Consider the following 288,358-nt stretch of genomic DNA (forward strand, 5'->3'; position numbering starts at 1 on the left):
CTAGCTACTAAGTGTTGTTTTGGAAGAAACATTTATTAAAAATGTTGCTATTATTACTTAAAATAATATTGCAGAATATAAATAATTTTTTATAGAGGCTGTTTTTGTATTTTCTACAGGTGTTTACAATTGTTTTTAATTACAAATATAATAGTTTAATATATAGGTCATGTTTTATATATTTTAGAAACCATATAGCTATATAATGAGGAGAAATGTTTTTACAGTCTATGTTTTTACCCTGTGACTATACCATTATCTTACATTTAAATGAAACTGGCCTACAGTTAAACTAAAGTCTATAAAACAGCTTTAAAGTCTAGATCCCATGAATTAAAGACAACGTTTTTTTCCTCTTTAAAGGTTTTATTAATCTTTTAAGAGATCTAATGAAATTTAATTAAATTATATTTCAATATAGCCTCATGAAAGATAGATATCAGTGTCTTACTAAAATTATGTGTTAACTCTTGAAAAATATGCCTGTTTTTAAAGGGGTAGTTCAACCCAAAAATGTGATAATTTACTCACCCTAATGTCATTCCAAACCTAAATTAATTTATTTCTGTGTATCATAAAAAAAATAATTTGAGTCTCTTTTTTTGTTTATACAATATTCAAATGGTAGCCTAACCAAAATGGCTTGGTTGCCAACATTCTTCAAAATATCTACTTTTGTGTTTGTGTTAGTCATACAGGTTTGGAACGACATGAGTAAATTACAGCTTTTTAAAGCAGTAAATTTATTTTACTGCATCCTATCAAAATCATCAGTGCTTTACTTTCAAGTGCATTTCTGTGTGACAAAAAGCAATATTATGTTTATCTGCATTTGCAGCAAATTTAATATTTATCATTATTTGTCCTTGTCGTAGTTTTATTTATTTACTCCAATTTAAGGCCCCCCACCCCAGCAAAAACATTCAAGAGGAACTCAGGGCCGGATGGGCTGGGTTTGCCAGAGCCGAATTTTAGTCCCTGTCCAGCCCTGGCCAGATCCCCACCTCTATGCTCTCCAGTTTCACTGTCTCTCCATCCCCTGCCATATGCCACGTCCCCAGGTATTCATCTGTGTGCTCGCCTATCTCATTGTCCTTGGAGTGTAATCTTTTCTCCCTCAGCATAGCTGTTTGGATCTGCCCTGCTGTTAGCTTTGGATTTTTCATTCTCCGTCACCGCTTGTTGGGCTGACGTAGCACTCCCTCATACCTGGCTGGAATCATCCCTGATCAGTGATTCAGATTTTTTTGTGTGTTTTTGTTATTCAATAAAACGTCTCGGTTACGTATGTAACCCTAGTTCCTTGAGGGAACTCGAGCTGCGTCGAAACGCTGTGAGAACGCCTCTGCGTTAATGCGTCGTGAAGCGCATGTGGAACCATTCCATCGGAAGATCGATCGATCGTCGCCGTGATGACGTCATCGACCGGAAGCTATAAAGTGTCCGTGAAAACAAACAGGAACTAGCTTCTGATAAAGCCTGAAGTAAGTGATCACGGGCACGCCGGGAATATGGCCGGGCTACACAGCGTCTAGTTCCCTCAGGGAACTAGGGTTACATACGTAACCGAGACATTCCCTTTTGGGGAACTCGAGCTGCGTCGAAACGCTTTGAGAACGCTTATAGCCACATGCCTCGTGTGTGTGAAGCCGTAGCGCGAATCTGACGAAAGTTAGTGGCGACGACCAGCCTGCCGCATTACAAATGTCTTGGAGGGAAGCCCCCGACAAAAGTGCTTTAGAAGCAGCCATACCCCTGGTAGAGTGTGCCCGGACAGCCAGTGGAGACTGCTGTTCCGAAACAGACAAACAGTTGATCAGTCTTTCTCCACAGGGCAGCTCTGTGGACATATGTGTCTAACGCCCTGACCGGGCACAGCAGATTTAATCTTTCCTGGTCTGACGTCAAAAATGGAGGAGGACAGAAGGCTTGCAGAGTGATAGGGCCTCGTGGGCTCGTAGGAACCTTGGGGATGTAACCTGGTCTGGGATGCAGAAAAGCCTTTACCATACCAGGCGCAAACTCTAGGCATGAGGGCCTACTGACAGGGGCTGAATATCTCCTATTCTTTTGAGAGATGAAATGGCCAAAAGAAAGATGGTTTTTAGGGTGAGGAACTTCTCTGAAACCTCCTCTAAAGGTTCAAACGGAGGCTCAGATAAGCCCTGTAAAACAATGGCCAAGTCCCATGCCGGGACCCTCGAGTGCACAGCCGGCCTCAACCTTAAGGTACCACGGAGGAAACGTGTAATCAAAGGGTGTCTTCCCAAAAACACTCCACCCAAAGGGACGTGGAAGGCAGCCAGGGCCACCACGTACACCTTTATTGTGGAGAAGGTCAACCCTGCCGAGAACCTTGCCTGCAGGAACTCCAGTACTGTACCAACCGGGCAGTTAACTGGGTCTCACTGGCGTTCTCTGCACCATTCTGAGAAAAGTTTCCATTTCAAAGCATACAGCTTCCTCGTGGACGGAGCTCTGGAGTGAAGGATGGTCTCCACGACCTCGGCCGAGAGACCTTCCTCTATGAGCCTGGCCCCCTCAGAGGCCAGGCCCACAGTTTCCACAACTCTGGGCGTGGGTGCAGGAATCTCCCGCCCGCCTGAGAGAGCAGATCCTTCCTGGTCGGAATCTCCATCGGAGAGCCTTCCAGGAGAGCTATCAGGTCCGAAAACCATACTCTGGTCAGCCAGAATGGAGCCACTAGAAGTACCTGGGCCCCGTCCCGGCGTACCCTCTCCAGAACTCCTGGAAGCAAGACAATCGGGGGAAAGGCGTACAGGGGCAGCCTCGGCCACTCCTGTACCATGGCATCCAACCCCAGCGGGGCTGGATGTGACAGAGAGAACCACTGAGGACAGTGAGAATTCTCTGCCGAAGCAAATAGGTCTATCTCTGCTTTCCCATACTTTTGCCATAGGAGCTCCACCACCTCGTGGTGGAGTCTCCATTCCCCGGGCCTCGCCCCTGCCTCGACAGGATGTCCGCTTCCTGATTTAGGACCCCTGGGATATAGACTGCTCTGATGGACAGCAGTTTCCCTTGGGCCCACAGGAGGATCTGACGTGCCAATTTGTACAAAGGACGGGACCTCAGACCCCCCTGATGATTTATGTAGGCTGTTGTCTGTCCTGACTAAAACATGATGGCCCCTGAGGTCGGGCAGAAACTGTTTCAATGCAAGAAACACAGCGAGCATCTCTAGCCGATTTATGTGCCAGTGCCGCTTGTGTTTCTGCCATAGACCCTGGGATGAACGGCCACTCATGGTTGCACCCCAACCTGTGAGGGAGGCGTCTGTCATTAGCGTTACGCGAGGAACATGAGCCCCCAACACGGGCCCCTGGGATAGAAACCCCGGGTTTTTCCACAAGACCAGAGCACGTAGGCATCGCCGCGTGACTTTGATCGTGCGGAGCGGGTTTCCCCTCGGGGAGAACCCCTTTGTTCTGAGCCACCACTGTAGCGGCCTCATGTTCAGCAGGCCAAAAGGAATCACGTTGGACGCTGCTGCCATGAGACCTAACAGTTTCTGGAACTGCTTTACAGTGACGGCCCGGTCTAGCTTCGGTTCTTTGACTGCTGCCAGGATCGATGTTATGCGTGTTAGCGATAATTGCGCCCGCATAATTACCGAATCCCAGTTCACACCTAGAAAAGTGGTTCTCTGAGCCGGAAAAAGCACACTCTTCTTGGCTTTCAGCCTCAACCCCAATTTCGACATGTGTGCGAGAACAGCATCTCGATGCTGAACCGCCATCTGTTCTGTATGCGCTAGAATCAGCCAGTCGCCGATGTAATTCAGTATGCGGATGCCCTGCAGACGCAACGGCGCCAGAGCTGCATCCACACACTTGGTAAATGTGCGGGGTGACAGTGCTAGACCGAAGGGTGACAGTGCTAGACCGAAGGGAAGTACTCGATATTGGTATGCCTCTCCCCCGAAGGCAAACCTCAGAAACTTCCTGTGATGTGGAAGGATGGAGACATGAAAATACGCATCTTTGAGGTCTATGGTGACAAACCAATCCTCCGATTTGATCTGCGATACAATCTGTCTGAGTGTGAGCATCTTAAACTTGAGCTTGGCCACGAAGCGATTTAATAGGCGCAGATCTAATATCGGGCGTAAGCCCCCATCCTTCTTCGGCACGATGAAGTAACGGCTGTAAAACCCAGACTCCCTGCCGGGAGGAGGAACCCTCTCTATAGCCCCCTTTCGCAGGAGTGTCTCTACTTACTGTGCCATTACCAGAGCCTGCTCCGGGCCCACCTCTGTGGGTAGGACACCGCTGAATGGCGTACCCCCTTTCGACTATCTGCAGGACCCAACGAGATATATTTGACAGACGTTTCCACTCGTCTAGAAAATCTACTAAGGGAACCAGCCTCTCGAGGCTGGCCTCTGGTGTACTTTGAACAGCAAGCACAGCGCCCTGAAGCGACGGACCGGCAGGGAACAACTGACTTGACTGCTCGGGAGCCCCCCGAGGAGACCGACTGCGCCCCGGCATTGCGGCGGGGTTGGCAGCGCGGCCCCCAGAGGGCCCCGCAGGGAAACGAGTACCGTTGGCAGGGGTAAACACCGTTTCCCTACGGGGGGAACCACCCTCAGCGTCAGCGTCTCAGCCAGAAGCGTCAGGAACGCTTAGACGAGGCCTTCTTAACGACCAGGACTGTCCTCAGATCCGCCCTGCCCCTCGAAGACCTCGCCTGAGAGCGCCGCCCCTCGTCCCCACGCTGAGGGGGAGTTTGGGTGGCGACGCTCTGTTTCTGTTGAGCCCTGTGTGAGGAGCTCGTACTCGGTTTGGGCTGCTTTTCTGCCGCAGCCCCAGGGACCTGGACCCGGAGAGGGAGAAACTGCTTTAGCGCCGCAGCTTGCTTCATTGACTCCTGGAATCTCTCGGTGACAGTGTGTACACCGAAGAGGCCACCAGGAGACAGTGGCGCGTCCAGCAGAAAGCTTTTCTCCCTCTCCTTTATTTCTGTGGGGTTGAGCCACAAATGCCTCTCCGTGGCCGGAGAGCGAGATCAGCTGATATTCTATGCTCATTTATAATATCTCCCCCCACTTCATCCCGTCCATCAAGGTGTGCAGGCATGCAGCAGCCTGACCTGCTGCCGAGTACGCTTTGCCCACCAGTGCCGACGTTGTCTTTAGGGGTCTGGTGGGCAAAGTCGGGGCCTTCAGGGACGATGCCGAGGAAGGCGAGAGATGGCTCGCTTCCACCTTTGGCATCGCCCCATAACCATATTGTTTCAGCCCTGAGATGTTACGATAGACCGAAGTCTGCGGGCTGAAAACTCTATATGATGCCGGTCTCTTCCATGATCTTGCCACCTCGGTGTGCAAATCATGGAAGAGCGGCAGGCCCTGGCTTTGAGGGTCTGAAGCGCGAGAAGGCAGGAATCTTGCTTTCTAGTTCTTTTTCTTCCTGCCTCAGATCTTTCAGTGGGCCAGTCGATGTTTAGCCTGGCCACTGCTCGCATCAGAACCTCAACGAGCTCCTCACTCGCAGGGGACTGAAGTGGCGAATCTTCAGTCGCGATGCTCTCAACGTCCACCTCCTTGGAGCTGGATAGTTGGAGCACCGGCGACTCTCTCGGGGGGGAAGAAACCGCAATGCGTGCTTCCAAGCCCCGAGAAGAGCCGCTAGACGGTGCAGGTGAGGGCAGAGATAAGGCAGCGTCTGTCTCTAACCCCTCTGCAAGGTCCAATTATGAACACCACGTCTGCAGCCTCCGATCTGCCTCGGCAGCAGCGGGACCAGAGCCACGGGGAACATGAGACGAGGCACCCTCCTCGAAGAGTGCCCGGCGGGAGCGCAGCGTTCTTAACGGTAGTCTTTCACAATGCTCACAAGCAGCCCCCTCGAGGGCTGCCTGGGCATGCTGCGCTCCCAAGCAGGCAACACAAAGAGCTTGTGTATCCCCACCCGTGATGTAGCGTGGGCAGGGATGAACACACCTCTTAAACTGCTTTCACTCGCCATTTTCGATTTTTTTGTGTCTTTTTTTGTTAATATAATGATATATTTAACAAAAGGGTGGAAAAATCTTCTATATAGACAGACAAAAACACCAAATAGACAGACAGGTTCACACAGATCGCTTACTGAAGGCACAAAAGCTAGTTCCTGTTTGTTTTCACGGATGCTTTATAGCTTCCGGTCGATGACGTCATCACGCCAATGATCGATCGATCTTCCGATGGAATGGTTCTACACGCGCTTCACGACGCATTAACGCAGAGGCGTTCTCACAGCGTTTCGACGCAGTTCGAGTTCCCCGAAAGGGAACACTGTTATTCCCTTAACTGATTCCTTCCTGATTTACCATCCTGACAATAAAAAAATCTGGTAACTCCAGCATAACACTAAATGAGTCTCAGTGTATTTGTACTAGCATTTGTGTATAGACCTATTTGCATATATTTTCTATGCAAAACACTAACAGCAATGTATACAGTTTGCCTTTGTAGCGAATTAGCTCTTAAGGGAAATATTAATAATTATTCATAACTCATTATGATTAATTATGAATATTTGAATAATTTAAATAGATTAGCTTTATGTAGCTACATTAACATTGCAATCAATTAATCAGTTAGTTTGTGAACATTTAGTATTGATTATTACTTAATTCTATGAAAAGGATATTTCCCTTTCGGGGAACTCGAGCTGCGTCGAAACGCTGTGAGAACGCCTCTGCGTTAATGCGTCGTGAAGCGCCTGTAGAACCATTCCATCGGAAAAAAGATCGATCGTCGGCGTGATGACGTCATCGACCGGAAGCTATAAAACGTCTGTGAAAACAAACAGGAACTAGCTTCTGAGCCTTCAGCAAGCGATCTGTGTGAACCTGTCTGTCTATTTGGTGTTTTTGTCTGTCTATTATCAGAGTTTTTCCACCCTTTTTGTTAAATATTCCTCATATATTAACAAAGAAAAGAGAAAATAAAATAGATAGAAATGGCGAGCGATAGCAGCAGTTTCAGGAAGTGTGTTCATCCCTGCCCACGCTACATCACGGGTGGGGATACACACTCCCTCTGTGTTGCCTGCTTGGGAGCGCAGCATGCCCAGGCAGCCCTCGAGGGGGCTGCTTGCGAGCACTGTGAGCGTATGCCACTGAGAACGCTGCGCTCCTGCCGGGCACTCTTCGAGGAGGGTGCCTCGGCTCGTGTTCCCCGCGGCTCTTGTCCCGCTTCCGCCGAGGCGGGGCGAAGGCTGCAGTCGTGGGGATCACAATTGGATGTTGCAGAGGGGCTAGAGACGGGCGCTGCCTTATCTCTGCCCTCACCTGCTCCATCCAGCGGCTCTTCTCGGGGCATGGAAGCACGCATGGCGGTTTCTTCCCCCCCGAGAGAGTCGCCGGTACTTCATCTGTCCAGCTCTGAGGAGGTGGACGTTGAAAGTATCGATACTGAAGACTCGCCACTTCAGTCCCCTGCTAGTGAGGAGCTAGTTGAGGTTTTGACGCGAGCAGTGGCCAGATTAAACATCGACTGGCCCACTGAAAGATCTGAGGCAGGAAGAAAACGTCATAGTAAGCTAGACGAACGCTTCCTGCCATCTCGCGCTTCAGAACCTCAGCAACGGGGCCTGCCGTTCTTCCACGATTTGCACACCGAGGTGGCAAGATCGTGGAAGAGACCGGCATCATATCGTGTCTTCAGCCCGCAGACTTCGGTCTACAGCAACATCAGCGGGCTGAGACAGTATGGTTATGGGGCGATGCCAAAGGTTGAAGAGACGCTCGCGAGCCATCTCTCACCTTCCTCGGCATCGTCCCTTAAGGCCCCGACTTTACCCACCAGACCATTAAAAACAACGTCGCCGTTGGTGGATAAAGCGTACTCGGCAGCGGGTCAAGCGGCTGCATGCCTGCACACGATGGCTATCGTGCAGGCATACCAGGCTGACCTGCTAAGGGATCTGGACAGTAGTGATGCTGTGGGGGGAGATATTATCGCTGAACAGCCGATCTAGCTCTCCGGGCCACCAAGGAGACGGCCAGATGTTATATCTGTTCCCCGAATTAGTAAATACAAAAAACCATCAAAACCATTCAACAGTAATAATTTAATTGATGTCCAACAAATAAACAACAGATATAATACGGATGAACAATTGATAAAGCTTGGGTTGCTGAATATTCGATCCCTTTCGCCAAAAACGCTTGTTGTCAATGATATGATTATAGATCATAACTTAGATGTTTTGTGTTTGACAGAAACCTGGCTAAAACCTGATGATTACATTACTTTAAATGAGTGCACCCCCCGAGATTATTGTTACAAACATGAGCCACGTTTGAAAGGTAAAGGGGGAGGTGTGGCTGTAATTTATAATAATATTTTCAGTATTACTCAGAAGTCTAGTTTCAAATATAATTCCTTTGAAGTTTTGGTGCTTTATGTAACACTGTGTAGTGTAAATGATAAATCCCTTCTGACATTTGTGTTGGCTACTGTATACAGGCCACCAGGGCACAATACAGACTTTATCAAAGAATTTGCTGGTTTTGTATCGGAGTTAGTATTAGCTGTAGATAAAGTACTAATTGTTGGGGATTTTAATATCCACGTAGACAATGAAAAAGACGCATTGGGATTGGCATTTAGAGACATTCTAAACTCTATTGGAGTTAGACAACACGTATCAGGACCCACTCATCGCCTTAATCATACTTTAGATCTAATAATGTCACATGGAATAAATGTTGATACTGTTAAAATTCTGCAGCAGAGCGATGACATCTCAGATCATTACCTAATATCATGTATACTTAATTTACCTAAGGCTGCAAAGCCATCCCCTCGCTTCAAATATGGCAGGACGATAACCGCTGCGACTAAAGATTGCTTTGTACATAATCTTCCTCATCAGTTCCATCTCCTCAGCATTACAGATAGCCAAGATGAACTTGATGCTGCAACCGAAACTATTGACTCTCTCCTTACTAGCACTTTAGACATAGTTGCTCCCCGGCGCTTAAAGAAGATTAAAGCAAATAATCCAACGCCGTGGTACAACGAGCACACTCGGGCCCTTAAAACAGCAGCCAGAAAAATGGAGCGCAGCTGGAAGAAAACAAAACTAGAGGTTTTTCGCAATTTGTGGAAAGAGAGCATGATTGCATACAGAAAGGCCATAAAAACTGCTAGATCTGCTTATTTCTCATCTCTTTTAGAAGAAAACAAACACAACCCTAAGTATTTATTCGATACAGTGGCTAAATTATCAAAAAATAAAGCTTCAGCTTCTGATGTTTGTAAACAACACAGCAGTAATGACTTTATGAACTTCTTTACTAGTAAGATTGATAATATTAGGAATACAATTATAACCATGCAGCCGTCTATTACAGTATCACTTCAGACAGAGCACTGCAGGGTCACTGAGGAAAAATTACACTCATTCACTGCTATAGGAGGAGAAGAACTGGCTAAACTTGTAAAATCATCAAAATCAACAACATGTATGCTTGACCCTATACCGACTAGGCTATTAAAAGAGATACTTCCAGAGGTCATAGATCCTCTGCTTAATATCATTAATTCATCTTTGACATTAGGATATGTACCGAAAACTTTTAAGTTGGCTATAATTAAACCACTTATTAAAAAAACGCAACTTGATCCTAAAGAATTAGTCAATTACAGGCCAATCTCGAATCTACCGTTTCTATCAAAAATACTAGAAAAGGCAGTGTCTTCACAATTATGTTCTTTTTTAGAAAGAAATGGTATATGTGAGGATTTCCAGTCAGGATTTAGACCGTATCATAGCACTGAGACTGCTCTAATTAGAGTTACAAATGATTTACTCTTATCATCTGATCGTGGTTGTATCTCTCTATTAGTGTTACTCGATCTTAGCGCTGCATTTGATACTATCGATCACAATATTCTTCTGAATAGAATCGAAAATTATGTTGGCGTTAGTGGAACTGCTTTGGCATGGTTTAAATCGTACTTATCTGACCGTTATCAGTTTGTAGCAGTAAATGAAGAGATGTCACACCGATCACAAGTTCAGTATGGGGTACCGCAAGGCTCAGTGTTAGGACCGTTGCTTTTCACCCTGTATATGCTACCACTGGGAGATATCATTAGGAAACATGGCGTTAGTTTTCATTGTTATGCTGACGATACTCAGCTCTATATTTCCTCACGCCCGGATGAAACCTACCAATTCACAAGATTAACAGAATGCATAGCTGATATAAAAAATTGGATGAATAGTAATTTTCTGCAACTTAATTCAGATAAAACAGAATTTTTAATTATTGGACAGAAAAGCTCCACAAGTAGTAACCGAGAATACTGTCTAACACTTGATGACTGCTCTGTCAAGCCCTCGTCGTCAGTGAGGAACCTGGGTGTGCTCTTTGATACCAATCTTTCATTTGAAAGCCACGTTTCTAGCATCTGTAAAACCGCATTCTACCATCTTAAAAATATATCTAAATTACGGCACATGCTTTCAATGCAAAATGCTGAACAGTTAGTACATGCGTTCATGAGCTCAAGGCTAGATTATTGTAATGCTCTACTGGGTGGTTGCCCTGCTCGCTTAATAAACAAACTCCAGCTAGTCCAAAATGCAGCAGCTAGAGTTCTTACTAGAACCAGGAAGTATGATCATATTAGTCCAGTTCTGTCAACACTGCACTGGCTCCCTATTAAACATCGCATACATTTTAAAATCTTGCTTATTACTTACAAAGCACTAAATAGTTTAGCTCCCCGGTACTTAAGCGAGCTCTTAACGCATTATACCCCATCACGTCGATTGCGGTCTCAAAACTCTGGCCAGTTGATAATACCTAGAATATCTAAATCAACTGCAGGCGGTCGATCATTTTCCTATTTAGCTCCTAAATTGTGGAATAGTCTTCCTAGCATTGTTCGGGAAGCAGACACACTCTGTCAGTTTAAATCTAGACTAAAAACACATCTCTTTACTATGGCATACACATAGAACATTTTTAACTTTCATTATTCAATTCAATTGACTGATTGTTAGGCTGCATTAACTAGGTCAGCCGGAACCGGGAACACTTCCCATAACACCTGATGTACTCGTTACATCATAAAAAGAGTGACATCTACGCTAATGTTAGTCTCTCTGTTTATCCCGAGGTTTATCCCGGATCTGGGCCCTTTCCGGATCGGATGGTGGACCTGCCTGGACATGACCAACGCATCCTGGAGTGTCTGCTGAGCCGTGTCAAATGGTGTCTCCTCCGAATTTGCCTCACTGGCACGACATGCTCAAAACCCGTCTTCGGCGCAATAATTCCGATCTTTCATGTATTCATACTCTTGTGTAATTGACGCCCCATCCTAAATAAATCTGTCTCTTCCGTGATACCCTGAAAATTTTGAATAATCCGATCTAATATGATTTCCGACCTGTAAGGTTGCCAGAATAATAATCTTACACGGTGTGTTAATAGGCCAGAGGAGAACTGGCACCCCGACTGAGTCTGGTTTCTCCCAAGGTTTATTTTTCTCCATCATGCCCCGATGGAGTTTTGGTTCCTTGCCACTGTCGCCTTTGGCTTGGCTTGCTCAGTTGGGGACACTAAAAATATGATTAAAGTTATTCAACTTACTATACAAATAAAATATATGAATTAGGTCTTATTTAATTCTATAAACTATAATACTGATCTGCCAACATTGTCGCTATATGATAAATTAAAATAAGCTGATAACATCACTGTTTTCTCCAGAACGACTGTACAGCCAAATCTAATTTTGTCGCAATATTACCCTGTTTGACACTGTGAAGCTGCTTTGACACAATCGTGATTGTAAAAGCGCTATATAAATAAAGTTGATTGATTGATTGATTGAGATGTGTTGGCCGCTCCATGGCAGCATTGGTGGCTACGGAGAGGCATTTATGGTTAAACCCCACAGACATCAAGGAGAGGGAGAAAGCCTTTCTGCTTGATGCGCCGCTTTCTCCTGGAGGCCTCTTCGGTGACGCAGTTCACACTGTCACCGAGAGGTTCCAGGAGTCGAAAAAGCAAGCTGCGGCGCTCAAGCAGTTCCTCCCTCTCCGGGTCCAGGTCCCTGGGGCTGCTGCTGATACCACCAAGCAGCCCAGGCCGAGTACGAGCTCCTCACACAGGGCTCAACAAAAGCAGAGTGTCGCTGCCCGAGCTCCCCCTCAGCGTGGGGACGAGGGGCGGCGCTCTCAGACGAGGCCTTCGAGGGGCAGGGCTGATCTGCGGACAGTCCTGATCGCCAAGAAGGCCTCGTCGAAGCGTTCCTGACGCCAGAAGCGTCAGGACGTTGAGGGTGGTTCCCCCCGTAGGGAAACAGTGTTTACCCCTGCCAACGGTACCCGTTTCCCTACGGCACCCTCGGGGGGGGCGCGCTGCCAACCCCGCCGCAATGCCGGGGCGCAGTCGGTCTCCGCGGGCCACCCGAGGGTGGTCCGCACCCCCTTCGGGGGGTCCCCGAGCAGTCAAGTCAGTTGTTCCCTGCCGGTCCGCCGCTTCAGGGCACTGCGCTTGTTGCTCAAAATACACCAGAGGCCAGCCTCGAGAGGCTGGTTCCCTTAGTAGATTTTCTAGACGAGTGGAAACGTCTATCAAATATATCTCGTTGGGTCCTGCAGATAGTAGAAAAGGGGTACGCCATTCAATTCAGAAGTCGGCCACCTCCTTTCTGCGGTGTCCTACCTACAGAGGTGGGCCCGGAGCAGGCTCTGGTAATGGCACAGGAAGTAGAGACACTCCTGCAAAAAGGGGCTATAGAGAGGGTTCCCCCTCCCAGCAGGGAGTCGGGCTTTTACAGCCGTTACTTCATCGTGCCGAAGAAGGATGGGGGCTTACGCCCGATATTAGATCTGCGGCTATTGAATCGCTCGGTGGCCAAGCTCAAATTCAAGATGCTTACACTCAGACAGATTGTAGCGCAGGTCAAATCGGAGGATTGGTTTGTCACCATAGACCTCAAAGATGCGTATTTTCATGTCTCCATCCTTCCACATCACAGGAAGTTCCTGAGGTTTGCCTTCGGGGGAGAGGCATACCAATATCGTGTACTTCCCTTCGGTCTAGCACTGTCACCCCGCACGTTCACCAAGTGTGTGGATGCAGCTCTGGCGCCGCTGCGTCTACAGGGCATCCGCATACTGAACTATATCGACGACTGGCTGATTCTAGCGAATACAGAACAGATGGCGGTTCAGCATCGAGATGCTGTTCTCGCCCACATGTCGAAGCTGGGGTTGAGGCTGAACGCCAAGAAGAGTGTGCTTTCTCCGGCTCAGAGAACCACTTTTCTGGGTGTAAACTGGGACTCGGTAATTATGCGGGCGCAATTATCGCCAACACGCATAGCATCGATCCTGGCAGCCGCCAAAGAACAGAAGCTAGGCCGAGCCGTCACTGTGAAACAGTTCCAGAAACTGTTAGGTCTCATGGCAGCAGCGTCCAATGTGATACCTTTTGGCCTACTGTACATGAGGCCACTGCAGTGGTGGCTCAAAACAAAAGGGTTCTCCCCGAGGGGAAATCCGCTCCGCACGATCAAAGTCACGCGGCGATGCCTACGTGCTCTGGTCATGTGGAAAAACCCGGGGTTTTTATCTCAGGGTCCCGTGTTGGGGGCTCATGTTCGTCGCGTAACGCTAACGACAGATGCCTCTCTCACGGGCTGGGGGGCGACCATGAGTGGTCGCTCATCCCAGGGTCTATGGCAGGAACATCAGCGGCACTGGCACATAAATCGGCTAGAGATGCTCGCAGTGTTTCTTGCATTGAAACAGTTCCTGCCCGACCTCAGGGGCCACCACGTACTAGTCAGAACAGACAACACGTCCGTGGTTGCCTATATAAATCACCAGGGGGGTCTGAGGTCTCGTCCGTTGGACAAATTGGCACATCGGATCCTCCTGTGGGCCCAAGGGAAATTGCTGTCAATCAGGGCAGTATATATCCCGGGGGCCCTGAATCAGGAAGCAGACAGCCTGTCGAGACAGGGGCCGAGGCCCGGGGAATGGAGACTCCACCCAGAGGTGGTGGAGCTCCTTTGGAAGGTTTATGGGAAAGCAGAGATAGACCTGTTTGCTTCGGCGGAGAATTCTCACTGCCCGCAGTGGTTTTCTCTGACCCATCCGGCCCCGCTGGGGCTGGATGCCATGGTACAGGAGTGGCCGAGGCTGCCTCTGTACGCCTTCCCCCCGATTGTCTTGCTTCCAGGAGTTCTGGAGAGGGTACGCCGGGACGGGGCCCAGGTACTTCTAGTGGCTCCGAACTGGCCGACCCGAGTATGGTTTTCGGACCTGATATCTCTCCTGGAAGGCTCTCCGATGGAGATTCCGACCAGGAGGGATCTACTCTCTCAGGCGGGCGGGAGATTCCTGCACCCACGCCCGGAGATGTGGAAACTGTGGGCCTGGCCTCTGAGGGGGCTAGGCTCATAGAGGAAGGTCTCTCGGCCGAGGTCGTAGAGACCATCCTACACTCCAGAGCTCCGTCCACAAGGAAGCTGTACGCTTTGAAATGGAGACTTTTCTCAGCATGGTGCAGAGAACGCCAGTGGGACCCAGTTAACTGCCCGGTTGGTACAGTGCTGGAGTTCCTGCAGGCAAGGTTCTCGGCAGGGTTGACCCCCTCCACACTAAAGGTGTACGTGGCGGCCTTGGGTGCCTTCCACGTCCCTTTCAGTGGAGTGTCTTTGGGAAGACACCCTCTAATTACACGCTTCCTTCGTGGCACATTAAGGTTGAGGCCAGTTATGCACTCGAGGGTCCCAGCATGGGACTTGGCCATTGTTTTGAGGGGCTTGTCCGGACCACCGTTCGAACCTCTGGAGGAGGTTTCGGATAAGTTCCTCACCTTAAAAACCATTTTCCTCTTGGCCATTTCGTCTCTTAAAAGAATAGGAGATATTCAGTCCCTGTCAGTAGGGCCCTCATGTTTAGAGTTCGCGCCAGGGATGGTGAAAGCATTTCTGCATCCCAGGCCGGGTTATGTCCCCAAGGTTCCTACGAGCCCACGGGGCCCCATTACGCTACAAGCCTTCTGTCCTCCTCCGTTTATGACGTCAGACCAGGAAAGGTTAAATCTGCTGTGTCCTGTGAGGGCACTGGATACTTATGTCCACAGAGCTGCCCTGTGGAGGAAATCTGAACAACTGTTTGTCTGTTTTGGACCCCCTAAGAAGGGGGCCCCAGTATCCAAGCAGAGGATGAGCAAGTGGGTGGCCGAGGCCATCTCACTTGCTTATGAAGCTACCGGGCAGCCATCTCCACTGGCTGTCCGGGCGCACTCAACCAGGGGTATGGCTGCTTCTAAAGCACTCTTGTCGGGGGCTTCCCTCCACGATATTTGCAACGCGGCCGGATGGTCGTCTCCTTCTACCTTCGTCAGGTTCTACGAACTAGACCTGGCATCTACAGTAGGGGCACAGGTTCTCTCGTAACCGTGTGCGCTTCGGCTTCACACATACGAGACACTTGGCCCTATGGCGATGTGGGTATAAGCGTTCTCACAGCGTTTCGACGCAGCTCGAGTTCCCCGAAAGGGAACGTCTCAGGTTACGTATGTAACCCTAGTTCCCTGAGGGAACGAGACGCTGCGTCGCTCTGCCATACTCCCGGCGTGTCCGTGATCACTTACTTCAGGCTTTATCAGAAGTTAGTTCCTGTTTGTTTTCACGGACGTTTTATAGCTTCCGGTCGATGACGTCATCACGCCGACGATCGATCTTTTTTCCGATGGAATGGTTCTACAGGCGCTTCACGACGCATTAACGCAGAGGCGTTCTCACAGCGTTTCGACGCAGCGTCTCGTTCCCTCAGGGAACTAGGGTTACATACGTAACCTGAGACGTTTTTCATGGCTACAGAAAAAATATTCTTCCTTTGTATTTACATAAGCGCTTAGAGCGCATAACCAGATCGATCATTTAAGGGACAATTTGTTTGCAGGCAGGGAGTCAGAACCAAACATATATTGTGCACAAAATTTAATATCTATAAATCACGAATGAGACATAAAACACATACATACACAAAACATACATAGCAAGATTTGAAGTGAAAGTGGTTAGAAGAACCGGGTCAGTACAGATGGATGAAGTCTAAAGAGTCTAAACCTTGAGAGAAACCATCGGTGACTACAAGTCCCTTTGATCTTAACAAAGGGGTTTACAGTTTTACTCACTACACAGCAATTTGTTTTGTGTACGATACTTGCATATGGCTTGAGCCATAGAAGACCGTTCAGGTGGAAATCGCAGGAGAAAGTTCGATGGATTGGTCTGATGGGTTTTACCACGCATGATTCCTTCCGTGGTGAGTAAAGGAACGATAGTGAACTTGCAGAGTCTGTGATGGTCGAAGAAGAAGAAGGATGACATGAAGTGTTGGGGCCTGTTGGCATAATAGCCATGTGTGGGCCTCGGGTTTCTGGTCCCGCACAGCACATGGCTCTGTGTATGGAGGCCCTCCCTGCTTGGAGGGCCTGCATTGGTGGCCTGGCTCAAGGGCCAGCCACGATGACGTGTTGGTTCAGCCAGAGAGAGAAGAGAGAGGGAGGGCATCCGAGCGCCTCTCTTTTTAATGTCTGGGAGTAGTCACACCCTCTTGGGTTAGACTTAACCAATGAGATTGTTGGGATTTCCAAGCAGGAAATTCCTCTGGAGATTTTATGGCTCTTTGTTTCAAGCTTGAATCAATGGGTCTCTGCCCATTCATACTCTAATTAATGCAACAAACACACACTGCATTCTCTGAATAAGTGACATACATGGAAGTGTAAGTCGTGAAGTGAGCATTAATTTGATAAGAGACATGACATATATGAGGTTACCTGAACTAGTAAGTTGTTAAGACAAAGACAAAAAGATACAGAAGATACAAAATACCATACAAAAGAAACATTTTACAAGACAGTTATGTGTTTAGATACAATGTCCTGGGGTGCATGTTAATTTATAGATGGTTTGTCTATAATTTGAGGCAAAAGCATGTGTAACGCGGTTTGTAGATGGGAAGGAAGGAGGCGGGAACCGGCGAACGTTTCAACAACATTTATTCAAAAGAAATAAACAAAATGAAAGTAAAACCGCGGGCAGCCCCTCACGGACGACTGCCCACGAACACACAAAATAAAAGGTGGGCAGCCCCTCACGGACGACTGCCCACAAACACATAAACAAAACTAAACATAAACTCCAGGCCTGGTCCTCTCTCGTCTTCCGCAGCTCTTGCTCCTCCTTATATGCTCCCGTCACATGGCCGCGAGACGAGACCGGTGTGCCACGCAGCTGGCACTCGTGAACGTTAATCACCGGCCCGCTCTCGCGGTCCCTCGCCCCGCTGCCTGTCACACCACATACCCCCATCGCCCCTCGCAGGCCGGGGGGCACTCTCGAGACTGTGCTCTACTCCCCCCCCCCTCTCCCGGGGGGGGCCGATCACGGCGGCCACGGCACCTGGGGGTAAGGACAGAGAGGCGAGAGAAATGTAGACGGGAGCATGAGGAGCCCACGGAGCCCGCGGACGAGAGAGGGGAGAGAGGGAAAAAAGAAAGAAGGGGAAAAAAAATTTCTGGTCCGGTTCCCAGACACACTGCCGTTCGACCCTCCGCCCGCCGAGAGGCTCTTCCTCGCGGTGCTGTGCGATGGCACTGGACGCCTGGTGGGCCGCTCGATCCTCCTCCGCCCCCTGGCGGCCGGCGGTGACTCCTCCTTTCAAGGGACCCGGCAGCGAGCCCCGCGCTCCCTGCTCCTCCCCTATCAGGCGGATGGCAGCAGGCTCCGGCCCCCGGCAAGCGCGGCGACTCCTCCGCTCCCTCTCGGACGGCAGCCACCCCACCTCGACCCAGGGGCACGGCAGCGAGGTCTCTGTCCCACCTTTCCCGCTCCAGCCCCATCGCCTCGGGCAGCCCTCGCGGTCTTTCCTCATCCGCGCTGCCCGAACTCCTCAGCACCGCGATCCCCCTCAGCAGCGAGGGCTCTCCGACAGCGCGTCCCTCCTTCCTCCCGGGTTTCGGCACCAATGTAACGCGGTTTGTAGATGGGAAGGAAGGAGGCGGGAACCGGCGAACGTTTCAACAACATTTATTCAAAAGAAATAAACAAAATGAAAGTAAAACCGCGGGCAGTCGTCCGTGAGGGGCTGAACACACAAAATAAAAGGTGGGCAGCCCCTCACGGACGACTGCCCACAAACACATAAACAAAACTAAACATAAACTCTAGGCCTGGTCCTCTCTCGTCTTCCGCAGCTCTTGCTCCTCCTTATATGCTCCCGTCACATGGCCGCGAGACGAGACCGGTGTGCCACGCAGCTGGCACTCGTGAACGTTAATCACTGGCCCGCTCTCGCGGTCCCTCGCCCCGCTGCCTGTCACACCACAGCATGTGTTTTACAAGCTTTGTGTCTTTAACTCTGGACTTTTCATGTGGCCAAATTCTTTTGGGCCGTAAAATGTCTTATCAGATGGTTTCCAGGGTAACGGAGAATCTTTCTCTGTTGTGTTGGGGGAAGGTCTGTTACTAAGCACAAAGCATTCAAAACATATTTGTTAAATGTAACTGGCGATTGTGTGTTTGATTCGCCTGAGTCGCTACATAATTCCCCCCTTTCGATAGCTGTTGCCCCTCCTATGGACAACAATGAGCGATATCAAAGGTTCAGGAAGATCAGACACACCACAGCAATGTTAGGCTCCAGTTGTTTGTGTCTCCTGGAGTGATGGTCGTTCCACGGCAGATAAGGCAGACAGTAGCCAAGGTCAGGTCTCTGTGCTTGTGCAGCAGGTGTCGAGGCACCAGGTGCCCTGACGGTGCGTTACCTGTCATCCAGAAGTCCGTTTGTGTGGTGCAGGTGTCTAGTTCCAGAAAGTGGTTAGGGGTCTGTGTGACCTGAAGAGGGTTTTAGACTGACCTAGTGCTCGTAGCAGGAGGGCAGCAGGCTGTTGTTAGCCTCTCAGTAACGAGAAGTCCGAAGGATTGGAGTTCTGCTCTGCTCTGCTCTGCTCTTGTGGCAGTGCTGACAGGAGCTTGCCTGAGCTGTGTCGGGCAAGGAGTTGGAGGCTTGTTCATGGAGCTATTTTGTTGGTGTCAGCAACTCCTGTAACTCTAAGATAGTTGTATCCAGCTATCTTTGTTCAGCCTTCGCTTGACACATGTGTAAAGGGTTTGGCAGAGGATGTTGTCATCGGCCGTGGGATGGCCTGTGGTGTGCGCAGGTTAAGGGTGCAGTCTTCCATGGCTTTGCTCAGTGTCTTGTACCTGGACGGTTGCCATAGTGACAGTTCTGCACTGGTCCTGTGCTTGCTCTGTCCAGCTGCTTTCATTGTTCAGCAGCTGTCTGAGCCGTTTAAAGTCTTTTTATTTTGGTTTGGGTCTCAGTCTCTAGCTGGTCTGTGAGACTTTGAGGATGTGTCTGCTCCTTGCTGGTCTCTGTGATCTGCTGTGTAAGGTTGTTTTACCTTCTATTTCAGATTCATGAGGTGGAAGCTAAGGAGGAGGAACCCTTGGCCACCTGTGTGGCTGCAACTCTGGCTTGATTCATGTACTGTTAGTCCTCTTCTCTCATTGTCCAGTTGTGTTGGCTCTGGTGCTGTGGGCTTTCCGCAGCCCTGGGTGGAACCATGTTCCTCGCAATGGCCAGTCAGTCCTTTAGGTCTCCTGCCTAGGAAGATGGACTGTGCATCTGCAACATTTTGGCACACTTGTTGTTGAGAGTCGGGTGAGGGACTAATGCATGATCCTAAAGTTCACAGCTAAAGGTTCATTGGGTCAACTAGTGATAAAGTATAAAGCTTGATATCACTGGCATAACTTGCTATGGAAATGTGTCTGCTTTGATCACTATCTTAGCTGTAGGGGCTAAGTTTTGCCTAGCTGTAGAGCTAAGATTTGAGTGGTTCTGAGGGTGTTTCAGAAAGGTGTAAGCCGAGATTTAATAAATGACTTAAGATGGTTCTTGTGGTCAAATTATTTCTCAGAATCTCCTATTGGCTTGCACAGGCTAGGTCTCTTAAGAGGTGACAAAAGGAGAACGGCTTTCCTATTCAGATTATGTTTATTACCAGTGCTCAGAACTATATTTATGCTCTAGTGGTTTTGGAGATTACTGTGTAGCAGGGTCACAGAACTTTGTGCACTCATTGAGGGTAAACAGAATCACAAATAAAAATTGTTTGTCTCTGGTCCCTTTTGGGCTCTATGGGGAGACGAAACCACACTATATAGAGTTACAAGGTGGTACCTGTACATTTAGATATTCAAGAATATGACGGTTTTTTTTTTATTTGCGAATTTTACTCATGTAAGCTCTTTCTGCAAGTGCTCCTCTTTCTTTTTTTTTTGGACAATGGGCTTCTGGCACTTGTCTCAAGAGTAAGTAAACAGTTTGCTACAAGTTAAAACTTGTTTAAGCACACCGAATTACATCCATCTCATGACTGAATACTGATGTTTCTTTCAGTGAATGAAACATAGTATTGATCAACCGGTAGCTATGCTTGTAGATGCAGCTAAAGTTTAGATGAATGACATCAATCTGACTATAATCTTTAAGGCCTTTACACTGTCGAAAGGGGAGCATCGCCCAAATCTATATCTATATAACACTGTACTGAGATTCCTTCATCAGAAACAGGTTAAGCACTACTGCAAGTGGTAATTTTTCTTTCCAATGTAAGGGTGGATCGCCTACAGTGGTTCTGACTGCAGGGTTGCCGAACGACTAAAGAAACGTTATCAGCGTGATGGTAGAAAACTGTACATTTCTTGTCTATAACCACCCACTGCAACTTATACCAACGACGGAAATAAGCGCAGTTACAATAGCAAAATATGTGGGAGAGCGTTGCTTTAATATGACTATATTGTATTGCAATAGGGAGCACTTCAAAGTCAATACCAAACCAAAACTAGTTAGCAAATCATTTATAATTGAAAGAATTTAATGACAAAATCCGGTTATGGTTACACTTAAAATAGTTACAAAATAGATGAATGAGATGATAAAACTTATACCATTAATCGTACCCAGCATATATAGAATGTTACCTGAGAGACAGAGAGAAAGACAGAAAGAGAGAGAGAGCAAAGAGAAGAGCCAAAGAAGGCCCTAGAAGAGACAGCCAGAGAAAAAGACAGGGTCAGAGGAAAGAGACCTCCAGAGAAAAAGAGAGAACCTCAGAGGAAGAAGACCCCGAGCAACAGTTGTAATCTTCTTTTATACATCCCTTGACCATGTGACTGAAACCCTGAGACATTCAAACTGACCAGTCAGACCAGACTTCCCCCACTGTACTACAGTGTGGCACCATTTGGCCTACAGGCCCTCAACATCTCTTTGTCTTTAGGAATCCCAAACAGCCCCACTGATAAGAGAGAGGGTGGTGGAACACAGTAAAACAAATGTCTTTGTTCAAAGATAAATATCAAAATATCTTTGATTATTTTGGATTCTTTCAGTCCTCCCATGGCATCTTTGGCCACGCTCATAAAGTGTCCAGAGGTGACACAGAACACAAAGACATTCTTCCAGTTGTGTGTAGATGTCATCTTCAGACTTGTCGTCCAGAAATGTTGCAAAAGCAGTTTGCCAGTTCAGTCTTTGTTCTCATTGCAGTCCTCCGTGGGAAGGCTCCATCAAATGGTGTTGCATCATTCTTTGATATGCAAAACGTCCATTGAATACCTCACACCTCGAGAGAACAGTCACTGAAGGTTAGAGCAAACGCTTGTCCCTCTTCCTGAGGACACAGGATGTAAACTTGTCCAGCAGGGATCCTGTGATTAAAAGAACATATAGCACCACAAAGAGCAAAAGCATACATGGCATTTGTCATTGGTCAGAAGTTTGATATGGTCAGATTAAAATGATCTCTGGCAATAAGCCATTAAATCGATATACTTAATAAAGTGGTCAAGGTGGAGAATAAAAGAAGATCTCACAAGCTCTTACATTGTTTCTGGAAACATTAAAAATAATTTGCAATATAACAAAACAAAAATCATTGCTGGTTTTAAACCCTTTTTTCATGAAGAGTATCAACAAAGTATTCAGTGTCCCCAAATACAGAGATTCAGTTGAATGGATGTCCAAAAACATTGTTCTAAGTCAAATGGACAAAATTCAAATAATCAAAAAAGTTTCAGAAATGTTTCAAATCAAATTCATTGTTACAATACAATGATAAAATAAATGTTTGCACTTAGGTAAGAATGAGAAATACTAACGTACATTTTGATATTTAACTTGGTGAGACAAATAATAACTAACTGAACTAGTAAATCAAAGAAAAACGAAACAAACAATAACTGGAAGAAATTCACAGTTATAATACAGTCTAGATGTACATATTTTTTATGAGGCAGATGTAGATTTGACTTTGTGTTTGAAGATCAAATCTATGTGACCGCATTTAGCTGTGGCTATGTGTAAATCATGCCCCAAACATGGTGAGGAGGGTTTACAATTGTGATGTAAATTTGGTCCTGTTGAACAGGCAGCCAGCATGAGAATGTGAGTGAGGTGTGGTTGGCTCAACATCTCCCCCCACCAATGTTTGTGTTAGAGAGCATGATAAAGTGCAAACGTCAGAGTGACTGAATCCTGCTGTGATGAAAACATTTTCATGGTTAATGCAATTGTAAATTACACTGTAGCCAAAATGGCAATTCTATGCTCCTGTACATGGTTTTACTTCAGCTATATGGAAAATAGCAGAGTTTTCCACTTAGGAGACAAACAAATTCAACATAGAAACACATGAAACTTGAAATTGCTATACAATTCTCAAGTATTAACGTTATTCCAATTTTCACAAGATACATGGTCTAGAATGCATAGCATCTACAACCTTTATCCTAAGTGTTTCATACAACACTTACAGTAAAGCAATCATGTGTTTTAAAGTGTATTTATTAACACAAACAACTATAATATGTGTTCAATGCGCACAATGCGTTAATACAATTACAAATTTGAAAATACAAACAGGATCATTGCAATTTGGATGTTTAACTATTAAACTCATTGCTATTAGGCTGCTAGCCCACTAGCCAGTGAGGTTAATAGTTGAAGGCCTTGCATGAACAATGCAGTTAACTCACTGAGAGTTTTACCTGCAAATGAGCGATGATCTTTGCCCTTAGAAAGGAATTTCCTATCTTTCTGAAAGTAAGGTGGAGGTCGACCTCTGCCCAGTGACCAGCATTTTACTTCTGAATGGCCTATTTTCTGACAGGAACTGCAAAACCTGTTCTCTTTGCCATAGGTTTGTCTGCTATGTTCTCCTGGAGTTGGAGGATTTTTATGACTCTCTAATGCTTGAACACGAAGCGTACTGGCACATGACTCTGCGCTATTGCGGTGCTGCATCACCTTAAGAACTGAAATAGGCACATTTCCTTGAGTTGCACATGCATTTTCTGAACTAAACGTTTCAGATTCATTAGAGCAAGTCACCTCATCTAAGAAGTGAACATGCGTTTTAGTCCCATCGCTGTTAAGCGTTTTGGAGATGGACTTTTTAGCTATTAGCTTAGCCTTGAGATCTGCAATGGTCTCCTTGTGATTTTTACACTTCTCAGTCAGGGCTAACTGATCAGCTAGTAATTTATCTAGCTGTGCTTGAAGATCTTGAATCTTTGCCTCAGACTTTTCTGCTTCAGCATTTTTAGAATCAATTGCTTTACATTTAGCCTCTAGACTTGATAATAGAAATGGTGTCACAACATTATGTAGCCTTTTACAACTTATGAAGTTTAAAGCCTCAATTATTTCACCATGTTTTGATTTCTTTTGGTGTTTGCCAATTATGTCCCACCATTTAAGCATTTTATCATCTGAACTTTTAATTCCAATATCCTCTTTCTTAAGTTTGGACAAGATAGGCTCAACTTTTTCGCTCCATAAAGCAAACAATATCTCACTTTTATCAAAAATGTTCCCTTCCATCCCGAGGTGATATTCTGAATATTCTCGGATTGTACAGTAATGGGACTATTGAAGCTGTTTAAAACCTTCTTCTTGGATGAAGTTCTGTTTCAAGCAATTCATAAACAATGAAAACAGACTTACCCAATCCTTAGTCAGAAGGCCAGCTTTAATCCAAACACAAGATCAATTGTGGAAAAATGTCCTCATTCTGATGAATTTCAGAAAATTCACTGCAAGGGTTTTCCCGGGTTTCGGCACCATCTGTAAGGGTGGATCGCCTACAGTGGTTCTGACTGCAGGGTTGCCGAACGACTAAAGAAACGTTATCAGCGTGATGGTAGAAAACTGTACATTTCTTGTCTATAACCACCCACTGCAACTTATACCAATGACGGAAATAAGCGCAGTTACAATAGCAAAATATGTAGGAGAGCGTTGCTTTAATATGACTATATTGTATTGCAATAGGGAGCACTTCAAAGTCAATACCAAACCAAAACTAGTTAGCAAATCATTTATAATTGAAAGAATTTAATGACAAAATCCGGTTATGGTTACACTTAAAATAGTTACAAAATAGATGAATGAGATGATAAAACTTATACCATTAATCGTACCCAGCATATATAGAAGAGCCAAAGAAGGCCCTAGAAGAGACAGCCAGAGAAAAAGACAGCGTCAGAGGAAAGAGACCTCCAGAGAAAAAGAGAGACCGTCAGAGGAAGAAGACCTCGAGCAACAGTTGTAATCTTCTTTTATACATCCCTTGACCATGTGACTGAAACCCTGAGACATTCAAACTGACCAGTCAGACCAGACTTCCCCCACTGTACTACAGTGTGGCACCATTTGGCCTACAGGCCCTCAACATCTCTTTGTCTTTAGGAATCCCAAACAGCCCCACTGATAAGAGAGAGGGGGGTGGAACACAGTAAAACAAATGTCTTTGTTCAAAGAAAAATATCAAAATATCTTTGATTATTTTGGATTCTTTCACCAACCAAAGCAGACTAATTAATTCTGGTACAGTTTATATGCTGCTGAGCTGAGATTCTTTTGCCAAAACAGACTTATGCTTTAATACTGAAATTAGAGTCTCTTTCCTAAAATCAGTAACCTTATGCTGATACCATTTGATCTATGTTAAGATGTGTCTAAGGCTCTTTCTGTTAAAGTAGAGATGTCAATTCAAGCCATCACTTCATCTGCACCCTTCAAACCAGCACTAGTGATGTGCATGGTCATGGACTATAATGTCATGTGTCATAGTTTTCAAAGTCAGACCTTTAGGTGGACAGTGGTGTAAGCGAATGGCTCTAGGCCGTGCTAGCTTAATCAACTCAGTCTGTCGTCAGGGATGCATGCGCTATCTGGAGTTAGCATTTTTCTTTTGACAAGTTATTGTCATGAAAATTAATGCACAGCAGTGCCAAATCAAACACTGTATATCAAATATCTGTATATTTCAACACTATGTATAGGCTGTTGACATGCGAGGCTCACAGTCATTAAAGATTTCTCTTTCAATCAGTAAAATTCAAATTTCACTAATGCAGACTTTTGCGTTTTTGTGAACACACTTTCATCTACCTTGACACTTTTATGTCCTATGCTAACTAGGAACTTTTCCAGAGGGTGCCTTGCATTGTGGCCAGACTGGGTGCCTTCTGGTGATCCACTTTGGTTTCTCTGTTTCAAAGTTCAAAGTCATTGGGGTTTTGAGAATCCCTTCAGAGGCGGCCTTGTGTTCGTTAAAGGCCTTCTTTCTCAAATCACATGCATGACATAGTGTGGGGCTTGGCAGTATTGCCTACAAGGTGACTAACTGGTGTTGGAGGAGAAGGTTCTTGAAGCTGGTGTCCTCCTTCCATTCCAGGTTTGTCTGAGTCTGTAGTAGAAACACAGGCAATTTTATGTCTGCCCTGTTTAGTGTCTTAGGGCAGCGCTCAATCCACTTTCAGGGTCTAAAAAGTTCTCTATGTTGGCCTGTTTCAGCTGCTGGTAGTCCGAGTGGAGGTTTCCTGGCTGCCGAGCCAGAAAGCGTCGCATCTCTGGGCTGGATGTGATCCAGAGCAGATAGATTCTATCTTGGTGGTTCACCGTCGCCGAAAACTGCAGGTGAAGGTCAATGTCTCATAGATAGGCATGGATATTGTGGTCTCCTGCACGCTTTGGTGTGAGTGCAGGAAAGGGTCTGTCCATTTGCTTGAGATCTTCACGTGCCATTTTAGGGTTTGTCTAAATGCATCCTTTTCCTTCTGCGGCTGCAGGGGCTTTCAGGAAAATGGCTGGTGAAAGGTTAAGCAGAGGGCTTGGGCTCCTCCCCCCCTTTGCGTCTGTGTGCAGGGCTGGAGGAGCTTGCGCTGCTGATGTGAAGTTCAGCAGAGTACGTCTTTCTTTTGAGGATTCATTTGCAGTTGGTCGGGCCGTTTTAGTTCTTTTTGGACCACACCACATTGAGCTTGTCTCTAATGCTGCGGGATCTGCTGAGTCATTGCTTGGACTTCATTTTCTGGCTGCATGTAGATGGCCTCCAAAGGCCTTAGCTTTAATGTCTTTTCTATTTAAGTTCCACATTGGCTGTTTTAACAGAGTCTTTGTGTGAAACAGTTCTCTTTGGAGGTCTTGTACGGTAGCTTTATCCAGCTGCTCTTGGTGCCCAGCAGCTGTCGGAGCCTCCTGAAGACCAGTGATCTCTTCCAGTAGCTCTCCTCTGTCGGCGTCCTTGCATCTGAGCTGTGCCTTCTCATGCTGAGCGGGAGTTGGTTCTCTGTGAAACTCTGTGACTTACAGCGTCAGTCCGTTTACCTCCCCTTTGAGGCCTGTGGGGGTGTTGCCGAGGAGACGATGGTGCTGGTCAAGTCTTTGTAGCTCAGCCTGGTGTCTGCTGTCCACTTGTGTTGCAGTTTCACTGTTCCTTTCTCTGCCATTGCAGGTTGCTGTCTGCTTTAGGCTGAAGGATTCCCATCACATGCTCTGCCGGGTCTACAGGGGTTCCTGTTGGTGGCAGGGCTGGATGTCTGGGGCATACTGGCACACTTTGTGGTAGAACGAGAGAGAAATGGCAAAGGGCACTGCAAGTTTGTACAGAGCTGGTGAGCTAACTGTGTAGGAGAATGGCTATGGGGGCCACGGGAATGGTTATGTGAGCCGCCTAAGACACGATGGCTGATGGGTGCCGCTAGTAAGGCAAGGTGTTAATATTTGGTGTTGGTAAAAACAAGTTATGAATTTGAGTATATTGGTTGACGGGCTGTAAGCAGTCAGCTAATGACTGGGCTATATGTGTGGTCAAACTATTACCCAAACACAGATGGTTCTCACAGGTTTTCACTTAGAGAGTAACAAAAAATAAACAAAACTTGAAAAATAAATAAATAAGATGAGATCAGAAAGGGAAAAGAAGAAAAGAGTGTTTTTACCTATTTAGTTTCAACTAGGAGATATGGCTAAGCAGGTGTCACTTGTGGGTGATACTGCATAGATCATACTCGTAGGGTTAGACTGTTAGCTTAAGCTAGCAGGGACACACTAAACAACTTAATGTCAAAAGAAAAGAAACAATGGGAAATGTTTCTAGTTCTGTATGTGGTCTACAGTGCATTTGGCCGGTAAACGTACTTCATGGACTAGGCCTGGCACTGGGGAGTGAAGACTAATAGCCTGTGTGACTCTTTAAAGAGACAACAGTTGCTAGAACTATTGTAATCTTATACAGAGAAGGAAGATGGTGATGGTAAGGTAACTAAAGTAAGGTAAAAGTACAAAATAATTTCCTTATAGCTTCCAGAAACTTAAAGGAAAGGTATATAGACAAGTTGACATAAATTAAATTCGAAATTTAATTAGATCCAACTTAGCTGAACATGGATATTCATGCTAAATAGAAGTCAATGAAATAAAATAAAAATAGAGGAATAAAGGTAAAATTAGAATTTCCTTATAGTTTTAGAAAAACTTAAAAGGAAATGGAAGAGTTGATTTAATTCAATTTGAAACTTAATCAAATTAAATTTAGCTGAATAGGGATATTCAGGCTAAACAAAAGTAAAAATAAAATGAAATTGGAGGGATAAGGTCAGAGTAAGACAAACACACACAAAACAAGAGCTTACTGCAGTTTAAACCAGTGATGGGTGCCTTTGAGGCCTCGGGGTTCTTGTGAAGCTTCGAGACATGCAAATCATTTTTCTTGAATCAGTGATTCGAAGTGCGCATCAAACTGCTAAAGTTGTGTGATTTCAGTAAACAAGATTGTTAAGCATCATGGCATTTCAAAATTATTTCAAATTTTCAGGTTTCTCGCGAACCAATGTCTCTATATATAATTGGAATATGAGCACATATCGATTATAAATCTAGACACATTTGATGGTGCCTTATATTGCTAGTGAAGATGCATATTTAACATTCTCTTTTTCTGGTTAACCCAGCTTTCACAAAATGAGCACTACAATTTACTGAAAAATCACGCCTTATAAGAAACCTCAGGTTTAGATGGTTCATTGATTGTCTTTAATTGAATACACCTTCAACAAGACATTTGTGAATGGTTTGTTAAGGATGTTTCATTAAGTTTTAGCTGCGCTTCCTGTTGTGACCCTCAGGGGTCACCGGATTGTGGCGCTTGCGCGTGTTATGTAATGCGCGAGCGCAAATCTCTCTCTGCTTGCGCGCGGAATATAATGCGCGAGCGCAAATCTCCCTCTGCTCGTGCGCGAGAACTCTGCGTGCGCTCTCAGATACGCCGCTCTTGTTAGAATTTTTTGTCTGGGCTCACTCAGAGAACATGCCTGCACTTAAAACGTGTCCAACGCAATCGCGAATCTCTCCTCCGCTCGCGCACGCTTAAATACTCTTCTCTACAATTTCTTTCTCTTTGCGCTTGGAATAAAAGCTGTCAAAACGGCAACAACCAATCAGACATGGGCTTCAGCGACTGACCAATGACAACGCGACATCGTACAGGGAATCTTATTGGTTGATATTGAACCGCACATGGAATCAGAATCACTTCAATCAAGACGAGCAAAGATGGATCCTCCGAATCCACGATCTCAGGTAAGTTAACCAGTTTTATTTGTTTTGATGTTAAAATATTATTTCAAATGTTTCTTAGAAATGTCTGATAAGAGAGCGATTGGATTATTTTACATATAAATCAGATAAATGATCTACACAACCACATGTTCACAGGTGGAAGTGTGCCCATTGAAAGTGAGATTTTTGAGCCAAATGGATCTAAAGGCTGATTTCTAAAGGCAAAAATAATATTTTATGTCTGATAATTAACACATTGTCTCATGCAATCACACCAGTGATTAAACATTAAATCCAATCAGAGGCATTTTGATTTCTCACCACGTGACGGAGAACGGTGGATTTTTTTACTACATTAATTCAGAATATTTATAAATGATTTTAATCAGCAATAAATATCATAAACAATTCTTAGAGTTCTTATAATCAACAATTATGATTTTGTCATGATATTGCAGCATCACCCTCTAAGTTCTTGTTATTTGATTATTTAGTAATTGGTTATTACATTATCCAAATGTGTGTAAATACATGTACAATAGCAGCAAACAGTCAGTTTAAAAAAGGCATGAATGTCATGTCAGGTGGGTTACACCTTTTGTGGTGTCAAGGTATCTTTTGTTGATGTTGATTGGTAACATATTGAGATTTAAGTACCAGGTTATTTGTATTGGAGAGAAAAGAAAAAAACACCTTAATGGAAACATTTATTTCTGTAACATAACTAAAATATATAAAGATGGATCTACCAGGTAAAATGTTATGGTTTGAAATTCTAAAATGTTGTATACTGTATTGCTATTCCAGTCCGCCATCATCGATGAAGCAACTCGTCATCTCATAACACTAATAAGTGGTCAGATAAGATCAGACAGCCAGCTACAGATAGGACAGATTCAAACAACTGCTCAGCAGCAGCAGCCCTCACCTGCTCAGCAGCAGCAGACACCAGTTCAGAGAGAAATGACCAGGTTATTTATATTAAGGAAAGATTGTAATTTATCTTCTAATGTCTACTTTAGTTAGCGTATAAATATGTTTTGTTTAGTTAAATAGTCAGTTGACAACTGATATGTGAACAGTCAATTTATCACGTATAAATTCATATCTGTTAATATTTTGTGTTATTAGGCTATTAAAATAGCATAATATTATTTAATGAGTAATCTATATACAATGTTTTAAATTTTGCAGATCATTCCCAGGGTATTTTTTAAAGGGATCTCAAAAAGGACGAAAAAGGTTTCGATCTCCGTGTAAAGTTGTCAACACCAGCGGCAGGACTCTTTCCATGCAGTTCTATTTAGTAAATAAAAATGTGGAAAAGACACCAAAACCATCAGAAGATTTTACACTTTTCCTTGCTGGAATGGGAAGACGTACAGTTAAATTATCTGAAGATGCTGACCACTCTGAGGTAAATTATAAAATGACATAAATGACCTTTATCAAAATTAAGGTTTAATTTTAAAATAAATTTTACTACAGTATTGTTAGCATGCCATTGTGAATTCTATTTAGAATATAGCACATTATCAGGTTCTTGGGGGCGGTTTCCGGGACAGGGTTTAAATTAAGAAAGGATATGGCTTAATCCAGAATACCGTAGTTAATTGTGGTTTAAAAAATGTACCGATTACTAAAACCTGGATTATGAAGTCCAGGGGTATATTCCAGACAGCAAGGATACTCTGAACTCTCAGTTGATTAACCCAAACCTTGCTTACTCAAGGTATTCTGGGTCCAGAAACACATCCGTGAGTAAGTTCAGCCAACTCGGAGTATGTTCCTGGTTAACTTACAAGACATTCTCAACAGAGTGATGAATTGATGATTCACCATGGAAACAGATGCTAAGAAATAGCACACCATTCTATTTCCTCTTCTTCTTTTGTTTAATGGTGAGTTATATAACATACTTAATACACATCACTACCTATTGGGTGGTTGTGCTTATGAATATCTCTTAAGCAAACTAACCCTGGAACATAACCTGCTCCAGAGCAGTTTATGTTCAGAGAGTTAGTTGCTATGGTTACTTCATACCCTGAAAGTTACCTCCATTTTTGGAATTGAAAGGTGAGTTCATTCACTAACTTACTCTTAAACATACCCAGGTATATGTCACATAACCTGCTTTCTGGAATACCTCCCTGAATTAAAATAAACTAGATTAATTTAAAACCAACTGTGCTAATCTGAATTAGTATGAGTGATCTTGACTAGAAAACATGGAATGAACCAAGAAAAGCTTAAAATTGCAGGGAACTTACAAATGTGAGAATTACATGTTGTTATTGTGTGACAACAAGTAAGAACCTGACACCGCCACTTATTGTATGCAGATTAATTTAGTATATAAAAAGGTTTAAATTTAATGTTTTACTATACTGACTGTTAACATTCTATTCATTCATTTTTACCAAATAAATGTAATAGTATTACTGAATGTTTTGGTTACCCAGAAATCTGTTTTTGTGCAGATAACAAGGCAACTGATGGAGCACTATCCAAAACTTAGAAAACTCACTGGAGGGTGGCTCCTGTACAAGGCTCTGGGTAAAAAAGTTTAGAATAAATATATTCTAAATTTCCAAATGTGAAAAAATTACTCTTGTTGTTAATGTGTGACAAGAAGTGAGAACCTCAGTAGTATCTAGTTGGGTTTGTTGTCTTTAAAGGTGGATCAGGACAGCGCAAACTGATGGTTGTCCCACCAAAAGCTGATGGCTATAATGGCCAGTATTCAAAATCATCAAGTGGAGGTGGAAAGATAAACATGTTTATAGTTCCTCTTCAAGAGGAACTAGAGTCGGTGCCTCTTCCTTTAGATGCTGTGGAATTTCAAAAAATGCCAAAAGCAACCTGCCAAACCTGCAGCTTGTCGCTGCCACTACAGACCTTGGCTATGCATGTGAAGTCATGCAGTACCATTGAACTGTCCACAGAGGATGATACCACTAGTTCTGGAAGGGTAATTAATACTTTTTTAGGAAAACTTTAACCTCATTGTAACTGTAACGAGGCAGCAGACTCGGTCAAATCCATTTGCAGCTTTATTGTAAACAAACGTAGTCGTACAGGCAGGGGTCAACAACAGCAACAGTAGTATTCAAGGCAAAGAAGAGTCGTAAACGAGAGCAGGCAAAGGGTCAGGGCAGGCAGCAGATGAGACAGAGTAATTCAGGAAACAGACAGGTAGGTCACAGGGCAGGCAGCAAGACAAACTCAGGGTACAAAACAGTCAAGGTCAAGGTCAAACACAGGAATACCGATCACAAAAGAAACGCTCAGAAATGTCAGCCGTGGCAAAACAAGACTTCGCAATGAGTGTGCGAGATTGAAGCTTAAATAGTCTGGTTGATGAGAGGCAGGTGTGAGTGTAATCAGTCCAGGTATGGGGTTATGGAAAATGTAGTGCAGGAAAGGCTAATGCTCGGGTGAAGGAGCCCTCTGGTGGCGATCGGAGGGAGCCACAGAGGCCAAGTTTGTGACAGAGCCCCCTCCCTGCGAGCAGCTCCTGAGGCGAGGAGGCGGTCGACGCCGGGGTCTTCCACAAGGGTGAGGGGCAGGTCGTTCCGGATGGGTCCTATGAAATTCATTGATGAGAGATGGTTCTATAATGTCATCTGTGTTAACCCAGGACTGCTCCTCCGGGCCATACCCCTCCCAGTCGACAAGGTATTGTAGTGTTCTGCCCCGACGTCTGGAATCCACAAGCTCGTGTACCTGATATGCCACCTCCCCATCCACGATTAGGGGAGGAGGTCTCTGGTCACTGGCCTCGTCTAGGTTCTCCTCTCCTATCGGACCACCTGCGGGCTTGAGCAGAGAGACTTGGAAAGTGGGTGAGATACGGTATTCAGGAGGTAATGCTAAACGATAGGAAACTGGATTTATTTGTCTGATGAGTCCACGTACCTGGGACTGAGTTTTTTACAGGGTAGCCTAAGACGAAGATCCCTGGTTGATAACCAGACCCATTGACCAGGGCGGTAATCCGGATGCTGAAGGCAATAGTGGTCAGCCTGTTCCTTCTGGCGCCGAACTGCCCTCTGTAGGTGAATGTGAGCCTTGTTCCAAACAGCCTCACTCCGCTGGAGCCAGTGGTCAACTGATGGGAGATCCGAGGGCTCTCCTGACCAAGGGAACAGTGGAGGTTGATATCCGAGCATGCACTTAAAGGGTGTGAGTCCTGTCAAAGGCTTCTGAAGGGAGTTCTGTGTATACTCGGCCCAGAACAGATACTGACTCCAATCAGTTTGGTTGTTGTGACAATAGGAACGTAAATACCGGGTGAGCTCTTGATTGAGGCGTTCCACTTGACCATTCGCCTGAGGGTGATAGCCAGACGTTAAGCTGATGTTGATATTGAGTTTCTGGAAGAAGGATGTCCAGAGCCTTGAAGTGAACTGGGGTCCCCGATCGGAAACAATGTCCTCTGGAAGGCCATAGAATCGAAATACATAATTGCAAAGGTGTTCAGCAGTCTCTAAAGCGGTAGGGAGTTTAGGTAAAGGAATGAAGCGGCAGGCCTTGGAAAAGCGATCAATTACAGTGAGGATGGTGGTCTGGCCCTGAGAATTGGGGAGGTCAGTGACAAAGTCGATAGCAATATGTGACCAGGGACGTCGTGGAATAGGCAATGGGTATAAAAGACCAGCAGGCCTTTGGTGTGATGGTTTGGTAGTCTGACATATAGTACAATTGCGGATGAAGATGATGATATCAGACTGTAAAGAAGGCAACCAGAAACGGTTACTGACAAGTTGAGTGGTGGTTGCTATACCTGGATGACCGGAACTGAGTGATGTATGTACACACTGAATGACATTCTGGCAGAGAGATGTGGGAACATAAGTACGACCGGCAGGGCAGTTCAGAGGAGGTGGTTCAGTATGGTGTGAGTCTGTGACCTCTGTCATGATGTCCCATTGAATGGGTGCAAGAATGATAGTAGGAGGAAGTATAGGTTCGCTGGTTGGTGGTACTAAGGAGGACTCATATTGACGTGAGAGAGCATCATCCTTGGTGTTCTTGGATCCAGGTCTGTAGGTAACAGTAAATTGAAACCTGGTGAAGAGCAGGGCCCATCTGGCCTGTCTGGGGTTGAGACGTTTCGCTGAACGAAGATACTCCAAGTTCCTGTGATCGGTTAAGACAACAAATGGGTGCTTGCTTCCCTCCAACCAATGCCGCCATTGTTCTAAGGCTGCCTTCATGGCCAGTAGCTCATGATCTCCCACGTCGTAATTCTGTTCAGTGGGTGTGATTTGCGGGAGTAATATGCACAAGGAAACAGTTTGGAGGGATTGCCCTGACGTTGAGAGAGGATTGCCCTTATACCCGTGCTGGAGGCGTCCACCTCGACGATGAATTCCCGTTCGGGGTCTGGATGATGTAAGATGGGGGCTGTGGTAAACAATTCCTTCAACTTGTGGAAAGCATCCTTACCAGAAGAAGACCAGAGCAGCTTAGTATTTCCCTTCTTGAGCATGGAGGTGAGAGGTGAAGCAATTGTGCTGAAGCCTCTGATAAATCTTCTGTAGAAATTGGCAAATCCTAAGAAGCATTGCAGTTCTTTGATGGTGGTTGGTAAGGGCCATTTAACCACTGCCTGGACCTTGTTGTCATCCATGGCGACCCCCTCAGGACTAATAATGTAACCCAGGAAAGAGGTGGCAGTCTGGTGAAATTCACACTTCTCAGCTTTGGCATAGAGTTGATTCTCTATTAGTCTTTGCAGGACGGAACGGACATGGCGGACGTGGTCAGGGTAAGTATCTGAATAAATAAGAATGTCGTCAATGTATATTATTACCCACTTGTTTAGCATGTCCCGGAAGACGTCATTGATGAAGGCTTGGAAGATGGACGGACTATTGACCAGCCCAAATGGCATCACCTGGTTTTCATAGTGCCCTGAGGTAGTGGAGAAAGCAGTTTTCCATTCATCCCCTGCTCTGATACGGATCAGGTTATAAGCGCTCCGGAGATCAAGCTTGGTATAATATCTGACCGTGCGAAGTTGTTCTAGGGCAGTTGGAACCAACGGCAGGGGATAGCGAAATTTTACTGTGATGTCATTGAGGCCTCGGTAGTGGATACAGGGTCTTAGGCCCCCATCCTTCTTCTTTAGAAAAAAGAACCCAGCAGATGCCGGAGACGTAGATGGTTGAATGAAACCCTTGGCCAGCTCCTCCTCAATATAATTCTTCATTGCTTCAGACTCAGGTTGAGAAAGCGGGAAGATGCGACCCTTGGGGGGTGCCGTACCAGGAATTAAATCAATGGCGCAATCGCTAGCGTGATGGGGTGGTAACTGGGCTGCCTTGGACTTGCTGAAGGCCTCGGAGAGATCTTGGTATTCGGCTGGTAGTGAGTTAGGGGGTGGTGCTTGTTTGGGAGAGTCTGGTAGTAGAGGGGTTTGAAGAGAGTTTTGGAGACAATGGTTAGACCAATGAACTATTTGGTTGTCTGCCCATGATATTTGTGGGTAATGGTGGATCTACATCAGGTAAGTTGTTGTTGCTGGATGGTTAGTACATTGGCTTGGGCAGAAACCTCTGTTGACAGACGATAGATAGCCGCTGGATCCTGGTCGGGCGAAGTCTTCTGTAACGAGGCAGCAGACTCGGTCGAATCCATTTGCAGCTTTATTGTAAACATAGTCGTACAGGCAGGGGTCAACAACAGCAACAGTAGTGTTCAAGGCAAAGAAGAGTCGTAAACGAGAGCAGGCAAAGGGTCAGGGCAGGCAGCAGACGAGACAGAGTAATTCAGGAAACAGACAGGTAGGTCACAGGGCAGGCAGCATGACAAACTCAGGGTACAAAACAGTCCAAGGTCAAACACAGGAATACCGATCACAGATGAACCGCTCAGCCGTGGCAAAACAAGACTTCACAATGAGTGTGTGCGAAAGTGAAGCTTAAATAGTCTGGTTGATGAGAAGCAGGTGTGAGTGTAATCAGTCCAGGAATGGGGTTATGGGAAATGTAGTGCAGGAAAGGCTAATACTCGGGGGAAAGGAGCCCTCTGGTGGCGATCGGAGGGAGCCACAGAGGCCAAGTTTGTGACAGTAACATTTATTTAAACGTTCCTTAATGGAAATTGCATGTTTTTTTTGAAAGGTGATTATATGTTTTATATTTTCATTGTAGTCTTCTCCTCTTCCTGTATTCAATGGATCGGCATTAACAAAACCGATTTCAGAAGGTGGCAGCAGCTCTAGTAAAGCAAGTTCCGAGGTTACCACAAAATTGTACTAACACTAATTATAATTCGTTGGAATTATTAATATGTTGTCTTAATACATATGTTTTCATTGCAGTCTTTTCCTGTACCCACTACCGCTGGATTGTCCTCAGCAGAAGCCAGCACTAGCAGTAGCACTACTAATAAATCAAGCTCAGAGGTATCAAACTAACAGTAAAGATTTTAGCAATAAATAGTACTTCCTTACACTGATTATATGTTTTATTTATTTATTTTCATAATATTTAGTGTTAGATAAATTGATTTAGCTGATTACTCTTTAATATAGTTAATACATACATCCTCAGCAGAAGCCAGCACTAGCACTAATAAATCAAACAATGAGGTATCAAAAGGAAAATACTGCCAGACCACTACTACCCAGCATATAGAGTTCTTTATTAATTAAAGCTGAATTATTATTAATTTTGTACCACTGTATGAACATACAGACAAACTCAAGCTCATTCGTTGTGTGCAGATGGACAGGTCACTTAAAACAAATATAGCGATAATAATATTCATTTAGCAACAAAGAGAGAATGTGTACAGTTAGCAAAGAAATCAGCTAACGAATTTCAAATTTAAAGTTTGTACATATGACAATTTAAGTGCATGAGTATTTTAACGTTGAAAATAATATGCACTTCAGCTTTAAGTGGTATATAGTCATACCTTTCGATTTTACAGCCAAATGTTTCAAAAACATCTTCCAGATCAGAAATCTGTGCTTTGGAATTCTCCAAACTGCATCAAACACATGTGCATCAGAATAAAACAATAAATTAAAAAAATACTGATTACTAAATTAATTCAATCCATTTTGTTAGGAAATGTTTAATTCAAAGTGTGTAAATTATGTTACCTTTCACCGCAAAAGCTGGCATGAATTTCTAAATAATCCAATGGGAAATTATTTAGGCACAGTGGACAGGCAGCCTAAAAACACCTATATATATATATATATATATATATATATATATATATATATATATATATATATATATATATATATATATATATATATATATATATATATATATATATAATTTATTATTTTTTATTTATTTTTTTGTTGTTGTTAATTTTAACTTGGATGTACAATTTAACATTTATTACAGTAGTTAATAGTATTAAATATTTTGGTTGTAATTTTAGTTTTTTTCTTCTTACCTAGCCTTAAAGATGTTCTCAAAAGCATCAGTGCGGCCGTAATTACAGAAGGGGAAGGGCACAGATTTGAAATCACCGTATCGAGACAAAACATGCTGGAGAGAGGCCTTGTGCAGTGGCAGAGGCAAAAAAAAATCATCTCCCATAAACAAACGGAAAGTTACCTTTATAGGTGAAGCTGGAGTAGACACTGGGGCACCGAGCAAGGAATTTCTGACAGGTATGACTGCATAACATTTATGCAAAGGTATGTAGCGACTCAGGCGAATCAAACACACAATCGCCAGTTACATTTAACGGAAACCATCTGATAAGACGTTTTACGGCCCAAAAGAATTTGGCCACATGAAAAGTCCAGAGTTAAAGACAAAGCTTGGAAAACACACGCTTTTGCCTCAAATTATAGACAAACCATCTATAAATGAACATGCACCCCAGGACATTGTATGTAAACACATAACTGTCTTGTAAAATGTTTCTTCGGTATGGTATTTTGCATCTTTTTGTCTTTGTCTTAACAACTTACTAGTTCAGGTAACCTCATATATGTCATGTCTCCTATCAAATTAATGCTCACTTCACGACTTACACTTCCATGTATGTCACTGTGGCAAGGGGGGCGTGGTTCAGCGAGTTCTGCAGCGGGAGAGAGAGCCGCGTGACGAGCGGTAAGTGAGTGGGTTTGAAGCAGATTAATAACACCTGTCTCTTGTTCCAGTAATGGGCGTGGGGAGAGGATAAAACGCCAGTGGAACCGGAAGCCAGAGAGAGAGAGAGGGAGCGTCAGCAGTCAAGCCGACCCCTTGTCCTCTTCCTTCCCACACATGAACATTATCACAGTCACTTATTCAGAGAATGCAGTGTGTGTTTGTTGCATTAATTAGAGTATGAATGGGTAGAGACCCACTGTTTAAAGCTTGAAACAAAGAGCCATAAAATCTCCAGAGGAATTTCCCGCTTGGAAATCCCAACAATCTCATTGGTCAAGTCTACCCCAGGAGGGCGTGACTACTCCCAGACCTTAAAAAGAGGAGTGCTCGGATTCCCTCCCTCTCTCTCTTCTCTCTCTGGCTGAACCAACACGTCATCGTGGCTGGCCCTTGAGCCAGGCCACCAATGCAGGCCCTCCAAGCAGGGAGGGCCTCCATACACAGAACCATGTGCTGTGTGGGACCAGAAACCCGAGGCCCACACACGACTATTGGGCCAGCAGGCCCCAACACTTCATGTGGACCTTCTTCGACCATCAGAGACTCTGCAAGTTCATCGTCGTTCCTTCACTCACCACGGAAGGAATCATGCGTGGTAAAACCCATCAGACCAAACCATCGAACTTTCTCCTGCGATTTCCACCTGGACGGTCTTCTACGGCTCAAGCCATATGCAAGTATCGTACGCAAAACAAATTGCTGTGTAGTGAGTAAAGCTGTAAACCCCTTTGTTCAGACAAAGGGGCTTGTAGTCACCGATGGTTTCTCTCAAGGTTTTAGACTCTTTAGACTTCATCCATCTGTACTGACCCGGTTCTTCTAACCACTTTCACTTCAACTCTTGCTATGTATGTTTTGTGTATGTATGTGTTTTATGTCTCGTTCGTGATTTATAGATATTAAAATTTGTGCACAATATATGTTTGGTTCTGTAACGACAATGACTTATGAGTTTAATGTCTCGGGGAATAATTAACTCAAAAGGGATTTAATATTCAATATTCATGAATTTATGAATATAATTTGCTAGTCGTTCATTACGTATTAAAATTTTCCGATAGGGAAAATTGTTTAATTAAATACAAGTAACCCTTTACGGAATTGCTTGAAATTATCCTACTAAGTTTGTCCTACAAATTAGTTATAGACTTTTCAAATCAATTCTCAATAAGTGATTACTGCTTTACGAGCGCATAAGAAACATTAACTTTACTGATCAGGACAAGTTCAATATTTCAAATGGTCATACAGTTTACTTTACTAACATAGTAGCATAAGCAGTTAGGTAACGTTAGATCGCAAGTTTCATTGACTTTGTGTATGTGGGAGAACAACAGACCCAACTCATTAAATGTCTTTTGGAGTTTTAATAAACACAGACTAAAAATAACACAGAATTCACACAGATTCACAAAGAAAGTACACACTAAATATGCATCAAGAGAGTAGAAATATAGATATTAACGAAAGAATACATAAAAGAGAATAATGAATAGACTAAAATTAGAGAGAGATAAAAGAGAGAGAGAGATGGGACAAAGAATTAGGGGTAAGAAGCAGCTTTCCTTCAGTTCATCAAATACAACCTTCACGGAGTTAACTTGTCCCAACGGGAAAATAACACTACCTCATAACAGCAGTTTGAATTTGGAAGATAATAAGAATACTTGCTTTCGTTTTGGTTTCGTTTTGGCTTCTCGCGTGTGTGCGTGTGTTCCTGCGTGTCCGGTGGTTCTTTCCGAGGTCGGGAGGGAAGCAGCTTTTTCTCTAGCGGTGCTTCGTGTTCTCCTCCTGAAGAAGGCCCGTGGGGCTAGTAAGTTGATGAAGCGAGGAGCAAAGGATTGTTGAAGATCGGATTGTAGAAGAGAAGATTTTTGGAAGAGCCGAGGCCTGTTGGCCCCATAGTGTGGTGGGCCTCGGTTTCTGGTCCCACACAGCACATGGCTCTGTGTCTGGAGCCCCTCCCTGCTTGGGGGGACGTGTTGGTTCAGCCAGCGAGAGAAGAGAAGAAGTTGGAGAAGTAAGAGAGAGCGATTGTGGTCTCCACTGGTCTTTTAAGACAATTAATCCACGCCCCCTTCTGGGTAGTCTACCCAATCCAGAGGGTGAATTCTGAGCGGGAAAAGTTCTCTTTGTCTTGGTTTACGACCTGCTTTGCATGTTTCTGAGGTGTCGTAAAGGGGTGTTGATTTTGTATGGTTTTACTCCCAAGTTTGCTAAACATATTAATGATACATTTCATAATCCCATTTGGTGCATCGTTGAGTAAGTCAAAGAAATAGGAATATTTAGATATCAAACACCTTATGGCTGGGAGGTATTAAAGCAGAGATACATTCTTATACAGAAATACAAGCATTTAAAATAAACTTACATTGTTTCTACCCCATGATTGAGTAGGCATGAGTCAAGGAGCATGCATATATGAGGTTACCTGAACTAGTAAATTGTTAAGACAAAGACAAAAAGATGCAAAATACCATACAGAAGAAACATTTTACAAGACAGTTATGTGTTTACATATAATGTCCTGGGGTGCATGTTCATTTATAGATGGTTTGTCTATAATTTGAGGCAAAAGCGGGTGTGTTACAAGCCTCGTGTCTTAAAGTCTTTGTGTCTAAGACACTTTTCTGTGGCCAAATTCTTTTGGGCCATAAAACATCTTATCAGATGGTTTCCAGGGTAACGAAGAATCTTTCTCTGTTGTGTTGGGGGAAGATCTGTTACTCAGCACAAAGCATTCAAAACATATTTGTTAAATGTAACTGGCGATTGTGTGTTTGATTCGCCTGAGTCGCTACAGTTCTGACTCCCTTCCTGCAAACAAATTGTCCCTTAAATGATCGATCTGGTTATGCGCTCTAAGCACTTATGTAAATACAAAGGAAGAATATTTTTTCTGTAGCCATGAAAAATATCCTTTTCTTAGAATTAAGTAATAATCAATACTAAATGTTCACAAACGGACTGATTAATTGATTGCAATGTTAACGTAGCTACATAAAGCTAATCTATTTAAATTATTCAAATATTCATAATTAATCATAATGAGTTATGAATAATTATTAATATTTCTGAAGGGGGGATTCTGAAATCTTCTGTCACTTCATTATACCTGTATATATTTATATCCTAATTAACTTCATAATCAAAACCTTAATTAATATTTATCTTCCTATATTACCTATACTATTATAATGATTCCTTCCAGTTATGATTTTGCTTTGTTTCTTGTTTTCTAAAGTGTGTATTTGGTCTTTGACTGGACTGAGGGTCTGGCCTAGAGATGTGTGATGTGTCACTAAACACTGGCAACAAGGTCATGTGTTTGGATTTTGGAGGTATCACACACCCCTAACATGTCAGGAGTGCAGTAACAGCGTTTGCTCACTTAGCCCGGCTTCCAGATATGAAATATGGATTTGTCTTTCATTTAAATTATTATGTTTTATTCCTTTTATTTTTCCTTTAGAAACACTAAAACTCAATTTTATTTCCTTTAGAAACACTAAAGACTCAAGATGAATATTGCCTGTACTATTGTGTGTCCCTCTCACTCAAAGAAAGCACATGTTATCAGTATGTTTTGGTAAGAACTGGTTAGAACTGGAGCTTAATCAGCTCCAACCTTGGAGAGACTGTGTATCTGTGTATGTGCACAATATTCTATGCTACAGATCAGAATGGTGTACAATGGGCATCCTAAGCGATGGGTGGGCGCCTGCTCCAGATCTGGAAGGTCACTACGGGCCTGATTCTGGGGTGAAAGCGTCAACAAGTGACACGTCAGTGGAAATGTGCATCAGATTAACTGACTTGAGTGGAAATTTACCATGACTGTGCATTATCTCTGAGCCAATCAGAACCATCCACATTGTAATGACGTGGATAAGACCTTGAAAACGGTATAACTGTTGAGACAATTGTATGTACGATAGGGCGAGGCAACGAGACGGTGAGAGAGGGAGCGTGGCCTACGAACTCCTTGTGAGACTTGAAGCTGGCTTCTGCTTTTGAAACTGCAAACTATTCTTAAGTCAATTTTTCTTTTAATTAATTGCAATCCTGACTCTGTCTTCATTTCTTCACTACTGATCCTGTTTCATAAGTTGTTAACCCCTTACATTTCCCTTAAGAGCTAATTCGCTACAGGTTTGATTGCATAACATCCTAGAGTTTCTCGATCACTGCATGTTTTTAAAGTTTCTCTATTTTTAACACTTCTGAATTTACTTAGCTGATTAGTAGAACTATGATCTGAAGCAGAGCTGGGTTTCAAACAGGAATGGTTGGTGCTGTACATGTTGTGATAAACTTAAACTAGTCATGCAGAATTGTTACAATAACCATTTTCTCCTTTAAGAAATGATTGGAGGGATTGAAGGGCATTTTTTTGAGGGGGGAGCACCAAAGTATTCTCTAGCAGTTTCCCAAAGTGAAGTGCGCGCACTTCGAAGGGCGCATTTGAAGTGCGATTACGTCATACCTGCACTACGAAGACTGTCCCAATGTGAAGGCTGCACCCTCTGAAGGCCGCATTTGAAGTGCGATTACGTCACAGCGGCACTACGTAGGCTGTCCCAAAGGGAGAGCTGCACCTCTGAAGGCCGCATTTGAAGTGCGATTGCGTCACAGCGGTGCGACGAAGGCTGCCGCAATTCATGAGCGACTTCAAAATGCGCCCTTCGGTTCTCAGGCAAAGGAAGGGTACAGCAGATGGGACCTTCCCATAACTTTGCAGCCTTCCCTATCCCAGAATTCATAGCACACTGGTGACTACAGGATTTGACTGGTCCGCATTCCCGCGGCACTCGATCAGATTCCAGTTAAAGACGATAGCGGTCGGTAACTCAAGTGTAGCCTCAAGTGTAGTACTATTGAACACAACAGCGCAAGCGCTTGAAGTAAATAAAACGTTTAACGTTAGTGCATTCGCACAGTTCCCAGTTCTCTGCCCTGAGCAAGATGAACTTTAATTTCCCCAATTTTTAAATGCTATTTATTTCTCAACCATTATCTCAAGAAGAGGAATCAGTCCATTATCACCCTTTTCGCTGTTTCTTTTTTTCCCATACACTTTCTTTAAATAGCCTTCAAAATATAATCTGAGCGGCGCTGTATTTTCGTCCTGCTCCCGCTATTCCGCACCGCACGATCCGCTCGCGCAAAATTCACTCCGAGCTCACCCGCAATAAATTATTTTATTCCCGACCCGACTGATCCAGCTAAATTTAGATTTTGTTTCCAGAATCTATCTTTTAAATTTCCCTTACAGAAAGAGAGACACTGGATAGGAATTGTCCGTGCAATCATTTATTTTTCTTACAGCCTGCTGTAGCCTATGTCAACACCGTAACTAAAACAAATATCACAGAAAAATAGGCTAAATCAAATGTGACATCTGTCACTCAGAATTATAAGAAAAAATACAAACAAACGAAAACTGCTAACTTAGATGCTAAAATAAAGTTTATATAGCCTATATATATATATATATATATATATATATATATATATATATATATATATATATATATATATATATATGAATGAATGAATGAATGTTCACTGACGATGGTCAACGAAACATCGATCCTCCAAAGGCTGAATGCGTGGCCGACACAGAACAATTTAACTGGCTAGCTTATTATTTGTTATGCAAGTTATTTGTTAATTAAATGAACTGCTGTCTATTGTTCATTTTCGTTAACTTCAAACGTAGGCTAAATTAAAGAGAAGTGTTTTTTCTATAGCCTAGCTATTGTTTATTTTTGTAATGCACGTTATAATTTGTAGCTACAAAACACATTTATGTTTATACATATATTTTCTTGTCATGTAATTTAAAATGTGTAAATGAAAATAAATGGGTCTATTAGCCTACGTAGGCTTTTTACAACTACAGCCTAGACTGCGCTGAGCGGGAGAAGCTGGAGCTGGACCGGGATGGGGAATAATGCACAATAGAGACTCTGGTAAGGCCTGCGGGACATCATCTTCTGGGATGAGTGCATATTTCCACTGTCCGCAGCTTTGCGGGGCCGAATCGGTCGACGGCTGCATGGCATGCCATAAAAAAATGCATCTGAGATGATGAGTTGAATAAAAATAAGTAGGCCTACTTAAAAAAAAAAAAAAAAAAACTTGGACGTATATAGGCTAAATGTTTAAAATATATTGTAACAGTTACATTTAACATAAGAAATAAACTGTTAACTAATATTTGCAATTTGACAATATTTAACCGGCTACATATTTACATGCTTATGGTCTAGCCCATCGTCGCAGGCTTTGAAGCATGTCAAAACCCAATAGAAAGCTCAAAAAAAGTATATATATATGCTCCATTTCTCTTTTTAAAATCTCCTCACGAACGTCCGCTGTCAGTTGTCAGAACCTGCTAGTCCATTAACGACGCTTGGTTCATTGTTGCCAAGTCTGGAATGGGGTTGCATTTAGGCTACTGTTGCTTTGGGGTGTTTGTAGCCTATAGTCCACAGGTTAAGTTGTCTTTACTTAAGCAATATTTCTACTGCCCGCGCCCCGCATTTAGGGATATTTTGGCCCATTCTGGCTGTGATTCCGATACTTTTGAATAACAATTGGAGGGGTTTTATTATTCAGACCTGGCAACCCTGTCCATCGGTTCGCCCTTCGTGCACTTCGTGCACTTTGAAGGCGTGGCCTGGTCTGGCCTTCGAAGTGCATGGCCTTGGAAGTGCGCACCCTTCACTTCGGGACACAGCTTATGTCTGATCTGGACAAAGGTCATTTCAAGTATGTATTTTGATACTTTATTAGACAATTTAAAGGGGGGGGGGGTGTAATGCTGTTTCATACATACTGATCTTTTTACACTGTTAAAGACTTGGAATCCCATACTAAACATGGACAAAGTTTCAAAAGTTAAGGTGGACGTTTGATGGAGTATTTCTTTGTCAAAAATACTACTTCCGGTTAGTCATAAGTTTCGGCAAGTTTTTTTCGATCATGGGTCCACTTGACGTTAATAGGTCGGAATTTCCTTGTATGGGCCGTACGGACAATTCTACCGGAAGAGCGTGAGAGAGAGGGAGAGTGCGAAAGCAACAGGCTACGCACATCAAAGCGCTGGCTCGTAGGCTGCGCTGCACAGGTGATGTGACTTCAAGTAATTAACAATGTCCCCAAAAAATGTGCGTTTTTGGTTGCCAGACCAAGACAGTCCTGTACAGATTGCCAAAAAACCCAGCGTTAATGCAACAGTGGATGGAATTTGCTTTTCCGGATCAGCAACTGAGTTGCGCAAAGGTTTATGTCTGTTCACTGCATTTCGGTGCCGACTGTTTCATAAACAAGGCCCAGTTCGACGCCGGATTTTCCGATCGCCTAATGCTGAAGGATGGAGCAGTCCCAACGATAAAGGTCCCAACGTTACAACCGCAGGCGGTAAGTAAGACTGCTTCAAATGTCTGTGTTTTTGCCTATGCCCATCAAGTAGCCCAAACATGATCACGTATAGTTAATTGATCAATGGAGCATGCAATGTGTAGTGCGTGTACATTTGTTTAGCTGGCCACTATATGTGTAACTTTATGTTTGTGTATTGTAAAAGCATTCCAAACAACAATACACAAAAAGTGGGGAAATATGTTGAACTAAATAAGCGCACTTCTTCATTCAAATGCGCTACTATTCCATGTCTTTCTATGTAAACACTAGCCTGCCGTGCAAAACCAGTCTGCTTACTACAATTGTCTACACAAACCACGCGTAAACACACACACACAAACACACACACACACACACACACACACACACACACACACACACACACACACACACACACACACACACGTTGTAACACTCGCGCTTGACATGGTGTTCTGAAAACGTGAAGTTAAAGTTGAAATCATGGAATAACAGTTTGATTGTAGTCTAGCAAGAAGTGCACTTCCCACATGTACACCTTCAAAGACAAAAAATACGACGATATAATTCAAGTATTAATATGTAAATAACACAAGCCGCTAAGCATACTATATATTTAGTGTATAACTTGTACCACATAGAGACGTTCTGCTCTAGTCGTTTTTGCTGCTGCTCCTGTTCAACTTCAGCCTCTGGGTCTGATTCCGGATCATAGATGTATGGCTGTATCTGATTAAAAGCCATTTTTTTATTTTGAATAAAGTTTTTTCCGGCTGTTACGGATGACACAGCTTTACGACGCACTCAACACAATAACAGCGGCGCGCACTCGTCATTATTTAGCTCCGCCCACACGATACGCCCCCACCCGCTCAGCTTTTTTCAGAAAGACTCAGAACAGTGCATCTTTCTTATATAATTATAAAAAAAATAAAGACTTTTCGGAGATATGCAGGATGCAATGCTACTCTATAGGTACTCAAGATTGACATGACACTGACTGAAACTGAGTGTTTCACCCCCCCTTTAATCTCACGTTCTGTTATATTATAAATGTTTACTATGTGAAAAAACTAAAGAGAAAATATTTTGTTTATTCAGGACTATAGGAGAAATAATGGCGGTCAGCTTGGCCCAGGGTGGCCCAGCCCCAAACTTCCTTGCACATTGGTGCTATAGGGTGCTGTGTAGTGGCTCTCTAGAGTTTGAGCACCTAGAAAAAAATGGTCTGGGAGATGGGCACTTTCGTGATCTTACAGCACAGGTATTTTTTATTTAGATGGTTATGATAGACATGTTTTTTGATGTAGACCTTTGAGATTTCAGGTTGAATCAGCTACAGAAAGCTCAATTACAGAGCTTACAGAAGACATTTTGAGCTGTGGGTATCTCGGCATAGTCAGCTTAGAGAAGAATGATGAAATTATCCGGTATGTAGGAATTGTTTATGAATATTAATTTGAGTGAGGTTTGGCAGAATTAAAATCATTGTGTGCATATCTCACTATGCTATTTTTCCAGAGCTATTATCCTACATGCCACTCTTAAGTTGATCCCTATACTGCAAGAGATCAGGAAGGGTTTGCAGCTTTACGGCCTTGGTGGTCTTATGGAAAAACACCCAGAAATGTGTCAGCCTCTGTTTGTTCCTGGGACTGAAACGGCAGTAAGTACATTAGTAGTTGTAGTAGCAATAGTAGTAGTAGTAGTAGGGGAGCGTGGGGCACAACCTAATGCGGGGTTAGTTGTAACGCGTGGTTATAACACTTTCCACACGTGCCAGTGTAACGAAACTCCATGTATTTGCTAGTTGCCATATCAACATTATTTAGAGACAAAATTGTGCCAAAATTAAATTTTTTTTGGACGATATATCTGAACTTTTATTTAACCATAGCAAGAGTACATTTCTTATTTGAATACATTTTTCATCTCTATTTTCTGTGTTTACTTAAAATAAGACAAATCTGAGCAGAACTTTTTTCTTGCGGGTGTCCGAGAACTATTGTGTGATTGGTCAGAGATTTAAAGTGGGCGTGGTTAATGCGGAGAAAGGCCGATGATAGGCACCTGCTTTTCTCGTGAAGTATGAATGTACTGCCAGAACGAACTTTGTTCTTGCCACCTTAAGAAAACAAACTAATTTCTTTGTTCTTGCAGAGTACGTTCCAAGCTTTACACACCCAATTTAAGTATCGCAGTCCGTACTAATGAGCTGATGATTTGAACCAGGTGTGTTAGATGAGGGAGACGTACAAAATGTGCTCTGGTGAGGGGTCCCCAGGACAGGTTTGAGAACCACTACTCTAGAGTGACTCTCAACCTTTTATGGAGGACCCTCAGCACTGCACATTTTGAATGTCTCTCTTATTTAACACACCTGATTCAACTTATCAACTCATTAGTAGACACTACAAGACCTGAAGTGGGTGTAAGAGCAACACGCAAAATGAGCAGTGCTGGGGGTCCTTCAGGACAGATTTGGGAACCACTGCTCTAGATAAGATAAGACTAGGCTTTAATTTGAAAATTTGTTTTCATTGTTTTTCAACTTTTACTTGAGAGGTTGTGGATGCAGACTTTGTCATTTCCATTTGCCAGGCAGAGTACAGTGAAAAGGGATCATACAGAGAACAGGTTGAGGTTGCCATGATGAACCATCTGCAAGTTCTTCTTCAGGAACTGGAGCAAAGTAAAAACACTAAAACTACAAACTCAATATGGTCTTAAAAGTGAATGTAAAATTCACGCTAAAAAAGTTCTTATTACAAATAGTGATTTACTCACCTTCACATCATTCTAAATTGCATGGCTTTTGTATGTGCTGAATCATGCTGCTCTTTTCAATACATTGAAAGTGAATCCTGACAAGGGGCTTGCAAGTACCATAAAAACAATTCTGCCCCACATCCCTTATTAAGCTACAATCCAAGTCTTCCTCTTTTTGTGAGAATTTAAATTACTTCAGGAAAATATTGCACAAGGCATTCTTCACTGCATTTATATAGAAAACATTTTTTTTTAAAGGAAAAACCGATTTTGAAAGATGATTAAATAATGAGATTTTTATTTAACTCAGGGGTGGAGAATGTTGATCCTAGAGGGCTGCTGTCCTGCATAGTTTAGCTCCAACCTTAATTAAACACACCTGAAGTTAATCAAGATCTTCAGGATTACTAAAGTTCCCATTCAGTCGGTCACTCTCGACGCCACGTCGGAGTACCGACGAATAGGAATCTCGCTTGCGAGAGCCAATCTACTTCGAGTCTAACTAAACGAGCCAATGCACATTGGCATGCAATGATTGCACCAGGTGCTCATGCCACGCCACACGGGTATAAATGAGACACAGGTGATTGCATCAAATTATCCTTTTGCTTCGGAGCCGAGTGGTATGCCAGATATAACTCCTCAATTCGCAGTTCGACTGAGAAAAAGCCTGCCTTTTGGAAGAGATCTCTTCGGTCGGTGTTGGTGTGACAACACAGCAGCGGGTCGTGTGTTCTTCGGATCTTCTCTCTTCGTTGTCCATAAGAGCAACCACAAGGGCTGTTTTCACAGCTGGTACGGTGCGCTAGGTGGAGAGCGCTAAAAAGCCGTTCTCACGGCTGTTGAAAGCGTCCTGTGAGAGAGAGAGCGCGCGCGATAGGCTGCACTACATTCCTGTCTGTGTCGCCGCGGCCCCACCCCCTGCGTGTTTCAGCACCAAGGAGAGCATCATTCTAAAAGAGCAACACAGATAGAGCTTGCGTCTTTTTAAAGATGACATTCTATCTGTGTGTTTCTGGGTGCGGTGGGTTCATTTCACCGCGGGATGGTCATCAGCGCTGTATCTCGTGTTTGGGCGTGCAGCACGCTGAGGCAGCGCTGATGGATGACTCATGTTCTTACTGCGGGAACATGACCATCTCGGAGTTGCGGTCGCGGCTCCGTCTTGCAAAAGGCGGAGTCCCCGTGCCTCTGCCGCGATCTAACCCTCCACAGAGGGTTACTTCCGGTAGTAGCGCGGCCGATTTGAGGGTGACGGTGAGCGCGCTTCCTCCAGGGAACCAACCCGCGGGGAATCCTCACTCCTCCCGCGCTCCGCAGCCAGTAGAGCTGCCGTTGGAACGAGGTGGGCCGTCCTCTAGATGCGCACCACCCGTATCCTTCGGGGCTCCCCGCGATGACGAAATGTCCATCGCTGCATCGGAGGGAGGGTCAGAGTTGTCTGGAGATGACGTGTCGGCGCAGGGGGCTCCTTCGGGAAGACCCGCTGTGCCCGATACCGATCCGGAGATGATGGCCATGCTTTCCCGGGCCGCCGAGAGGGTCGGGCTCGTGTGGAACCCTCCACCGTGTCCCGAGCCGTCGAGGTTGGACGATTGGTTTCTCGGGGTGGCCCGTGCTGGTTCTCAGCGCCCCACCCCGGTTCCTTTCTTCCCGGATGTGCACGAGGAGCTCACTAGGTCATGGACGGCACCTTTTACTGCCCGAAACCGGCCCAGTGGGTCCTACTCCCTCACCACCCTTGATGGCGGACCTGCAAAGGGTTACACGCAGGTTCCTCCCGTGGAACGGGCCATTGCTATGCAACTGTGCCCTAACTCCACATCAAGGGGGAACCCGTGTCTCCCCTCCCGGGCCTGTAGGTACTCCTCCGATCTGATCGGGAAGGCCTACCAGGCTTGTGGAGAGGCAGGTTCCGCCCTACACGCTATGGCGTTGTTGCAGGTTCATCAGGCCCAGGCACTGAAGGACCTGCACGAGGGTGGTCACGATCCCGCGGTTCTACAAGAGCTCAGGGCGGCGACGGACCTCGCGCTTCGTGCGACGAAGGTTACGGCGCTTGCCGTGGGACGTGCGATGTCCACTATGGTGGTCCAGGAGCGCCATCTCTGGCTGTGTCTGGCGGACATGAGGGATACCGACAAGATCAGGTTCCTTAATGCCCCCGTGTTCCAGACTGGCCTCTTCGGCGACGCGGTGCAGAACTTCGCCCAGAAGTTCTCGGCCGCACAGAAGCAGACTGAGGCCATCAGTCACATCATGCCGCGGCGGTCAGCTGCTGCCTCCACCCCGCCGCCGGCAGCGCCTCAGCCAGCTCGTCGCCGAGGGCGGCCGCCTGCGTCTGCCTCCGCTCCTGCGTCGCAGCAGCAGCCTCCACCCAAGCGGTGTCGTGGAGCCGGGCGCAAGCCGGGCATCCCGCCCGTCCAGGCAGCCCCGAAGAGGGGCAAAGGCAAGGGGAAGCGGTCCTGATACGGGCGACCCGGAGATGAGGAGGACTGCTCTCCAGGAGACGGTGACCGCACCGCTCCTTCCCCCGGAGGAGGGCCGGGCGGAGAATCTTGTGTTCCGTTTTGTTTCTGTTCCGCCCAAATTTTCAATAAAAGAGCAGTTTCCTTCATCTCCGGGTCCCCAGGGGGCTCGGAGAGTTGTGGCCGGTCAAACGCCGGACCACTCTCATCCTCCTCCTGTGTCGCCAGTGGGCAGCAGCGGACGACGCACGGATACCCCACAAACTCCGTGCGGACCCTCTGCCCAGCCGTGGAATCAGGTAGGTGTCGCACGGCACACTCACACCTCTCTGCGGGCCGCCTCCACGAGACAGCCGCCCCAGACCAGTGCCTGTATTCCACCTCGCTGCCCCTCGGTGGGTACGCCGGTGGTCCCGATGATCCCGCTTGTTCGGTCTCTGCGAGCCTGGTTAGAGCTTCCCAGTCCGTCTCGCTGGCTCATTCGGACCATCAGGCTCGGCTATGCGATTCAGTTCGCCCGGCGTCCCCCCAGGTTCACGGGCGTCCGCTTCACTTCGGTGAAAGCTGCAGATGTCCGTGTCCTGCGTACGGAAATCGCAGTCCTACTGGCGAAGACGCGATAGAGCCGGTCCCTCCAGCCGATATGAGGACAGGCTTCTACAGCCCGTACTTCATTGTACCCAAGAAAACCGGTGAGTTACGGCCAATCTTGGACCTGCGAGTACTGAACCGGAGCCTTCACAAGCTACCGTTCAAGATGCTCACGCAGAAACGCATTTTCGAGTGCATCCGTCCCCAAGATTGGTTTGCAGCGATCGACCTGAAGGACGTGTACTTTCATGTCTCTATTCTCCCCCGACACAGGCCGTTCCTGCGCTTTGCGTTCGAGGGGTGAGCATATCAGTACAAAGTCCTACCCTTCGGGCTGGCCCTGTCCCCCCGTGTCTTTACGAAAGTCATGGAGGGGGCCCTTGTGCCCATGAGAGAACAGGGCGTTCGCATCCTAAACTATCTCGACGACTGGCTCATCCTTGCACAGTCCCGGGAGCAGTTGTGCGAACACAGGGACTTGGTGCTCAGACACCTCAGCCAATTGGGTCTTCAGGTCAACTGGGAAAAGAGCAAACTCGCCCCCGTGCAGAGGATCTCTTTTCTCGGTATGGAGATGGATTCGGTCAAGCGGACTGCGCGTCTCACGAAGGAGCGCGTCCAGTCGATGCTGAACTGCCTGAACACATTTCAGGGCAGGATGGCGGTTCCACTGAAACATTTTCAGAGGCTCCTGGGGCATATGGCGGCTGCGGTGGCAGTAACACCGCTCGGCCTGCTTCATATGAGACCGCTTCAGCATTGGCTTCACGGCCGAGTCCCGAGATGGGCGTGGACACGCGGCACGTATCGGGTGAGCATCACTCCGTCCTGCCGCAAAACCTTCAGCCCGTGGTCAGATCCCGGGTTCCTTCGGGCCGGAGTGCCGTTGGAACAGGTATCCAGGCATGCTGTGGTCTTCACGGATGCCTCGTCCATGGGCTGGGGTGCCACGTACAACGGGCATGCAGTGTCAGGGGTTTGGACGGGCCCGCACCTGCAGTGGCATATCAATTGCCTCGAGTTGCTAGCAGTACATCATGCACTGAGCCGACTCAAGGGCCGGTTACGGGGCAAAGATGTACTGGTCCGTACGGACAACACGGCGACCGTTGCATACATCAACCGTCAAGGTGGTCTACGCTCACGTCGCATGTCGCAACTCGCCCGCCATCTCCTCCTCTGGAGTCAGAAGTGTCTGAGGTCGCTTCGGGCCATTCATGTCCCTGGGGTGCGCAACCGGGCGGCCGACGAGCTGTCACGAGCTGCGCTTCCGGGAGAATGGCGGCTCCACCCCCAGGTGGTCCGGCTGATCTGGGTTCAGTTCGGGGTTGCACAGGTCGACCTGTTCGCCTCCCCAGAAACGTCCCACTGCCAGTGGTTTTATTCGCTGACAGAGGGCACACTCGGCACGGATGCACTTGCGCACAGCTGGCCCCAGGGCCTAAGCAAATATGCGTTTCCCCCAGTGAGCCTACTTGCACAGACACTGTGCAAGGTCAGGGAGGACAAGGAGCAGGTCCTGTTGGTGGCCCCGTATTGGCCCCACCGGACTTGGTTCCCAGAACTCATGCTCCTCGCAACAGCCCCTCCTTGGCCGATTCCTCTGAGGAAGGATCTTCTAACTCAGAGACGGGGCACCCTCTGGCACCCGCGTCCAGACCTCTAGAAACTTCATGTCTGGTCCCTGGACGGGACGCGGAGGTTCTAGGTGACTTACCTCAAGAGGTAGTTAACACCATCACTTCAGCTAGAGCACCGTCTACGAGACGGGCCTATGCCTTGAAGTGGAACCTGTTCGTCGATTGGTGTTCTCTCCGCCGGGAGGACCCCCGAAGATGTTCGATCGCATCAGTGCTTTCCTTCCTGCAGCAGGGGTTGGAGCGGAGGCTGTCGCCCTCCACCCTCAAGGTTTACATTGCTGCTATTTCTGCCCATTATGACCATGTAGAGGGTAAGTCTGTGGGGAAGCACGACCTGGTCGGCAGGTTCCTTAGGGGGGCGAGACGGTTAAATCCTCCTCGTCCTCCCTCCATACCCTCTTGGGATCTTGCTCTGGTGCTCCGAGCACTGCTGAAGATTCTGTCCATGAAAACTTTGCTGTTGGCTGCATTGGCCTCCATCAAGAGGGTAGGGGACCTGCAGGCATTTTCGGTCGACGAATCGTGCCTGGAGTTCGGGCCGGGTGACACCCACGTGGTACTGAGACCCCGGCCTGGCTACGTGCCCAAGGTTCCCACCACTCCCTTCAGGGACCAGGTGGTGAACCTGCAAGCGCTGCCCCTGGAGGAGGCAGACCCAGCCCTAGCTTTGCTCTGTCCCGTCCGCGCTCTGCGGATCTACGTGGACAGAACCCAAAGCTTCAGGACCTCAGATCAGCTCTTTGTCTGTCACGGAGGCCAGCAGAAGGGAAAGGCTGTCTCCAAGCAGAGGATGGCCCACTGGATAGTGGATGCCATCACCTTGGCTTATCAGGCACAAGGCGTGCCCTGCCCGCTCAGGCTGCGAGCACACTCTACTAGAAGTGTTGCATCCTCCTGGGCGCTGGCACGTGGCGCCTCGCTGTCAGACATCTGTGGAGCTGCGGGCTGGGCGACACCTAACACGTTCGCTAGGTTTTATAGCCTACGTGTAGAGCCTGTCTCCTCCTGTGTTCTCACCTCAAACGGGTAGAAGCACTGAGAGGCCCGGCTCTTGTCGGCTTGCTGCGCCTCGGCGCTTAATTCTCCAGAAGCAAACTCTGTGAGTCCTCCACCGCCCTCGGTGCCGGGCGTGGCGGAGCGTCCGGCATCAGGCCCCTTACCGCTGAATCCTGGAGAACCGGTAATTGGCTGGGGCCATGTGAGTGACCCTACGGGGATCCCACACTTCTTCCACGGTTGCTCCTCTCGGAAGCCCGTATCTTTCCCTTGGGAGAGCCCTCCATTTTAGGGATGGAGCCCCCCTCACGGCGGCGGGCTACGGCTCAGCTCGGTCCCCACATAACTCCCATGGTATGATGTGGTTCCGCAGCGGCCCCCCATTGGGCACGCTTTCCCAGTGTTATCCAATAGTCACTGAGCGGGTCATGCAGAACAGCAGTGATGGACTTCTCGGTGTGAGCCCTGTCTCATCAGGTAAGAGAGCTCAGGAGGCTCACACAGGGCACTGGAAGGGGGCAGAGTCCATGGCGCTTTGGTAGGGATTCCTATTCGTCGGTACTCCGACGTGGCGTCGAGAGTGACCGACTGAATGGGAACGTCTCGGTTACGTATGTAACCCTCGTTCCCTGAAGGAGGGAACGGAGACGCCACGTCCCGTCGCCATGTCCTCTGTCCCTGCCGGGGCGCCAGTCTACCTACTCGGCTCCTCAGCAAAAAAGATAATTTGATGCCATCACCTGTGTCTCATTTATACCCGCGTGGCGTGGCATGAGCACCTGGTGCAATCATTGCATGCCAATGTGCATTGGCTCGTTTAGTTAGACTCGAAGTAGATTGGCTCTCGCAAGCGAGATTCCTATTCGTCGGTACTCCGACGTGGCGTCTCCGTTCCCTCCTTCAGGGAACGAGGGTTACATACGTAACCGAGACGTTACATGCAGGTGAGTTTTTTCTTCTTTTTTTTTTCTCTCCCAGGGTTGGGCCTGAACTCTGTAGGTCAATGACCCTCCAGCATCAATGTTCACCACTCTTGCTTTAACTGAACAGTGATGCATTTGTAATAAGCTAAGCGTTGTTAGCTAATTACAATTCGCAAGTTTCGTTGGTTTCGAGAAATGCACCCGTTTCTTGTTACTTGCACTTCGATGACTATGTATAGTATAAGCTGTATGGAAGATGGATTAATTTTTATTAAAGACAAAATCTGCCAATAAGTTTAATTACTCATTTGTATTTTTTTTTTTTTTTGTAAATAGTAGCATAATAGTATTAGAACTATTAGAACTATAGTAGAAGAATATAAAAAAATACATATCGGTATATGAAATATGACAAGTGTTAAGCATGTTTGACTCTGGTTCAGTGCAAAAGCACATTTGAATTTAGCAGTGAATCTTTGCGTTTATTCTTTGCCATAATCCGAATTGAACACTGGGTGTGTTAGGCCTACAGCTTTATCATTTTAAAAATTATATTTCAATAGGCTGTCGACATTGATAAGGTATAGCCAAGAGTGGTCCAGACCAACCTTGTAAGTTAAACAAATTACTTACATATTACTTAATGTTTACAATACAGATGCAGATAGAGAGAGATGAACGTTAGATCATTTATCTTATATGTAAAATAATCCAATCGCCCTCTTACCAGACATTTCTAAGAAACATTTGACATAATAATTTAACATCAAAACAAATAAAACTGGTTAACTTACCTGAGATCGTGGATTCGGCGGATCCATCTTGGCTCGTCTTGATTGAAGTGATTCTGATTCCATGTGCGGTTCAATATCAACCAATAAGATTCCCTGTACGATGTCGCGTTTTCATTGGTCAGTCACTGAAGCCTATGTCTGATTGGTTGTTGCCCTTTTGACAGCTTTTATTCCAAGCGCAAAGAGAAAGAAATCGTAGAGAAGAGTATTTAAACGTGCGCGAGTGGAGGAGAGATTCGCGATTGCACTGGACACGTTTTAAGTGCAGGCATGTTCTCTGAGTGAGCCCAGAGGAAATTCTCACAAGAGCAGCGTATCTGAGAAGCGCACGCACAGTTCTCAGCAGGCAGAGATTTGCGCTCGCGCATTACATACCGCGCGCGAGCAGAGAGATTCGCGCTCGCGCACTATATTAATGTACTTTCGCGCTACAATAATGCGCTCTCGACATTTGACAGGGAAATAACGCCATACTAACAGCTTTAGTTGAGGTAGAGGGCTTTAACTTAGACGCGTAGGTTTGCTTACAAGCTAGCTTTGGTTTACAAGCTAACTTGGGCTACACACAAGTCTGTGACGTGAGTGCTGCTATCAGATTATCAGTAGTGTCTGCTCACACGTTCTGTGATCATGGGTCGCCAAGACCAGTGCCAGCCCACAACGGTACTCGAAAGGGAGCAGACTTTTGAGCCCCGCTGAGGGCACACACTGAGAACTCTAGCGTGGTCAGTCATGACTCACAAATCAAACAGCACATCACTCCACAGACAATGGTGATTTTCTAGTTAGCTAGGCTAGAATTTACACCACTAATTCGACGCGACTGTTTCATAAGAGCGGTTTGATGAATACGATGACGTAACGAATAATAATAAGGCCTTGATCGGTGACTGAGGAGGATCGCTCAGTCACCATTACAAACACTGTAGTGAGATTTCTTCGTCACGCAGTTTAATTCATGCTGCTAATCTGAGATTTCTTCGTCGTGAAAAGACTTAGGCATTAAAGGCTGAAAGTAGTGTTTTACTTCACGCACAATCAGGATCATTTATTCTGGTAGTTGAAAGCAGCCATTTCACTCTGTAGCCCAGAACTAGTTTCCCACTGAAGCTAAGCAGGGCCGAGCCTGGTCAGTACCTGGATGGGAGACCAACTTGGAAAACCAGGTAGCTGCTGGTAGAGGTGTTAGTGAGGCCAGCAGGGGGCGCTCACCCTGTGGTCTGTGTGGGTCCTAACACCCCAGTATAGTGATGGGGACACTGTACTGCCAAAGAGCACCGTCTTTCGGATGAGACGTTAAACCGAGGTCCCGACTCTCTGTGGTCGTTAAAAATCCCAGTATGTTCTTCGATAAAGAGTAGGGGTGTAACCCCGGCATCCTGGCCAAATTTGCCCAATTGGCCTCTGTCCATCATGGCCTCCTAATCATCCCCCTCTCCTGATTGGCTTAATCACTCTGTCTCCTCTCCACCAATCAGCTGGTGTGCGGTGAGCGTTCTGGCGCAATATGGCTGCCGTCGCATCATCCAAGTGGATGCCGCACATTGGTGGTGGCTGAGGAGATTCCCCCCTTCTATGTGAAGCGCTTTGAGTGCCTAGAAAAGCGCTATATAAATGTAATGAATTATTATTATTAAATTAAAATTAATTAAATTATTATAGTTACCGTTTATACGTGCTGCTAATCTGAGATTTCTTCCTCATGAAAAGACTTAGGCATTAAAGGCTGAAAGTAGTGTTTTCCTTCACCCACAATCAGGATCATTTATTCTGGTAGTTACCGTTTATACGTGCTGCTAATCTGAGATTTCCTCATCAGAAGTAATTTTACGCTTGTTTAACGACTGAAAATATGATTTCTTAGATCATTTCAGGTTAGTTTCTTATCGTACGATTTAAACATGCATTCTAGCACTGGTAAACGTTCTGCTGTTCGCAGGAAGGCGCACAAGCTCTAGTTTTGCTGATTTTGTCAGAAACTTGTACGTGCATTTATGATGTTGATAAAATTTTATGGAACAACACATGATTGATTACTGGATCCATCTGCAAACAATTGTTTAAAATGATGCTCGCATCAATCTCCACCAATTTGTAGCGAATTAGCTCTTAAGGGAAATTTAACTCATTATGATTAATTATGAATATTTAAATAATTTAAATAGATTAGCTTTATGTAGCTACATTAACATTGCAATCAATTAATCAGTTCGTTTGTGAACATTTAGTATTGATTATTACTTAATTCTAAGAAAAGGATATTTTTCATGGCTACAGAAAAAACATTCTTCCTTTGTATTTACATAAGCGCTTAGAGCGCATAACCAGATCGATCATTTAAGAGACAATTTGTTTGCAGGCAGGGAGTCAGAACCAAACATATATTGTGAACAAAATTTAATATCTATAAATCACGAACGAGACATAAAACACATACGTGGTTAGAAGAACCGGGTCAGTACAGATGGATGAAGTCTAAAGAGTCTAAAACCTTGAGAGAAACCATCGGTGACTACAAGCCCCTTTGTCTGAACAAAGGGGTTTACAGTTTTACTCACTACACAGCAAGTTGTTTTGTGTACGATACTTGCATATGGCTTGAGCCGTAGAAGACCGTCCAGGTGGAAATTGCAGGAGAAAGTTCGATGGTTTGGTCTGATGGGTTTTACCACACATGATTCCTTCCGTGGTGAGTGAAGGAATGATGGTGAACTTGCAGAGTCTCTGATGGTCGAAGAAGAAGAAGGTTGACATGAAGTGTTGGGGCCTGTTGGCATAATAGCCATGTGTGGGCCTCGAGTTTCTGGTCCCGCACAGCACATGGCTCTGTGTATGGAGCAAGCCTGCAGTCTCCCTCTCATTTACTGAAGCTTTCGCGCCTCGATCGCCCCCCGGTGACCGGTCCCAGTATAGCCGCTCCTCTGTGTTTTCTGATGGACGCGAGGCAAACTAAATAATAAAATTACACTTTAAAAATGTTTCCCCAAAGTTAGTTTATGTCACTGAAGGCAGTTATCATCACGATGATTTCATTTCAGGTGTTCGTTTTAAAAATAAGTTTAGTTTGAGTTAGTTATTTGATGCTATAAAAACGGGGGGTGTGACGTCATGATTGACAGCTGAGACTGACGTCTTCTCTGAGTGAAGTTGTCACTGAGGCACTAACGGACTTTTTTCGAAATTTTTGGGAGCAGATTAGAGCTTTAGCTTTAATTTCTACATTTCCATTACTGTTTATTTCACACCAACATAATTAATTGTTCTGCATCTGCGAGAGTGTGGGCGGGCTTTTGATATCGCAGCTGTACTTCCTGCTCTACTTCCTGCGCTCTACTGCGCAACTCCGGTCCCGAAATCGCTACTGCGCAGACTCAGTCCCAAGATGTCAGCGCCGTGCACCCCCGCCTGAAAGCTTCAAATATGGCAAGCGGAAACGGATGATGTCGAGTCGTCCATATTTTTTTACGGTCTATGGTATGGAGGCCCTCCCTGCTTGGAGGGCCTGCATTGGTGGCCTGGCTCAAGGGCCAGCCATTATGACGTGTTGGTTCAGCCAGAGAGAGAAGAGAGAGGGAGGGCATCTGAGCGCCCCTCTTTTTAAGGTCTGGGAGTAGTCACACCCTCCTGGGTTAGACTTAACCAATGAGATTGTGAGGATATCCAAGCGGGAAATTCTCATAAAATCCTCTGGAGATTTTATGGCTCTTTGTTTCAAGCTTGAATCAATGGGTCTCTGCCCATTCATACTCCAATTAATGCAACAAACACACACTGCATTCTCTGAATAAGTGACATACATGGAAGTGTAAGTCGTGAAGTGAGCATTAATTTGATAGGAGACATGACATATATGAGGTTACCTGAACTAGTAAGTTGTTAAGACAAAGACAAAAAGATGCAAAATACCATAGAGAAGAAATATTTTACAAGACAGTTATGTGTTTACATACAATGTCCTGGGGTGCATGTTCATTTATAGATGGTTTGTCTATAATTTGAGGCAAAAGCGTGTGTTTTACAAGCTTTGTGTCTTTAACTCTGGACTTTTCATGTGGACAAATTCTTTCAGGTTGTAAAATGTCTTAACAGATGGTTTCCAGGGTAACGGAGAATCTTTCTCTGTTGTGTTGGGGGAAGGTCTGTTTTTAAGCACATACCATTCAAAACATATTTGTTAAATGTAACTGGCGATTGTGTGTTTGATTCGCCTGGGTCTCTACACCTTGATCTACCAGTCCTACAGGAAGTAGAAACAACTGAGATTAGCTTCCTATAACAGTCATAAGGTTATTGTCATGGTAGCAATACATACCTCCTCCCATTATTGCTCTCTTGCTTTCTTCATCAGTCGCATATTCAGTTCTCTGAGTGAATAAGGACACCGAACGTAATTCAGGAATAATGAAACGTCTTCAAAATGCTAATATCTTTCTTCTCATGTTGGCTGGCCTCTCAACATCTGGGTATGTATTTACTATTTTGCCATCAGTAGTGAAACTGTGGTAACACTTTACAATAAGGTATCATTTGTTAACATTAGTTGATGTATTAACATGAGCTAATCATGAGGAAGTATACCGTCTTTGTTAATCTTTCTTACCATTAGTTAAAAAAAATACAGCTGTTCATGTTAGTTCACAGTGCATTAACCAATGTTAACAAATACACATTTTGATTTTTAAAATGTATTAGTAAATGTTTAAATTAATATTAGAATAGATTAATAAATGCTTTAAAAGTGCAGTTCATTATTAGTTCATGTTATCTAATGTAGTTAACAAATGAAACGTTTTGCAAAGTGTTACCGAAAAGGTTTAGAAAGGCATAATTGGACTGATGAAAAATCACATAATTACTATAATTATAATTATCTATGGATTATTATTATTATTAATCATTTACTATTCATTTTACAAAATACTTTAAACTAATTTAAAAAATATTACAAACTTTCATTTTGTTGTATACAAAAGGAACCATCTGGTCATAAACATATTAGATCAAATATATAGAATTGTTTTTTTAAAGGTATACTGCATGTACACAAACGACATTGAAAAGGTTGGCTGAAATATTTTTTATTATTATTATTACTTTTTTATTATTAATAATACACCCAAAACTAAGTAGTGCTACAGTGAGCATTTTTAAAAAAAAAAAACTAGATGCTGGTGACCGAGAAAAAAATACAGGACATAATACAGGAATAAACTCCAAAATGTGAAACAATTCCTTTCTTCTCCTGTTGACTGACATCTCAGTAACTGGATGTTTTTATTTTATTTTTATTTTTATTGCTATGTGTCACGATCCCAGCTCTGGGTCTTTTGTTTAGTATGGACTTTTATGTTGAAGTGCCTTCTGTTTTCATTGTTTCTATGTTCTTTTCCTGTTTGGTTTCTGTCTCTCCTTGTTGTCATATCAGTTGTTATGGTTACCTTCATTGTACACACCTGCAGTCTATCTACTCATTGTTTTGTGCATAGACATAATATACATAGACGCCTCATGACGTGCTGGAGCGTGATCCAGCGTCGCCGCCTTATTGGTTGGGTCTCTCCACTCAACGCTAGCATTCAGAGTCAATCGGAGTCAACGGAGAGCGAGCAATTATGCCCGTATTTCGTGCAGCTTACGGTTGCAATAACGCAATATTGATACCAGCAGGGCCGTACCCAGGATTTTCTAAAAACCCAGGTCCAAATATAAATTTTGGAGGGTTTGAAAAAAAAAAACATTTACCTCCTTTACATATGCATTTTAAGACATAAGAAAATCAAAGAATCAGATAACTGTAGCTTTAAAACCATGTCAGTGTGTAGTACAAATTATTTTAAGAAGACAACAGAATTTTATAAATGAGAATCTGGTTAAATGTTAAATGACTCCAAATTAGAAAATCAGAAAATCTGTTTTGTTGTTAAATTGAGCCAAAGACGACATATGTGTGACTCCGTCTTTGAAAACCTAGCTAAAGTAAATTTTTGTGATTTACATTATGTAGAGAACATTATTTGAACATATAACATTGATATATTAAAGGGGGGGTGAAATGCTGTTTCATGCATACTGAGCTTTTTACACTGTTAAAGACTTCCTAAATTCCCATCCTAAACATAGACAAAGTTTCAAAAACAAATGTTGGACGTTTGATGGAGTATTTTGGTGTTAAAAATTCTCCTTCCGGTTTCTCACAAGTTTCGGAGAGTTTTTTTCCGAGTATGGCTCGACTTGACGTGAACAGAGCGGCTCTTCTCCCGGTAGGGCGCGCGTGCGTGACTAGAGCGAGAGAGGAAATGCACGCCCATAAACACTCTCAGGTGCAGATCCAGTCATGCGTGAACACGTCTGACACGCCCTAAAGTTGCGCCATGCTCCACTTTATTCCTATGGTTGACGTTGAGCGACTTCAATGCTTCAGCACAGCATTCCGGGAAGGCAGCGCTGCATTTGTGTAAGACTTTAGCCAGCAATACTTCCTCCAGCCACTAGGGGTCACACTCCTGCCATGATCAGTGGCATGGCTCCCAGTCACAAGGGGGCGCAGGAGGTCTTTTGCCTGCAATCCTCCTCCCAGTTGCCAGGGGGAAACCATCAGCAAGAACTCTTTATTTTACTTAACAATCAATGTTGATGATACTCACCTGTGTTAGGGCCTATTTAAGTTTGTCTTCAGTCATTGTTTTTTGTTCAGTCTTGTGCCTACCTACCAGTGTATCCCAGTGCATTCCGTGAGTCTTTTTTATGAGCCATTGTGCTTGTTTTGTTTTCCTTTTTGTGACCATTGAAAGCTTTGATGCTAGTTTTTTGTTTGTTTGTACTTTGTTTTTGATCAATCTACAAAGTAAAAGCTACTTGAAGTTTATGCCACTCGTTTCCTCAATATTTTTGCCCTTTCTTCTGCACTTGGGTCTCAAAATCCCCAACCTTGAGTTAGCTCACTCAGGAAGCACATCAGCTCTGTGTCCAGGGGACCGGGTTCTAATCCTGCTTAAGACAAGAACTAGTTTCTGCCTCTGTATCATTACAATTTGAACCGTTTTGAACGCAGAAATGACGGAAAGCTTCACAACATCGATTCAGTCGCGTCGCAAAGTGGATCTCCACTGCTGGCAGGACTTTACCAAATCATACCAAAGAAGTGTGTTTTTGATGGCGCGGTCCCAGCGTTAAAGGTTCGGTCCTGCTTTGGAAGCAGCCGGTGAGTAAAACTGCTTCAAATGTTTATGCTGTTGTCGCGTGAGTAAACATCAGTAAACAACACGTTCGCGTGCTTCGTCATTCAAATGCGCTAACGGACGCCATTGTTGTACAACGTATAACCAATGAGATCATCTATGTATAACGGTACACTAGTCTGACGAGCTACAAACACTAGAGCGGCAGGTTGTAACATACCTCGCAAGTAAGAGCATCAGCATTAAAACGGAGGATATATCGGCTTGTCACGTACTTCCTAGAAAGAACCACACTGCCAAACCAGCAATAGTAGTTCGTTTTGTGAGCAGAAGAAACAAAGTTGAACTACTGCGCCAGGCCCGGAAGCTTAAAGGGACTGGGGTGTACATCAATGAACACCTTACCAAAAAGAATGCTGATATTGCGAGACAAGCACAGAGTTTACGAAAGCAAAACAAGATTCAAGCAATGTGGAGTAGAAATGGTCATGTGATGATTCGATTAAATGGAACGCCAGAAGAAGCAAGAGTGATTTCGGTAAGGGAAATCGTCGATCTGGGAAAGTTTAAATGAACATTATGGAGACATTGCTAAATACATTGTGTTACACTAAGATTACTTTAACTAATGTTAAGTTGATTATCTCTAAGATGCTTTTTGTGTTAAAAGAAACGCCTATAAACTTGGATATAAGATTTTTGTTAAGAATAGTCTGTTTAATGACTTAAAGACCAACGCTCATCTCTCATATAGTGTAAATGTATTGGATATTTATCAGCATAATGTTTATTTACTTGGTTTTGTTTTTTATTTTAATTTTTTTCTTGTAGTCATTTCATTTATCTATTTTCTTATGTTCGTTATTTTGATTGTGGGGATGGGGTACGAAGGATTAGGTCTGAATATTAGTAATGAGTTGTACAGACCCTGAAAATGATATAATTTCTAATTCAGGCATTCATGAAGTTGATAACATAGATTTATTTGACACATCCGATATATTGTTTGACTTGCATAATTGCATAAGACAAAATTGTAAATTTATTAGACCCAACAAGTATGATATTGAGAGAGAAATTGATCCAGAAACCTATCTTTATAATGAACCAAATTTTCAATATTATACAGAAGAACAATTTAATAGTAAAGTCAATATGAAACAATCTTTTTCTGTAATACACTTCAATAGTAGAAATCTATGGAAAAAATTTGCTAAAATAAAAGACTATTTAAATAGTTTCCCAAAGTTTAGTATAGTGGCTGTTTCTGAAACATGGCTAGATAAGGATAAGGTATCGGATGTAGAGCTGGATGGATATGAACTGTTTGTAATGAATAGGGAAGACAAAAAAGTAGGTGGAGTTGCTATTTATGTGGATTCTAATTTACAATGCAATCTAGTGAATTATATGTCAACAACAATTGATAATGTCTTGGAATGTGTGACTGTTGAAGTTAAAATTGTGCCCTGACTAGTGGACTAGTAAGATGATTGAGACGCGCCCGATCTCCACGCCAGAGAAGTTTCGCTTCTTTGCCGTCTTCCGTGTGTCCATGGCGTAAAATGAAGGCGTGGGGGAGGCGGAGACTTGAATATAGGAGCGTGTTATTCTAATGATGATCGTTTACAGCCGCGGCATTTATAAAGGGCAAGTATTGCGTAAACCTGGATTGCAGAGGTGCGCACAGCTTCATAAATCAGGCGATGAGAGGAGTGTAAGCATAATCTTACGCCAACATATACACCTGTTTCTACGCAAGATTGATAAATGAGGGCCATTATGTGTAGCAATTAGGAATATATTGTAGGCTAATGTATTTTAAATTCTGAGCACAGTGAGCTACCTGCTCTTTCTGTCTCATTGCCATCATCTCTCTTTCTTTTTTCCTCAGTCTCCTTCTCTTGCCCTGTATCTTTTCTCTTTTCAAAGTCTTTTCATTTTCGTCTGTATCGGTAAAAACTAAGTTGTAAATGTAAAACTAAGTATAAATGTAAATTTACTTAAGGCTTCCAAGAAAACCAGGTCAAGAAAACATTATTAGTTTGCATCCTTGATTATTAAGCGCTCTCGCGGTGTTGTGATGTCAAACATCAGTCATTGTTCGAAGCGCCGGTTGGTGGTTGTGGCATTTGTCCCGCCTCTCCTCCACTGTGATTGGACATTGATGTTTACCCAAAGTTGAACTGTGGACGCTCAACGCGTAAAAATGGACAAAACCTGCCAGCTGTTGGCGCTATTGAAAAGTGCGGCGCATCCATTGGAAACGATTGAAAACACGCCGGGCGAGGCGAGAACACCTGTTTGTACACGGCACCTTAATAGGCTATTATTTTGCAACTTCTATTATGTACACCTCGGAGAATTACAGAGGTCCGGACCTCGGGGACCTCAATGGTGGGTACGGCCCTGGATACCAGATCGCATGGGATTACATTTCACAAGTAAGATTAAACAATAATTTAAGCCGCATTTCCACCGCAGGAACTTTACCCAGGAACCAGGAACTTTGGGTGGTACTCGGTGTGTTTTGACCGCAGGAACCAGGGTCTAAACGATGTTCCGGGTAAATATTTCCCCCTCCAATCGGCCCTGTTCGTGAAGTAGTACTTTTTCAAAGTTCAGGAACTTTCGAGGGCGGGACTTGGGCGCTGAACATGCTGATTGGTTGAGCTCACGCAGCATTTTATTTCAACCAGCATTTTTAAAAGTCTTTTGCGAGGTTCGGACTACGTTCAGTAAATATCAGTCTTTGTGTCTGTCTGATGGCGCGCGTTCGTCTCAGCCATCTCATGTGCAATGTCCATAATAGCTGATAATAATATACATTGTCATTTTAAATCTAGCTTTACAAGCTTTCTGAATATGCTGCATTCTGCTGAATCTCCAGTGCTCTTTTCTGTCGTTGTTAATTTCCTCTTTAGTAAACCTATACATAACCAGCAAAAGCAGCACAGCTTGAATCTCTTCCATACTCGTTATTAATTAATTTTTTTACAGTCTATATTTTTCATCATGTAAACGACCTGACCGATTACTTTTACATTTTTTTCTGATTGCTCAAGCACAATTTTTGTAACTATCGGCTATTTTTGCAAAACTCTACACACAAATACTTCACCCAATTATCAAAACATTGTAGTTCTCTTGCAAAAGCGAACACAGCTAGATAAACTCTTCACGCCTTCATAAAAATTGTGTTTTTGTATCAAACAGTAAACACAAGCCATGATCTACTAAGCACACAATGTGCCAACTACACACTGATGGTATGAATACAAAACAAATTTGGCTTTTGCTTTCTCTGTGTGCAGATGTCAATTTGAGGTCATACTTCTGTCATAGTGTCATGTAAACATACAAGGATCCAAACTTCAAGTATTGGTGTTTATTCACACTCATCAAAACCAAGACAAAGTCAGAACACAAAATAGTAATTTCACAAAAAAACAAAAACAAACAATCAGCCTACATCATGTTGTCTTTCTGGGTCCGGCCACAAAAGTTCGTCCACATCCCATGCGATATCCTCCAGTCCAAGGCACCGGGGAAAATATCTCCTTGAATGCCGTATCCAGGCCTGACATGATGCCTGGTCATTATCTCCACATGCCTCCTCCATTGCCTGTAAAAGGGCTACCTGTTGATGAGGATGACGCTCTTACACTTTCCAGCGCCAGGCAGTGAAGAACTCCTCGATGGGATTTAAGAATGGAGAGTATGGAGGGAGGTTGAGTGCCATGAAGAATGAGTGGTCTGTAAACCAGTTGTGGACCAAAGCAGCCCTATGGAAAGTAACATTGTCCCATATGATGACATATCGGGTATGCTTTGGTCTCTGAACAGTGAGCATGTCATGTAAGGTGTCCAGGAATGCAATAATGTGTGCAGTGTTGTATGGGCCTATGGTTGCATGATGGTGAACAACACCATTTTGGCTTATAGCTGCACACATGGTTATGTTACCACCACGTTGTCCTGGGACATTGATGACAGCACGGTGTCCAATAATGTTCCTGCCACGTATCCTGGTTTTACTGAAGTTAAAACCGGCCTCATCTACAAAAAGTAGATCATGTCCCATGGCATCTGCTTCTAGTTCCATCACTCTCTGGACAATACGAAACAAATGCAACAGATCGGGCCCATGCCCAGCACTACAGTATGCACTTCCAAATTCAGAACCAATGACACTATAGCTTACCTGCACATAGTCATATTGCAGTTGCTTTACACATTCTGTGTTCCTCTCGAAAGGAACTCTGTAAATTTGCTTCATTTTTATCTGTGGCGCGCAAGTACACGACTTAGTGCAGAAATGCTTACACTGTGTATATTTTGAAAGATAGTGTCATTATCAATTATGCACTGCTGTATTTTGTGCAGTCATATGGCATTATTGGCAATCACCATGTTCACTATATGGGTCTCTTGCTCTGGAGTGAACATTCTTCCTCTGCCCCCAGCATCTGGACGTCTAGCAATTCTGTAAAGTAACAGTTTCAGTATTTTTGCATGTATGGTACTGTTGTGTTTCACATTAGAGTATGGCAGTGCTACAAAGTACTTACCGATTCTCATTTTGAAATATCCGAATGATGCTTGCCACAGTGTAGCGGCTCAACTTAGGCTGAACCCGTTGGCCAGCTTCCCTCAAGGTTATCCCATGGTTGATGACATGGTCCACTATTGTAGCTCTGATGTCATCAGTTATTCTATTTCTTACTCTTCTTACCCTTCCTCTTCCCCCTCCTCGTCCTCTTCTTGCTCCTCCTTGTCCTCTTCCTCTAAACCTCTCACTTCTTCAACTCCACGTCCTCTTCCTCCTACTTCTACACCTCCACATCCTCTTCCTCCTTCTCCTACTTCTTCACCTCTGCATCCTCTTCCTCCTCTTCCTCCTCTTTCTTCACCTCCGCGTCCTCTTTCTCCTCTTCCTCCACCTCCACGTCCTCTCCCTTTGCCTCCTCTGATTCTCACTCTTACTGCTCCTTCCATTGTACTCCACACAGACAGCTTACCTGTGGCTTATTTATAGTGCTTAGGCTGATTGCAAAGTAAACTAATTATCTAAAACAGTTTTCACATGTGAAAGTGTGCCAGACAGTTGGCAAAATAGTATTAATGATAGCCATACATGTGTATAATTTTGCTAGGAGTGTGTTGGAAATTTGGTAATTGAGTGGTTGTGTTTAAAGTTCTGCAAAAAGAGTGTTGTGCAGTGAATTGTGCCTACAGTTTTGCAAAGTGTGTGTTACAAAATTGCAAACTGAGTGCAAAGCAGTGTTTGTGCTTTTAGTTTTGCAAACTCAGTGAGTGGTTTTCCAATACGTATTAATAGTTTTAGAAATTGTGCTACAAGAATCACAGTTAGCGCTTAAGCATTCAGAAAAAACTGTAAGTGTGCGTCCTTACATGACGTGACAGCGCGCGCCGTGCTAATGTTGACAAGAGAGGAAAGCTACCCAGCAGGCACAGGACGTCAGTATGACGTCAGATTGACGTTGGACCCCAACGTTGGATAGACGTTGTATTTTGGTTGAAAATGAAAATCGGGTTGAAAATCGGGTTGAAAACCCGATTTTCATTTTCAACCAAAATACAACGTCTGTCCGAAATTGGATGTAGACGTCACTCTGATGTTGGGTTCTGACGTCAACCCAATTTTCATTTTCAACCAAAATACAACGTCCGTCCGACATTGGATGTATACGTCACTCTGGCGTTGGGTTCTGACGTCAACCCGATTTTCATTTTCAACCAAAATACAATGTCTGTCTGATGTTGGATGTAGACGTCACTCTGACGTTGGGTTCTGACGTCAATCCGATTTTCATTTTCAACCAAAATACAACGTCTGTCCGAAATTGGATGTAGACGTCACTCTGATGTTGGGTTCTGACGTCAACCCAATTTTCATTTTCAACCAAAATACAACGTCCGTCCGACATTGGATGTATACGTCACTCTGACGTTGGGTTCTGACGTCAACCCGATTTTCATTTTCAACCAAAATACAATGTCTGTCTGATGTTGGATGTAGACGTCACTCTGACATTGGGTTCTGACGTCAATCCGATTTTCATTTTCAACCAAAATACAACATCCGTCCGACGTTGGATGTAGACCTCACTCTGACGTTGGGTTCTGACGTCAACCCGATTTCATTTTCAACCAAAATACAACGTCCGTCCGACGTTGGATGTAGACGTCACTCTGATGTTGGGTTCTGACATCAACCCGATTTTCATTTTCAACCAAATTACAACGTCCGTCCAACGTTGGATGTAGACGTCACTCTGACGTTGGGTTCTGACATCAACCTGATTTTCATTTTCAACCAAAATACAATGTCTGTCTGACGTTGGGTTCTGACGTCAACCCGATTTTCATTTTCAACCAAAATACAATGTCCGTCCGACGTTGGATGTAGACATTACTCTGAAGTCCTGTGCCTGCTGGGTAGAGATCACTGTTTCCACAAATCCCTTCACTCGATTGGGATGTTCTCTTTTATTCTAGACGGAAAGTGTAGTGACTGTATTTTTAGAGCATATTTTGCAATATTAAACACATTTATACCAATTTTATCAGGCTCCAGAATAAAAGAGAACATCCCAATCGAGTGAAGGGTTTTTTGGAAACTGTGGTTCCAAATTATTGTGATCAAACATTTGCCTTACATTTCTGGATGAAAAGACAAACATGTCTTTTAATATCTTTAATTATTCCGTATACCGTGCTTTCGCGTACACATTTGTAAACAACTTTACAAGTTACTCATTCAATAAATGCAATCTCACAAAGTTCCGCAGTGATGTTGGTATACAATGAATCTCTTATTTTCACAATGTCTGCACTTACAGAGGATTTGCTGCGCGTGTTTAACTGAACTCAGCGCCTGGACAAACGTTCGAGCGGTGAGTGATTCCAAATTCAACACTTGTGATTGGCCAATTCCATTGTAGAAGTCTACAAACATGTCTGTGATTGGCTACATTACTCACCGAGGCGAAAACACATTGGAAATGTAATCATTTGACGAGTGCAAATACAGATACACACTGGATCTTTTGCTAGCTCCTTTTCGCTGATAATATGCAATTATTACGAATTCTTACAGAGGATTACAGATCACAGACAAGCAGTTATGGGCAGTTTTTCACCCTAAAAGCAGCAGGTGGCAGTGGTTTGAGTGAGAAAATGACACGCTATTATCAAGTCCGTCTCAAGCTCAGAACAGCAATGTCTATGCGGTCCGTGGACAAGCCTCCCCCTACCCCCCTTCTGGCGCAGGGCCTGGTTTTGTGTGTTTTTGCTGCATTCGCCCTGTAAACCAATGCTGCCTCTCAGTCTTTCTGCCACTCAGCGGGGCGTAATCACAGTCACTCCAGCTGACGATGACGTCACGTGCATTCCCTCTATATCGTCTCGGGCTCAGGGTGATCGACTAGTCCCAGTCCAAACTCTCTCTCTTCCTCTCCTCCCGCAGCGGCTTTTGTGCTGTCTCTCCACGCCAACTACTGCAATTAGACACAGGTGTTACTCATTTGCACTTGACCTACTTACTCCCCGCTCTGACCTGTACCTTCTCTCCCATTACAGACCTCGCGAAACCACGCCCCCTCCGCCACACAGTATAACTCTAAAAACACGTAAAACAAACAAAAATGGACTCTATAGGTATCGCGTTATTTTCCTGTCAAATGTCGAGAGCGCATTATTGCGCAAAAGTACATTGATATATGTGCGCGAGCGCGTAATATAATGTGCCGAGAGCAATTCTCCCGCGTGTGGTCTCAGAAATAAGCTGCTCTTGTAATATGGCATATGGGGTTACACAATTCTGCACATACAAGTGTTGCGGAGAATTTTTCGTCTCACAAATAAAGTATTTAGAGCGAACGAAAATACATTTTTCATTTAAAATAAGTTTATTTGGAAGTGCGCCGACGTTCTTTAGCATGCGCAACGTCTCGTTTGCCTGCGCTCCGATACCTGCTCTGACCGACGGCTCTTGCTCAACACAACTCAACATAATATGACATAATTCCAGCCAATCAGAGATGAGACTGCTGAAATCTGATTGGCTGGCTTAACAACCCATCACAAGACTCCATGCATTACTCTACAGCGGACAAGGAAATATACATGGTGGAAATATACATGGAAAATCAAATTTAACGCTGTTATAAAGTTCAAATGTCTACCATTCGACCACCACACAAAAGTATCTTATTTTCAAATGCAAAATTAAAGTTGATCCTTGAATGTGTATGTGCAAATCGTCCCTTGCATGTGAATTGCCTGATTGGTGTGTGTATCTGAGTGTGTGTGAAGGAGACTTCCTTGTTCCTTGTGAGAGTCCAAATATGGGCGCAAGTTCAGTCATTATCAGCATAGGTCAACGAGTCTGCATTTCCTGAAATCATAGTTCCAACGTTGTGTGGTTGGAACAACTGCTCTCCAGCTGTGGCTAGAAGCATAATTTCTTGTTTGCATAACATGGACTTAATAAATCCTTATCTTGAGCAAAATAAGCAAGTTGACATTAAGTAAAATCTATATATTTTATTTAGAATGCATATAAATGTAATTTACATCTTTTAGTTTGTCAAGAGATTTAAAGCACCTTTTTAAACAAATGACTCACAAGGAAAGAACTGTAGAGAGGGATAAAGGGCACCTTTATGTTAAAATATGATTGATTGACTGATTGATGGCTGTCATAAAAATTCCATGCTTGTTGATCCTATACCATCTAAGTTGTTTCAGTCATGCTTTTCTTCATTGTGTCCAGCTGTTTTAAATATTATAAATGATTCTCTGTCTTCCGGTGTTGTGCCATCAGCACTTAAAGTTGCCGCTGTTACCCCTGTTCCAAAAACAAATAGCCATGACTTTGAGAACCTAACAAATTTCCGTCCCATCTCTAATCTGCCTTTTATGGCTAAAATCTTAGAACGTATTGTTGCATCACAATTGCTCTCTTATTTGTCTGCAAATAACCTCTTTGAACCTCTTCAATCTGGCTTCCGTAAAATGCATAGCACTGAGACAGCATTAGTTAAAGTCACAAATGACTTCTTGATGGATTCCGATTCCGGACGCTTATCAATATTGATTTTGCTTGATCTCAGTGCCGCTTTTGACACTATTGATCATTGTACCTTACTTTCTCGTTTAAAGTCTGTCTTTGGTGTATCTGACTCTGCTCTGAGCTGGTTTAAGTCTTATTTTTCAGATCGCAAACAATTCGTTGTGCTGGGTGGCTGCAGATCTGAGGTTGGCGTGGAAAAATATGGTGTACCTCAGGGTTCAATTTTAGGTCCTTTACTTTTTAGCCTTTATATTTTTCCTCTTGGCCAACTTTTGAGGTCTCTTGGTCTTGATTTTAATTTTTATGCTGATGACACCCAGATATACATTCACTCAAATTCTGATGTTAATATGGCTGCTGCACATCTTTCTGACTGTATCACAGATATAAAAAATTGGATGTCTGCTAATTTTCTATGTCTAAATAGTGATAAGACAGAACTGTTGTTTATTGGTTCGCCCTACCAGTTACGCAGAGTGAAACCTGTAGCCTTGCATGTAGATAGCTCTGTTATACAGTTCCAATCTAAAATATAGCTGCAAGCAGCCATTATCGGGGCCAAGCGCAAAGAAGAAGACAAGACATGCCAGCATGGCTGGAAGTCTCAAGCCAACTGCAACAATGAGCCATTAAGGACCTATTAAGTTGATTTTAGGCAAAATAGCAGTCAAATTTTAAATACAGTCAATAATAATGGTTTAATGGTTTATCACTTTCGACCAATAGGTGTCACTGTTACGAAACTGATGTGGTTTAGTCAGATTGAGATGACAATGACACATGCAAAGTTTGGTGTCAATATGTCAAAGCATTGCAGAGATACAGCCTCAAGAGTAATTTTTGCATCATGGCTCAACTCTGTTGCAGTGGTATATGAAAACTGTTTTGTCTATCAATCCGAAATCCATAACTATTTGTCAGCATGGTCTGAAGACGATACGGATCAATTTTGGTGAAAATCGGACAAACGGTCTAGGATGAGTTTGAAAAAGTAGATTTTTAACAAATAACAAGATGGAGCACAGATATGTTTGCAAAATATGGCAAAATTGGTCTCTATCTTCTCGGCATGAGCCAATGAATGTATTATGACCAGTCTCATTACAATAGGCTAATTTAATCAAAAGTTATTAGCATTTTTGTACATTTTATTACAACTTTTGACCACAAGGTGGCGCTGCCCCGAAACTTTTTGAATATCTTCGGGACATAGAGCGGAAGACACATACCGAGTTTTGTAATGATACACTAGTGCATTCTTAAATTATAGCATTAGCATTTTAAACCGTAATACTGCATTGAAGTCAATGGGAATTTCATGTTTTGTTTTATTATAGCGCCACCAAGAGGCACAATCCCACCAATTTTTTTATGTGTCCTCGTAGTGAGCCCATACATATGTGTGTCAAGTTTGGTGAAAATATTTCATTTTGTTTTGGAGTTATAGACATTTATATGAAAAAACACGTAAAAAATGACTGACACCTGACTTTGATTGGATTTTACTACCCCTTACTATCAATATTTTGAGATTTGGGCATTAGCGTATAGCTATCGACCTATGTTTCCGAACTTCTGAGGCTGGTTTCGTCTCGATCGGACTAGCGGTTTCGAAGATATCAGCAAATGTTTTTTAAGCACTAAATTACAACTCTGCGCAAACCATATGCCGAAACCTGGCAAGTCTGGTATCGTTGGAGTCGGCAAGGATTCAGGAGACCAAAAAACACACTCCCATCAAAATATGTCAACCACACCCAAAGTTATAAGCGTTTGAAAAAAAAAATTCTTCACTAGGTGGCGCTGTTTCGAAACTTCTCAGGCTACTTCAGGGCATCGTGGTGATGACCCATACCAAGTTTCATAACAATCTGTTCATGCGTTCATAAAATACAGCATTTTTGCACATAATTCAAAATGGCCGACATCCAAAATGGCCGACATGGTAAAATTGGATATCAGTCGACTCGGCATGACGCCCTGAATCTAATGAGACCAATTTTATGATTTTTGGATAAACGGTTCAGAAGTTATAAGCCAAAATAGGCATTTTTCGTATCTCCGGACAGGTAGGTGGCGCTGCGCCGAAACGCTGCATGTTGCTTCAAGTCATGCTTGTGATGACATGTACCAAGGTTGGTTTGAATACGATAAAGCGTTGCGGAGATATAGCCTTTAGTGTGTTTTTGCAACCTCCACATAAAATTTGTTTGTGCGTTTATTGAAAACGATTGGACGAATCAACTTGAATTCCATAACTTTTTGTCAACATGCTCTGAAGATGATCTGTTTCAATTTTCGTGAAAATCGGAGCAACGGCCTAGGAGGAGTTCGAAAAAGTAGGTTTTTCAGAAAATTCAAAATGGCGGGAAAATTTGCATACCGGAAAATGACATCATAGGGTGAAATCGAATCGGCTTGAGCCAAGGAATCCGATGAAAAAAGAATTTTGTTTCTAGCCCTTAGGGGTCAAAAGTTATAAGCATAAATATGAGTGAAACTTTGGACAGGTGGTGGCGCTAGAGGGATTGAGTTAGAGGCACCAAATTTGCTATAGTGACAGCTCAGACTGGCCTCTATGAGTGTGCCAAATTTCACAACTTTTTACCATACGGTTCTATGGGCTGCCAGAGACTCCTATGGCGGAAGAAGAAGAAGAAGAAGAAGCAGAATAATAAATATAGCTGCAAGCAGCCATTATCGGGGCCAAGCGCAAAGAAGAAGACAAGACATGCCAGCATGGCTGGAAGTCTCAAGCCAACTGCAACAATGAGCCATTAAGGACCTATTAAGTTGATTTTAGGCAAAATAGCAGTCAAATTTTAAATACAGTCAATAATAATGGTTTAATGGTTTATCACTTTCGACCAATAGGTGTCACTGTTACGAAACTGATGTGGTTTAGTCAGATTGAGATGACAATGACACATGCAAAGTTTGGTGTCAATATGTCAAAGCATTGCAGAGATACAGCCTCAAGAGTAATTTTTGCATCATGGCTCAACTCTGTTGCAGTGGTATATGAAAACTGTTTTGTCTATCAATCCGAAATCCATAACTATTTGTCAGCATGGTCTGAAGACGATACGGATCAATTTTGGTGAAAATCGGACAAACGGTCTAGGATGAGTTTGAAAAAGTAGGTTTTTAACAAATAACAAGACGGAGGACAGATAGGTTTGCAAAATATGGCACAATTGGTATCCATGTTCTCGGCATGAGCCATTGACTGTATTATGACCAGTTTCATTACAATGGGTTAATTTAATCAAAAGTTATTCGCATTTCTGTACATTTTATTACAACTTTTGACCACAAGGTGGCGCTACCCCGAAACTTTTTGAGTATCTTCAGGACATGGAGCGGAAGACTCATACCGAGTTTTGTAACGATACGCTAATGCATTCGTAAATTATAGCATTAGCATTTTAAACCATAATACTGCATTGAAGTCAATGGGAATTTCATGTTTTGTTTTATTATAGCGCCACCAAGAGGCACAATCCCACCAATTTTTTTATGTGTCCTCGTAGTGAGCCCATACATATGTGTGTCAAGTTTGGTGAAAATATCTCATTTTGTTTTGGAGTTATAGACATTTATATGAAAAAACACGTAAAAAAGGACTGACACCTGACTTTGATTGGATTTTACTACCCCTTACTATCAATATTTTGAGATTTGGGCATTAGCGTATAGCTATCGACCTATGTTTCCGAACTTCTGAGGCTGGTTTCGTCTCGATCGGACTAGCGGTTTCGAAGATATCAGCAAATGTTTTTTAAGCACTAAATTACAACTCTGCGCAAACCATATGCCGAAACCTGGCAAGTCTGGTATCGTTGGAGTCGGCAAGGATTCAGGAGACCAAAAAACACACTCCCATCAAAATATGTCAACCACACCCAAAGTTATAAGCGTTTGAAAAAAAAAATTCTCCACTAGGTGGCGCTGTTTCGAAACTTCTCAGGCTACTTCAGGGCATCGTGGTGATGACCCATACCAAGTTTCATAACAATCTGTTCATGCGTTCATAAAATACAGCATTTTTGCACATAATTCAAAATGGCCGACATCCAAAATGGCCGACATGGTAAAATTGGATATCAGTCGACTCGGCATGACGCCCTGAATCTAATGAGACCAATTTTATGATTTTTGGATAAATGGTTCAGAAGTTATAAGCCAAAATAGGCATTTTTCGTATCTCCGGACAGGTAGGTGGCGCTGCGCCGAAACGCTGCATGTTGCTTCAAGTCATGCTTGTGATGACATGTACCAAGGTTGGTTTGAATACGATAAAGCGTTGCGGAGATATAGCCTTTAGTGTGTTTTTGCAACCTCCACGTAAAATTTGTTTGTGCGTTTATTGAAAACGATTGGACGAATCAACTTGAATTCCATAACTTTTTGTCAACATGCTCTGAAGATGATCTGTTTCAATTTTCGTGAAAATCGGAGCAACGGCCTAGGAGGAGTTCGAAAAAGTAGGTTTTTCAGAAAATTCAAAATGGCGGGAAAATTTGCATACCGGAAAATGACATCATAGGGTGAAATCGAATCGGCTTGAGCCAAGGAATCCGATGAAAAAAGAATTTTGTTTCTAGCCCTTAGGGGTCAAAAGTTATAAGCATAAATATGAGTGAAACTTTGGACAGGTGGTGGCGCTAGAGGGATTGAGTTAGAGGCACCAAATTTGCTATAGTGACAGCTCAGACTGGCCTCTATGAGTGTGCCAAATTTCACAACTTTTTACCATACGGTTCTATGGGCTGCCAGAGACTCCTATGGCGGAAGAAGAAGAAGAAGAAGAAGCAGAATAATAATAGGAACACTAACGATTTCAATAGGTGCCTCCGCACCTTCGGTGCTTGGCCCCTAAATATAGCTGCAAGCAGCCATTATCGGGGCCAAGCGCAAAGAAGAAGACAAGACATGCCAGCATGGCTGGAAGTCTCAAGCCAACTGCAACAATGAGCCATTAAGGACCTATTAAGTTGATTTTAGGCAAAATAGCAGTCAAATTTTAAATACAGTCAATAATAATGGTTTAATGGTTTATCACTTTCGACCAATAGGTGTCACTGTTACGAAACTGATGTGGTTTAGTCAGATTGAGATGACAATGACACATGCAAAGTTTGGTGTCAATATGTCAAAGCATTGCAGAGATACAGCCTCAAGAGTAATTTTTGCATCATGGCTCAACTCTGTTGCAGTGGTATATGAAAACTGTTTTGTCTATCAATCCGAAATCCATAACTATTTGTCAGCATGGTCTGAAGACGATACGGATCAATTTTTGTGAAAATCGGACAAACGGTCTAGGATGAGTTTGAAAAAGTAGATTTTTAACAAATAACAAGACGGAGCACAGATATGTTTGCAAAATATGGCAAAATTGGTATCTATCTTCTCGGCATGAGCCAATGAATGTATTATGACCAGTTTCATTACAATGGGTTAATTTAATCAAAAGTTATTAGCATTTTTGTACATTTTATTACAACTTTTGACCACAAGGTGGCGCTGCCCCGAAACTTTTTGAATATCTTCGGGACATAGAGCGGAAGACACATACCGAGTTTTGTAACGATACACTAGTGCATTCTTAAATTATAGCATTAGCATTTTAAACCGTAATACTGCATTGAAGTCAATGGGAATTTCATGTTTTGTTTTATTATAGCGCCACCAAGAGGCACAATCCCACCAATTTTTTTATGTGTCCTCGTAGTGAGCCCATACATATGTGTGTCAAGTTTGGTGAAAATATTTCATTTTGTTTTGGAGTTATAGACATTTATATGAAAAAACACGTAAAAAATGACTGACACCTGACTTTGATTGGATTTTACTACCCCTTACTATCAATATTTTGAGATTTGGGCATTAGCGTATAGCTATCGACCTATGTTTCCGAACTTCTGAGGCTGGTTTCGTCTCGATCGGACTAGCGGTTTCGAAGATATCAGCAAATGTTTTTTAAGCACTAAATTACAACTCTGCGCAAACCATATGCCGAAACCTGGCAAGTCTGGTATCGTTGGAGTCGGCAAGGATTCAGGAGACCAAAAAACACACTCCCATCAAAATATGTCAACCACACCCAAAGTTATAAGCGTTTGAAAAAAAAAATTCTCCACTAGGTGGCGCTGTTTCGAAACTTCTCAGGCTACTTCAGGGCATCGTGGTGATGACCCATACCAAGTTTCGTAACAATCTGTTCATGCGTTCATAAAATACAGCATTTTTGCACATAATTCAAAATGGCCGACATCCAAAATGGCCGACATGGTAAAATTGGATATCAGTCGACTCGGCATGACGCCCTGAATCTAATGAGACCAATTTTATGATTTTTGGATAAACGGTTCAGAAGTTATAAGCCAAAATAGGCATTTTTCGTATCTCCGGACAGGTAGGTGGCGCTGCGCCGAAACGCTGCATGTTGCTTCAAGTCATGCTTGTGATGACATGTACCAAGGTTGGTTTGAATACGATAAAGCGTTGCGGAGATATAGCCTTTAGTGTGTTTTTGCAACCTCCACGTAAAATTTGTTTGTGCGTTTATTGAAAACGATTGGACGAATCAACTTGAATTCCATAACTTTTTGTCAACATGCTCTGAAGATGATCTGTTTCAATTTTCGTGAAAATCGGAGCAACGGCCTAGGAGGAGTTCGAAAAAGTAGGTTTTTCAGAAAATTCAAAATGGCGGGAAAATTTGCATACCGGAAAATGACATCATAGGGTGAAATCGAATCGGCTTGAGCCAAGGAATCCGATGAAAAAAGAATTTTGTTTCTAGCCCTTAGGGGTCAAAAGTTATAAGCATAAATATGAGTGAAACTTTGGACAGGTGGTGGCGCTAGAGGGATTGAGTTAGAGGCACCAAATTTGCTATAGTGACAGCTCAGACTGGCCTCTATGAGTGTGCCAAATTTCACAACTTTTTACCATACGGTTCTATGGGCTGCCAGAGACTCCTATGGCGGAAGAAGAAGAAGAAGAAGAAGAAGAAGAAGAAGAAGAAGCAGAATAATAATAATAGGAACACTAACAATTTCAATAGGTGCCTCCGCACCTTCGGTGCTTGGCCCCTAAATATAGCTGCAAGCAGCCATTATCGGGGCCAAGCGCAAAGAAGAAGACAAGACATGCCAGCATGGCTGGAAGTCTCAAGCCAACTGCAACAATGAGCCATTAAGGACCTATTAAGTTGATTTTAGGCAAAATAGCAGTCAAATTTTAAATACAGTCAATAATAATGGTTTAATGGTTTATCACTTTCGACCAATAGGTGTCACTGTTACGAAACTGATGTGGTTTAGTCAGATTGAGATGACAATGACACATGCAAAGTTTGGTGTCAATATGTCAAAGCATTGCAGAGATACAGCCTCAAGAGTCATTTTTGCATCATGGCTCAACTCTGTTGCAGTGGTATATGAAAACTGTTTTGTCTATCAATCCGAAATCCATAACTATTTGTCAGCATGGTCTGAAGACGATACGGATCAATTTTGGTGAAAATCGGACAAACGGTCTAGGATGAGTTTGAAAAAGTAGATTTTTAACAAATAACAAGACGGAGCACAGATATGTTTGCAAAATATGGCAAAATTGGTATCTATCTTCTCGGCATGAGCCAATGAATGTATTATGACCAGTCTCATTACAATAGGCTAATTTAATCAAAAGTTATTAGCATTTTTGTACATTTTATTACAACTTTTGACCACAAGGTGGCGCTACCCCGAAACTTTTTGAGTATCTTCAGGACATGGAGCGGAAGACACATACCGAGTTTTGTAACGATACGCTAATGCATTCGTAAATTATAGCATTGGCATTTTAAACCATAATACTGCATTGAAGTCAATGGGAATTTCATGTTTTGTTTTATTATAGCGCCACCAAGAGGCACAATCCCACCAATTTTTTTATGTGTCCTCATAGTGAGCCCATACATATGTGTGTCAAGTTTGGTGAAAATATCTCATTTTGTTTTGGAGTTATAGACATTTATATGAAAAAACACGTAAAAAAGGACTGACACCTGACTTTGATTGGATTTTACTACCCCTTACTATCAATATTTTGAGATTTGGGCATTAGCGTATAGCTATCGACCTATGTTTCCGAACTTCTGAGGCTGGTTTCGTCTCGATCGGACTAGCGGTTTCGAAGATATCAGCAAATGTTTTTTAAGCACTAAATTACAACTCTGCGCAAACCATATGCCGAAACCTGGCAAGTCTGGTATCGTTGGAGTCGGCAAGGATTCAGGAGACCAAAAAACACACTCCCATCAAAATATGTCAACCACACCCAAAGTTATAAGCGTTTGAAAAAAAAAATTCTCCACTAGGTGGCGCTGTTTCGAAACTTCTCAGGCTACTTCAGGGCATCGTGGTGATGACCCATACCAAGTTTCATAACAATCTGTTCATGCGTTCATAAAATACAGCATTTTTGCACATAATTCAAAATGGCCGACATCCAAAATGGCCGACATGGTAAAATTGGATATCAGTCGACTCGGCATGACGCCCTGAATCTAATGAGACCAATTTTATGATTTTTGGATAAACGGTTCAGAAGTTATAAGCCAAAATAGGCATTTTTCGTATCTCCGGACAGGTAGGTGGCGCTGCGCCGAAACGCTGCATGTTGCTTCAAGTCATGCTTGTGATGACATGTACCAAGGTTGGTTTGAATACGATAAAGCGTTGCGGAGATATAGCCTTTAGTGTGTTTTTGCAACCTCCACGTAAAATTTGTTTGTGCGTTTATTGAAAACGATTGGACGAATCAACTTGAATTCCATAACTTTTTGTCAACATGCTCTGAAGATGATCTGTTTCAATTTTCGTGAAAATCGGAGCAACGGCCTAGGAGGAGTTCGAAAAAGTAGGTTTTTCAGAAAATTCAAAATGGCGGGAAAATTTGCATACCGGAAAATGACATCATAGGGTGAAATCGAATCGGCTTGAGCCAAGGAATCCGATGAAAAAAGAATTTTGTTTCTAGCCCTTAGGGGTCAAAAGTTATAAGCATAAATATGAGTGAAACTTTGGACAGGTGGTGGCGCTAGAGGGATTGAGTTAGAGGCACCAAATTTGCTATAGTGACAGCTCAGACTGGCCTCTATGAGTGTGCCAAATTTCACAACTTTTTACCATACGGTTCTATGGGCTGCCAGAGACTCCTATGGCGGAAGAAGAAGAAGAAGAAGAAGAAGAAGAAGAAGCAGAATAATAATAATAGGAACACTAACGATTTCAATAGGTGCCTCCGCACCTTCGGTGCTTGGCCCCTAATAATAGGAACACTAACGATTTCAATAGGTGCCTCCGCACCTTCGGTGCTTGGCCCCTAATTAAAAAACCTGGGAGTAATTTTCGATTCTAATCTAACATTTGATCTTCATGTACGTAATACTGTTAAAGTTTCTTTTTTTCATCTCAGGAATATATCCAGATTACGGTCCATGCTGTCTTTTCCTGTAGCTGAAAAATTAATAAATACTCTGGTTTTCTCCATTGATTACTGTAATGCCTTGTTAGCAGTTGCATCAAAATCTATTCTGCACAAGCTTCAATGGGTACAAAATTCTGCTGCACGTATTCTGACTAGGACACAACATAGAGATCATATAAAACCTATTTTAGAGACCTTGCACTGGCTACCGGTGAAATTTTGTGTTGATTTTAAGATCCTTATGCTGACATACAAGGCATTAAATGGACTTGCTCCTAAATATCTTTCTGAGCTTTTAACACCTTACATTCCGACACGTAATCTACGCTCTGCCGACGCTGGTCTTTTAGTTGTTCCGGTAATGCACCAAAAAAAAAAGGGTGAAAGGGCGTTCTCTTCAGTTGCCCCAAAGTTATGGAATTGTCTGCCTGCCAACATTAGAAATGCACCATCCTTGAATATGTTTAAATCCTTACTCAAAACGTATTATTTTAAGGAAGCATTTGAGTGAAAGGGGATTTCCTGTGGTTGGTTAAGAAATATATTTTATGAGTTTGCTATATGTCTTGGATATTTATTTTTAGGGGCCAAGCACCGAAGGTGCGGAGGCACCTATTGAAACCGTTGTTGCACTTTCTTCTTCCGCCATGGAGGTCTATGGCAGCCCATAGAACCCTTTGTGGGAAAGTTGTATCGATTTGACATTCTGATAGAGGGCAGTCCCATCATTAAATACACCAATTTTGGTGTCTCTAACTCAATCCCTCTAGCGCCACCACCTGTCCAAAGTTAGACTCATGTTTATGCAAATAACTTTTGAACCTTAAGGGCTCGAAACAAAATTCCTTTTTCTTCAGATTTCTGAGCTCCGGCCAATCCGAAAGCACCCTATGAGGTCATTTCCGACATTCTATATTTTCCGCCATTTTGAATTTCCCCAAAACCCTACTTTTGCAAACTTGTCCTAGATGGTTCGTCCGATTTGCACGAAAATTAAACCAGATCATCATCAGCCAGTGTCAACAAAAAGTTATGGAATTCAAGTTGATTCTTCAAATCGTTTCCGTTAAACGCGCAAACAAATTTTATGTAGTGCTTGCAAAAACAGACGTATGGCTGTATCTCCGCAACGCTTTATCGTATTCAGACCAAACTTGGTACATGTTGGCACAAGCATGTCTTGAGGCAACCTGCTTCGTTTTGGTGCAGCGCCACCTACTGGCCTGGAGATAGGAAAAATTGCTATTTTTGCTTTTTTTTTGCTGAACCGTTTGTCCAAAAATCACAAAAGTGGTCTCGTCAGATTCGAGACGTCATGCCGAGTCGACTGATATCCAATTTTACCATGTCGGCCTTTTTGGCTGTTGGCCATCTTGAATTATGTGCCAAAATGCTGTATTTTATGAACGCATGAACGGATTGCTACGAAACTCGGTATGGGTCATCACCACGATGCCCTGAAGAAGCCTGAGAGGTTTCAAAACAGCGCCACCTAGTGGAGATTTTTTTTAAAAAGTGCTTATAACTTTGGCTGTGGTTCAGTTATTTTCACGGGACTCATCTCCTTAGACTCCTGAATCGCTGCCGAGTCCAACGAAACCACACTTGCCAGGTTTCGGTGTATGATTTGTGCACCGTTGTAAACTAGTGCTTTCAGAAAATTAGCCGATATCTTCGAAACCACTGGTCCGATCGAGACGAAACCAGCGTCAGAAGTTCGAAAACATAGGTCGCTAGGCACAATCATGAGGCCAAATCTAAAAATTTTGATGGTAAGGGGTAGTAAAATCCAATCAAAGTCAGGCGTCAGGCTGAAACCCTATTGGAACTGTTCATTTCCCCATGATGCAACATTTTCCAGCTAAAACTGCTAAAACAGACCAAACCGTAAGTCGTAGAAACTTGAAACATTCAGGGCTGGTAGTACTCACAACGACTGCAGACCCCACCAAAGCCTGCCCCGATCGGCCTGACGGGGGCGCTACAGCGATCAAAAGTACGAAACTGCGTAAGGCGTAGCCTCAAGTGTCTTATATCGCTGGAATCCTTGGCTTGAGACGGACAAAATGCATTCCTTGGATTTGCTCGCACTTCAGGCGCCAATTTCGAGATATTTTAGTTTTTTTGTAAAACCTACTTTAGCAAATTACTCCCAGCTTATTTGACTGATCGGAACCAAACTACTGCAGAAATGTTCTCTGGAGAGAGAATATCAATAATTATCAAAAAAAAAACTAAAACATTTTGATTCATGGTTGCTAAGGGGAACCAAAATGTTTGATGTGACCGGGAACTTATTTAATAAAATGGCTATAACTTGTGAACAGAACGATATATTTCCACCAAATTAAGGTCACATGTGAGTGAGATCAGTCTGAGATCACATGAAAAAATTTGCAACGATTGATCACTTGTTGGCGCTATAACAGGGGAAATCTCATGAAACTGACAATACACGCACCCAAACATTAGTCAGATGAAAATGGGCATTCATTGTCTTTATCCTGGGTGCCATGATAGTCTATGAGGACAATGGCATATTGGAAGTATACTTCATTGGCGCAATGTCCTGAAGGAGCCTGAGAATTTTCAGGCCAGTGTTTTTCACAGTATTCACCTCCTTAGACTCCTGAATCCTTGCCGAGTCCAATAATACCAAACATTCCTGGTTTCACCCTATGGTTTGTAAAAAGGTGTACTTTAGCACCTAAAAACCTTTGCGAATGTAGGAAACAGTTAGTCCAATTAAAACAAAACCACAATAGGAAATTTTGAATACTTACATAGGTCAATAGCTAAACAATAATGACCAAAACAAAGCCAAAATTTTGGAAGAAAAAAAAACCAATCAATGCAGCCCATGCTCTCATAAATGTATTTTGCTATAACTTTAAAAGAAAATTAGATATTTACAACACATTTGACATATATTTATGGACCCCCTTTGAGGACACCTAAAAAAGCTATGATATTATATTTCTCATTAGTTAAATTACCCTTGAATGCTCTTTCCCAACTATGATCTAAGTTTATTTGTTTATTTGGATCCCCATTAGCCAATACCTAGGCAGTGACTACTCTTCCTGAGGTCCCAAAAAGTAAAAAATACAAAACTACATTAAAGCTGCAAGAGGAATGAAAGGGTTCTCGCAACTGTGCCACCACTACCTTGTGTTTGTAGGAACACAGAGCACGGTGGGCAATATGCATTTAAGTATATAAAAATAGGAGGACTATATCAATCATTTGTATTTACCACACTTCCTGCTACTGGGCTGTATTCTGATCAGAGGGTGGACCTGTGCCAGGACATGACCAATGCATCCCTGAAATGTCTGAAGAGAGCGTGTCAATTAAACTCTGTCCTGTAAATGCAGACTCGAAAAGACATCTAATTGTTTCAAAACATGTGCTGTAAAATAATGCATTGTGATGGTAATTTGTCATCCAAACAGCTATTTAAACTGCTGGAGTGTGTTTCTCAACCTCCACACTATTAAAAATAGGCTTCTAATTTGGGTCCATATTTTGTTTTTGTAGGTGCCTCTAATCCCACTCTTTAAACTCCCAAATAAAACAATTTCTGGGTTTTTTCCACTTCCCTGGTGATGGTCTTGATGGGCGCGTCTCAATCATCTCACTAGTTCAGTTGTCAGGACACTGATCAGGGAGGCAGCCCATTGAATTATGTCCTAATCAGTGCCCTGACTAATGAACTAGTGAGATGATTGAGCGCGTCCGGTCTCCACGTCGGAGAAGTTTCGCTTCTTTGCCGTCTTCCATGTGTCCATGGCGTAAAATGAAGGCGTGGAGGAGGTGGAGACTTGAATATATAGGGGCGTGTTATTCTAATGACGATCGTTTTCAGCCGCGGCATTTATCAAGGGCAAGTATTGCGTACACCCAGAGGTGGGCACAAATACATCAAAAACTATTTTGTTACAAACTACAAATACTGACTCATGAAATGTAACAAAATAAAATACAAAATACTGATGTGAAAAATGTATTTAAATAAAATACAAGTAATTAGTATTTTGAAAATACAAAAATACTCCCACAATAATCTTAAGTCTTTTTTTATTACTGGAACGTCAATAACACATAGTAGCAATAACACAATATGAGAAATGTGTAAATTCAAAATGGCAATCACTACAGGGCCTGAAATAGCTCCCTCTGTCGTAAATGGCATGTATTGTATAGCTAAGTTCACATCACTGGCTAAGAGAGGGGAAACAGCCATATATCTATGTTATGTGCACTAAGAGCTTTAATGAAGAACTTTATTTAAATGTCACTAACAGAAATAGTAGCAATAACACAACTATGCTACAAACGAGAAAACTAAACCATTTTCATTTAGGCTAGTTGTTTTTAAGTACAACCAACTTCTCCAATAATTCAGGAGTTAATCCCCTTCTATGAGGGCGGTAGACCATGCCTGCAAAAGAAAAGAGACGCTCAACTGGTGCTGATGATGGCAGAGTGGTGTTGAATCTCACAAAGAGCAGCTTGATTAGTGGATACGAGTCCAGTGAAGCCAGGTCCTTTCTGGGGTCCTCCAGGAAGTGAAGGGTCTCTAACTATGCTTTGCTGTGGCTTGGTAAGACCTTTGTGTCCATCTGGTTGTCGATTCCTGTTGAGAGTGAAGACAATAGAATCAGAAAAAACAAACATTGTTATTCATAAACTTTCATACACAAGGTAACAATATGACACAAATAACTTCTCATTTAATGATTTCCTTACCTTGATCAGAGAAGACAAAGAAGTCATCTTCATTTTTGTCAGTGGTGCTTGTTGATGCAGCATCACTCTCTGACAGAAGACCAAGCTCTTCAGCTGCATGCAAAATGAGTTGATGTATCCTCTTCTTCTCACATGTTAGTCTCAAAGGCAACCACCTCATCTTGAAAAATGGATGTGTTACTGTAGCAAGGATGGCTTCGTTTACATCTGTCTTCGGCTGCAGGAAGTTGCTGAATCTCCTCTCAAAGCCAGTTAAAGTAGCTTGCAAAATGTGTGAGCAGTACCGCAGGTTTGAAGCTTGCCGGTCTAGTAATTTAGCTTGGACGGCAAAGAGAGTCGGTAAAAGCTCACCATAGAAACATGCATTTTGCCCTTGAAGGCGATCTATCGAAATAGCAATAGGCTTCAACACTCTGCAATATTCATCAATGAAGTCAAGTTCCACTTCTCTGAATAATGGAAGTTGCAAGGCAGTCATGATCCCAGGAAGCTTCTCATGAAGACATACCAACTGACTCAAGCAGTCATACAGAGAATTCCACCTGCAAATGCAAGGTGTCTTGAGTTGCTGGTCAATCAGTTGGCTTAGCATCTAATTACTTTTTGGTCTGCCAGATGCAGTCCATAGGGCTGAGCACTTTGCCATGGTTGAGTGATTCAGTCTAGAGAGAGTTGGATGCTCTTTGATGGATTTCTTAGCATCAGTTGTTGAGACCAAACTCAATGTGTGTGTGGCACACCTGATGTGAGGTGGTAAAATGATAGAACACCCTGACGTTTCTTCTTCTTGGGGATCTATGGTGACGTAGGTAGGAACACGTTCTTGCTCTTCAATTTCATCTTATCCTTATAAACCTGTCTCCGGCACGACAACTCCAATCTATCAAATAATCTTACGAATATCTATTTATCTAATATGACTTCTGAACTGTAATGTTGCCAGTTTAAAAGGTAAAAAAAATAGTCATACACTGTTATACGCAAAATAATAATCATAACACAGATATTAAACTCTTCAAATGCCTTTACAAAGTTGGAGGCATTATCAGTAACTGTAGACACAATCATTTCTTTAGTCAGTCCATACTCTGTGTGAATTTTCTCCAAAAGCTCTGCTATACGGCTGTATGTATGAGGGCTGGGAAAGCGTCTGCACGCAAGAGCAGCTGATTCTCTTTCAAGTGTATCTCTATGTATCCAGTGTACAGTTACACCCATATAACTGGTCTTTTTTGTTGACCAGATATCAGCAGTTGTACAAACATGCTTTATGTTTTTAAGTGTCTCCTTCAGGTTTGTTGTCTTTGCAGTAAATTCATCATCAATTCGTCTACGGAGAGTTCTTCTAGACATGACACCAGCACCTGGGATAAGTCCCTGCACTAAGTCTGTAAATTCTTTCTGTTCAACCGTGGATAATGAGTACATTCCTTTGACAATAAAGGATATCACAAGGGAGTCAATTTTACTTTGTGGTAATGATAGGCCAACATGACCAAATAGAGTAGTCTGTGTCAACGATTTTTTGGCTCTCTTTTGTTGTCCACCGTTACATTCCTTTTTGTAATCGTCAAATTCCCTTAATTTCTCAGGATGCTTCCTTCTCAAATGTGTCTTAAAGTTTGATGTTGCTTGATGCGAGCCACATATGATTACTTTTTTGGTTGTGCACAGCTGACATTCAGCTTCTATCTTTCCACTTGATATTTGAGATACTATTTTGATAATGTCCCATCCAATAAGGCACAATTTATCCCTGTGGTACCTTCATCTGTTGCTGTGGCAGCCTGGCACAGTTCGGATGGGTTGTGATGTTTACTCATTTCAGATGTCTTGCATTTCAAACTAAATGGTAGAAAATATTATTGTTAGATTATCAGTTGCAATTTATACAGCATAACTCAAATGACTACACACCAAATAATAAGCTCTATAAATAAAACATTTAGCCAGAATGAAATCTATTCACTTTAAATCAATTACTTCTTCACACATTTGCATACAGGAAAATGCACACCATATTGCTTTACTGAATGTACATTAAATGAATGTCTTTAAGCCTACTACAGTAGGCCTATAGCCTGACCTTTATATATATATATATATATATATATATATATATATATATATATATATATATATATATTAGTTAATCAGCTCATTAGGTCAGATCAGTGGAGAACTAACATTATGCAGAACATTTTGGGGATAGGCTAGTACTCCAGGGGGAAAAAATAACACACTGAGAATTTTTTTCACAAAATCAAAATTCCATTTTAATCATAAATATATATATGTATATATAATATAAATATATATGATTAATCATTTACATTTATGCATTTGGCAGACACTTTTATCCAAAGCAACTTACATTGCATTCAAGGTACTCATTTTACATGAATGATAAAACATTGTAAAAAAAACATTTTACAAGGTACACATTAATCATAATGTCTGGGTTTGTTTTACACACGAGACTCTAAAGGGGTTCACACACCGGACGCAAAGCTCAGTGCCGCAGGTATCTCACACCAGACAAGCACCATATATATATATATATATATATATATATATATATATATATATATATATATATATATATATATAAAAACTCAATTTTGAATCGACTTCTGACAGCAGAGATGCATGATGGGTTTATCTTGTAGAACTGGGTGAAATCAGTATGTACATTGGCGAATTGAGGGAAATATAATATTAATTTAATATAAACATTTAAATGGAACTGTGGCGCGGCAGGATTTTAAACAACTTCCTGAGTCACCGTGGACAGGCGCCGAACGCGCCGGTGTGTGTGCACTCATTGAAGATGTGGCGCGGCGCGGTGCTCGAGCTTCGCGTCCGGAGTGCAACCCCCTAAACTGCCTTGACCGTGTATGCCTTTTCCATAGTAGAATCGCGCTGCGTGCGCAATTATTGAAAAACAATAGGATTGATGATTATTTTATACAAAATCCGACGGGATATCAATATTTCTCATATGTAATACATTTAAAAACGTGTAAAAACTGCAGATGGATTTTATATTGTGAACGCTTGTTTAGCAAGGAGATTTCAGTGGAGTTATGAGCTTACGACGATTTCAGTGGAGTGATTTTCGTACATCTAGCCTGTACATTGCCATTGCCAACATCAGACCGAAAATATGGTAAAATCATTTATGGTGATTTTTCTTAAGTATTTAAGTATTTTAAATACTCGAAATACACTCCCTCAAAATATTTTGTTACAAACTACATTTTATTTTTTCCACACCTGCAAAATACAAATTACAAAATACACTAAAGTAATTAAATACGTATTTAAAATACAATTAATTGAAATACTGCCCATGTCTGCGTACACCTGGATTGCAGAGGTACGCACAGCCTCATAAATCAGGCGGTGAGAGGAGTGTAAGCAAAATCTTACGCCAACATATACACCAGTTTTTACGCAAGATTGATAAATGAGGGCCATTGACACCAAACTTTGCATGTGTCATTGCCACCTCAGTCTGACTACACTACATCAGTTTTGTAATAGTGCCACCTATTGGTCGAAAGTTATAAACCATTAAATCATTATTATTGACTGTATTTAAAATTGTACTGCTATTTTGCCTAAAATCAACTTAATAGGTCCTTAATGGCTCATTGTTGCAGTTGGTTTGAGACTTCTAGCCATGCTGGCATGTCTTGTCTTCTTCTTTGCGCTTGGCCCCGATAATGGCTGCTTGCAGCTATATTTTAAATTGTTCTTGGTTTATATAATTGTTTGTAATGATTTATTTATACTGAGCTTACCCCTTTTATATCCCTGTTTTATCTATCTTAATTTTACTAATGTAAAGTGCTCTGAGAATTGACTTTTAAAAGCGCTATATAAAATAAAGTTATTATTATTATTATTATTTATTATTATGAGTCACATGACATGTTTCCTCTTTGTTCTTCAAGCATAACAGTGGGTAGAACCTCACGAAGCAGGAACTCATTTATTACCGAAAGGCTTAAATTCAAATCGTTATCGGGACAGAGTCGCTAAAAGCTTTTCGAAGGCTTGAAGTCAGCACAAACATAAGACAGACACCTCGTTGTCCCCCTCCTTTCTCGACCCATGCATTCCAAAGGCTCTTTGAACAACACACAAAGACCTCACACCAATGCAGACACGAGGAGTAAATTTAAACCATAGGTTCAATAACATGAATTTATCCACCCAACTTAAACATATACTAAGGTATTATGTATATTTTCATGTAACTTGTAAAGTTTCTCTGTACGCGAGACATGTATTACATAAGAATCTTTACTATCTCCTACTTCCTTCATGGGAATAACAAGCTGTTTGATGTCTTTGTGATGGATAAATGATTCTCGCCATTTTGATGCAAGGTAAATTTGTGTAAAATGTACTGTGATCACAATAGGAAAGTTGGGTCCTTAAAAGTGTTTAATCTGACATTACACTAATAATATGCATGAACAGGAGAAGTGGGCAGGAAACCCGCCCACAACAATATCTCATTGGCTGGAGAAGCCCCCCAAGTAGGGACCTTGGGGCCCGTTTTAAAACTCCCGGGTCAACAAGATATCTTTGCTTTTTGTTTTGCTTCGTGCTTTAATGACTGCCATGGTTTTGGGGTGACTTCTGCTTTGATTGTGCGGGCCTTTCCTGCCTGCACGCAGCGTCCTCCGAGCTACCCAGAGAAAACTTTGTCCACCACACTCCAAAACTTAGTCTGAACCTTGCCGAAGAAAACTTCCTGGAGTCTCCGCAGCCGCACCACGAAGAGATGCCCGTCGCGTAGCAACCAGCTAACGCCATCCACGATCCAGCTTTCATCCCGCAAAACCAACTATTCATCCCTCTGACCACAATAACTGACTGCCAGCCCCGTGCTAAGAGGAACCCATGCTCGTATGAGCATTCAAACGCAAGCATGACTCTTCATTCTGGCTGAACTGGTAAAAATCGTATCTATGAGAGCAAACTAAGGTTGACCAGCTAGTATACTGATTCTCAGGTTGTGGTTAAGAAATCATTGAGACTTCACTACTTTCCATTAACAAACATCCCCTTTCCCAATAACTGTATGAATGTGTGTTTTTGTTAGTTTGCGTGTGTTTAGAATAGTTCAATAAACTTTTGTTTACCTTTTTCATCTATACAAGTGTCTTTGGCTATAGGTTTATAAGTTACTGCCTCAAACTGATCGATTGTGTTACCTAAACATAAAATTTAAATTATTACCATTGTAACGGGTAATATCTGGATTCAAGATTGATAATGTACTCTATTGCAGAGGGAAATTGAGGTCATCATTTGCTGTGAAACCGTTAATGCTGTAAAGTGATGAACAGGATGTTTGAATTGTTTCATTTCAGTTGTGCAGTTAAAAAGTGTTTATTCACTTATTGACAATGTTGAATTGTGTAGTAACTTGTGAAAGACATTGACTGTACTAAATGTGAGTTTCCAGTTTTATTTCTGTGTATTTGTCAATGAATGTGAGCAGCTTATTTTGTTTTCTGTGCTTACAAATGCTATAATTATGTGTATTTGTTTTCCAGAATGTGAGGCTACTATCGTTGTCTATGTTAGGTAGTGTTGTGACTGAGAACAAAAAAAGAGATACACATTTGATTGTGAAAAACCAAACGTTATTGTTGCCAGAGATTGTATACCATCTTTATCTCGTCTACTCCAATTTCCATATTCAGCATAGTTAACGATACACTGCATTAAGGGTAGTCAGTTTTGGTATATGTTTGAAATAGAGACATTACAAGAACATGGACCAGGATGACGATGTGTCAGCTGCACAGCCTGGAACCAGCCGTGATGTGTACAATGCTGGGGCTGTGGGACATGGTGATGGAGGTAATGGACTGGCCAAGCTGCAGTCACAAATTCTGGAGCTAGGTCGAAGACATGACCAAGTAATGTTAACCCTTGCTAATATGGGCACTAGGTCCTATGTTTATATTCCAAGGGGACGTCAAATTGTGCCATTTAGTGGTGATCCTGTTAAAGATGGTCAGTCTGTCAAGGAGTTCATTGATGAGGTTGAATTTGTAATTTGAGTAAGGGGTTGAACACTGATGACCAAGTGGACTTTATACCGTCCCATTTAAGAGGTTCAGCCTTAGACAAACTCAAGCTATGTATGGGTGGTGAGACAAGACAGCATCAAGAACTCAAGTTTTCATATTTGAGGGGGGCCTTTTGGCAAGTTTATTTATATAGCATTTATATATATTTATATATCCGTTTTGGGAGAAACGGACTACACCACAGTTGTTGCATGCTTTTTATGCACCGTAGACAGTTAGATGGAGAAGACTTCTGTGACTCTGCATATTTGGCATGCTGTCCGGGGGGAGGGATTCGAGCTCGAACTTGGCCCGAACCCAGAGTACCCCCTATATATATATATATATATATATATATATATATATATATATATATATATATATATATATATATATAGTCCCTGACAAAAGTCTTGTCGCTTATCTATTTTCTAGAAATACCTGATATTAACCTGACTTTTAATTAATTAATTGGTGCTAGAAATAGCTCATATGAAATGCTAAATCCCTCCCAAATTATGTTTAATGCACTGAAATAAATAATTTTCACAGAAAAAATATTTATAATTTAATCAAGACAGAAAGGTCAAATTTTGGCAAGACAAAAGTTTTGTCGCCTATACAGAAATTGAACAAATTTACTGCAAATACAAAAATATGTCAGCAAATTAAGTTGTGGTGCTGTGAGATTCAAATTTAATATCTTGTATGACTTCCATGAGCTTGAAGGACTGCATCCATGAGGGTTGGCAAGGATTCATTCAATTTATTGATGAAGTCATCAGGAATAGCTAAGAAAGCAGTCTTGCATGCCTCCCAGAGTTCATCAATATTCTTTGGTTTCGTCTTCCATGCGTCCTCTTTCATCCTACCCCACATATGCTCAATGATGTTCATGTATGGTGACTAGGCTGGCCAATCCTGGAGCATCTTGATCTTCTTCGCCTTGAGGAACTTTGATGTGGAGATGGAAGTATGTGTTGGAGCACCGTCCTGCTGCCGGATTTTGGCCTCTTTTATGGTTGGGAATATAAGAGGTAGCTAAGATTTCTTGGTATTTTAGAATATTGATGTTGCCTTCCAACCTGCAGATCTCTTGCACAACCCCATACTGGATGTAACCCCAGGCCATGATTTTTCCGCCACCAAACTTCACTGTTTTCTGGGTGAATCTCGGATTCATTCTGGCTCCAGTAGGTCTCCTGCAATATTTGCGGCGACTGTGGTGTAATTCAACATAAGATTCATCTGAAAAATCCACCTTCTGCCACTTTTCCAGCGTCCATCCTTTTAGCAGGCTGTGGGCCTTGGCAAATGCCACACGGTTTCTGTCCGTGTCCAAAATTGTCTTTTGTTTAGTGGTGGCTTCTGGGCACTGATTCGACCATGGAGGCCATTTCGAGACAGAATCCGACAAACTGTTCTGGTTGACACAGGGACTTCAGGTGACCAGGTCTCGTGGAGCTCTGCTGCAGTGGAAAATGGGCTGGCCTTGGATTTTCGAGCCAACAAACGGTCCTCTCGAGCAGTTGTCTTGTGGGGTCTGCCTGACCTGGGCTTGTCAAAAATGTCTCCAGTCTCTTCAAATCTTTTTTTTTTAATCCTCTGTACTTGACGCTGAGACACAATGAAGGTGTCTGCCACATCAGCAGTGGATCTGGTCTTCAGCCTCTTGATAATCAAAACTTTAGTCTCAGGGTGAATCTTAGGCATGTTTGCAGAGGTCTAGTTGCAGTTGATGTGAAGGTCTAGCGTACTGGGGTTCTTTTTATACACACTTGAGAACTAATTGATCCATTATTAGTCACAGGTGAAGCTCATATGACAAGGTGACAACACTCATGTCTTTGCAATAATTGACTCAATGGGCTTTACCAAGCTGTGAATATTAGAATACTTTTTGAAAGTTTAGTTTTTCACTGAAACATTATCACAAAAGCTGGTGGGATTAAAATGCCATTTCTTGTAAAAAAATCTTGATTAGAAATATATTTCAGCGGCACTTTACGTTAATTTGTACACAAGCGACAAGACTTTTGTCAGGGACTGTATATATACCCCTTTGTTGATTAGCTGAGTGCTCTCCAGCTGTGTTAATTATCTGAAAGCCTTCCTTACGAATCTTTGTTAAAGCTACACTGTGTGATATTTTCCCCCATCTAGCGGTGAAAAGGTATATGACCATCCAGTGAATATTAGTTTCTGTTCCTCTCAATTCCGATTTCTTTTTAACTCCTACGGTGGCCGATTTAGTCCAAGATTAACATGGCTTCCATTTCGACCTCGTCCATGAGTGCCATTGAGTGTTAAAATGCAAAAGGCGAAGCTTGAATTTACGGGTATGTCCCTTGTATGAAAGTTTGTGAAGGTGCGGTTCTTAGACTAAGTGACAACCGCTACAGATTGTTCAGGCAGAACAATAAAATCACTTGGTCCATGTCCACAAAAAATCCTTTAATGTTCCCATGTTTCATACATCAGTATTAGTGTGGTTCTATAAATGAACAATAATAACAATAATGAATATATAAAGTAATGATGCAATAGCATAAAGATAAGGACATATTTATACAAGTCCAGCAAATGTAAATTTCTTCTGGTCTATATACAGGATATGCACTTTAAATCAACTAACATATCAGGCAGATATTCCCCATAATATTCAAAAAGCTGCCTTTAAAGCCTTATTCAGCATGGTTTAGGCTAAAATGAATGAGCATTACGTGCGCCTTTGACTTCACGGGAATAAACAAACTTCTAGTGTTGTCGTATAACAAAGCAGATAAATCTAACAATGGATGCAGAAATGAATATTTAACTACTTACTTTTAAGAGGTACGCACACAGTATGAACAAAAATCATGAACAGAGAAATGCGACCAGATCGGCACGGAGATCAGTACAAAAACATCTGCGGTGCAGAAGTTAGCAACTTCGGAACATGTCTGAACATAAACCGTCTTTGACTGACATGTAGTTCTGCTGAGTTAAACCAATGAAATTACAGAATAATAATCATGTGATTTATCTGTTCATATCTGTAAGTGCAACAAAGTAAATGTCCAGCAGAGGGCACCAACGTCTGGCCTTTTGTACAGCCGCCCCGAAATTTGTTTAACAAATTTGTAAATAAGAAAAAAACATTCTAGGCTTTGCTGGTGTCATCAGGTAAGGCAGGCAGTTTAATTAGACGAGCCACAGGCCTTGTGTAACTTCTGTCTTTGACATTCATTACCGCGGTACGAACTCGTCCATCTTGTCCGGGAATAACTTTGACTACAGTACCTATTTGCCATAGGGCTCTGGGTGATTGCTGGTCCATAATCATCACAACTTCACCAGTTTGAAGGTTTTCAGATTCTCTTTGCCATTTCTGTCGGTTTTCACAGGTCTGAGAGGTAATGCTGTATAAAACACTTCCAGAAGTTTTCGATTAGAATCTGGCTGTGACGCCATCTCCTGCGGCTGAGCATTTCTGATTCCGGGTAGACAACTTGTGAAGTTAGGCGTCCCATGAGAAGGGAATTAGGTGTCACAGGGTCTATATCTGCTATGTCTGAGGAAACATATTCCAATGGCCTGGAGTTTAATATTCCCTCTACTTCCACAAGTACCGTGTTCAGTACTTCTTCCGGTACAGATTGAGAACCAAGAGAGGTACGCAGTGCTGTCTTGATAGACCTAACCTCTCTCTCCCACGATCCTCCGAAATGCGGTGCATTAGGTGGATTTAGACGGAAATTAATCTGCTGAGGAGCCAGATGCTCTTTCAAGGTTGGGTGAAGTGCATTGAAGGCATTCTGAAGTTCTGTGTTCCCTCCTTTGAAATTTGTGCCATGATCAGAAATCACTTCATATGGTTTCCCTCTGTGAGCTATGAACCTTCTTAACGACATGAGAAAGGAGTCTGTGTCAATGCTCGCTAGAAGTTCAATATGAACAGCTTTAATAGTAAGGCACTTGTACAGTATTCCCCAACGTTTTTCACATCTGCGTCCAAACTTAACCTAAAAGGGGCCAAAAAAATCAATGCCTGTTGAATAGAAGGCTGGGCGATACAGTCTAAGGTTAGACTGTGGAAGATCTGCCATCATGGGAATTTCTGGCCTTCCTCGCCATTACTTACATTCAAAGCAGCTGCGCTGATGTCTTTTTACTGCCTCTCTTCCTCTTATGATCCAATATTTCCGTCTCAGTTCTGCAAACACACGCTCTTGTCCTGGATGTAACAGGAGGTTGTCGTAATGTTGAATCAGAAGCTTTACGAGGGGGTGAGCAGGATCCAAGACAATGGGGTGGAGCATATTGGAGTCCAAGTGGTTACATCTGCGGAGGCGTCCACCTACCCTGACTAATTTGTCTTTGTGATCATACTCTGGCGCTAGAGTTAGAAGACGACTAGAGTGAGATACAGGTTTACTTAACTGGAGTTGGGTTGTTACTTCTTGGAAGCTTTTGGTTTGAGCACGTCTCAGAAGTTCCAGTTCCGCTTGTGAATAGTCATCAGCAGAGAGTTTACTTTCGTCTGCCGCCCCGTGTAGGGATATAGCAGTAGCCTTAATCAGATCTTGAAGTGAATTGTATTTGGTGATATCTAAGGTATCAGTTTGACTGTAAGATAGCACTCTACATAAAGTAGGACTACAGTGTTCTTTGATGTCATCACATACGATATCAAGTGGTTGTGTAGGCCAATTACTAACCAGCTGAGTTAAGAACTGTGGACCTTGATTCCATCGGCTTTGCTCTGAGAGTTTAGAGAGAGTGAGTCCTCTGGTAATGTCATCGGCTGGGTTCAACTCTGACTTGACATAACGCCAGGCTTTTGGGTCTGTAAGGTCTTGTATCTCAGCTACACGCGTTCCGACAAACACCTTGTAGTTGCATGAGTCCGAATGAAGCCACGTCAATACAGTTGTGGAATCAGTCCAGTATAGTTCTTGATCAATCTTGATGGTCAGTTCTTTTCTCAAAGTGGCAGCCAGCTGAGCCCCAGTGAGGGCAGCACAGAGTTCAAGTTGTGGTATAGACTGTTGTCGTTTTGGGGCCACTCTGGATCTCGCAGCAACAAAAGAAACCTGGGTCTCGCCATGTTTATTACTTGTGCTGATATATGCGACGGATCCGTATGCACGTTCTGATGCATCACAGAACACATGCATGGTGCGTTTGCTAACTGACAGGTTAGTATTTTCTTTGGTGTAACATCTTGGGAATGTGACGTGTGGTAGTTGTGACAGCTCATTCTGCCAGGTCATCCAAGCTTGAAGTAGATCTTTGGGAATATCTGGGTCGTCCCATTCACGTCTCTTGTCCCATAGGCGCTGTATGATGATTTTTGCTCTTGTTGTGAATGGAATTAAGAAGCCTAATGGGTCATATTGGCTTGCAAGAGTTTTGTAAATGTTTCTCAATGTTGGTACGGAATTTTCCTGTTGTTTGTATCTGTAACCAAGATCATCTGAAGAGCACTGCCAGCGTAGGCCCAGAGTCATCTCTTGTGGGTCTACTCCACTTTGAGTGAACCAAAGGTGACTGTTTGCTGATTTCAGCTCAGTCGGAAAATGAGCGATGACTGATGGAGTGTTAGTGGCCCACTGCCTCAATTCAAAGCCACCCTCTGATAGAAGTTTCTGCATCTTAGTTACAAGAGTCTGTGCTTCATCAGCTGATGGGAAACTTTGCAGCCAGTTGTCTACATAGAAGTTGTGTTCTATTGATGCATGCACATCCTCTTCTGGTTTGCTATGTTTACATGTTTTTGCAAAACAAATGTTGCACAGAAGGGGCTGCAAACTGTCCCAAAAGGCAATACCTGCCACTCATAAACAGTGGGGGCTCTTCCCTGGTCCAAGTTTCTCCAGAGGAAACGGAGAAAGGGTTTCTCCTCCTGCAGCAGACCCATCTGGTGGAACATTCCCTTTATATCACTACTAATAGCGATTGCATTTTCTCTGAAGCGCAAAAGTACTCCCAAGAGGGTTGGCCCAAGTGTAGGACCATGTAGGAGATGTTCAATTAGGCTGGTTCCTTTGTGCTTAAATGAGCAGTTGAAGACGATTCTGTGCTTTTCATTGTGTTGAACAATGTGGTGTGGTATGTATCATGCACAATGACTTTCCTCTGTCTCCTCTGGTGTCAGCTTTGAGACGTAGCCCGCAGTTTCAAGTTTCTGCACTTCATTAATGTACACTGATGCAAGATCTGTGTTCTGCAAAAGGCGTTTTTCAGTGCTTCTTAACCTGTTAAGCTGACTCCGAAATTTTGAAAAAAACCTAAGAAATGCATACTCAGACTAAAACAAATACAGTTTGTGAATCCTTTGCACTAAAAGCATAATTATGGTCTCATTTGAAAGCAGACACCTAGCAGTTTACTGTAAAGTCAAAATGATAATATTTTTTATAATCAAAAAAAGCTATAATAAGCTTCAAAGTTTTGTAAAGTTATTAGAAATTTATTTGTATGATATATCTTTATGAAAATAAAATTGAAGTGGGCCTTGGAGAAATCTAGAAATGCACTACAGCTAAAGCCATAAGTCTGACCATGTTATATTTCAGACCTGAAGATGATCAGTCTAAAACTCTGAATTTTATTAAACGTTTTACAAGATCGTTTCATGTGATTTTATTTTGAGATATCTCTAAAATATCAACTGATGTTTATTGCCATGTCTTCTCAGCTTTCATTCTCTATTTTGCCTCTATTGTTTAGAGGTGCAAACTGCCCCATTCAGTTTGTCTCCCCGGCACACATTCACACTTCTGCGGACTGGTTATGGCTCTAATTATTATTCTTTTGTCTGCATTATAATTACCAACGATTCTCTATTCAAACTGTTCTATTCAAACCTCATTTCTAAATCAAACCTCTCACTTTACCCTCTCACTGAGACTCTATCGAATGCATTTCGTCCAAATAAGCACTTCAGTAGTTTTACATTTAGAAAATGTTCATAAAAATAAAGTATTTACTCAGTGGCAGGTGCATCTAGGGCAAGCTAGCATGTTAGCTTAGCACACCAGCAAAACAACAATTTATACGATTAAAATCATGTTTTATTCAAAACTTGCTTCATATCACTTTATAATTTATAAGTCAAGTGTTTTATATAACAATATGTGATCTCATGTAGCTTCGGGTCAAAAAATCTGACAGAAAATATACAATGCTAAAAGCCAGGGCTCTCAAGTCTCACGCATTGGGCGTGAGACACACGCATTTCAACCCGTTCACACGCTCACACGCCACACCATGTATTTCTCACGCAGAGAAATCGCCAGGGTAACACACACTAAAGTTGCGAGTTCCCTGACGGCCCTGCCACGCACCAGTTAATCTAATAAAAATAGAGACCGAACAGCCAATCATAAAATAGATTTGCTGTATCTGGGTAAGATATAGATATTCCCTCCACCCAAGAACGTTTACGTTCTGATTCCAACGTCACATTCTGTGATTCACGCCACGGCCTCGCTCATTGAATCAAGTGCTCGCTGAAGTACCGTTAGTTGGCAAATACAAGCCCCGATGACAGACGCAGAGACACAAACATAACGGTGTTAAGTTAAGTTTCTGACAGCACTTTGTGTTTTCTGTTTTTAATCCCTCAACAAAACTTAAAGGAAGCTCAATCATGATTTGCATGAATTGCATTTTGCTATCGTGCGTTATTGTGCTCTCACTCAGTGAACATCTGTGCTCTTCTGCACTTGTGAATGCGGTGAAGGACAGCTGTCCTCATCGACTGGTGTTTGGATGGGATTTTTTTTTTTAACTCACTTTCATTAATTAATTTATTAAAAGTAACTCCATTTTGTAAGATCATTTTCATCTAGTAATTCCAAACATCACGAGGCAGACGACATTCATCAAATACTGTCGAGTTATTAACCCGCTCCACAGCACCACCCAGTGGATTTACTTATAACTGCGAGATTTAGAGGGATTTATAATGGATTCACTGCATTTACGGCCAGCGAAGCAATAGCCTATAGTAAAATTTCAATTTTATTTTTATTTTTCGAATATTAATTACAAATCGAATATATTCGTGCTCACCCCTATTTTTGGAAGCTGAAGTGTAGCGATTTAACATTTGCAATGCAATATGTAAAATGGCAATGCATTTCAGTATTTAAATTTACATTTTCCATACCATGTGTGCAACATTTGGAACAAAATGATAATTCAAATTGAATAATATAATTTACATTCGCTATTTCCTACACTAGTTTTAACATATAATTTAAACATAAATTGTATATTGGAATACTTTATATAAGATGCAAAATTAAAATTAAAAGGTATTACAGAAATAATTAGATGTGTTTAACATGTTCAAGCAAAAATTGTAGCAAAATGATTATTTAAATGTTATTTTTCTAAATTGCATTTAAACTTCCATTTAAGATACTTGCGATTGCATTTTGATTATATATCCCGCAATGAATGTAGCAAAATTCAATGTGGAATTGAAAATGCAAAACTCCATCTCGCCTAGGCCAACCAAAGAGCTAGAGCCGGCCCTGCCGCTGTCATAAAGAGAGGAAAAAGTGATATAGCAAACAATAATTATAGGCAGTTTGTCTAAGATTATTTGAGAGTAAAATAATCTCTGTTGTAAACCACAGCTCACATCAGCGCGACTGTGCTCATGTTAAGGTGCCACCAACCTCTGGGCTGAAGGCCTCAAAAACCTGCTACCAACACCAATAAACAACACTAACCACTCACACACACACACACACTCACACACACACACACACACACACACACACACACACACACACACACACACACAAAAATTAAATGCATTTTTTTTTTATTTGTACGAATGTGTAATTTTTCATATCAGACCCCCGTACCCAGCCAAACCCCGTTGCTGCCGCCACGGCCGAAATCTCACTCTGAACTCAGTTCAAAACTTGAGAGCCCTGAAAAGCTATGTGGAATAGCATTGCATTATAAATATCATCTATTATGAAACCACCCAACATGGCATAAAGAACACAGACCAACCATATATTGCCGCGATTGTGTGTTTATTGTCTTAAAACTTGTCTATCTGCATAAAATAGCGATGTGGCGATCTCAGGAAGCTGTTTTGGTAATGTCAGATACTTCCTGAATGTCACATGGTGTGTCTGTTCTTCATCTATGCATATGGGAGTGAATTTTCAGTAGTGCAGCTTTCCAGCGCCCCCCGGCTGCCAGAATGAATTGAAAACACAGCATAACACAGTCTACTGCGCTCATAATCATACATCCGCGGATTTTGGATAAAGATTGAATAAATAATACTTCTCTGTATAGAAATTTGACTCAAACATGTGAGAATCTATCAATATTTCTCCACATCTGCACACATTTGAAGTAAAAACCCTGAGGGAAGTTGTTTTGTCGAGTGTCTTCATGACGACAAAGGAGGAGTTTTTTATGAATGGGAGCAAATGACGCGCATATTACAATCAAAAGGTAGCGACGCCCAAGATCATATTCATAACTCCTGGCACATATTAACACATTACGGTCACTATACGACTTTGAGAATAAAACAGAGGTAAAAAAATTAAACTTTAGTCTTAGATATTTTTAATGATGTATAGTTTGTCAAGGTAATTACTTACACCTGATAGTAATTTTGAGCTAATTTAAGAAAAGAGAGCTTCAGCACGTCCTCGTGACGGTTAACAGGTTAAAGGTACCGTTCTTCGCGATCCCATCTTTCAAACTTTAGTTAGTGTGAAATGTTGCAGTTAGAGCAATAATACCTGTAAAATTATAAAGCTCAAAGTTCAATGCCAAGCGAGATATTTTGAAAGTTCCCTTTCAAAGTCTACAGCGATTGGTGGGTTTGGACTACACCCCTGCACTTCCTTCAGGAATGACATCACTAGAACTGTTTGCTGACTAACCCTCTGCCCATAAGAACACACAAAATAGGGGGCGTGGTCTTGTTGCTCTCCCACGTGGAGAAGAGCGCGCATTCAGCGCTTGCATCTCCTTGTTATGGTAAGAGGCCGGACCTTTCTGGGAAAAGTGCCCTAAGCTGCTGTCCAATCACAACCTGGGAAGCGCTGGCCCAATCAGAACCCGTTACGTATTTCTGAAGGAGGGACTTCATAGAACAAGGAAATCATCAGGCCGTTTTTAGGACAGAGAAAACGGCTGTGTACAGATAAGTAAATTGTGTGAAAAATACTGTTTTTTATACACACGAAACATGAACTCATGTTATATTGCACACTGTAAACACAATCAAGGCTTCAAAAACACACGAAAAATGGGACCTTTAAGATAAGCTGATAACATCACTGTTTTCTCCAGAACGACTGTACAGCCAAATCAAATTTTGTTGCAATATTGTCCTGTTTAACTCTGTGAAGATGCTTTGAAACAATCGTCATTGTAAAAGCGCTATATAAATAAAGTTGATTGATTGATTGATTGAAAGGGACAGACACAAGATGGCTTTCACAATGCGGTTTGGCCTCTATGAATACCGACGGATGCCCTTCGGGCTATGTAATGCACCCGCTACTTTCCGATGGCTCATGCAGGCAATCATGAGCGACTTTGTGTTCCAGATTGTGCTCATCTACTTAGATGACTTGTTAGTGTACTCATCCACCTTTCACGAGCACCTGGTGCGACTTGAGACTGTGTTTAGGAGATGGAGGGACACTGGATTGAAGATCAAGATGGAGATGTGTCATTTCCTGCAGCAAGGATTTAGATTTCTGGGCCATCAAGTGTCATCCGACGGCATGAGTTGGATAAAGTAAATGCAGTCTGGGAGTGGCCAGTCCCCAGTACGCTCGAGGAACTCCGATCGTTCTTGGGGTTTAGTAGTTATCATAGGAGTTTCATTGTAGGGTTCTTCCAGATAGCTGGACTGTTGCATGATGTAGTGAATGTTTGCATAAGAGAGACCAGTCAAGTCAAGGCAGCTCAGCTGTATACGAGTTCTTGGACTTCCCAGGGTCAAACAGCGTTTGAGAGCCTCAAAGACAAGCTGACCAGTGCACCAACGTTAGGGTATGCTGATTTCATGCTTCCCTTTGTGGTTGAGACGGATGCGACTAACCTCGGGTTAAGAGCAGTCTTGTATCAGCATCAGAAAGTTAGGAAGACCGTGATCGTGTATGCCAGTAGGGCGTTGAGGGGGGCTGAGGAAAACAATAAAAATTACAGCAGTATGAAGCTGGAGCGGTTGCCCTTAAATGGACGGTCACTGAAAAGTTCAGAAGTTACCTGCTGGGGTCCAGATGCACCATCATAACGGACAATAATCCCCTTTGCCACCTCACGACTGCTAAATTAGGAGCAATTGAACAACGTTGGGCTGCTCAACTCACTGTGTTTGATTTTGAAGTCAAGTATCGCCCTGGACGATGTAACACTGCTGCAGATGCTCTTTCGAGGAGATCAGGATCTTATGAAACAGATTTAGAAAATGAAGACACCGAGTATGCTCTGGGACCAGCTCTTTTATCAGCAGGAGTTGAGTGCCGCAAAGTCAGACAATTACAGGCATCTTTGGCAGGAGAAGATGATGTTGTGTGTGAGAATACTTCCACTTTGCCAGGATATTCAAGGGCAGAACTTTGTCAGTTTCAGGAATCTAAACCAACACTTAAGGTGTTCAAAAAGTTATGGAGCTGGAAAAGGAAACCTACTAAATGAGAGGTTGGAGGGGGTCTGTTGTACAATGTGATTTATGATGTCCACAAATCGGAACATGTCACCAGTTGTTGTTACCTACCTGTTTGACAGAGAAGGTCTTGAAGAATGTCCATTATCAGATGGGTCATCAAGGGATAGACAGGACAATGGCCTTTTGAGACAGAGATGTTTCTGGGGTGGAATGTACAAGGATGTGGAGAAGTGGGTGAAGAGATGTCAGCGTTGTGTGTTAGCAAAGATGCCGCAACTGAAGATTAAAGCACTGTGGGCTTCACTCTTGGCGTCCCAACAATTGGAGGTTGTAGCAGTTGACTTTATGACCCTTGAGCCAGCCACGTATGGACGAGAAAATGTTCTGGTAGTAACTTTGTTTTGATGTGTTTATGAAGTTCAGTCAAGACAGAAGTATCTGATGGGAATGGTGATTTCTTAGGATCAGAGAGTCAGGAGATATCTGAGGAAACGCTGGAAAGGATGCCAGTACCTGTTGAGCCAGAAACTGAAAGTGTTCACTTACCTGTTGAGGATCCTGTTGTGAAACCCATGTCTGCTCCTAGAAAGAAGAGGAGTGTCCTTTTTTAATGACAACTAATGACATTTGTGTGCTTTTTACATTCAAAAACATCATAGCTAATAAGTAATAGGCTTTTTTCTACACTGGTTTTGAGGCTGTCTTCTGAACACTGGGTTTTGATGGGCGTGCCACAATGGAGACTTGGAAATAAACGCCCACGGCTAGGATTGGATAAGATTTGCATATTTAATGAGCTTCAGCTCCTGTCATATGCCCCTGTCAGTTCACATGAGGGAGAGATTGTTTTGAAAGCGGCAACTGCAAAGTTTCTCTCGACCACAGGGCTCTTAAACATTTTATCAAGCAAACACAATTTATTTCTCATCCACCCGCAATTGATTAGAATATTTTTTCTGTATTACATGGCCCGCAGGATCGGACTTTGTAAACGCGCACAGATCAAGAAAGAATTTCTGCCGACGGGTGTACGTTTTGGTAGTCCATCTGGAAAACCCACAGCCTCCGGACTACTACTATTAACTATTACTATATCTAAAAATCTGTTTTACTCACATAGGGTTGTTGCACCATTCCTGTCGAATCCAATATAGAAGGCACAATATTGTGTCTGCAAATCCAGCACTTGAATCTTGTTTACAAATGATTTCGCAGTGAAATGAAGTGAACACACATATATGGTCTTCCCCACGTGAGCTAGAACTTCATTAAAAATAAATGTAAAAAAAAAAAAAGTAGCACACATTCCTAATACTACGATCCGAAGGAAGCTTATGCAGCGACTGTGTTCCTCCACAATATCTTGCTATCTTCCACATTGTAATTGCTGCTGGCTAGTGATCCGAACAGCTTGATGAGTCGGTGGGCGGGGTTACTGAATTACAGGTTCTGTAGAGTGTGTTTCGCCATGCGATGACGTAAGCATGAAGCACACCATCGTTTTCTGGGCCTGGTTTCTATAAAAGCCTTTCTTTGACTAAAAAGAAAGTTTTTAGCTCTGAAAATTACAGGATAATCTTATATTACTATTACCTTTTATATACCAAAGTCTGTGTGCAATGTAGTATATTTAAGTGCTGATGTGCTTTCCCAAGTGCTTGCTGGAATGGTTCTTAATACCACCGGGAAACTTCAAGGAGGACAAGATGATTAGTGTTAGTAGTCACTGAGGATGTTGACTAACAGCAGGGGGGAGTGTAACCAAGTGAAACTTCACTGTCAACATAGAGACTGGTTATGTAATCGTGTTAAATAAATTACACATTTTAGTGCTTTTCTCATGCACTGATGAAAAGTTACGCTGACCCTTTTAGAAAAGTGATTCTCTGAAGTGTCGCAAGAGTTAAGCCGAGTACACACTGCCCGATTTTAGCCCTGATTTTAACTTGCTGACAGGTTTTGCGAAATTGCTGACAAATGCTCGAAATCATAGGCAAATCGGTGATCGTACACATGAGTGACAATCACGCAGTGTGAAGACGCGATAAGAGAGAATCACCTACGAGTCATGCTATTGCCATGCTAAATATCTAGACCTGACTGCGATTCAAACTCCTGCTGTGTGAAATGAGTTCTGACTGAAAATGACATCGGCGATGACCGACAGACAATGACAGAGTGAGATACAGGGCAGAGGGAGGTTCAGGGGGGAGTTATACACAATATATCAGTATTTTAATAGATATATTTACAATTCTGTCAAACAGAAACAAGTCCCAAACATTTGCACATCCAGCCCCTGCAGCAGCAGCACGTTGCAAAATTATTTATTTACCTCAAACTCTCTTTGCAGAACACAATCCTTGCTCCCTCCAACAAGTCCCTCCATAATATTTTTTTTCTCCACAAATCAGTGCACAGACAATTGAGAGCAAACTTTCTGCAATTTATAATTTTTTATAACAATTCCAAGTCTCGTGCGAGAACTTCGGTCTGATGAATTGCTTTGTATACTTGACACATCGCACGTGTGTTTAGTTGGGAAACGTAGTTTGCGCACCGGAGGGAGAAAGTTGTCGGCAAATGATCCTCCTGTGTAGTCATGCAGTGTGAACCCCTCTGTCGCCGATCCATCGGTCAGTGAGAACACAGCAATGACTGAATACTACCCCAGATAGTCATGCATTGAGCACTGCAGCGGCAAATTGCAGAGTACTGCAGTGGCAGCATCAAATAGGAGGAGCACTGCAGTGGCAGCATTAAATAGGAGGTGCACTGCATCGGCAGCATCAAATTGGTGGAGCACTGCAGCAGCAGCAGCGTCAAATTGCTGAGCACTGCAGTGGCAGCGTCAAAATGGCAGAGCACTGCAGCGGCATCATTAAACTAGAGGAGTACTTGTAGCGGCAGTATTAAATAGGAAGAGCACTGCAGTGGCAGCATTAAACTCCTCCCGAAATTACGTTTATTAACTTTACTTTTATAAAATATTAAATTACTCGATTTTGGTCATCCCAACCTTTTCAGAAGTGAAGGTTAGTGAATGATAACGAGTGATAATGTGATCTCTATAAGGATATTCACACTGGCATGTAGTTATTATAGCAATAAGAGGAGGGAATGGTCAAAAAGTTATGTTGTTATATTATTCAATTACTTGTACTGTTTTTTTTGACTGCAGTATCAATTTATCAAGGTATTTTAGTCTGGTATCATATCGAAGTCATAATTTTGGTATCGTGGTACTCTGACACTATGTCAGAGTGATTAGATTTGCATATATGCATTTGAATGACACTGTTATGCTGATAGGATCAGGACTGGTGACACTGAAATGTCTGGGGTGTGTCCATTTACCTATTCAACATTTGCATTCATTTGTTTAGATTATCTCCTCTTCTACTGTGTAAATCCCTTCCCCTGAAATGTGGATAAATTACAGTGTTTTATATTGTTTGTGAGGCTTGATGACTGCGACTACTGACAACACTTGTTCTCAATAAAGAGTAACGTCTGCTTGAAATATAAATACAAGTTCTTCTGGTCTTCACTTCTGATTTTACAACAATCTGCAACACCTCATCAAACTACTGTGACAGGATTGTATTCATTGATGTATTACATTTGATAAGTAATTCCACTAAGAAAATATATGATCTTCATTTATTCATGATCTGTTATTGTTTCCTCACAGACTCATTTATTTGAGCTTCACCTCCACCTCCATCTCCACCTCACTCAGGTGAGTGCTTGTCAATTGTGTTTGATCAAACACCCATCAAAATCTTGAAGAAATATATCTAAACCATAACAGTTAACAAATAGGCTGCTTATTAGTTTTTCTCAGGGGTGTAGTTGTGGCCACATAAGACCCATTGGGGTGAAATGAATGGATGGATGGATTTAGTATCATTTTAGTATTTAATACCAAAAGTATTTGAGAACGGTGGAATTAATTTTTAAAAGACCATTTAGCAAGCTACAAAATTCACTGTGTAGTTTTGCTGTTTTACCATTTTATTACAACTCAGAATTAGCCTAGAAATCTAGACGCACCCTAGCAGCAGCAAATTTAATTTGCCCGCAAGTGTCGTCTAGGAACTCTCAATACCATTCTGAGCTGTGTTCCTCAAAATCTGGACGGCCCAATCACATCATGTATAGAGTCGGCGAGCTGGGCCATAATGACGATGGCCGAGTTGCGTTTGCATGCTTCTAGTAAACACAGAAACTGGCGAACGGCGGCGGTCTTTCAAATCAGCTCTGACCGCGACTCTGGAAGACTTGGAGTTAAGCTTTTCTCTGAGAAAAGAAAAAAGAGCGGCACTGAAGTCATTCTTAAAAAGGGAAGATGTGTTCGTAGTTTAGCCGACCGGATACGGCGAATGTTTAATCAGTCAGCGAGCTCTGCTTCACCTTCGTTGCTCTGGTTGGTGTAGTGCTATCCTATCGCGTGCAGAGGGAGTTTGAAAGAAAACCGTTTATCCCGCCCCTCGGATTGAGCCCTGTCTAAGGTGAGTTTCCAGTCCAAACATCTTGATGCGGGTCTGGCTTGTCAGGTTAGCTCAGAATACTATTAAACATTCATTACAATACCTCAAAATACTGTCATAAATAGGGAAAATACAGCTTAATTTGTCTTGACATACATATTTGAAAAGTTTCACTTTAACAACTTCTGCATCGTAATTAGGTAAGCACAAAGAATTATTAGTTCCAATTAGTTTAAAAAAAAAAGTTCTATTATCGGAAGAAACATGCTCAAAGAATCCCAAATAGGATTTTTTTTTTTGACAGATTAATTTCACCATTAGTGCCCTACTACTGCTCGCTGCTGTGGCGAGTTGTAATACACATTACTTTGCCATCTACTGGAAAAAAGTCAGCTGGTAATGCAGTTAAAATGCCACTGATGACCAATATTTAATTGGGGTAGCACTTGCAACCCCTAATGAATTATCTTTATAGACTGAATTTACCATGCAATGTTTCAGCATTATAACAATTTATCTGTTATTTTCAGATATAAAGAGCAAAGAATCTGCCTCAAGTAAGTAATGTCACACTGCATGCACTCTGCACACTAAAACGCATGCTTTAAACATATCTTTACACATACAAAAACACATTCACAGAAGCATACCTACATTTATATGCATATTTCTTTATCTCATATTATTTATATTTATCTCTAATTCTCATGTAATGCATTACAGTAATCTGATCTTGGAGTCACGAGAGCATATGTCGTAATTTAGAGACTTTTAGGATTGAAAAAATAGGTTTTACAAATTATGACGAAGACCTAAAAAAAAAATCCATCGAGAGTGATACAGTATTCTAGGTTCAGTGGTTTTTAGTCCAATAAATAAACCAAATGACTATAAAAAAGTACAGTCCAGGGTGTTTATTTTGGTGCAAAAATCGTGGTTCCTAAGCAAAATGCAAAATGCATACAGTGACAAAAACGAAGGCAAAGCAATAGTCAAAATAGTAAAATTTTGCTTAGACATTCACTTGTGTATTCTGGCTGTCTATATACATGCCAAACATCCGGCTCTCGTCCACCCTGCTTGTCACACTGAATTAACGTCTCAGGTTACGTATGTAACCTCTGTTCCCTGAGAACAGGGAACAAGACACTGCGTCCTAGAACGCTTTGGGGAACGCCTCCAGAGTGACAGGTGTCTGAAGCTACTATCGAATTACGTCAATCCTATTGACCGGCGACAGCCCATGACATCATCAATGTTCGACCAGGACGTATATAAGAGTGCCTTGCAAACATGACACCATCTTACGTCTGAAGGGACTGTTTGGCAGGCAGGCCCCGAGGCATGTAACCTGAGACGTTCCCTTTTGAAAGGGAACTCGCACTACATCCTAGAACGCTTCGGGGAATGATATACCCACGCGACCATGGCAACTTTCAGGACAAACAAATTAAACTGAAAAGCCTGAACCACTTCCCCTCTGGTCACACTGGGCTGTCAGTGACAGCATTCCCTACGGTCATAACCCAAGCTATAAGCCTCAAGAGAAACCTTAATGCACACGCATGAGGTCCTACCCAGACTGCTCAAAGGCCTGGGACCAACTTCTTCAACAGAAGGGGTCCCTTTAAGGGAATGTGGCCAGGGGGCCCGAGGACACCCCAGCCAGTCAATATTCGGAAAAACCTTTCCCGCATGTCACGAGGGAGGCCCGGTGACCTGGTGTCGCTTCTGTGGGACACTTCGACCTGTCTGTTTGAAAACAGAGCCTCTGGACAGTCGCCTTCTGGTGAGGCATTAAGACTGAGGGACTGCAAACTGGCAGTATCCTCCTCAGACCGGATCTCAGAGACGGGTATCCTAGAGAGCAGTACTCAGCGTGCTCTACCAAGCACTTATCTACAGAAATGCTCAGGAGGCCAGACAGGCCTACGTAATGATCTAACAGGGAGGTCACATGAGGGGCCTACAACCGTCAGATCAAACTCAGGCGGCTGTGTGCTCGTAGACCCTCAGAGAGGGGAGCAACCTGAGCCTGCCTGGTGGGTAACCACCAGCTGTAGGCCAAACTACCAAAGGGTCTATTATACAAAGAACTGGTAATAGAAGACCTAATCTTGGGAACTTCGCCTTCAAGGAGGACCAGAGAGGTCTACGACTTGATAGCAAGTTTCAAGGAGGCCTAAGGGAGGCATACCACTCGATAGCAATTATTGCTGACTGCCAGAGCATTCAGACTCACCTTTATAGACTACCACCTAAAAGCTAGCCCTCAGGGAGGCCTGGTGAGGCCTACTACCTGCCAGTAATGCATGCTAACTTCCAGAGCAGCTGAGTTTACCTTCAGAGTCTCCGGACACTGGCTCGGTGAGGCATCCAGACTGAGGGACTGAAACCTGGCAGTCCTTCTCAGACCGAATTTCAGAGACGAGTATCCCAGAGAGCAATACTCAGCATAGTGCTTTACAACTCTTGCTAGCAAGGGGAGTCTAGCTGCTCAATCCAAGGATCTACAAAGCACTTATGTTTAAAAGCACAAAGGAGGCCGGACAGGCCTACGGATTGATCTAACAGGCCTACGGATTGGCCTACCACCTGATAGAAATACATGATAGCCAGTCAGGCTAGCTTTCCAGTTGCCCTGCATAGGAACTGGCCTTCAGGGAGGCCCGGTCAGGCCTACTACCTGATAGCAAGCCTTCATCAAAATATATTACTTAACTGCCAAGGTGACTGAGTTCAACCTTAGGGAGGAAAGCCAGTAAGGTTAGGTGTCCAAATGTCATATGTCTGACTTCGCCTTCAGGGAGGCCTGGCGAGGCCAAACACCTTATAGTCAGTCTCCAAGGAGGCCTAGTGAGGCCTACTACCTGATAGCAAGTCATGCTAGCTGCTTGTCCAGACTCGAGAACTCGCCTTCAGGGAGGCCTTGTGAGGCCTACCACCTGATAGCAAGCCTTCAGGGAGGCCTGGTGGGGCCTACCAACTGATAGCAAGCCTTCAGGGAGGCCTGGTGGGGCCTACTACCTGCTAGCAATACCTGCTAACTGTCAAAGAGACTGAGACACAGGAACTCATATCCAGAGAGGCCTGGTAAGGCCTACTAACTGGTGTTGCATCTACAGAGAATCCCCACTCTGTATCTTGCCTTCAGGGAGGCCTTGTGAGGCCTACTATAATAGCAAGTTACCACTGGCTGCTAATTAAAGACACTGCTGCTCATCATCAGGGAGGCCCGGGAGGGCAGTTCTAAACCAGGTTGGATTTATCTGGATTTGTCAACTCTAAACCTACACTGAAACTCAAAGTTTGATGTTGGTTTTTTGGGGACAAAAACCAACATCATTAGGAGCATGTCACATAACTAGGGCCCACAGGAGGCCTCTCGAGGCTATCTCCTGTTGAAGCTGTCAATATTGCTCAAGGGTCGGAACTCTATCCCAGGGAGGCCTGCTAAGGCCTACTACCTCTCAGGAGTCTACTAAAAACACATACCCCTAAACACTATACAGAGAATGAAGGTCTGTAGAGAAATACATTTTAGTGTTATCCACACAAAAAAACAATTACAGACCATCTCACCTGCGGCATGTAGAGTGAAGACTCATCGTACAGTTCTCATTTGACCATGGTGTCTACCACACTTGCATGCCTGAAAAAGGCTCTCTCACTGATCAAGCCAAGGCGGGCCGATATCTTTCCACCCAGTCCCAGGCCTGATGTAAGAAGCACCTGGGGAAACTTCTTACAGGAGTCTCGCCTCCCACTCTGATGTTCTGATGTTCACTACTGATGTTCACTACAGCCCTGTCGGTTTCCTATTCATGTTTTGAATTTGCACCTGGCATAGTGAGGGTGTTCCTTCCCCCTAGACTGGGTTATGTTCGGTTATGTACTAGTGTGGTAAGGTCTATCATGTTGCAGGCCTTCTTTCCCCCTTCCCTTCAGTATGTCAGACCAGGAGAAATGTAATCTGCTTTTCCCATTCTGAACTCTAGATGCTTATGTCCACAGAGCTGTCCTGTGGCGTAAAAATGATAGACTAACAACAACAAACAACTTACAAAACACACACCTAACTAATTTAACTCTAGTAACCTAAGGAGTCACAACTTTTAATTGAATTACTTCTAAAATAGAACAGTATTAAACACATTAAATAGAATAAGATCAAATAAATAGGAAACAAAAACCTCACAGATATGCTATAGAGGAAGAAAATGTGACCAGTGGTTGAAGTGCCGGTAATTCATTTTAATAAAAGTTGTCAATGGTCATTATTGCTTGCTAAGATAAAAAGACACAACAGCAGTTATGATATTACAGAACACAAGTATTCACTGATTGTGTCTCCTATTTCTTAGCATAACAAAAGTGCACGAGGACAATTCTCAGTTGCAATCACCTCAAGGGTAAGTACAACACTTCCTTCAACAGTTCCTTTGTTTGTTTAGTTCTGTCAGGTCTATTAAGTCAAAAAAAAAGAAAAATGATTTAGGAATTTTTGAATAAATTGCAATTCAAGTGGATAATTCTGAATTGAATGTTTTGGCGGTATGGCTCTGTTCAGGGAGTCCTCTGACCTTTCATGAGCACCATAAAATAGCAGAGAGTCAGAGGACAGCAGCAGCATTAGGGAACGCTTGCACAGTTTAGGGCTGTGAGAGCTGAACTATTCCCCCTATGAACAGAGCAGCAACGATGACTAAGTAAAATGCCACATTATACACGACATGGAGGAGCTGGGCAGCTGATGGGAAGTTTTTCAATTTCAATTTGTTGAAACCAAACTGACACTCAACTCAAGACATTTATGTATTTGATGTAATGGCAGTCGCTGAACTTTATTTATGTCACGGTAAAGACATCCTTATGTTGTGGCCATGCAATGTAAAGTTGTGGCCTCACAATCCTATGTTGAGGGAACAACATGTTTTTTTCATGTCCACACCTTCTTTAGAGGGAATGACATCTTTTTCCATGGCCATGAGTTTAATGCACAAACAAACCTGCGTGACCATAGCAACCTGGGATCATCATAAATTGATATCATTAATACATTTATATTTAATTTTGATTTAATTACAAAAAGTGCAGAATTAAGAAATTAGTTCAAACTTTAAAATAACTGCACACTATGAAGCATTAGTTAAGCATTTAAATAAATAGTTAATTAATTTATTATGCATTATTAGACTTTAATTGACAGTTTATAAATACAGCTCTAAATGCTTTATTCTTGATTTTTAAAAGCACATCTATAATGTTTAATAATTGTATTTTCATATTTTATTAATGATCCATTTTTCATTTGTAAATTATTACATTATTTACAAAGAAGTTAATTAAAAGTTGCCAGTGGTTCATGGATCATTTAGAAAGTTTAAAGGGGACATATAATGGCATTTTTGTACAAGTTAATATGATTCTTTAGTGTCTAAATTAAAACTTTGTAATATACTTTAATTAAAAATTCTATTTAGTATTCTAAGAAATCACTAATTTAACCTGTCACAATGTAGGCTAACGTTACGCAGTGACTGTGATGTAGCCAAATCTGAAATACAAATAGGCAAAAACATCATAGGAAACACCATACTTCAGTTCTCAAAAATATAAATATATAACTTATATTTTTACAAAATGAATAGCCTTGTCAAATGACTATCGTTTTAACTTGGATGGTGGAAAAGGTGACGTTTGCTAGAAGGATCGAGTGAACGATCTAAGCAAAGTATCTACGGTTCTATTTTGTAATACAAAATAATATTACCCTTTGCCATTAGACACACTATTTAGTTTTGTATGGTACTTGGAGTTTCCTATTGTTACTGTACTAAAATCTTGCGTTATCTAGACAATGCTGTCTCTCTAAGAAACTTTCAATTTAATCAGAAATTGTTTAAACAGTCAATAAGTGGATAAAATCGCTACTGCTTGCAGGAATATAGTTGCTACTTTCTGCAGTTTAAGACGCTAACCGAAGCTTGCTTGAAATGAGCTGAACAAACGAACAATCTTAAATTAAATTGTTGTGGTATCGAATTATAAACATCAACCATGACTGTTGACATATTTTGTCTGTGGGAAGGTTAGAAAAGTCCTCAGGTCTCCTGAACAGCCTGGAACCTGAAGTGTGTCCATGCGAGCAGCTTGTTGATGATTCGCTCCATTTCCGCCTGGCAATGAACATGTTTGGACAAATGCAAATGTTGGGGGTGTGCATGTAAATGATCCCCATCGCTTGCAACACGGTTGGGTTTATGTTGAGAAGCACTTTTTTTTCCCGTGGAGTTTTGGATTCACGAGATTTACGTAAGAAGTAGAAGGCAATGATGTTTGAGAGTGATGTCCATGTACTGAACTCTTATTATGTCAAGTTCAGTGGGTGTTTTTCTTTTTCATTTTCTTTAATTAAAATGATCGACTGAAGGATGTAGGATATGCTGTTGTCCTCACTTTAAGATGAAATTGACAATATTGAATCTAAAATCAGACATACATTTTATTTGCAACTGTAAGAGCCTGTGGACTGTAGTGTTAAAACATTTGGGGATTTTTTTTCTATTCTAATGCATTTAAGAAACTTTGAGAAGAAGGACATGATTGAGAGCAGGAAGTGAATTATGTGCAATTCATGTTTTTCCAGAAATAGGTCTAATAACTACTTCATATCTGTTTTGTAGATTTTGAGCACATGGTTTGATAATGTTTGAAATTATTTAGACACAGTGGGCAGGCAGCATAAAAACACAATAATGAAATCAGCCAATAAAACAACCCTAAAAAAAACCACCTATAAATATCACTTAGGGCCCTATTTTAACGATCTGAAACGCAAGTGTTAAAGCGCGAAGTGCAAGTAACTTTGTGGGAGGGGTCTCGGCGCTGTTGCTATTTTCCCGGCGGGATAAATGGCTCTTGCGCCCGGCGCAAATCTAAAATGGGTTGGTCTGAAGTAGCTTCATTATTCATAGGTGTGGTTTGGGCGTAACGTGAATAAACCAATCAGAGCAGCATCCAACATTCCCTTTAAAAGCAGGTGCGCAAGTTCCATTATGGATTGCTATTATTAGGGCATATTTACCAGGTGCATGCCAGGAGCGGTTCACAGCCAAGGAGACTGATGTTCTTGTAAGAGCAGTGAAAGTCAGAGAAGTTGTGCTGTATGGGGATGGGAGAAATCCACCCAAAATAGCGTGGGTTAAACAGGCGTCGGTTAAACAGTTTTTTCAGTCGATTTTTTTTTTCTGGTTCTTGACGGACAAACCAATTTGTCAGATGTCCTAATATACATATATAATAATACTACTACTAATAATAATAATAATTCATTACATTTATATAGCGCTTTTCTAGGCACTCAAAGCGCTTTACATAGAAGGGGGAATCTCCTCAAACCACCACCAATGTGCAGCATCCACTTGGATGATGCGACGGCAGCCATATTGCTCCAGAACGCTCACCACACACCAGCTGATTGGTGGAGAGGAGACAAAGTGATGAAGCCAATCAGGATAGGGGGAAGATGAGGGGGCCATGATGGACAGAGGCCAGTGGGCAAATTTGGCCAGGATGCCGGGGTTACACCCCTACTCTTTATCGAAGAACATCCTGGGATTTTTAATGACCACAGAGAGTCAGGACCTTGGTTTAACGTCTCATCCGAAAAACGGAGAGCTTGTTTGTATATGCATTCACCTTCACTATTTCTCTCTGAAATGATGATCATGTTGGTAAGTAACTGTGAATCCTTAATTTTTTTTTTTTACAACACTGGCAAAGATCGTTTATTCCAGCACTCGTGCAGATAGGGTTGTAAAGTTTTTACAAAAAAAAACCCTGCCATCTACTATGCGTTATTGTAGCAAGGTTGCCTGCTAAAATTGGCATTCCTGGGTATATCACATAATTGAGGTTGCTTCAATCTGCGGACATGGAAAACAACCCACGGAAAAAAAACACAGACTTGGCAAAACAGTGCAGTTGAGTTCTGTTGACATTTGACTACATTATGCTTCGCTTTGTTGTTCTGATTGGTTGTAGATCTATCCAATTGATGTCTTTCCTGGTTCGGTTGAAACACGCCCCATAATTACAGCCCAATGGAGCAGTTTCAGACTCATACTCTGACTAGAATTGAGAATCAGGCTATGAACTAAGGGAGTCTCAAACTCGAGGCCCGCAGGATGATATTTTGTGGCTCCCTTATATGTCTTGCCACTATTGGGCAAACATGATCCTTAATTACTACAATTAGCTTGAATAATTTGTAAGCTAGATTTATGCCTATTTTTTCACATCTTCGTGGCACACCACAACGATTTCCATCATCTCATGTGTTAATATTTTTTTAGTGTAACAATTTATGATTTGCAAAAATAACTGTTGCATCTGTGTAGATTACATGAGCAAAGTGTATGCGCGTTGTGCACGCTATACATTATGGTCAAGCATACGCCCTTAAAATAGCACAATGAACGACGCGCGACGCGCCACTGACTTTAGACTAGGTTTTTTCTGGTCAGTGGCGCAACTGTTTAATGTAACAGCAAAATAGCACCAGGGATTGTTTGCGCCGGAACACGCCTCCTTTTTTGCACTGAACCGCCCAGGGAGCGCAAGTTCATTCACTAGTTTAGCGACGTGCTTCTGTGGAGGGAAAAGCACGCTTTGCGCGGGTGCAAAATAGGAATGACACATGCGTCGGTGTACAAAGTCAATTGATTTCTGAAATTGAGCTGATTTCTTTGCTTACTATACACATTGTCTCTTTATTGCTAAATATATACGATTATTTCTATATTTGTTTTAAGTGACCTGTCCATCTGCACACAACAAATGAGTTTGAGTTTGTCTGTATTTTCATACAGTGGTGCAAAAAACATCACACACTTTAGCTTGGATGAATAAAGAACTCTATATGCTGGGTAGTAGTGGTCTGGCAGTATTGTTCATTTGATACCTCACTGTTTGATCCAGCAGTAGTGGGTAGGCTACAGGAAAAGATTGCAATGTATTAAGACGAGTCAATAGCAAGTCAATCAACCCACCACTAAATATCACGAAAATAAATAAATTAAACATATAACCAGTGTTAGGGAGTACTATTTATTACTAAAAGCGGTTCAATATCAACCAATAAGATTTCATGTACGATGTCGCACGAGCAGAGAGAGATTTGCGCTAGCGCATTTGGCTATATTAATGTACTTTCGCGCTACAATAATGCGCTCTCGACATTTGACAGGAAAATAATGCCATAAATTAACATACAGAAATAACTACAAAGACATGACAAAAACTGCAAAAGAACATGAATGGCAAATCACAAAAAGACATGACAAAGAACAGAATCCTGACAGAACCCCTCTCCTTAAATTAACACTCCACCATTTTTAGAAATAAAGCTTATTCAACTTCTTTCCTACATTTATATGTGGCCTAATGTATTTTTGTCTCAGTGCATACTTAGCTTATAATGAATGGAATCATAAATTGCCAGCTAGCATTTCCGAGTAAAAGTGATTTAAAAAAAAAAAAAAACAACCCACCTAATTATTCTTGTGGCCTGCATATTCACAACGAGTACAAATAGCGATGCAGATTAAGACTGGGTGATTTACTAGGCAGATATTGATTTGGGACTATACTATGGGGAAGCACAGGCGAAGCACTGCTACTTGGGTGCAGAGATATATTTAATGAGCTTCAGCTCCCCTGTGTTAGGCTGGAAAAACCTAGTAGATGCCGAAATGTCTAATCACTCTGAGAAAACAAAGAAAATTAGCATCTGAACTCATTCATACAGTTAGTGTCTCCGTCCGAGACGACATCACACTGAGTGAACCATCTATAAATTACACTAATTTACATGCCTTTCCTTTCACATGAAACTTCCCCCAAACTCCTGCTCCCCCAAACTTGAGATCACCTGAAATGCACCAGAAATCTCTTTCTCAGTATCATTACAGTAGTATGTGTTTGATGTCACTTGAAATGTCTCAGTGCGACTGGTACAAATATCTCAACTCCACAGAAGATAAACTAGAACATCCTAAATGTTTTAAGAGTTTAAATATATCTTTCCTTGGTGTATGGTGGGTGTGGCTTTCAGCCATTTGGCCTTTCTTCCATACAAATCTATAGGACTTGATCAATGCAAATTCCTGTTCTGAACTGGTGTTTCCATTTGAAAGAGGTTCTGGGTATGCATCTGGTTCTGGGTATTTAAGGAAATGTTGCAAAGTGCTCAGGGCTCGATACTGTATTCAGGTCAGCCTGTAATGCTGGAAGTTTTAACCTATGCAGCATTATGTAACCTTGATAATTCAGGTATACATTTCATTCTTTACTTCGGAGTATTTGATGGATTACCTTTGAATTGATTATTTAATTGGCATTATACATTTACCTGACTGTTAATACATTGTTACACTTTGATTGATTCTGACTTGCTCTGGAATTATTCAGGTTATGAACGGACATAATTTCAACAAAGGGTTAAACGGAATCAGGGGCGTGGGACTGGGGGGGATAAAGGGTACTGAGTAACCAGGGCCCGAGGCAGGGAAGTCCGTTTTCTATACATACACATACATGGTACGGGGGCCCAGCAAGATGGTTTGTACCCAGGGCCCAAAATTTGGTGCTACGCCACTGACGGAATAATTGAATGTGTACGTAAATGATTAAATATAAACGACCAAATAACCAATTGGCATTCTAACCTACATTCTAAATTTTGATTAAATGGAGTCAGATTCAGAAGAATTTGAATAAAATCCCTTTTCCCCGCTGAAAAGACCGAACGCGCAGCGACCTTCAACCGCCGATCGTTAGCCTCCATTGAGACGATTTGGGCGGCCTTACACCTGTCTTATCTATGCCTCTGACAGTTCACACAAGGGATTGTTTTGAAAGCGGCAACCAGAATGATTTTCATAACCACAGAGTTTGTAAATGTCTTTATCAAACAAACAAAATGATTTATTTCTCCACGATTGATTGGACTATTATTTTTGTATTACATGGCCCGTCCGATCGGTCGATATAAGCGCGAACTGCACATACTCACACATATACACACACACACACACACACACACACACACACACACACACACACACACACACACACACACACACACACACACCTACACACCTACACACACACACACACACACACACACACACACACACAAGTGCACGCCCTTCAAATGTCACGTCAAGAGAGTGAATAGCGCAGATCAAGAAAGGAATATTATTTCACTATTTCAGATTAATCGGCCTGCTGACTGGCTTATGTTTAGGTACCCCGTCTGAAAAACACATAGCCCGGGATGTTGGGCTTTGCGAGCCCTGGCCCATACATGTCTGAGTCCAGCGTGTTAAAGGTATGTTTCTGTTAGACCAGTGGCGTAGGCAGAATTTTATTTTTGGTCGGGCCTAACCAAAAATAAGGTTAGCAACATATTGGCGACGTATTGGCGACGAGGATGTCCTGGAACTCTCTCCCCCTCCTGCATTTTTGCGAACTCCGGGTGAGCCGACGATACTTATTTTTATACACTCACTGTCAGGGGCGTAGCTAGCAATTTTGGTCCCAATAAAAGAATATGAGCTTGGGCCCCCTATCGTACCCAAACTTACAGGCCAACCTATAGCGATCCAAAATTGTTGTCAGCCATTTAATTATATACACTACTCAAACAAAACTTTGAGATTGGTATGATTTTTAAAAATGTTTTTAAAGAAGTCACTTCTGCTTACCAATGCTGCATTTGTGTTATTAAAATACAAAAAAAAGTTGTAATATTGTGCAATATTATTCAAATGTAAAATAACTTATCTATGTAAATATATAGTAAAGTGTAATTTATTCCTGTGATCAAAGCTGAATTTATCATCATTACTCCAGTCTTCATGATCCTTCACTAATCATTCTCATATGAGGATTCACTGCTGAAGAAGCATTAATGATTATTATTAATGTTGAAAGCAGTTGTGTAAAACATTTTTTTTAGGATTATTTAATGAATAGAAAGTTTTTTTTTTTTGAGAAATAACTTAAATATAATACATAATTTGATCAGCAAGGATGCATTAAATTGTTCAAGTGACAGTATAGACATTTATAATGTTGCAAAAGCTTTATATTTCAGATTAATGCTGTTCTTTTGAACTTTCTATTCATTAAATAATCATACATGTTTGCTGAAGAATTATGTGACTCTTGAGACTGGAGTAATGAGGATAAATTCATCTTTGATTACAGGAATAAAATATATATTTTTTAAATGTATTCAAAAAATATTACTGTTTTTGCTGTCTTTTGCAAGGTTATTTTCGTAAAAGAAAACTGAAACTAAGACTAAAACTATAGGTCAAAAAAACATTTTCGTAAACAGAAATAAAATTAAAAAATCTGAATAAATAAAAAACTAAAACTAAACGAAACTAACTACTCTTACTAAAAAACTAACTGAAATAAAATAATAATTAGCAAAAATAAATATTAGTTTTCGTTATTAATAAGCTCTCTTTAAAGGGATCCCCTGGTGTTAAGACTTGTATGGCTTAATATAACATAAATGATGTCTCTTACTGAATTATGTAGTAGAAAACCCATGACAGATCTACGTTATTTTAAAAATCGATTTTATATTTGGACCAAGGGCGGCGCCATTTTGTTTGCGTTCTAGGTTGATGACGTAGAATGGTTGCACTACTCAATCAGCTGGCGTTACCCGTAGCTATTTTTACCAAAACGCAACACGAAAATTGTTTCAGAGTTAAACAAAACCAATGAATTGCTTTGTAATTGTACTTAAAACACACTCAAACATACATGTGCACACAAACTCACCTACACAAGTCACAAACAGATCGGCGGGCGCGCACACACACCTGACAGACTGCTCTGCCTCAATCGTGATGTTGGGCTGCTCATTCTCCACGACAGGGGCTGAATCTGAAATCGACCCCCTATACCCTTAAATAGGCCATTATTTGAAGGGACGGCCATTTGTAGTGTTGTCCGACACCAGTGGACATGTTCGAGTGCAGTCATTCAGACTCACGTTGCACCGCAATAACGAGTGTACAGCCGATTTACAAACAACATTTATTCTGCAAATGAAAATGTGAATAAAATAGAAATAGAGCAGTGCTGCGGTAATGACATCTTGTGTCGGTAAGGACACAATGTTAAAGTGCCACGAAATCAAAAACAGGCTAAAGAACAACAGTAAAAGAAACAGGTATTGCATGCAAGATACTGCAAAACTGCTACTAAATAACTCTTTTAATTAACTCTTTTAACTGCTTTAAAAACATTGACTCCTAAAGTCGATGCTGCACAAACCTTAGTAATAAAATAAACAAACACAAACCCATAGCACTAACAACATCTCACCACAACATTTTTTCTCATTAATGTACACACAGCACCCCATATTGTCAGAAAAACACAGAATTGTTGAAAAACTGAAATATCACATGGTCCTTAATTATTCAGACCCTTTCCTCAGTATTTAGTAGAAGCACCCTTTTGATCTAATACAGCCATGAGTCTTTTGGGGAAAGTTGTTCACACCAGGATTTGGGGATCCTCTGCCATTCCTCCTGCAGATCCTCTCCAGTTCCGTCAGGTTGGATGGTAAATGTTGGTGGACAGCCATTTCAGGTCTCTCCAGAGATGCTCAATTGGGTTTAAGTCAGGGCTCTGGCTGGGCCATTCAAGAACATTTTAAGGGTCATTGTCTTGTTGGAAGGTGAACCTTCGGCTCAGTCTGAGGTCTTGAGCACCCTGGAGAAGGTTTTCGTCCAGGATATCCCTGTACTTGGGAGCAATCATCTTTCCCTCGATTGCGACCAGTCGTCCTGTCCCTGCAGCTGAAAAACACCCCCACAGCATGATGCTGCCACCAACATGAACTGGTGAAATTTTTCTCCACACATACCACCTAGAATTAAGGCCAAAACGTTCTATCTTGGTCTCATCAGTCCAGAGAATCCTTATTTCTCACCATCTTGGAGTCCTTTAGGTGTTTTTTTTTTTTTAGCAAACTCCATGCAAACTTTCGTGTGTCTTGCACTGAGGAGAGGCTTCCGTCGGGCCACTCTACCACCACAGTGGCCACAGTGCTTTTAGGAACCTTAAGTGGAGCAGAAATGTTTTTGTAACCTTGGCCAGATCTGTGTCTTGCCACAATTCTATCTCTGAGCTCTTCCTTTGACCTCATGATTTTCATTTGCTCTGACATGCACTGTGAGCTGTAAGGTCTTATATAGACAGGTGTGTGGCTTTCCTAATAAAGTCCAATCAGTATAATCAAACACAGCTGGACTCAAATGAAGGTGTAAAACAATCTCAAGGATGATCAGAAGAAATGGACAGCATCTGAGTTAAATATATGTGTCACAGCAAAGGGTCTGAATACTTAGGACCATGTGATAGTTCAGTTTTGATTTTTATAAAAATCAGCAAAAATGTCAACAATTCTGTGTTTTTCTGTCAATATGTGGTGCTGTGTGTACATTAATGAGAAAAAAATTAACTTAAATGATTTTAGCAAATGGCTGCAAAATAACAAATACTTTCTGTACTTACTATATATAACTATATATATATATATATATATATATATATATATATATATATATATATATATATATATATATATATATATATATATATATATATTTCAGTACTAATACTGTCATTTAATTTAAAAAGAATGTAAAGTAAACCTTGAATTTGTCTGTACTGCAACACAAGGTCTTTACTGCAACACCTAAATTTGCTGCGGTAAAGACATGTTGCGGTAATGACATTTTTGCTAATATTTTAGCTAATTGCAGCTAGAAAGGCCTACTACATTAGTTTTGACTCTTAGCATCTTAATATACAATAATTCAACAGTAATATACATTTATTTTTTTCTCTTCTCCACCACCCTTTCCATCTCCTTCCTGACCTGCATATTCCCCTTCTCAAAGCTGAGCTTTGGTTGATACAGTCTTTGCAAACTGACAGTTTCTGTCACTCGTTTAACTTCTATCGTAACACAGCTGATTAGTTTAGCTAACTTACACATCTCATCTTGCACTTTGTGACTGCTAACTGAAGTGTTGCACTGGAATTCGCGCTCAGCAGCTGTGAACATTTGGCCCGCGGAACGTTGTGTTTTTGTTTTGTTGTTTAGATTATTTGATGTTAAATGCATTACATGAGTCAAATTTACAAAAACCAAAATGACATTCTTTTTTATTTTCAGTGGTGAAAAACGTAAAGTATTGAATAGACTATCGCTGTAGCCTTGGTTTTGATGACCAGACTTATAGTTCGTTGTCGAGCGCGAAGATATCTCTAATTTGACAGTTTACCATCTGATCTCACTCATTGATGTGGCTACGCGGAACAGGACATTTTGCTTTATTTGTTACTCTGGTAGATTATACATTTACAATTTATATTTCATTACTACTAGTACTGTTACTACTAATAGGCTAAATCCGATCTCTGTGGGCCCCAAAAGTTCATGGGCCCTTAGAATCGTACTAACTTTTCCCCCCTTAGGTACGCCCCTGCTTACTGTGGCTGATGACAGTTATGAGACTGCGCTGAATGCCTTACAAGCATTTTTGGTTCAGAAAGTGAACGTGATTGCTGAGAGGAATACATTTCACCAGCACGCTCAGAGACTCGGTGAACCTATCATGCAATATGTGGCTGCTTTGCATGAACTGCTTTTGAACTGTGACTTAGCCGTGTTCGAGGATGACATGATTAGAGATCAGATTGCAGAGAAGACATGCACTCCATGTTTTCGGGAACATCTTCTTCTGGAAACGGACCTCACTCTTCAAAAGGCAATTGCTATCGCAGGACAAATTGAGTCTGCAGTATCGGAAGCTAAAGCTATGGAGCGCACTTAAGCTTCAGTTAAAGTGGTGCATACTGGCTCACGTGACTTTTCAAAACGGCAGTGACAGAGACAGTGATCTACTCTACGACAGAGATCTACTCTATGCAAGTCCACAAGTTCTCATCAAATGCCACCAAATGAATCACAGAAAAAGACAATGGATGCAAAAACATGCTTCCGTTGTTGAGCCACTTCACATCTTGCAAACTACCCCAAATGCCCAGCCAAACAGTCTAAATGCAGACAGTGTGGTAAAGTCGGACATTTTGCCAGAGTTTGCCGTAGTTCTGCATTCACGTGCAATGTACAAGAAGTTTCTGGACCTGAATTAACTATGTTAAGCATTGAAACGCCACTGCCAATTAAACAAAATCTTACATGTAATGTTTCTTTGCACACTGAGTGTGGGAAATTAGTCAACGTTGAATTACTGGTCAATACTGGCTCAGCTGTTTCCATCCTCCCAGAGCATCTGTACCGCCAACAGTTTGCAGATCTTTCCCTTGCTGTGCCTAATGTTCGTCTGGTGACGTATATGAAAAATACTATTCCAGTTTTAGGGTGCCTTGCCATTACAGTTAGATATGAGTGTCACCATACTCAGGCTTCTTTCTACATTGTACCAGGCAGAACACCATTACTTGGCATGGATCTCTTTACTGCTTTGCATCTGGAGATAAGAAATGGATCTATTGCATCTTTCACTGAGGACAGCCAAACTATGGTTAACTTCACTGAGCCCTTGGGTGTGGCTGCTGGCTTTGTATATAAAATAAATGTGTGTTCAGATGTGCTGCCAGTACAACACTAACTGTAAAGATTGCCATTTGCAGTGAGAGATGCAGTCTCGCAAGAGTTAAAGAGGCTAGAATTGGAAGGGATCATAGAAAAGGTGCCATCATCGCCTTGGGTGTCGCCGCTGGTGGTCATTCAAAAGAAATCTGGAGGAATTCGACTTTGTGTTGATTTAAGAGAGCCAAACATCTTGTTCTTGGGGCTTCTATGTTCTCTACAATAGATCTCCAGAATGCATACCACCAAGTGACTTTGCATCAAGATAGTAGGGATCTGACAGCTTTCGTTACCTATGATGGACTCTATCGTTTAACACGGGTCCCTTATGGTCTGGCCTCAGCACCTAGTGCTTTTCAAAGAATGATGTCTCATGTTTTGGCTGGTCAGGATGGTGTACAATGTTATCAAGATGACATCATTGTCTATGGTGAGAATCCAGAAGTACATGAGAAACGACTTCAAGCTGTACTTCAGCGTTTGCAAAGCAGTGGTTTGAAGCTTAATGGGGATTAAGTTACAGGAAAACTGAGCTACCCTTTCTTGGCCATGTTATTTCAGCTTCAGGCTTGCATCAAAATCCAGATCATATTTTGGCTATACAACAAGTACCAGCTCCTCATGATGCACAGTCATTGTGTTCTTTTTTGGGTCTTGCAGGCTGGTATTCCAAATTTATTCCCAATTTTGCGACATTGGTGGAACCTCTCCGTGCATTCCTACGAAAGTCTAATGGCTTTTGCTGGACAGAAGAGGCTCAGGAACATTGTAGCCATGTGAAAAATCTTATCACTGCTATCACTTATGCACACTAAGTATCCCAGCCCTTGCATTATTTGATCCTGCTTTACCGACTAGTCACAACGGATGCTTCAGATTATGGCATTGGTGCTGTTCTTACTTAGTGTCATGGCAGTACTGAAAGAACAGTTGCTTTCGCATCTAGAACCTTTTCAGACTGTGAAAAGAAGTATTCAACAACAGAAAAAGAGGCCTAAAGAAAAATGGTGCACCTACCTATGGGGCTGCCATTTCACACTTTGTACTGACCACAGCCCCTTATCTACACTGCTTTCCACAAAAGGCCTTGGACGTGCAGGTATGAGAATTGCCTGATGGTCTGCACACCTTCTGTGTTTTAATTACAGCATGGAATACAAACCTGGTCAAGACAATGTCACAGCTGATTGTTTGTCCAGACTTCTGCTACCATCAACTGACTACAGTCAATACCAAGAGCCTGAGATGGTGGCTCTATACTGTCTCCTGGATTTGCAGCCGTTTCTGTAGAGGAACTGATGTCTACTTGCGAAGGTTAAACAGAAATGCGAGCAGTACCCGATGATAGAGAGAAAGCAGCCAGGTGGAACAGATAGGTAAAGGGCAACAAAAAAAAGCAATCCAAGAAGAAGCAGCGAAATGTTGCAAATAGACATGTGCCGATTTTTGATAATGCAATTTATCACGATAATGAATATGCACGATATTGTTATCGTGGGCACTTTAAAATATTGTAAATAATAATTTATTAACAATTTATAATTTTTTTATAATGCACTCAAGAATAGGCCTACTTCAACCGTATAAATGCTCAACACTGCTGTATTCTGCATCAAAGGGACAATGACAGCAGAGGGCGCTGATGAACTGCAGAATGCCACGGTTACCCCGGAAATCAGCAAACAAACAAAAAACGCGTGTAGTTTTTAAAACAGCCATTCGTTTTTGTAATCTCAATGTTGTTCATCACAGCACCAAATACTTAATACTTAAAGACTTAATAGGCTATTTATTTTCAAACTTAAACATTTACATGTTTTAATCTGGACTAGGCCTACAACATGCCCTAATAATTAGAACTGTTCTGATTATTTGTTATTGTTCCGTAAAACTTTGAGACATATGACTTCATTAGTTAACATGTTAATTCATTATTACCAAACTGACAATGAAAAATACTTATAAAGAATTAATCATTCTATGTTAATTTCTTAGTTACTGTTTAATGACATTAAAATCAAAATCAAAATCACTTTTTTAATGGACCTAAGATAAAACTAACAATGATCAGTATTTCTTAACTTACATTACCAAAAACATTATACTTTCTGTACCAAATGTAGCTATTGCTCAATCTTAGTTAATGCATTAAATAATGAGGCCTTATTGTAATTTGTAAGCCTACCTGTTGTTCTTTATAGCCTAATTCTTTTGCAATTTAATCTTGAAAATTGTACTTTTACAGCTCTGAAAAATATCAAGAGACCACTTAACATTGATTTCTCAATGAGGGGTCTCTTAATTTTTTTTCCAGAGCTGTATATATTTTTGGTGCATTATTGTATTTAAACATTCAGTTATTTTTGTTCTTACAAAAATAGTTCTTAAGGCTGTTATGCTATGGCAACACTTTTTTTTGCAACTTATTTCAATACCGTGATAATTTATATATATATATATATATATATATATATATATATATATATATATATATATATATATATATATATATATATATATATATATATATATATATATATATATATATATATCGTGATAAATATACGTATATCGTGATAAAACTTCATCAATTAACCGCAACATGAAAGCAAAATTAAAGACCTGTTCAGGCCAGGGGTTCAAATCCAGGCCATTTTCACCTGTAAATACTGTTGCCTACATTTTTCTTTGTTAAATTAGTATTGAACTGCTACCCTATTGCTATTGTCAATCAAAATACTTTATGCTAAAGGAAATGAATAATATTTATTGTAAAGTTACATTAGTAATTTAGAAACAAATATTCACATATGGTAAGTACTGGGAGCAGGGAGACAGGAGCAAACAATAATGCAATGTATTCATTTGAATAGGATTTTCTAAATATATACTGTCATACTGTTTATTATTGAATACATTTTGGCATTTAGACAATTTAGAAAATTATGTCTGTCTATTTGTAAGGTTATGTGTGTAAGGTGTAAGCCTGTTAATGTGGTTTATGAGGACACAAATTTGTATAACTACATGGGTATTACACTGGTATTACAGGATAAATGTGGTTTATTTCCTGTGATGGGTAGGTTAGGGGCATGGGCAGTGTAAGGGGATAAAAAATATGGTTTGTACGGTATAAAAACCATTACGCCTATGGAGAGTCCCTGTAAACCACATGGACCAACAGGTGTGTGTGTGTGTGTGTGTGTGTGTGTGTGTGTGTGTGTGTGTGTGTGTGTGTGTGTGTGTGTGTGTGTGTGTGTGTGTGTGTGTGTGTGTGTGTGTGTGTGTGTGTGTGTGTGTGTGTGTGTGTGTGTGTGAGAGAGAGAGAGAGAGCTTATGTGTGCATGTGTCTCTGTGAGTGAGTAAGTGAGTGAGTGAGTGTGTGTGTGTGTGTGTGTGTGTGTGTGTAAGTGTCTTTCGGTGTGCAAATTTGTATTCCTCTGTGATGAAGGGAACCCTATTTTTAGCTAATAAAAAGTCGATTGGGGTCATATTGACCCCAAGGACAGAGTTTTCATTCGATTTTACAATTGAATGCAGAAGTCCACAGTTAAGTGGAACTGGTTTTGGTGTTTTAATAATAAAGTAAATAATTGTTTTATTATTGTATGTATTATTAATAATTAGATAAAGTCATAAAGAGCTTTAGGAGTTAACATGGATCTTAAAGGGTTAGTTCACCCAAAAATGAAATTGATGTCATTAATGACTCACCCTAATGTCGTTCCACACCCGTAAGACCTTTTGGGTGAAAGGTTTCATTTTTGGGTGAACTAACCCTTTAAGATCCATGTTCAGCCCACAGTTAGACATATCATCTACAACCGATTTTTGAAAAGACATGGAAGTCGAAAAACAGTCTTAAAGAATGGGGAATAACAAGTTGTGAGTGTAGGAGATGATTAAAATACATCTGTTCACAACTGATTATTTTACAGCAATTGTAATTGTTTAAAATCTGATTTATAGGCTTTCATACAATCAGCCCAGAGTACTGGGGTAAGAACATAAATATTTTTTTTTTCTTTCATTTTTTATTTATACTGCAATGCATTTGTATTTGTATTACATTCACATGTGGATTTCATTATTTGCAACAGCCCAGATGGAAAAGGTATTCCGTTGACACCATGGTTGGCCCCAGTTGTATGGGAAGGATCATTTGATCCCGTATTGATTGATGCGATCTTCAAACAACAAAACATCACCATTGCAACTACAGTCTTCGCTCTTGGAAAGTGAGTTACTATCTCTCCTCTAATCTTTGAGTTTAAACAACATCAAATAAACAAGAATGCCTTGTCTTTGCACATATCCCAGCAACATTTCAGCCATAAATTAATAATTGTTAGCTATTGTTATATATATATATATATATATATATATATATATATATATATATATATATATATATATATATATATATATATATATATATATATATATATATATACATATTATGGCATGCCGTTCAGGAAATTATAGTATTTATAATATGATTGGTTGTATATATTGAATGAATGTCTGAATATATGGAATGAAAGTCTGAATATATGGAATGAATGTCTGAATATATGGAATGATTCTTGAATATATGGAATGAAACTTGAATATATGGAATGAAAGTCTGAATATATGGAATGAAACATGAATATATTGAATGAAAGTCTGAATATATGGAATGAAAGTCTGAATATATGGAATGAAAGTCTGAATATATGGAATGAAAGTCTGAATATATGGAATGAAACTTGAATATATGGAATGAAAGTCTGAATATATGGAATGAAACTTGAATATATGGAATGAAAGTCTGAATATATGGAATGAAACTTGAATATATGGAATGAAATTGAATATATGGAATGAAAGTCTGAATATATGGAATGAAACTTGAATATATGGAATGAAAGTCTGAATATATGGAATGAAACTTGAATATTTGGAATGAAAGTCTGAATATATGGAATGAAACTTGAATATATTGAATGAAAGTCTGAATATATGGAATGAAACTTGAATATATTGAATGAAAGTCTGAATATATGGAATGAAACTTGAATATATTGAATGAAAGTCTGAATATATGGAATGAAACTTGAATATATTGAATGAAAGTCTGAATATATGGAATGAAACTTGAATATATTGAATGAAAGTCTGAATATATGGAATAAAACATGAATATATTGAATGAAAGTCTGAATATATGGAATGAAACATGAATATATTGAATGAAAGTCTGAATATATGGAATGAAACTTGAATATATGGAATCGAAAGTGTGGACTGGCATGAAACGCCCCTTTCCTCTGATTGGGGAACCAAAGATCAGCCCGTGCCGCTTTCAGTGTTTCCACAGATCCGGTCAGAATAAAGGCTTTTTCACACCGCAAGCGTGAGCGGCTCGTGAGCAGCGCGTATTTTTCCGGCGCCCATGTTAATCAATGAGTGCATTCCCACCGGGAGCAGGAGCGTCGCGTGAGCAGCAGTGAAGCGGGGGTTTCGGCGGCGAGCCTATTTTTGTTCTGCTGACGCGCAATTAAAGTGAAAGCACACTTTTAATGGACAAAATAAATATGCTTTCACACAAAAAGTGCTTAAAATGCACACAAGAAACACGTGTAGTGTATTTTAACAATAACAAGTGTGTCAAAAACGAAAACGAAGAATAAAAAAATATCTGTAGAAGATTTACCCATTTAAACTTGTTTTAATTATTACGTTTGGGTGAAAGTATGGTTATGATTATAAAAAATAAAGCAAAAGAGCCAGAAAATATGATAAACTTTCTTTTAGTTTAGTATGTAACAAGAATATATATGTAGCTATGTATAGCCTATCTGCAGCTGCAGTCGGTGTAAAGTGAAAGCACACTTTTGATGGACAAATAAATAGAATATCACACAAAAAGCGCTCTGAATGCACACAAGAAGCACGTGTGGTGTGTTTTAACAATAACTGGAGTAGGCCCTATGTCATTAAAGAAAACGAAGAATACAAAATATCCAGAGAAGATCCATTTAAACTTATTTTACAGTGTTTTGTTTTTTTATTCGCTTTGGTACTATTTTCACAAGCAAGGTGTACATTTTCAAAACTCACTAATTCCACAACAGATCATCAAAGTTCAATTTTTTTTCATACATTTCAGCATATTTTCAATTGTATAGTACAATACACAAAACTCTACATTATGGGGGCAATTATAAAGATGGGAATATCCTAAATCCTTGTCCTTGCGGGGACATTTTTTGCTTTCTATGAGGAAACAAGCTTATAAATCCTACAGAATTATTAGTTTAGTTTTTTATTTGAAAATGTAAAAATGCAGAAAGTTTTGTGTGATGGGTAGATATAGTGTAAGGGGAGAGAATATACAATACGCCTATGTAGGCTATACCTAGGCAGATAATGAACCAGATGTGTGTATGAGTCTGTGTGTGCGAGGGAACATAGAGCAGAATAGAGTATAAGGGATGGATAAGACGGATGGAATCAAATACAGCATTATACATTACAGTATGTATGCCATGTGATACTGTAAACAGATTACTAGACCCTAGAACATCATGGCTGTGTCATAACTTTATCACACTTTTTGATAACACACTAAATAGATACTATAACAAATATTATGGATTAATTTACATAAGTTAGGTTATGCAAACATATATTCTCATGTGGCATCTGTAGCCTGTGTTAGGCTACTGCAATTTGAAACATGTATCTTGAACTGTTTGCTGTTGGATGAACTGATTGTTAAAAGTACTAAATTGAAAGAAGATCATACAATTGTGTTTCGGCGATTAAACCAAATGTTCTAATTACATATTACAATAAGCTTGTGTTTGAAAAAAATGATTATGTGGAGTGAAAATATGTGTAACTGAATGAAAGCATTACATCAGGGTTTGAAAGAATGGCTAGCTGTGTTACAAGTGTGATCATGGATTTTTGTACTAAGAGTTTTGAAAATGTACACCTTACTTGTGAAAATAGTACCAAAGTGAATAAAAAAAAAACTGTAATTATTCAGTTGGGTGAAAGTATGGTTATGATTATAAAAAATAAAGCAAAAGAGCCAGAAAATATGATAAACTTTCTTTTAGTTTAGTATGTAACAAGAATATATATGTAGCTATGTATAGCCTATCTGCAGCTGCAGTCGGTGTAAAGTGAAAGCACACTTTTGATGGACAAATAAATAGAATATCACACAAAAAGCGCTCTGAATGCACACAAGAAGCACGTGTGGTGTGTTTTAACAATAACTGGAGTAGGCCCTATGTCATTAAAGAAAACGAAGAATACAAAATATCCAGAGAAGATCCATTTAAACTTATTTTACAGTGTTTTGTTTTTTTATTCGCTTTGGTACTATTTTCACAAGCAAGGTGTACATTTTCAAAACTCACTAATTCCACAACAGATCATCAAAGTTCAATTTTTTTTCATACATTTCAGCATATTTTCAATTGTATAGTACAATACACAAAACTCTACATTATGGGGGCAATTATAAAGATGGGAATATCCTAAATCCTTGTCCTTGCGGGGACATTTTTTGCTTTCTATGAGGAAACAAGCTTATAAATCCTACAGAATTATTAGTTTAGTTTTTTATTTGAAAATGTAAAAATGCAGAAAGTTTTGTGTGATGGGTAGATATAGTGTAAGGGGAGAGAATATACAATACGCCTATGTAGGCTATACCTAGGCAGATAATGAACCAGATGTGTGTATGAGTCTGTGTGTGCGAGGGAACATAGAGCAGAATAGAGTATAAGGGATGGATAAGACGGATGGAATCAAATACAGCATTATACATTACAGTATGTATGCCATGTGATACTGTAAACAGATTACTAGACCCTAGAACATCATGGCTGTGTCATAACTTTATCACACTTTTTGATAACACACTAAATAGATACTATAACAAATATTATGGATTAATTTACATAAGTTAGGTTATGCAAACATATATTCTCATGTGGCATCTGTAGCCTGTGTTAGGCTACTGCAATTTGAAACATGTATCTTGAACTGTTTGCTGTTGGATGAACTGATTGTTAAAAGTACTAAATTGAAAGAAGATCATACAATTGTGTTTCGGCGATTAAACCAAATGTTCTAATTACATATTACAATAAGCTTGTGTTTGAAAAAAATGATTATGTGGAGTGAAAATATGTGTAACTGAATGAAAGCATTACATCAGGGTTTGAAAGAATGGCTAGCTGTGTTACAAGTGTGATCATGGATTTTTGTACTAAGAGTTTTGAAAATGTACACCTTACTTGTGAAAATAGTACCAAAGTGAATAAAAAAAAAACTGTAATTATTCAGTTGGGTGAAAGTATGGTTATGATTATAAAAAATAAAGTAAACTAGCCAGAAAATATGATGAATATGAACATTTTCTTTTAGTTTAGTATGTAGGCCTAGCTACTCTAGCGTGGGAGCCGCTGCTGTGATGCTGTACAAACGCTTCCAGTGTCAATACTCTCGCGCGTCTGCAGCTGCAGTGACGGGGTAGTTACGCTGACGTCCAGCTCATGCACTGCTCACGTTAGCGGTGTAAAACGACCCTAACAATCCTCCTGCTGGACGGATTCTTAAAGTGTTTAATAAACTCTCTCTCATCAAACAACCGGACTATGCTTAGATCGCACTGGACAGGGACTAGAAAGGGATCTCTTGTCTATAGGCATCGATTCGACAACCAACGTGCTAGAGAAATATTAGCTGCATTTATTATTTCAGAAATATTAATGTAGATTACCTCTCATCTGCACCCACATTACCCATCAGCTTACTTCTCTGGCACACCACTGGTGTTATTGAGTCCAACTATCAAAATCTGAGCTGCGTGACCCACGCAGATGCAGTTACAGGTAGCTAAGCGCATCAGTATTTAAATGTAACTATGCAGTAGGCACAACTTTTATGTCAGACAGTAACTGAGGTTTAAACAAGGGATGAAGCTAAAATCAAATTAATTAATGCTATTGCAAAATAAAGCCACAGAACTGTTGTGCGGCTGACTCGTTGAGCTGTGCTGTTCATGAATAAATCTGATTCTTTAAACAAATTGGTTGAGTGAATGATTCAATGTCCCATTGATATCCACTTGCTTCATTGCTGATTCAGCGTTGTAAACGAATCTGTTGAATGAATGACTCACTGACTCACTAGGCCTATTATTAAGACAGTGATGTGCTGCCACCTACTGGGGTCTTAATAACTCTCATAATTTAAGTATAGTTTCATAAATAAATAAAAAGTATTTCAAAAGATTAGGCCTATTCAAAATATTATATTTAAATATTTAATCTCATAACACTATATGTAATTGTAATTATGTATTAATCTTCCGAGCAGCATTAAAACAGTTTGCAAATAGGTTTAAATGCCACTTCAGAATTCATAAAAAGAGGACAAATATATTTAAAAAAAGATTAGAATTCTTGCCTTTATTTATATAAAATAATTGCCCTAAAAAATTGTAAAGCTATATTATCTAAAAACAAACAAACAACAACAAAAAAACATAAAACTAATAGAATAACAACCAAAACAGCAGATGCGCTGTGATAGTAAGCTTAAGCTTCATCCCTTGTCCAAAACTCAGTGTGCTGTCTAAAATAATAGATATGACCGCACTGCAGCATATTTAGCCTACAATTAAATTGATACTGGTCATCGCTTCGCTAGAATGTATCTATCTTTCGCTGTTCAGTGGGTCACGCAGCAGATGCAATGTAGCCTACATTAATATTTCTGAAATAATAAATCTGCTAATATTTCTCTAGCACGTTGGTTGTCGAGTCCATGCCTATAGAAAAGAGAACCCTTTCTAGTCCCTGTCCAGCGCGATCTGTGTCAAAGAATTAGTCCGGTTGTTTGATGAGAGAGAGAGTTTATTAAACAGTTTTAAGATAAGCCGTCCACCAGCACGAAAATGCGTATAAATAGTACAAGTATGCAATGTTGTGGAAAATATACGCCAAAACTCATTTTGGCGTGCATATGCTACGGTGTTTTTTCGGGTTGGCTATTCTGCATGGAATTGTGGAAACCAAGAGCAGCACGGGTTGATCTTTGGTTGACCAATCAGCGGAAAGGGGCGTTTAATGCAAGCCCACACGTAGATATTGAATATTCAAGCCTTTATCCATTTTCTATCCTTGAACCTAAAAATATAAAATCAAACCGAATTCTCATTTTTCATTTTTTTCAAAAAACGAAAATTTTATAAATTAGCTGTTTTCTCATTTTCAACTTGATATTAAATCGAAAAACAAATGATCGCAAAAGTACACGGACCACTTTCATTCCATACATTCAGACTTTCATTCCATAAATTCAAGTTTCATTCCATATATTCAGACTTTCATTCCATATATTCAGACTTTCATTCCATATATTCAGACTTTCATTCCATATATTCAGACTTTCATTCAATATATTCAGACTTTCATTCAATATATTCAGACTTTCATTCAATATATTCAGACTTTCATTCAATATATTCAAGTTTAATTCCATATATTCAGACTTTCATTCCATATATTCAGACTTTCATTCCATATATTCAGACTTTCATTCCATATATTCAGACTTTCATTCAATATATTCAGACTTTCATTCAATATATTCAGACTTTCATTCAATATATTCAAGTTTAATTCCATATATTCAGACTTTCATTCCATATATTCAGACTTTCATTCCATATATTCAGACTTTCATTCCATATATTCAAGTTTCATTCCATATATTCAGACTTTCATTCCATATATTCAAGTTTCATTCCATATATTCAAGAATCATTCCATATATTCAAGAATCATTCCATATATTCAAGTTTCATTCCATATATTCAAGTTTCATTCCATATATTCAAGAATCATTCCATATATTCAGACTTTCATTCCATATATTCAGACATTCATTCCATATATTCAGACTTTCATTCCATATATTCAGACATTCATTCAATATATATGACCAATCATATTATAAATACTACAATTTCCTGAACGGCATGCCATAATATGTATATATATATATATATATATATATATATATATATATATATATATATATATATATATATATATATATATATATATATATATATATATATATATATATATATATCTAACAATAGCTAACAAGTATATATATATATATATATATATATATATATATATATATATATATATATATATATATATATATATATATATATATATATATATACACACACACAAGTGCTTGTCATATAATTGGAATATCAACAAATAGTAGATTTATTATTTTACTAATTTCATCCAAAAATTGAAACTTGTATATTATATTCATTCATTACACACAGACTGATATATTTTACTTTTTTTTTTTTTTTTTTGATGATTATAACTGACAACTAAGGAAAATCTCAAATTCAGTATCTCAGAAAATTGCAATATCGTAAAGCGGTTCAATATTGAAGACACCTGGTGCCACAATCAGCTAATTAACTCAAAACACTTGAAAAGGCCTTTAAATGGTCTCTTAGTCTAGTTCTGCAGGCTACACAATCATGAGGAAGACTGCTTACTTGACAATTGCCCATTGATACTTTGCAAAAGGAGGGCAAGACACAAAAGGTCATTGCAAAAGAGGCTGGCTGTTCACATAGCTCTGTGTCCAAGCACATTAACAGAGAGGTGAAGGGAAAAAAAAAGATGTGGTAGAAAAAAGTGTACAAGCAATAGAGATAACTACACTCCGGAAAGGTTTGTGAAACAAAACCCATTCAAATATGTGGGGGAGAATCGAAAGATGGAGTCAGTACTTCAAGAACCACTATGCACAGACATATGCAAGACATGGGTTTTAAACTTGCCTGAGCTTAAAGGGATACTTCACTGCCTTTTCATATTAAACTATGTTATTCCCTTAACTAAAACGAGTTGATACATACCTCTCTCGTCTGAGTGCGTGCACTTAGTCTCGCTGATGCGCGGTGACGATCTGTTGCTCCATATGAGCCCGCTTCAGCGCTGGCTACACGACCAAGTCCCGAGTTGGGCACAGAGGGTCCCTCCGTGTCTCAGTGACACCGAGGTGCTGGCAGTTTCTTAGCATTGCCTTTTATTCAATACTTCTCAACTCGAGGCTCACATAAGCTTGGTAACACAGCGAAATGCATTTGGCCATTAACTTTCAAATGCGTCATTATATATAAACTGCAAACACATGAAGGGAGTCTCTGCTTTAATGACCCACATATGGCAGATCAACGTGTGGCTACATTTCTCTCTGATATGGTATCTCCCTCATACGAATTTTCCCTCTGGCTAATTTCTCCACTGACGCAGAAGTGTTGTTTCCTCTGCTCCTGCAGGAGCTCAGCCTCTCTGGCTTATTTCTCCACTGCCGCAGCAGTGCTGTTTCCTCTGCACCAACAGGAGCTCAGCCTCTCTGGCTAATTTCTCCACTGCTGCAGCAGTGCTGTTTCTTCTGCTCCCGCAGGAGCTCAGCCTCCCTGGCTAATTTCTCCACTGCTGCAGCAGTGCTGTTCCCTCCCAGAACCTTCCGATCCTACGTGACCACTTGGAAATGTTCAAAGTGTTCCACTTATCTTATGCCATGCAAACTTTCCCTCCTTTTAATCTCCTCACTTGTTTCCTACTTTAATACTGTTAAAGGCCTCCAAGTTGGGTCTACCAAAGGCTACTTGAGCGGCGTCCAATTTTTCCGCAATTGATTTACTGCTCTCCCTCCGCAGAGAATTCCAAATTACTTGTGTTTTACACCCTGTTTAATTCTCTTTGTCTGGGAACCTACCCCAGTGACAGCTAAAGGTCACATTGTCTTTTTTTTTTTTTTTTTTTTTTTTTTTTTTTTTTTTTTTTTTTTTATTAGAGAAAAAAAAAAATTATAGCAAATTAACAAATTACAGTAGCTTATACAATGCAAGTGATCATAGACATACATACATGTATAGTGGGTAGAAAAACCAAACCATAACAAATAGAGAGGAGAACCAACAAAGAAAACAAAAAAACAAAAACAATACAATAACAAACAGAGAGGAAAACCATCAAAAAAAAAAAAAAAAAAAAAAAAAAAAAAAAAAAAAAAAAAAAAAACAACAACAACAACTGAATATAAATATAGTGATGTATGCAGGTATATTTGGTAAGTTTAGGCAATGGAGTATTAAGGGATAAGGGTAATTTGAGATGCTTATAGTAATAGTAACACATTTATACTTGAGGTAGTAATCATAACAAAAAATAATAAATAATAACTGTAGTAGTAACAGTAATAGTAGCAGTAATGGCAGTAATGGTGGTAGTAGTAATAGTTAAAAGTATCAGTAGTAGTGACAGTAGTAATTGTAATTATCGTAATAGTAGTATTGATTGTAAGTAATAGTAATAATAGTAGTGATAGTAATAGTAGCTAATAGTAATAGTATTAGTGATAGTAGCTATTAGTGATAGCATTAGCTATAATATATATGATAATAATAACAGTAATAATAATAATAGATGTAATGTTAGGATTAGACATTCAAAGTAATATAAATCATGATATTGATGGAACGATAAACCAGGCAATCCAGTTATTGTGGAGGGACACTATGGTCTATGTCCGGGAGCCGCTCCAGCGCCGTCAGTGACCACCACCCACAGACCCCCCCCGGACACAGTCACCCTCATCTGATCCACCTGGGACCCTCCCTCCCGCCAGCGACACACTCCTCAAATGATCCTCTATGCTCTGTTGAGTCCTTGATCAAATACACTGGGGCACCCTAACAGGCACCTCCAAACCAGGCTCCCCTAGTCTGGATGTGGCCTGATAAAACAAAAAATACATTTTTGTTGCCCAGCCCAAATTTTTTTTTAATCTGTAGTATGGACCCTGGTGTGCACCGGTTAGCTCCCCAGCCAGAGACACCACATCCAGCCCAGATATTGGTAGATGTTTTTTATTTACATGAGAGGAGTGATTTGAGGTTGAGGTGGCAAAGGGAGAGGATCCCAAGCACCGAGTCTGTGATGATGAACCCGCCAGCAGGACATGTCAGCCGTGCCCACCAACAGCACCAGAGCAGCACCCCGACCCAGACCATTTATATTTAATCAATTCAAGTAGGCTACCCAGAATGTATACATAATGTTTCTGAAATGTGATTCATGACGGAAGAGATGAATATCCAAATTCCTACTACCACCATCACCAACAACAAAAAGTATAGTTAATATGCAGCTTTACATATATAATAATTGTAAGTGTATACTAGCTTATAAATCATTGCAGAAGTATAATACATTGTAATGTAATATAACAAGTATAATTTAATTTTCGTGTGATTATTAATCCATTTAAAATACCATAAATCTTAATTGAGGCATCAACTCATCAGCTAATTTTAATCAATATGTAACGATGAGAGTAGTGGATTGAAAGCTGTATTAAATTTGTGCAATTGATTTTTAGTTGCTGATGTTTGTTTCTCTTTAATAACATGGTCTCTTAGTAGATGAAGCCATTGTTTAATTGATATTTGGTATTTATTTTTCCAATTGAGAAGTATTGTTTTCTTGGCGATAGCTAGAGATAGGAGTAGAGGTTTTTTATGTTCCAAAGGGAGGTTAATTTCAGATGTGTCACCTAGAAGACATAAGAGTGGAAGTGTGTTGATAGTACTTTTAAAGAGATCTGATAGTTTATTAGTGACATCTATCCAGAACTGATTAACCGGTGGGCATAGCCAGAGTGCATGAAGGTAAGTGTCTGGTGTATTTAAACTGCAGTTAGTACATTTATCAGAAGTTGTCAGCCCCATTTTAAACATGTTATGCTGTGTTATGTGTGTTCTGTGTATAATTTTATACTGAATTAACTGGATGTTTGTGTTTGTACTTAATATAAAAGTATTTCTGCAAACTGTTTTCCAAAATTCATCATTTGTGGTGATATTGAGATCTTTTTCCCATTGTTTAACTGGTGCTGCAATTGCTTTAGTATCTATAGACAATATTAGAGTGTATAATTTACTAAGTGTTTTTACTGAATTACTAATTTTGGTGATATGTTTAAGAATTGGGGGAGGTTGTGCGATATCTTGGTTTCCAACTGTGGTTTTAATAGAATTCCTAATTTGAAGGTAGTAGTAATAATGTTCTTTTCCCAAGGTAAATTTCTGACTTAATTCTGTAAATGTAGTGAATGTGTTCCCAGTAAACAGGTGATGTAGATGTGTGATACCTTTCTCTTTCCATTTAATATTGTTTAGTGGAGTTTTGTTTATAGTGAAATCCGGGTTGTGCCATATAGGTGAGTTGATGTGTGGTGTCAGCTCATGTTGTGTCAGTGTATTAATTTGCCACCAAGCAGTGAGAGTTGGTTTAATCGTTATGTTTTTAAAAAGGTTGTTCTGTTTGATTTTTTTTGTGATAAATGGAAGATCAGATATTGTTATTTCTTTGCATTCTGCTTGTTCTAACGCTAGCCATGGGTTTTGGGAGCTGTCACCTGTGATCCATTTGCAAAAGTATTGAAGTTTGGATGCTAAGTAATAATTTTGAAAATTTGGTGCAGCTAGACCGCCTTGGTCTTTATTTTTTTGTAGTGTTTGTAAGCTTATTTTAGGTTTCCTTTTTTTCCAATAGAATTTGTTAATTATTTGGTTTAATGATGTAAACCATTTCTTAGTTGGTTGTACCGGAGTCATATTGAATAAATAAAGGAGTTTGGGTAGAATACACATTTTAACTGTTGCAATACGACCAATGATGGAAAGTGGTAGGTTCATCCATCGAGTTAAATCATCTTCTATTGTTTTCAGTAGTGTGATAAAATTGAGATTGAACAAGTCAGAGAGGTTCTGGGATATGTTTATTCCTAAGTATGTAATATTATTAATTTTGAATGGTGTGTTCTGTATACTTCTGTCTTGTGGTTGTATATTCAGTGGTAAAATTGTTGATTTGGTCCAGTTTATGGAGTAGTCTGATATGGCAGAATATTCGTCGATGAGTTTAATTATTTCTTTAAGTGATGTTTCTGGATTTTGTACAAATAATAGGATGTCGTCTGCATACAGTGAAATTTTATGATTAGTTTTACCTGATAAAACTCCAGAAATGTTTTCATTTTGTCTTATTGCAGCAGCAAGAGGTTCTATAAATAAGGCGAAAAGTAATGGTGATAATGGGCATCCTTGGCGAGTGCCTCGCTGGAGTTGAAATGGTGATGATATTATGCCATTAGTTAAAACAGATGCTAGTGGAGTATTATAGAGTGTTTTAATCCAATGAATGAAGCAGTCTCCAAATCCAAATCTTTTAAGTGTCATATGAAGGAAGTACCAATTAACTTTATCAAATGCCTTCTCTGCGTCTAGAGATATGATTATGGTCTTTTTTTTGTTTTTATTGCATAGGTCCATGATGTTGAATAGTCTTCTTGTATTGTTTGATGACTGGCGTCCTTTGATAAAACCTGTTTGGTCTGGATGGATGAGAGATGAAATTACTGATTCGAGTCGTGTTGCCAGAGTTTTACTAATAATTTTTAAATCAGTATTTAAAAGAGATAATGGGCGATAACTAGTGCATAATGTTGGGTCTTTATTTGGTTTAAGCAGGACTGATATTAGTGCTGAATTCATATGAGGTGGGATAGAAGAAGTGTTTTTAATTTCTGCCGTCATTCGCATGAATAATGGTGATATGGTTGTCCAAAAATGTTTGTAATATTCTGGTGGGTATCCATCTAAACCTGGGGCTTTATTGTTTGATAGAGAGTCCAGAGCTTGTTTATATTCAATTTCTGAAATAGAATCTTCTAATGAATCTCTTTGTGTTGTGGTCAGAGTGGGTAAAAATAAGTTGGAAAGAAACAATTTAGTGTCCATAATTTTCGGTTCTTTAGTATTACTGTATAAACATTTATAAAAAGTGCGAAAAGTATCATTGATGTCTTGTAGGGTGTGGAGTGTCTTTCCTTCTGGATTCTTGATTACCGGAATAAGTGACTTTTCTCTGTTATGTTTGAGTAAATTAGCCAGGTATTTACCTGATTTATCATTATGTTCAAATTGTGTATATCTGAGGCATTGTTTTTGGAATTCTATCCTTTTATTTAATATGTCATCATATTCACATTTTGTTGTATTTATTTCCTTTAGAATCTGTTCATTGGGATTTTGAGAATAAACATTGTGTAATGTATGCATTTTATTTTCTAAATCTTTTTCTCGCCTTTGTTCCTTTTTGTATTTGTATGTGGAGTATGAAATTATTTTTCCTCTAAGTACAACTTTAGCTGTTTCCCATAGAGTTACCGCAGAGATGTCTGGTGTGTCGTTTATTTCCATGAAGGATGCCCATTCCTTTTTATAGTAGTCATTAAATTCTTTGTCTTGAAGTAATGATATATTCATCCTCCATCTGAATGATTTTTTAGTATTGTTTCTATTAGACATAGTTATAGAGATTGGTGCATGATCAGAGATGATGATAGGGTTTATTGTTGTATTTAAAATATCCGGGATGAGGGAATTGCTTGTCAAAAAATAATCAATGCGTGAATATGATTTATGAACTGCTGAAAAATAACTGTATTCTCTTGAGTTTGAGTTTTTAAGTCTCCAGCTATCACCAAGACCTAGGTCATTCATGTACTGTTTAATGGTTTCTGTAGATTGCCATGGTTTAAAATGTGGTGGTGTATTCGATTTGTCTTGAGTTGGATCTATAACTGTATTAAAGTCTCCTCCGATTATGATGGCTGATTGGGAAAGGCTAGCTATTGAGGAGAAAAAATTATGGAAAAATTGGGGATCATCTGTGTTTGGTCCGTAGATATTAGCAATGGTCAGTGATTTATTGTTAAAGATTATATTGATAATAACATATCGTCCGTCTGGGTCACATATGGCTGAGTGATTAATAACAGTTATGTTTTTATTAATTAATATAGCTACCCCTCTTTTCTTTGAGTTAAAGGATGCAGAGTATATTTGTGTTAATTGCGTATTTCCTAATTTCTTGTGTTCTGATTCCAAAAGATGAGTTTCTTGCAATAAACATATATCTGCCTTTAGTTTTTTGATGTGGTTTAAAATTTTGGACCTTTTAGCTGCTGAGTTGATGCCTCGTACGTTCCAGCTAACTAATTTAAGATGTGACATTCTATGTTATGATGTAGCTTTGTTCAATATTTATCATAAATATCTGTACCCTATTATATGATATAAAATATACAAGTAGTATATATTCAGTGTCAGACAAACTCCACATGCAACAGTAATAACTCTTTTTTCCAAGCGAATATACAGAAAACATTTGAATACGTTAAGTAGGTGATTATTATTTATCTTGTAGTGCATTCATTGGCGGCATGTTTTTTTTTTCTTTTCTTTTTTCTTCGTGATGGATTATAACCAGTACATAGTGTCATTCCTGTAAAGTTGGCCGTCTACATATAGTCGGTCTACAGTGAGAACTGCTTTCCTTCCATTTTGGCGAAATTGTTTCATGACCGGAATCAATATTCTCCGTCTGTCCTGAATCTCTCGAGGGTATTGATCGTTAAGCCCGAATGTAGTTCCGCGCAGTTCTCTGCCCTTGCTCTTAACCAGTTCTTTCTGTTTGTAATGCTCAAATTTTGCAATGATGGGACGCGGCCGTTTAGTGTCTGCATTTTTGTTAGATCCGAGGCGGTGGACGCGGTGGAAGGTAATATTGTTGACAGATTCTAGTGGGAGTTTAAGAGAAGAATGCATGAAATCTTTAATTGCTTGTTCCGGGTTATCTTGGATTTGTTCTGGTATACCCGAAAAGATCAGGTTGTCTCGCATGCTGCGGCACTGGATGTCTAATACGGAATCTTTCAATAGTTTATTTCCGTTTGTAATATGTGTAATTGTTGCTGTGAGTTCTGATATCTTTGTATGCATTTCTTTATTGTCTTTTTGCAATGAGTCAATCTGTGATTGACTGAACTCGAGGCTGGTTTTAAGATCTTTGATGTCTTGATGGAGCAGTTCAAGAATTGCCAGTTTATTGTTTATGGATTCTAGGAGTCCCACCTCTATTGTTGTAGTAGTTCCATCCTCGGACTCTGCTGAGTATTCCCGGCGCGGTTGTTTCTTTTGGGGTTGTGGCATGTTGGTCAAATTGTTGAAGTAGTTGTCTATGAACTTTTCCAGGTATTCCACGATGGGCTTTAATCGTCACATTGTCTAATTTTATGTATCTGCTTTTATTGGAAAGGTAACTGGAAATTTTACATTTTAGTGTTTGTCTTTTTTTCAGTTATTGTAAAGGGGGAATTTAATTGCCGTTGTATTTATTACTTTCCTATCTCTGTTTTTCAGATATACAAAGTTTCTTAAGGATTTCCTGGAGTCTGCGGAGCAGTATTACTTTGTTGGATTTCGTGTACATTATTATCTGTTCACTGATCAACCAGAACAGGTTCCTGCAGTGAAAATGGGTGAAGAACATTATCTGACAGTGTTGAAAGTCCCTAGTTCTAACAGATGGCAGGATATCAGTTTGAGCAGAATGGCAAGACTGGAGAGACTGATTGAGAGCCGATTGGTCAATAAAGTCGACTATGTTTTCAGCCTTGATGTAGATTCAAAGTTCTATGGTCGCTGGGGGGTGGAGACTTTGGGTCGTCTGGTAGGTGTGATAAATCCATGGCATTATGATAGATCTCGTGAACACTTCACACATGAACGCCGGCCAGAGTCTCAAGCGTTTATTCCTCATTCTGAAGGTGATTATTATTATGGTGGGGGTGTGATCGGTGGCTTAGTGGAAGACGTATATAAGCTTGTTAAAACTTGTCGGGAGCGGCTGGACATTGATAAATCTAAATCCATTGAGGCAGCATGGCAGGAGGAGTCCCATTTGAACAAGTACTTTCTTTATAACAAACCCAGTAAAGTGCTTTCAATCGAGTATCTGTGGGATGACAGAAAACCTAAATTAGAGCATATGAAACTCATTCGCTTCTCTCAAATTGTTAAAAACTACAATGAAATTCGTCCAAACTGATAACAACTGCTGTATGGAAATGATCTTTTCATTGTACAATAAGCTTCCTGCAGCCCTTTCTTTTGTTAAAAAAATTATATATATATATATATATATATATATATATATATATATATATATATATATATATATATATATATATATACACACACACACACACACACATACATACAGGGAGGAAAATAAGTATTTGAACACCCTGCTATTTTGCAAGTTCTCCCACTTGGAAATCATGGAGGGGTTTGAAATTGTCATCGGAGGAGAATGTCCACTGTGAGAGACATAATCTAAAAAAAAAATCACAATGTATGATTTTTAACTATTTATTTGTATGATACAGCTGCAAATAAGTAGTTAAACACCTGAAAAAAATCTATGTTAATATTTGGTAAAGTAGCCCTTGTTTGGAATTACAGAGGTCAAATGTTTCCTGTAGTTTTTCACCAGGTTTGCACACACTGCAAGAGGGATTTTGGCCCACTCCTCCACACAGATCTTCTTTGTGCTCCCTCCAAAGATTCTCTATTGGGTCTGTAGACTGGCTAGGCCACGCCAGAACTTTTGATATGCTTCTTATAGAGGGTTATTGTCATGTTGGAAGACCCAGCCTCGACCCATCTTCAATGCTCTAACTGAGGGAAGGAGGTTGTTCCCCAAAATATATCGCAATACATGGCCTTGGTAATCATCTCCTTAAAACAGTGCAGTCGCCCTGTCCCATGTGCAGAAAAACACCCCCAAAGCATGATGCTACCACCCCATGCTTCACAGTAAGGATGGTGTTCTTGGGACGGTACTTGGGACGGTCATTCTTCTTCCTCCAAACACGTTTTGTGGAATTATGACCAAAAGTTCTATTTTGGTCTCATCTGGCCACATGACTTTTTCCCATGACTCCTCTGGATCATCCAAATGGTCATTGGCAAACCTAAGACGGCTTTGGACATGTGCTGGTTTAAGCAGGGGAACCTTCTGTGCCATGCATGGTTTTAAACCATGATGTCTTAGTGCAGGGCTATTCAAATCTTACCCTGGAGGGCCAATGCACTGCAGACTTTAGCTCCAACCCTAATCAAACACACCCACCTGTGATTTTCTAATGATCCTAAAGACATTGATTAGCATGTTCAGGTGTGTTTGATCAGGGTTGGAGCTAAACTCTGAACCGCATTGGCCCTCCAGGGTAAGATTTGAATAGCCCTGTCTTAGTGTATTACCAACAGTAACCTTGGAAACGGTGGTCCCAGCTTTTTTAAGGTCATTGACAAGCTTCTACCATGTAGTTCTGGGCTGATTTCTCACCTTTCTTAGGATCATGACAATTTCAGACCTCTCCATGATTTTTGAGTGGGAGAACTTGCAAAATGGAAGGGTTCAAATACTTTTTACTTATTTATGTATGTATGTGACCCGTCATAGAAACCAGGGACACAAGTCGGCAGCTCTACTATTGAGAAATTTTTTTTTTCATTTTTTCAAATTATGTGATTTTCGCTTTTTTGCAGAATCTGTTCGTTGAAATCACGAAGAAGCCTCTCTGTTTGAGATGGCATTAATTGTATATTTAAAAGTGTATATTTTGAGGTTGAAATCACCTTGTTTTGTCTGTGTGTATTTCCATACTGGCTTTTGTTATTGCCCCGCCCTCCAAGGGACACGTGGCTAATTATTTATGCAGCGCTCTGGCTGACTGTAGAGATGATCCAAGCGACGATGAAAGCGGCATAATAAGACTGGATAATACCCTAATCTACAACTGAGCGAAGAGGAAGAATGTATCAGACAGGCGTCAGACGAGTTGGACCGTAAGAAATCAGAGGCTATATCGATAGTAACATTTGACAGGGATAAAGGCAGAGAAATGGCTCAACTCTGTAACCGTGGCTATAGTGTAGTGTTAAGACGCATGTCATCAAGTTTTGACGCAACTCGATCAGAGTATCGAATCTGCCTTTTGCCACACTCTCTCTACTCCCTTTTCCCATCACATATCAGATTGGAAAGGCATTAATTTTCAAAAAGATTTGAGAAAATGTTAGTGGAAATAAAGCATCTAACATGTGTTTATTAATAAGTGTTTCTCGGTTAGAGTGTGTGGCAAAAGGCGGATTCGAACCACTGATCGATATGCGTCAAAAATGAATGATATGCGCCTTACCCCTACACTACAGCCATTTTAATTGTAATCGTTAGCATCATATCACTTGCCAAAAACCCCCGTTTCTATAATGAGCTTTTAGATGGTTATTTTAGCTTCTTTATTATTAGTAGTATGCGGTCCGATTTTTCCTGTTGCATCTGTCGTTACTAGCAACCATGCAGCTTTACAGGGGGTATGGCTTATCTAAATGAGATGTAAATGAGCCCTATTGTCACTCCCAGCAGGTGAGAACAGGTGAGAACTGCAAAACTTCAGAGGCTGTTTTCTCTCGTTTACACTTTTCTAAAGGCCTACATTCAGATGGCCACAACTTCTCCAAATATTATCAGATTTCCATGTGTTACACGTCGTTGGAAAGCTTGGAGACTACACTTTCAGAATCTGTGAATAACTCAAAATGCCCCAGAACCGACTTGTGTCCCTACTTTCCGTGACTGGTCACATATATATACACTCAACTAAAGGATTATTAGGAATAACATACTAATACTGTGTTTGACACCCCTTTCACCTTCAGAACTGCCTTAATTCTACGTGGCATTGATTCAACAAGGTGCTGAAAGCATTCTTAAGAAATGTTGGCCCATATTGATAGGATAGCATCTTGCAGTTGCTGGAGATTTGTGGGATGCACATTCAGGGCACAAAGCTCCCGTTCCACCACATCCCAAAGATAGTTGTATTAATGAGAAAATTAGAAACTTAACAGGTGTTCCTAATAATCCTTTAGGCGTGTGTGTGTGTGTGTGTGTGTATGTATGTATGTATATATATATATATATATATATATATATATATATATATATATATATATATATATATATATATATATATATATATATATATATATATATTATATTGAAAGCCTACACTGTAAAAAGAATACTGTGAAAAATACAGTAACTTGCTGCCAGCAATTAGCTAGTAAGTTGCTGTATTTCATTTCACAGTATTCTTACTGTAAATGTAATCGCAGTAACTTTTAAATTACTGTAATTTTAATCACATAACTACTACTCTAATGGGGATTACTGCATAAATTTTGTGTACTGTAACATGAAGACACTGTCACAAATGCCATTTATATTTTCACTTTTAATTTCAAAAATTCATAAAATAATAAAAAGTCTGTCAGGTGTGTGTGCGCGCCCGCCGATCTGTTTGTGACTTGTGTAGGTGAGTTTGTGTGCACATGTATGTTTGAGTGTGTTTTAAGTACAATTACAAAGCAATTCATTGGTTTTGTTTAACTCTGAAACAATTTTCGTGTTGCGTTTTGGTAAAAATAGCTACGGGTAGCGCCAGCTGATTGAGTAGTGCAACCATTCTATGTCATCAACCTAGAACGCAAACAAAATGGCGCCGCCCATCGTCCAAATATAAAATCGATTTTTTTTAAATAACGTAGATCTTTCATGGGTTTTCTACTACATATTTCGGTAAGAGACATTGTTTATGTTCTATTAAGCCATACAAGTCTCAACACCATGGGATCCCTTTAAAATATATGTTAAGCTGGGGCGTAGCCATCTTTTAATGAGTGAGGGGGACAGAAATGTCGTAATACAATTTTTTTTTTTTTGGACGATATAATTTTTCGCATCTCTTGCTTTTAATTTGGTAAGATATCAAACAATAACCTCTAATATCTATAATATTTTTTTCTATATTTTATGCCAATTTTATGATTGGTTTACTACAAACACTTGTGCATTAAGTCTCCATAGATTTTGTGCAAAGTAAAAAAATATATATATTCTGATGTAAACCAGCTGTTCTCTATGTGAATATATAGTAAAGTGTAATTTATTCCTGTGATCAAAGGAATAAATTATTCCTCTAGCTGCATTTTCTCGACCGGCTGCAAATAAAATGGCAGATCATGCATAGATTATTTTTTGTCTCTGAATTTAAATCTTGATGTATTCACATTGGTTTCTATGTAAATACATTTGACCGTGACGCGTGAAGCTGTCTTTAGCGTCCCTGTTTACTTGCCCGCCGCCGCGCAGGGTAACGTCGGTTCGAATCCCGCTCGGAGCGGGTCGACTAGGATCGGTGAGACCCAGTAAAAGTACGGGGACGAAAATACATTTTATTAAAAGTGAGGGTGTAACGAATGTTCGTGGGGGTGTGAAGGAAGAAGACGGGGTCGGCTTTGACTGGGACTCGCTCTCTTTATTCAGTCTTGTTCAAAAACAAATAACAGTCACACATATGTGTGTGTGTGCAAAACTCAGTTTCTCCACGATATGGATCGCTCCTTCTCTCTGTTTAACTTTCTTTCTCAGTTTCTCTCAGTTTCTTTGCTGTGCACGCGAAGTCCCAGTCCAGGTCTCTCTCTCGGTCTCTCGGTCTCTCGGTCTCTCTCTCGGTCTCTCTCACTCTCTCTCTCTCTCTCTCTCTCTCTCTCTCTCTCTCTTAAATGCTTTCTCTCCATGCCAATTACTGCAAACAGACACAGGTGTTAGTGATCTGCACTTTACCTACTTACTCACCGCTCGGCTCCGCCTCCTCTCTCCCTACAGACCTCGCGAAACCACGCCCCTCCTGCCAGAGAGGGAATTTATCATCATTACTCCAGTCTTCAGTGTCACATGATTCTTACTCATTCTCATATGAGGATTTGATGATCAACACACATTTATGATTATTATCAGTTGTGCTGCTCATGGTGATGCTTAATTTTTGTGGAAACCATCTAAACATTTGTGGTAAAATTAAAAAGAGAGAAATCAATACTTTCATTGATCAGACATGCATTAAATCGATCACAAGTGATCTTTTTAATATTATAAAAGATAATAATTTATTTAATAAATGCAAATAAAAGCTGTCCATTGAACTTTATATTAATCAGAATCCTGAAAAATAAAATGAATCCTGGTTTCCCCAACATTTTTAAGCAGCACAACTGTTTTCAACACAGATAATAATCATAAATGTTTCTTGATTATAAAATCATCATATGAGAATGATTAGTGAGGGCTACATTGAGATGGCTTGAAAAACACACATAAATAATACATTGTCGCAATCGTCTGATCGTCTGATCTGTCGTCACGTTTCATCTCTCATAACGATTGTTGTCCTTCAGCTGCAGCTCCGGCGTGACAGTGTGTTTCTACGAATCCGCTTTTGGATTTTCTATGAGAGCGCCCTCCTCATATTTAGATGCAAATAAAATGGCAGATCATGCATAGATTATTTTTTGTCTCTGAATTTAAATCTTGATGTATTCACATTGATTTCTATGTAAATACATTTGACCGTGACGCGTGAAGCTGTCTTTAGCATCCCTGTTTACTTGCCCGCCGCCGCGCAGGGTAACGTCGGTTCGAATCCCGCTCGGAGCGGGTTGACTAGGATCGGTGAGACCCAGTAAAAGTACGGGGACGAAAATACATTTTATTAAAAGTGAGGGGAACACGTCCCACCTGTCCCCCGTGTAATCAGTGCCCATTATGTTAAGTAACGTATAGCTTAACAGATAGCTGATAGCCTACCTCTAGCTGCGTTTTCTCGACCCGCTTAACGTCAATATCTGATTCCTCAGCCAGCAACAGCAAGCAAGAGAAAGAAAAACCGAGAGATTATTAAACGGCGGCCGCGCCAATAAATACAAAAAAATGATACCATTTTAAATTAATGTCATTTCACAATGCTAACGTCAGTCTTTAATCAAATTAAAGACGTTAAAAATGTAATGTTGCCAGATAAGACAAATCGTAATACAGTAGGCTAACGTTACTCCCACAAGTTTGAATAGCATTTTACCAATCTTGTTTCTGGGGGTTTACGTTCAGAAAAATCATGATGAATCACTATAAAAAAATATGTTAGGTCTTAGGCCTTACGTACCTTAGCTGGTTTTCTTTCAGCTCGAGACCGTCGATAGTCGGCAGGCTTGGCTCTGCCTCACGTGCAAGTGGTGACAGAAAAAAGTGATCACATTATGTGACGTATCTGCACCAAAAGAGATCACATACACAATTAAAATTAAATTTTTATTTAACAATGCTAACCTTTTATAAACTAATGACGTTATTAAATGTTGCCAGACTAGAAAATATAGTGAAATCATGCAGAAATATATATTTGTGGAAATAAAATCATAAAATGCACACACAACATGAGACGCGTTTACTAGGAAGTGTGCTGCTGCTGCTCATTACTCTTTTCTCTCTCAGTGCAATCTTAAAGTTGAACAAACAGGTGACTTTACAAGTGTAAACTTTGGAAATAAATATACCTTTCTAAAGTAAAAATTCAGATGAAAGTGGGGAATCTCGTAGCTTTCCTTGGCTGAAAAAAAATCTTCTATAGAAATTGCTGTATTGTGATTCACAGGAGAAAAAAAAATACTGTAGAATTTACCCAACGTTGAAAAAAGACCATGATGCTTTGCAGATCTACAGCAACATGCTGTATACAGGTTCTACAGTAAGTATTTGCTCATTTTACAGTAATAATGCTGTGAAAACTTCAGAAATTGGTTACATTGTAATAAAGAATTGCTCTCATAAGGGGATTGTTTAGGGATCCTTGCCATTAAAGTAAATTTAAAAAAACGATATAGAAAATATTAGAAATTCATAAGCAATAAACAAACATAAGTTTGATATAATACACAATTATATAGCCTAAGTTTGATGGATTAATGCTGCCTCAACAATAAAAACAATCTCAGTGTAACTGCTTAATTTCTTTCATATATTATTTTATTATCAATAATTCAACTGTTTGGGGGGAGATTTTTAGGAGATTTGTTTTCTTTGTAAAGAAGATTTATACAGTTAACAGCATTATAAAAAGACTCATATGTGGCATCATTCTCTCTATGAAAACAGTAAACCGCATTCACTGGTTCTAACACTATAGCGATACGAACTCTATAGCGGTTAAACAGAGCACTGCAATTCGTTTTCATTTAAAGTATCAAACAGCCAGGGAAAACCCAGACAACTTCCGGCAAATTTAGATAGGCTTTACACAATGACAGCGCAGCGAAGGTGAAGCAGATTTGGTACATTACAAAGATGGATGCCGCCGTGGAACATCACTTGTTGGAATCAGTTATCGCGTCTGTTTTAAGCGATTTAAACTTTTCCTTTTTGTTAAAATCCAAGCAAAGACCAACACTCGGCTACCAGATATGGATTACATTGCTTCTTTGATGAGGAGGATGGGGAGTGTGATCATGTGCTAATACCACATAGCAGCTCTGGATCTGGCCTTTCTGTGCTTATATCCTCAGACTAGATCTGGTAGTCATGTAAAAATTGTAAATAAATAACTAGCATAAGTCTGAAAATGTTCTAACACATCTGAAATTACTGAATTTGAATCAAGTTTGTGAGACATAATTTTCCAAAGACTCATAAATATTTTATTTTCAAAATATTGCAAATCGCGTTCTAATCGCAAAACAAATTTCTTACAACGGAGGCAAATGTGATCAGAGCTTGATGTTTTCAGTTCGACCGTCAATCCGAGATGTTTCAGTCGGTCTGAGATGCTATTAGGTTTCCAAATTTGGCAAAAAAGTTGATGGAGTGGCGGTGGACACCAGCTATTATCATATTTCTTTTACAACAAGAAATGTAAAAAAAAAAAAAAAAAAAAAGGTAACACTTTATAATAACGTTCAGTTGTAAGTCATTTATAAGTGGTTAATTAATGATGAACTAATAATTTACAAAACATTCATAAATGATTATCAAGTGATATGCTAACATTTTATGAATGTTTTGTAAATTGATTAGTGATTAGTAAATAATTAACTAATGATTTATGAAACATGACTACGTGTTCATTAATGATTAATGAGTGATTTGTTAATTATCTTACTTATATTTAGTAGATTCAGTTTTAAGTAATTTACAATTGATTAGTTAATAATGAACTAATGATTTACAAAACATGACAATGCATTTCATAAATGTTACTTTTTTGTATGTTTTGTAGATTCAGTTATAAATTATTTACAAGTTATTAGATAATGATAAACTAATAATTTACAAATCATATTTATACATTCATAAATGATTAATATGGTAACGATTTACAAATTTGTCATAAGTTAGGCCTATCTTAAAAAAAAAAATCATAAAACAATCAAATAGATCCTTAGTAAATGGTTTGTTACTAATTAATATATTATTAATCACTGAAATGTCAATATACCATTAACTCAATAAATTGTTAATCATGAACAAATGATGACCAAACCATTCGTAAATGATGAGTAGCCTATATAATGTATTGATGCATATCCAAATTCATCAGATCAAGACGCATTTAATTCTTTGCATTTGTAAAAGTATGTCTTCGGACTAAACGTAACCGTGACCTTATACAGTTCATATTTTTCTTCATATTTTTATTCTTAGAGTTTTTTATTACCGTGTTGTATTGTATTGTTTATGTGCACTGGAAGCTTCAGCATCAAAAAAAAATTCCTTGTGTGTGAAAGCACACTTGGCAATAAAGCTCTTTCTGATTCTGATTCTGTTGAGAGAATATTTAGTGTTGCAGGAAAAAGGTCCAGGTATCGTTCGTTCATTTGTTTTTGCTTTCACAAATGAAAACGAAAAAACGAGAAAACAACTCCTTTGTTCGTTTTTTCGTTTTTTTTAGAAAAACGAAAAAACGACATTATGACTTGATTTTTGGTTTTCCCGTTCTTGCACAGAAATCGGATTGGCAGGAAATGGATTCGTGTTTTTCAAAATAAGAGTTTTACCAAACCTGTATTTGTTTGCCTGTAAAATTAATAGTCTATATGCATGCTATTTGTCACCCAATTATTTGGCTTCTTTGACTGAAAAAATCTATTGAAATAGCCTAAATGTAAAACATGTTCACTGAGCATTGAGTGTTGTCATCATACAAATGTAAATAATACATGTATTATTTGTTTTAGATGTTTTTATTAACTTAAATTTCAATGAATAATATTTTATTTTGTTATATTAATATAATATAATATTAAGTTAATGCTTCAGTTTATGTTTGCACTACAAACATCATGATGGAGTGGCACAATTTACACAAAAATAATTAATATGCTTTCAGGTTCCTAGAACAATTAATATGCAACATCCTTTTAGTCAAAGTTTGGTGGTAGGCTAATATTACATCGTCATTATAATACAATATAATGCATGATGTGCTCACTCGGTTGAGAGAAGATCCAAACTCTAATAATAAAGCCAAGAGAAAACTGTATTTTTAAAATTATCGTCATAGCTATCTGTCCTCTAATAGCCAGACACGATGTATGGCTATTATGACCAAATAAAGGGAAGTCGGTATCAATAAAATACATTTTTGGATTGACACAGGCTGTTTAGACATGGCATCTGGATTTACACAACAACTTATAATTGCATAAATTATGTTAAGAGATAAATGTTTAAAATGTAATGTAGAAATATGAAATTATTAGAAGGAAAAAAAATGAAACATCGACTTTTTAACTATAAAACTAACACCGCCAGTAGGTGGCAGCAAATCTCTATCCTCATGAGAGAGTTGAATCCTTTATTCAAACGAGTCTTTCAAAAATCATAAATCTTTTAATCTAGCAAACGACTCTGGGCTAATCTATAAAAATGCCTACTCAATAACTTTATTGAACTGTAGTATAATGTCACATTTGCGATTGTGCAGATGTTCGGAAAAACAGCACTCTTGCTGGTGTGATAGCCTAACTCACAGCCTCATAGGCTCGTGTTAGAACTATATAAAACGGGGACTCGTTAGGCCTAAAAAAAATGTTTCTTCTTTTCTTTCTTTCTTTTTTTCATGTAGCCAATGCCTATTCCTATTGTGATGACTGTGGAGAGAGCGCTCAAAACTATATCATTTAGTGAACAAATTTTTAGAAATGATCATTTTCTGTAAAGCAATGAGACGTGAACATATGAGAATTTAACAAGATTTCTCTAAATGTGCGCTCTTTTGGACTAAAAGCCTAATTGAAGCGATTTAAAGTAGCCGATCGGATGGAGTTAATGCGGATCAACTCGTGCTATTCTTTGCGAAATAAAGATACATATTCTGGTTGCGCCGTTTGATTATGGCCTCGAAGCTCAGTCGGAGGATATTTAGGACCGGGTATTTTTATTCTGTGCTCCCCTCCGTCTTTCAAACTACTCCGTGATCGCGAAAAGACGCGTTCGGCGGAGCCGCGCACTCTAAGCGCTCAAAGGCTATAGCCAAATCACTACTTTGGGCTGATTATAGGCTACCTCGCTCGCACATGGCCAGACAGTGGAAATACGTTTTATAATTCCTGGTTATCTGGCATAAATTAGCCTCATTGATCTTATACATCTTGAATTCGATTGATATACCTACTAAAAACATCATTGCTGGATTATTTTGACTAGGCTATTATAAAAGCAGATGAAACATATAGCCTATGGCTACTGTTTATCACATATTAGCCTACTTTGGGCCAAATTTACGTTTAGAAACCATTAAAAAAAATTATCCCTCGGGAGTCTGAGCTGTTTTGGGGCCCTTTAAAAGTTTTGCTCTGACATTTGTGCTTTTTTATTACAATGTTTTCAGCACAAACTGTGCTACCATAACATGAGAACAATATGTAGCCTACATGCTTGTATTTTTGAGAGAATAATGTTTGTGCATGGGTTTTGAAAAAACAAAAAAAATGTTTTAAAATTAGATCTCAAAACACACAATAGATATGCGGCCACAATACTTTAGTAGACTAATGGATGTGGTTGCCTATGTTTAATTAAAATCATACATTTAATTAATTTATACGCTACAAAACTAAGTATAGGCTATAGAATAGGAAAAGATGTGTATATGTCATTTTGACACGAATACATATTAATAAATGACATGTTCATGTTTGAAAGTCTGTAGGTTAACATAAATGCAGATATAGGCCTAATTGTAATAATAAAAAACAACATAATTATCGATTTTGAAATATTAAACCTGTCAATACAGAACGAAATATTCTGTAGCCTATTTTGCCGTCAATACCATAGATATGTATGGTCAACAGGCTACTGCCGACGTTGTCCTTGCTGTATCAATAGGCAATATATTTATATTTAACATGAAGTATAGGGCTTCCCTGTACATTAATAGCAGCAGCAGCGCCGCGTCAGACACGCTTCTGGTGTGCAAAGACAGAGAAAACGCCACGCAGCCGCCCCACGGATGACACGCAACAGAAACTCCACGCTCACACCACGCTTGCAGTGTCGCCGAACGCGTCTTTTCGCGATCACGGAGTAGTTTGAAAGCTAGTTTGAAAGACGGAGGGGAGCACAGAATAAAAATACCCGGTCCTAAATATCCTCCGACTGAGCTTCGAGGCCATAATCAAACGGCGCAACCAGAATATGTATCTTTATTTCGCAAAGAATAGCACGCGTTGATCCGCAATAACTCCATCCGATCTGCTACTTTAAATCGCTTCAATTAGGCTTTTAGTCCAAAAGAGCGCACATTTAGAGAAATCTTGTTAAATTCTCATATGTTCACGTCTCATTGCTTTACAGAGAATGATCATTTCTATAAATTTGTTCACTAAATTATATGCTCTCAAGAGTTTTGAGCGCTCTCTCCACGGTCATCACAATAGGCTATAGGAATAGGCATTGGCTACATGAAAAAAAGAAAGAAAGAAAAGAAAAAAGAAAAAAGAAAAAAAACCTTTTAGGCCTAACGAGTTCCCGTTTTATATGGTTATAACACGAGCCTATGAGGCTGTGAGTTAGGCTATCACACCAGCAAGAGTGTTTCTCCGAACATCTGCACAATCGCAAATGTAACATTATACTTCAGTTCAATAAAGTTACTGAGTAGGCATTTTTTTTTTATAGATTAGCCTATCCAGAGTCGTTTGCTAGATTAAAAGATTTAGGATTTTTGAAAGACTCGTTGGAATAAAGGATTCGACTCTCTCTTTAAGATAGAGATTTGCTGCCACCTACTGGCGGTGTTAGTTTTATAGTTAAAAAGTAGTCTCATTTCTACATTACATTTTAAACATTCATCTCTTAACATAATTTATGCAATTATAATTTGTTGTGTAAATCCACATGCCATGTCTAAACAGCCTGTGTCAATCGAAAAAAATATTTTATTGATACCGACTTCCCTTTATTTGGTCATAATAGCCATACATCGTGTCTGGCTATTAGAGGACAGATAGCTATGACGATAATTTTAAAAATACAGTTTTCTCTTGGCTTTATTATTAGAGTTTGGATCTTCTCTCAACCGAGTGAGCACATCATGCATTATATTGTATTATAATGACGATGTAATATTAGCCTACCACCAAACTTTGACTAAAAGCATGTTGCATATTAATTGTTCTAGGAACCTGAAAGCATATTAATTATTTTTGTGTAAATTGTGCCACTCCATCATGATGTTTGTAGTGCAAACATAAACTGAAGCATTAACTTAACATTTTATTATATTAATATAACAAAATAAAATATTATTCATTGAAATTTAAGTTAATAAAAACATCTAAAACAAATAATACATGTATTATTTACATTTGTATGATGACAACACTCAATGCTCAGTGAGTAAAATGTTTTACATTTAGGCTATTTCAATAGATTTTTTCAGTCAAAGAAGCCAAATAATTGGGTGACAAATAGCATGCTTTTACAGGCAAACAAATAAAGTTTTGGTAAAACTCTTATTTTGAAAAACACGAATCCATTTCCTGCCAATCCGATTTCTGTGCAAGAACGGAAAACCAAAAATCAAGTCATAATGTCGTTTTTTCGTTTTTCTAAAAAAACGAAAAAACGAACAAAGGAGTTGTTTTCTCGTTTTTTCGTTTTCATTTGTGAAAGCAAAAACAAATGAACGAACGATACCCGGACCGAAAAATCTTCAGACCGGAACGGTGCAGATTCAATGATAAAACAAATTTGAAGAGCAATTGAGAAGATGCATTAGATGCTGATCAGTCTTGCTCAGTGAGTTTTGGGTCTGTGTATGGTCCGTGTCTCATCTGATAATTTAATTTCCTGTTTGGAATGGAATAATGAGAACAGATAAATAAGTTTTTTGTTGTTGTTGTTGTTTAGTTTAAAAAACGAACAATGAGATTTTGGCTCAATTTTTCATTTTCGTTTGTGTTTTACAAATCGGTTTAGGGGTTTGATATTTCATCTCCACACGTGGGTGGCGCTGAAACGCCTCTTTCATCTGATTGGTCAAACAGCTTTTCTGGCAGTCAGTAAGGGATCTTGAACCATATGCTACAGGATGTCCATCCTGCAAGATGACCTAAACCCTCTGAGCTTGCATCAACAGAAAGAGTCACGTCCTTGTTGACATCAAAGAATCTGAGAGCTGGTGAATCGATCAGTTGTGACTTCAGCAACTCAAAACTCACTGAAAAAAATGTTTCTTTGGGTCAACCTAAAAAAATTACTGTAATTTGTTACAGCTAATTTTATTAGTTTTTCCTCAAGCTATATTTTTAATTTGGTTGAAACTTTACAATTTAATTTAATATAAATCAAAATAGTTCTTCTGCCCAAGATAAAAAAATTACATTCACACAAAGTTAAAATATTGCGTATTATAGAGGCCATAAATCATTTTTCTTACTTTGGTACAACTTAAATTTTCATTTTGGAAAAACTTGCTTTTTACTATAATGACAAAGTATAATTTTTAGTTTGGTCTAAACTAAATAAAATGCTGTAATTTTGTTACAAGCAATTTTTTTTAATTTGCTCAAATTGAATTTCTGATTCCATACAAACTATATTTTTGAATAATACCTTAATCATATTTTCTTTAGCCAAAAGACAAAATTGTACTATAATATTTATTTTTGCTTTGTTACAACTTTACTTTTACCATGAACAAAAGCTAAACTTGCTTTAATATAAAATAGTACATTTAAAAATATAACAAAAACATTTGTCAGAAAATAGCTGACTTACTATAAATAAAGACAGGAATATTCTCTCAAAAGACATTGTTTATTGAGATATTGTCTTTTTATAAGATGCATCACTGTTGTCAAATTGTGCTGCCAATAAGGCAAGCCGGTATGCATTTTACACATCAACACTTGAGGAATAAAGTAAATGGTCTTTAAGACCCTTTTCTTTTTTTAAAACCTTACATAAACTTCCTCTATATGTAAACACGTTAATGTAAAACTGTTTTGTACACCTCTCCTTTAAAACTTGAGATATGTAATGTAATGAAATTAAAGGGATAGTTCCCCCAAAAATGAATGTGATGTTTATCTGCTGACCCCCAGGGCGTCCGAGATGTGCGTGTGTTTGTTTCTTCAGGAGAACACAAATGAAGATTTGTAACTCCAGCTGTTGCTCGTATGATGCATGTCAATAAGGTGTTTTCTATGAGTAAAAAACACAGACATAAAAATCCATATTAAACCCTGTGGCTCGTGATGACACATTGATATCTTAAGACACAAAACGATCGCTTTCTGCCAGAAACACAACAGTATGTTATTTTTTACTTCATATCAGACAAATCTCATCTAGTATTCCCAACACCATTACTGCCACCGAACAAAGTCAAAAACACGACGCAATCATAGGAATATATATATATATGATTGCACCGTTTTTGACCTTCTTAGCCGGAAGTAATGGTGTTGGGAATATCAGACAAGATTTGTCTGATATAAGGTAACAAATTATATACTGTTGGGTTTCACACACAAACCGATCGTTTCATGTCTTAAGATATCAATGTGTCATCACGAGCCACAGGGTTTAATATGGATTCGTATGTCTATATTTTTTTTACTCATAGAAAACACCCCATTTGACATGCATCATACGAGCAACGGCTGGAGTTAAAAATCTTCATTTGAGTTCTACTGAAGAAACAAACACACCTACATCTCGGACGCCCTGGGAGTAAGCAGATAAACATCACACTCATTTTTTGGGTGAACTAACCCAAGCAGTATAAACAGACCTTTTATCAGTCTTAAAACTTGGATATCCTTAAACAAAATTACCAGGAAAGTATGAAAGTCACATTGTTTTGAACCATTACGAATGTAAAAATCAACCTTTCTTTAACCTTAACCACAGTAATATGGTATGTAAAACTTTGACAATGACATATGTATATAAATCCATTGTATTCATGCATGTGTTGATATCAGTGCCTCAATATTTATAAAACAGAAACAGCTCTGTTAACTTGTTTAACATATATATAACAACAATGGTCATTTTGGTTCAAATTTATTTGAATACAAGCTATAAAACATATCCTGTATCCAAATGTCTTTGATTTATTTAGAGCTTGACACTCAGACTGAACACTCTGCGTGTCATTTTCTTGGGTTCTATCTCCATGAAAATTTTCTGCAATGCATCAAAGGTGTATTTGAGCTCACTTGGATAGCTCAAATTTAAAACACACATGAGCCCAAACAACATGGCACATGCATGTGGGACTGATGGCAAGTCATTAAGGACCTCCACACCTTCAATGACAATTCCAATGTGACGTGGTGGCTGGAGAGGATCCTCATCTTCCTTGATGACAAACACTGCCATTGTACATCTCTCAAGCTCAGTTTCAGCTTCCTCCTTCTGAGCAACCTAATAAAGGACAAAGACGAGATATTTATTACAAAGTTATTTTGATAAAATCAGTGTCTGCTGTGTCTAGACCAGCAGATACTAGGGGTGATATGAGACACGAGATTGGGTTCACGAGAATGAGACAAGATTTTTCAGATAGTATTTTTAAGTAATCCTCAGTGTTGAAATACATGAATGAAATTCAGGTCTCCAATTGAAAATTTTTCAGTGACTGATCACATCAAAAAATTTCAGATGGCCGGATTGAATTTCTGTGAATTAAATTGCATCAATTCACAGAATTTCAATTCGGCCAACCGAAAAATTTAAATGTGATTAGTCACTAGAAAATTTTCAATTGGAGACATTATCACAAAATATTGGATTCAATCTTTTTGTCAACTTGTTTTCTTACAATTTTTGAAGTAATTAATTGTAGATTAATAAGTAGACAATGACAAATTGATGAGTAAAAAAGGCAATATTTGTGAATAATTTTGGAAATATTAAATCAAATATGAACAGTTGCTCTGTTGATCACACTAGTATACTTTAATGTTTAACCAGGAGGTTTGTTTTTGAAATGCTTTTATTTTGTACAAAATGGCAGAGTCACATGTGGTGTTTCCTTTTTATAGAATTTTCCATCGCTGGCTAAGACCATGTTTAAAAGTAAAAAATGTGATGTTTTAACTTATCTACAGCTTAAGTGATTAATGCAAAACTACTTACCAGATACTCCTTGATAAGTTTGTCCACATCTTCTCCAAGGTACACAATAAGGCATTTTAGCAGACACTCCCTTTTTTGATTCACCTCGAGGCTCTAGATGAGAGCACAAACACACATAATGCACTCTTATGCAGTCCAATTGTGCATTTTCACTGATGCAAACAATACACACAATTGTGTGCTCAGAGTTATAGTAGTTGTATAGTTACAAAAGCTTTGAAAAAAAGGAGGTTAAAAGGCCTAATCTAATTCTGCAACTTGTTGACAAAATGAATATGTTATTTATGTGATACAAGGAATACAATTTGATGTGTTGTGCAAGTACATACCTGATCAAGAACATTCAGAATATTCTGGGCCCTCTCTCTAACAACTCCGCCCTTGTTTCTGACAATCTCTATTAGTTTGCTGTGGTGCTTGTCCAGAGATGCCAGGAATCGTGTTAGAAGTGGAATAGTTGTTATATGTATAAATTCAGCATTGATCTTAAAAAAAATAAAAACAAAAAGAATAGTAAATGCGAATGTAAATATAACTGTGATGTGAGTAAGATCTTGGGTTTGACATTAGGTGCCAAAACCTGCATTTTGGCTCAATTTTCAGTTTCTAATGACAGGATAATAATTTACTTTACAGATCATCACTGATCTATTGCGTTTAAAAAATAAAATAAAAAAGTAACTTGCCTCATCCAGTGTAAACAATGCAGGCCACCTTTCTTTCAACTCGTCCACTGCCGATCCTTTTGCCACGATGTCCTGCCTTCGCAGGGAAAAAGTCTTGTCCATTTTGGCCTTCACCACTGCCTGATTGTTTCGCTTCTTTACTTCACTTAAAAGTGATAGTCTCTCATCTTCCAACTTGTCTGGAGTCTCTCCGGTTGGAATGTCAGGTATGTGGTTGGCCTCTCCTCTCTTAGGTCTCTTGATTTTTTTTGCTGGGAATCCATCCTCTGGAGCTTTAGACTTAAGGGAATTTACAAGTATTTCAGAACACCCAAGGCCCTTCAGCTGTGTTCGGTAGTTGCCCATTTTTGTCTTCAGCCGCTGCTTCCACCCATAGCAACCATTGTATGAGCCAGGTTCAGAGAGGCATGGGTGTTTCTTCATTAGTGCCTCAGCAACGTGACTGAAGTCAACATCTGTTGGGTAGGCTTTGAACTTGAATATCTCTTCTGCTAACTTGTCCAAAATATCTGACTTTGTTTTTGAACTCAGTGTCAACCTTGTGCTGTTTGACCTGAACACAGCATTTCCCTTTTCTAACTGTAGTTCAGTGTCATAGGAGAATGTTGGAATCAGAAACTCACATGGCCACATCTGAGTTCTTGTAGAGACCGAACTAGAGGGAGTGGACAGGAGCTCTGTGTCATTTGATTGAGCTATATCGTCACAGACAGTGAGTGTGATTACTTGGCTACAATCATCAGTTATTGGGATGACCTTGATAGTTGCCAAATCCTCAAGCTCCGCAGTAGACGTCAAGTTCACTAGCGCATCTCCAAAGTCTCTGTCTTGGTATTGCAGCCTTAAATTGCCATTTAACCCACACACTTTCCTGACTTCATCCATAAGATGCTCAATTGATTCTGGAATGCCATGAGGCAGAATTAGCTTCCTGGTGTCATCGGGATTCAGAATAACCCGCAGCTTGGCTGGCCTTTTAACTGCCATGTCTGCCCATCCAAAAGGATCTAGTTAAAACAAGAAAATAAACAATAGTATTAGCTGTAGTACACAATTGGCCATAACATCTTAGTTTCATATTCACAAATTAATTGAATTACAAATATCTTTGGACTGTTCTGGTGAATAGTTAAACTAAATTGTGAATATTTTCTAAATTAAACTAAATAAAATGTTACACTAAATTCTGAATATTTGTTTAAATCAATATGCTAAGGCCTTATGCGATCTTAGCAGTTTAATTTGTACATTAGAAAAAGGACAGCAAATGTCTTTCATTAGTGATATGCCTGCATGGATAGTAGAATTAAAATTGCTATGAATAACTTTTGTACGGTATACAAGTAGGCCTTTTGAAGATTGATGAAGCTTAAGTACTAACTGCTTGTGTACTAATAAGTGCAGAAGGTATTTTTCATTTACTTGTGTGGTATTTAGAAGGTGTACTAACTAACAATTAATATTATACACTGAATACTAGCTATGCAATTCATAGTTTAACAGGGAACCATTTAATTAAGTCTCTGATGCCCACTTCATTAACATCTAAAAAAACAAACAAAAAACACTTCAGCTATGATTTAAATAGCGTGTTAGTGTATTGCAGATACTACATACATTATCTGCCCATTTTATCAAATTAAAATTAGTTCAAAAGTAATCGTTTAAAAAAAAAAGTGCAATATCTAAAGTAAACCCAAACCCATATACAACCTTATGCGTGTATGTATCTCTTCAGAGAGATGAGGCGCTGTCCACCAACCACGTAATAAACCAGAGGGTAGGGATCTGTCAGCTCATCCGCCCCAACAAGCCTTAGTTGTGTAGTAGTAGTAGACATAACCAAGGCATAAGATCGATAATGTTCCAGGTACCAGGCGTCCAATTTTTTGACAATGAAAATGAGTGTCTCTTGTAGAACAATCATGTGCACAATTTCGCAAAACTCAGGAAGTCCAGCCAGTGTCCCATGGGCTACCACCATTCCAATCCTATAGTTGAAGCCGTTGTAGGACACATGTTTTGCAAGGTCCACTGTGTCCAAATGTGGGTACTTCTGTTTCACAGCCTGAGCAATATCCTCATTGATAACATCAAGTGGAAGTGTGGATACATCAGCAACTTCCAAAGGTGGCTTAGAGAATCTACACATGTGCAGATTATATGCAGTCTGAAATTGGTGCCTTTGAGCTAATGAATACAATACATTTTTGTAACAGTTTGTATGACGAATTACTCTTTTAAAGAAGCTATGTTTTGCTTCAAATCTTATAGTCCATAGAGCAACAAGAGGTCCAAACTGGCGTATCAACCCTGGATAATGTTCCAAATAATGATGTTTAGGCAGAATTCTTTCATGGGGGAAAACTTCTTGGAACACTGTCCTGTGTTCTGATATTTTGAAGTCAAGATAAGAAATAGAGTCCTCAGTGTGAAAAGGTGCAACAACAAGTTCTACAATGTCCTTTAATTCACAGAGCACATGCCATGCTGGTTCATTTGAAGGTACTCTGCTTCCGATCAATAGAGGAAGAAATCTCAACAGGCTCCAATTCTCGTGTACATTCCCTCCAATTGTTTTCCTTGTAGAGTACGAGAGGGGCACAACATGCGGACGGTTTACCTTATCTGTCCACTTCAATGGAAATGTTGTTATTGCTTCGTTCAAATTGGCTAATGTAAAATATTTTTTAGAAATTAACACCATAAGACAAAGAGCAATCTCAACAGGGACAATTCCCTCAAAGATATCATGAGCTATATCTGGGGGAAAACTCTGTGTCACACTGAAATATGACAGATTTTCTGACAGCACACACTTCTTTTTCACACCAAAATAACTAAACAATGAATTCTCTTCAATAGCTTTAAGATGAGAAGTATGAACGTCTTTGCTTCTTGCACAAAAAACTCCTGACTTGACTTCTTTTGTTTGAATGTCTACATTTTCTGCTGTACAAAATCTGCAAGCATATTTACCTGAAAAACTTTCCACAAAACCTGCAATACCGTGGGCCCCGAGATTGTCTGCTACTACACAATGAACAAATCCTTTAATACTTTTTCCTAATTTGGCAATAAACAGTCCTTCTACTTCCAATGTAATAAGATCATCTACTAAGGGCTTCAGTACACTCTCATAACCATAGCACTTAACATCTTCACTACGAATAAGTGCAGCTAAATATATATTAGACAGCGATGAGTGACAACTAGCAGGTAAGTTCCCCAATGTCCAATATACTCCACAGATTTTATGTTTTTTTCTGGAGGTGCCGAGGGGATTACAGATTTCAAAATCATCTACATACAAAATAAGTGAAATAGCACACTCCTTTGACAATTGCAAATTTTCTTTGTAATTAATACCGTCATAAAAGGAATTATATTGAATTTCATCAGATTTAATTTGATGGTGAGATTTCAAGTTGATTGCTTTTTCCAAAAACGTTTGACAACTTAGGATCTGCTGTAAAGATTTTAGAATAGAAATGTATTGAAAAGATGTTCTGTTTTGGGAGTCAAGCACATATTCTATAGGTTCTACAATATCAAAATGTTTTTTGTAGAACGCCTTTCGCTTCCAAGCAGTTGAAAGTGGGCCATGACCACCAAATGAAGCTGACAAAGGATTTGACTTACAAAGAGCAGATGCTATTTCGTGCAGAACAGTTTCCTCTACTTGACAGTTAACATTCTGTAAGTGCTGAGATATGGTTTGATGGATAAGAGGGACAGAAGCAGTGCTTATTAAATAGTCAAACTCTTGCAAAAGTTCATCAACAGCCACACTAGAAACTAGATAAATATGCTCTAGCTTTAGTAAGAGAGAGGCAACTTTGAGCTCAACATTTCGTGGCAAATCATTTAAAGCCTGATCATCCAAACTAAAGTCAGTTAAGTTTTCAGTATGTAAATCCTCTGAGAGCTCAGTACAAACACTATCAATCTGGATACTGTTAGAAATATGACTTTCAACAGAAATATCTGGGCTTGACCCCTGTTTCTCAAGTATTTCAAGCTTTAAATCATTAACTGAACAATCCTTATGATTTCTGCTTCTATGAGTTCGAAATGAACCATAAATATTTGTTTTGTATGAACAACCCTGAAACACACAATCAACTGTTTCACTGTTTTTCAGATGCTGTGCTATATGTTTAAAATAGTCTTTCAAGTTTGAATGTTGAATAGAATTGCATAAGAGACATTTTAACGTTGTCAGATGAGTTTGTGAGGAGGGATGATGACTTCTTGATAAGTGGCTTAAAAGTGCCTTCCACGTCTTGCAGGTACAAGGACAGTTGAAATAGATGCATGCGTAAGAATGGTGGCGTCCATAATGTCTGTGTTCAAGCTTATAATGTTTAAGGAGCTCAGATCTTCGTGAAACAGAAGTACCACAGCCCTTGCATTTCCACATTCATCTGAAGACTAGGAAATAAAAAAAAAGCATGGTACATTTGCATGTAATTTATAGAATCAGTTGTGTGTTGTCAAAACTTCTTTAGCAGGAAACTAATGCTTTTAAAGCGAGAAGTTAATATCATAATAGCTCAGAGTAAACTAAGTGAATAGGTTTTTTTTACTGTGATACACAAAATCCATAGCGTTTTCTTTTTTGACACGAAAAAAAAAACACTCTCTTTAAAAGGGATGAAAATGAAATGAAAATGTGATGTTTATCTGCTGACCCCCAGGGCATCCAAGATGTAGGTGTGTTTGTTTCTTCAGTAGAACACAAATAAAGATTTTTAACTCAGGTGTCACTTGTATACTGCATGTCAATGGGGTGTTTTCTATGAGAGTAAAAAAAAGACATACGAATCCATATTAAACTTAACAGCTTGTGGTGACACATTGATGTCTTAAGACACGAAACAATCGGTTTGTGAGAAACCCAACAGTATTTATATCAGTTTTTTTTTACCTGTAATACAACACTATGTGCATCAGTCGTCCTCGCGCCATCACTGCATGCAATTGAGATCAAATTACACGATATGGCGCATCTCAATGGGATGCAAAAGAGGCAGAAGTGATCTCTTGCGTGTATCTCTACACCATTTAGTGTAATTTGATCTCACTTGCAGGCAGTGATGGCGCAAGGATGGCTGATGTACATGGTTTTGTATTAGAGGTAAAGAATTATATAAATACTGTTAGGTTTCTCAAACAAACTGATCGTTTTGTGTCTTAAGACAGGAGTGTGTCGCCACAAGCCGCTGAGGTTAATATGGATTCGTATGTCTGTGTTTTTTACTCTCATAGAAAACACCCCATTTGACATGCATCATACGAGCAACGGCTGGAGTTAAAAATCTTCATTTGAGTTCTACTGAAGAAACAAACACACCTGGGGGTCAGCAGATAAACATCACATTTTCCTTTTAGGGTGAACTATCACTTTAACTAATATTTTATATACATTTTAAGGACATTTTAAGCTGCATGAAATAACTTTGCGTTTTACTGATTTATACTGCCTGGTAAAAGAAACCACATTAAATTGGGTAACTTTAGATTAGTTTTGATTTGGGGTCATTTTCTCGAAATGTAATAAATATATTAAATACTGATATGAAGTGAACCTACCAGTGTATTTTCATACTATTATGTAGTGTCTATAATATTAGCAAGGATACCTCTGTGGTAATTTCAAAGTTATTCTCTAGTGTTAGTCATTCTTATTTAAAAATACATGAAAATAATGTTTAAAGTTGTCTTTGGGACTCACCAAATTCTGCAAGAAGGCCAAAATTGCGATATTGCCAGAAAGCAAATCCAAACCTGTAAAACAAAGGAAAAGTTGAAATTTCACAGTTTTGTTGTTGGGGCAGTTAGCACTATCCATAATAATCACTAGACTGTAATTATTAATTAAACCTTAGAAATACCGGTGATATTGTTCTATACTGCATTATGCTGACAGGTGAAACAATGGAATATTAATTCTTCGTCTTAAATTTTCTAATTCAATAAATTTCATTAATGCAAAACGCAGCAGGAGTCAGATTACATAACGAGGCTGAATCCAGCTTCTTATTCGCAGCTTCTTATTGACGCTATCCGGTCCACCTTAAAAGACGCGACGCTTCCGCGTCTTTGGTTTCTTATTCACGCTCATTTTAGGGACCGTGCGGTTTTTCTCGTTTTCGCGTTTTTTAAGGGATTGTGTTGCTTTTGTGTCCATTTTCAGAATAAAAGAATAATTGTTAGCGAAGATTGACTGTAAACATATACATTGCACATACAATATAATTACAATAGCCTATGCTCTTGCTATCAGCTCAATTTAGGGACCATGCATTTGTTTTTCTCTTATTCACTTTTAGGGGCCTTGATACTATAGTGTCTATTTTCAGAAAATAATAATAAACCATTTTAAAAGGTAATTACTGAAATATCAGTGAAAATGACTGTAAAAATATAAATGTTCATACAATATAATTACATTTCAATTATTGCACTCGAATGCTTTAAATACATTAATAAATCAATAAAAGGTAAGGTAACTAGAGATTAATGCCAGCTCCAGCTTGGATCAAGCCTCCGAAGACTTCAGATGAGCCAACACCAGATGACACCTACAAGCTCTCCAGAACATCGAATATGGATGAAATACAAAATGTATAATCATGTTATCATTGCTTTAAAATGCGAACTAAATTTTCTTAAATGGATATATGGTATTTGTCAATACTGTAATTTGTAATCTTACAACTGTACTTTCTGATTTATTGATTAATTAAATTGACTTGAAAGAGCCATTGCATTATGGTTACTTATTTTGATGTTATGAACACAATCTGACAATGCAGTTAGAAGAGCCATCACATTGTGGACTCATTTGGGGACGTAAACAATTTCACTGGTGCTTTATACCCATCGTGATTGGATATATTCATAAAAATGCTAATATTTTTTATTGTAACGTTATGAATTTATGAACCAACGAATTTGACGAACAACAGTACAGTTAGAAGAGCCTTTGAATTAATGGCACCCGTGGCCCATTTGGATGCGCTATATCTCGGCTGCCTTTATGGGTGCGTTCAAATTTGCACTGGGGCATTATACCCAGTGTGCTTGACTGTCACCATGCAAAATTCCAGACATTTTTACTGTAGCATTTAAAAGTCATGGATCCATTAATTTGACATATATGACAATACAGTTAGAATAGCTATTGCATTGTTGGCCTATTGGAGGCGCTATATCTCGGCTGCCTTTATGGGTGCGTTCAAAGTTGCACTGGAACCTTATACCCAGTGTCCCTGACTGTCACCATGCAGAATTACAGACATTTTTACAGTAGCATTTTGAAATTATGGATCCATTAATTTGACATATATGACAATAGAGTTAGAATAGCTATTGCATTGTTGGCCTATTGGAGGCGCTATATCTCGGCTGCCTTTATGGGTGCGTTCAAATTTGCACTGGGGCATTATACCCAGTGTGCTTGACTGTCACCATGCAAAATTCCAGACATTTTTACTGAAGCATTTGGAAGTTATGGATCCATTAATTTGACATGTATGACAATACAGTTAGAATAGCTATTGCATTGTTGGCCCACTTGGAGGCGCTATATCTCAGCTGCCTTTATGGGTGCGTTCAAATTTGCACTGGGGCATTATACCCAGTGTGCCTGACTGTCACCATGCAGAATTTCAGACATTTTTACTGTAGCATTTGGAAGTTATGGACCCATTAATTTGACATATTTGACAATACAGTTAGAATAGCTATTGCATTGTTGGCCCATTGGAGGCGCTATATCTCGGATGCCTTTATGGGTGCGTTCAAAGTAGAACTGGGGCATTATACCCAGTGTGCCTGACTGTCACCATGCAGAATTCCAGACATTTTTACTGTAGCATTTTGAAGTTATGGATCCATTAATTTGACATGTATGACAATACAGTTAGAATAGCTATTGCATTGTTGGCCCACTTGGAGGCGCTATATCTCGGCTGCCTTTATGGGTGCGTTCAAATTTGCACTGGGACATTATACCCAGTGTGCCTTACTGTCACAATGCAAAATTCCAGACATTTTTACTGTAGCATTTTAAAGTTATGGATCCATTAATTTGACATATATGACAATAGAGTTAGAATAGCTATTGCATTGTTGGCCCATTGGAGGCGCTATATCTCGGATGCCTTTATGGGTGCGTTCAAAGTAGAACTGGGGCATTATACCCAGTGTGCTTGACTGTCACCATGCAAAATTCCAGACATTTTTACTGTAGCATTTGGAAGTTATGGATCCATTAATTTGACATATTTGACAATACAGTTAGAGTAGCTATTGCATTGTTGGCCTATTGGAGGCGCTATATCTCGGCTGCCTTTATGGGTGCGTTCAAAGTTGCACTGGAACCTTATACCCAGTGTCCCTGACTGTCACCATGCAGAATTACAGACATTTTTACAGTAGCATTTTGAAATTATGGATCCATTAATTTGACATATTTGACAATACAGTTAGAATAGCTATTGCATTGTTGGCCCATTGGAGGCGCTATATCTCGGATGCCTTTATGGGTGCGTTCAAAGTAGAACTGGGGCATTATACCCAGTGTGCTTGACTGTCACCATGCAAAATTCCAGACATTTTTACTGTAGCATTTGGAAGTTATGGATCCATTAATTTGACATATTTGACAATACAGTTAGAGTAGCTATTGCATTGTTGGCCTATTGGAGGCGCTATATCTCGGCTGCCTTTATGGGTGCGTTCAAATTTGCACTGGGGCATTATACCCAGTGTGCTTGACTGTCACCATGCAAAATTCCAGACATTTTTACTGTAGCATTTTGAAGTTATGGATCCATTAATTTGACATGTATGACATTACAGTTAGAATAGCTATTGCATTGTTGGCCCACTTGGAGGCGCTATATCTCGGCTGCCTTTATGGGTGCGTTCAAAGTTGCACTGGGGCATTATACCCAGTGTGCCTGACTGTCACCATGCAGAATTTCAGACATTTTTACTGTAGCATTTTGAAGTTATGGATCCATTAATTTGACATATATGACAATACAGTTAGAATAGCTATTGCATTGTTGGCCCATTTGGAGGCGCTATATCTCGGCTGCCTTTATGGGTGCGTTCAAACTAGAACTGTAACCTTATTCCCAGTGCACCTGACTGTCACTATGCAGCATTATAAGGAATTTTACTGTAGCATTATTGAGTTATGATCGCCTGATTCTGAGAGATATGACATACCAGTTACACGAGAAATTGATTGGCCCAATTGGAGGCGCTATATCTCCGCTGCCTTCAAAGGTGACATTAAACTGTAACCTTATTCCCAGTGCACCTGACTGTCACTATATGCAACATTATGAAAACAATTCACTGTAGGATTACTGAGTAATGATCCCCTGATTCTGAGATATGACATACTGTTACATGAGGAATTGTACTATTGGCCGAATTTGGGGTCGCTATATCTCCGCTGCCTTTGAGGTTGCTTTCAAATTGTAACTGGAACCTTATTCCCAGTGCATCTGACTGTCACCATGCCAGAATATAGAACTTTTTATTCCAGCATTATGAAGTTATGGACCCACACATTTTAAGTATACCAAAATATAACTTTTAAGGCTTTTATGTCATTGTCTATTTGTGCAAAGAAAAAAAACGACTGGCTTTGAAATACTGAAACTAAATTGCATTCAGCATTAAACAAAGTATTTTATTTATTTTTATTTTTATTTATGGTTTTCTACGTTTTTGTTGTTATAGGTGCTATGTAATTTACGACATGCCGTCGGTCCATTTGGAGGCGCTATCAATTCCCTATATACAATTCCCTATATACCTTCACTACTTCGCCGAGATTCTTCTTGTATAAAATAACTTTTTTTGATTACAAAACTTAGCTTTTTGCAGTTAGGTTTTACGCAAAATACCCTACATAAAAAAAAATAAACCTATGCTCCAATTACTAGCTACATTGTAACAGGGTTGCCAACTTTTAAGTTCAGGTTGGAGTGAGATTTTTTGGGGGCCGGGGGGGGGGGGGGGAGCTTTTGATCTTGATTCAGTATCAGTTTATATCTAGTATATATACTGTACATAATAATATGTTTGTTTTGGCACTAGTTTAAAGATTTCTTGGGTCAAATTATATGTGCCATTCCTTAATATTCACTTGTGAGTGTAAGTATCATTATTCATTAAAAAGATTAGGATGCAAGTTATTTAAGTTTTGAAATTTCACATTTAAAGAAATCTAGTGTTTGATCATCATATCTAAATATTTATTAGAATGCAAAGACTGCAATATATTTTTGAGCAACTAGATTAGATACACTGTATTCCCCAACAGGTTGAATGAACTCAAAATATTTGATGAAACTGATTACCTCAAAATATTTATCTATGTTAAAGAATATTTTAAGCAACTTCTACTTAAAATGATACTTTTTTAATGCTCAAAATCTTTAAGGACAAGGATAAAATTAAAAAGAATAATGTGAGAAATATATGTTTTAAGTAATTACTACATTAGTCAGACAAGCTCTTTAGACTCCAAATCTTTGAGAAAATGAACAACATTAAAACAAATAATTTCAACAAACAAACATTTTAAGTAATTACTACTCTAAACTAGAAACATTATTCACACTAATTTTTTTGAGGAAGCTGATGAACTGAAACATAATAATTTGACAAACTAAAAATTTAAGTAATCAGTACTTAAAGTTTGGATAAGTTCAATGAACCTGATGAATTTGAAACCATTGTTAAAACTAAAAAAATTGACACTGGAAACAGAGTTGTTTTTTTTAAGTTATCACTCCTAATAATATATTGAGGTTATATTATGACTCATTCAGTTTCTCACACCTAAACATTGTCAATTCAGCCTCTTATATTTTTAAGTTAATTTAAGTCTATCAAAAACACATTTTATTGACTGTTTATGTTTATTAATTTCCTCAAAATCAAATATATTTAAGTTGTATGATTCAAATAAAAAACTATTCAAAAGACAATTTCACTGCAGATTCCTTTTCTTTTTATTTAACAGAAAAACCTCCCAAGCAATGGGGTTCATACAGAAAATCAAAGAAATAACAACAAAGGTAATAATACTCAAAAAACAAAATTAATAGGCCAACATAATAGGCCAATCCAAAAATAATAGGCACACACACATTAATAAAATAATAGGCACACACACATTAATAAAAAGCGGGGGGAAATGGTATTCCATTTCTTGCTTGATTATAAACATGCTGGCAGTCCAAACAATGACATTTGGAAAACAGACTTAGTACTCATCCATCATCAACTCATTTTTAAGGCTAAGCAGTCTTGGAGGTAACCGCTTCAGGTCATCCAAACCCATTATAATTTTCTGAATGAAATTGAATGTGTATGACAATTGTTTTGGATAATCAAGGTGAAGTGCATAAATTAAGCCGAACAGCAAAATGAACGCCTCGGTCAACTCCGCTATATCACGCACAACAAAATCTCCCTCAAGAACTATAGAATTGATAGCAGGACCAAACTTCACAAGGGAGTCCGTATCACTTGAGACAGTGAGAATAGCAAGAGCTGCATCCGAGATGTCTGGCAGGTCAATTTCATCTGCCTGAAGAACATGACAGTAATTAGTTAATGAGTAGAGTAGTCAATGAAAAACACTACATGTGTATTTAATATAATATGAAATACCAGTGAATGAAAAGTTCAGGTGAAATTTCCAAATATGACATTCTTGGTGAATTACTGTGGTATGATTAAATTGCTATTCTGGTGGCTAGGCAGATGGTTGGGGTTGTTGTCTTTTGGTTGCAAGGTCAGAGAGGGTTAAATAGAAAGAGATATACAGAGAAGACAAAGTAAGAAAAAAAAAGAGAGTGAAAGAGGACACACAGTTGAATCAAAAACTTACATTCCAGGTCTTAAAAAATCCAGCAGCATCTTCCCGCAGGAAGATGGGAAGGGCCCGCAGAGTAACTGTCCGTCTGCTGTTGATATCGACGTCTTCCTAGAAAGACAGAGGGATTGTGGGGTAATAGGAAGACAAATCAGTAGAATATTAATCCTATGCATATATTAAAGGTGCACTATGTAATTTCTTTTCAGTAAAATATTCACTCAACCCTAGACTTTGTGTATCCCTGTGGAGAGATACAAAGGGATAAGATTAGGCTAGGCTATTGTCATTGGGAAATAAATGCATACAAAACACTTATAATAATATAGGCTACACATTGGCTACATTGTGACACTAGTAATGGACGTTAATATAAGACAGATGAAATCACTGCAGTGTTACTTTTCATTACATCTAGCAGCTAATGCGAACCATGTAGCCTATGGCAACTAGCTAGGTAGTCTACTAATAAAATGTTTAAAAGCGTGCTGCCTGTGTGCCTGGCATGTCATGTGTTTGACAAAAGTCGTGTAAGTTATGAAACATTGCTTTGTATGGGATGAATTTACACTCACACAATAACTCATGAACTTGATAAATGTTGAAGAGCTTTCACTATCCGTAAAAAAATTACTATTTTACTATCCACAAACAAATGCCTTTTAACTTGTGCAAAATACAGAATTTCATGAATGTGCAGCGATTTGAACAAATAGAGACATTGGCCCTCATTTATCAAAAGTGCGTACACCAAATTTCCAGCGTACACCTTGCGTACACCCAAACCCACGGTGACTTTGAGATTTATCAATATGGACGTTGGCGTACGGCACGCTCAAATCCTACGCCAGCTCAGGAGGTAGTGTACGCACGTTTGAGTTAGTGTGAAAATGCGCAGAAAAACAAGTCATAACACCACAAAACACACTGACAAGATATGCTATATGACCCACTGTTAAAAACCACAACAACAACATTCAGTGTTTATTTTTGTGCAACATGAACGTCAATGTTTAATTTGTGTGACTTTACCAAAGCGTTTGATTTGTAGGCATATGTATTCCTCCAGTCGCGAGCCTGTGCACTTTATCTGACGTTTCAGGCCCGTCTGGCCCGGCAGCTGCGCACGGACTGGGATTAAAATAATTCAGACTGACAAAATAATAAAAATGACCTTCTTCTTTTAAATAATAATAAAATCAATAAAAACGACATTCTTCTTCTGAATAACAAGCGTCATTAAGAATAATAATCATAATAATAATAATAATCTTACAAATTGTCATGTAAATATTATTGTGAATGAATGGTAGTACTCTACATCACATCATCATCACTATTGTACACCCCAATACATGCCGTGATACGAAATTGCTATTTTTTTCAAAACGTGCTGTAAAATAATGCATTGTAATTTATCATCCAAACAGCTTTAAACTGCTGGAGTGCGCTTCTCAACCTCCACATTATTAAGAGTACTCGTAATTTGGGTCCATATTTTGTTTTTGTCTGTGCCTTTAATCCCACTCTTTAAACTCCCAAATAAAACAATTTCGTTTTTGTTTTTTTCCAATTCCCTGGTGATGGTCTCGATGGGTGCGTCTCAATCATCTCTCTAGTTCAGTAGTCAGAGCACTGATCAGGGAGTCAGCCCATTGACTTATGTCCTAATCACTGCCCTGACTAGTGGACTAGTGAGATGATTGAGCGCGCCCGATCTCCACGTCGGAGAAGTTTCGCTTCTTTGCCGTCTGTGTGTACATGGCGTAAAATGAGGGTGTGGGAGACGCGGATACTTGAATATATAGGGGCGTGTTATTCTAATGACGATCGTTTTCAGCCGCCGCATTTATCAAGGCCAAGTATTGCGTAGGCTACACCTGGATTGCAGAGGTGCGCACAGTTTCATAAATCAGGCGGTGAGAGGAGTGTAAGCATAATCTTACGCCAACATATACACCAGTTTCTACGCAAGATTGATAAATGAGGGCCATTGTGAATACAAAACTTCGATTTTTTATTATAGCAAGTCAGAATTTGTGCGTGCAATAAACGGCCGTTTCACACCGCAAGCGTCGCGTGAGCAGCAGTGAAGCGGGGGTTTCGGCGGCGAGCCTATTTTGCTGCGCTGCTGACGCTCAATTAAAGTGAAATAACACTTTTAATGGACAAAATAAATATGATTTCACACAAAAAGTGCTTAAAATGCACACAGAAGCACGGGTAGTGTACTTTAACAATAACGAGTGTGTCAAAAAAGAAAACGAAGAATAACAAATATCTGTAGAAGATTTACCCATTTAAACTTGTTTCAATTCAGTTTGGGTGAAACAATAATGGTTATGATTATAAAAAATAAAGTAAACTGGAGTATGTCATTAAAGAGAAAACGAAGAATAAAAAACATCTTTAGAAGATGTACCCATTTAAACTTGTTTTAATTCATCCGTTTCGGTGAAAGTATGGTTATGATTATAGAAAGTAAAGTAAACTAGCCAGAAAATATAATAAACTTTCTTTAGTTTAGTATTTAGTACTCAGAGGTATAGTATAGGCGTAGGCTCTAGCATTGTGGGAGCCGCTGCACAAAGGCTTCGGGCGTCTGCAGCTGCAGTGACAGTGTAGTTACGCTTGCGGTGTGTGTGCATTCGCGGATCCGGTGACGCGCGTGCATTCATTGACTCGTTCGTGAGTCGATCCTATTTGATTCATTTGAATTTTGAGACTTTCATTTCGCCGGTTTGGCCTTGCACGATCCACACACACACACACACCTGCTGCCTCTAGATGACAGTATTCTGCCGAAACAGACAACGGCACTGTGAGCGTTATTCTGCCTATAAGACGCTTTATGTGTACTCGTTATAAAGACGAGGAAAACGCTTAAAAGTAGGCTAACATTAAAAAGGTATTAATAAAAGTATTAATAACGCATACTTCGTATAGGCAAGATTAAATCAAGTTATGAACATAAGCGTTTTCTCCCATAAAAACGTTTATTCCTGCAGTAAAAACGGTGACATTAAAAGTAGGCGTACACTTTATGAACGTGCTATTGCATAACACGCATTTTATAATGGTTTTCTATGGGAGAAAAATGTTGTGATGAATGTAGTGTTCATAACCTGATTTTATCTTGCCTAGCATATCCGTCAACGGATCCACAAATGCAAATCACGCTGCATGCACAAATTTTGACTTCTTAATATAAAATCGAAGTTTTGTATTCACAATGTGTCTATTTGTACAAATCGTATTTTGCACACACAAGTTATAGGCATTTGTTTGTGGATAGTGAAATACGTCTGCAACATTTATCAAGTTCATGGACAATTGTGTGCATTTATTAATCATTTTGAGTCTAAACTCATCCTATACCTTCAGTGTCCGTCTATAAACTAACCTGCGCGGCCAAAGTAGGCCTATCACCAGTAACGGATAAAGGATCTTTGGTAGTGCTAAAACCATACGGTTTGTCTGTCCAGTTATCCCACTAAAGTAACGTAGTGCAACAAGGCTGGCTGGCTGACAGCTGAGACAATTAACTTTAGTTAATTCGCTAAAACATGCAGGTAGCCGCAAAAGGTCTCTCTCACAAGCCTACACTTTAGCTGAGGTCTGCCTGGAAGATGGCAAACAAATAAATAAACAAAGTACATTAAGGCGTGTCCTTACCTTTGTGTACAGGCGTTACGGTTAGCATGCAGACTGATGATGATGGATCTCTTGATGTTGCTGCCTACATCCGGGTGCGCGCAGCAGTCCTTGCAAACAATGTCAAAGTTTATATTTACATCCGCCACAATCGATCATAGACTAGGTCATTCACCATTCATTGGAATGTCCGATTTTTTTTTATTTGTTTATGTTGGTTTGTATAGGTTATTAGGTTATTTGAATTTGCCATGTTGATATGAACCTCCAATGAAGTTGCACGTCATTATTACGTCAGACGTAATTTCAATCCACTCTTGAACGAAATGAGTTAGGGGGTCAGTTCTACTCATAAACTAAGAGCTAATCTTGTCTAAATAATCAATAACTGGAAACTACTTAAGTGAACTTAAAACTTTTGTGGTGCCTGAACAATATTGCAGCTTTGAGTACAACTCTGCAATTTTATTGAGTTTAGAACACTGTTGGGGAATACAGTGTAGTCGAAGGTTAACCAAGTTAATTATCTGGCTTTTTTTACATAAACTATGCATAATTGATGTATGTATAGTTAAATAATGTTTAGCAAACATTGGCAACACATAGCCTACTTATACTGAAATGTGATGCATCAAGTTGTACTCTTACCTGTAGACTTGCTTAGACATCTTTTGACTCTTGTTACAACAGAGCTGCCAACTCTCACGCATTGGCCGTGAGACACACGCATTTGAATGGTTTCACACGCTCACACGCCACACTCTTGATTTCTCACGCTGAAGTGTCAACCCTGTCGGTCAAATGCCTGAAAGATAAGTTTATCTATAGATCTACCTGATGAGCCACTCGCAGGTGTGATACTCACGCTTTCAGGCTCTGTCTCACGCTCTCACTCCGCCCAACTCAATCTCACGCCAAATTGCCAAACCTGCTTTTGATATTAAACAAAGCTATAAGCTTTAATTTTTTTAATGTGTTTTAATGAAATTCAAACAATAAATAGCGTTTTGGCGCTAATGTGGCATAATGTTAAAGCCAGAGTCGTTGAAAAGCGGAGTTGCATGCTTTCGTCTCCCTGCGGTGCGCGCTGGTCACGTGGCCCATGAGCGCTCAATACTTCTAGCGTTGTGCCAATGAATTTAAATGGCTTAACCCCTTAAGTGTCACCCCCCTTTTTGAAAATATACATGAAAATTCACTATCCAAACTTAAATGGTTGCAATTCAAGAATGCTTTGGAATATAGACATAAGTTTGGTCTCATTTTAAAGAAGACAGTCAGCAGAGTATTGCTCAAGTGAAATCATTTTAAAAAAATTAAGTTTAAAAAAGTTATGGAAGTTTAAATGTACTGTAAATCAAAAATACTGTACTAGATATTTAATATTTAATATAAAATATATATGTTACAAAATAATGTGGACTCTAAAATTACTATCAAATCAAAGCCATATGTCTAATTAATTTGTGTTCCAAATTTGAAGTTGATATCACAAAAATTTAAGTTCCCATGAGATTTTGTTTAGGCGTTGTACCACAAATAGCCACCGGGTGTCATTGAAATTCCATTGATTTTTTTAAATGCAATTTCCTGTGTCAAATGTATATATTTTTGTGTAAATATCACAAAACAGTTTGCAGATATAGAACCGTGAGACTAAGACCTTTCCGACGATATGCGTTTTGTCAAGATTAGAAAAGGTTTTTATTATAAATTAAATAAATATGTTAAATAAATATGAAACATGACAACGCCACTTGGGGAGGAGCCCGCTAGAATAATTTAGAGCACCGTTTCCATGGTAACGCAAGGTCCGATTTCAAATCGGTTTGCACAGGATGAATCTTGAGTTCGTAAGCTTTCGAATGATATATAGTTTGTCAACATTAGATCAGGACAAATATAGGATATATTGTTTTAAACATGCAGTGGCAAATGGGCCCACCGGTGGGCCAGTGACACTTAAGGGGTTAAGCGAATACACAACAGTTTCACCATATAGATGTTTGCTGCAAGTTTTGGTAAACAGTACAGCATAGTGTTAGTGTTTATTGATTATTAAGTCAGCCATATTTACAGGATCGTTTTATTATGGAGAGTGATAGAGATTCAACATTGTTAACATTAATGTTATTCTTGTATTTAGCCCTCAGGTATTCCTTACTAATAGGTCACACTCATACTCATTAAATGATATTTATTGAATATTTTGAGGAGATCTTTTGGTACTAAATACTATTTGTGCAACAATTATTTTTAATAAATGACCACTTAAAATATTTTTCTTCTAATATTTGTATTTCTTCTAAAATTTATATTACAATTAGTGTAGTAATTAATATTAAAATAGAGAATTCCAATTCAAAGAGGCAAATTAGAGTCATTTTGTGGCTAAAAAATATTAATGTTTATTTGTAATGCCATTAGGTGCCTTATGGCTCTTTAATAAATATACATGTACACTGTATTCCCCAACAGTGTTCTAAACTCAATAAAATTGCAGAGTTGTACTCAAAGCTGCAATATTGTTCAGGCACCACAAAAGTTTTAAGTTCACTTAAGTAGTTTCCAGTTATTGATTATTTAGACAAGATTAGCTCTTAGTTTATGAGTAGAACTGACCCCCTAACTCATTTCGTTCAAGAGTGGATTGAAATTACGTCTGACGTAATAATGACGTGCAACTTCATTAGAGGTTCATATCAACATGGCAAATTCAAATAACCTAATAACCTATACAAACCAACATAAACAAATAAAAAAAAATCGGACATTCCAATGAATGGTGAATGACCTAGTCTATGATCGATTGTGGCGGATGTAAATATAAACTTTGACATTGTTTGCAAGGACTGCTGCGCGCACCCGGATGTAGGCAGCAACATCAAGAGATCCATCATCATCAGTCTGCATGCTAACCGTAACGCCTGTACACAAAGGTAAGGACACGCCTTAATGTACTTTGTTTATTTATTTGTTTGCCATCTTCCAGGCAGACCTCAGCTAAAGTGTAGGCTTGTGAGAGAGACCTTTTGCGGCTACCTGCATGTTTTAGCGAATTAACTAAAGTTAATTGTCTCAGCTGTCAGCCAGCCAGCCTTGTTGCACTACGTTACTTTAGTGGGATAACTGGACAGACAAACCGTATGGTTTTAGCACTACCAAAGATCCTTTATCCGTTACTGGTGATAGGCCTACTTTGGCCGCGCAGGTTAGTTTATAGACGGACACTGAAGGTATAGGATGAGTTTAGACTCAAAATGATTAATAAATGCACACAATTGTCCATGAACTTGATAAATGTTGCAGACGTATTTCACTATCCACAAACAAATGCCTATAACTTGTGTGTGCAAAATACGATTTGTACAAATAGACACATAATTGTGAATACAAAACTTCGATTTTATATTAAGAAGTCAAAATTTGTGCATGCAGCGTGATTTGCATTTGTGGATCCGTTGACGGATATGCTAGGCAAGATAAAATCAGGTTATGAACACTACATTCATCACAACATTTTTCTCCCATAGAAAACCATTATAAAATGCGTGTTATGCAATAGCACGTTCATAAAGTGTACGCCTACTTTTAATGTCACCGTTTTTACTGCAGGAATAAACGTTTTTATGGGAGAAAACGCTTATGTTCATAACTTGATTTAATCTTGCCTATACGAAGTATGCGTTATTAATACTTTTATTAATACCTTTTTAATGTTAGCCTACTTTTAAGCGTTTTCCTCGTCTTTATAACGAGTAGCCTACACATAAAGCGTCTTATAGGCAGAATAACGCTCACAGTGCCGTTGTCTGTTTCGGCAGAATACTGTCATCTAGAGGCAGCAGGTGGGTGTGTGTGTGTGTGGATCGTGCAAGGCCAAACCGGCGAAATGAAAGTCTCAAATCCAAATGAATCAAATAGGATCGACTCACGAACGAGTCAATGAATGCACGCGCGTCACCGGATCCGCGAATGCACACACACCGCAAGCGTAACTACACCGTCACTGCAGCTGCAGACGCCCGAAGCTTTGTGCAGCGGCTCCCACAATGAGAGCCTACGCCTATACTATACCTCTGAGTACTAAATACTAAACTAAAGAAAGTTTATTATATTTTCTGGCTAGTTTACTTTACTTTCTATAATCATAACCATACTTTCACCGAAACGGATTAATTAAAACAAGTTTAAATGGGTACATCTTCTAAAGATGTTTTTTATACTTCGTTTTCTCTTTAATGACATACTCCAGTTTACTTTATTTTTTATAATCATAACCATTATTGTTTCACCCAAACTGAATAATTGAAACAAGTTTAAATGGGTAAATCTTCTACAGATATTTGTTATTCTTCGTTTTCTTTTTTGACACACTCGTTATTGTTAAAGTACACTACCCGTGCTTCTGTGTGCATTTTAAGCACTTTTTGTGTGAAATCATATTTATTTTGTCCATTAAAAGTGTTATTTCACTTTAATTGAGCGTCAGCAGCGCAGCAAAATAGGCTCGCCGCCGAAACCCCCGCTTCACTGCTGCTCACGCGACGCTTGCGGTGTGAAACGGCCGTTTATTGCACGCACAAATTCTGACTTGCTATAATAAAAAATCGAAGTTTTGTATTCACAATGGCCCTCATTTATCAATCTTGCGTAGAAACTGGTGTATATGTTGGCGATTATGCTTACACTCCTCTCACCGCCTGATTTATGAAACTGTGCGCACCTCTGCAATCCAGGTGTACGCAATACTTGGCCTTGATAAATGCGGCGGCTGAAAACGATCGTCATTAGAATAACACGCCCCTATATATTCAAGTATCCGCGTCTCCCACACCCTCATTTTACGCCATGTACACACAGACGGCAAAGAAGCGAAACTTCTCCGACGTGGAGATCGGGCGCGCTCAATCATCTCACTAGTCCACTAGTCAGGGCAGTGATTAGGACATAAGTCAATGGGCTGACTCCCTGATCAGTGCTCTGACTACTGAACTAGAGAGATGATTGAGACGCACCCATCGAGACCATCACCAGGGAATTGGAAAAAAACAAAAACGAAATTGTTTTATTTGGGAGTTTAAAGAGTGGGATTAAAGGCACAGACAAAAACAAAATATGGACCCAAATTACGAGTACTCTTAATAATGTGGAGGTTGAGAAGCGCACTCCAGCAGTTTAAAGCTGTTTGGATGATAAATTACAATGCATTATTTTACAGCACGTTTTGAAAAAAATAGCAATTTCGTATCACGGCATGTATTGGGGTGTACAATAGTGATGATGATGTGATGTAGAGTACTACCATTCATTCACAATAATATTTACATGACAATTTGTAAGATTATTATTATTATTATTATTATGATTATTATTCTTAATGACGCTTGTTATTCAGAAGAAGAATGTCGTTTTTATTGATTTTATTACTATTATTATTTAAAAGAAGAAGGTCATTTTTATTATTTTGTCAGTCTGAATTATTTTAGTCCCAGTCCGTGCGCAGCTGCCGGGCCAGACGGGCCTGAAACGTCAGATAAAGTGCACAGGCTCGCGACTGGAGGAATACATATGCCTACAAATCAAACGCTTTGGTAAAGTCACACAAATTAAACATTGACGTTCATGTTGCACAAAAATAAACACTGAATGTTGTTGTTGTGGTTTTTAACAGTGGGTCATAATATAGCATATCTTGTCAGTGTGTTTTGTGGTGTTATGACTTGTTTTTCTGCGCATTTTCACACTAACTCAAACGTGCGTACACTACCTCCTGAGCTGGCGTAGGATTTGAGCGTGCCGTACGCCAACGTCCATATTGATAAATCTCAAAGTCACCGTGGGTTTGGGTGTACGCAAGGTGTACGCTGGAAATTTGGTGTACGCACTTTTGATAAATGAGGGCCAATGTCTCTATTTGTTCAAATCGCTGCACATTCATGAAATTCTGTATTTTGCACAAGTTAAAAGGCATTTGTTTGTGGATAGTAAAATAGTAATTTTTTTACGGATAGTGAAAGCTCTTCAACATTTATCAAGTTCATGAGTTATTGTGTGAGTGTAAATTCATCCCATACAAAGCAATGTTTCATAACTTACACAACTTTTGTCAAACACATGACATGCCAGGCACACAGGCAGCACGCTTTTAAACATTTTATTAGTAGACTACCTAGCTAGTTGCCATAGGCTACATGGTTCGCATTAGCTGCTAGATGTAATGAAAAGTAACACTGCAGTGATTTCATCTGTCTTATATTAACGTCCATTACTAGTGTCACAATGTAGCCAATGTGTAGCCTATATTATTATAAGTGTTTTGTATGCATTTATTTCCCAATGAAAATAGCCTAGCCTAATCTTATCCCTTTGTATCTCTCCACAGGGATACACAAAGTCTAGGGTTGAGTGAATATTTTACTGAAAAGAAATTACATAGTGCACCTTTAATATATGCATAGGATTAATATTCTACTGATTTGTCTTCCTATTACCCCACAATCCCTCTGTCTTTCTAGGAAGACGTCGATATCAACAGCAGACGGACAGTTACTCTGCGGGCCCTTCCCATCTTCCTGCGGGAAGATGCTGCTGGATTTTTTAAGACCTGGAATGTAAGTTTTTGATTCAACTGTGTGTCCTCTTTCACTCTCTTTTTTTTTCTTACTTTGTCTTCTCTGTATATCTCTTTCTATTTAACCCTCTCTGACCTTGCAACCAAAAGACAACAACCCCAACCATCTTCCTAGCCACCAGAATAGCAATTTAATCATACCACAGTAATTCACCAAGAATGTCATATTTGGAAATTTCACCTGAACTTTTCATTCACTGGTATTTCATATTATATTAAATACACATGTAGTGTTTTTCATTGACTACTCTACTCATTAACTAATTACTGTCATGTTCTTCAGGCAGATGAAATTGACCTGCCAGACATCTCGGATGCAGCTCTTGCTATTCTCACTGTCTCAAGTGATACGGACTCCCTTGTGAAGTTTGGTCCTGCTATCAGTTCTATAGTTCTTGAGGGAGATTTTGTTGTGCGTGATATAGCGGAGTTGACCGAGGCGTTCATTTTGCTGTTCGGCTTAATTTATGCACTTCACCTTGATTATCCAAAACAATTGTCATACACATTCAATTTCATTCAGAAAATTATAATGGGTTTGGATGACCTGAAGGGGTTACCTCCAAGACTGCTTAGCCTTAAAAATGAGTTGATGATGGATGAGTACTAAGTCTGTTTTCCAAATGTCATTGTTTGGACTGCCAGCATGTTTATAATCAAGCAAGAAATGGAATACCATTTCCCCCCGCTTTTTATTAATGTGTGTGTGCCTATTATTTTATTAATGTGTGTGTGCCTATTATTTTTGGATTGGCCTATTATGTTGGCCTATTAATTTTGTTTTTTGAGTATTATTACCTTTGTTGTTATTTCTTTGATTTTCTGTATGAACCCCATTGCTTGGGAGGTTTTTCTGTTAAATAAAAAGAAAAGGAATCTGCAGTGAAATTGTCTTTTGAATAGTTTTTTATTTGAATCATACAACTTAAATATATTTGATTTTGAGGAAATTAATAAACATAAACAGTCAATAAAATGTGTTTTTAATAGACTTAAATTAACTTAAAAATATAAGAGGCTGAATTGACAATGTTTAGGTGTGAGAAACTGAATGAGTCATAATATAACCTCAATATATTATTAGGAGTGATAACTTAAAAAAAACAACTCTGTTTCCAGTGTCAATTTTGTTAGTTTTAACAATGGTTTCAAATTCATCAGGTTCATTGAACTTATCCAAACTTTAAGTACTGATTACTTAAATTTTTAGTTTGTCAAATTATTATGTTTCAGTTCATCAGCTTCCTCAAAAAAATTAGTGGGAATAATGTTTCTAGTTTAGAGTAGTAATTACTTAAAATGTTTGTTTGTTGAAATTATTTGTTTTAATGTTGTTCATTTTCTCAAAGATTTGGAGTCTAAAGAGCTTGTCTGACTAATGTAGTAATTACTTAAAACATATATTTCTCACATTATTCTTTTTAATTTTATCCTTGTCCTTAAAGATTTTGAGCATTAAAAAGTATCATTTTAAGTAGAAGTTGCTTAAAATATTCTTTAACATAGATAAATATTTTGAGGTAATCAGTTTCATCAAATATTTTGAGTTCATTCAACCTGTTGGGGAATACAGTGTATTGTAGCGTCTATAGTAGCCTAGTTGTAAGCCTTAGCATTCTATACAACGTTTAGGGCTGTTGTGTTATAAAATAAAATGTGGAAAAACCCTTTAATTGGTTATACTATGTTAGAAAGAAAATTAATTAAAGCCTTAATAAGTTGTCTCTTTATGTGAACTGTACATAGGTTATGATGTACAGACATGACACAACGTTAATTCCAATTATGACTGACTCAGTCACCCAAAATAAAATAATTAAGCAACAATTTTATATGAAATAAATAAAGGATATCAATTAATGTTAACTCTGAGATAGATAACTATCCAAAATACACTGTATTCCCCAACAGGTTAAATGAACTCAAAATATTTGATGAAACTGATTACCTCAAAATATTTATCTATGTTAAAGAATATTTTAAGCAACTTCTACTTAAAATTATACTTTTTTAATGCTCAAAATCTTTAAGGACAAGGATAAAATTAAAAAGAATAATGTGAGAAATATATGTTTTAAGTAATTACTACATTAGTCAGACAAGCTCTTTAGACTCCAAATCTTTGAGAAAATGAACAACATTAAAACAAATAATTTCTACAAACAAATATTTTAAGTAATTACTACTCTAAACTAGAAACATTATTCACACTCATTTTTTTGAGGAAGCTGATGAACTGAAACATAATAATTTGACAAACTAAAAATTTAAGTAATCAGTACTTTAAGTTTGGATAAGTTCAATGAACCTGATGAATTTGAAACCATTGTTAAAACTAACAAAATTGACACTGGAAACAGAGTTGTTTTTTTAAAGTTATCACTCCTAATAATATATTGAGGTTATGTTATGACTCATTCAGTTCCTCACACCTAAACATTGTCAATTCAGCCTCTTATATTTTTAAGTTAATTTAAGTCTATTAAAAACACATTTTATTGACTGTTTATGTTTATTAATTTCCTCAAAATCAAATATATTTAAGTTGTATGATTCAAATAAAAAACTATTCAAAAGACAATTTCACTGCAGATTCCTTTTCTTTTTATTTAACAGAAAAACCTCCCTAGCAATGGGGTTCATACAGAAAATCAAAGAAATAACAACAAAGGTAATAATACTCACAAAACAAAATTAATAGGCCAACATAATAGGCCAATCCAAAAATAATAGGTCGACAATAATAGGCACACACACATTAATAAAAAGCGGGGGGAAATGGTATTCCATTTCTTGCTTGATTATAAACATGCTGGCAGTCCAAACAATGACATTTGGAAAACAGACTTAGTACTCATCCATCATCAACTCATTTTTAAGGCTAAGCAGTCTTGGAGGTAACCGCTTCAGGTCATCCAAACCCATTATAATTTTCTGAATGAAATTGAATGTGTATGACAATTGTTTTGGATAATCAAGGTGAAGTGCATAAATTAAGCCGAACAGCAAAATGAAGCCTCGGTCAACTCCGCTATATCACGCACAACAAAATCTCCCTCAAGAACTATAGAATTGATAGCAGGACCAAACATCACAAGGGAGTCCGTATCACTTGAGACAGTGAGAATAGCAAGAGCTGCATCCGAGATGTCTGGCAGGTCAATTTCATCTGCCTGAAGAACATGACAGTAATTAGTTAATGAGTAGAGTAGTCAATGAAAAACACTACATGTGTATTTAATATAATATGAAATACCAGTGAATGAAAAGTTCAGGTGAAATTTCCAAATATGACATTCTTGGTGAATTACTGTGGTATGATTAAATTGCTATTCTGGTGGCTAGGAAGATGGTTGGGGTTGTTGTCTTTTGGTTGCAAGGTCAGAGAGGGTTAAATAGAAAGAGATATACAGAGAAGACAAAGTAAGAAAAAAAAAGAGAGTGAAAGAGGACACACAGTTGAATCAAAAACTTACATTCCAGGTCTTAAAAAATCCAGCAGCATCTTCCCGCAGGAAGATGGGAAGGGCCCGCAGAGTAACTGTCCGTCTGCTGTTGATATCGACGTCTTCCTAGAAAGACAGAGGGATTGTGGGGTAATAGGAAGACAAATCAGTAGAATATTAATCCTATGCATATATTAAAGGTGCACTATGTAATTTCTTTTCAGTAAAATATTCACTCAACCCTAGACTTTGTGTATCCCTGTGGAGAGATACAAAGGGATAAGATTAGGCTAGGCTATTTTCATTGGGAAATAAATGCATACAAAACACTTATAATAATATAGGCTACACATTGGCTACATTGTGACACTAGTAATGGACGTTAATATAAGACAGATGCAATCACTGCAGTGTTACTTTTCATTACATCTAGCAGCTAATGCGAACCATGTAGCCTATGGCAACTAGGTAGTCTACTAATAAAATGTTTAAAAGCGTGCTGCCTGTGTGCCTGGCATGTCATGTGTTTGACAAAAGTCGTGTAAGTTATGAAACATTGCTTTGTATGGGATGATTTTACACTCACACAATAACTCATGAACTTGATAAATGTTGAAGAGCTTTTACTATCCGTAAAAAAATTACTATTTTACTATCCACAAACAAATGCCTTTTAACTTTAACAAGTCATAACACCACAAAACGCACTGACAAGATATGCTATATGACCCACTGTTAAAAACCACAACAACAACATTCAGTGTTTATTTTTGTGTAACATGAACGTCAATGTTTAATTTGTGTGACTTTACCAAAGCGTTTGATTTGTAGGCATATGTATTCCTCCAGTCGCGAGCCTGTGCGCTTTATCTGACGTTTCAGGCCCGCCTGGCCCGGCAGCTGCGCACGGACTGGGACTAAAATAATTCAGACTGACAAAATAATAAAAATGACCTTCTTCTTTTAAATAATAATAAAATCAATAAAAACGACATTCTTCTTCTGAATAACAAGCGTCATTAAGAATAATAATCATAATAATAATAATAATAATCTTACAAATTGTCATGTAAATTATTGTGAATGAATGGTAGTACTCCACGTCACATCATCATCACTATTGTACACCCCAATACATGCCGTGATACGAAATTGCTAATTTTTTCAAAACGTGCTGTAAAATAATGCATTGTAATTTATCATCCAAACAGCTTTAAACTGCTGGAGTGCGCTTCTCAACCTCCACATTATTAAGAGTACTCGTTTTTTTAGATCCATATTTTGTTTTTGTCTGTGCCTTTATTCCCACTCTTTAAACTCTCAAATAAAACAATTTCGTTTTTGTTTTTTTTCACTTCCCTGGTGATGGTCTCGATGGGCGCGTCTCAATCATCTCTCTAGTTCAGTCAGAGCACTGATCAGGGAGTCAGCCCATTGACTTATGTTCTAGTCAGTGCCCTGACTAGTGGACTAGTGAGATGATTGAGCGCGCCCGATCTCCACGTCGGAGAAGTTTCGCTTCTTTGCCGTCTTCTGTGTGTCCATGGCGTAAAATGAGGGCGTGGGGGAGGCGGAGACTTGAATATATAGGGGCGTGTTATTCTAATGACGATCGTTTTCAGCCGCCGCATTTATCAAGGCCAAGTATTGCGTACACCTGGATTGCAGAGGTGCGCACAGTTTCATAAATCAGGCGGTGAGAGGAGTGTAAGCATAATCTTACGCCAACATATACACCAGTTTCTACGCAAGATTGATAAATGAGGGCCATTGTGAATACAAAACTTCGATTTTGTATTAATGCAAGTCAGAATTTGTGCGTGCAATGAACGGCCGTTTCACACCGCAAGCGTCGCGTGAGCAGCAGTGAAGCGGGGGTTTCGGCGGCGAGCCTATTTTGCTGCGCTGCTGACGCTCAATTAAAGTGAAATAACACTTTTAATGGACAAAATAAATATGATTTCACACAAAAAGTGCTTAAAATGCACACAGAAGCACGTGTAGTGTACTTTAACAATAACGAGTGTGTCAAAAAAGAAAACAAAGAATAAAAAATATCTGTAGAAGATTTACCCATTTAAACTTGTTTCAATTATTCAGTTTGGGTGAAACAATAATGGTTATGATTATAAAAAATAAAGTAAACTGGAGTATGTCATTAAAGAGAAAACGAAGAATGAAAAACATCTTTAGAAGATGTACCCATTTAAACTTGTTTTAATTAATCCGTTTCGGTGAAAGTATGGTTATGATTATAGAAAGTATAAAGTAAACTAGCCAGAAAATATAATAAACTTTCTTTAGTTTAGTATTTAGTACTCAGAGGTATAGTATAGGCTTAGGCTCTAGGCTAGCATTGTGGGAGCCGCTGCACAAAGGCTTCGGGCGTCTGCAGCTGCAGTGACAGTGTAGTTACGCTAGCGGTGTGTGTGCATTCGCGGATCCGGTGACGCGCGTGCATTCATTGACTCGTTTGTGAGTCGATCCTATTTGATTCATTTGGATTTTGAGACTTTCATTTCGCCGGTTTGGCCTTGCACGATCCACACACACACACCCACCTGCTGCCTCTAGATGACAGTATTCTGCCGAAACAGACAACGGCACTGTGAGCGTTATTCTGCCTATAAGACGCTTTATGTGTACTCGTTATAAAGACGAGGAAAACGCTTAAAAGTAGGCTAACATTAAAAAGGTATTAATAAAAGTATTAATAACGCATACTTTGTATAGGCAAGATTAAATCAAGTTATGAACATAAGCGTTTTCTCCCATAAAAACGTTTATTCCTGCAGTAAAAACGGTGACATTAAAAGTAGGCGTACACTTTATTGAACGTGCTATTGCATAACACGCATTTTATAATGGTTTTCTATGGGAGAAAACTGTTGTGATGAATGTAGTGTTCATAACCTGATTTAATCTTGCCTAGCCTATCCGTCAACGGATCCACAAATGCAAATCACGCTGCATGCACAAATTCTGACTTCTTAATATAAAATCGAAGTTTTGTATTCACAATTATGTGTCTATTTGTACAAATTGTATTTTGCACACACAAGTTATAAGGCATTTGTTTGTGGATAGTGAAATACGTCTGCAACATTTATCAAGTTCATGGACAATTGTGTGCATTTATTAATCATTTTGAGTCTAAACTCATCCTATACCTTCAGTGTCCGTCTATAAACTAACCTGCGCGGCCAAAGCCTATATATGATATCACCAGTAACGGATAAAGGATCTTTGGTAGTGCTAAAACCATACGGTTTGTCTGTCCAGTTATCCCACTAAAGTAGTGCAACAAGGCTGGCTGGCTGACAGCTGAGACAATTAACTTTAGTTAATTCGCTAAAACATGCAGATAGCTGCAAAAGGTCTCTCTCACAAGCCTACGCTTTAGCTGAGGTCTGCCTGGAAGATGGCAAACAAATAAATAAACAAAGTACATTAAGGCGTGTCCTTACCTTTGTGTACAGGCGTTACGGTTAGCATGCAGACTGATGTTGTTGATGATGGATCTCTCCCACATAGCAAAATTTGTCTGGCCCACCTCTGGGCCTCACCCATGCTTCAGTTCTGGCCCAGTTCTGGCTGGGTCCCCGGCCCAAAACTGGCCCTCACACTGAAAACAGACACAAACAATTTCCTTTGGCCCAGTGGTGGCCCACACCCTGTAAAATGACTCCTATTTATTGTGTTGGCCCAGATCTGGCCCACACCCTGTAAAACGACTTGTATTGTTTAATGTGGCCCAGGTCTGGCCCAGCCACTGTAAGACAGATCTGGCTGAGAGTCGGCTGGGTCCCCGGGCCAGATGTGGCCCAGAAACTGGCAATTGAAACACAAATTCAACCATTTAAAAAGATTAAGGATTTTTATTATAAATGAACAAATACACTTTAATAATATAAACACATTAACAATGAACAAATCACTATACTATTAACATTTATTAACAAAAAAAAATTAAATCGCAAAATAACAAAACAATTTAATATATATTAAAAGAAAAACATCATTCTCTTTTACACACAAACTCTGTCACTCTCTTTAACACTAAATCATCTCCTTTTGCACAAGTTAAGTCACCTTTAAATATATAACGCTTTATACTGTAAAAAACTGTTTCAAAGCAACTTTACAGGGAGAAAAAGGAAAATTATGCAAACAGAGTTCAATTTGGCTGTAAAGCAGTAATAGTTTGAAGACAGCTGAAGTCAGTTCAATGACAATAACTGTAAAGTTCATTAATTATAAAAAGTTAATTTCAACTATAAAGTAGCTCTGGAGAAAGCAGTGATGTCAGGCCAGGCCAGCTTTACATCCAATAGTGTCAGTGCAGTCACAATAATATTGTTGAAGATTAAGTGTCCTAACCAAGCAAAGAGGCGACAGTGGCAAGGAACTCCATCAGGTGACAGAATGGAGAAAAACAAAACAGGCTCAGTTGGGGTGCCAGTTGTCCACTGGCCAAACAAACGAACATGGTGTGGTTCCAGGCAGTTGAAGATGGCCATTTGGGCCTGTATACAGGTCTTTGCTGAGGAGGATCTGTTGTGGACTGTTGTGTCAACGAGGTCTCCACTGGCGGTTTGTTTCGAGGTCTGGTCTGACATTCAGGGCTACACTGTGGTCATCTTAGGGTGCAAGTCCACCATCTGATCTGGATATGGACTAGATCCGGCTGACTACAGTAACCTTGTGATAAGAGACAGATTAATATTAGTGTAGATGCCATTACTCTTACGAAGTAACAAGTACATTTTCTGTTGATAGGAAGTGTTTCTGGTTCTTGTTGACCTAATTTATGGAGCAATGTGATAGTGTGTTATGTTTATGCTAGGTTAAAGAGATTCCTCTTTAATATGGATTTAAACTGAGTGTGTATAGGAAGATTTACCTTGCGTTTTCTCAATCAGCTGCCAGTTGGAGGCTGAAGCCACCAGTTTACGAAGCCCTCGATCTCCATTTCAGCGGGATTAGCCATGACGGTTTCTCTGAACTGCATCTTTTCAATGAAGGAATACATGTGTCATTATTAAATCTTAAGCATGACAGTTTTTTTAAGTGCATAGGTAAGATAAATGTTGTTGCCAGAGTTAATGCAGCAGTTTATATCATTTACACTTTACAATAAGTTAACATGTGTTAACTAACTAAAAATTAGCAAAATATTTGTTACAGTATTTATTAATCTTTGTTAGCATTAATCAATAAAAATACAACTATTTAAATGTTTGTTCTTGTTAGTTCACAGAGCACTAATTTTAATAAATACAACTTTTCATTTAAATAATTAGTAGGCTACATGTTGAAATTACCTAAGATTAATAAATGCTGTATGTGCTTTCTAGTTAACTAATAATAGTCAACAAATCAAAGCATATTGTATTGTTACCAAAACATCTGTAAAGTGTTGGTGTCGAATTCTGAACGTTATATGAAACTTCAGTTTGTTCGCTCATGATTTTAGTAATAGTAATGATTTTAGTTAGATTCACAAACAGACTCTTTTGAAAGTTTAGTGAAATCACACAGAGCCGCCTGAAGAGATTAGTGGTCTATAAAGCTAAATTCACTCGTTAAAAAACAAAATGGAATATATAATTTAATTAGCCAATGTACTCGATAGAGCTCAGCAGTTTTTCTAATAATAATAAATAAATAAATAGTACATAAGCTAACTTGTTAACGTTAACTTAAAAAGAGACCGAGTAGGCCTTCATCAACACTCCGTATCTCCGGGACCGAATGGGTTTCTCACATTACGCCATTATCATCGCAAAACATTAGATATTGAACAAACTATATTTGATCTTGTAATTAAAACATCAAACAACACTGAAACAATAAATGAATTAAATTACTTACTTGTTTTTCAGCTGAAATGATCCTGTCAAAAACGAAATGGTCTGCGTTGCAGGATCCTCCTCAGGATTTAACCGCCCAAACTTTTTCACACACGGCTGAATTTCTTAATTCCTGTAGTGGCCCGCCTGTGACAAAACTAACTCGGGCCGAAGGTAAATACACGTCGCTACAGTGAGTATGAACCGGTTGAACCTGACACAAGTACAACTGCGTTCAGCCGATGCTGGCCCATAAAGAAAAAGCCGTCAGTCAGCCAACGCGTGTACAACTGCGTTTAGCCGATGCTGGCCCATAAAGAAAAAGCCGTCAGTCAGCCAACGCGTGTACAACTGCGTCCAGCCGATGCTGGCCCATAAAGAAAAAGCCGTCGGTCAGCCAACGCGGGTACAACTGCGTTCAGCCGATGCTGGCCCATAAAGAAAAAGCCGTCGGTCAGCCAACGCGGGTACAACTGCGTCCAGCCGAGGCTGGCCCATAAATAAAAAGCCGTCAGTCAGCCAACGCGGGTACAACTGCGTTCAGCCGATGCTGGCCCATAAAGAAAAAGCCGTCAGTCAGGCAGATGTGTAAAAAACAGTTGGTACGGGTCTGGCCCATTATCATTTCACCGATGCCGACAGTGAGCCAACAGTGGCGCATTTCAGACGGAATCGGCCCAATTGTGCTTGCTATCTGGGCTTGATGTTGCTGCCTACATCCGGGTGCGCGCAGCAGTCCTTGCAAACAATGTCAAAGTTTATTTACATCCGCCACAATCGATCATAGACTAGGTCATTCACCATTCATTGGAATGTCCGATTTTTTTTATTTGTTTATGTTGGTTTGTATAGGTTATTAGGTTATTTGAATTTGCCATGTTGATATGAACCTCCAATGAAGTTGCACGTCATTATTACGTCAGACGTAATTTCAATCCACTCTTGAACGAAATGAGTTAGGGGGTCAGTTCTACTCATAAACTAAGAGCTAATCTTGTCTAAATAATCAATAACTGGAAACTACTTAAGTGAACTTAAAACTTTTGTGGTGCCTGAACAATATTGCAGCTTTGAGTACAACTCTGCAATTTTATTGAGTTTAGAACACTGTTGGGGAATACAGTGTAGTTGTAATTTCAACTATTAATAAAGAATAATAGCTGTTAACAAAAATAAAGCTGTAAGATTAGTGTTGAATTATAACATATTTTATTTATTTATTACTCATTCATAAGTTACTCATACATTATTCATAATTTCAAATATTTCTGCACCTGTTGTGCTTGCAGGTTCAAAGTGTTTGGAAAGGTATGTGGTAACATCACTTAATAGATTAAAAGACTTAATAGAAAGTTATTTGTCTTGGTAATAATATTTTGTAATGCTGTCATCTTAACCATAATGTATCGTAACTATAATGTCTTTTTAACAGTCTCGATATGTATCTGTGAGTGGGGAAGAAATTGTAACAGAAGTATCAAAATTGCAGTTTAATGAACAGTGTTTCACTGAAACCCCCTACCAAGATAATTCTTTCTGGGGACAGCTATGTCATTCTCTATCTATACCCAACAATTTTAATAACAGAAAGAGAATTCACAAGATCACACTGCATATTAAGGCAAGTAATGCTCTCTTTTTACTCATGTAATAATATGCTTTTATTTTTACACATGGACATTTCCAGAAGTAGATTTTTTTGTTTTTTCAGTTTAACTGCTTATTACTGTAAAAATCCTTTATTCGTTTGTTTTGTTTGTTTGTTTGTTTGTTTGTTTTTTTCTTTCTTATGTTGCAGTTCCTAATAAACACTAAACATTTAATTTATGTAAATGCAAACAAAATGACCATTTCCATCTAGTATGTATTGAATGTAATCAATGTATGTTTTTTTTCCTAATAAGGCTGAGCATTCAATCCCAGAATCTGAGTCTGATGAACAACAATATTGTGTTTGTAAGCGCCCTAATACCTTAGAGCCATATGCTCAGTGTGATAGATGTAAAGATTGGTTCCACCCAAGGTGCGTTGGATTTCAGAGTATTGAGGATGTTGCACTGATTTCACCATGGCTGTGCCCTGGCTGTTCCATAAAGAAAACAAGTAGACCATCACAGAGGACTCAACTTCTTTTTGACAATTCTAATCAGTCTTTCAACACTGAAGCATTGGAAGAGGAAGAAAAACATGAGAGTGAAAGAAAGGTAGAGACTAAACAATGCCCCACTGAATTTCAAATAAAGCTTTCAGATGATGAGTGGAGCAAAATAAAACCCACCCAAAGAGAAGGCTACAGAATCCTGAAGCATGGCTGGACAGACATGCTGTCAGAAAAAATTGGTCAGATGATCAACTGTGTTCTGGCTTTCTCATATAATAAAGTGACGCAGTCTCAGTCAAGAAAGAGGCTGTGCCCATACTGGCATGGAAAGGCCAGATGTAAATTTTCAGGATGTACCCAATTTGATTTATACTTATTGGAAGAACCTGCCGAAAACGCAGACTGCATTTTGGTTAATGTGAAGGTTTCTGGCCAAGTAGACCATTCAAAAGGCCTTACATTTAGAAGACGCACAAGCAGTAGTGAAAAGGAAGCATTAAAGGTAAAGCTGAGAGAATGCACACCTATGCACCTTCACACAAAAAAACTTGCTGCTGCAGATGAACAGAAGTTAATTGAGGGAAACACAAATGAGGTGCCTCCACTCACAATACTGCAAAAAATCTCAAGTGAGAGCAATCTTGAGAACAGAATGGACAAAAATCCTTTTCTGGATTGTGTCAAAATTCAGAAAGAACAAGACTTGAGCCAACATTTCAGTCCTTTACTACAGCATCAATATGTACAGTTTGTGGCAATTTCCCCTTTTATAACCCACATGTACTCAACTGATCAACTCCAACTACTAAGAGACTTGCAGAAGAAAAATACTGTTCTTCTGTACCTTGATGCAACAGGTACTGTTGTGGCCAAACCCGAAGATTGCAAAAGTGTACTCTATTATGCACTTTGCTGTCCGGTTACATCAACCACAGGATCAACAGTTGTCGCAGTGTCAGAGATGCTCTCCTCTGATCAGAGCACACCTTCTATCCAGCACTGGCTAACATGTTTTTCACGTGATTTCTTTAAAATGTCTAAACAACACCTCCAGCCCCAAAAGGTTGAAACAGATTTCAGCTGGGCAATGATTCATGCGTGTGTACATGCGTTCTGCCAGAATGACATACACATGTACCTACAGCGATGTCTTCAGGTCAGTCAAGGCAAACAACAATGCTCTTTCACTGTTGTACACATTTGTGCTGCTCACATGATTAAAATACTGTGCTGCAAGGTAGCAAAGATGAAGTGTGTGAAGCAAACGAAAGACCTATTTCTATATTCAATGGCACTGCTGCAGAATGCCACATCGCTAGATGAGATTCGAGCTTTGTTAACGGACATGTGTGCAGTTTTTACTGAGGAAGCAACTGCACACTGCCAGGAGAGTTTGAAAAACCTGCAGACTGCTATTCAAAATCAGGCAGTTATTGCAGATGTGGAAACTGCAAGAACAGAAGAAGCAGAAATAGTCTCAGAAACAACACCAAAGACAGTCAGACATGATTCCCCATTTGTTAAGGTTTTTGAGGGTATATTCACCGATAACAAGAGAAAGAGTGTGGGAAAGAAGGAGTTGAGCACTTCCTCAAATCCATACTTCTGCCCAGGTTTGATTGATATAGTCCGCACATACATTGCAACACTGCCACTTTGGACTGGGATAATGTTGAGACATTTAGGGCAAACAAGAGACACAAACAGTGAAGCAGAAAATTGGTTCCGCACCACCAAAAACATTGTCTTCAAAAACAAACTCCACAGACGGCCTGGAGATTTCATCCAAACCATGCATGAATTCATATCTGGTCGAATACGTGGTGTCAGAGTTACAGATATTCGGAAGAAAGTAATGGAGGAGAAGGAATTGGAAGAAATTGACCAACCATTAAGCCAGGAGGAGCAATGGAGGAAAAAAAAACAGAACAAAAAAAAATCTAAATACTACAATCCCCCAAAGGCTCAGACAGTCAAGAAGGGCTCTTATACATCTCCTCCATGGTCTGGTCAGGGAAAGCTAGGACAGCAGTCCATAACGATGACAAACACGTGCACAATCGACAATTTGCTGTACATTATGTACTTAGCAATGAAGACAAGACCATTCATTCTATCCGAAATTGAGAAAATGAAAATGAAGGACAGTTGGATGAACACATTGCTGGAGGTTTATCAACACTTCTCCGTTGGGCAGTGGTCTCAGGGCAAGATCTCCTGGCTGAAAAACTTGGACCGTTTTAAAGGAAAAGATCTGTGGAATGCATTTGGAGCTGAAGATGACTATGTGGTTTGCCGTCTAGACTACATCCATCACAATGAAAGACTGTCTGTGTGTGACGCTCACAAATGTCCTTTCCCTGAGTTCCCAAAGCTTTGCTGGACTGTTGCTGTACTGTAAGTAACCAAATGTTTTATATTTATATATTTGGGTTCAACATGTCAGTAAAATTTTATGCAAGTACCATATGTTACTGACATTTTCTTTAAAACAATATTTCAAAATAGGTGTAATGACTTCTCAGACCTACAACAGTCAATTAACAACTGGGTTGCGGACAATCATTCACTGCCATGCAAAAAAAAAGTGGAGGTAAATGGCAATTGAAAAACGAATACACTATCTGCAAGCAAAGATATGTTTATCAAGTTTTTTTTTTTTTTTGCATTCATAATTATGTTTTCTTTTTTGTATTATATATAAACATGCTTTAATTTAATGGTTTTTGTTTATTTTATATGTATTGTGTTGTGCACAGAAACGGAAGGGTCTGTCAGGGAAGAAGAACATACACAGCTCGTAAGTTTGTTCATGGAGTGCCTCCTTTTGTGATTATGGCAATAGATGCTACAGTCACCTGTGATTGTCACCCAGAAATGCAGCCACCAATGCTTCCTTCATCACTTCTGCTTTGTGCTGAAAGGCAAGAATCTCCTTTTTGAAAATGATGAAGAGTTATAAACATATTTAGAGTCTAGTTTGTAATAAACATAGTTAGAGTTCTGTTTTCATAGGCATGAAGATATAAAGTTGACATGATAAACACAAATAATGAAATGTACTTGTAGTTAAAATATATTTATGTATTTGACTGTTTAATTGGAATTATTAAGTTGCTCAATGTAATTACATGTCTTTGTTCACAATCAGATACCAACCTGTTGCAGTGACATATCATCTCACGTCAAGAAATCATTTTGTTTCCTTTCATCGAATCACTGGTAGTCACTGGAATTTTTATGATGGGTTCAAGGAACAAAAACAGCCAGGCTTTGGGGACCAACAGGCAACCGTCGAAGATTTTAGAAGTGTATTCTCAAAAGACTGTACTGTGGGTCACATCATGCTTGTAAGGGTAAGTACCCAAAAATACGGCAAATGTTGTATTTATAATTAGCTATACATGTATTATTATTATAAATTGTATTTTAAACTGTACAAAATGAAAGTTAGACCAACTTAAAAAAATACTCTCTAATTTGTTACAGCAATTTTTTTTCCAATTAAAATGTACTATGTTGCTGTAACAGTTTGTTTGTGTGTATGTGTAATGGCTCAGAATACCAGAGTATTCTGTAGAAAAATGTTTGCAATGGTAAATTGTGACTTTTCAAAATTAGTTCCTGCATCTAACAACTTTTAAACTTGTTTTCAGACTCCAACAGAACATAAACCTGTGATGGAAGGATCAACTAAAATCATTGAAATCAGTGATGACACTCCTGCCGAAGTATGAATCATTCAAGAATGTACACAGTGACATTTACAAATTAAATATTATTTATATATAAATATTTGTATACATAATACATTTTTATTTATAATGCAGAGTTCAACAGAGGACGAACAATGTGACAGAGACAGAATGGTATTACATAATCAGTAGGATTACTACAATGCACGTCAATGTCTGTTTAATGTAATATTGAATATATAATGTCTACATGTACTATTTCAAAGGTGTTAATGTTAAGTATGTTTCCATTTTTCACTTAATTTCTTCTCAAATGTTAGCTATGGTAATCTTGTTGCAAGATGCCTTATACACCTAATAATTGTATCCTTTTTTATTAATCTGGTGGTAGACACTTACAGAAGGACAGCTTGCTGACAAGCCCGTGGTGGAAGAAATCTCCCCTGTATTGACCATCAATTATGAAAAACGTGCAGAGGTATGTATCTTAAATTTATAAATATTTATTAAATATATTTATTTAATAAATCTTTTAATAATTTTTCTAATGTTCACCTATATAAAACATTTGTAAGTTTAATAGGTGTAAAGTTTTGTCAAGTGTAGTTGTTGAATAACACTGAACCATTTTACATTGGTTTTAAAGTAACACTGGATTTATATTACTTAACAGAAATTAAAACCTAAAGAATTACAGGAACGTGAATGCTTATCACAGAAACTGGGGGCTTGCTGCTATCAAAGAGTCGGAAATCAGTAAGTCAAATATAGCCAAATATAGCCTTTTCAGCCATTCTTTTGTATATTTACTGGTGAAGTTTTTACCCTATGGCTTCTCATGTTTTTGCCCAATTTTTGTTAAATAAATGTGTGATATGTGATATGTTATTGTTTTCTAATGTATTATTTTCCAAATTTTAAGACTTGTTAAGGAACAGATGATTTTTATATAGATAGATAGATAGATAGATAGATAGATAGATAGATAGATAGACAGACAGACAAACAGACAGACAGACAGACAGACAGACAGACAGACAGACAGATGTGTGTGTGCGTGCGCGTGCGCATGTGTGTGTGTGTGTTTCACAGAACCATGCACTCAGAAGTGAAGAACGTACAGTGGACACAGTGCAATAGCTGTCATGGTTGGCTTCACACAGAATGTGCAGGAATCGATCTAGGGCTAGCCACTCACACATCATTTAACTGTGGGTGCCACGTGAAACTGCCCTATTGTTTAAAAAGGTTGGTCACTTAACACCTAATGTTCATATGATGTAAAACCACGAAGTTGACGCCATAACTGCTGTTTTATTTTAGAACGAGGGCTGCTGCAGAAAAGGGCATGCTGGAATCCATATTGACAGATGAAGAGATTCAAGTAAATGTTAAAACGTTTATGGTTAAGCCAAAAAAATAATACAAGTACAGAATGAAAATGAAAGATTCATTAGCTAAACAGTTGTTGTTATTGTGATATCTACGTGTGATATTTAAAATTTGTGCTTTCTGGATTCCCAGAATCTTGCAGATGATCTTAAAACAGGGGTTTTGCAATCCAATCGAATTTATCTTAAACGTCACCCCAATTTCAATTTCAAATTTAAAGAAAACAGAGAGGCCCTAATCAGCATCTTCAATGAAAAACAGGTATAATAATAATAATAATTTGATTTTATTAATGTTATTAATGCATTATAACAAAATATATTGTGATAGTAATGAGAGATTCTTTTCTTTCAAACATAATCATAATTATTTTTTCTGTATATTCAGACGACAGCAATAATAGATAGAGTGGATACTGTATTGGGCCGTGACAAGAAAAATTTGGAACAGCTGTCCTTTCATTTAGACGTGATGACACCTGAGGTAATTATTTAGCTCTTTTTTGCTTATCTAATTGGATTTTGCTGTAAACAGCAGTAAATGTAATGTGACAATTCCTTTGTATTGTAAAGGTAACCCTGTGCATCCTGCAAAAACTGGAGGGATTTAGCCGCTATGAAGCGGAAAAGGCTTTTGTAAGTCATGTTTACTTTGAAGGTAAGAATGCTTTACATTTTATATTTAAATGGTGTAAAAATGCCCTAACATTTATACAAATATTAAAGTTATTTATTAGATTTACTTTGGTTAGGTTTGGTAAACTTTATTGTCTATTCAGTTTTCTAGACAGAAATTCACCTTTGACACTTATACATCTACACATAAAACATATTACTTAGACTCAAGTACTTTGTAAAGTTGTTGTTTTTAACTGATAGCTGTTGCCATTTGTAGTCACTTGTCATGAGTTTGGATTTCACAGTCTTATCACAGTGAATCATTACTAGTACTTCACTACAACTTGTATACTAAAGCATAGCCAGTTGAAAGTACATTTGAGCATAAAAATGTGTTATTATACATGGTTTGGATGTGTTATTATTATTAATGTGTTATACATGTTTATATGTAATATAAATTTATATTACATTTTTCAGAAATAACACTAATTACATTCATCTCTTCGTTAGGTGAAGATTAAGGTTAACAGCAGAGACTGGAATGTTTTCCTCTTCCTACAACAAGGGAATTACAAATATAAAGGAATGTACAGCCATCGTTCTGATTAGATAATACACTAATGCACCTTTTCAATTATATTGTGTTTTTACAAAGTGAAGTTCAATCCACTAATAATACTGTTTTAAACATTTTACAAATAAGACAACTAAGTGTTAGACATAAAAAAATGATGAACAAATAAGTGAATTAATAAATAAATGTAACTGTGATTACATTGAGTGACTTTGATCGTTTTTTGATGTGTGCATGATATGAGTTGATTATTCCATTCATGTAAAAAAGTTAAAGATATAAAAAAATAAAAAAACATTTTAGTTTCATAATGATAGCATGTAATGCTAGATTAAAATGTATTTGCAGTCCTTAATAATAAAATTGTTACAGATTTTTCAGCATCATTGAACAGCAACAGAACAACTTTAAAGGCGGCAGAGATATAGCAATTAGGCCAATAGTGCAATTTCTCATGTAACTATATGTCATATCTCCCAGGATCATGGGATCATAACTCAAAAATGCTACAGTAAAATTGCTCATAATGTTGAATAGTGACAGTCAGGTGCACTGGGAATAAGGTACAGTTAAAATTTTAAGGCACTCTCAAAGGCAGCGGAGATATAGCGTTCTAATTGGGCCATTAGCGCTATTTCTCGTGTAACTGTATGTCATTTCTCAGAATCATGGGATCATAACTGTCAGGTAAAAGGGCAGATGAGAGTGGCTGCTGGAACCAGCTCCAGGATGCAGCAGGTCGAAGAACCACCGTTCGTATGTATAATACGCCATAAAATGCGTATCATATGCACGCGAAAAACAGCGTGCCATAGACACGCCAAAATGAGTTTTGGCGTATACATTCCACGACATTGCACACTCGTACTACTTATACGCATTTTTGTAAGAATACCCTGGCTAAGACACAACACAAACATAGAAACATTAAACAATGACAAAACAGACAAGCAGACAAGACTGCCAGGGCAGAACCCTGACAATAACTCAATAATGCTACAGTAAAATTGCTCATAATGTTGCATAGTGACAGTCAGTTGCACTGAGAATAAGGTTACAGTTAAAATTTGAACGCACCCTCAAAGGCAGCGGAGATATAGCGCCTCCATTAAGGCAAATAGTGCAATTTCTCGTGTAACTGTATGTCATATCTCGCAGAATAAGGGGGTCATAACTCAATAATGCTACAGTAAAATTCTTCATAATGCTGTGACAGTCAGGTGCACTAAGAATAAGGTTACAGTTAATATTTGAACGCACCCTAAAAAGCAGCCGAGATATAGCGCCTCCAAGTGGGCCAACAATGCAATAGCTATTCTAACTTTATTGTCATACATGTCAAATTAATGGATCCATAACTTCAAAATGCTACAGTAAAAATGTCTGTAATTCTGCATGGTGACAGTCAGGGACACTGGGTATAAGGTTCCAGTGCAACTTTGAACGCACCCATAAAGGCAGCCGAGATAAAGCGCCTCCAAAAGGCCAACAATGCAATAGCTATTTTTACTCTATTGTCATATATGTCAAATTAATGGATCCATAACTTCAAAATGCTACAGTAAAAATGTCTGAAATTCTGCATGGTGACATCTAGGCACACTGGGTATAATGCCCCAGTTCTACTTTGAACGCACCCATAAAGGCATCCGAGATATAGCGCCTCCAATAGGCCAACAATGCAATAGCTATTCTAACTGTATTGTCAAATATGTCAAATTAATGGGTCCATAACTTCCAAATGCTACAGTAAAAATGTCTGAAATTCTGCATGGTGACATCTAGGCACACTGGGTATAATGCCCCAGTGCAAATTTGAACGCACCCATAAAGGCAGCCGAGATATAGCGCCTCCAAGTGGGCCAACAATGCAATAGCTATTCTAAATGTATTGTCATACATGTCAAATGAATGGATCCATAACTTCCAAATGCTACAGTAAAAATGTCTGGAATTTTGCATGGTGACAGTCAAGCACACTGGGTATAATGCCCCAGTGCAAATTTGAACGCACCCATAAAGGCATCCGAGATATAGCGCCTCCAATAGGCCAACAATGCAATAGCTATTCTAACTGTATTGTCAAATATGTCAAATTAATGGGTCCATAACTTCCAAATGCTACAGTAAAAATGTCTGAAATTCTGCATGGTGACAGTCAGGCACACTGGGTATAATGCCCCAGTGCAAATTTGAACGCACCCATAAAGGCAGCCGAGATATAGCGCCTCCAAATGGGCCAACAATGCAATAGCTATTTTTACTCTATTGTCATATACAGTCTTGTTCAAAATAATAGCAGTACAATGTGACTAACCAGAATAATCAAGGTTTTTAGTATATTTTTTATTGCTACGTGGCAAACAAGTTACCAGTAGGTTCAGTAGATTCTCAGAAAACAAATGAGACCCAGCATTCATGATATGCACGCTCTTTAGGCTGTGCAATTGGGCAATTAGTTGAATTAGTTGAAAGGGGTGTGTTCAAAAAAATAGCAGTGTGGCATTCAATCACTGAGGTCATCAATTTTGTGAAGAAACAGGTGTGAATCAGGTGGCCCCTATTTAAGGATGAAGCCAACACTTGTTGAACATGCATTTGAAAGCTGAGGAAAATGGGTCGTTCAAGACATTGTTCAGAAGAACAGCGTACTTTGATTAAAAAGTTGATTAGAGAGGGGAAAACCTATAAAGAGGTGCAAAAAATGATAGGCTGTTCAGCTAAAATGATCTCCAATGCCTTAAAATGGAGAGCAAAACCAGAGAGACGTGGAAGAAAACGGAAGACAACCATCAAAATGGATAGAAGAATAACCAGAATGGCAAAGGCTCAGCCAATGATCACCTCCAGGATGATCAAAGACAGTCTGGAGTTACCTGTAAGTACTGTGACAGTTAGAAGACGTCTGTGTGAAGCTAATCTATTTTCAAGAATCCCCCGCAAAGTCCCTCTGTTAAAAAAAGGCATGTGCAGAAGAGGTTACAATTTGCCAAAGAACACATCAACTGGCCTAAAGAGAAATGGAGGAACATTTTGTGGACTGATGAGAGTAAAATTGTTCTTTTTGGGTCCAAGGGCCACAGGCAGTTTGTGAGACGACCCCCAAACTCTGAATTCAAGCCACAGTACACAGTGAAGACAGTGAAGCATGGAGGTGCAAGCATCATGATATGGGCATGTTTCTCCTACTATGGTGTTGGGCCTATTTATCGCATACCAGGGATCATGGATCAGTTTGCATATGTTAAAATACTTGAAGAAGTCATGTTGCCCTATGCTGAAGAGGACATGCCCTTGAAATGGTTGTTTCAACAAGACAATGACCCAAAACACACTAGTAAACGGGCAAAGTCTTGGTTCCAAACCAACAAAATTAATGTTATGGAGTGGCCAGCCCAATCTCCAGACCTTAATCCAATTGAAAACTTGTGGGGTGATATCAAAAATGCTGTTTCTGAAGCAAAACCAAGAAATGTGAATGAATTGTGGAATGTTGTTAAAGAATCATGGAGTGGAATAACAGCTGAGAGGTGCCACAAGTTGGTTGACTCCATGCCACACAGATGTCAAGCAGTTTTAAAAAACTGTGGTCATACAACTAAATATTAGTTTAGTGATTCACAGGATTGCTAAATCCCAGAAAAAAAAAATGTTTGTACAAAATAGTTTTGAGTTTGTACAGTCAAAGGTAGACACTGCTATTTTTTTGAACACACCCCTTTCAACTAATTGCCCAATTGCACAGCCTTAAGAGCGTGCACATCATGAATGCTGGGTCTCATTTGTTTTCTGAGAATCTACTGAACCTACTGGTAACTTGTTTGCCACGTAGCAATAAAAAATATACTAAAAACCTTGATTATTCTGGTTAGTCACATTGTACTGCTATTATTTTGAACAAGACTGTATGTCAAATTAATGGATCCATAACTTCAAAATGCTACAGTAAAAATGTCTGGAATTCTGCATGGTGACAGTCAGGCACACTGGGTATAATGCCCCAGTTCTACTTTGAACGCACCCATAAAGGCATCCGAGATATAGCGCCTCCAATGGGCCAACAATGCAATAGCTCTTCTAACTGTATTTTCATATGCCAAATTAATGGATCCATAACTTCCAAATGCTACAGTAAAAATGTCTGAAATTCTGCATGGTGGCAGTCAAGCACACTGGGTATAATGCCCCAGTGCAAATTTGAACGCACCCATAAAGGCAGCCGAGATATAGCGCCTCCAAAAGGCCAACAATGCAATAGCTATTTTTACTCTATTGTCATATATGTCAAATTAATGGATCCATAACTTCAAAATGCTACAGTAAAAATGTCTGAAATTCTGCATGGTGACAGTCAGGCACACTGGGTATAAGGTTCCAGTGCAACTTTGAACGCACCCATAAAGGCAGCCGAGATATAGCGCCTCCAATAGGCCAACAATGCAATAGCTATTCTAACTCTATTGTCATATATGTCAAATTAATGGATCCATAATTTCAAAATGCTACTGTAAAAATGTCTGTAATTCTGCATGGTGACAGTCAGGGACACTGGGTATAAGGTTCCAGTGCAACTTTGAACGCACCCATAAAGGCAGCCGAGATATAGCGCCTCCAAATGGGCCAACAATGCAATAGCTATTCTAACTGTATTGTCATTTATGTCAAATTAATGGGTCCATAACTTCCAAATGCTACAGTAAAAATGTCTGTAATTCTGCATGGTGACAGTCAGGCACACTGGGTATAATGCCCCAGTGCAACTTTGAACGCACCCATAAAGGCAGCCGAGATATAGCGCCTTCAAGTGGGCCAACAATGCAATAGCTATTCTAACTGTATTGTCATACATGTCAAATGAATGGATCCATAACTTCAAAATGCTACAGTAAAAATGTCTGGAATTCTGCATGGTGACAGTCAGGCACACTGGGTATAATGCCCCAGTTCTACTTTGAAAGCACCCATAAAGGCATCCGAGATATAGCGCCTCCAATGGGCCAACAATGCAATAGCTATTCTAACTGTATTGTCAAATATGTCAAATTAATGGATCCATAATTTCAAAATGCTACTGTAAAAATGTCTGTAATTCTGCATGGTGACAGTCAGGGACACTGGGTATAAGGTTCCAGTGCAACTTTGAACGCACCCATAAAGGCAGCCGAGATATAGCGCCTCCAATAGGCCAACAATGCAATAGCTCTTCTAACTGTATTTTCATATGCCAAATTAATGGATCCATAACTTCCAAATGCTACAGTAAAAATGTCTGGAATTTTGCATGGTGACAGTCAAGCACACTGGGTATAATGCCCCAGTGCAAATTTGAACGCACCCATAAAGGCAGCCGAGATATAGCGCCTCCAATAGGCCAACAATGCAATAGCTATTCTAACTGTATTGTCAAATATGTCAAATTAATGGATCCATAACTTCCAAATGCTACAGTAAAAATGTCTGTAATTCTGCATGGTGACAGTCAGGCACACTGGGTATAATGCCCCAGTGCAACTTTGAACGCACCCATAAAGGCAGCCGAGATATAGCGCCTCCAAGTGGGCCAACAATGCAATAGCTATTCTAACTGTATTGTCATACATGTCAAATTAATGGATCCATAACTTCCAAATGCTTCAGTAAAAATATCTGGAATTTTGCATGGTGACAGTCAAGCACACTGGGTATAATGCCCCAGTGCAAATTTGAACGCACCCATAAAGGCAGCCGAGATATAGTGCCTCCAATAGGCCAACAATGCAATAGCTATTCTTACTCTATTGTCATATATGTCAAATTAATGGATCCATAACTTCAAAATGCTACTGTAAAAATGTCTGTAATTCTGCATGGTGACAGTCAGGGACACTGGGTATAAGGTTCCAGTGCAACTTTGAACGCACCCATAAAGGCAGCCGAGATATAGCGCCTCCAAATGGGCCAACAATGCAATAGCTATTCTAACTGTATTGTCATATACAGTCTTGTTCAAAATAATAGCAGTACAATGTGACTAACCAGAGTATCAAGGTTTTTAGTATATTTTTTATTGCTACGTGGCAAACAAGTTACCAGTAGGTTCAGTAGATTCTCAGAAAACAAATGAGACCCAGCATTCATGATATGCACGCTCTTAAGGCTGTGCAATTGGGCAATTAGTTGAAAGGGGTGTGTTCAAAAAAATAGCAGTGTCTACCTTTGACTGTACAAACTCAAAACTATTTTGTACAAACATTTTTTTTTCTGGGATTTAGCAATCCTGTGAATCACTAAACTAATATTTAGTTGTATGACCACAGTTTTTTAAAACTGCTTGACATCTGTGTGGCATGGAGTCAACCAACTTGTGGCACCTCTCAGCTGTTATTCCACTCCATGATTCTTTAACAACATTCCACAATTCATTCACATTTCTTGGTTTTGCTTCAGAAACAGCATTTTTGATATCACCCCACAAGTTCTTAATTGGATTAAGGTCTGGAGATTGGGCTGGCCACTCCATAACATTAATTTTGTTGGTTTGGAACCAAGACTTTGCCCATTTACTAGTGTGTTTTGGGTCATTGTCTTGTTGAAACAACCGTTTCAAGGGCATGACCTCTTCAAGTATTTTAACATATGCAAACTGATCCATGATCCCTGGTATGCGATAAATAGGCCCAACACCATAGTAGGAGAAACATGCCCATATCATGATGCTTGCACCTCCATGCTTCACTGTCTTCACTGTGTACTGTGGCTTGAATTCAGAGTTTGGGGGTCGTCTCACAAACTGCCTGTGGCCCTTGGACCCAAAAAGAACAATTTTACTCTCATCAGTCCACAAAATGTTCCTCCATTTCTCTTTAGGCCAGTTGATGTGTTCTTTGGCAAATTGTAACCTCTTCTGCACATGCCTTTTTTTTTTAACAGAGGGACTTTGTGGGGGATTCTTGAAAATAGATTAGCTTCACACAGACGTCTTCTAACTGTCACAGTACTTACAGGTAACTCCAGACTGTCTTTGATCATCCTGGAGGTGATCATTGGCTGAGCCTTTGCCATTCTGGTTATTCTTCTATCCATTTTGATGGTTGTCTTCCGTTTTCTTCCACGTCTCTCTGGTTTTGCTCTCCATTTTAAGGCATTGGAGATCATTTTAGCTGAACAGCCTATCATTTTTTGCACCTCTTTATAGGTTTTCCCCTCTCTAATCAACTTTTTAATCAAAGTACGCTGTTCTTCTGAACAATGTCTTGAACGACCCATTTTCCTCAGCTTTCAAATGCATGTTCAACAAGTGTTGGCTTCATCCTTAAATAGGGGCCACCTGATTCACACCTGTTTCTTCACAAAATTGATGACCTCAGTGATTGAATGCCACACTGCTATTTTTTTGAACACACCCCTTTCAACTAATTCAACTAATTGCCCAATTGCACAGCCTAAAGAGCGTGCACATCATGAATGCTGGGTCTCATTTGTTTTCTGAGAATCTACTGAACCTACTGGTAACTTGTTTGCCACGTAGCAATAAAAAAATATACGAAAAACCTTGATTATTCTGGTTAGTCACATTGTACTGCTATTATTTTGAACAAGACTGTATGTCAAATTAATGGATCCATGACTTTTAAATGCTACAGTAAAAATGTCTGGAATTTTGCATGGTGACAGTCAAGCACACTGGGTATAATGCCCAAGTGCAAATTTGAACGCACCCATAAAGGCAGCCGAGATATAGCGCCTCCAAATGGGCCAACAATGCAATAGCTATTCTAACTGTATTGTCATTTATGTCAAATTAATGGGTCCATAACTTCCAAATGCTACAGTAAAAATGTCTGAAATTCTGCATGGTGACAGTCAGGCACACTGGGTATAATGCCCCAGTGCAAATTTGAACGCACCCATAAAGGCAGCCGAGATATAGCGCCTCCAAGTGGGCCAACAATGCAATAGCTATTCTAACTGTATTGTCATACATGTCAAATTAATGGATCCATAACTTCCAAATGCTTCAGTAAAAATGTCTGAAATTCTGCATGGTGACAGTCAGGCACACTGGGTATAATGCCCCAGTGCAAATTTGAACGCACCCATAAAGGCAGCCGAGATATAGCGCCTCCAAATGGGCCAACAATGCAATAGCTATTCTAAATGTATTGTCATATATGTCAAATTAATGGATCCATAACTTTAAAATGCTACAGTAAAAATGTCTGGAATTTTGCATTGTGACAGTCAAGCACACTGGGTATAATGCCCCAGTGCAAATTTGAACGCACCCATAAAGGCAGCCGAGATATAGCGCCTCCAATTGGGCCAACAATGCAATAGCTATTCTAACTGTATTGTCATATATGTCAAATTAATGGATCCATGACTTTTAAATGCTACAGTAAAAATGTCTGGAATTTTGCATGGTGACAGTCAAGCACACTGGGTATAATGCCCCAGTGCAACTTTGAACGCACCCATAAAGGCAGCCGAGATATAGCGCATCCAAATGGGCCACGGGTGCCATTAATTCAAAGGCTCTTCTAACTGTACTGTTGTTCGTCAAATTCGTTGGTTCATAAATTCATAACGTTACAATAAAAAATATTAGCATTTTTATGAAGATATTCAATCACGATGGGTATAAAGCACCAGTGAAATTGTTTACGTCCCCAAATGAGTCCACAATGTGATGGCTCTTCTAACTGCATTGTCAGATTGTGTTCATAACATCAAAATAAGTAACCATAATGCAATGGCTCTTTCAAGTCAATTTAATTAATCAATAAATCAGAAAGTACAGTTGTAAGATTACAAATTACAGTATTGACAAATACCATATATCCATTTAAGAAAATTTAGTTCGCATTTTAAAGCAATGATAACATGATTATACATTTTGTATTTCATCCATATTCGATGTTCTGGAGAGCTTGCAGGGGTAGGTGTCATCTGGTGTTGGCTCATCTGAAGTCTTCGGAGGCTTGATCCAAGCTGGAGCTGGCATTAATCTCTAGTTACCTTACCTTTTATTGATTTATTAATGTATTTAAAGCATTCGAGTGCAATAATTGAAATGTAATTATATTGTATGAACATTTATATTTTTACAGTCATTTTCACTGATATTTCAGTAATTACCTTTTAAAATGGTTTATTATTATTTTCTGAAAATAGACACTATAGTATCAAGGCCCCTAAAAGTGAATAAGAGAAAAAACAAATGCATGGTCCCTAAATTGAGCTGATAGCAAGAGCATAGGCTATTGTAATTATATTGTATGTGCAATGTATATGTTTACAGTCAATCTTCGCTAACAATTATTCTTTTATTCTGAAAATGGACACAAAAGCAACACAATCCCTTAAAAAACGTGAAAACGAGAAAAACCGCACGGTCCCTAAAATGAGCGTGAATAAGAAACCAAAGACGCGGAAGCGTCGCGTCTTTTAAGGTGGACCGGATAGCGTCAATAAGAAGCTGCGAATAAGAAGCTGGATTCAGCCTCGTGATTACATATATCACAAGAGCTAAGGGCTATTCATCTTAAGCGCGGGCATACATTCACAACACGTGTTCAGTCTGGCGCGTTTTCAGTTCATGCTTTGGATGCCACTGGACCAAAATTCCAGTAGTCGAAAAATAATAATCTAAATAATATATAAACATTTAACGGCTGTTGTTTAAAATTAAACATTGTTTTAAGAGCAAGTGAAAAATAAGCAACCATCTAAACATTATCATTATAGAGATGCAAGTTAGCTAAATCTACTAGTATACACAGTAGTAAGTTATACTTATATTCTATATTCACGTTTCACCGAACTTTTATTTTGACGGGTTGCTGTGAAGACCTAAGAGTGTTTGTGCTCATGATATGACTGTTTTTCTCAAATAAAACGGTAAATTGTCATGAAGTGACGGTTCATGCGTTTGTGTCCTCTTATAACTTAGAGACATCGGCCCGTCATTCACACAGAACATGCAGGACTACTATTTAAATAGTATTTTGCAGTTTAATATTCACATACACAATTTCAGTACCTATACCGGTACTTGTGACATCCCTGTGCTTAACTTTCATAGGAATTAATTTGAAAAGTTGAAACACTCACTTTGTTCCGCACTTATCCGTTATGAATACCCGAGCCGACCGAGTGCTGTCAGTCCGATCGATCCCATCCCCCATGCGCGGGGATTTCAAAAAGGAGTGCCGTGGGGGAAGGGCGCGCTCGGGCGGGAGTGTTTATTCAAAATCTAAAGTTCATTTAAATTTAGAATAACTTATAAAATAATTATTTTCCGGAGTTATTGCACATGGGCTCAATCGAACATTAGCTAATTCGGACATTGGCCTTTTCATGTTACAGCTCCTGCGGTCAAGCTCGTTAAACTTAGTTGACGGTTGCAGTGAATGTGAGAAAAGAGATAACGTCAACGTTAGTTTATTCAAGGACTTTGACTAACAAACAAGCCTTATCACACTACACATTTACCTTACATCACAGTGAAATAATAACAACATTAACTTTGCATTTGTCAAACAGAGGCAACATGCATATTTTGATAGTCTGGTTTTATAGCTTTTAGCTAACACCTGCACAAACACAGTTGTCTGTAAAGGAATAGCCTAGTTGTCCATCCTGCCACTAACCATACGTTAAATGTGAATGAAAAACACTTTTTCACGTTAAAAATAACACAATATCGAATGCTTACCGAGTCTCTGTAATTTCCTGGGGCACAGACCGTCTTGATGTCTTCTTATTTGAAGCGAGCAATGGCGGATTGAAAAACGCTGGCTGGCCGTCGAGCAAGTTCGTTGATGAGACGTCATAGGGTCACGTGACATTAAAAACTCTGGTTTGAGTTAAAAATACTATTTAACTCAAACTGTTGCTTTTACTTTTGTCTAGGGTGTTTGTTATTTGCTTTAAGGAAACCTGAAAAAATCAGGTTTAAACCAGAAATCATGATTTGCACTTAGACCAATATAAAAATGTACTTTAAATGAACGACACAGTAGTTTCACTTTTTTATGTGAAGTTTCCTACTTTCCAGGAGTTTCCTTAGTGGCGCACTAATCTCAGACAGGTTTGGGACGAACTTCACAAGATATTGAACCATGCCAAGAAACCTCATCAAGGCAGCTTTGTCTTGTGGCTTTGGCATCTTCACTATTACTTTGATTTTGTCCTGGTCTGGCTTCAAACCTTCTCCACTCAGTACATGTCCTATGTACTTTATTTCTGCCATTCTGATCTTGCATTTTTCATGATTTAATTTCAGGTTTATGGTCCTGATTGGATGGAAAGTGTTCTCTTTTTATGGCTTTTTTTCAAATCTTTGGGGTCAATGCAGATTCGAAGTTTGTTCGGCTTCACAACAGTCACCATACTATTGACTCAGTCCGTTGGTTCTGTCTGTTTCTCAATCACTCCAAGACTTTCCATCCTATTTAGTTCACTTTTTATTTTGTCTTTTAGTGCTATTGGCACTTTTCTGGGTGGATGTATCAGCGGAGACACTGTTGGATCAATCTTGATGTGATGCAATCAAGGTTTGCACCCTAAACCATTGAACACATCGTCAAATTCCTTCATTATGTCTGTTTTCTTCACAGTCAACTTTATAGATTCTTTTGACCAGACCTAACTTGCATGCCGACCTTCCCAAGATCGCAGGTGAGTCTTTCTCTATAATCTGTAATTTAATCTCAGCTTTATTCTCTTTGAATTGGCACAAGAGCTTTACCTTGCCCTTTGGCTCCATCTTGTGGCCAGAGTACGCCACCAACACAGAGTTCTACTTGCACATTGTCACAGATTTTCCTGCTACTGCTCGGAAGACTTTATATGAAATCACGTTGCACTCGGCTCCAGTATCCAGTTTAAAATAAAGTGGTCTTTTGTTTACTCTTAGTGTTTCTGTCCACTTGTCTTTTCCCAAAACTGTGGCATCAGTTTCTTTGTTAACCTGTGTCTTGGCTTTCTTTCTAGTCTGTTTCTCTTCAAGGGCACCTACGTGTGTGATCCTCTTGTTCTATTTCATGAACTTTTCTCACGGTGATCCTTTTGTGTTTTTGTTTTTGTTTTGCACATCTTTCCGAAGTGATTTTTTTCTGTGACACACTTTACATGTTTGTCCATATGCAGGACACTTCCTTGGTTCATGCCTCATGCATAAAGATATTATAATAAAGACACGACACACCACCAGTTGTTCACTAACTGTTTTCTTATTCTGTCATTTTAATGTCACAACAATGATACAAGTGTACAGGGCTCCACGTAGTGGTAAGTACCAGCATACATCACAACAACCACACTTTACCTTGTAGCTAGCTACTAAGTGTTGTTTTGGAAGAAACATTTATTAAAAATGTTGCTATTATTACTTAAAATAATATTGCAGAATATAATTTTTTTTTTATAGAGGCTGTTTTTGTATTTTCTACAGGTGTTTACAATTGTTTTTAATTACAAATATAATAGTTTAATATATAGGTCATGTTTTATATATTTTAGAAACCATATAGCTATATAATGAGGAGAAATGTTTTTACAGTCTATGTTTTTACCCTGTGACTATACCATTATCTTACATTTAAATGAAACTGGCCTACAGTTAAACTACAGTCTATAAAACAACTTTAAAATCTAGATCCCATGAATTAAAGACAAAGTTTTTTTTTTCCTCTTTAAAGGTTTTATTAACCTTTTAAAAGATCTAATGAAATTTAATTACATTATATTTCAATATAGCCTCATGAAAGATAGATATCAGTGTCTTACTAAAATTATGTGTTAACTCTTGAAAAATATGACTGTTTTTAAAGGGGTAGTTCAACCCAAAAATGTGATGATTTACTCACCCTAATGTCATTCCAAACCTAAATGAATTTATTTCTGTGTATCATAAAATAAAATAATTTGAGTCTGTTTTTTTGTTTATACAATATTCAAATGGCAGCCTAACCAAAATGGCTTGGTTGCCAACATTCTTCAAAATATCTACTTTTTATACTTTTAATATTTATCATTATTTGTCCTTGTCCTAGTTTTATTTATTTACTCCAATTTAAGGCCCCCCACCCCAGCAAAAACATTTACGAGGAACTCAGGGCCTGATGGGCTGGGTTTGCCAGAGCCGAATTTTAGTCCCAGTCCAGCCCTGGCCAGATCCCCACCTCTATACTCTCCAGTTTCACTGTCTCTCCATCCCCTGCCATATGCCACGTCCCCAGGTATTCATCTGTGTGCTCGCCTATCTCATTGTCCTTGGAGTGTAATCTTTTCTCCCTCAGCATAGCTGTTTGGATCTGCCCTGCTGTTAGCTTTGGATTTTTCATTCTCCGTCACCGCTTGTTGGACTGACGTAGCACTCCCTCGTACCTGGCTGGAATCATCCCTGATCAGTGATTCTGATTGTTTTGTGTTTTTGTTATTCAATAAAACACTGTTATTCCCTCAACTGATTCCTTCCTTATTTACCATCCTGACAATAAAAAAATCTGGTAACTCCAGCTTAAACACTAAATGAGTCTCAGTGTATTTGTACTAGCATTTGTGTAGGCCTACTTTACATATATTTTCTATGCAAAACACTAACAGCAATGTATACAGTTTGCCTTGATCTATCAGTGCTACAGGAAGTAGAAACAATTGAGATTGGCTTCCTATAACAGTCATAAGGTTATTGTCATGGTAGTAATACATACCTCCTCCCATTATTGCTCTCTTGCTTTCTTCATCAGTCGCATATTCAGTTCTCTGAGTGAATAAGGACACCGAACGTAATTCAGGAATAATGAAACGTCTTCAAAATGCTAATATCTTTCTTCTCATGTTGGCTGGCCTCTCAACATCTGGGTATGTATTTACTATTTTGTCATCAGTAGTGAAACTGTGGTAACACTTTACAATAAGGTTTTATTTGTTAACATTAGTTGATGTATTAACATGATGTGGTAACTATGAGGAATTATACCGTCTTTGTTAATATTTCTTCCCATTAGTTAAAAAAATACAGCTGTTCATGTTAGTTCACAGTGCATTAACTAATGTTATCAAGTACACATTTTGATTTTTAAAATGTATTAGTAAATGTTTTAAATTAATATTAGAATAGATTAATAAATGCTTTAGAAGTGCAGTTCATTATTAGTTCATGTTAACTAATGTAGTTAACAAATGTTAACAAATGAAACGTTTTGCAAAGTGTTACCGAAATGGTTTAGGAAGGCATAATTGGACTGATGAAAAATCACATAATTACTATAATTATAATTATCTATGAATTATTATTATTATTATTATTATTATTATTATTATTATTATTATTATTATTATTATTATTAATCATTTACTATTCATTTTATAAAATACTTTAAACTAATTTAAAAAATATTACAAACTTTCATTTTGTTGTATACAAAAGGAACCATCTGGTCATAAACATATTAGATCAAATATATAGAATTGTTTTTTTAAAGGTATACTGCATGTACACAAACGACATTAAAAAGGTTAGCTGAAATGTTTTTTTTATTATTACTTTTTTATTATTAATAATACACCCAAAACTAAGTAGTGCTACAGTGAGCATTTTCTAGAAAAAAAAACTAGATGCTGGTGACCGAGAAAAAAATACAGGACATAATACAGGAATAAACTCCAAAATGTGAAACAATTCCTTTCTTCTCCTGTTGACTGACATCTCAGTAACTGGATTTTTTTTTTTTAAATAATTTTTTTATTGCTATGTGTCACGTTCCTAATCTTCACGGAACTTTAGATCGCGGTGGAAACGCAGACAGTTGCAGGTTTGGGGGGGGGGGTAGGGGGGGAAGCTCCTGTAAAAAAGTTCCTGGTACAAATTGTTCCGGGTAATTTTGTTGGAAACGGGGCTTTAGGTTATTTTACAATTTATACATCATTATCATTTCATGATTATGTCATTTGTGGTGTCTGTATTTCACAAAGTAAGGCTGCACCACATCACAAAATTAACTACCCTGGAGTTACAGAGTGCAAGCACAAGAAGCTGAACAAAACAGTTCTTTTTAAAGGATTTTAGCTCCCCAGTCCCAGTTGCAAGCCTGACAGGGTAATGTAAGATGCTGGAATGACCTGGAATTATAACGTTTACTTTAGGCCTTTAAAAAATAATAATTCTGAGCTGGTACAGTATATATGGGAGCTTGTATGTATATGTGTTAAAGAAGATGTGTGAGTGTGAGTGTGAGTGTGTGTGTGTGTGTGTGTGTGTGTGTGTGTGTGTGTGTGTGTGTGTGTGTGTGTGTGTGTGTGTGAGAGAGAAATAAATTAATGTGAAAAATCAAAATTGTTTCTTTATTAAAATATAAAATTCATAAATGTATACATTTATCAATGTGTGTGTGTGAGTATGTGAGAGAGAAATAAATTCAAATGAAAAATCAAACTTGTTTGTTTATTAAAATATAAAATTCATAAATGTATACATTTATCAATATGCCATTGTGTGTGTGTGTGTGTGTGTGAGAGAGAGAGAGAGAGAGAGAGATAAATAAATTCAAATGAACAATCAAACTTGTTTCTTTTATTAAAATATAAAATTCATTAAAGGGGGGGTGAAACACTCAGTTTCAGTCAGTGTCATGTCAATCTTGAGTACCTATAGAGTAGCATTGCATCCTGCATATCTCCGAAAAGTCTTTATTTTTTTTATAATTATATAAGAAAGATGCGCTGTTCCGAGTCTTTCCGAAAAAAGCCGAGCGGGTGGGGGCGTCGTGTGAGCGGAGCTAAATAATGACGTGTGCCCGCTGCTGCTATTGTGTTGAGTCGAGTGCGTCGTAAAGCTGTGTCATCCCTAACAGCGGGAAAAAAACTTTATTCAAAATAAAAATATGGCTTTTAATCAGATACAGCCATACATCTATGATCCGGAATCAGACCCAGAGGCTGCAGTTGAACAGGAGCAGCAGCAAAAACGACTAGAGCAGGACGTCTGTATGTGGTACAAGTTATACACTAACTATATAATATGCTTAGCGGCTTGTGTTATTTACATATTTATACTTGAATTATATCGTCGTATTTTTGTCTTTGAAGGTGTACATGTGGGAAGTGCAGTTGTGCACGTGTGTTTGTGTGTTTACGCGTGGTTTGTGTAGACAGTAAGCGGACTGGTTTTGCACAGCAGGCTAAGTTAGTATTTACATAGAAAGACACGGAATAGTAGCGAATGAAGAAGCGCGCTTATTTAGTTCAACATATTTCCCCCCTCTTTGTGTATTGTTGTTTGGAGTGCTTTTACAATACACAAACATAAAGTTACACATATAGTGGCCAGCTAAACACAGACATTTGAAGCAGTCTCACTCACCGCCTGCGGTTCTAACGTTGGGACTGCTCCATCATTCAGCATTAGGCGATCTGGAAAATCCGGCGTCGAGCTGGGCCTTGTTTATGAAACAGTCGGCACCGAAATGCAGCGAACAGATATAAACATTCGCGCAACTCAGTTGCTGATCCGGAAAAGCAAATTACATCCACTGTTGCCTTAACGCGGGGTTTTGGGGGAATCTGTGCAGGACTGTCTTGGTCTGGCAACCAAAAACGCACTTTTTTGGTGACATTGTTATGTGCACATCACCTGTCCAGCATCCTACAAGCCAGCGCTTTGATGGGCGTAGCCTGTTACTTTCGCTCTCTCCCTCTCTCTCTCTCACGCGCTTCCGGTAGAATTGTCCGTAAGGCCCATACAAGGAAATTCCGCCCCCATTAACGTCAAAGGGGACGCATGATCTCAAAAAACTTGCCGAAACTTATGACTAACCGGAAGTAGTATTTTTGACAAAGAAATACTCCCATCAAACGTCCACCTTAACTTTTGAAACTTTGTCTATGTTTAGTATGGGATTCCAAGTCTTTAACAGTGTAAAAAGATCAGTATGCATGAAACAGCATTTCACCCCCCCCTTTAATTTATACATTTATCAATATGTCATAGTCTACCATATGTCTTAGTTAAAGCTCGTAATACAAAGTCTTTCTACATGAAAGCAGAAGTTTTCAATGTGTGACAGCGTCCTGTATCATAACTAAGTCTCTGCAGTTTGTAACAAACCAAACCGTGTGAAAATCCGGTAAAAACTCAGGGAGTTATGATCATTGTAGTTGAGAATACATCTTCCTCAGTAGAAATAAATGCGGGGGGCGGCGCATTGAGGACCCATCCAAGATGGCGCCGCGCTGATACGTCCGCTCCAATTGGCAGCGTCAGTCTATGAGGCGTCTACGTATATTATGTCTATGGTTTTGTGTATTTAAGGTCTCGGTTTTCATGTAGGGTTTGCGAGTCGTTAATTGTAAGTCTGGATGTTCTGACCTGCGTTTACTGTTCTCTGGTAGGCTATGGATTGTGTTTGTTTTTTAATTCTGATGTCCCTGTACTTTTCTGAGGAGTCTTGGAATTAAATGTGTGCGTGCAAACGGATTCTCTCTCAGCTTCTTTTCTCAGTGATCCGGTACATTATGTGAATTACTCAATACTGAATATAAATAGCCTAATCAAATTTCTACACACTCTACAAATATATATTAAAATAATTAACTTAAAGAATTGTAAAAAAAAAAAATAATAATAATTGTATTGAGTGTCCAGTTTTCATAGTTCAGTTAGCTTGTGAAATGAATGCTGTGATGTGTGAAAATGGAAAACTTGAGTTTTTGTGTCCCGACATTTTTTCACAACAATCTATTATAACATGAGCCATTTCAGTATTACTCTAAAAACACGTAAAACAAACAAAAATTGACTCTATAGGTATCGCGTTATTTTCCTGTCAAATGTTGAGAGCGCATTATTGCGCAAAAGTACATTGATATAATGCGTGAGCGCTTAATGTAATGTGCCGAGCGCAATTCTCCCACGCGTGGTCTCAGAAACAAGCTGCTCTTGTAATATGGCATATGGGGTCACGATTCTGCCACAATTCTGCGCATACAAGATCAGTGTTGCAGTGAATTTTTTTGTCTCACAAATAAAGTATTTAAAGCAACCAACATTACATTTTTCATTTAAAATAAGTTTATTTGGAAGTGCGCCGACGTTCTTTCGCATGTGCAACGTCTCGTTTGCTTGCGCTCTCAACACAACTCAACATAATATGACATAATTCCAGCCAATCAGAGATGAGACTGCTGAAATCTGATTGGCTGGCTCAACAACCCATCACAAGACTCCCTGCATTACTCTACAGCGGACAAGGAAATATACATGGTGGAAATATACATGGAAAATCAAATTTAACGCTGTTATAAAGTCTTTGACATTCATTTTCAAGTTCAAATGTCTACCATTCGACCACCGCACATAAATATCTTATTTTCAAATGCAAAATTAAAGTTGATCCTTGAATGTGTATCTGCAAATCATCCCTTGTGTGTGAATTGCCTGATTGGTGTGTGTGTCTGAGTGTGTGTGAAGGAGACTTTCTTGTGCACCTGAGAGTGTTATCCAAATATGGGCGCAAGTTCAGTCATTATCAGCATAGGTCAACGAGTCTGCATTTCCTGAAATCATAGTTCCCACGTTGTGTGGTTGAAACAACTGCTCTCCAGCTGTGGCTAGAAGCACAATTTCTTGTTTGCATAACGTAGACTTAATAAATCCTTATCTTGAGCATAATAAGCAAGTTGACATTAAGTAAAATCTATATATTTTATTTAGAATGCATATAAATGTAATTTACATCTTTTAGTTTGTCAAGAGATTTAAAGCACCTTTTAAAACAAATGACTCACAAGGAAAGAACTGTAGAGAGGGATAAAGGGCACCTTTGTGTTAAAATTTGATTGATTGACTGATTGATGGCTGTCATAAAAATTCCATACCAGCAATTCTCAAAACCAGCACAAGGACAAGATGAGTCACATGACATGTTTTTTCTTTGTTCTTTAAGCGTAACAGCGGGTAGAACCTCACGAAGAAGGAACTCATTTATTACCGAAAGGCATAAATTCAAATCGTTATCGGGACACAGAGTCGCTAAAAGCTTTTTGAAGGCTTGAAGTCAGCACAAACATAAGACAGACACCTCGTTGTCCCCCTCCTTTCTCGACCCATGCATTCCAAAGGCTCTTTGAACATCACACAAAGACCTCACACCAATGCAGACACGAGGAGTAAACTTAAACTATAGATTCAATAACATGAATTAATCCACCCAACGGCGCCTTAAACATATACTAAGGAATTATGTATATTTTCATGTAACTTGTAAAGTTTCTCTGTACACGAGACATGCATTACATATGAATCTTTACTATCTCCTACTCCCATCATGGGAATAACAAGCTGTTTGATGTCTATGTGATGGATAAATGATTCTCGCCATTTTGATGCAAGGTAAATTTGTGTAAAATGTACTGTGATCACAATAGGAAAGTTGGGTCCTTAAAAGTGTTTAATCAGACATTACACTAATAATATGCATGAACAGGAGAAGTGGGCAGGACACCCGCCCACAACAATATCTCACTGGCCGGAGACGCCCCCCAAGGAGGGACCTTGGGGCCCATTTAAAACTCCCGGGTCAACAAGATATCTTTGCTTTTTGTTTTGCTTCGTGCTTTGCTGACTGCCATGGTTTTGTGGTGACTTCTGCTTTGATTGTGCGGGCCTTTCCTGCCTGCACGCAGCGTCCTCCAAGCTACCCAGAGCTCTTCATCACCACACTCCAAAACTCCGTCTGAACCCGCGCAGCCGCGCCACACAGAGATGCCCGTCGCATAGCAACCAGCTAACGCCATCCAGGATCCAGCTTTCATCCCGCAAAACCAACTATGCGTCCCTCTGACCACAACAACTGACTGCCAGCCGAGCAATGCCGTGCTAGGAGGAACCCTTGCTCGTATGAGCATTCAAACGCAAGCATGACTCTTCATTCTGGCTGAACTGGTAAAAATCGTATCTAAGAGAGCAAACTAAGGTTGACCAGCTAGTATATTGATTCTCAGGTTGTGGTTAAGAAATCATTGGGACTTCACTACTTTCCATTAAAAAACATCCCCTTTCCCAATAACTGTACCTGTAACCAATTTCTGAAGTTTTCACAGCATTATTACTGTAAAATGAGCAAATACTTACTGTAGAACCTGTATACAGCATGTTGCTGTAGATCTGCAAAGCATCATGGTCTTTTTTCAATGGCGGGTAAATTCTACAGTATTTTTTTTTCCTCCTGTGTATCACAATACAGCATTTTCTAGAAGATTTTTCTTTTCAGCCAAGGAAAGCTACGAGATTACCCACTTTCATCCGAATTTTTACTACAGAAAGGTAACATAATGTATTTCCAAAGTTTACTCTTGTAAAGTCAACTGTTTGTTCAACTTTAAGAGTGCACTGAGAGAGAAAAGAGTAATGAGCGGCACACTTTCTAGTAAACTTGTCTCATGCAGTGTGTGCATTTTATAATTTTATTTCCACAAATATTTCTGCATGATTTCGATATATTTTCTAGTCTGGCAACATTTGATAACGTAATTAATTTATAGAAGGATAGTATTGTTAAATAAAAATTAAATTGTGTATGTGATCTCTTTTGGTGCAGATACGTCACATAATGTGATCACTTTTTTTTCTGTCACCACTTGCGCGTGAGGCAGTGAGCCAAAGCCTGCCGAGTGCCGACTCTCGACGGTCTCGAGCTGAAAGAAAATGCAGCTGAGGTACGTACGTTAGGCCTAACTTAACATATTTTTCATAGTGATTAATCATGATTTTTCTGAATGGAAACCCCCAGAAACGAGATTGGTAAAATGCTATTCAAACTTGTGGGAGCATGCATGGGCTGTACTGTATTAAGAATGTCACATTCAACCGGAAATGACATTCATTTAAAATGGTGAAAATTTTTGTATTTATTGGCGCAGTAAGTTTAATAATATCTCGTTTTTTTCTCTTGCTTGCTGTTGCCGCCTGAGGAATCAGACATTGAAGTTAAGCGGGCCGAGAAAACGCAGCTAGAGGTAACATTATCTGTTAAGCTACGTTACTTAACATATTTTTAATAACTTCATGATTTTTCTGAACTTCATTGCCTTCAAGCTGCAGAAACTATAACGTTAGCCTAATTTGAAGTGCCATTCCCGACTTTTGGGTGCATATATTGTATTAATATTTGTCTTATCTGGCGAAATTACATTTATAACGTCTTTTATTTTATAAAATAAAATAGTAGCTACGTTAGCTATGAATAAAAACACATTTGAAATTGTAATTTTTTTACAGTATTGCCACACACTTTCTCTTATGAATATTGAACTTGTGATTTCTAAAAGTGTTTTTTCGTTTTATTCGTGTTACAATAAACTTCCACCCAAGCAAACACTGAGGCTCAGATTTCCCTGCCAAACACTCCCAGACTCATCATGCTCGGTAAGATCCAAGCACTCAACATACACAATAGATGCCAATATTAAGGGTTACTTCACATATAAAGCATCTTGCACTTACATTCCAAAAATCTCTAGTAGTTACTGATCCAATAGAAAAAAAGAGGTATTTTTTCTTGGATAGGGTAATGAATAGCCTAATGTTTTTATTTTCAGATTCTTCGTCACAATTAACCCAAAGCACAGCGAGTGCAATTCAAAGGTCCAGATTAGCAGACAAACTGGGAAGGTGGTCATCAGGGACTTCATTGAGTATGACTTGCAGAACAACTAATTCCAGGTGAGACTTTTAATTGTTACCTTGAATACCTTGAAATGGTGATTGAAAGTCAGGGGTGGCCAGCAACTTGTCTATTAAAGGGATAGTTCACTTAAAAAATGATACTATGGAAGTCACTGGCTCCAGTTAACTGTTTGGTTACCGACATTCTTCAAAATATCCTCTTTTGTGTTCAGCAGAAGAAAGAAATTCATACAGAGTTGAAACATCTTGAGGTTGAGTATATGATAATAGCATTTTCATTTTAAAGTGAACTATCCCTTTAGGCCTGCCAATCATCATTTTCAAATCAGGCAGTTTTACAGCATCAACACAAGGTGATTCAACAACACTGACATGAAAAACAGGAGGAACATTGTGTGACAACACCAGCCAGTTAGAATACTTTCAATTCAGAACTCACAAACATAAATTTCACTGTTGTATCACTAACTGCAAACATGGTATTGTGGCAGAAATGTGGGATATTCATGTACAATTTTATAATATTCATGTAGACAGTTATTAAATATTAAAGTAATGGCAAATGACAGAAACCAATTCTGTCTAATAAGAGTCCATAATAATATTTACATTTTATCTTTTAAAAATAGGTTGTTATTTTTACAGATGTTACAGTTTGTGTTAACGAAAATAATTTTACATTTTTTTAAAGCTATAAAAAAAATATCAGCCCCAGGGGATGCTACTCCACAAACCACCAACAAAGCATATAAAACATACTAATATTGATTTAAAACTTTATGTGTATGTCATCAACCCATCTGTCTTACTTTTAAACTTTTACATCAATAATGATTTTTTTCCTCTACAGGGTAGAAGACTCAAGCCCAGGAAGTCCAGGTCAAGTTTTAAAAGAATAATAGTTATGGAAAAAAACATTATTGGAGAAAAACAATATTCAGGTTTGAAATCCTTCTGTTTTTAAAGGGATAGTTCACCCAAAAATGTAAATTGTGTCATCATTTACTCACCCTCAACCTGCATGGATATCTTTCTGCTGAACACAAAGAAACATATTTTGTAGAATGCTGTTAACCAGACAGTTGATGGGTCCCATTGACTACCGTAGTATTTTTTTTTCTACTAAGGAAGTCAATGGGACCCATCAACTGTCTGGTTACCGACATTCTTCAAAATATGTTTCTTTGTGTTCAGCAAAAGAAATAAATTTATACAGGTTGAGGGTGAGTAAATGATGACACAATTAAACATTTTGGGTGAACTATCCCTTTAAATCATTTAATTTTTATAGATTTGTAATTTTACCCAAACATTTGAATACATATTGATTGTTTTGTTTGCTCAAAAAAGTGCTGAAATGAAATAAATTGTTCACAAATGTTAACTTATTGAAAAAAATGTATATGTTCAGAAAATATATAGATTTGAAATCCTGCTGTTTTTAAACCATTACATTTTTATACATTTGTAATTTTATCAAAACATTTTAATAAATATTGATTTTGTTTGTTCAGAAAAGTGTTTTTTGTATGTTCAGAAAAGTGATGAAATTAATAATTTACAGAAAAATTGTAACATTGAAAAAATTATGCTATACTATTTTTGTAATAATTTTTTTTAATTAAAAGTGAGAAAATAAATGGCATTTGTGACAGTGTCTTTATTTTACAGTACACAAAATTAAGGCAGTAATCCTGATTACAGTATAGTTATAAAATACAGTACTGTGATTATTACTGTGCATTTATTTTTTACAGTAATTTAAAAGTTACTGTGATTATATTTACAGTAAGAATACTGTGAAATGAAATACAGCAACTTACTAGCTAATTGCTGCCAGCAAGTTGCTGTATTTTTCACAGTTTTCTTTTTACAGTGTATGAATGTGTGTTTTTGTTAGTTTGTGTGTGTTTAGAATAGTTCAATAAACTTTTGTTTACCTTTTTCATCTATACAAGTGTCTTTGGCTATATGTTTATAAGTTACTGCCTCAAACTGATCGATTGTGTTACCTAAGCTCACAAACAGTGAACATAAAATTTATATTATTGCCGTTGTAACGGGTAATATCCGGATTCAAGATTGATAATGTACTCTATTGCAGAGGGAAATTGAGGTCATCATTTGCTGTGAAACTGTGTTAATGCTGTAAAGTGATGAATTGGTATGGAAATTTAACATCACGGTTATAGTGACCCAAATTATCACATTTACATTTACATTTACATTTACATTTAATCATTTAGCAGACGCTTTTATCCAAAGCGACTTACAAAAAAGGGGAGAGTAATAGAAGCAACGAAACAGACAAGGCCAACAAGCTGTAAGAGCTGTAAGAAATCTCAATTAATTAGCACAATACACAACCATTATTATTATTATTATTATTATTATTTTATTTTATTTTTTTTAAAGACAGACATCTACAACAAAAACTCACGTACGCAAAGTGCCGAACACTGGATTTTGATAGCTATGATAACAACCCATTAGGACTAAGGCTGTTGCCCCAGCTGTTGTCGTTAATGCAGATTCAGTGGCCCAATGGGTTGGTTTTGTATTCTAGCTAAACGTGCAGCAATAGCCATGTACAACAAAAACTCACGTACGCAATATACAGAACACTGGATTCTGATAGTTATGATAACTATGTAACATACCCGCCTGAAGGCACAAATCCGGATGAGAGACATAGATATGATCCAGGAGTGTGCGCTTTTGGTCGTTGATGTGGTGATCAGTAAGTGCTATTCTGTATTGGTCAAGTGCAAATGGAAAAGATGTGTCTTAAGATGTTTTTTAAGAATGGCTACAGACTCGGCAGCACGAATTGAGATCGGCAGGTCATTTCACCAGGTGGGAACGGTCCAGGAAAATGTCCGTGAGAGCGATTTCATGCCTCTTTGGGATGGAACCACGAGGCGCTGCTCACTCGCAGAACGCAAGCTTCTGGAGGGTGTGTAAGTCTGAACAAGTGAATTTAGGTATATTGGTGCAGAGCCAGTGGTTGTTTTGTAGGCGATAACTAGTGCCTTGAATTTGATGCGAGCAGCCATTGGCAACCAGTGCAGTTTGATGAAGAGAGGCGTAACATGCGCTCTCTTCGGCTCATTAAAGACCACTCTCGCCGCTGCATTCTGGATCAGCTGCAAGGGTTTGATAGTGCATGCTGGAAGCCCAGCCAGAAGAGCATTACAATAATCCAGTCTGGAGAGAACAAGAGCTTGAACCAGGAGTTGTGCAGCCTGTTCTGATAGGAAGGGTCTGATCTTTCTAATGTTGTATAAAGCAAATCTGCAGGACCGGGCTGTTGCAGTAATGTGGTCAGTGAAGTTTAACTGGTCATCAATCACAACTCCAAGGTTTCTTGCTGTCCTTGATGGAGTTATGGTCGATGAACCAAGCTGAATGGAGAAATTTTGATGAAGTGCTGGGTTGGTTGAGAAAACAAGTAATTCTGTCTTTGGATGAAAGAGCATCATCTTAAACTCAATCTTGCAGTCAGAAATGTCTGTCAGACAGGCAGCGATACGAACACTGACTGTAGGATCATCTGGTTGAAATGAGAAGTAGAGTTGAGTGTCATCAGCATAGCAGTGATAGGAGAAGCCGTGTTTCTGAATGACAGAACCTAATGATGACATGTAGATGGAGAAGAGAAGTGGTCCAAGGACTGAGCCCTGTGGAACCCCAGTAGCTAGATGATGTGACTTAGACACTTCACCTCTCCATGACACCCTGTAGGACCTACCAGAGAGGTAAGACCTGAACCACTGGAGAGCAGATCCTGAGATCCCCGTCCTCATAAGTGTTGACAGGAGGATCTGGTGGTTAACTGTGTCAAAAGCAGCAGACAGATCCAGCAGAATGAGCACTGAGGATTTGGAAGCTGCTTTTGCCAGTCTCAGTGCCTCAGTTACCGAGAGCAAGGCAGTCTCGGTCGAATGGCCGCTTTTGAAGCCGGATTGGTTGTTGTCTAGGAGGTTGTCCCGTTCAAGAAACATAGAGAGTTGATTGAACACAACTCGCTCAAGGGTCTTTGCGATGAAAGGCAGAAGGGATACCGGTCGGTAGTTTTCTAAAAGTGCTGGATTCAGAGAGGGTTTTTTAAGCAGTGGGGTTACCCGAGCCTGCTTAAATGCTGTGGGAAAGGTTCCCGTGTGAAGAGAAGTGTTGACAATGTGAGTGAGTGCAGGAGTGATTGAAGAAGAAATAGCCTGAAGGAGGTGAGTGGGAATAGGATCAAGTGGACAGGTAGTAGGGTGATTGGAAAGGATGAGTTTAGAAATATCTGCCTCGGAGAGTGGAGAGAAGGATGGAAGTGTGTTCGTGTTAGTTGTTGAGATGTGTGTGTCAGTTTGTGATGAGGAGAACTGTTTGCTAATGAGAGCTGTTTTGTTGGTGAAAAATGATGCAAAGTCATCAGCTGTAAGAGTTGATGAAGGAGGGGGAGGAGGTGGACAAAGGAGAGAGGAGAATGTTTTAAAGAGTTGGCGAGAGTCAGAGCAATTGTTGATTTTGTTGTGGTAGTATGTTGTTTTAGCAGTGGAGACATTTGTAGAGAAAGAAGAGAGAAGAGACTGATAAAAGGCAAGGTTAGTATTGTTTTTAGATTTCTGCCATTTCCTCTCTGCCGCCCTGAGTCCAGAGCGATGTTCACGGAGAACTTCAGACAGCCAGGGGGCAGATGGGGTGGGGCGGGCTGGTCTGGATGAAAGGGTGCAAAAACTGTCTAAGGAGGATGTTAGAGTGGAGCAAAGAGTGTCGGTAGCACTGTTAGTGTCCAGTGCTGAGAACTGAACAGGTGGAGGGAGTGAAGAAGAAACCATAGTGGATAGGCGAGAGGGAGAGAGTGAGCGTAGATTACGCCGAAAGGTAATCTGTGTAGGAGTACGTGTTGTATCAGGAGTCAGTATGAGGTTAAGAGTGATGAGAAAGTGGTCTGAGGTGTGTAATGGAGTAACTAAAGTGTTGTCCGTGGAGCAGTTGCGTGTGTAGACAAGGTCTAATTGGTTACCTGATCTGTGAGTAGCCGTAGTAGATACTAACTTAAGGTCAAATGAAGTCAGTAGAGTGCTGAAGTCTGCAGCTAGGTGTTTATCAAGATGGATGTTGAAGTCACCAAGCAGAATCAGTGGAGTGCCATCCTCAGGGAAGCGAGAAAGTAACACATCCAACTCCTCCACAAAGTTACCGAGGTGACCTGGAGGACGATAGACCACTACCACATGGATTTTAACAGGGTGAGTAATAGTGATTGAGTGCGATTCAAATGAATTGGCCGGTAGAGACGGTAATGGATCAAATTTCCAATCATTTGAGATAAACAAACCAGTACCCCCACCCCTCCCAATAGGCCGAGGAGTGTGTGAAAAAGTATAATTGCTTGAGAGGGCTGCAGGAGTGGCAGTGTCCTCTGGTTTGATCCAGGTCTCAGTTAGGGCCATGAGGCTAAGCTGAGAATGAGTCCCAATAGATGAAATAAAGTCTGCTTTGTTTACAGACGACTGGCAATTCCAGAGACCAATTGGAATAAAGAGTAAAGTAGCAGAGGATGTTAGGATATAGCGCAAATTATTAGGATTACGGCGTCTCGTGCGTACAGAGCGTGATTTACGAGTGCTAGTAGTTATAGTTGAGATTTGAAAGCACATGGTGAATACAGATCAGAGAAAAGGCCAGATAGGAATTATAAAAGAACCGAACACAAATAATGAAAAGGAAGAGGATACTCAAGTTCCTTGCCCGGGTCCTTGCTCGGGCGGAGTTGCACTGGGAAGAGTTGAAGTCTTTACACTCGTAGGTCTTGCACTGGGAAGAGTTGAAGTCTTTACACTTGTAGGTCTTGCACTGGGAAGAGTTGAAGTCTTTACACTCGTAGGTCTTGCACTGGGAAGAGTTGAAGTCTTTACACTCGTAGGTCTTGCACTGGGAAGAGTTGAAGTCTTTACACTCGTAGGTCTTCACACAAGGAGGGCTTCACACTGCCGCTTCCGCTGCCGCGGACTATCACGCTATTTATACTCACTTGAGTATCGTTATTGAAAGCAGCTGGCAACGCCCCCAACAAACTCACTCCCAACGTGGCAATGACCAAACAAATGCTAACTTAACAAATGCTAACTCCCACACACACCGAGAGAATATACCAAAACTAATAATACACACTTCTGCACTACACAGACACACTTATCCAACAACAAATGAACAAACAAACAAATGAGAAAAGTTACAAACACTTACAGAGTAGTTGTCTATCAGTCAATTAATTGCTCCTCTCTAGCCAAAATGTTTCAAACACACGAGGCTTTTAATACCTCGCTGGCAACGCCCCCAACAAACTCACTCCCAACGTGGCAATGACCAAACAAATGCTAACTCAACAAATGCTAACTCCCACACACACACCGAGAGAATATACCAAAACTAATAATACACACCTCTGCACTACACAGACACACTTATCCAACAACAAATGAACAAACAATCAAATGAGAAAAGTTACAAACACTTACAGAGTAGTTGTCTATCAGTCAATTAATTGCTCCTCTCTAGCCAAAATGTTTCAAACACACGAGGCTTTTAATACCTCGCTGGCCACGCCCCCAACAAACTCACTCCCAACGTGGCAATGACCAAACAAATGCTAACTCAACAAATGCTAACTCCCACACACACCGAGAGAATATACCAAAACTAATAATACACACCTCTGCACTACACAGACACACTTATCCAACAACAAATGAACAAACAATCAAATGAGAAAAGTTACAAACACTTACAGAGTAGTTGTCTATCAGTCAATTAATTGCTCCTCTCTGGCCACGGTTATCAATATTATCACAGTTTTGTTCAAATGAGATAAAGTGATCAAAAAGAACACACTGAATGCACACACTGAAAACATTTGATCAAGTTTTATTTCTGAAAATTAACAAGCAACAAATAAATCAAGCTGCTCTAGGCCCTTTTTTAAAGCAAGATTCTATTCTGTGGGATTTCCTTCCTTATATTGGCTGTCGTCAATAGCACCACATAATGCATAAATAATAATTTGGTGTAAATATATTCTCTAATATTATCTTTATAAATATGTTAAAGCAATATTCTCATTTAAATCTAGCATATTTTGTGTATGAGCCCAAATAGTATCCCAGTAAAATAAATAATATCCATTTTTTCATATGATGATAATCATATGAATTTTCATATGACAGTTTATTTTATTAAATATCAAAAATCCAAAAGGTGTGCATTATACCCGACAACTAGATGAACACTTTACAGTCAGTTTTATACAACCGCGCATGCCAATGTTGTATGTAACTTTAGAGACTGCCCCTAAATTTGCGAATCTCGAACGTCAAGCCAACTTTATGCCAGTCATATCAGATGCGCTATGGTTCTGCGGTGTTTGTTTTAAACTATTTTCACTGCTGAAATAGGCTAGAACAAAGACATTCAACCGTATGCAGAATGAATCTCCTGCTTAAAACATACGTTCATCTTAGCTTTGAGTGCAGATTACAGTGAGTGAGAGCTGTGCGCGCTCTGAACAAAACTCTGGTTTATATGAACGCATCTGATTATTAGACATTGCATTCATAAACTCAATAGAAACACGTGTGATGCGCAACGTGATTATAACAGATGGCTTTTGAGAAGCCTATAATAAGTAGGTTACTAGCAACAGTGACTAGTGTGAGTGACTGTGTTACACGCTTCAGCCGAAATACACCAAACAAACGGCGGGTGTTAATTTCAAGCCCTGATTATTATTCCTTAAATATCACCCTAGTCGTGTCTGAACGTGTTCGTTCATCTTTGGCTTAAGCTTCACGTTATTATTTCCCAGACGTAGGTTTGGAATTGAGGTCAAAGTCCACTTGCGATCACTGCCTTCTGTCATTTCTTCTCATTCAGAAAACAGCGTTGCATCACGTGCTGCGCGCGCCTGCACCAGACTGGATAGGATTTACCGCAACTTTTCAAAATCGTTATAATCACTGACGGTTTTAATGATAATAACATTTTAAACAATTTACTTTTAAAACGATTACTAACCGTCAGTACATTTTACCGTGGTTTATCGTGAAACCAGTAATTGTTTCATCCCTAGTGGTATCCAAGGTTTATTTTTCTCCATCATGCCCTGGTGGAGTTTTGGTTCCTTGCCACTATCGCCTTTGGCTTGGCTTGCTCAGTTGGGGACACTAAAATTATAATCCAAATTATTCAACTAAATATACAAATAAAGTTAATTAATTAGGTCTTATTTAATTATATAAACTAGAATACTGATCTGCCAACATTGTCGCTCTATGATAAATTAAAGGTCCCGTTCTTTGCAATCCCATCTTTCAAACTTTAGTTAGTGTGAAATGTTGCTGTTAGAGCAATAATACCTGTAAAATTATAAAGCTCAAAGTTGCTGTCCAATCACAAAACGGGAAGTGCTGCCCAATCATAACTCGTTACGTATATATGTAGGGGGGACTTCATAGAACAAGGAAATCATCAGACTGTTTTAGGACAGAGAAAACAGCTGTGTACAGATAAGTAAATTGGGTGAAAAATTGTGTTTTTTTTACACGCGAAACATGAACTCATGTTATATTGCACACTGTAAACACAATCAAGGCTTCAAAAACACACGAAAAATGGGACCTTTAAAATAAGCTGAAAACATCACTGTTTTCTCCAGAACGACTGTACAGCCAAATCAAATTTTGTTGCAATATTGTCCTGTTTAACTCTGTGAAGCTGCTTTGAAACAATCGTCATTGTAAAAGCGCTATATAAATAAAGTTGATTGATTGATTTATTGATTAAAAGGGACAGACACAAGATGGCTTTCATAATACTGTTTGGCCTCTATGAATACCGACGGATGCCCTTCGGGCTATGTAATGCACCCGCCACTTTCCGATGGCTCATGCAGGCAATCATGAGCGACTTTGTGTTCCAGATTGTGCTCATCTACTTAGATGACTTGTTGGTGTACTCATCCACCTTTTACGAGCACCTGGTGCGACTTGAGAATGTGTTTAGGAGATGGAGGGACACTGGATTGAAGATCAAGATGAAGACGTGTCATTTCCTGCAGCAAGAATTGAGATTTCTGGGCCATCAAGTGTCATCCGATGGCGTGAGTACAGACCTGGATAAAGTAAATGCAGTCTGGGAGTGGCCAGTCCCCAGTACGCTCAAGGAACTCCGATCGTTCTTAGGGTTTTAATAGTTATTATAGGAGTTTCATCGTAGGGTTCTTCCAGATAGCTGGACTGTTGCATGATGTAGTGAATGTGTGCATAAGAGAGACCAGTCAAGTCAAGGCAGCTCAGCTGTATAAGAGTTCTTGGACTTCCCAGGGTCAAACAGCATTTGAGAGCCTCAAAGACATGCTGACCAGTGCACCAACGTTAGGGTATGCTGATTTCATGCTTCCCTTTGTGGTTGAGATGGATGCGAGCAAACTCGGGTTAAGAGCAGTCTTGTATCAGCATCCGAAAGTTAGGAAGACCGTGATCGTGTATGCCAGTAGGACGTTGAGGGGGGCTGAGGAAAACAATAAAAATTACAGCAGTATAAACCTGGAGCGGTTGGCGCTTAAATGGACGGTCACTGAAAAGTTCAGAAGTTACCTGCTGGGGTCCAGATACACCATCATAACGGACAATAATCCCCTTTGCCACCTCACGACTGCTAAATTAGGTGCATTTGAACAACGTTGGGCTGCTCAACTCGCTGTGTTTGATTTTGAAGTCAAGTATCGCCTTGGCCGATGTAACACTGCTGCAGATGCTCTTTCGAGGAGATCAGGATCTTATGAACCAGATTCAGAAAATGAAGACACCGAGTATGATTGATGTGTGGCGATCTGTAACTCCCTCAAGACAGAACAGCTCTGGGACCAGCTCTTTTATCAGCAGGAGTTGAGTGCCGCAAAGTCAGACAGTTACAGGCATCTTTGGCAGGAGAAGATGATGTTGTGTGTGAGAATACTTTCCACTTTGCCAGGATATTCAAGAGCAGAACTTGGTCAGTTTCAGGAATCTAAACCCACACTTAAGGTGTTCAAAAAGTTATGGAGCCGGAAAAGGAAACCTACCAAACAAGAGGTTGGATTAGTCCAGATCCGTGCGTTCACTGCTGAGACAATGGCCAAAGATTCGAGAAAAAAGAAGGTCTGTTGTAACGTGTGATTTACGATGTCCACACAACGGAACATGTCACCAGTTGTTGTTACCTACCTGTTTGACAGAGAAGGTCTTGAAGAATGTCCATTATCAGATGGGTCATCAAGGGATAGAGAGGACCATGGGCCTGTTGAGACAGAGATGTTTCTGGGGTGGAATGTACAAGGATGTGGAGAAGTGGGTGAAGAGATGTCAGCATTGTGTGTTAGCAAAGATGCCGCAACTGAAGATTAAAGCACTGTGGGCTTCACTCTTGGCTTCCCGACAATTGGAAGTTGTAGCAGTTGACTTTACGACCCTTGAGCCAGCCAAGGATGGACGAGAAAATGTTCTAGTAGTAACTTTGTTTTGATGTGTTTATGAAGTTCAGTCAAGCATTTCCCTCCCATGATCAGAAGGCGGAGACAACAGCTAAGTTCCTCCTCAGAGAATGGTTCTTGAAGTATGAAGTCCACAATGCTTGCACTCACATCACCCCCAGGGAAATCCTCAATGTGAGAGGTTCAACAGAACTATTAATGACCTCTTGAAGTCTCTCCCTCCTAAAAAGAAGCGCAGGTGGCCGGAACATTTATCAGAGCTCATCTATGCCTAAAATCTGTTGTTTAGAGTTCAGCCGCACCTGCCAGTTGATGCTTTGTTGGGACAGGAACATGTAATAGATGATAGATTTGAATGGTTAAAATACACCAGGAGCATTTAAGAGATGTCCATGTTCGAGCAAAGGAATATGCTGAAAGGAAGGCTGTGGTACAAACAAAACAGCATGAGGAGCAAGTATGCTGTCCAGCAGTAGAGATTGGACAGCATGTGTACTTGCGGCACCGACCACTAGGAAGAAACAAGATTCAGGATGGTCTTCCACCGTGTACAGAGTGTCAGAGGTGCAGGGGACCACATACACCGTGGAGCTTGTTGAAGATGGTACAGTTAAGCGAGTGCACAGATCCAACCTCAGAACCTGCAATAATCCAGCCCCTATGCCCATGCCAAGGTGTTGGAAACCCCCTCTGGAGGTAGAACCTACCTCAGTTTGAGTCTGAGATGCCCTTGCTGGAGGCGGAGTGTGTTCTGGTGGAGTAAGTTCTGCGTCCTGGGGAGAGAGTGACAATGGTTCCAACATCTGAGCGTACAGAACAGCCAGTTGCTGGGTTCAAAGACTATGTTGATATTCAGACAGAAGTATCTGATGGGAATGGTGATTTCTCAGGATCAGAGAGTCAGGAGATATCTGAGGAAACGCTGGAAAGGATGCCAGTACCTGTTGAGCCAGAAACTGAAAGTGTTTACTTACCTGTTGAGGATCCTGTTGTGAAACCCATGCCTGCTCCTAGAAAGAAGAGAGAAGGACATGTTAAAGGTGTCATGAACTATTTTTTTTTCCTTTTTTATACTGTTGTCTGAGGTCATCTAATGACATTTGTGTGGTTTTTACATTCAAAAACATCATAGCTAATAAGTAATAGGCTTTTTTCTACACTGGTTTTGAGGCTGTCTTCTGAACACTGGGTTTTGATGGGCGTGCTGCAATGGAGACTTGGAAGTAAATGCCCACGGCTAGGATTGGATAAGATTTGCATATTTAATAAACCTCAGCTTCTGTCATATCTATGACCCTGTCAGTTCACATGAGGGAGAGATTGTTTTGAAAGTGGAAACTGCAAAGTTTCTCTCGACCACAGGGCTCTTAAACATTTTATCAAGCAAACACAATTATTTAATTCTCATCCACCTGCAATTGAATAGAATATTATTTCTGTATTACATTGCCCCCCAGGATCGGTCTATATAAACGCGCACAGACACACACACGCACGCGCAACCAGATCAAGAAAGAATTTCTGCCAACGGGTGTAAGTTTTGGTAGTCCATCTGGAAAACACACAGCCTCCGGACTAATATTACTACATCTAAAAATCTGTTTTACTCACATAGGTTTGTTGCACCATTCCTGTCGGATCCAATATAGAAGGCACAACATTGTTTCTGCAAATCCAGCACTTGATGCTTGTTTACAAATGATTTTGCAGTGAAATGAAGTGAACACACGTATATGGTCTTCCCCACGTGAGCTAGAACTTCATTAAAAATAAATTAAGTAGCACACATTCCTAATACTATGATCCGAAGGAAGCTTATGCAGCGACTGTGTTCCTCCACAATATCTTGCTAACTTCCACATTTTAATTGCTGCTGGCTAGTGATCCGAACAGCTCGATGAGTCGATGGGCGGGGTTACTGAGTTACAGGTTCTGTAGAGGTGTGTTTCGTCATGCGATGACGTAAGCATAAAGCACACCATCGTTTTCTGGGCTTGGTTTCTATAAAAGCCTTTTTTTGACTAAAAAGGAAGTTTTCAGCTCTGAAACTTACAGGATAATCTTATATTACAATTACCTTTTATATACCAAAGTCTGTGTGCAATGCAGTAGTGCTGGTGTGCTGTCCCAAGTGCTTGCTGGAATACGTAATTCTTAATTCCACCGGGAAACTTCAAGGAGGACAAGATGATTAGTGTTAGTAGTCACTGAGGATGTTGACTAACAGCAGGGGAGAGTGTAACGAAGTGAAACTTCACTGTCAACAAAGAGACTGGTTATGTAATCGTGTTCAATAAATTACACATTTTAGTGCTTTTGTCATGCACTGATGAAAAGTTACGCTGACCCTTTTAGAAAAGTGATTCTCTGAAGTGTCGCGAGACCCTTACGCAACAAAAATATATTTCTCAATATATTAGTTGACAATATATTTCATGTGTCTCCATATATTGTGAAATTTACATGGTAATATATCCTATGATATATTATATAATAATATATTATATATGTAAGTTATATATTGCAATATATGGGACAATACTGCAATTATTGCCGTTTTCATATATTGAATATATACATATTATTATACTATTCAATATATTGCTATGTATATTGAAATATATCCTACAATATATGAAATTATATATTGGAAGAGTCATTGTATATATATGTAAATATATATGTAAAATTATATGAGATAATATACCTCAATGTACTGGATAATATAATCAGATTTATATGGGAACATATGTCTTAAATATATTGATTTATATTACATAGTATATAATTATCATATATATTGTATACATGGTAAATATGAAATAATCTAATGTACACTGTCTGTCATATATTTTAAAATATAACAGATTAAAATATAATATAGAAATTAGGGCCGGGACTCGATTAAAAAAATTAATCTAATTAATTAGAGGCTTTGTAATTAATTAATCGAAATTAATCGCATTTTAATTGCATATAAATATTTGACCTGAGAACAATGGGAAGTCATTTTTCACATGCATTTTTAGTATACCATTGAATAATGACTGAATACATAAGCTTAATCAACAAAATATTGTTTATTTATTTCAGTCCAGCAGACCAGCGCAATGTTTGCCATTAAGTGTAGCAAAAGCATATTTGTGATATTTGAGGCTTGATGTGCTGCGGTGATACGCAAATTCCTTGTTGTATAGCTTGCTCACAACCATGCTCTTGACGACGCTTCCATTCTTTCGTTTTTTAAAACAAAATTTTCCATCCACGGGGCCAAGCAAAGCAGCCTCATCAGCTTCTTCGTTCCATAGCTTCGTTCATGTTCTCATGGTTTGTTGTTGTCGTGACTCCGGAGCGCTAGTTGGTGTTCCAGTATAATTGTTCCGTCGAAACTCATTCATTGAAAAACGTTCCGCGGTGCAAAAATAAGTGTGGTAAAAAAATTTTTTTTTTTTGCGTAATTAATTAACGCGTTAAAGTCCCGGCCCTAATAGAAATATTTTCTAAATATAGAAAATATATTGAATGTCATGCACCATCTGATTTGGGGTATTGTTAATCAACCTCTGTAAACATCTGCAGGAGCTTGCTTAACTCATAAAAAATACTGTTTCAATAAACATACATGAAATAATTCAGTTTTGTTTGTATATCAATGTATTTTAATATATGAATCAATATATAGCAATAGGTTGTCCATCCATATATTGCTATATATTTTCAAATATATGAGGAAGTTTCTGATACATTGAAATATATTTTCTAATGTATTGCAATATAAATTCTAGTATATTGCAATATATTTTTGTTTCGTAAGGGGAGTTAAGCCGAGTTCACACTGCCCGATTTTAGCCCTGATTTTGACTCGCTGACAGGTTTTGCGAAATCGCTGACAAATGCCCAAAATCATAGGCAAATCAGTGTTCGTACACATGAGTGACAATCACGCAGTGTAAAGACGCGATAAGAGAGAATCGCCTACGAGTCGCTGACGCCCGTGAGATATTTGCCATGCTAAATATCTAGACCTGACTGCGATTCAAACTCCTGCTGTGTGAAATGAGTTCTGACTGAAAATGACATCGGCGATGACTGACAGACAATGAGAGAGTGAGATACAGGGCAGCGGGAGGTTCAGGGGGGAGTTGAGAAAGTTGTGCATTATTCCTTTTACTTGTTAAAAAGTATTTATTCAATTTTTTTGACAATGTTGAATTGTGTAGTAACTTGTGAAAGACATTGACTGTACTAAATGTGAGTTTCCAGTTTTATTTCTTTGTATTTGTCAATTAATGTGAGCAGCTTATTTTGTTTTCTGTGCTTACAAAAGCTATAATTTTGTGTATTTGTTTTCCAGAATGTGACTGCTGCTATCGTTGTCTATGTTACGTAGTGTTGTGACTGAGAACATGTCCGGCTGATAACATGCATATGTTATCACTATGTTAATACATTTCTATGTAAAGCACTTTGAAATGCCATTGTATGAAATGTGCTATATAAATAAACTTGCCTTGCCTTGCCTTTTAGACAACATGCGATCGGGATTCTATTCTTTCGTGGATTATTGCTTGGGTTTGAATGGTCAAATATATGTAAAAATGCACAGTCTGGTGAGTATTCAGGTAAACACAGTCGGATTTGTCTTTAGTGAACATATACAGTTGAGGTATTTAGATTGCTGCAGGTCTTATGTCAGACCTAATATTCTTTGTGCTTAATGTTAATCAAACTACAGTGAAAAATAGAAAAACACCACATGCTTGGCTAAATAACTAAAATATATTTATTAAGAATCAGTGTATAGTTAAATTATAGAGTGAAGATTAATCAGTTTTATATTTGATTATTTAATTTCTTTCTTGACTTGCTACTGTTAAATAGACCTAATGTAGCTGAAAAATAAAGCACTGTTTTTGTCATTTACTTTGTCATTTGCATTTTTGCTTATTTTTAAAAACAAAGATACAATAAAAAAAGCTATATTATAATTATAAAATTACATTTTATAAAATTTTAAATTACTCGATTTTGGTCATCCCAACCTGTTCAGAAGTGAAGGATAACGAGTGATAATGTGATCTCTGTAAGGATGTTCACACTGGCATGTAGTTATTATAGCAATGGTCAAAAAGTTATGTTGTCATTTTATTAAATTACTTTCACTGTTTTTTTTTTTGTTGTTGTTTGTTTTTTTGACTGCAGTATCAATTTATCGAGGTATTTTAGTCTGGTATCATATCGAAGTCCTAATTTTGGTATCGTGACAACACTATGTCAGAGTGATTACATTTGCATGTATGCATTTGAATGACACTGTAATGCTGGATTAGGACTGGTGACACTGAAATGTCTGGGGTGTGTCCCTTTACCTATTCAGCATTTGCATTCATTTGTTTAGATTATCTCCTCTTCTGCTGTGTAAATCCCTTCCCCTGAAATGTGGATAAATTACAGTGTTTTATATTGTTTGTGAGACTTGATGACTGTGACTACTGACAACACTTGTTCTCAATAAAGAGTAACGTCTGCTTGAAATATAAATACAAGTTCTTCTGGTCTTCACTTCTGATTTTACAACAATCTGCAACACCTCATCAAACTACTGTGACAGGATTGTATTCATTGATGTATTCAATTTGATAAGTAATTACACTAAGAAAATATATGATCTTCACTTATTCATGATCTGTTATTGTTTCCTCACAGACTCATTTATTTGGGCTTCACCTCCACCTCTACCTCACCCAGGTGAGTGTTTGTCAATTGTGTGTGATCAAACACCCATCAAAATCTGGAAGAAATATATCTAAACCATAACAGGTAACAAATAGGCTGCTTATTAGTTTTTTCTCAGGGGTGTAGTGGTTGCCATAAGACCCATTGGGGTGAAATGAATGGATGGATGGATTTAGTATCATTTTAGTATTTAATACCAAAAGTATTTGAGAACGGTGGAATTAATTTTTAAAAGACCATCTAGCAAGCTACAAAAATCACTTTTGCTGTTTTGCTGTTTTACCATTTATTACAGCTCAGAATACTATTAAACATTTACTCCAATACCTCAAAATACTGTCTAGGGAAAATACAGCTTGATTTCTCTTGACATACATATTTGAAAAGTTTAACTTTAACAATTTCTGCATCGTAATTAGGTAAGCACACAGAATTATTAGTTCCAATTAGTTTAAAAAAAAATTATATTATCGGAAGAAACATGCTCAAAGAATCCCAAATAGGATTTTTTTTTAATTTCACCATTAGTGCCCTACTCCTGCTCCCTGCTGTGGCGAGTTCAGCTGGCAATGCGGTTAAAATGCCACTGATGATCAAGATTTAATTGGGTTAGCACTTGCAACCCCTAATGAATTATCTTTATAGACTGAATTTACCATGCAAGGTTTCAGCATTATAACAATCTATCTGTTATCTTCAGATATAAAGAGCAAAGAATCTGCCTCAAGTAAGTAATGTCACACTGCATGCACTCTGCACACTAAAATGCATGCTTCAAACATATCTTTACACATACAAAACACATTCACAGAAGCATACATACATTTATATGCATATTTATTTATATTTATCTCTAATGCCCATGTAATGCATTACAGTAATCTTGCCTTGGAGTCATGATTGCACAAATATATATATATATATATATATATATATATATATATATATATATATATATATATATATATATATATATATATATATATATATATATATATATATATATTGCATTTGACATCGAGAACATATGTCGTAATTTAGACTTTTAGGATTGAAAAAAATAGGTTTAACAAATTATGACGAAGACCTAAAAAAAAACATCCATCGAGAGTGAGACAGTATTCTAGGTTCAGAGGTTTTTAGTCCAATAAATAAAACAAATGACTATAAAAAAGTACAGTCCAGGGGGTTTATTTTGGTGCAAAAATTGTGGTTCCTAACAGTGTAGGGCAGTAGCGAGCTACAAGTAGCGACGCTACTAGTTTAACTACATTTTTCAGTAGCTTGTCAGTAGCTCAGTTACTTTTAAAACAGTGTAGCTTTCCCAGTTGCTAACTACATTATACAGCAAGTAGCGGAGTAGCGCGACCAAAAGCTACATTCCGTTTGGGTTCTTTGGTTTCCTATCTCGAGGGAACTTCGAGCTGCGTCGAAACGCTAGGGGACGCCTCTGCGTGCCATGTCATGAAGCACTTGTGTAATCAGTCCAATAGCGGGACGATACGTCACTGGCGGGTGACCTCATCGACCAGGAAGCTATAAAGCATGCCCGGACCAAACAGTCACTAGCTTCTGTGTCTTCACAAGCGCTCTGTGTGAATTGTATGTCCATTTATTGTGTGTGTGTTCAAAAAAGAAAGAAAGAAAGAAATATGGCAAGTCAGTATAGGTGTTGTGTTCCTCCCTGCCCACGTTACATCACGGGTGGGGATACACACGTCCTAATGTGTGATGTGTTTGGGGCTCGAGCATGCCCAGTCAGCTCTCGAGGGGGTCGGCTGCGAGTATTGCGAGAGACTCCCAATGCGCATATTAAGATCACGCCGGGCACTCTTCGAGGAGAGTGCTTTGGCTCGCGGTCCTCAGGGCTCGGGTCCCGCTGTTGCCGAGGCGCAGCGAAGGCTCGCGTCCTGGGGATCGCAGTTGGATCTAGTGGCGGGGTTAGAGACGGGTGATCCCCTATCTCTGCCTTTACCCGCTGGATCTCATGCCTCAGTTAGCGAGCTGGAAGCACGCTCTGCGGTTTTCTTCCGCTCGCGCTGAGGCACAAGCGCAGCAGCACTCCAGCTCCGAGGAACTGGATGTTGTTAGCGCTGATGATGATCTGCCAAAAGAAAACGACACACACACACTCATAAAAAGAAGGTGCTATTGGTGTAACTCGCGCTGTGTCCAGGTTAAGTTTAGACTGGCCGGCCGAGTGTCAAGAAGTTCGCCAAAAAATAAATATATATATAAATAAAATAAAGAGAAAGAACAATATAATGGCGAGCAGACAGTATGTTTGAGATTATGAGGGGCTGAATCTAGTGGCTCGGATCTCGCGTTTGCCGAGGCAGCGTGTAGATCACGGGTCTACAATATAGATTCTATGACTCGATCGCGGATCTCGCGCTTGCCGAGGCAGCGTGTAGATTACGGGGTTGAGTTTAGTGGCTCAGATCGCGTGTTTGCCGAGGCATCGCGTAGATTATGGGTCTGCATCTATCATTCAGAAAGGGCGACGATGTCTCGCGGGGAAGAGACGCTTGCGAGCTATCTCTCCCCCGAGTCCACATCGTCACACAGCCCCACAGCTGCCCACAACAAGCCGGTAAAAAAAAAAAAAAAAGTCGGCTTTGGGGGTAGGGCATATTCGGCAGCAGATCAGGCGGCCGCCGGTTTGTATTTGCAAGCATATAAAACAAGCAGACCTGCTGGGGGATATTGATATTGAGATGTGAAATATAAATATATATATATATATATATATAATAAATAAATAAATAAATCAAAATGTCCCTCTGGGGCTGTCGGGCGGGGCAGCCTCAGCCGAGTACATCCTTTCTCAAACCTACACCGAGCAAAACAAAGAGAGAGCGTGGCCGCTCGGGGCCCCCCCGCAGAGAGATCGGGGGTCCGGGCAACGCGCTCAGCCGGGACCTTCCCGTGGTAGGGCGGATCTGAGGGCCGTCCTTACTGCTAGGAAGGCCTCGGCTAAGAAGTCCTGACGTCAGAGGCGCAGGACTTCCGATGGCAGTCCCCTCCGGGAGAGTGCGGCTTGCCGAGGCGCCCGCTCATTCCCGGTGCCATCGGGGGGGGGCGGTCTGCCAACCCTGCCACCGTTGGTGCTTCAGGGCGCGGCGGTCCCCGGCGAACATATATCTCCTTGTCCGCCCGGAAACGTAGCGGCTTGGGGATGTTCGCGCCCTCTCGTGAGGGCCCCGGGGCGGTCAGTTCGGTTGCTACCTGCCGGTTATCCGTTACAGGACACCGGGCTGACCACCCAGGAAAATCCAGAGACCAGCCTCGAGAGGCTGGTTCCCTTAGTAGATTTTCTGGCAGCGTGGAAACTTCTGCCGAATATCTCAGAATGGGTCCTGCTCACATTATAAAAAGGGTTCGGGTCACACCCACCCGTGTTCAGCAGGGTTACTCCTACGGTAGTAACCCCCGAGCAGCCTCTGGTCATGGAACGAGAGGTACAGACTCTTCTGCGAAAAGAGGCTATACACGGGTCCCTCCCCTCTGCAGAGAGTCGGGCTTTTACAGCCGGTACTTCATAGTTCCAAAGAAGGATGGAGGGTTAAGGCCTATTTTTAGATCTGCATCAGCTAAACAAAATGCTCACGATAAAACAGATCGTGTGTCACGTCAGGTCCGAGGACTGGTGTGTCACAATAGACCTAAAAAATGTATACTTCCACATCTCCATCCTTCCGCAGCACAGACAGGTCTTCAGGTTTGCTTTCGGGGGCGAAGCTTACCAGTATTGAGTGCTGCCATTCGGCCTAGCTTAATCACCCCACACTTTCACCAAGTGCGTGAATGCAGCTCTGGCTCAGGTGCGACTCTAGGGCATTCGCGTGCTCAACTATATCGACGATTGGCTGGTGTTAGCATAGTCGAAACAGTGGGCGTTCAGCATCGAGATGCTGTTCTCGCCCATATGAGAGTGTTGGGGCTAAGGTTGAACGGAAAGAAATGTGTGCTGGCACCTATAAGCTGCAGAGCACTACTTTTCTGGCGGTAGTCTGGGACACGAAAATAATGTCGGCTCGGCTATCCCCTCCCAGGATAAAAACGATCCTGGATACCGTGAACCAGATAAAGCTAGGTTAGTCACTCACTGTGAAACACTTTCAGAGAGTGTTAGGGCTGATGACAGCAGCGTCCAACGGGGTACCTTTTGGCCTGCGGTACATGAGACCCTTACAGTGGTGGCTCAGGACCAAGGGGTTCTCCCTGAGGGGAAACCCTTTTTCGCTTGATCAAGGTCACGCGGCGCTGCCTACGTGCCTTAGTGAAGTGAAAAGATCCTTGGTTCCTGTCCCAAGGTCCAGTTCTGGGGGCTCCTTGTCGTCGCGTAACGCTAACGACGGATGCCTCCCTAACTGGCTGGGGAGCGGTCATGGGTGGCCGCTCGGCCCAAGGTCTGAGCGGCCGTCAGCTCTCCTGGCACATAAACCAGCTGGAGCTGATGGCTGTGTTTCAATCATATAAAATCAAACACTTCCTCTCAGACCTGTGGGGCCGCCATGTGTTAGTTCGGTCAGACAACACTTCGGTGGTCTCGTATATAAATCACCAGGGGGGGTTGAGATCGCGTCGGGTGTGGAAGCTGACGCATCATATGCTAACATGGGCCCAAGGCAGGATGCTCTCGCTCAGGGCGATGTACATCCCGGGGGTCCTGAATGTAGCGGCAGACTCCCTGTCGAGGCAGGGAGTGATGCCGGGAGAATGGAGACTCCACCCGAGGTGGTGGAGGAGCTGTGGATCCGCTTTGGGCGAGCCCAGGTGGATCTGTTTGCGTCTCGAGAGACGACACACTGTCCAGCATATTTCTCCCTCACGCATCCAGCCCTGCTGGGGCTGGACGCAATGGTACAGGCGTGGCCGAGGCTGCGTCTGTACGCCTTCCCCCCTCTGGCATTGCTCCCAGGAGTGCTGGAGAGCGTCCGCCGGGACGGGGTTCAGCTTTTATTGGTAGCCCCGCTCTGGCCGGGCCAAGTATGGCTCGCCGACATTATGTCTCTCCTAGAAGGTCCTCCCTGGAAAATCCCAGTCAGGAGAGATCTTCTTTCGCAGGCCGGGGGGGTCAGTACTGCACCCGCGCCCGGAACTGTGGAAACGGTGGGCTTGGCCCCTGAGGGGGCCCAGTTCATAAACACGGGTCTATCTACTGAGGTGATAGAGACCGTGTTGCACTCCAGAGCACCATCCACAAGGAGACTTTACGCACTCAAATGGAGAGTTTTTGTCGCCTGGTGTACGCACCAGGCTTTGGACCCTGTTAACTGCCCGTTCGGTTCAGTTCTTGAGTTCCTACAAGAAAAATTCTCCGCAGGGTTATCTCCGTCAACACTGAAAGTATATGTGTCGGCGATATCTGCTTATCATATTCCATTAGATAATGCATCATTGGGGAAACACCCTTGGGTCATGCGTTTCCTTCGTGGTACTTTGAGGCACAGACCTGCGGCACGCTCGAGGGTGCCTACTTAGGCAGTGGCACCCTCTTGTTTGGAGTTTGCACCAGGAATGGTAAAAGCATTTCTCTTCCCGAGGGAAGGATATGCTCCCAAGGTCCCGACTAATGTGCCGGGACCAGTAATGCTGCAGGCTTTCTGTCCGCCTCCGTTCACTAGTCAAGACCAAGAGAAGCTAAATCTGCTATGTCCGGTCAGGGCCCTAGATGCATTTGTCCACAGGGCTGCCCTGTGGCGAAACTCAGAACAGTTGTTTGTGTGTTTTTGGGTCCCCGAGCAAGGGAAAACCGGCTTCAAAGCAGATGCTTAGCAAGTGGATAGTCGAGGCTATTTCGCTCGCTTATGAGTCGGCCGGACATCCTTCACGAATGAGGGTCCGCGCCCACTCCACTAGGAGTATGGCTGCCTCTATGGCTCTTATTTCGGGAGTTTCATTGTCAGAGGTATGTGATGCGGCTGGGTGGTCCTCTCCGCATACATTTGTGAGGTTTTACAATCTAGATGTAGCCTCTACACCGGGGTCCCGGGTGTTTCTGGGTTAATTCACACATACAGACATTTGGGACTCTGGCGGCGTGGGTATTGAGGTCCCCTAGCGTTTCGACGCAGCTCGAAGTTCCCTCGAGATAGGGAACGTCTCAGGTTACGTATGTAACCATGGTTCCCTGAGAGGGAACGAGACGCTGCGTCGAGATGCCATACTCCCGGCATGCCTGTGATCGATTTGTTCGACTTTTCCAGAAGCTAGTGACTGTTTGGTCCGGGCATGCTTTATAGCTTCCTGGTCGATGACGTCACCCGCCCGTGACGTATCGTCCCGCTATTGGACTGATTACACAAGTGCTTCATGACATGGCACGCAGAGGCGTCCCCTAGCGTTTCGACGCAGCGTCTCGTTCCCTCTCAGGGAACCATGGTTACATACGTAACCTGAGACGGTTTCCGTTCTGAATCTGACGACCGACGCGAACGAGCGGAGCTGAGCGGTGTGCGGAAGCTCAGCTGGCAGACGTGCTTCACTCATTAGAGCTGCTCAGCGGTAAAACAACATTGTAAATAAACCAAAACTCAGCAGGCTACTTGCCTCACAGACATGAGATATATCACGTGTAGGCTATGGAAAGCTTGAAATGTACACTTTTAAACGAAACAATTAAAAATGTAAATAAATATGCGAGCAAAGCGCCTGCACCGTTCACGCGAGCAGCTCATGATATTCACATGCTGTTCTGTTCATAATGCTGCGCTCCATCACTTCATGTGCTGTGAGTTTAACCTGCATTTTAGATGAATCCTTACTAGGGTGACCACTCGTCCCGCTTTACGTGTACAATGGTATGCATGCATAGGCTACAGCATTTTCACCCCTTGAAAATATTAATTATTCATATCCACCCCTCAATATGGACGCACGTCGCATATTGAGAAAATGTCCCACATTTCCATCAGTCTTAGTTTTTAATGATCATATTAATAAATGCATCTGTTCAGAAAACTACTGGATAATTCGTTAAACTGGTTATATTGTTAATAATAAAATATAAATTAATATATAAGACTGTCAATGAACTAATTTCATGTTGATTTATATTTTATTTGTTCATTATTTATTTTGTTGGGTTAATGGGTTTTAGTTGGACTTGGTCAGAAGAACTCTTTCAAAAATAGTTCGTCTGCATGATGCCTGCTGCCTTTGGGCTCAGTGATGTTGAATTTACATGATATGTAAAATAAAGACATGTTACATTGTGATATAGTGGAGTTTTCTGGTAGGGACTTAAGAACAAAATATTTTTATCAGCTGAAAGGCAAAATACAAATGTTTTTTATTAACTTAGACATTATATAACAGTTTCCGGTTATGTTTAAGTGTTGCTAGCATTTCTCACATTGTCCAACATTTGGTTTGTTTGATGGTAGTAAACCTAATCCTGACTCCTGAATATTTAATTTAAGTTGCATAGATTTTATACTTGCACTGATGTTAAATTTTTAGCCTTGTTGTAGTCAGTTTGAGATATAGGCTATATTAGATTATTGTGTTTATTGTATCAATTATTCAAATAATTCTGACAGTTTTTGCCTTTGAAATTACTGGGGGGAAAAGTGTCACAATTAACCTGAATTCACACTATACTCTTTGAAATCAATTACATTGCATTATATTGCACGAAACCCCAAATAGTATAACATTATTTATTAATTATTCAGTTATTTGTCATTGTAAAAAAAATCAATGTAGCTAGCTACTTTTTGATCGTAACTTGTAGTATAGCTACTTTTTGATCGCAACTTGTAGTGTAGCTAGCTACTTTTTCAAAACGGTAGCTTGAATGTAAATGTAAATGTAAATGAATGTAACTTAACTACTTTAACTTACAAGTAGCTTGTAGCTTGTAAAGCTACAGTTTCAGAGTAGGAACCCAACACTGGTTCCTAAGCAAAATTCAAAATGCATACAGTGACAAAAACGAAGGCAAAACAATAGTCAAAATAGTCAAATTTTGCTTAGACATTCACTTGTGTATTCTGGCTATGCCTATATTCAAGCCAAAAATCCGGATCTCGTACACGCTGCTTGTCACACTAACATAACATCTCAGGTTACGCCTACTACCTGCTAGCAATACCTGCTAACTGTCAAAGAGACTGAGACACAGGAACTCATATCCAGAAAGGCCTGGTAAGGCCTACTATCTGGTGTTGCATCTACAGAGAATCCCCACTCTGTTTCTTGCCTTCAGGGAGGCCTTGTGAGGCCTACTACAATAGCAAGTTATCACTGGCTGCTAATTAAAGACACTGCTACATCATCATCAGGGCGCCTGTGAGGGCAGTTCTAAACCAGGTTGAATTTATCTGGATTTGTCTATTCTAAACCTACTCTGAAACTCAGAGTTTGATGTTGGTTTTTTGGGGACAAAACTCAAAATGTGCATACACCACCTCCTTAGCTGGCATAGGATTTGAGCGTGCCGTACGCCAACGTCCATATTGATAAATATCAAAGTCACTGTGGGTTTGGGTGTACGCAAGGTGTACGCACTTTTGACAAATGAGGGCCAGCGAGCGCAAGTTGAGATGTGTCCATTCCAGGATGTGTTTCACCAGCCTGAATAGGAACTTGATGAGTCTGCCCTGGCGATTCATATATGACACTAACGTCATGTTTTTTGAACAGACGTGGACGTGTCTCAGGTCTGGCAGGAATATCTACAGGGCATAAAGAACTGCCAACATTGAGGCAGTTGATGTGTAGCGGTTTTCTTTTGGCCGTCCCTTCCACAGAGTTCCCCAACCTGTGTTGGAAGCATCTGTCAAGATTTCCTTCCACCAGGAAACCGCTCCCAAGGCCACATCAGTTGATATAACCTTAATATGAAGGTATCTGTGACACCAGGTGTGAGCTGGAACCAGAGTTTTTAGCCAGTACTGAAGGGGGCGCATGTGCATTAGACCCAGCTGAAGTACTGGTGAGGCAAAAGCCTTAAAGCCCAGCACCCTCTGAAATGTTCTGAGCGGGTCAGAGGCTCCAGTTCTAAAGGATGCCATAAGCTGGTGTATTCTCAGAGCATGCTCTGGTTCGACTGTGACCCGCATTTGGGTATAGTCGAAACTACTCCCAGGAACAAGATTTGTTGGCTGGGGGACAATAAGCTCATGGCAAAATTGGCCCTGAGTCCCAGGCACTCCAGGTGGCTGGGGAGCAAGGATCTATATGCTTGTAGCTCAGTCTCTGACTGGGCAAAAAATTTGCCAGTCGTCGAGATAATTCAGAATGCGGATTCCCATCTGCCTCAGAGGTGATAGGGCAACATCTATGCATCCATCTGGATGTGAAAGTACATGTCTTTCAGGTCCAGAGAGAAGACTCCTGAGGCCTGTTGCATGAAGCTAGCTGAAAAAACTCTGAGTTTCAGAGTAGGTTTAGTGATGACAAATCCAGATAAATCCAACCTGGTTTAGATCAAGTTCAACCTTTTCTCATAGCTCGGGATAAACTTTATCTGTCAACTCAGGTTTAATCCAGAGTTAGCGATCAACTCTGAAGCGCATGCACCTTTATAAAATACAATATAAATAATTAGCACCAAAAGATGCACAATTTTATTTCAAAAGTTCTCATCATAAACTGCTTTAATTTGGAACGAGACATACAGGGCTTGTGGCTTTATTGCATCTATACTTGCTGCTGATTGACCCAGTTTGGGTTTGCGATCTCAAACCCAGAATAAACCCTGCTTCAGAGCAGGTTAGCTGTCTAGTTTCAGTTACCATGGTGATAAACACTGATAAAAACGAATCCACCTTCTTGAGCCCCAAAAAAACAGAGTTTGCTCAAACTAATCTTGAACTTACCTGGGTAACAACTGAAACCATTTTTTTGCAACAGGCCTCAGGGCATATTTGCGAGATGATCTGTTTCAACGTTCCATTTCCATCTAGGATGAATCTTATGCTGTCATCCATTTGGAAAGATAGAAAGTATTAAGTAGTGGCTGAAAAGGCCTGACTTGCTATGTGCTAGCGGGAGTCATAGCTCCCTTTGCCAGTAAATTCATCACCTCGATGTGGAGGACGAGAGCCTGAGCTGTCCTTACTGAAGTGGAAACCATGCCACTGAAGCGCTGGGGTCTTCGAGCGAATTTAAGTGAGTTGCCTCATTTTATTATTCCCAAAAACATTCTGACATTCTGGGGATGGCTTCCTTGGCCTTGGTCCATGTGGCAAGAGGTTGGATCGGTTAGAGTGACTGGCCAGTGTGTAGGCATTTTGCAACAAACACCAGTGAACGTTAGAGAGAAACATAATCTGTAAGTCCTAACCTAAAAGTTATCGGGGAGGATGTCAGTACTGTATTCAGCTGAGCACTGTCAGTGTTGTACTTGCATGCAGCACTGGGAATCCCCTGCTGCAGAGTGAGACACGAGGAGTACAGACTGGCATGAGCTCGCTTAGTCCCAGTCACTCAGCCCTGTGACCCCTTTTTCTCTCATCTCACCTTGAAAGAAAGGGAACGGTGGAGAATGAGGGAAGAATCAGTTTTCTGGAGAAAGTGGTCTTTGAACACAGCCGGCACAGCCGACAAATGACGTGCTCAGAGGATTGGCATTTTGAAACAAAGCGAGATATAAGCTCTGTAAACTCACCTGACAGAAGCAGGGTAATCCACAACTGTAGTCAAAAACAGGCAAAAAGTCATACACAGGCAAGCAGTCCAAAAAGGCAGCACAGACAGGCAAAAGAGTAATTCACAGAACAGGCAAATACTCCAAGACCAAGAGACAAGAGACAAGAGACAAGAGACAAGAGACAAGAGACAAGAGACAAGAGACAAGAGACTAATGCTCAGAAATGCTGTGTTACACAAAACAAGACTTCACAATGAATGACTGAGATTACCAGGCTTATATAGGGTGAGGTAAACAGGGTAAATGAGACACAGGTGGATGTAATGATGGCTGATGAGTCCTGGGAAAGGATTATGGGAAATGTAGTCTTAGGGTGCATCTCAATCAGCTCAGTGCAGAGTGGAGTGCCCTCTGGTGGTAATCAAGGGCACTCTCACTGGTAAATCGTGACACACAGGCAATGTTTAAACTGTAACACCTGTGCATATTGTGCCAGCTGCCTTTCGCAGTTATAGAATGCCTAGTCGAGGAACCTTTAATAGTGAACGATCGAGTGAAAAGGTATATATTGATGACTGGTCAGAAAAAAGATTTAACAATATAATGGCAACAGTGCTAGGTTCCAGTTTGTTTTTATCATGCCCTTCAATCGCAAACTTCCCTCAGTCTCGTTCACTCAGATGTGCGTCATTGCTTACGTTGCATGAGTGCCCACTACTGGCGGAAACTTTGCAATGGACTGAACTGGAACGCCCTAAGCCCTTGATCACTTGGAATCCACTATGGAGTTGATTTATTATTTATTTTTTTCCTTTACGAAATTGTTTATTGCAGAATTCTATATGTATATGGATGTGTTTGGGTTGTTTTAAATGTTTTTAAAAATATAACAGAGTTGTTTGTGGTGGGGTAAATTAAACGCAATATGTGGTGACGTCACAATCGTGTTGCATTGTGGTATATGAAGCTGCAAAATCGAGGGAGCAAGGATCTGTCTATATAAACTTCCCTTGTCCACTTCACGAAGTGGAACGCACTTCAAAATGGCGGCGGGGATTCCCCCTAGGGGAAGTGCTTAGGGAAGCTTGCAAGTGCGTGTCTTAAAGTGGAGTGGAACGCAGCACAGATCACCAGGCAGCACATAAAACTGTGACTGGTCACTAGGATGGCACATTTACTGACAACTGATCGTCAGGTAGGTGTATATCAGGGGTCCCCAATCTTGGTCCTGGAGGGCCACTGTCCTGCAGAGTTTAGCTCCAACCCCAATCAAACACACCTGAAACAGATAATCAATGTCTTTACAGTTATATGCCTTTATATATAATAGTGACAGATAATTATATGCCTTTATATATAATAGTGACAGGTCCAGTGGCAGTCTCATATAAAGGTGTCCTACATAATCCAGCTCAGGATTTGCCATCTGACAGTTATCTGTAGCATCAGAAGCTATTAGTTGCATTGGAGTGACATTAACCCTTTTCAACTGACTGGCTAGATAAGGAGCTGCTGTGAAACCAAAACTAGTGGACCAATGATGACTTAAGCCCACAGAGTTGAATGATTTACATGAAACTCTAACCGCAACGTTTGAAAAAACTGTTGCCTTGGTCTTGGAGGGCCTTTAGGTTGCTACCTTTGAGCCTATCGAGGATGTTCCAGAAAAGTTTCTGACCTTGGAAGATTTAGGGTGTTTTTTCCTGGTCATCACGTTTCTTAAGAGAATAGGAAACTTGTAAGCTTTACTCAGTACACCGATGACGTAGTGATTTTTAGATCACGAGTCACTAAAGGTATGGTTATGAGTGTATCAGATGACCCCTCCCCCCTTTTATCTTAACAATATAAGAACACTCGCAAAAGAGCTGTTCAGTAATTCAGAATTAATGTAAATTAGAGGGAGTTGAATGAAATGAAAAAAAATAATGAAATGTATTAACAATAGATATGCAAGAGTAAATACTTCAACAATTAATAATGCTAGTAAAGCAGTAAAGGATAGTAATCTAATAACCAAAAAGTAATGAATGAAACAATAAAACCAATAAATGATGTGAACACAGAATGGATAAATGCAATGCTGTTGAACAGAATGTAGCAATGGAAGAGAATTGTATGGGAATGCTTCTTATGTGAACCACCTAATAGAGGCTGACATTTTTCCGGGAATCCCACGGGTCACGGGATTCCCGTGGGATTCCTGCAGGATGGGAGTCATCTTTGCTATTAATCACGGGATTTGGACGGTACAGGATAAATGGTTAAAGGGAGCAGACGGGAGCGGGAATCAACCAATAGCAAAGACGGAAAAAAAAAAGTAAATGCAACATTTTGTAGTTTCCTTTTAATACACCTACTAGGGCTGTCATTTTTGGAAAAAAACTAATTTGAACGGATATCAAATATCAAGCAATGTATTTGAATATAAAGCTTTCAGTTTGTCTACCGCATCAGATGTCGACCCGGTCCTCTCCAGCAGCTGGAATTTGTTTACAGATGCCATAGCAACTCTCAACGGCCACCAGGACTTATCTTACTGTCTATGGGACTTATACGGTTTTATAAAAGATATGTATTTGTTGTAAAGTGTACAATCATCTCAGAAAAAAATAAATTCTAATGTCAGGCGCAGTTGAAGGTAGGTTTAGGACAGTGTCATTATGCCAACATTATCTTCATAACTTCTTACGAAATAAAAAGTTTATCCTTCAGAAAAATGTATTTTCCTCTCTTTCCAACATTATAGCTTGGTGCATGTGAGCGCTGTGTGCGCTCTTCAGTGGTGAAGGCGCGCGCTGTGTACGTCATATAAGGACGCACACTCAAAAGTTTTTGTCAAGGTTTCCCGCCAGAATTCAAAGAGCAGTGCTCTAAGAACTATAACTAAAACTGTAAATGTAAACTATAAATGTATTGTTTACTCAACAATAAATTAGTAAAATGCAGCTTTATGTGCTGTTTGGATTTATTAAACTATTGTAGACATGGTGTGAACTATGTACTGTTTTTTTATTTACTGTCTTTCATTTTCTGGAGAAAATCTAGAAACGGGCTCAGCAGCTGGTCTAAAACAGGATGGAGAGCAGATTAAATCAAATGCTATTTATTAAACACTAATTGAAGAAAAAAATATATGGGAGCGGTACAGGAGCGGGAGTCAATTTAAACAGGAGCGGGATGGGAGTGGGAGTCAGTTTACCAGGAGCGGGATGGGATGGGATTATTTTTTCAACTTTGGTCTGGGAGTGGGACGGGACAAGATGTATTTCTATGGGAGTGGGACGGGACAGGAGTGAAAATCCACTCCCGTGTCATCCTCTACCACCTAATGGTTCTGGCAAATGGTGATAAATAAATGCTTATTTATCATTAAACGAATAATAAACCTATTATTGGTAACAACCTGACCTCAAGTAACCCTCAAAGGTCTTTAGAAAGAGTTTTGGTAAGAGTTTTGGTTCCACACAGCCGGGTGATCAGTCCTGGTAGTAGATGCGTCTTCCACTGGTTATGCGGGTAGCGTGCAGTGGGAAGGGGGCAGAATTGCGAGTAGCCGTTTCCAAGCTGGGGGGAAGGATGCTGAACCTCTGCTTGCGCCAAGAGGGTCCTTAAACGTGGACCAGGCAGCTGGGTCAGACGAATCTTCACAGGGTCCTTTGCAGGCTGGCTGCGTCACTCAGGAGCCGTGTGGGACCGGCAATGTCTGCCAATGGAGAGGTCCTTGGGGGACTGGATATGCTGCTGGCGGAGTCGTAAAGGTCAGATAAGATCTCTCAAGGAGAGCCGAACGTTTGCCGAAAGCAATATAACGGTTTTGCTCGCAAAAGCTTAACCTCCAAAGTCTCTTTCCTTGTCAGGTCAGAAGCTCTGAACGTGGTGTGTCTGTTAGTGTCTCCTTCCCCGTTGGGTTAGAAACGCAGAACGAGAGTGTGTCTACCTGGGGGACATGTTTATCCCTTTCCGATGAGGAGATTGAAATCCGGCGCCTTTCCAGTCCTGGAGTGTAATTGGCCACTGGGTTCTGAAGTAGCCACGGTGTTGCCCATCCTAGTGTGGAACTCATTTGCATAGCATAAAGTGGCATGTTAAAACAGTGTTTTAAATGTTTTACCCATGCATTATTTCTTTACCAAACCTCTTTTAAAATATAAAAGGCATCGTATGGAACAGATAGAGACCAAACATGATAAGAAACGGTTAAGTCATCGCCCACACATTTGTTTATCTGTTAATGGACCTGTCCCTTGGACTGTTGTTTTTACAGTCAATAACCATTAACATAAACTGTACTTTGTGTGAAGATGAGGTGGATGAGTTGCATTTCATATACATTTAAGACCTCCAAACATGTGTATAAATGAATTTAAATAGCCCTCTGTGGCCTCTCTTTTGCTGCTGCCTCCCGGAGGTCCTGAAGGAATTTTTATGGCAGCACTTGCCTAAACCTTAGGAATGAGTTTGGTGGTTAAAATCAACTTGTAGACCAATGAGAAGTCCTCTCCTTGGTGGTGTTGTGTGCAGAAGGTCACCCCTTCTGCCATGTAAGAGGTGTCTGGCAGTTGTCTTGGCATCTTATCTGATCTTGGCATCTTATCTGATCTTATTTATGTTTTTTTGTAAGTCGCTTTGGATACATTTTTTTGGATTAAATGTAAATGTAAATGTTGCTGAACATTTGTTTATGTTAATTCATCAAGGGTCCAATCACAGTGTGGCACATCTCCTTCCACACCGGTAGTTAGGGAGGGGCCTTGCCATAAACTGGTCTCTGGACTGCCCTAACTGATGTTCACTACAGCCCTGTCGGTTTGCTATTCATGTTTTGAATTTGCACCTGGCATAGTGAGGGTGTTCCTTCCTTCCCTTCCCCCTAGGTTATGTTCGGTTATGTACTAGTGTGGCAAGGTCTATCATGTTGCAGCCCCCCCCCCCCCCCCCTAGTATGTCAGACCAGGAGAAATTTAATCTGCTTTTCCCATTCTGAACACTAGATTCTTATGTCCACAGAGCTGTCCTGTGGCGTAATAATGATAGACTAACAACAAACAACTAACAAAACACACACCTAACCAATTTAACTCTGGTAACCTAAGGAGTCACAACTTTTAATTGAATTACTTCTAAAATAGAACAGTATTAAACACATTAAATAGAATAAGATCAAATAAATAGGAAATAAAAACCTCACAGATATGCTATAGAGGAAGAAAATGTGACCAGTGGTTGAAGTGGAAAAAATAAAGTGCCAGTAATTAATTTTAATAAAAGTTGTCAATGGTCATTATTGCTTGCTAAGATAAAAAGACACAACAGAAGTTATGATATTACAGCACACAAGTATTCACTGATTGTGTCTCCTATTTCTTAGCATAACAAAAGTGCACCAGGAAAATTCTCAGTTGCAATCACCTCAAGGGTAAGTACAACACTTCCTTCAACAGTTCTTTTGTTTGTTGAGTTGTTGTAACCAGAATTTGGAAGCTCAGAAAATACAATCCACTCAACTCAAGACATTTCTGTATTTGATGTAATGGCAGTCGCTGAACTTTATTTATGTCAAGGTAAAGACATCCTTATGTTGTGGCCATGCAATGTAAAGTTGTGGCCTCCCGATCCTATGTTGAGGGAACAACATGTTTTTTTTTTCATGGCCACACCTTCTTCTGTTGAGGGAATGACATCTTTTTTTCATGGCCATGATTTTAATGCACAAACAAAGCTGCGTGACCATAGCAACCTGAGATCATCATAAATTGATATCATTAATATGTTTATATTTTATTTTGAATTAATTACAAAAAGTGCAGAGTTAAGAAATTAGTTAAAACTTTATAATAACTGCACACTATGAAGTATTAGTTAAGCATTTAAGTAAATAGTTAATTTATTAAGCATTAAAAGACTTTAATTGGCAGTTTATAAATACAGCTATAAATGCTTTATTCTTGATTTTTAAAACCACATCTGTAATGTTTGCACTGCCTATGTGACAGGCGTGGCTCACACACGGCTTGAGCCGCGCGGAAAACACATGCATGCTAGAAATAGAAGAGATGCGTATTATTAACGCGACACGCGAGCGTGTTGGAAGTTCAAGGCAAAATAGAATAGGAATTTTTTTTATGTCATTTAGACACAAATACATATTAATAAATTACATTTTTATGTTTGAAAGTCTCTAGGTTAACATAAATGCAAATATAGGCCTAATTGTAATAATAAATAAAAAAACATAATGATCAATTTTTAAATATTACACCTGTCAAAACAGAACGAAATATTCTGTAGCCTATTTTACCGTCAATACCATAGATATGTATGGTCAATAGGCCACTGCTGACATTGTCTTTGCTGTATCAGTAGGCAATATATTTATATTTAACATAAAGTATAGGGCTTCCCTGTACATCAATAGCAGCAGCAGTGCTGCATCAGACATGCTTCTGGCAATGACAGATATACCTTTTTGGTAACACTACTTGAAGGGGTGTGCATAAGACTGACGTGACACCTTCATAATCATGACATGACATGTGTCATGAATATGAAGGAGTTTTTATGCATGTTTATGACAACTGTCATTAAGTGTCATTCGCTTAATTATGTCATTTTTAATGCAATGATGACATTTCGGAGTTGTCTTTGTTATGACAACTTGACATAAACCAATACATCATAACCTGTCAGTGTCTTTGTCATGACAACTTGACATTACCAAGACAACATAACCTGTCATAAACATGACACAACAGATTATAAAATTTAAGAAACTTACTTAGCTTATAGGGTTAACCTTTGTAACGGATTCACAGAGGCAGGATTCAATTGCAAGTAACTCAGTTTATTGACAGAAGTGTCACAGAAGTCAAAACTCAGAACACAGAACAAGTCCGGATAAGACGGTGCAGTGAGAGAGACTTTGTTGGCGACACGGGCAGGCTGTGAGCAGCAGTGACTCGGAGAGCGGTTGAGGTAATCCGGGAAGGGATCCAGCGTTTCACGGAAGGGGGAAACGACAACCAACACGGAGACACAAGGGGAACATCCAACAACGCTCTGACAAAGACAAGAGAGAAACAGAGAGACTAAATAGGGTGAAGGTGATGAGTTGCAGCTGGTGCAGGTGATCAGCCACAGGTGCGTGATGAGCCAATCCCAGGCTCCGCCCTCACCTACATTCAACACGCACCCAAGAGTGAGACAGGGAATCCATGAACCGTGACAGTACCCCTCCCCCTAGGAGCGTCCCCTGACGCTCCCAGCCGACCTTACCTGTTGATTGTAATCATCAATAAGGGAGTGATCCAGAATGTCCCTAGCAGGAACCCAACTTCTCTCCTCCGGACCGTAACCTTCCCAGTCCACCAAGTACTGGAAACCGCGTCCCCTCCGTCTAGAATCCAGAATGCGATTAACCGAATAAGTTGGTTCCCCATCTACGAGTCGCGGCGGTGGGGGAACCGGGACTGGCGGATTAAGGTGGGAGTGAAAAACAGGTTTGATTTTGGATACATGGAAGGCGGGATGAATCCTCCTGTACGCCGGAGGGAGTTTGAGGCGGACTGTCACCGGACTAATGATCTTGGTGACAGTGAACGGGCCGATAAATTTGGGAGCAAGTTTATTAGATACGGAGCGGAGAGGAATGTTCTTGGTAGAAAGCCACACTTTTTGACCGACGACATAAACGGGAGGCTTAGACCGGTGGCGATCGGCTTTAGCCTTGGTGCGCGCTCCCACCTGGAGCAGAGTCTCACGGGCTCTGGTCCATGTGCGATGACACCTCTGGATAAAGGCGTGAACAGAGGGGACCGCGACCTCGGAATCCAGACTAGGAAAAATAGGTGGCTGGTAACCTACACTACACTCAAATGGCGAAAGGCCCATAGATGACACTGGCAACGAGTTATGAGCGTACTCAACCATAGAGAGTTGCTGGCTCCAGGATGAAGGATTCTTGGATACCAAACATCGCAACACTCTCTCCAGATCCTGATTGGCTCTCTCGGTCTGACCGTTGCTTTGGGGATGATAACCCGAAGACAGACTAACCGTGGCTCCTAGTAATTTACAAAACTCCTGCCAAAATTTGGACACAAATTGGGAACCTCTGTCGGAGACCACGTCCATCGGGAGGCCATGTAACCGAAAGACGTGATCTACTACAGATACCGCTGTCTCCTTGGCTGAGGGTAATTTGGGCAAGGGAATGAAATGTGCTGCCTTCGAGAATCGGTCCACGACGGTCAAAACGACCGTCTTGCCCTGGGAGGGCGGGAGGGCGGTAACAAAATCTAGAGCGATGTGGGACCAGGGTCTCGAAGGAACAGACAGCGGCTGAAGTAACCCCTGGGGAGGTTGGTTAGATGTCTTACCAACCGCACAGACCGAGCAAGCCAAAACAAAACTGCGAATGTCGCGAGCCATAAGTGGCCACCAAAATCGTTGCTTTATTAAACTGCAAGTGCGGTTTACCCCTGGATGACAGGCAATGTTGGAGCAGTGACCCCATTTGAGGACCTCGGATCTTAACCCCTCCGGAACGAACAAACAACTCGGTGGGCCGCCGGGCGGGGGCGTTACCCCTTCTAAGGCCACTTTGACCTTCGATTCGATCTCCCATGTGAGTGTAGAGATAACTATCTTCTCTGGCAAAATACACTCGGGAGTAACCGGGCGTTCGGAAGCATCAAAAATACGAGATAAAGAGTCGGGTTTGATGTTTTTAGACCCGGGGCGGTACGAGAGAACAAAGTCAAAACGTCCGAAAAAAGTGCCCACCGAGCCTGCCTGGAGTTGAGTCTTTTAGCAGATCTAATATATTCAAGGTTCTTATGATCCGTCCATACAATAAAAGGTACCCCCGACCCTTCAAGCCAATGACGCCACTCCTCCAACGCTAACTTGACGGCCAACAACTCTCTGTTACCAATGTCATAATTGCGTTCGGCAGGAGAAAGACGATGGGAGAAAAACGCGCACGGGTGCATCTTGTTATCTGAGGGAGAGCGCTGTGAAAGAACCGCTCCTACCCCCACCTCTGACGCGTCGACCTCTACCACGAACTGACGTGTGGAATCAGGGGCGACTAAGATGGGAGCCGAAACAAAGCGGCTCTTCAGTTTGGTGAATACAGCCTCGGCTGTATCGGACCACCTGAACGTCATTCGGGGAGAGGTCAAGGCAGTCAGAGGTGCGGCTAGTTGGCTGAAATTGCGAATAAAACGCCGATAGAAATTGGCGAACCCCAGAAACCTCTGTAGGGCCTTACGGGAATCTGGACTTGGCCAATCCATCACAGCCTTAACCTTGTCGGGATCCATGCGCATTCCCTCCGATGACACGATGTACCCTAAAAAAGGAACAGACTGTGCATGAAAAGCGCATTTCTCCGCCTTGACAAAAAGCCCATTCTCTAGCAACCTCTGAAGCACTCGTCTGACGTGTCGAACATGTTCCTGGAGAGACGAAGAAAAAATCAAAATGTCATCCAGGTAGACATATATGAATTGGTCGACCATGTCTCTCAACACATCATTGACGAGTGCCTGGAAAACCGCTGGGGAGTTGGAAAGGCCGAAAGGCATGACCAAGTATTCAAAATGCCCCCTGGGGGTGTTAAATGCGGTTTTCCATTCATCCCCCTCCCTGATGCGAACCAAATGATAAGCGTTACGTAAGTCCAACTTCGTGAAGACGGATGCTCCCTGTAACCTCTCGAAAGCTGAAGACATCAAAGGCAAAGGATAGGTATTCTTTACCGTGATGTTATTCAGCCCTCGGTAATCAATGCAAGGTCGCAGAGAACCATCCTTCTTCCCCACGAAGAAGAACCCCGCCCCCGCTGGAGAAGAGGAAGGGCGGATGAATTTGGAGGCTAGAGAATCAGAAATATATTTCTCCATGGCCTCCCTCTCTGGAATAGAAAGAGAGTATAGTTTGCCCTTAGGCGGAGACTTACCTGGGAGTAAATCTATAGCACAGTCATAGGGACGATGCGGAGGGAGAGAAGCAGCTCGGGACTTACTGAACACTTCCTTCAGGTCGAGGTACTCCGGAGGCACGTTAGACAGATTCACCGTCTCACTCTGAAAAACAGAACGAGAAACAGACGAACAAGCAGACACCAAACAAGACTCATAACATTTATCACTCCACGCAGACACAGAATTTTGTCCCCAGTCAACCCTTGGATTGTGTAACTCCAGCCAAGGGTGACCGAGGACAATGGGAGCCAAAGGGGAGTCCAGGATGAAGAATGAAATGCGTTCTGTGTGGTTGCCGGAAGTGATCAGTGTAAGTGGTTCAGTGGTGAATGAAATGTCAGGGAGAACTTGTCCGTTGAGTGCGTTGACAGAAATGGTGTTCTTGAGTGCAATGGTGGGTATGTTAAGTTTATGAGCAAGGGCAGAGTCAATGAAGTTACCTTCCGCTCCCGAGTCGAGGAGGGCGAGGCTGGAATAATCCTGAGCTGCCCACAGCAATCTCACCGGGAGGAGAGTGGAGGATGAGGTCTTTTCCACGGAGATCCCGCCCGACAGTAGCCTTCCTCTTACCGCCGGGCGTGGTCTTTTACCGGGCAGGAGTCTAGCAGGTGTCCGTTCCCGCCGCAGTACAGGCAAAGACCACGGGATCTCCGTCTCGCCTTCTCCTCCCGGGAGAGCCGAGCTCGACCCACCTGCATGGGCTCCGGGTCGAAGGTGTAGCTGACCGCATCCGTAGCGCTGGCCTGAGGGCATTCGACACTCCCATGCTGAGGCTCCATCCTGGACCTCAGCCTGCTCAGACGAGCGTCCACCCTCAAAGCAAGATCAATAAGACCGTCAATCTTCTCCGGAAGGTCGATGGCGAATATCTCCTTCTGGATGCGGTCAGCCAGCCCATGCAGGAACATGTCCCACTGTGCCTCCTCGTTCCACTTGCACTCGGCGGCCAGGGTGCGGAACTCGATGGAATAATCCGAGACCGAGCGGTTACCTTGGCGGAGCTCTGCGAGTTGACGTGCCGCTTCTCTTCCGGTCACCGCTCGGTCAAACACCCTTCTCATCTCTGCCGCCAGCGTCTGGAACGAGGAGCAGCAAGGATGTTGGTTCTCCCACACCGCCGTTCCCCAAAGTGCGGCTCGTCCGGAGAGCAGGGTGAGGACGAATGCCACCTTGGATCTTTCCGTGTTGAAAGTCTGCGGTTGAAGAGCGAAAAACAAGGAACACTTGGTAAGGAAGGCTCTGCAATAATTGCTCTCACCGGCATAACTCTCGGGGGTAGGCAGACGTGGTTCCGGTTGCCGCGATGCAGATGGTGTGTGGGGAATCGGCGGTGGGTCAGGCACAGTGGGACCGACGAGTTGTTGCATCTGTTGGGTCAGCTCGGCCACCCGTGCCACCAAGGTGTGTACTGCCTGTCCTGTGGCAGTTAAGTTCGCCTCCTGCTGGTCCAGTCTCTCGTTGCTGCTGGTCAGTAGGGCGTTGATACTCGCTGAATCCATGGTTGGTCAGAGCGTTCTGTAACGGATTCACAGAGGCAGGATTCAATTGCAAGTAACTCAGTTTATTGACAGAAGTGTCACAGAAGTCAAAACTCAGAACACAGAACAAGTCCGGATAAGACGGTGCAGTGAGAGAGACTTTGTTGGCGACACGGGCAGGCTGTGAGCAGCAGTGACTCGGAGAGCGGTTGAGGTAATCCGGGAAGGGATCCAGCGTTTCACGGAAGGGGGAAACGACAACCAACACGGAGACACAAGGGGAACATCCAACAACGCTCTGACAAAGACAAGAGAGAAACAGAGAGACTAAATAGGGTGAAGGTGATGAGTTGCAGCTGGTGCAGGTGATCAGCCACAGGTGCGTGATGAGCCAATCCCAGGCTCCGCCCTCACCTACATTCAACACGCACCCAAGAGTGAGACAGGGAATCCATGAACCGTGACAACCTTAAACTGTCATGTGGTTGGTTTAGATGTTGACTGAGGCCATTATAATGTCATAAATTTTTTTCAGTGGCACAAGTTTAATTTGTCATTAAAATGTAATTAGGTGTTAATACGCTGTCAAATAATTTTTTTAATAACAGCATCATTAATATTTTTCAGTTCATAATGTTTTATTTTATTTTTTAAGTTTCCTCCACCAGCTTCAAAAGAAGGTTAGATAATAGACAATTTCAAATGCCTTAAAAATATGAAAAGGAGTTCGAGAAATAAAATCAATCATTTAATTTTTAAGACCTGCCCTCTCTCAGAACTGACTCTTAAAAACACAAGGCATGCATTTATACACAGGTGACCAGCACCAATTAACGCAAAAAGGGGAAAACATGTACACAAATAATGGCCATTACACAAAATAAACATATATATATCAACATCATATACACACATAAACAAACACAGAAAAATAACACTTTGTCAAATGACTTCACTTTATAAATTATCTTCTTTAGATAAGAAAAGTCTTTAGAGCCCCACCCCGGGCTGAACAAGGAATGGTTGCGACTAGATCCTAGGCCGGAATATTATATATAGGGCCAACGTTTCCACCCGAACCCCTTTTGACGGTGCACCAGCACACGGGACTCCGCCATAACAAACAGACAAACAAAGAAATGGTAAGAATAAACTCAAACTATTCGTTAAAGAGTGAGCGAAAGTTTAAATAAAGTGTATTAAACCCAAAATAACTTGTTGTTGTGAATTGTTTTTACTTACTGCAAACTAAATTGACATTAAACATCTAAACAAACTAACCTGACTGAGGCTCTGCCAACAACTGTTACAGCATACACATAACCAGTGGTGCCACCATAGACATCATCATATAGGTGTATATGTCTATGCCACTCTATCATTTTGATTTATATTAATAGTTTTTAATGACTCTGTACGGTTTCCTCTATGATGCCATATTTCAGGTCAAGCTAAATATTCATGACACTGTTATAAAATAATTTGACAGAGTATTGACACTTAATGACATGTTAATGACAAATTCAACTTGTACCACTGTAGTTTAGGTCAAGAAATATATTCATGACAATGTTATGAAATAATTTGACAGAGTATTGACACTTAATGACATGTTTATGACAAATTCAACTTGTACCACTGTAGTTTAGGTCAAGAAATATATTCATGACAATGTTATAAAATAATTTGACAGAGTATTGACACTTAATTACATGTAAATGACAAATTAAATTTATAAAAAAATCATGACATTATAATAGCCTAATGACAGCCAACATCAAAACCAAACACATGACAGTTTAATAATAATAATAATAATAATAATAATAATAATAATAATAGATTTTATTTATAACGCACTTTTCATTCCGAAGAATCTCAAAGTGCAACAAAGGGAAAAAATAATACATGAATAACAAGTAAAAATTACATCTCAACATCATGCCGGACGCTGATGACGCTAGCCTGGAGCAAACTTCAGCCACCATGCAGTTCAAGCCCGAGGGAGACCACCAGTGAGCAGCTGACACCCAGACAAGAGAGCAGCCGCAGCAAGCAACATCAAATGTCCTTCAAACCAAAACCAACCACAAATTCAAATAAAAACAGAAGAGAAGCGGTGAAAAAACGACAAACAACGTCCTCTCAGTGGCTGCCAGCAATCAGCAACAGTCCCAATTGTAGCTCTGACTGTTAGACTAGTCACAAACATAAAATAAAATAAAATCTAAATTTAATAGTAAAGTTAACATGATTTGTGGGCGGAGTAGCGGTGAACAGACTACGCCAGCGTCCTTTCCCCCACGTTGCCTAGCAACTAATGTAATGTAAACCCAAAAAGCTAAGTAGTTTCTTAAATTTGATAATTAATCTGCTATGTCATTTCATGTCTGTTTATGATAGGTTATGTTGTCTTTGTAATGTCAAGTTGTCATGACAAAGACACTGACAGGTTATGATGTATTGGTTTATGTCAAGTTGTCATAACAAAGACAACTCTGAAAATGTCATCATTGCATTAAAAATGACATAATTAAGCGAATGACACTTAATGACAGTTGTCATAAACATGCATAAAAACTCCTTCATATTCATGACACGTGTTGTGTCATGATTATGAAGGTGTCATGTCAGTCTTATGCACACCCCTTCAAGTAAAGTGTTACCATATTTTTTTTACATAGTAAAATGAAGCAATTAATTTATTCATGCCACTATGCACTCTGGGAGTACGTTTCCTCAGATCACAAAATGATGTTTCTTAAAAACTAAGTTCGGGAGAAGCACGTGCAAATGATCTACCTAATCATGATGTCATTCCAACCAGCTGTCAACAATCAGTAATCATCATGTCTACCAATCAGCTCAAGTAGAGGATCACATAAATAGCCAGTCAACTCACCAATGTTCCTTGACAAAGTTTGCAGCATTCTGGCAGGTCACTTTTTCTACCCACGCTGTCAACATGGCTCCACATGCTGTTTGAAGCTATGCTACAATGCTAAAAAACTTTCCTTACAAATTCCTAAGCTACCTAAAGCCCCTTTTGGCCGATTTTCATCAGCATTCTTTCAAACCAATGGCTCCTCAACATCACGGTAAAAGAATTCCTGTTTTTTCCAAAGTGTAATGTGGTCTTTGCCACAATTCAATCAATGAGGAGCCAATTGTTTGAGCAGCGCTCAGACACTGTAAAGAGTGCACACTGCACAGACTTGCAGCAGGACAGCTACAACAGCTCCTGTCCCAAGAAATAGAAATGTATCTTAATAACATAGTTCCGGCACGCATCAAGCTTTGTTGTGATCTTGCTGCCTCTGTGTACAACAGACAGAAACTTGTCACACACAAAGTGCATTTGCCGTGGTGATAAACAATAAATTTACTCGCTCGCAAAGCGAATGAATGTATCGTGAGGCTAAGTAACTTAAATGTTGACAATACAGCATAATGATTATTTAAGCCATCTTATATTTTGGAGACAGAAACATACATCACATCTTCCTAATTGTGATTAAACTTTTGAATGTGGCGCCGTGTTGCGTTCAGAATATTACAGTTTCAGAGCATTTACAATCAATGTATGGCGCCAAGTTCTTATGAACCAGGACTGTTTTCTTTATTGTGATTATATTGTAATGTTGTATGCTAAATTTAATAAGAGTTGGACCCAAATGGGTCTCTTTCAAAATAAGAGTCCCATTATGGTTTTACAAACATGCTTTTCCATTTTGTTCCATCTAACTTTTTCTCCACCACAGAAGCAGTGATGTTCCATCTTCTCCCATAGGAGCTCAGTTTCTCCGGCTAATTTCTCCTCTGCCATAACAGTGCTATTCTCTCTGCTCCCACAGGAGCTCAGTTTTCTGGCTAATCTTTTTCTCCTCCGCGCCACAGCAGCGCTGTTATCTCTGCTCCCGCAGGAGCTCAGTTTCTCCGGCTATTTTTCTCCTGTGCCACAGCAGTGCTGTTCTTTCTGCTCCCACAGGAGCCCAGTTTCTCTGGCTAATTTCGCCAGTATCCATAACAGTGTGTTTCCTTTTGCTCCCACAGGAGCTCAGTTTCTCTGGCTAATTCCTCCAGTGTCCATAACAGTGTGCTTCCTTCTGCTCCCACAGGAGCCCGGTTTCTCTGGCTAATTTCGCCAGTATCCATAACAGTGTGTTTCCTTTTGCTCCCACAGGAGCTCAGTTTCTCTGGCTAATTCCTCCAGTGTCCATAACAGTGTGCTTCCTTCTGCTCCCACAGGAGCTCAGTTTTTCGGGCTAATCTCTTCTCCACTGCTGTAGCAGTGCTGTTCCCTCTGCTCCCACAGGAGCTCAGTTTATCTGGCTAACCGTTTTTCCACTGCTCCCACAGGAGCTCAGTTTTTCTGGCTAATCGTTTCTCCACTGCTGCAAGCAGTGCAGTTCCCTCTGCTCCCACAGGAGCTCGGTTTCTCTGGCTAACCGTTTCTCCACTGCCAAAACAGTGTTGTTCTTTATGCTTCCGCAGGAGCTGAAGAAAATTGGTCCTACCCATTGCAATGTTTGAGAATGAAATTTATCCATCTGACGAAGATCCTCTACAGCATTCCACAGCTGCAAGGAGCACAACAACCCAACAAGACACCGTGACTGAATCTCCAGCAACACAGCGTGGCCGTCGGCCCAGCCGAGCCACATCCCGTACACGAGACGCAGAGGCTTGCCATCGCCTCCACCTTCAAGACATCCACCATCTCCAGCTTCCTCCTACTCCTCAGTACAACCTACGATTCCAGCAATAGAGAAATGGACCGTACTAGGGTTAAGACAAGTGCTAATCAGTGTCGAGGATAATTTTTACAGAAGAATTAATAAAGCCAAATTATACAACCTGTACGTGTCACTTCAAGCAGCTTCTCCATCTCCAAAATCCACTCCACCTTCCAAAACTACAAACAGATCAAGGAAACATAAGGATCCGAACTCACGCTCTCAAAAGACCCCTTCTCCCACAGAATTGGTTCTTCCTCGAGCACCAGGCCACTGCAGCAGGCCCTCAGCTAGCCCGGGCCGCGCCCCAGTTCCAGCCACCGCTGCCATCGTCGCCGCCACCCAGCCCAACTCATCTCTCTGCTCCGCCGAGCCAGAGACCGTGGGTGTTTTCCAGCATTGCACCCCAGGTTACAATACCAGTTTCCTCTGCCCCAGGCAATCCTTTAAGCGTAAGTACGCTTCCGCCAGCAGCTCAAGCTTCGTATCACAGCCTTTTCCTGTCACTTTTTCTAACCCCTTCCCTTGGCCTGCAGCCCCACCATCAAACTCTAGCGCGAGGCTGCCTCCGCTAGCGGTGCAGGCCCAGCTGCCTTTGTCCTCCTTAGCTTTCCTCTTTCCCCTTTTTTCCCATTCCTTCTTTGTCGGGGACTGACTGAAACGAGAGGTTGCCTCCGCAAGCGGTTTTCGGCCCCTGGTTTTCTATCCGCCTAACACTTTTTCCCAAACTAGGGCTCCATTCACTCTGTTTTCTGCAACACAGATGCCCTTCCCGCCGAATTCTACAGCCTTGGAACTGCCCCCTGTCGCCAGCAACATTAGAGCACAGATCCTCACAGAAATTCAGGCTGTTGGCACCAGAGGCGGACCCATTCCCATTCCCAACCCCAGTACCAAAGTATTGAGAGCTAATATTCCCATAAACCACCCATTGAGACCCCTCATTGACGCTTCTCTCAATTCCATCCTTCAAGCTGTTTCCCCCAGAACCCTTCAATCCTACCTAACTGCATGGAAGTGTTTCAAGTCTTTTCACTCCATATACAAGCTGAATTTTCCAGATTATTCTTCGCTTACCATCACTTCATTCATATCTTATCTCAACAGCACCAAGAACCTCCAAGTCAGCTCCATCAAGGGTTATCTAAGCGGAATTCAATTTTTTCACAAACTTGCGTTTGGTCTGCCCTCTCCAGAAATATCCAATTCACAAACATCCATGCTCATCAAAGGCATCCAAAAGACTCAACCCACCCACCCAGACGCCAGACAACCAATAACTCTAGATATACTTACCAAATGTATCTCCACCCTCCGCCGAGGATACCACTCCACCAATACTGCCCGCACTCTGGATGCAATGTTCATATTGGCTTTCTTCGGTTTTCTCAGAAGCTCAGAAATTACCATCACATCCACCTTCAACCCAAAGCTTCATCCTACAATTTCAGATCTAGCAGTGCTAGATAACGAAACAATCTCTTACTTCATCAAACAAAGCAAGACGGACCAAATGAAAAAAGGGCATTCCATTTACATTTTCAACCTTCCATCACCAATCCAGCCGTATCAATCCCTTTTAGCCTACCTTCATTTCAGAAGTTCGCAGACTAAACTTTTCTCTGAACCACTCTTCACAGACGATGCTAACCACCCTGTCACACGTTTCTGGTTCCAAAAACACCTCAAGTCTATACTGATTCTATCCGGCATCTCAGCAGACAACTTTTCTAGCCATTCATTCCGCATAGGTGCAGCAACCACAGCTGCTCAAAAAGGTCTCTCCCAGCACCAGATCACAAAAACTTGGTCGCTGGTCGTCAGAGGCTTTCAAGAGCTACATCCGCTCCAATCGCTCCCACATCAAAGAAGCCCAACAGACCCTCATCAGCTAAAATTGTTTCAGCTTCAGCTTTTTCCATACACTCAATCCTACAGGATCACCACATCCGCTCCATTTCAACATCACCAAATTCACTAAGTGAATCAATAATATTCACTGCCGTAGCAGCATCTCTCCAGTTACTCCCGCAGGAACCCACCTCAAATTTCCACTGCCGCAGCAGTGTTATCTCCTTCGCTCAAACAGAAGCTCAGTTTTTCCATCCAGCCGGCTCTCACTGCCACAGCAGTGTTATCTCCTCCGCTCTAACAGAACCTCAGTATTCCCCATCCAGCTGGCTGTCACTGCCGCAGCAACGCTATCTCCTCTGCTCTAACAGAAGTTCAGGATTCTCCATCCAGCTGGCTGTCACCGCCGCAGCAGTGTTAACTCCGCTCAAACAGAAGCTCAGGATTCTCCATCCAGCTGGCTCCCACTGCCGCAGCAGTGTTAACTCCTCCGCTCCAATAGAAGCTCAGTATTCCCCATCCAGCTGGCTGTCACTGCTGCAGCAGTGTTATCTCCTCCGCTCAAACAGAAACTCAGGATTCTCCATCCAGCTAGCTCTCACTGCCGCAGCAGTGTTACCTCCTCCCCTCTAACAGAAGCTCAGGATTCTCCATCCAGCTGGCTGTCACTGCCACAGCAGTGTTATCTCCTCCGCTCCAATAGAAGCTCCGTATTCCCCATCCAGCGGGCTCTCACTGTCGCAGCAGTGTTATCTCCTCCGCTCTAACAGAAGCTCAGGACTCTCCATCCAGCCGGCTGTCACTGCCGCAGCAGTGTTATCCCCTCCGCTCTAACAGAAGCTCCGTACTCTCCATCCAGCCAGCTGTCACTGCCGCAGCAGTGTTATCTCCTCCACTCCAATAGAATCTCAGTATTCCCCCATCCAGCTGGCTCTCACGGCCGCAGCAGTATCTCCTCAGTTCTAACAGAAGCTAAGCTTTCCATCCAGCTGGTTCTCACTGCCGCAGCAACGTTATCTCCTCCGCTCTAACAGAAGCTCCGTATTCTCCATCCAGCCGGCTGTCACTGCCGCAGCAGTGTTATCTCCTCCGCTCCAATAGAATCTCAGGATTCCCCATCCAGCTGGCTCTCACTGCCGCAGCAGTATCTCCTCCGTTCAAACAGAAGCTAAGCTTTTCCATCCAGCTGGTTCTCACTGCCGCAGCAGTGTTATCTCATTCGCTCCAGCAGAAGCCCAGTTTCTCCAACCGACTTTTACTGCAAACAGTGTCATCTCCTCCGCTCCAACAGAAGCCAGTTCCTCCACCCAAAGCCTCCACTACCACAGCAGTGATACCGCCTCAGCTCCCGCAAGAGTTCCGTTTTTCCATTCAACTTGCTTGTACTGCAGCAGCAGTGATCTCTCCATATTTCCGCAGGAGTTGAGGTTCTACTTCCAACCCGGGGGTTTCAAAAAACAAGTTAAAACGGCTCGTCCCCACGGCTGCAGCAGTATCGACAACTCCGCTCTCGCAAAGCCCGATACTCCACCGAAACTCGTTTCAATACCACAGCAATGTCGCCATCTCCTTTCCCACAGGAGCCCAATCGTCCATACAAATGGTTCGTTTGGATAGTTGGAAAGCAAGTTGAAACGTCTCGTATCTTTGCTGCAGCAGTTACAGTCAATTCCGCTCCCGCAGGAGCTCTGATACGCCCTTCCAAAACCCGTTCCACTGTCTCAGCAGTCTCACAGTTCCCTTACAGAGAGCCTAATTCTCTGTACAACTGGGTCTTCGGATAGTTTGGGAAAGCAGATTCAAAGGGCTCATCTCCACTGCCAGCAGTATCACCAACCTCACTCCTGCAGTTCTGTTCCTCCATCCAAACTAGTCCCACCACCACAGCAGTGTCATCTTCTCAACTCCTACAGGAGCCTAATTCTCTGTACAGCCAGCCCATTGGATGCGTTCGAAAGCATGCTGAAACAGCTCGTCTCCACTGCCACAGCACTGCTATCTCCTCCCGCCTACAAGCAACCACCCCCAGCTGACTACCAACGAGTTTCACCCGTCTGATACCACGACCACCAAAACCTCAGAAAATAATGATCAAAGATCTCCCGATCCAGTAACTAACCCCCCTTCGATCGGCACAGCACCAGTTCATGCTCTGCAACTTTTGGGGGGCATCAACATCATTTACTGGCTGCTGTCCTATGCTAGTAGCAATTTTTTGGGGGAGTACTCTGGGTTCGGGCCAAATACCGAGCTCGGAGCCCTCTCCTCGGACAGCACGCCAAATACGCATACTATTTATTCTATCTGAATTATTTGTAAGTGTGAACTCGTGAATAGAATTAAGTTGACAAAACTTAAAGGGTTTAAGTCAGAACAACTTAATAGAATTAAGTAATGCTTACTTAATTTAATTAAGGCAACAAGTTTGCATAATTTAATTAAGTAAACTGAACAAATTAGAACAGTTATCCATAGGAGCCTGAGCCCACTGCCGAGCTGGAGGCCGCATTGATGCCCACCATGCCCCTGAGTCAACGGCAATGCCCACAACGGAGCCTGAGCATGAGGCCACTTCTGTTACGGAGCCGAAAGTAGCCGCCCAATATGACCTGCTGTGCACAGGGGCGCAGGAAGATGTTTTAGGTTGCGGGTGCTTTGAATTATTTTTTTATTTTATTTGGGCCCCACATTTAAATATAAAAACAATATTGAGTCTTTTAAACGTCTCAGGTTACTCACGCAACCTATGTTCTCTGAATAGGGAACAAGACGCTGCGTAATGATGCATATGTGGTACGCCCATGGGTGTGCTGATTGTCTAAAGCCCTTATAGAATCACGCCAATTCATTGGCTGATGGCGCAGCGCCGCCCCTCTAGCTCATCACCTTTGAGCTATACTGGCGCGTGCGCCATCTTCTCCCCAGATTTCTCTGCCGAGCAAGACGGCTTGTCCGCAGTGCGGGGTGCTTGGCAGCATGCGCAGCATCTCATTCCATATTCAGAGAACATAGGTTACGTGAGTAACCTGAGACGTTCTCTTTCATAGGTTCACTCAACGCTGCGTAATGACACATATGGGGAACGGTATACCACACACGCCAAGCTAAAGCGATGCCACATTTGACACGTATATCAGGTAGACCTGAACGGCTGGATTAAGCTGACAGAACATAGGAACCCAGAGCTATGTCGAGATCTAAACTATAAAATTTGACAAAAGTGTGCGGTGAGGACCAACCTGCCTCGATATAAATGTCCTCCAAGAAAGCCCCCCTGGAGAGTGCCTAAGAAGAGGTCACACCTCTAGTAGAGTGTGCTCTAATGCCCAGAGGTGAAGGAACTCTGCGCACTTCATAAGCTAAGAGATAGCCTTTGTGAAAGGCACACCTGAAAGCCACCTGAAAGATCAACATACAACTTAAATGCCCTAACTTGGCAGAGCAAATATAACCTCTTGTCCTCCGAGGAGGCAAAAGGCGAAGGGTGGAAAGAATGGAGGAGGGTGACCTGCGAGCGGAAGGATGTCGACAAAACCATGGGCACATAACCCGGCCTGGGTCTCAGAGAGACCTAAACTAGGCCGGGAGCAAAACCCAAGCAAGTCTAGCTAACAGAGAGGGCTTGCAAATCCCCCGCTCGCTTTAAAGAAGTAGATCCAATAAAAGAGCAACTTTTAAGAGTCAGAACCCGCTCCGGAGCTGACTCCAATGGCTCAAAGGGAGCACTCGTCAAACCTACCAGGACAATAGCCTCAGGTGCTTGACCCCTCTCATAAAGATGAGACTAAAGAGTGCTTCCCAAAGGGGTCTCATCCAACTCCCTGTGAGCGGCAATAGCCGCTACATACACTCTGAGAGTAGTAGCCGTTTTCCGGCTGCAAACTTCTCCTGCAGAAACTCCAGAACTGAACCATAGGGCAGTCGACTGGACTTCTACTGTGGGCTGAACACCATGCCTGAAAAACCTTCCACTTGGAAGAGTAAAGCTGCCTCGTAGAGGGGGCTCTGGTATTAGCGATGGTCTCCTGCACATCTGCTGGTAGACTGGCCCTTAAGACTGATGGCCCCAGAATAGGCCACCCGCACAGTTTCCAGATTTTGGGACGAGGATGCCAAATCCTGCCCTGGAGCTGGAAAAGCAGATCCTTTCTGACCAGAATCTACCATAGGAGGGGAGTCCAGGAGGAGAATCAGCTCCAAGAACCACGTCTGGGATGGCCAGAATGGTGCCACCAGCAGAAGATTGGCCTCACTCTCTCACACTCTACACAGAACCGCCGGAATCCGCTTAATGGGCAGGAATGCATAGAGCTTCAACCTCGGGGGGTGAGCGAACGCATCCACTCCCAACTGCGCAGCACTCAGAGAGAACCAAAGCAGGCATTGGGATGACTCCTTCGTAGAAAGAGGTCTACCCCCGCTCTGCCGAACCAATCCCAGATCTGGGCTACTCTAATAAAAAGTCGATTGGGGACATATTGACCCCAAGGACAGAGTTTTCATTCGATTTTACAATTGAATGCAGAAGTCCACAGTTAAGTGGAACTGGTTTTGGTGTTTTAATAATAAAGTAAATCATTGTTTTATTATTATTATTATTATTATTATTATTATTATTTATAATATGTATTATTAATAATTAAATAAAGTCATAAAGAGCTTTACAAGTTAAGATCCATGTTCAGCCCACAGTTAGACACATCATCTACAACAGATTTTTGAAACGACATGAAGTCTTAAAGAATGGGGAATAACAATCTGTGAATGTAGGAAATGATTACAATACATCTGTTCACAACTGATTATTTTACAGCAATTGTAATTGTTTAAAATCTGATTTATAGGCTTTCATACAATCAGCCCAGAGTACTGGGGTAAGAACATTAAAAAAAAAATCTTTCTTTTTTAATTTATTCTGCAATGCATTTGTATTTGTATTACATTCACATGTGAATTTCATTATTTGAAACAGCCCAGATGGAAAAGGTATTCTGTTGACACCATGGTTGGCCCCAGTTGTATGGGAAGGATCCTTTGATCCCGTATTGATTGATTCGATCTTCAAACAACAAAACATCACCATTGCAACTACAGTCTTCGCTCTTGGAAAGTGAGTTCCTATCTCTCCTCTAATCTTTGAGTTTAAACAACATCAAATAAACAAGAATGCCTTGTCTTTGTACATATCCCTGCAACATTTCAGCCATAAATTAATAATTGTTAGCTAGATTGTCCATTATTTGTCTAGAAATGTATGTATATGCTTGTATATAATTAAATAATGTTGTTTTTTATTGTTTTTTGTTGTTGTTGTTTTTTATAAAACTATCTAATGTGTGTAATATATATATATATATATATATATATATATATATATATATATATACAGGTGCTTGTCATATAATTAGAATTTTCAGCAAATAGTTTTATTATATAATTTTTTTATTTTACTAATTTCATTCAAAAAGTGAAACTTGTATGTTATATTCATTCATTACACACAGACTGATGTGTTTTTTTTATTGGACGCGCCTACCGGGAGGGGGGAGTTATGTCACATACCTATGCTGCGTCCCAATTCGCCTACTTATACTACGTCCTAAAAGTATGTACTCTTTTTGTGAAGAAAAGGTATATACTTTTGAGTGTGTAGCAGAAAAGTATGCAAGCTTCGGGACATACTACTTCGCCATCTTTAACGGACTCTGTCGCTTAGTTACGTGCATCCCGTCACCGTTTATCTGCCCTGTCAATCATCGTCAGATTCGTCACAGTTCAAATCCTTCACATTCAGTTTAATCTCCTACCGTATCGGAGAGAAATGTAGCCGCTCGTTGATCTGCCATATGTGGGTCTTTAATGCAGAGACTCTCCTCATGTATTTACAGTTTAAATATAATGATGCATTTAAAAGTTAATGGCCAAACGTGTCATTTCAAAAGTTCTCAATGCTGCTGCGGGTGAAATATAATGTGACAACACTGAATAAATATATTTTTGTCAGGCTAAATATTGATAGTTGGTCACTCAAACCCCTTTATCTAAACTTCTCTACTTAACCGTCGAACTCGCACATCCGTCATGTTTGTAGTTTTTTAATGCTTTTTATCCGCGTTTGTAGTTCTAATCGAATCCTCGTCCAACTCGCAATGGGTTGTGGGCAATATCAGCCGTTAGAGTGCCCATCGATCCATACTGTGAATTCGGACCGGAAATAGTAAACCATCCGGGAATCTTTGGAATACTCTTTTCAACATACTACGATTTGGGACATACTAATTCTATTTTCAAATACTATTTAGGATGGATAGTATGCGAATTGGGACGCAGGTCTGTCTGTTGTGGTTTTTCCCCTGTGTTTCCTGGTTTTGTGAGTCACATGTTCCTTTGTTTCAGTTTCCCGCCTTAGTTCAGTCCCCACATCTGTTAATTAATGTCATCTGTGTCTAGTCATCTGTGCCACCTGTCCCCCTCGTTAGCCCTGTCTTCAGTGTGTATTTAGTTCCCTCATGTTCAGTCCTTCCTTGTCCGGTCTCCATTATACCCGTTATCCCCACCGGTACTGTTTATGTAAAGGTATGTGTTAGATGTTCAGTGGAAATTCAGTTTATTGTGAATAAAGTCTCTTAAGGCCCTATTTTAACGATCTGAAACGCAAGTGTCAAAGCGCGGAGCGCAAGTAACTTTGTGGGCGGGTCTCGGCGCTGTTGTTATTTTCCCAGCGGGATAAATGGCTCTTGCGCCCGGCGCAAATCTAAAATGGGTTGGTCTGAAGTGGCTTCATTATTCATAGGTGTGGTTTGGGCGTAACGTGAATAAACCAATCAGAGCGGCATCCAACATTCCCTTTAAAAGCAGGTGTGCAAGTTCCATTATGGATTGCTATTATTATGGCGTATTTACCAGGCGCACGCCAGGAGCGGTTCACAGCCGACGTGACTGATGTTCTTGTAAGAGCAGCCCTTACGAAACAAAAATATATTGCAGTATATTGGAAAATTTCATGCAATACATTAGGAAATATATTAACATATATGGGAATTAATATTTATATCTTTCAATATATTGCAATATATATTGAAAGCGGCAATCATTTGTATATTTTGCAATATATTACATGAATATATAATATATTTTAATATAATATATCATATAATATAATATATAATATATTATAATATAATATATCAATATATTATTCCATATATTTACAATATGTTAAAATATATTTCAACTAATATATTGGTAAATATATTTTCCTTTCGTAAGGGAGTGAAAGACAGAGAAGTTGTGTTGTATGGGGATGGGAGAAACCCACCTAAAATAGCGTCGGTTAAACAGGCGTCGGTTAAACAGTTTTTTTTTTTTCAGTAGATTTTTTTCCCTGGTTCTTGACGGACAAACCAATTTGTCAGATGTCCTTATATATATATATATATATATATATATATATATATATATATATATATATATATATATATATATATATATATATATATATATATATATATATATATATATATATATATATTAGGGGTGTAACGGTTCACAAAATTCACGGTTCGGTTCGATACGATACACTGGTGTCACGGTTCGGTTCGGTACGGTTCGGTATGTTTTAGATAGGCCTACAGCAAAAAGAAAAAAATGGCAGATAAATTACCTTTTTTTATTATTTTTTTATTAAAACTAACAAAGTATGATTTTTTTTTTTTTACATTGAACAATGATGGAGCTATACTTTACCCATCTTCTATGTAGTTACAGGAATAAGACATTTTTATTCTTTACATTAGCGTGTGCGGTGCGTGTTGCATTGCGTTGCAGGAGCCCCACACCCTGTAGTGCTTTCACATATGCTGCATTTGCAGTCCGCAACTGATTAGCTGTTGCACACCACAAACACAGCATTGATTCATTATTTTTTATTTAAAATCCAAAAGTTTTTACTGAACATGCCTCGTCAGAATTCCAATTATCTTTGTTTACTCTTTAATAGAAGTCAGGTTATGTAGCCTATTACATTTAAACAACATTTTATTAAATTCATTTATTCATATTTATATACTTTAGATTTAGCTCATACAAGTGGCAAAACATTTAAACATAAGTTATAGCCTTAAATCACAAACATTTTAAATTAGAAACTTACAATAGCCTATTCAAAAACAGCCGACTCTCGTCTTTTCTTTCGTTTTTACACACTTTTAAAAGAAATCCTGGAGGTCAAAAAGAACTTTGCTTTTCACCTCCAAGAAAGTATGAGTGCTATCCATTATGGCACTTTTTTTTTTTTAACCTAAATGCCAGGTAAGATGTCGTTTTGTTGCTTTACATGAGAAAAAAAAGCCATGTATTGACTTTGAAACAAGAGTATATTTTAAATTATATGCATCTGTGGTGAAATTACTAGATTTTCGCGTCAGTACATGTTTATTTTAATGCGAACAATGTTCTATCACTTTAATGCAGCAACGCAGCGCAGCAAAAAATAGACTCGGTACTAAAACGATCCGTGCACTGCTGCAGACGCAACGCTCCTGGAACGGACTGACGGACCGCATCTGTGTGAAAGCTGTGATCCGTTAACATGGGTACGGAAAAAAATACGCACCGCACACGCGATGCAGACGGAGTATGTGTGAAACGGGCGTTAGGTCTCATATCCGCGGCTATAAATGGACCACTCGCCGCGGTGATGTCTTTTGCCATTTGAATAAGTTGGAATGTCTGTCTAAATGCTGCGGGGATAGTTTGTGGCTGTTTCTCCTTTTTATCGTCTTGTTGTCGGCGTAAATGAGATGATTGACATGACATTAATTATTCCTGCTGCTGTACCATCAGCAAATGCGACATACCGTTGTTGTTTTTTAATCCATCACTCTTGCCAACACCATCATAGCTAACAAAGAATCCAAAGTTCACCCAAACACCAGACCTGTTGGTTATTGGAGGATCTTCTATTTCTGGTTTGTTAAATGCAATAGCCATTTTGCGACGAGCATTCAGCGCGTAGCCTACTGAGTAAGCGAGCACCTGACTGAGCAGCCTAAAACATATTTGGTGTTTTTTTTTTCTTTCACTTCGGCGGTGTCAGGGGCATTGGCTGTTACGTCGTTTTGGTTATTGGGCTACCTTGTTGAACGCGTATTATTATATTTCACACACTTTTTTATTTTCCAAATTTAATTAATTAGTCCAAGAACCGTTCGGTACATAATACGAATACGCGTACCGTTACACCCCTAATATATATATATATATATATATATATATATATATATATATATATATATATATATATATATATATATATGTCTTGCCACTATTGGGCAAACAGGTCTGATCCTTAATTACTACAATAAGCCTGAATAATTTGTAAGCTAGATTTATGCCTATCTTCGTGGCACACCACAATGTGTTAATATTTTTTTTAGTGTAACAATTTATGATTTGCAAAAATAACTGTTGCATCTGTGTAGATTTCATGAGCAAAGTGTATGTGCGTTGTGCACGCTATACATTTTGGTCAAGCATGCGCCCTTAAAATAGCATAATGAACAACGCGCAACGCGCCGCTGACTTTAGACTGGGTTTTTTCTGGTCAGTGGCGCAACTGTTTAATGGAACAGCAAAATAGCACCAGGGATTGTTTGCGCCGGAACACGCCTCCTTTTTTGCGCTGAACCGCCCAGGGAGCGCAAGTTCATTCACTAGTTTAGCGACGTGCTTCTGTGGAGGGAAAAGCGCGCTTTGCGCGGGTGCAAAATAGGAATGACACATGCGTCGGAGTACAAAGTCAATTGCGCTGGGTGCAAGATAGGGCCCTTGGTGTTTTAGAAGTCTTGAACTCTCCTTCGTCGCATCTACACACCCATAACATGTATATTATTGTCAACAAACTGTTTTGTTCACATTGAGATCCGTGTATAAATAAACACTCTATCATAAAAACAGTCTCTTGCCGCGACCCACTGCTTCAGTGTGACCCAGGTGACGAGCAATTATGAAAATCTAAATCTAATAGTACAGTAACATGATTTGTGGGTGGAGAAGTGACGAACAGACAACGCCAGCGTCCTCTCCTCCACGTTGCCTAGCCAAAAATGATGAAAGATGATGAAGTAGTATGTCCCGAAGCTTGCATACTTTTCTGCTACACACTAAAAAAATATGTACTTTTTCTTCACAAAAAGAGTTCATACTTTTAGGTCGTAGTATAAGTAGGCGAATTGGGACGCAGGCAGTATCTCCCTCATACGAATTTTCCCTCTGACTAATTTCTCCACTGCCGCAGCAGTGCTGTTCCCTCCCAGAACCTTCCGATCCTACGTGACCACTTGGAAATGTTCAAAGCATTCCACTTATCTTATGCCGTGCAAAATTTCCCTCCTTTTAATCTCCTCACTTGTTTCCTACTTTAATACTGTTAAAGGCCTCCAAGTTGGGTCTATCAAAGGCTACTTGAGCAGCGTCCAATTTTTCTGCAATAGGGCTTGGGCGCCGCGTTGCATTCTGGGACGTTGCGGCCATGTTGATGGCCTCGCGAAAGTAAACATACAACAAGTCGAATGAGGAGAAGCAGAGTTGGGAGAAAGAAAAAGCATGTTAAAATCCCGAAAGGGATGTGGAATTTACCGGGATACGTTAAATAGGGATGGCAGGGACCGCTATAGAGACAAAATCGGAACTATTAAAGTTTTGGATCCACATTAATTTCCAAAGAAAGAGCGGAGCACCGACGACGACGGTAACTTTATTTTGTTGGTCCCCAACAGACATTCTACTGACTATAAGTAACTTTGCAACTACAATTCAACTTATTCTACTAGCCCGAACCCCAACACATAACCATAACCTACCAGTCTACTAATACTCCAATTAGTGTTAGTTGACATGCTGTTGAAAACGTACATAGTTAGTAGAATGTTTAAAGTGGACTATGGAAATAAAGTCTAACCGAAACGTATATATTATTATTATTATTATTATTATTATATAAGAAATTGCACTGCCTCCGTTTTTATTTGTTATTGCAATGTTATTGTTTACTATATTTATAATTTGCACTTCCTCCGTTTTATGTCTTTTGTTGTTATTTTATAGATACCTATGTATTTGCTTATATAGTATTGAAAGAATTTATTTTTAAAAAAAGTGTATTTATAATTGTTATATAAAGTGCACTCCGTTATATAAAGTGCAACAACTTGCACTCCGTTTTCTGTGTTCATTTTTTATTTGTAACCTTTTACCTTGAAGCTTTCCACATTTCTGTGTTCTCAGGTTGCACTACTTGCAAATAAACACTAAAAAACATCTGATTGTGTGACAATTCTTGCTTTTTGCACATCATACTGTTATTACTTCTTGTCCGTGGTTGCGCCTCCAAGCATGAAAGCGGTGGAAGGTTAATCCATTTTCGACATTTCCCATGGTGATTATGTGTTGCGCTGTTACACCCCAAAATGCAGCAACGGTTTACCATAGTAGAAATAACGCCAAAATAATCAAATTAAGACACACGACTGAGAGGGAGTACGTCTATAAACAGTGCGCAGTAGTCCGAGTAGCAGTAAAGGATGCCATCAACATGGCCGCCACGCCAAGTAATGACGTCATGACGCCCAAGCCCTATTGATTTACTGCCATCCCTCCCCCGAGAATTCACAAACCTCCCTCCTTATCAAAAGGTTTCAGCGATCACAGCCCATCCACCCTGACAGCAGATAACCCTAGACGTTATCACAAATGTATCCATACCTTCGTACAGGTTACCAGCTCCTTATTGCAGCCTGCGAACTCAACATCTCTTGTTTTAGCTTTTTTAGTTTCTTAGGATGCTCATAAATCACCATCACTATCTCAGACAAATAATAAATAAATAAAACGTAGTTTTAGGTTTTTAATAGTACTACATTAGTACTGACCTAACCTTTCAATCTTATCTCATTTTCCGTCGGGCAAGGCTTACCCATCCGATACAGCATGTCTTGAGCTCCTGTTGGATGCTGCAAGAGACATGCCGGACAGTGGCTATATTTTTCCCCTTCTTTTCCGTCTGGCGAGGCTTACCCATCCGGTGAGGTAAGTCTTGATTTCCTGTCGGATGCCGCGAAAGCCCTCTTTGCCAGCATTTATCCTTTTCTTTCTCTGACCAGCGAGGATTCCCTTTCCGATGCTTTGAGAATTGTTCTCCCATCGGATGCCGCAAGGGCCCTCCAGGTTGCTATCAATCTTTTTCTTTTTCCATCCAGTGTCCATCAGAGTCTTGATCTCCTTTCAGACACCACAGAGCTCTCCAGGTCTATGCCTATCCCTTCTCTTTTCTCCGTCCAGCGAGGCTTACCCGATACTGCGAGTCTTGATCTCCTTTTGGATGCTGCAAGAGCTCTCCTGGGCGATCATTCATGCCTTACCTTCCACCCGTCCGCCAGCGAAGCTTACCCATCTGATACAGCGAGTCTTGATCTCACATCAGATGTCGGGGGTCTCTGGTGGCTGTCCCTGGCTCTTTGATTTTTGGGGGGATACTCTGGTTTCCGATTGACCTTTAGCTTTTTATTTCCGATTGATGTAAAAAATTGATGTAAGTGTGAACTTGTAAACTAATATTAACTAATGAACCTTATTGTAAAGTGTTACTGAAACTTTAAATAATGTTGACATATAACAAATCTGCTTCACAGGTCAAATAAAAAAAATCGCTATTACAACATTTAAATAAAATGTAAAGCATAGACATTGTGAAATAATCGAAATAATTGAGAATCTTGTAACAAACAGTACATTTCACTTCTCTGTTATAACTTGTATGTAATTTTTTCTTTTCCTTATAAAGGTCCAGAAATTCCTGTTTTTCGTCAGGTGTCTGTTCTTTTTTAAATATGCTTCTCTGTGGGACTCTAGATTAGTGTGGCGTGCTGGTGACACTTATTAACACACCATTTCCATGGCTCTTGGCCCTGCCCTGCTTCTCGTCACAACAATAAACTTATTACTTGTGTTTTACACCCTGTTTAATTCTCTTTTTCTGGGAACCTACCCCAGTAAAAGCTAAAGGTCATGTTGTCTAATTTTATGTATGTGGTTTTATTGGAAAGGTAACTGGAAATTTTACATTTTAGTGTTTGTCTTTTTTTCAGTTATTGTGAAGGGGGAATTGAATTGCCATTTTATTTATTACTTTCCTATCTCTGTTTTTCAGATATACAAAGTTTCTTAAGGATTTCCTGGAGTCTGCGGAGCAGAATTACTTTGTTGGATTTCGTGTACATTATTATCTGTTCACTGATCAACCAGAACAGGTTCCTGCAGTGAAAATGGGTGAAGAACATTATCTGACAGTGTTGAAAGTCCCTAGTTCTAACAGATGGCAGGATATCAGTTTGAGCAGAATGGCAAGACTGGAGAAACTGATTGAGAGCCAATTGGTCAATGAAGCCAACTATGTTTTCAGCCTTGATGTGGATTCAAAGTTCTATGGTCGCTGGGGGGTGGAGACTTTGGGTAGTCTGGTAGGTGTGATAAATCCATGGCATTATCATAGATCTCGTGAACAATTCACATATGAACGGCGGCCAGAGTCTCAAGCGTTTATTACTTATTCTGAAGGGGATTATTATTATGGTGGGGCTGTGATCGGTGGCTTAGTGGAAAACGTATATAAGCTTGTTAAAACTTGCCGGGAGCAGCTGGACATTGATAAATCTAAATCCATTGAGGCAGCATGGCAGGAGGAGTCTCATTTGAACAAGTACTTTCTTTATAACAAACCCAGTAAAGTGCTTTCAATCGAGTATTTGTGGGATGACAGAAAACCTAAATTAGAACATATGAAACTCATTCGCTTCTCTCAAATTGTTAAAAACTACAATGAAATTCGTCCAAACCCATAACAACTGCTGTATGGAAATTATATTTTCATTATACAATAAGCTTATTCAGCTTCCTGCAGCCCTTTCTTTTGTAAAAAAACAAAAAACAAAAAACACCCAGAAAACCTATATATATACACACATACATACATACATACAGTGAGGAAAATAAGTATTTGAACACCCTGCTATTTTGCAAGTTCTCCCAGTTGGAAATCATGGAGGGGTCTGAAATTGTCATCGTAGGTGCATGTCCACTGTGAGAGACATAATCTAAAAATGTTTTTTCTGATTTCTCACCTTTCTTAGGATCATGACAATTTCAGACCTCTCCATGATTTCCGAGTGGGAGAACATGCAAAATAGCAGGGTTCAAATACTTTTTACTTACTTACTTATATATATATAAAGAAAGAGAGAGAGAGAGAGAAAATATAAGTTTGATATAATACACAATCATATAGCCTAAATTTAATGGATTAATGCTGCCTGTCAACAATAAAAACAATCTCAGTGTAACTGCTTAATTTCTTTCATATATTATATTATTCTAAATATTTTAACGGTTTTGGGGGAGATTTTTAGGAGATTTGTAATAATTTTCTTTGTAAAGAAGATTCGTACAGTTAACAGCATTATAAAAAGACTCATATGTGGCATCATTCTCTCTATGAAAACAGTAAACCGCATTCACTGGTTCTAACACTATAGCGATACGAACTCTATAGCGGTTAAACAGAGCACTGCAATTTGTTTTCATTTAAAGTATCAAATAGCCAGGGAAAACCCAGACAACTTCCGGCAAATTTAGATTTGCTATGCCAGTAGTCTGGCAAAAAGCCCATTCAAGCCCATTTCTAATCCGTCGAAAACACGGCACCAATCAGAAACATTGGGGCGGGGTTTACACAATGGTGACAGCACAGCGATGGTGAAGCAGATTTATTACAAAGATGGATGCCACCGTGGAACATCACTTGTTCGAATCAGCTATTGCGTCTGTTTTAAGCGATTTTAAACTTTTCCTTTTTGTTAAAATCCAAGCAAAGACCAACACTCGGCTATGTGGATTACACCGGCTACTTTGATGAGGAGGATGGGGAGTGTGATCATGTGCTAATACCACATAGCAGCTCTGGATCTGGCCTTTCTGTGCTTATATCCTCAGACTAGATCTGGTAGTCATGTAAAAATTGTAAATAAATAACTACCATAAGTCTAAAAATGTTCTAACACATCTGAAATTACTGATTTTGAATAAAGTTTGTGAGACACAATTTTCCAAAGACTCATAAATATTTTATTTTCAAAATATTGCAAATCGCGTTCTAATTGCAAAACAAATTTCTTACAACGGAGGCAAATGTGATCAGAGCTTGATGTTTTCAGTTCGACCGTCAATCCGAGATGTTTCAGTCGATCTGAGATGCTATTAGGTTTCCAAATTTGGCAAAAATGTTGATGCAGTGGCAGTGGACACCAGCTATTATCATATTTCTTTTACAACAAGATAAGTAAACAGAAGTTAAAAAAAAATGATATAGGAAATATTAGAAATTCATAAGCAATAAACAAACATAAGTTTGATAAATAATAAACAATAATAAACATGCATATAGACTAAGTTTGATAGATTAATGCTGCCTGTCAACAATAAAAACAATCTCAGTGAAACTGCTTAATTTTTCATACATTATGTGGCGGGGCAGTGCAAATAAGAGACACAAGCACAAGTTTTTGTTCACTAGTAATAAAGTCAGACTATGCCACAATAAGGCACGCATTCGTCATCTCACGGTCAATGTTTTAAATCTAGCTTTACAAGCTTTCAGAATATGTTAGTGCTCTTTTCCGCCGTTTTGTCAATTACCTAGTAAACCAATACATAACCAGCAAAAGCAGCACAAATGAAGATTGGTATGAAATCCACGCATTCCACGCTCCGCCCGCAGCGTGGTTATAAATAAGGAAGTGGAATGCTAGATCATTGCTTTTCTCTGCTGAGGAGCCAAACTCGTGACTTGGCCTCCTAGCGGAAGCACAGCACCAGCACTTCAGGGAATGAGGGTTACATACGTAACTGAGACGTTCCCTTTCAGTCAGTCACGGTCGACGTACGTCGGAACTGACTGACGAATTGGGATCCCTACCAAAAACTAACTACCTCCTACCTCCTACCACCCTACCTCCTGGCCCCTCCAGCGTCCTGCTTGAGCGCACTGGACCGTCTTAGATGGTACAGAAGTCAGGGCTCCAAGCAGGGAGGTCAGTCATTGCTGTTTTTGCAAGACCCATGCAGTGTGACTACTGGATAATGGGATAACGCTGGAAGCGTGGCCGTCTCGGGAGATGATATGCTGCGGGGCCACGTCCTTCAGGGAAGGATTGGTGGCGGAATACACATAAGGACTAACCTTGCTGGGTTGTGCAACATATGGCAGTTTCTGGGATGGTTCCAACCTGGTTCCATGGGAGAAAGAACACGCCCAGAGACAACAGAGTGGGCTCTGTCAAGGGAAAGACACGGGGCTAGCCGAGTAGGGTAGCTGGTACCGTGGAAGAATACACATATTGGTCCCGTGAGGGAACCGCTACATATGTAACCCAGCCTACAAACACATTCCACAAGCATATGGGGGCAGACCTGGCATCAGATGGCCACAATGTCTGACACCAAATGGGTGACGGAAGAGCTCGACAGGGTTAGCCGTTTCCGGGGAACACCACTGGATAAAATAGATGCACGTATCCGACCCAGAGAGCGATAGTGCGTTGCAAGCCGACACTTAGAATGGGCACTTAGCGCTACTGGCCACTGGGGGCAAGAATGCAGGAAGATACCGGCTCTACATAGAGGCTATATAATCTAGCGAATGTGTTAGGTGTCGCCCAGCCCGCAGCTCTACATATATCTGTTAGCAAGGCACCTTGAGCCAGCGCCCAGGAAGAAGCCACACTCCTTGTTGAGTGTGCACGCAACCCGAACGGGCAAAGCACGTCTTGGACTGGTAATTCAAGATGATAGCATCCACTATCCAGTGGGCTAACCTCTGGTTGGAGACAGCCTTTCCCTTCTGCTGGCCTCCGTAACAGATGAAGAGTTGCTCTGAGGTCCGAAAGCTTAGCATCCGATCTATGTAAGTGCGCAGAGCGCGGGCAGGACATAAATGCAGGGCTCGGACTGCCTCCTCAGAAAGGAGTGCTTGCAGGTTCACCACCTGGTCCTGAAAGGGACTGGAAGGAACCTTGGGCACCTATCCAGGCCGGGGTCTCAGGATGATGTGAGAGTTGGCCGGCCCAAATTCTAGGCCCGATTCATTGACCGAAAGTGCATGCAGGTCCCCTACCCTCTTGATGGAGGCCAATGCCGTCAAGAGCACTGTCTTTATTGACAGGATTTAAAGCTCTACCGACTGCAAAGGCTCAAGGGGAGGGCTCCGAAGGGCTCTGAAGTGCTCTGAGCACTAGAGTCAAGTCCCAAGAGTGTATCGAGTTTGGACGAGGAGGATTCAGCCTCCTCGCACCTCTGAGGAACCTGATGATTAGGTTGTGCGCCGCTAAGGACTTACCTTCAACTGCTTCATGATATGCCCCTATTGTTGCGACGTACACTTTGAGGATGAAGGGAGACAGCCTTCGCTCCAACCCACCTTGCAGGAATGATAGCACAACACTTACCGAACACCTTCGGGGGTCTTCCCAGTGGGAAGAGTACCATTCAAAGAATAGGTTCCACTTTAAAGCGTAGAGGCTCTAGCAGAAGAGATGGTGTCTACCACTACCTTCACGTCCTGTCCAGGGACCAGACATGGAGTTTCCAGTGGGCTGGACATGGGTGCCATTGAGTGCCCTGTCCCTGAGAAAGAAAGTCCTTCCTCGGGGGGATAGGACATGGAGGGGCTGTCGCGAGGAGAGTTAGTTCTGGGAACCAGGTCCAGTTGGGCCAATAGGGTGCAACTAACAAGACCTGCTCCTCGTCCTCCCTGACTTTGCACAGGGTCTGTGCAAGAAGGCTCACTGGGGGAAACGCACACTTGTGTCCCAGGTCCAGCTGTGCGCCAGTGCATCCGTGCTGAGGCTGCCCCCAGTCAGGGAATAGTACCATACAATAGAGTAGTGAATAGTATAATAGATTCGCCACTCTCCTGGAGGTGTCGGCTGCCGTGACAGCTCGTTGGCTTTCCGTTTGAGCGCACCTGGGAAGTGAATGGCCCGAAGCGACCACAGCTGCTTCAGACTCCAAAGGAGGAGGGCGAGTTGGAACATGGAACCTCCCTGACGGTTGATGTACGAAACGGCCGCAGTGCTGTCCGTATGGACCAGTGCATGCTTGACACGTAGCAGCCCCTTGAGGCGGCGCAGTGCCAAGTGTACTGCTAACAACTCGAGGAAATTGATATGCCAATGTAATTGAGGTCCCATCCACAGACCTAATACTGCATGCCCATTGTACGTGGCCCCCAGCCTGTGGCAGAGGCATCCATGAAAAGCACAGCATTCCTGAACACTTGTTCTAAGGGAACCCTAGCCCGGAGAAACGAAGTGTTGGACCACGGGCTGAAAGTTTGGCAGCAGTAAGGAGTCACTGGGACCCAGTACTGGCTGCTCCGCCACGCCCACCTTGGGACTCAGCCATGAAGCCAGTGCTGAAGCGGTCTCATATGAAGCAATCCGAGCGGTGTCACCTTGGCTGCAGATGCCATATGCCCCAGGAGCCTCTGAAAAGATTTCAGTGGGACAGCTGTCCTGCCTTTGAACAAATTCAAGCAGTTCAACACCGACTGGACTCGCTTCTCTGTGAGGCGCGCAGCCTGGCTGGCCAAATCCAGCTCCATACCAAAGTACGAGATCCTCTGCGTAAGACAGAGTTTGCTCTTTTCTCGGTTAACCTGAAGGCCCAACAGGCTGAGGTGACTGAGCACCATGTCCCTGTGTTCGCACAACTGTTCCCGAGACTGGGCGAGTATGAGCCAGTCCTCGAGATAGAGAATGCGGCATTCACATCCTCAACTAAGCGGAACAATGGCTGCCTCTGCGACTTTCGTGAAGACCCGAGGCGACAGGGACAGCCCCGAAGGGCAGGACTTTGTACTGATATGGGTACAATGAAGTAGGGGCTGTAACACCCCGACTTCGTATTGTATGGAGAAACCGGCTAGACCGCATCCTTCGCCAGTAGGACCTTCAATCTCTGACCACAAGACCTGAGCAAGAAGGAAAGAAGCTACTGGTGAAGCGTCTCCGTTTGCCTCTGGGCCACCAAGAACTGCTGGTTGAAGTTCTCGATGGCGACGCTGAGGAGGCCAGCCTGACAGACAGGGGCGTTGAAGAACCAAACTTTGTCAGGCTCATGCATATCTGCCAGGTTTAGCCCCCTGTGATGTTCTTGGACCACTAGTGTGGACATCGCCTGACCCAGGGAGTGTGTGACTTTCGTCGCCCCGAGAGCGAGGTCCAACACCGCACGCAGTTCCTGCATAACCCCTGGGTCAGGACCACCCCCGTGCATGCAGGACAGAGGGTC

The 288,358-nt window shown here is 40.3% G+C and overlaps 4 protein-coding genes and 4 long non-coding RNA genes across 8 annotated transcripts; 5 read left to right on the forward strand and 3 right to left on the reverse strand.

Annotated features, from left to right (window-relative positions):
- Positions 1 to 60,053: 60,053 nt before the first annotated feature.
- On the forward strand, positions 60,054 to 145,319 carry LOC137071274 (globoside alpha-1,3-N-acetylgalactosaminyltransferase 1-like). The gene is made up of 7 exons (XM_067439123.1): positions 60,054 to 60,182; positions 107,690 to 107,737; positions 109,019 to 109,045; positions 112,853 to 112,900; positions 129,181 to 129,210; positions 129,312 to 129,449; positions 144,608 to 145,319. Exons 1-7 carry the CDS (start codon positions 60,121 to 60,123, stop codon positions 145,293 to 145,295), a joined length of 1,041 nt encoding a protein of 346 aa, XP_067295224.1. The 5' UTR covers positions 60,054 to 60,120; the 3' UTR covers positions 145,296 to 145,319.
- A 15,037-nt stretch (positions 145,320 to 160,356) lies between these two features.
- On the reverse strand, positions 160,357 to 212,508 carry si:ch73-321d9.2 (uncharacterized). The gene is made up of 6 exons (XM_067439124.1): positions 212,465 to 212,508; positions 168,225 to 168,277; positions 162,488 to 163,494; positions 162,131 to 162,286; positions 161,802 to 161,894; positions 160,357 to 161,087 (listed from the first exon to the last, which is right to left on the reverse strand). Exons 3-6 carry the CDS (start codon positions 163,472 to 163,474, stop codon positions 160,779 to 160,781), a joined length of 1,545 nt encoding a protein of 514 aa, XP_067295225.1. The 5' UTR covers positions 163,475 to 163,494; positions 168,225 to 168,277; positions 212,465 to 212,508; the 3' UTR covers positions 160,357 to 160,778.
- LOC137071276 (uncharacterized) lies at positions 173,566 to 178,121 on the reverse strand. Its single transcript, XR_010904409.1, has 3 exons — positions 178,080 to 178,121; positions 174,420 to 174,515; positions 173,566 to 174,116 (listed from the first exon to the last, which is right to left on the reverse strand). It is a non-coding gene; the product is annotated as an uncharacterized lncRNA (long non-coding RNA).
- On the forward strand, positions 180,959 to 185,548 carry LOC137071993 (uncharacterized). The gene is made up of 3 exons (XR_010904574.1): positions 180,959 to 180,997; positions 184,577 to 184,672; positions 184,976 to 185,548. It is a non-coding gene; the product is annotated as an uncharacterized lncRNA (long non-coding RNA).
- Positions 192,099 to 194,696, reverse strand: LOC137071994 (uncharacterized). Its single transcript, XR_010904575.1, has 3 exons — positions 194,013 to 194,696; positions 193,042 to 193,149; positions 192,099 to 192,839 (listed from the first exon to the last, which is right to left on the reverse strand). It is a non-coding gene; the product is annotated as an uncharacterized lncRNA (long non-coding RNA).
- On the forward strand, positions 199,250 to 202,457 carry LOC137072162 (uncharacterized). The gene is made up of 11 exons (XM_067440379.1): positions 199,250 to 199,447; positions 199,748 to 199,822; positions 199,922 to 199,960; positions 200,178 to 200,264; positions 200,460 to 200,542; positions 200,879 to 201,034; positions 201,110 to 201,170; positions 201,311 to 201,439; positions 201,566 to 201,661; positions 201,751 to 201,835; positions 202,309 to 202,457. The coding sequence occupies exons 1-11, from the start codon at positions 199,436 to 199,438 to the stop codon at positions 202,317 to 202,319; spliced, it is 834 nt and encodes a 277-aa protein (XP_067296480.1). The 5' UTR covers positions 199,250 to 199,435; the 3' UTR covers positions 202,320 to 202,457.
- An 11,241-nt stretch (positions 212,509 to 223,749) lies between the features above and the next one.
- Positions 223,750 to 225,017, forward strand: LOC137071995 (uncharacterized). The gene is made up of 3 exons (XR_010904576.1): positions 223,750 to 223,781; positions 223,955 to 224,078; positions 224,893 to 225,017. It is a non-coding gene; the product is annotated as an uncharacterized lncRNA (long non-coding RNA).
- Positions 225,018 to 271,497: 46,480 nt separating this feature from the next.
- Positions 271,498 to 282,855, forward strand: LOC137072163 (globoside alpha-1,3-N-acetylgalactosaminyltransferase 1-like). The gene is made up of 4 exons (XM_067440380.1): positions 271,498 to 271,607; positions 273,802 to 273,831; positions 273,930 to 274,067; positions 282,165 to 282,855. Exons 1-4 carry the CDS (start codon positions 271,498 to 271,500, stop codon positions 282,853 to 282,855), a joined length of 969 nt encoding a protein of 322 aa, XP_067296481.1.
- Positions 282,856 to 288,358: the final 5,503 nt, after the last annotated feature.

This window comes from Pseudorasbora parva, chromosome 3 (assembly GCF_024679245.1).
Source record: "Pseudorasbora parva isolate DD20220531a chromosome 3, ASM2467924v1, whole genome shotgun sequence".
Lineage (NCBI taxonomy): Eukaryota > Metazoa > Chordata > Actinopteri > Cypriniformes > Gobionidae > Pseudorasbora > Pseudorasbora parva.

What these genes read in the sequence shown, in the direction of transcription:
- LOC137071274 (XM_067439123.1), top strand. Translation starts at nt 60,121, where the DNA reads ATGAAACGTCTTCAAAATGCTAATATCTTTCTTCTCATGTTGGCTGGC. An exon ending in GAGCAAAGAATCTGCCTCAA is followed by an intron (nt 109,046 to 112,852) that starts GTAAGTAATGTC and finishes CCTATTTCTTAG; the next exon opens with CATAACAAAAGTGCACGAGG. An exon ending in ACAGTCTTCGCTCTTGGAAA is followed by an intron (nt 129,450 to 144,607) that starts GTGAGTTACTAT and finishes TCTGTTTTTCAG; the next exon opens with ATATACAAAGTTTCTTAAGG.
- si:ch73-321d9.2 (XM_067439124.1), bottom strand. Translation starts at nt 163,474, where the DNA reads ATGGCAGTTAAAAGGCCAGCCAAGCTGCGGGTTATTCTGAATCCCGAT. An exon ending in CATTGTTTACACTGGATGAG is followed by an intron (nt 162,287 to 162,487) that starts GCAAGTTACTTT and finishes ATTTTTTTTAAG; the next exon opens with ATCAATGCTGAATTTATACA. An exon ending in AACTTATCAAGGAGTATCTG is followed by an intron (nt 161,088 to 161,801) that starts GTAAGTAGTTTT and finishes GTCCTTTATTAG; the next exon opens with GTTGCTCAGAAGGAGGAAGC.
- LOC137072162 (XM_067440379.1), top strand. An exon ending in AATGTGACAGAGACAGAATG is followed by an intron (nt 199,961 to 200,177) that starts GTATTACATAAT and finishes ATCTGGTGGTAG; the next exon opens with ACACTTACAGAAGGACAGCT. An exon ending in ATTATGAAAAACGTGCAGAG is followed by an intron (nt 200,265 to 200,459) that starts GTATGTATCTTA and finishes ATTACTTAACAG; the next exon opens with AAATTAAAACCTAAAGAATT.
- LOC137072163 (XM_067440380.1), top strand. Translation starts at nt 271,498, where the DNA reads ATGCCCACAACGGAGCCTGAGCATGAGGCCACTTCTGTTACGGAGCCG. An exon ending in GAAGATGTTTTAGGTTGCGG is followed by an intron (nt 271,608 to 273,801) that starts GTGCTTTGAATT and finishes TCTGATTTATAG; the next exon opens with GCTTTCATACAATCAGCCCA. An exon ending in AATCAGCCCAGAGTACTGGG is followed by an intron (nt 273,832 to 273,929) that starts GTAAGAACATTA and finishes TATTTGAAACAG; the next exon opens with CCCAGATGGAAAAGGTATTC.